Source organism: Trachurus trachurus, assembly GCF_905171665.1.
Source record: "Trachurus trachurus genome assembly, chromosome: 13".
Taxonomy (NCBI): domain Eukaryota; kingdom Metazoa; phylum Chordata; class Actinopteri; order Carangiformes; family Carangidae; genus Trachurus; species Trachurus trachurus.
Genome location: NC_139892.1, coordinates 7,299,620 through 7,587,119, shown reverse-complemented (window position 1 = coordinate 7,587,119; position 287,500 = coordinate 7,299,620). Strand labels below are relative to the sequence as shown.

The window sequence follows — 287,500 nt, the reverse complement described above, 5'->3', positions numbered from 1 at the left end:
GGGGGCAGTGGGGGTCGGGGGGTTTACTGTACAGCAGCAGCGGCAGCAGCAGCAGCAGCGGCTCTGTACCTGATAGCAGGAGGCATTTTTCAAAGTGCTGTATTGTTCAGCTGAGATGGGGGAGGGGGCGAGCGAGAGAGAGAGAGAGAGAGAGAGTTGGTGGGGGGGGGGGTGAGGAGGGGTGAGGGGGGGGGGGCGGCCAATGTTGTGTCTGGCTGAGGCTGCACTTGTATGTTCACGGATACTCACGGGGGGCAGCGGAGGTTGCAACGAGCGGCGTGCTCCGAGGATAACGCATGTTTCGTTTTTTACAGTGTAAATGTGCATGTGTGCATGTACATGTGCATTTGTGTGTGTGCGTGTTTGTGCGTGTGTGTGTGTGTGTGTGTGCGCGTGGAGGAGGAGGACGAGACCCTCGGACGCTGCCGGTCCGGTCCAGTCGTCCTTTGACTTAAAGACAAGTTGCACACACACGCACACACACGAGAGGAAGGAAGAAGGAGGGATTTTTTTGTGTTTTTTGGAGGAGAAAACAAAAGGAAAGAGTTCCCGGTGAGGAGGGAGGAGAGGAGGGAATCGAACGTGCGATCGACACGAAGAAGAGGAAGAGGAGGAACCGCGTCTCTCTCCGTCCCTGAGACCCTAACTTGTGACGTTGTGCTTTCATGTCCACGGGTTAGGCTCTCGGGAGCTGGGGGGGACGCACGACCCCGACCGCCGTCCGTCCGCCATCCTGGATCCTGAACAATGGCGCCCGGAGGAGGAAGGAGGAGGAGGAGGAGGAGGAGGAGGAGGAGGAGGAAGGCCGTGGCGCAGTGAGCTAAGGCGTTCACCGCGTTGCACTTCTTTTTTTTTTTTTCTTTCTTTTTTTTTTCTTCACGACGGCTCACACCCTGCTGATGCTGCATGTCACCTGGCTCCTCTCCTCCTCCTCCTCCTCCTCCTCCTCCGTCGTCTTCTTCTTCTTCTTCTGTGGTGTCGCCGCCGCCGTGGATCAGAGTGGACGCTCGTCTCTCTCTCTCTCTCTCTCTCTCTCTCTCTGGGGGATGTGGAGGCACGAACAGGAACGCCGCTTTTCCGGGGGTCATGTGACGAGCGTGTGTGCGTGAGGATGGATGGACAGGAAGCTATCAGCTCTTAGCCTGCTGCTGCATCGGGCCGGATGCTGCGTTGCCGATGGCGATGGCGGCGGCGGTGTGGCGTTAGCGGCCTGTAATGTAACCGACGACCGCACCGCTGCTGCAGCTTTAACGTGTCTGCATGAATTAAATTTAATTAAATTTTAAAAACACACATTATTTTGGAGGTTTTGCATAAATCACGGATGCTAACGCTAACGCTAAGCTACAGAAGCTGCTACACGTTAAACAGCTGGTTTAGCATCGAGCTAATGCTAAAGGTGTTAGCTTTAACCCCTTCATGCCCGAGTGACTGAGTCTTTGTGTCTGCAGCAGGCCTCTGTGTGTGTCTGTGTGTTGCTGTGTGTGCGTGCACCTTGACGACTTTTGAGAGCAGCACAGAGTAATGTTGAGCGTGAAGATGACGGCTCTGTACATTATGTGCTTGACCTCAGTGAACTCCTCGCCGCCACCACCGCCGCCGAGTCAACGACGTCCAAGTTCATTCAACACACAAACGTGAAGAGAGAGGACGCACGCACACACACACACATACACACACACACACACAGTGGCAGTTTTCTCATGTGATTGATTCATTGTGAGTTTTTTTTTTTCGTTCGGCACCTCTGATTGAATGATGATGATGATGCTGATGCTCGTGTCCACGGTGACAGCTCGCTTCGTCACCGATAGTAACAAGGACTTCGCTACTACTACGACCTCATTGATATTCAAAGCTGCACCTCCTTCCTCCTCCTCCTCCCCTTCCTCTTCCTCTTCCTCTTCCTCTTCCTCTTCCTCATGTGGTTGCCTCGGGGTCGCCTCCTCTCACACCGCGCTGCCGATGGTTACGTTCACGCCATTGAACTCTACAGGAAGTGAGAGTCTATAGTTGGATGTGAGGGTTTGGTGGGTTGTGATGCGTGCGCGTGGCGTTGTTGTGGCATCTGGTCTCGTGTTGCGTTAACTTGTAGAAGTAGAAGACGTGACCTTGACCGGCTGGTTTATTAATTAACCCTTTAACGCCCTGATGCTGCTGCTGCTGCTGCTGCTGGAGGACGTGACGTCAGGTGTCACCTCCTCCGACGACGCCGCCACTGCCGTCCTGTCGTGTCGTTTGCTCTACGCACACACACACACACACGCACACACACACACACACACACACACACACACTCACAGCAGCAGCAGCTCTCTTATGTAACGCCTCCATCAACCCCGTCTCTCTCTCTCTCTGCTTCCTCTTTGATCTTTAAATCTTTTTCATATCTTCTCATTTTTCTTTTTCTTTTTTTTTATTATTCTGATCGTTTGTTCGTCTGCAGCGTCTCGCCGCCGGTCGGTGAGCTCGATTAGAAGATAGAAGAAAAAGAAGGAGAAAAAAAAGGGAAGAAAGAAAGGAAAAGGAGAGCTGCAGGCTGGCTCTCCATTGTTCGGCTGCTGCTCCCGCTGCACTCTGTCTGTCTGTACACTGTGTCCCCACGGCGGAGCAGCAGCAGCAGACATGGAGGAGAGAGAAGGAGAGAGGGGGAGAAAGAGGGGGAGGGGGGGGGGTAGAGAGAGGTAGAGAGAGAGAGAGAGAGAGAGAGAGAGAGAGAGAGAGAGGGGGGAGAGGAAGGTAGAGCGAGCTGGTGTCTGCAGGTGCTGAAGCCGTGATGCTGCTTCAGGTGCGTCGACTCGTCACACCTGCTTCATGCTTCTCTCTGATTGATGCAGCAATAATACTGTAATAATAATAATCCACCTTTTTGTTTTAAGGCAGACTGTGCCTTTAAAACCTGGTCATCAGGGCAGCCCAGGTGTGTGTGTGTTTGCATGAGTGTGTGAGTGTGTGTGTGTGTGGTTTGCTGCAGGGTGACGCCCATAGCGCGTGCAGCAGCAGCAGCAGCGGCGGCGGCGTTGTTGTTGGCGTTTGAGCGCCAACGTTCGTCTCAGATCTAAATTAAAGTTCAGAGTTATTGATCGGAAAATATCCATCAATGTGTGTGTGTGTGTGTGTGTGTGTGTGTGTGTGTGTTTGACAAGGCGTCGAGCGAGCGAGTGAGGGAATGAGTGAGCGAGCGAGGAGGTGACAGACAGTTTGGCGATGAGCCGAGGCGTCGCTTTGTGGCGGCGTGGAGGCGTGTGTGTGTGGTGCTGAGTTTACAGTAAAACGACTCTGCAGCGTTTTTCTGCCACTCCCTTCAACACACACACACACACACACACACACTCCGCTCTCGGCTGCATGTGTGTGTGTGTGTGTGTTTGGTACAGTAGCTGGTTGGCGTGGTGATGGCGGCGGCGGCGCTGGTGGTGGATGTGGTGCTGATGCTGATGCTGATGCTGATGGCGTCGTCGTCGCGGCGACACCTGGCCCCTCCCACCACCAGCACCACGCCCCGGCGCCGTCACAGGAGGTCGTTTCACCTGTGGACGAGTTACTACACAGCTGAGAGTTTCCCTCTCTCTCTCTCTCTCTTTTTCTTTCTATCTCTTTCTGTCTCTCGTCTCTTTTCAATTTCAATTTAACAAGCTTTATTGGCATGACTGTTAATATAATATTTCTTTCTTTTTTCTCTTTCTGTCTCTTTCTTTCTTTCTGTCTCTTTTTTCTCTCTTTTTCTCTTTCTTTCTCTCTTTTTCTCTCTCTCTTTCTATCTTCTTCTGTCCCTCGTCTCGTTCTTTCTCTCTTTTTCTCTTTCTGTCTCTTTCTTTCTCTCTTTTTCTCTCTGTCTTTCTATCTTTTTGTGTCTCTCGTCTCTTTCTTTCTCTCTTTCTGTCTCTTTCTTTTTCTCTTTTTCTCTCTTTCTTTCTCTCTTTTTCTCTTTCTGTCTCTCTCTTTCTCTCTTCCTGTCTCTTTCTTTCTCTCTTTTTCTCTTTCTGTCTCTTGTCTCTCTCTTTCTGTCTCTCTTTTTTTCTTTCTATCTCTTTTTCTCTCTCTCTCTCTCAGCTGTAGCTTGGCCGACTTTAAGAGATTTAGAAAATTTGGGGCAGAACCAGGACTTTCATCATTTCTCTTGTTTGTGTGTGTGTGTGTGTGTGTGTGTGTGTGTGTGTGTGTGTGTGTGTGTGTGTGTGTGTGTGTGTGTGTGTGTGTGTGTGTGTGTGTGTGTGTGTGTGTGTGTGTGTGTGTGTGTGTGTGTTTTGATTTTTTTCTATTTATTTATTTCTCAGTCGTGCGTCTCAGCTGCCAAACTGTACTCCGAGTCGTCTGCAGCCTGAGCTGGTAAGGCGAGGGATGAGTGTGTTTTCAGGATGATTTGTCTGCATGTGTGTGTGTGTGTGTGTGTTTGTCCTTCCTGACTCGGGGCTAAGGCCAGTTTTTTTTTTTTTTTTGTTAAAGGAGCTTGGGGATTGTGCGCTGCAGCCACATCACACCAGCAGATTAACCAGACTACACACTAAGCTCATTAATCTGAGAGAGACTAATGTCACCAACAATGTGTCAGCAGTCACACACTATCACACACACACACACACACACACACACACACACACACACAGACACACACACTCTACAAACTGATCCTTTTTGTCTTTATCAGACTGAGAGCCAGGTATTGATGGGTCCTCGTCCTTGGCCCCGCCCCCTGCACCAGGTCATGTTGGATTTAAAAGACGAGCTGGAAATCCCCCGATGAATCAACGTTTAACACTTCGCTGCCACATCAACCAAAACGCTGCAAATGTTTGGGGTTTTCTTTGTTTTTTTGGACGTTTAAGGGAAAAGAGCTTTAGCGGCGCTGGCTCTGATTCACGTTTTGGATCTTTTTCTCTTTTTTTTTTGCGTCAGCAGCAGGAAGCTGAGCAGCAGCAGCAGATGTGTCAGACGTTCGGTTCCTTTTCTGTTTCTGGCCTAAAGCTGGAAACTGAGTCGATAGATATCTGACAGATTATTGACTCTGATTGGCTTTTTTTAAATTCTCTCTATAGTCTTTGGTTTCAAAGCTGCAGCCGTTAGCTCATTAGCTGATTAGCTGATCAAACAGTAAATTGATTGATTGGCAGCTGTTTTGATAATCGTTTTGGTAATCTTTTCAGTGATTTCATGGTTTGGTTATAAAATATTGTGTTTCTGTGTTGGATCAGTTTGGATTCTTGGACATGTTTCTGTTTTCCTACATGAACAATCAGACGATTAATGGATTAATCTAGACGATAATCAACAACATTTATTGGTAACTCTCACAGCAGAGAAGCGCTTATTACTGATACGATACAATCGTACTGACAGATTGATCAATCAGCATCTGTTATGATAATCAATTATTTTACTGGATAACATCTTTATGGGATGTTTTTTGTTGCATTAACCTGCACATTAATTCAAAATGACCATAATAATCACTTTCAGTCTGACTCTGGCTGCTTTAACGATCACAGTCTGTTCAACAGAGGATGAGACGGAGCTTTTAGTGTCACGGGACAATATGGCCGCCTGAGGACACGAGACAACACCCTCCCGTTTAAAAGAAAAATCCAAATCCCATTAAAAATAATGTTGTTTTTATGTTTGTTTTTATTGCATCATCATCATCATCATCATCATATCTCTCTCTGATCTGTGACTGTTTCTGTTCAAAATGACTCGTGTCTATGTCGACTCGTCTGCTTCTTTTAGCTTCTTGTGTCTCGTTGTGTTTGTGTGAGAATGACAGGAAACTGAACTCATGTGTGTCCAGACAAACCTGGTCAATAAAGCTGTTTTGGATATTTACATATACATATACATATATATATATATATATATATATATAGAGAGAGAGAGAGAGAGAGAGAGAGAGAGGTTTCTATTAGAGCAGCACAATTAATCGCAATGTAACTGAAACATGACAATATGGCCAAGTGCAATATCCAGATCTCAGGATGAATGAATCCTAAAGATTTATAAAAAGGACAAAACCCAACAACAAGATGAAAATTAAAATCAAACATGACACTATATCGGCCCATATCGTCACAATAACTTATTGTGCAGCTCTAACGCGCAGCAGCTTTGCTTTCTAATCAGTTTTAGTTTCCTCTTCGAGTTTCATCTCGTGTTGTTTGAGACGCTGAGGTTCTTGTGTAAACTACGAAGCATTTCCTCGGTTCACAGACGAATTGTCTTCATGGTGTCTCAACATGAGGCTGCACTGTGCAAACAATGTCAAACTGAGTGTAACTGGAGCTCCAGAGCTGCTTAGTTCCTGCTTGTACCTCTTTGTGATGTGAATATATATATATATATATATATATATATATATATATATATATATATATATATATATATATATATATATATATAGCAATCTGACCTGCTATGACCTGCCTGACAGCTCAATCAGTCATTTCTCATCCGTTACCTTATTCCTTTCACTTTTCCTTAACTTATCCACCTCTGTTTGTCTGACCTGTGACATGAATGTGCTGCTTTTTGTTTGCGTTGTAAACGTTTCATCGCTTCTTTATGTTTTATTGTGATACGAGCAGCTGATGTGGTTCATATGAGACGAGAAGATTTGAGGGAAATTGATGCTTTTGCTTTATTATTATTATTATACTTTTTTTTATATCTTAGAACAACATTAGTAATGATTACACAACTTTCTAATATTTCATAATAAAGCCGTGATGTAAGAGCAGCAGTCCAGAGCCGCAGTGTTGAAGCAGAGACATCTTGTTACAGTTGTGTGTCTAAATATAAAAATTAAAAAAAAAAAAAAAAAAAAGTCTCTGCACTGCTGTCAGTTCACATCATTATCAGCTCCTTCCACCTCCAGGCGTATTAATAGAAGCTGAGATTTTTGTCATCCAACGTGTTTTTACATTTTATCTTTGGAGGTATTTATATCATCTTCAAAAAAAAAAAAGAAAAAAAAAGAGGCTTGAATCTGTTTCAACAAGATGAAATCCTTGGCGTGATGTGTGTTTCTGCAGAGCTGCCAAGATGTAGGCTATACAGCTGACATTAAACACAACAGACCTAAATAAAGATATTTACCACAAAAAACAAACAAAAAAAGTTCTCTGAAGTCAGTGTAGCTGTGTATAAATCAGACCACGTGGTTTGAAATTGACTGGAAGCGTTTGTGTTACCATCATTTGACACAATATCTCAATAACACGCGACTAATTAATGTACGCCGTGGTAATTTCCTCACATCAATATGGTAAAAATGTAATTAGCGACGCAAATAAACATTTTTTATTTCATTTATGCAAATATTTTGAAGTGTTTCTCATGTGTTCACACTCTTTGTTCAGTTGTGCTCATGTGCTGTGCTGTACAGTCTGTGTGTGTGTGGTTTGTGCTGATACAGTTGTTCATATCAGCAGCTTTGTCTTTCTCTCTCTCTCTCTTACAGCTCGTTACAACGGGTCCGGACACGTCGGCGAATGATCCATGAACCTGAGACGACCCGACAACTGCACTGAGACAAACTCACACACATTTTAGTGATTATTGACCTTCTGCACAGATACACACACACACACACACACACACACGGATGTCTATATAAAGAAATGAATGTTTCTTAAAGTTTCTCCACTGCTGAGATGCTAAATGTGTTTTCTACTGTCATTTAAATGATTTGATGCTAATAAATTATTTATTATGAATATCCTTCTCTTGTATTATTTTAAGAAATGCTGCACGGTTCAGGACTCTGTGAAAAGGTTCCAAAAGACTTGTCAAGCGTTTTTAGACCATTTTATAAATGAATTTGATGCATAGACCTACACCTTAAATCAGCTCTCTCCACATCTCTGATATACCTATTTTGCATCTACAGTATGTGTAGCCTACATGGTTTGGGTTTAATGCAACAAATTAAGAAACTTGTATGTATGTAGCCTATATGCTATAGCCTATTATGCACACAGGATATTGTATCCATGTATGATATTCATGCAATTGTGCTTTTTGGTTTTTCATGTCAGGTTTGATTGTTAGTTTTACTTAATTCTCCACATTTTCTTTTTTTCTTTCACCACATTTAATTAAAAACTCAATTTGAAATAAATATTTCAATAAATCCTAACATTTTGTCATGGATGCTAGCTCTTGATATGCTAGCCTACTACTGCATGTGTTAGCATGACCTCAAGTTAACACTTCTACAACACTCTATCAAGTTTTCACCGTTTGTGCTACAGCATCATTCTGTGTGATAATTAGCTCCATGCTAACTACAATAGGCTACATGCCATCCATACCTACTGCTGGCTGTAGCCTACTTACCTACTTTAGCATAGCATGCTTCCTGCTAAGTTGCTAAGTAAAAGTAGGCTTGCTTACACTTAAGCACACAACTGTCCTAACTCATACTAGACACAATACTAACATAATTAATTTCCTTTATTCGTTTATTTGTAATGGGACTCTGCTATTCATGAACATACAAAAAATAATGTGTTTTAAATATGCCAGATTTAGCTAAAGAGCTAATTTCCATCTGTAGTCCCATGGTCCACATAGCCTAATTAACATTCTTGTGTGCTAGTCTACTGAATGCTAACATCTTAGCATCCACTACGCTGGAAAAAATATCACTTCATGCTAACATGATATTATCTTCCACTCAGGGGCACATTACCTCATGCTAACATTTGCCTTTACTGACTTTATTTTCAAAGGATAGGCTTTCGAGATGTACCATCTCATTTTCGAGGGGATCTTTATTACCAAAAAAAATACAAAAACAAGAGTTCAGTCATCAATAGTAGGCTACAATATCATAGCAGAAAGTGAACATAAAACATTCACACGATGCTCCACTGATCCGAGCTACACATTTAGCTACATACAAAAAGCTTGTTAAGCTACAAGGTCAATGAGTCAACCTGATTTTTTTTCAACCAGTCCATTCATTTGTGTTTTTATGTATTGTTGTGTTGCAGTGTTGCAGAATGTTAACTTTAAAGGCCTCTCCACAAAGCTAACGGTGACGGGGAGTCGAGAAGAAGGATAACAAAGATGGCCGGCAGTGCTACTCGTGGCTGCTTTGTTGTTGTTGCTCCGACGCTCTCGGCTCTGCTGCTGTTTTAAATCACTTTTGAACTAAACGCAGGTCACCAAGTCCAGCAGGAGGGACGCTCTGCAGAACTGAACTCACTGGACTCTGAACTGGAATATCAACACACCAGTGATAATACTGTGTTTTTTTGTTGTTTTTCTTTTTAAAAACACGATTACGGATAATGAAAAAAGCGTAGGCTTCGTCATCTTTCCGTGGAGTCCGTTTAACCCCGGCCTTTCCCGTCCTCCACCTCAGTGATTCACCACGTTTCTGAGAAAGACTTCCAACACCCAGCATGTTGCTCCTGTCTGGACCTGTTTCAGGCAGCTTTTGGTTTTTTGTTTTTTTGTTCTACATTCGATAGTGATAACAACGAGAACATGGGCACAAAGAGCTGATACAGCAACACAGTCATTTCAGCAGAGGGATTTAGGAATTAACTGTGAAAAATCAACACGACACGTCCTGTAGCCATGCTGCATTATAACCACTGTCTTTCTAGTATTGATATGTGAATCCCGTGGAAATTGAATATATGTATTATAGGAAGACAAATGTATGGCTACTGTATGTTTATGATCAAATAGACTTAAGTTTTTTTTGTTTTTTCGGTCCATATCTGCACATTTGCAGAGATATATTATCATGGGAGGCAAAAAAAAACGACACTGTAAAAAAAGCAGATCTCGTGATCAGATCTATGTTTTATTTTTTATTTGCTTAACTATCTACTACTGTATTAGATTGTGTTATAGGCTCAATTTGGGAATCTCCCACTGAGTTTATTATAGTGTTTCAATCACAAAGAAGGTTAAAGTTGTTGGAAGCTACAGGTGGGAAGCACAAGCTCGAAACTTTGATTACCCAAAGAGAAATTAAAAAGAATTTTTAAAAATAAATTCAAATTGTATGTGTTTAATTTGTAAAACTTTCTTTTATAATTAAGTAAATGCCAATTTGCAGGTTTTTACAGGCTGGTGTACGTAGAGGCTTAAGTTCAAATATTAAATTGCAAAATTTAAATGTTGAGTAGCTTGTGTTTGGTTTTTGAAGTAGAAACTCTGTGATTCAATTCAATTTTCATTGTTTATGTGCCAAAGACAAGTGATATATTTATACATCTACTCGGTGAACAGATTTATTCAGTTGAAAGGATCATAGGGAGCGAAAGAAATCAATGAACGAGTGTAAATGATGTATTTTCTGCTAATTACAAGGTAAGTTCTTCAGTTTATCAGTGCTTCACTTTAAAGAGAAACTAACAGGATAAATCAGATGGTAATTTAATAATTTAAAGACTTTCTCAGAAACAAAAAGGCGAGTTAACCAACATGGGTAGCATTATAAATTAATTAAAATCCAATGCCAAGTTTAGTTTGTTTAAACTCTGAATAAACTGGGATTCATGCTTCATCTTGTGCGTTGATTTCCTTGTGTGCGAGCGTGTGTGTGCAGTTTTATATGAACAAATAAAAATAAACCAGTTATTTACAGCATGAGCCTCTGTTTTGCTTCTTTTTTCATTTTTTTTTTTTTTATGTTGATGTAATGTTGCTGCTTATTTTTGGATCCCTGTCTCAGGACTTTTTCCGTTTGGTCAAACACGGATGTCGTTCTCATCGTCGTCGCTGTCGTCGTCATGGAAGTGGTGGTGGTGAGGTTTTAATTTCACATTAAAACATGTTCAACGCCCGTTCGAGTGCTGGAGCAAAGAGACAGAGAGAAAGAGAGAGAGTCCGCTGACAGTCTCTCGCTCTCTCTTTGTCCCTCCATCTCTCTCTGCCTCGCTCGCTCCCTTCCCTTCCCTCGCTCTGTAAATCCATGCTGAAATTTGGCTCACACACTTTGCGGCTCTCTGCAGCCAGAACTAGGCCAAAAGCCATGTGAGGACAGGGCTCAGAGAGACAGAGCGAGGCAGCGGAGGGAGGGAGGGAGGGAGGGAGGGCGAGACGAGGCAGCTGAGGGAAAACCACCGACCGACACAGGGCGCGAAGAAGAAGAAGAGCAACGTTATTTATATTAATCTGCATCTTTAAAACTCATGGCTTTGTTTTCACTGGCTCCTCTTCAAGATTACACTGGTTTTTTGTCGTTGTTTTTTTAAATAATGATGATTGTTGGGGTTGAAATAAATGAATTTGAATGAAGAACAAACAGCATTGATGCATTTAAACAAGACAGGTCGGGTGTAGAGTGTTTTATACCTGAATGAATATAAATGTGATGAATATTTGGTTAAATACTTGTATATTTGTGTGAAATTGGATCAAATAAGCCGACATATCAGAGCTGCTGTGTGGTGTTTAAGGAGAGAACAGAGTGAGTTTGTTCAAATAAAGACAGGATTTATTTCTTTTTATCTTTATTTAAGTGTCTAAATCTTCAGTACTTGTTGTGCAAATGAGTAAAAAAATAATGAAACAAATAATAACAACAGATAAATATAGAAAATAAGGTGTAAAGTATGGGAGGATCACTGAAAATTCATCCTGTGTGTATGTCTTTAGGATATATTCATTCCTTTTATTACATTTGGGCACTTATTTTTTAGAAACATTAAAAAACAATATTGTAATTAGAAATTTACACGGTTTCATTTTAAGTTTCTTTAAACATGTTTTTGTGGGTTTGATTGTAAATGATTTAACTCCTCTCTGTGATATTCCTGACATGGAAATAAAAAATCCTTATTTATGTTTTGCAGTATTTATCGATCTTTAGACTAAATTGTCAAACTTTTGTTTTTGTCAAACTTTTCTGTGAATATTTTCTTCTTCTATAAACATGAAGTATTTTCTCAGTAAACTGCAGCTGATCCTCCTCAGGTAACAAAGTTCACTGAGTTTAACTAAGAGTCACAAAGGAGTCAAATCTCCAGAAGCTCTTTGTGAATATTTAAATATTTGACACTTACTGTTCAGAATGAATAAATACCACAAACTAACATTCACATACAAAACTGATTCATTTTGTAAAGTTTGAAATTGTTTAAATTTTAATTTAAAAAATAAAACATTTGAATCTGAGTCTTCTGATTTGTTAAAATCTCCAGATGTTGAATCTTCTTGACTTCATGATCAATGAGACCATCTCATATTTACAAATGTTTCCAGACATTAATTATCAGAATGTATTCTTGTTATTGATTTTATCTTTATTTTTTATTATTCTACTAGAAGAAATGTCACAATCTCTGATTTTCACTTGTGGCTATAAGGATTTAAAATGATAACATTGCAAGATATTTACAGAAAATTTATATATTATTTACAATATTAATGACATCAATGTTTTAATTTATTTTTTGTCAAATAGGTTTGACTTCAATATGAGAGTAGGGAGGTAGAGAGAGAGAGTCTGTAATTATAACTAGAAAAACAACAATTATGTTTTGTTTATCAGCTCTATTATCATATGTATATGATTCATACAATAACTAGATTTCGTTTTTAAAATATCACAGTTTTCAATGAACATGAGATATTAACAGAACCAATTCATAATTTGACAGTGGAGTAAAAACAAAACACAGAAGTGGAGTTTTTATTCTAAAGTTAATCTACTATTATTGTTTCTTCTGGTTTTGACTGAACAAAACGTAGAGGTAGAAGGACTCGTTACAGTTCGGGGTGACGAAGCAGAGCTGGACATCGTGTGTGTGTGTGTGTGTGTGTGTGTCCTGCTGCCCTCGGTGGATGCCTCAGCTCCATCATATCACAGAGACGCAGAGTGAACAGCTTCTGCTCCACAGAGCTGAGACGTGAACGCTGGGAAACGCTGACACTGTTTGACTACAGTTACATTTACAGCACACTGCACAGATGTTTACATGCCAGCTGCACCTCTGGATGCGCCCTACTTCTACTTCTACAGCACAACTCTCATCTCAGCATCTCTGCTATTGTACTGTATTGTTTTATAGGTCACAGTGGATACATACATTTATATTCTATCCATTTTTCACTTCATATTAGTTGTTAATTGCTGCTTGTTATGTGTAGGGATTGTTACTGAATATTGTTGCAAGGATAATAAAGGATTTTATTCTTTATTCTACTGTAACATTAATGTTGTTCTGCTGGTATGAACATGAAAAAGGACCAGTGTCATATTATTCAGTTATTCTTTGTATTAATTATAATATATCTTTCATTTATTATGGTTATTGTGGTATTACCGAGGAGGCAAAGCAAAAAAACGGACACAGAGCGTTGTAAAAGGTTTGACACCAGAAATGATATCTAGGAACTTCAAGGATTAAAACCTGGGTGGACAACCCGGTCAACTAGCTGCTGGAAAGCTACAGGGGGCCAAAACCCCTTTCTTGGGTCATTTTGCTGGCGAAATTATGTAAATGCATTATGCATTATTATTTTTCAGCACTTTATGGAGAATATCTATGCCTAACATGTATAGAAAACTTCCTTAATTCATAAGCTTCCATTTGAGTCCAAGATAGCCTTTCTACTAGCTACTGGAAAGCTACAGGCTGTCTCCAAACAATGCAACACCTAGTGTGAAAAACTATATGTTAACTGGCATGATCTCCCCAAAGTGAACAGATAGATAGAGAAGACCGTTGGCCACAGCAAGTGGGGCTTTTGAGATAGAAAGGCTATTTTGGACTCAAATGGAAGCTTATGAATTAAGGAAGTTTTCTATATACATGTTAGGCATAGATATTCTCCATAAAGTGCTGAAAAATAATAATTTTCATGAGAATTTGTCAGGCGAACAGGCTACTTTTTTTTGTCTTTTTTGGGATGTTGATGGTGATATCTTAAAATTGAGTTGCAACAAACCCCAGAATCTTTTTTTCATGCCTCCCCCTATGTGTCAAGATACTCTCTGCCAAATTTTATAGTTGTATGACTATCTATGCCATTGTAGTGGCATGCATAATGCATTTACATAATTTCGCCAGCAAAATTACCCAAGAAAGGGGTTTTGGCCCCTGTAGCTTTCCAGCAGCTAGTTGACCGGGTTGTCCACCCAGGTTTTAATCCTTAAAGTTCCTAGATATCATTTCTGGTGTCAAACCTTTTACAACGCTCCGTGTCTGTTTTCCAAAAAACTGGGATTTTGCCATCCTTGTTTAGGAGCTCAATTTAAGTTCACCAAATTAAAAGTGTCCATGTTTTCTGCCTTTCCTGCGTTTTATTTTGAAGTGTTAATCCATGAGAAGATCTAAAAACCACTTCAGTGTCGTTTTCCATCTCCTCTCTCAGCTTCTCTCTGGAGCTCTAGTGACAACATGGTGGGTCCAGGTGCATGTGTGCAAGTGTACGAGTATGAAAACTGTTAATAAACATTGTTGAAAGCAAAAAACCTGACTTATTTTTGTCTACTAACTCATTTATACCAATGAGCTTCGTTAGAGAAACCATTGGTCGCACAAACTGCAGCCGTCACAACGATCTTAAAAACAAGTTTAAAAAAGTGTAAAGTACTTGGACATCTCTGGCTGCCCAAAACTAATTTGAATGAGTATTTGGGGCTGTTGGGTAGAAAACAACAACAAAATATGATCATTATCTATAGATAATAACATGTGATCCTTGTTTAGGAGCTCAATTTAAGTTCACCAAATTAAAAGTTTCCATGTTTTTTCCTTTTCCATCTAGAGAACCACTTCAGTGTCGTTTTCCATCTCCTCTCTCTCTCTCTCTCTCTCTCTCTCTCTCTCTCTCTCTCTCTCTCTCTCTCTCTCTCTCAGCTTCTCTCTGGAGCTCTAGTAACAACAGGTTGGTGTCAGCCAATCAGAAGAGAGGAGGCTCTGAGTCTCTCTTCTGATTGGCTGACTGTTTTCTAAATGATCCAATAAAAAAAAGAGAGTAGATTACGGAATAAAACACTCAGAGAAGCCAAATCCTGCAAGTTGTAGTTGGATGTATGGATGGTGGGTTCAGGTGGTGAGGGGGCGGGGCTTAGTTGTGACATCACAAAGTGACAGGAAGTCCTGACGGCTGGTTTTAAGGCTCAGTTTCTGAATACAGGCTGTGTGCATTTCTCTGTGGACTGAGGCTTTGATACTTTCACAGTATTAATATAGAACCTAGAGCTGCTTTATAATCACACTACACATGGACATCTACCTTTATACTGTATGGAGCTTTAACACAAACATCTACCTTTATACTGTATGGAGCTTTAACACAAACATCTACCTTTATACTGTATGGAGCTTTAATACAAACATCTACCTTTATACTGTATGGAGCTTTAACACAAACATCTACCTTTATACCGTATGGAGCTTTAATACAAACATCTACCTTTATACCGTATGGAGCTTTAACACAAACATCTACCTTTATACCGTATGGAGCTTTAACACAAACATCTACCTTTATACTGTATGGAGCTTTAACACAAACATCTACCTTTATACTGTATGGAGCTTTAATATAGCATCTAAAATACAATATATTTGTCAGAACTTTCTTTTTTGACTTTGTTGAAGTTTTAATTGTACGAGTAGAAGTTTGTGAAGTGGTGTATGTGTGTGTTATACAATACCTAATGTTAGTGCAGCATGGACTTGGCCTCAGCTGTTAAAGGACTTTGTGCTGATTAGCAGCGTGTCATTATCTCCTGGATGTTTCCATTAGACCTTCCAGAAGAGGACGGGGAGCTGAACTGGCTCGGCGGCAGCAGCAGTGGCTCTTTGTTCTGGATCAAAACCCTCCACTCTTGACATCACATCCTGCACAGTGTGAACCTACTTTAACGTGTTTATTCATTAATTTCCCAGCAAACGGATTTAAACGAGATCCACACGTTTGATTCATTCATTCATTCATTTCGAGGTGAACCGTGTCACAGAAGGAGGAGTATTGACTTCATGTGTGTTTTCTTTTTCTTCTCGTAAAATCAGATCTATTACATGTGTTGAAGCAGCCGCGGGGAGTTTTTTTGCAACAGTTTAGGCTGTCGAGCGCTGTTTAGTTTAGTGTTAGTGGCCAACAATGACATAGACGCTGGCCGGGGACACTTCTGGCACCGACTGCTCGGCTACAGCAGCATGTCACCAGTCACGTCAGGCTCTGGTTAGTGTGGAGCTCACACTAACATCGCTCCTGAGGACCTGTTTCAATATTTCATCCATGTTTTTTTTTATAATTTAAACACATCTGGACCAGTTCTGACACTATCTTTACTTTTTACTATCTGTAAAAAAGAAAGAAAGTGGTGTTTCACTTCACTTCGTCTCTGAATTCCTGCACAAATGAAAACCTGAGTGCGCTCTCCTCTCCTCCACCAGCCTCTCCAGATGTAATACCCAAAAAAAAAAAAGACGTCCTTCTCACTTCCCATCAAGTTTCACTTCACCCTCTCTCTCTCTCCCTCCCTCCCCCCTCCTCTCTGGCTTTCAAGTAGTTGCAGGGGCTCTTCTGGACATTAAATACAGCTTTCATTTCAGCCAGTTCCCACTGTAATGAAACTGTAATGATGCCCATTCAGCGGAGCCAGCGCTGCCAGAACAAACCCGTTGACCTCGTGGAGGTAGTAGCATGGCATGAAGGCCCCATCCCTGCAGCTCTGAGTGGGGCCACTGGAGAGGGACACCTGAAGCCCCCAGTGGGCTGGATCGCTCTCGGACAGGAGGGGAGGGGAGGGTGGGGAGGGGAGGGGTGGAGCCGAGTAGGAGATAGAGAGACAGACAGGATGAGAGGAGGAGAGAGAGAGAAAGAGGGAAAACAAGAGAGAGATATTTCCACCTCAACCCAAATACCACCCACCTCCTCATATCTTATTTCTCTCAGCCTGTGCACGGCTCTCTGCAGCCCCCCTCCCTCCCTCTCGCCCTCTCTTCCTTTACAGTAGACTCAGCTCAAAGCCTTCGCAAATACATATGTGCATGTGCATGTGCCTAACTACGAGGGAGGGAGCGATATTTTCCGTGCTCTCTATAGGACCAACAGCATGTATCTGTTTCTAACCTGGACGAGCTGCTTCATGCTCCATAATGAACTTCCACCTCACTTATCCAGATCTTAGTTTCTCCACATCGTCTCATTATTTATTCATAAAACGTTTAAGGTATAATATGTAGGAATTCCCCCCATCTAGCGGTGCGGTTGCATATCGGAACGTATTATTGATGTTGCATTCATGTGAAATCGGGTAGATGTCAGACAGACAACAGACGCTGCATGTAACAGGATAAACAAGCCTCTATGTAAACAAGTGGTCCGCCAGCACGAGGCAAAACAATACAGGCCTGACAATATGTTGTCATGGTGATGTGGTATTGTTTTACCGTCTTTCTCTCGTGGAGTAAAATGACATCCGGTTGGTTTGCCGACGGCCGTCTGCCTGACTGCACCTGAATGCAACACCAGTGCCTCCGTCCTCACACTACACAGTGGAGACCGTTTTAACAGGCCGAGCCGACAGCTCCGCTGAGTTTCCGTGGTTACGGTCACGCTGCCACTCAACATAAAAAATGGCGATGCAACATGGCCGCCTCGGTTCGGTGCGTCGCCCACTTATGTATTTGTAACGACTTGTAACAACTCATTCTAAAGTACCAGAAAGCTTTCATTTGTATGCAGGTGTGATTCCACTTCAGTGAAATACGTATTTATGAAAGCAATGTTTGATTTTTGCTAATAAAAAGCCAAATAAGTTACATACTGGGGCTTGAACATATAAAAAGTGGTAATGTGATGTAGAGTTATTGAGTTACAGTGTTGAAAGGCAGTACAGGTGTTAAATCTCATTAAGAATTTAGATTTTTGAAGGAAAATGTTTGGTAACACTTTATTAAGTACACACTATTAAGCATTGTGTTCATGTGTTATAAATGATGAATTCTGTATTTAATGCTTAACTAATGCTTAATGTTTACTTATTACAAAGTGTTACCAAATGTTCTTTAAAAAAAAATATTATGAGTATAAAATGTTGTATTTTGGATTTTAACTTTCAATCAGTATGTGGGACGATCACAAACAGCTGGTGCTCTGAATTAATTTCCCCTTTATGATATAAAAATAAAGTCTCCATCTGCTATTTAACTGTATTTAATTGTGTTAAGCCAACTTATTTGTATAGATCGGTTAATGGCCTTTAAGAAGTACACATAAACTACACATTGTTTATGTTTTGTGCTCTTTTTGTTACAGTCGTACCACAGCGTGTGCTTTAGATGATGAGGCATGTTTAACATTAACATTTCCACTATATGGTACAAGGTACAAATCCGCCTTTACAATGTAGATGTAGCTGGTCGTCATAGCAGCACCGCTTAAAAAAAATAAAATGAAATTGAATATAGAGCCGCGAGGTTCAAACATGAAGCTTCACTTTACATCCAGACAAACTGATGTGGCTGCTACAGTTGTTAGATTTCACCTGTGAGACAAAAGGATTTATATTGAATCAGCAGAGAGCTGCAAGTAACTTCATCAGATCATCGCTCTCTCCCTGTGTTGGATGGTCGACGGAGGTTGACCAGCAGATCACCTCTGAGACGACCTGCTGGTCCCGGCCGGCGTTATCTGGATAAACTGACCACGTGTTGGGGATCTAAACTGTTACTGTCTTGCATGAAAAAAATACTAAAACGTAAAGGGATTGTCCAACATTTTGGCAACTTGTTCAAAACCCTGGTGGACAACATTCACCACACTATGAGATGATAACAGAACGTTACCAGACAGAGTTGTTTTAGAGTTAAATACAGAGACTGCTTGCTGAAAAACTGCCCCCGACGGGAACGCGCATCAGCGGTTTTGCATGAATTTACCTCTAAAGGTGCGTTCACAGACGGACCTTTTATTTTTGTCGCTGGCGACAGGTTTACATCAAGTCAATGCGGCGAAAAATCGCTGAGGCTCCGAGCGACAGCGACAGAGCGGAAAATAGCTTGTATCTCGAGATGAGAAATCCCAAGTCTATGGCCGTCAGTCGCTTGTTGCTCAGCGCTGATTGGCTGCCGTAATTCCGGTGGTGCTGGTGTATACAGAGAGACACAGCAGTGGGCATGACGCCATCAAATCGAAAACGCGAAAATTAACGAGCAATTGCAGCTGAGCGTCAGAGCGACAACAAAAGAGCGATACGAGGGACAGCAACAAAAATAAAAGGTCCGATGTGAACGCACCTTAAAACAAGTCTGTCTCATAACGTTCTGTTATTATCTCATAGCGTGGTGAATGTGCAGGTCACAACTTGTCCACCAGAGCGTTTTGGAGTTGTTGGATTGTGTAATAAAGTGACATTAACAGCCCTACGGAAGGAATTCAAACAGCTTTTGGCCGTGAAGGGTATTGTGTACATGCCATGCATTGGTGACACAATGACGAATCTCAACCAATCAGAGATCTGCAGTGGGGATGTACCCAAGCCCGAATACGTTATTCGGGTACACAAATAATGCTCTGATCTCCTCATCTGTTTCTCCTCATTATTCGGGAGCTTTTTTCTAAAGAAAAAGAAACATTTGGATCAGCAACAGCACACAACCAGGTGACTCTGGTTCACACTCCAACACAGTCGGTGGCGGTAGCATGTTTCTCAATAACAAGACCTAACCCTAAAAGAAGCGGCTATAAAACGGTCATGATCGAGGACTCATTACAGGGCTGTGTTGTTGTTTTCTATCCAACAGCCCCAAATACTCATATCATTTAACTCATTGAGTGCCGCGCTCCTTTCCAAAGTTTTAGTCAAGTGTACCGGCAATCTAGACCATTTTTGACTTTTTATGTAGAGCCATAGTGTATTCTATATTATTGCCACCAACACATACTGTAGCTCATTTGAAAGGTGAAACTTTATGCTTCAAATGACCACAAACCGTTTGTTTCTACGTGCCTCCGTTCCTGAGAAAAGTCAAGCTAAACATGGCTGGGTTTCACCAAAATCCCTGCTTTTTTTCTAGAAAAGGAGATAGAGCGTCTTTTATGAAAGGTGCTCTGTTTGTGTCTGTCGCTCTTCTGACACTCGCATTTCTGGATCAAAGGGCTCGTGTAAGATAAATATACAACAATTGTTGTTCTATTCACAAAACCACCATCGGGGGCGGGGGGGGGCGCCACTAAACAACAATAACACAGACGCACCGTGCCGTGTCACAGCCTCTCGCCGCGGAACGTGAGGGTCAGTCGGCCACAGCGCCTCGGGAACACCGGTCCCGCCGGTGGTCGCGGTCCTTCTGTGGTACGGGTCGGTGATGCCGGTCTGCTTTGGTCCAGAGACCATCAGATTTTACCGCGGGAGGACCTTGGGGAGGACACGGTGTTGCTCCAGATGAAGACCGGGCGGGACTGTCGGCTGAGAGCTTCCTGTTTCTGCTCCGAGCTGCTGGAGCCTCGCGGGTGAGAGCAGAGCAGCTGCTGCATCCACATGCAGAACTCCGTTTGCAGAAGCCGAGTTATGATAAAAACTTCCAGATCATGAGCTGTCATGTGACTTTGATCGTCATCTATTTCAGTTCTGCTCGTCATAGAGTCCCCAAATTTACATATAATGTGTATTAAAGTGTCTATTTTCATAATTTAAAAAAAAAAGAGCAAAAAACGTAAAATCTCGTTTTTGGCACTCAACGCATGGGAACGAAAAACGAGAAATTACGTGGTTGGCACTCAATGAGTTAAGTTGTGTGCAGCTGTTTGTTTTTTCAGAGGTACATGTACGATGTACAGACATTTTTATGCTGTTTTTCATTCTTGTGTGTAGGTATAGAAAATATATGAAGAAACAAACGGTTTGTTTATATATTATGACACAATAATCAGACGTCTCTGTGGTGAAATAAACAGAAAACAACAGTTAAACTGAAGTTTAGTTTACGTGTAACAAGACGTACGACCGTCTACGTCTTCTCTGGATTAGAAAATAACCCTTATGATGTCACAGTGATGTCATCAGAAACTTTCAGTATTTTTACTGTATTTGACAGTTGTTACAGGTTTTTAAATCGAGTTTACACAAGAACACTTCGGATTTAACCACGTTATAGGAACGATTATTCTACAACATTTACAAACTGAATAGAACAGAATAATGTGCCTAACGTGGTTGAATCCAACACGTACGTTGCTGTAAAACAGTGGTTCCCAACCTTTTTTGGGTCGTGACAACATTTTCACAAATTTCTGGCGACCCCACGATCGCGTGCCGTCAGAAATTTGTGATTTGCGGTCAATCAAGATGCGCCAGCTCAGACATTTTTATATGCTGCATTTTATTTGAACTCGATTTATATTTGAGAAAGTGAACGGCGGGACTACGGATGGAAATTAGCCTAGCGCTAAATCTGGTGTATTTACATTTTGGATGTTCATGAATACGCAGAGTCCTGTTACAAATAAACAAATAAATGAAATGAATAAAATGAAAGTATAGAATACAATTGTTTAAGATTTTGCGTGGTGTTTTAATCATAATTTGAAAAAGAATAATAATTTGTTTTAAAAATATTTTTATCAGTAATTTTTAATCAATTACTAGACATTTCAGGCAACCCCATTTTAATTCCAGGTGACCCCAGATGGGGTCCCGACCCCAAGGTTGAAAACCCCTGCTGCAACATGACAGCCCTTCTTTAAATACTTTACATTTCATTTAATTAACTAATTAATTAATTTAAGTCTCGCCCTGACTCCATCTCTCTGTTACAGTGTAGCTACAACACAGTCAGTCAGTCAGTCAGTCAGTCAGTCACTGGCTGAGTGACCGGTGCAGGAGGTCTAGACCTTCAGGACCGGTCTGATCCGGATCCCGTGGCACCGTCATGTGATTTTTTCGTGGTTTTTTTAACCTCCGTTTATTTGACTTCACAGATCGTTCTCTGCTCCCAAAGGTAAACAGGAGGCCTCACCTCCCTCTCTCCCTCTCTCTCTATCTCTCTCGCTGAAGTCAGATCCCTTCATAATAAATGAAGGTTGAGAATAATAGTCTGCTGTTGTCATAGAAACCAGAAAGCGATCTTTGCACCACTTTGTTTTCCCTCTCGCTCTCTCTCTCTCTCTCTCTCTCTCTCTCTGCTGGAAAATGACAGTCAAACCTGAACTCCATGGCCTCCCCCCCCTCTCCTCCCTCACCTCACCTCCCTCTCTATCTCCTCCTTTCTCACCCTTTTCTCAACTCCCTCCTTCCTTCCCTCCTGTGTGATCCGTCTCTCTCCCCCCCCCCGCTTTCCCTCACATCTTCCTTCTCCACTTTTTTTTTTTTTATCTCTCTCTCTCCTCTCTTTTTCTCCTCCTCCTCTCTTCTCCCCGGCCCCCACACTGCTTCTCCTCCGAGCTTAATCTCTGCACGCTGAGCTGCCGAGTGCTACACATGCAGAAAGCAGGGTCACGTCGAGTTTATGCTGCTGTTCGGGTGGTTGATGTTGTTTTTTTATTTTGTTTTTTGCCGCCGTCACATCTGAGGAACTGGGACTTGGTAGAAATATAAGATTATATGACGACGGAAGAAGGAGAGGAAAAAAAAGTACTACCCTCCTCCTCCTTCTTCTTTACCCCCCCTCCTCCTCCTCCCTTCGCAGCCCCTCCAGCTGCCGATGCTATTGTCATGTGGATGCTCCTTCTGCCGGTTCCTCCATCCAGAACCGCCTGACGGGGTCCGTGTCACTTTTGAGTTTCAGGGGGAACTTTGAGTGTTCTTTCCAGCAGCACATAATGTATCATCAAAGCTGGGATTAAACGCTTTTTCTTTCCTCTCTCTCTCTCTTTTTCTCTCTCTTTCTCTCTCTTTCCTCTTTTTTTTTTTTTTTTTTTTTTTTTTTAATCTTCCAGCGGCTTTGGCTGCTGGAAGATTTAAGCTTATTAGCTTAAAGAGCAAGGGGAAGGGAGTTTTCAACTGATGTATGGCAGACTTCAAAGATGGTTTAATCTGTCAGTACACATGCCCTGTACAGGCTATTTATACTGGGGGGAGCCATGTTTCTTCCAAACGGCTTCCTCTAGCTACCCCCGCCTCCTTCTTCTTCTTTCTGTTTGTCAGTGTGTCTAGACGGCTGAGGCTGCTCTTCCTGCGTGTTTACACCATTTCCCCTGGCTAACACCAACGTTTTTTTTAGTTTTTTTTGTCGCCGCCACCGCCGTCAAATGATGAAAGTGTTTGATGTGTGCGCCGTTGTTTTGTAAGATGCACTGGATCTTTTCCGGCTTATTGCGTAATTGACACCGATTTCTTTCTGTCTACTTTTTTTTTTTTTTTTTGAGGGCGGTGCAAGTGAAGTTCAAAGGCAGAAAAGAGGAAGTGAAGCAGCAGCTTTTGTGTCCCCAGTAAAACTTCTACAACCTTTTTTTTTTTCATTTATTCTTGTTTCCTGTATTTTCCATCTCCATCTCCGCCGAAGCCTCTGCCGCTTCCTGTCGTTCGCCTCGTTAAGACAAGCCGCGTTTTTTTTTTCTTCCCCCACTTCCCGTGTTTGTTTACTCCCGATCAACCACAAAAGAGCAGTGATTGATAGCCGTCATTACGGATTAGAAAATGCATTCACGTTCAATCCCCGTTAATGCGCAGCCCTGAATCATCTACGCTTAGCGGGAGGCCTTTCATGATCACCTTTCATGATAGATTATTGAGTTTTACTCTGGATTAGTCGGGAGATTTTAGGCGCAGAGTTAATTTCAGGGTTCATCTGCTCTGCACAGACGTGTGCGTTCGGTTTGACAATGAACAATGAGATGAAATTTGTACTTAAACAAAAGGCTGAGTTTCAGGGACGACTCCCACCTGCCCCTGCAGCAACCGCAACGTTTCCTGTCTCCGAGCCGCCTGACCCTGTTCTCTTCAACCACCAATTACTTCCTGGTTCGTTTCCAACTGCACTCTGCAGGACTGTCTGCTGTCACATCCCAGAATGTCTCAGTGCTGCAGTGCTGCCTTGCCTTAATTGCCTGTTCAACTCTAGACATACAGTGCCATGAAAAAGTATTTGCCCCCATCCTGATTTCTTACTTTTTAGCATATTTGTCACAATTAAACCTGACCTCTCCAGGTCTGGTGTCTCCTCCTCTGTGTCTCTAACCCTCCTCTCCTCCATGTGCATTTGTTTTCAACAACGAAGCCGGTGAGAAATCAATCCATGGAGCGGTGGATAACGTTATTTATCATCTACCATGTTACCATGTGTATATCTGTGTAGTCTTATCTGTCATAAACAAGAGATTACGGGTTACGGGGCGCGTTACGTTTGTGTGGCGGTGCCGCAGAGACGAGAGCTGGGACACCGGGTCGGAGGCTCTGATCTTACAAGGTTGGTTTTCAGCCAAGAGACGCTAGGTGGAAGGCAGAGAGCCTCCATTCTCCCTGGAGCTAGGTACCAGTCATTGATTTAACCAGAACTAGGACTCTGGAGCTGGAGCTGAGGGACACATGGAGCTGAGTTACAGTAAAAAAAAAAATCCTGTTTAAGATCAGGCCTGGGTGTGGATAGTGATTTTCCAAAAGATGTGGTTTATCAAAGGGGAGGCAATTATTTTCTTCAAATATGGCCAGGTAGGTTTGGATAGCTTTAGATTCTAATGGATGAAATCCTCATTTAAAAGCTGCATTTTGGTTGATCTTTGTCTAATATTAAAGTTTGTTTGATGATCCTAAAGGTACATTGTGTAGGAATTCCTCCCATCTCGCATTGCGGTTGTATATCTCAAGCAACTCAATCGTACTTTTCATGCTGCATTCACGTGAAATTGGGCAGACGGCAGACGGACGACAGCCGCTGCACGTAACGGCATAAACAAGCCTCTATGTAAACAAGTGGTCCGTCAGCACGAGGCAAAACAATACACGTGACAATACAGGGTTTCCCCCAGAAAACTTGTTAAGCCCGGTGGTAGGGTGGCACCGGCGGCCCATCGGCGGGCCACCGGTGCCCAAGCGTGTTTTTTTGTGACAGGGGCCTGACCCTGACTGATGGCAGGGCCCTGTAGGTAACAGATTCATTAATGGAGCAGTAGCATTTAGCAGGTGTGATTCCATAAGGCCTTAAGATCAATGTTAAAAGTTGACTAGAAATTTGAAAATATTATCATAAACATCTGTTATTATAAGACTTTATGTAACATATTTAAACACCAGCTATAGCAGAGTCTTACAGAAAGGCACTCTTGAAATGCTGTTCAATCAACCACAAAAAAAGTAGGCCTAATAATTATAATTATAAAAAAATATTTAAATAAATAACATCAACTGTCTGCATTAAAAACTAAAAAACAACTGCCTGGTGTCTCCATTGTTAAAGTCTAGTCTTATTTCCATGGATGTATTATAGATCCATCATCCATGGTTTTTTTGTTGTTGTTTTTTTGCTCTGAGATTTTTTACATCTGGAGTCACGTACCACATGACGTACCACGCTCTTTTTCCGGTCAGTCGTCATGGAAACGTGACACTCACGGATCTACTAGATAGAACAAACGTGTCTGATCGCGAACTTTACGAGCTGAAAAATGAAACAATGGATCATTTCCACATCAGGTGAAAGCCCCGCGGCTCACAGGAGTCTGGAGCTCTGACACTGCAGGGGACGACGTGCTAACAGCTACCAGCTACCAGCTAACAGCTGCTACAGCAGCTGACTGAGCCTTTTGGAGCTGCGGCTCGGCTCATGTTAACGTGGACTCGGTGCGTTCCTCTCGGTCAGCTGGTGAAGCAGCGGTCTGATGCTGTCTATTGTCTGATGAGCATGATGTCCGTGCTATGTGTCCGTGACGTGCCCCGTTATGTGCGACGAAGTTGTAACGTTGTCAGGTGATGAAAAAGACACCTGATCACGTGTTTATTGAGTATAAAAACTGATTTTAAAAAAAATTAATAAACGATGTTTAGCCTGGCGGGGGGGCAAGTAAGGCCTGGCGGGCCGCCAGGCTTATAATACACTGGGGGAAACCCTGCAATATGTTGTCATGGCGATGTCGTATTGTTTACCTGACCCACGTTTTACCGGCTTTCTCTGGACTTCTGTGACTAAAATGACATCTGGTTTGTTAGCGACGGCCGTCTGCCCGACTGCAGGTGAATGCAGCATCAGTGTAACGCTCCATTCCTCCTCACTGCGTTACCACGGTGACTTTTCACAGATGCCATCTCGACCTGAGCCGACAGCTCCGGTGTCTCCGCTGAGTTTCCGTGGTTTCCTACCGTCACGCTGCCACTGAACGTAAAAACATGGCGACACGACATGGCAGCAGCACCGAGCTTACCCGCTCCATGTAGATATGAATGATATGAACGGCTCATTCAGAGCTGAAAGGAACACTTCAGTTTGTTGATGGGGGGATTATTGATGAATAAAAAACATACTTTTGAACCAAATAATCGATTTTCGTGAATAGATAACAGGAGAAGTTACACAATGTCCCTTTAAAGCCTCTGGAAACCCAAATCCACAAAAGCCTCCTAACTATGTTACATATTATTAAACATGTAAAAATAATAAGAAAAAAGTTTCCATCCAAATTCAAAATATTTGTCTTTTAAGTTTTTGTACAGTGGGTCTGAATTGGGCAGGGTTATCTCTGGGATTTATCACGCAATAAATCCGAACCACGTCAGTTCTCTCATCCAGCCCCCCAGTGGTGGCATACAAAACCGTTCTGCTCCTGGTCGCTCCACCACTCCTCTGAAGTCCTCACAACCAGAGCCATGTCAACAGGAGTTGTGTGTGTGTGTGGCGATTAGCTTTTAGAGGACAGGCCTTTTTTTTAATGGTCGCCATTGACGTGTTGATGTCTATGACATTGTTTGAAGTGGGCGGGGCCAGAGAGATGTCAATCAAGACGAGGGAGCTGTCAATCATAGCGTTATCTGCCACGCCCACACTGTCCTGACCAGTGGCCTCAATAGTGCCTCAATAGCAAAATGAGCTGTTTTTAAACCAGGTTTTCTAATAGTTATGAATAATTATTGTCACTCAGACTTTTGTGGATGCTTAATGAGGCACTTGACTTTGATATAATATAAGCATTTACTATTTAAAGTCAGGTTTCCAAAGGCTTTAAATATTTAAGTGCGACAAATATGAAAGTAAGGAATAAGAAAGGGGGCAAATACTTTCTCACGGCACTGTATATACTGTAGTATGATACATAATAAAGATTCACAATGATGAGCAGCTTGTTGTATGCCACACTCAGTTATTCTGTCTCTTTAAGGGAGAGGGTTTTTCACAGAAAATTTGACCCTTTTCCACTAAAATTAACAGAAATAAGCAGGTATTTTTTGTTTGTTTTGTTTTTTGATGAGAGCTGACTGGTTCGGATACAGCGTAGGAAGGAAGACTGAGCTGCCTGTCGCTGTGCAAACTGTTTAAACTCCTGTGTAAATGTCGGAGGCTGGTTGTGTGCTCGCTCCTAGAGGACGGTGTAGACAGGATGTTCAGCTGAGGTGTTGGGCAGGTGACAGGTGTGTTTACAGTGTTTGTGCTGTGAAAGATGCTGCAGAAGAAACAGGCTTCACCTGAGTGTTGTGTGAAATACCTGTGTTTACTGCAGAGTCGTCTACCTGGTGTTAGCAGGTCTATTTTTGACTAAACGGCATTTACTGCCTTCTTTTAGTTTGGATTCAGAGCTGCACCTTGTGTTGACAAAAGCTGCGCATGGCAAGAGAAAGATGTCGTCCATCACCTCATGTTTTTCTCTTAAGTTTTACAACTTGTGCTGATCATGCTTGTTTAAAGGAATAGTTCACCAAAAAATGAAATTCAGTCATTCGTGACTCCCCCTCATGCTGATGAATACTCCGGAGTAGTTTTTTATTCCTCAAAGTGCATCTGGAGACCCAGGAGGCCGGTTTGTAGTCCAACCAAAACTTTATATGACAGTCAATAGGGACCGACATAAAAACGTCCATAAAACTACACAAAAACCATTTAATATTCCTCCACACTGCTCGTCCACTGCAATCCAGGGGTCCTGGAGGGATATAGTCCAGAGTTTACTGGAAACAACCTCATTTAAGACTGTTTAGGCTGCAAAAATGTCCTAAATGACGTTGTTTCTCGTAAACTCTGGACTATTTCCCTTCAGAACACTTGGATTGCAGCCGACGAGCAGTGTGGAGGAATATTAAATGGTTTTTGTGTAGTTTTATGGACGTTTTTGTGTTGGTCCCTATTGACTGTCATATAAAGTTTTCGTTGGACTACGAACTGGCCTCCCTGGTCTCCAGATGCACTTTGAGGAATAAAAAACTACTCCGGAGTATTCATCAGCATGAGGGTGAGTCAATAATGACTGAATTTCATTTTTTGGTGAACTATTCCTTTAACATGTAGGAACAATTATCAACACAAAGTCCATCTTTAAACCCTTTCTCTCCCCCTGGCGTGTCATTCAGTCTGAGCAGGAAGATCTCAAGTTTTTAATTAGTTATTTTAATGTTTGCACTGATTGTCCTGTTCTCTTATTGTTTTTTTTGTTGTTTCTTACATTTATTCTATTTCATTATTGGATGTTGTTTTGGTCAACTGCTGTCGTTTTAAATGCACTTTAGAAATAAATCCTGACTTGACTTGACTTGACAAAGTAAAATAAACTAAAAATGTGGACGGCGTGTTCTTCCAGGAAAAAGCCGAGATTTGAAGATATTTTCTCATGAACGCCGTTGGTTTGTCAGCGAAGACAACAGAGGAGAAGAAGCAGTGAGAAGAGATGAACTCCTGCCTGTTCTTCAAAGATCTTCTGAAGTGGAACGGACAAAACGATTGGTACAGATAAGAAAAAGGTGATAACAGACTGTTGTCCTGAATTTGTCATTCATATTATTAAAGGTGTACAGAAAAGAAAATTGAATTTGAGCCCACTTTGGGTCATAAAATTAATGTGATAACTCATCTTTCAGACGATGTAGGCCAAACTTTGTGCAAAATTCTATTTTTGAGTAAATCCGGGATGAAAGTGTGTATTTTTTTTTTCGCATTGGATAATGCAGGCGCACGGATTATACGTCAGCCTGTACACGATTCACCAGCCACTGATATTGGATCCGTCATCCGTCATTCAACGTCTGAGACACGCACACACACACGGAGCTCGGGCTCGCCCCAAGCTTTGAATATCCCGCCCGCTCGATAACGACCAATCAAATTCGTTTTCCTCACTCGGGTAAACTCGTGTTGCAGCTCGTGACAACTCGGCGCGACAAACAGGACAAACGGCCATTTCTGTACACCTTTAATAACACATGGACATGGACAATCGTTATGGAGATGAGGAAGAAAGTATCTGTCAAGCATCGTGGAAGTGAAGACAACACGACTGTCTTGGAGCCGCCAGGTTCTCCTTGTATTATTAAGACATTTAGAGTTATGACTAATTAAACATCAGGCCGTGTTCAGGCCACAGCAGCTCAAACATCTGGATGAGGAGACGTTACATCGGTATAAACGGCGGCAGCAGCAGAACAGACAGCGAGACTCTGGAGTCCAGATTCTATTCTTGAACGGTTGTTGCAGCTTGTATGAATTTTAATTATTGAACATGAAGTGTGACGTTGTGATCTCATGTGTCTGACAGTCTGTGTGTGTGTGTGTGTCACATCTGAGACATGGCTGCGCTTGAAATAGCATCCTGTCTTCATTTGCCATCACACACACACACAAGCAGAGGGTTTGTTTCCCAGCACTCTGCTGTGATTCTATTATCTTTCACTATCTGATCAATCTCTCATTAATATGTTTAAACTGCTCATATCTACATCAACCTGTCATCGTCGCTGCAGATCCCCCGGTGCTGAAATCAGAGCTTCGTCTAGTTAGTGTGCTGACACTTTGGCATCCAGATATTCTTAAAGGGATAGTTCAACATTTTGGCAAATTGGCTCATTGCCATAATCCCCTATAGTCATAGCAGTAGGTTCATTACCTTTAATTGTCGGTGCAAGCTATTTTTAGAACGGCGGAGCAGAGCTGTGAGCTGCTCAGAGCTACGCTACGGAGGCTCATGGGATTTCTTGGTTTCCCTCATCAAACTCATCAAATACACAATCCAACAACTCCACAACGCTCTGGTGGATAAGTTGTGACCTGCACATTCACCACGCTATGAGATAATAACACAACGTTACCAGACGGAGTTGTTTTAGAGGGAAATGCAGAGACTGCTTGATGAAAAACTGTCCCTGAATGCAACGCGCTTCAGTGGTTTTGCATGAATTTACCTTCTGTTATTATCTCATAGCGTGGTGAATGTGCAGGTCACAACTTGTCCACCAGAGTGTTTTGGAGTTGTTGGATTGTGTATTTGATGAGTTTGATGAGGGAAACCGAGAAATCCCATGAGCCTCCGTAGCGTAGCTCTGAGCAGCTCACGGCTCTGCTCCGCCGTTCTAAGAATAGCTTGCACTGACAATTAAAGGTAACGAACCTACTGCTATTACTATAGGGATTATGGCAATGGGCCAGTTTGCCAAAATGTTGAACTGTCCCTTTAACAGCTAATGGTATTTGGGTGATATCTGCAATGAATTTCTCCTAGAAACGTGTAATAAAGCAGTTATTAATACATTAAAGTCTCAAACGGACGTCGTTCTGCTGTATTGGACCGGTCTCTGGCTCCAGGTTTGAGCAAATAAAAGCTGAGTTTCAATTAGAAGTTGTTTCTGTTTCTATGGATCCAACTCTTTCCTTCTGTTCTGACTCTTCTAAACAGGAACAACAGAACCATGGGAGATGATTCTACATCTTTGCTGAGCAGAAGATTTGTTCTACAGTAAATTAAATAAAAGTGAAGGTGAAGTAAATAAAAGCCTGGAGCGTCTATTGGAGCGTTTACGGTACATGAGCCCATATGAGGAGGATGTAAATGCAGAAAGTGAAGGAAGTCGCCTGTTAAAATGTTTGATTAAAATCTGTGTCGTTGAGTCAGTTTGTGGATTTATTCATTTTTAAAATCATATTTAAGAAACCATTATTTATTTATGAATTCATTAAAGTATTTTTTTTCAATTATATTACTTTTTAATTTGAGCTATTTATTGATGGATTAATATTTCATTTCTTAAGTCTTCTCTCTTTTTTATGGCCCATTGTGAATTACACTTTTCTAATCATTTATAGATAAGGATGAACAATTTATGGAAATATTATTGAAATCACTGTGCGGCCGAGTGCAACATCTAAATTACATGAGCTGCAGCAATTCTGGATAAACAACAGCGTATAAATGCCAAAATAATCAACAATAGCATGATGTTTTTTTGTTTATATATCGCTGTATCGCTCAGCTTCATCAGATCAATTTATTTAAGTGCATTATTATAATTTCCTTCTGTGACCTTTAAGCTAAATAAGTTGACGAGTTGCATTAATTGATCACAATGTGGAGAACAGCAGGTGAACAATGAGGTCGTTAAGTGACATTTTTGCACCAAATGTTATTGAAGCTCATTCACACTGAAGTCAGAAAGTAACAGGACGACGTGTTGATAAAGTTTTGTTCAACTGAAGACCAGTGGTGGACAGTAACCGAGTAAATTTACTTGAGTACTGTACTTAAAGCAGAAGTGAGTGGTCCGGTCGTTTTCGCTAATGCTGCGTTCCAGGCAGGCTTTTGAAATCGTAAATTACAGCTTCAAGTCACAACTTACGACTTTGTAGCGTTCCAGGCAACCCACTCGTGTTTTTCCGACCTGTTTTACCGGCGAAAGTCACTATAACGGCCACTCGTAACTTCTGACCGGTGAACTCGTACAAGATCGAACTGGTACGACTTCACAGGTCGGAAAAACACGAGTTTCCTTGAACGCACCATAACAGTCCTCGTCCCTACGTCGCCACATTCACGGCGTCCCTTGGCTGCACACAGCCCTGCATGCCGTTCTCTCTCCTCATTGGATAAAAACTGTAGGATACGATAAATGTTTTCTCCTCGGCTCAGAGCAGAGCAGAGTGACTGACAGACCCGTGTTTCAGACCAAACACTCTATGTAAGTGATTGCTGTCGGAAGATATAACTATTTAAGACTTATATTAACACAAATATATCACTCACTTCTGCTTTAAAGTAAATTTAAAAGCATGTACTTTTGGATACTTAAGTACCTTCCACATGTTACTCTTACTCGAGTAAAATGTGGACTGAGCTACTTTTACTTGTAACGGAGTAAATTTTGACTAGTAGTATTTGTACTCTTACTCAAGTACTGGGGTCGAGTACTCTGTCCATCTCTGCTGAAGACGCAGCTCTGAGTTTTTAAGTCAAACCATCTTCTTCTTCTTCTATCGTCTTCTCTGTGTAATCATCCTCCGCCGACGACTGACAGAGTCGTTTGATTTGACTAATAGTTTCTACTGCTGAGATGAATGAGGACGAACCAGTCAAGTGTGAATTTAAGTATGAGCGCTGGTCTTACATCACCTGACAGCCACATAAAGACGTGACATCAAATCTAAAAAAAATGACAGGTGTTAAAGCTTTAACACTTTGCCTGTATTCCATTTTTAAAATACAGGCGACGACGGTAAGAAAATGTTCACATTATCTGAATGAATGTGGTCTCGGGTAATTTTTAGAGCTGAATAATTAATCGAAATATAATTAACATCACAGTATGGCCAAGTGTAAAAGCTAAATTGTAAGATTTCTTTTTTTTTTTCCTTTGGTAAAAAGGTAAAATGTGTCACAACAAATCATATTCTTCAGATGTAAAAGGACCATAAATGTTTAATAAAGTTAAATCTCTATATCCGTCATTTTTTAAACTATATTTTTATCATTGGAAATCAAACACAAAAATGATCTTTCCACCCAGGTCTCATCTCTGATTTACATCTTCCTGTTTATCTCATTCATACAAACGTCCTGCTCACTGTCATCACTGATTCCCACACTGACTGAGGGACCATGAACGCCTCTTTAGTAATGAGGCCAACAGGACGTCACCTGAACGTAACACGACTTCATATCAATATCAAACGACACATACTCACACTACAACTACTTCAGCTGACTTCAGCAACCCGTCAGACTTCAGCTCAACCTCAGTCACGTTGTCTCAGTCAAACTTTAAAAACCTGCTGCCAACCAGGGGCCGTAGTTATCAAGCTTCTTAGAATTTCTCCTAAAAAACACAGCTAAGAGTCGACTCATGAGTAAAAAAAAAAATGATTTGCTGAAAGCTGCACTTAAAATTAGTTATCAAGTATCTTACTCACACTTTTAGTGAAGTGTAGGACTGAATCTGAAGTGTCAGCCTCAGAGCTGAGTTACCACAGCACTATGTGACGTAAATTGATTTTTAGATGGCGTCACTTTCAAATGTATAGAGTTCGCCATGGGACCTCAATTCGGAAAAAGTCTCCATGTAAGTGAACGGGAGTCAACATTTTATTTCGTGATCCGATTGAATTCCACTGATAAATATTTGATTAAAATAATGATGGCAGCCAGTAAAAAAGCTATTACAAGAAGGTGGTTATCAAAACAGTCCCCATCGAAGGAGGAGTGGATTGCAATTGGGAAAGAAATATATGACATGGAAAAACTGACTTTCTCCTTGAACTTGTGCATGGATAAATTCACTACATACTGGACGAAATGGACAACTCATCTGCAATAAGTGGCCCCTCATCACAACAGGACACAGTTACTCAGGGACATGCACATGACTTTTTCAGGCCTTAATATCAAAATAAATAAATTAAAATAAATTACAGTTACTATTTAGTCGGTAGAGAAAGCCTGCACGCCTTCAGGACTGCAGTCAACATGCTGGACCAATTTCCCAACTTCCCGAAACAGAGTCATGACTTCTGAACTGGTAGGCTAAGGCCAATATGGTATTGGGTGCACATTAACATGGCTTGCAGAAAAAAAAAAAGTAGGCTAAGCCTACAGGCTACACACACAAAACCAAGAAATGACTACTGTGACTGCTACTGTGCATATTTACCAACAGCAGCAATATTTACCACAGCAAAGTCACAATTACCAGTAACTCAATATCTGGAAACAAATTCAAATAGTCAGTGAAATCAAGCTGAGTAAGTGATTCCTCCTGTTGCTGCTGCTGTTCACTACATTCAGGTGATGTTAGACAGAGGAGGGGGCGGGGCTTAACTCTTAACAAGCAGTTAGCTAAACAAACACAAATGGGCGCTTTTCTTAAATATGACTCATATTAAGCTCGTTGAATAAGTGGACGGCGACTTGTCAGAACCGACAAGGAAGTTATGTTGGTGGATTTATAACTCACGAGATTCGACACAAGTCGCTCCACTGTCACGTCTCATATATGTGCGGGTTATCGATGAGGCAGCAGCTTCTCTCTCTCTCTCTCTCTGGACGTGCATGTGAGGGAGCGCGCACCGCGGGGCAGCCCCCCCCCCCCCCCCCCCCCCGCCCCTCAGTGAGGGACAGAGGAGCAGCAGCGGACAACACACACACACCAACGTACATACACAATACCGTGTGTATTACAAGGAAAAGTGTACGGTAGATAACCGTGGCATTTTTACAGTGCGGTTGTTTACATCCTCATGCACAACAGGAATGCATTTATTGAAAAAAATAAAAACATAAAAAAGGGCACTTTTTAATACGAGGCAAAAAGGTCAGGGGCTCAAGCACCCTTTGGGCCCTATGTGTGCACGTGCCTGCAGTTACTGTAGCATTTACTAATGTGATTGATTGTGTTTTTATTTTGTTTGAGTACATGTGGTACTTTATGATATGAAGGAATGACTGTGGGTAAATAGAACTAAAAGAACTGAAAAGTCCTGGGCCGAGCCTTATCTCTTAAAATGTACACGTAATATTGATTCATTTTCCCCCCGTGTATTTTAATTTCTCCATCTGTGCCCTTTTTTAATGTTCTTTTTTTTCCATATAGTATATTGTAAAACTTCATGAAAATAAAGTTAAAAAAAAGAGGACTAAATTCCATAAATTCTCAGCACATGAGACTAAAATGGAGCTCTAAGCGTTTTGATAAATACGGCCCCAAGAGAAACCCATACAAACTCCACACAGGAACAAAACCCAGGGGGAATCAAACCTAGAGCCTTGTTGCTTGGAGGCAACAGTGCTAATCGCTGCTCCACCACTCCCTGTATGGGTTAATACGGTGACATGATGAGGTCTGAATCAACTGGTTCCTCTGACAGGTGAAGTTTAAAATAAACAAACAGCCATTATCATCCTGTTTCCTGCCAATAGAAATCTAAATAAAACCAGACTAACCACTCGTGTGTTTATAATTCATCACATCCTTCAGACTTTTGCCAAATTCTTGTGATGGTAAATAAATAAATCAGATTTAAATACAGGTCTATCACCTAAATGCCAGTAGAGACTGAACTTGATACACTTGTTATCGAGGTCACAAAATCACATCAGCCTCCAAATCTAATTTAACACAACGTTCGTCATGTATCTGAGGTCCACATCTCATTTCCCTGACAACCAACCGGCGGGGAGGACGACTCTTAACGAGCAGCGGTGCCACAGAGACCGAGGTAGAAGGCAGGTAGCAGATGGAGCCTCAGAAGGTGTGAGGCTGCATTTAGCTCCACGTCTGATGGCTGCGCCGGTGGAGACGGACCGCACTGTGATTGTTCAGCGTTAAAGGGACAGGTTTTTATTTTCCCCTTCTGCTGTGTTTTATTTTGAAGGGTTGATCCATGAGCAGATATAAGAGCTCAATTTAAGTTCATTACACTAAAAGTTTCCATGTTTTCTGTGTTTTATTTTGAAGTGTTGATCCATGAGAAGATTTAAAAACCATCTCAGTGTTGTTTTCCATCTCCTCTCTCAGCTTCTCTCTGGAGCTCTAGTAACAACAGCTCGGTGTCAGCCAATCAGAAGAGAGGAGGAGGCTCTGAGTCTCTCTTCTGATTGGCTGACTGACTGTATTCTAAAGTGATCTAATAGATACATTTCAGAATAAAACACTCAGAGAAACCAAATTCTGCAAGTTGTTGTTGGATGGATGTTGGGTCCAGGTGGTGAGGGGGCGGGGCTTTGTTGTGACATCACAAAGTGACAGGAAGTTGACTTCCGGTGGAGCGACTGAGGCGAATGGTCGCATAAATAATCCCTCCCGGTCGGTCGGAGTTTATTCCCCATTGAAATACAAATACGCTCTAAATTTTGTCCTAATTAACAATGGAGGGGGAAAAACACAAGAAGAGCAAGGGTAAACAACCCGGGAAAGCGGAGACTGACGACAAATTCGAGTCTGAAGAAGAGGCCATGGACGAGGAACAGGCTGACCGTAATGGCAGACAATGCACTGAGCTAACAGCAGTGGATATGGAAGCTAACATCGCTATCATCCGTGCAGACTTAAAGTCGTTGGTCTCAGAGGTGAAGTCTGAGCTGGGTCATTTTTGAGACAGCATCAGAGAAGATTTGAAAAAGGAGCTAACTGACATAAGGGAGGAAATTCAACACAAGCTAGGTGAAGTAGCGACCGACCTTAAAGCTACAACCGAAAGACTATGCGAAGCAGAAAGCCGTATAGCCGACATCGAAGAGTTCTCTGCGGACTTCAAAGAGGCGCTGAGTCAGTCATTGCAAGCCCAGGAAAAGTTACAACTGAAACTAACTGACTTAGAAGCACGTTCGAGGCGTAATAATATACGCATTTACGGCATCTCAGAGGGAGCTGAGGAAAACAACATCCAGCAATTCATTGTCAAAATGATCAAAAAAGAGCTGCAGCCCCTCGCCGGAGTTGAGCTTGGCATACAACGGTGTCACAGAGCGCTCGGCCCTAAACCCCCGAAAGAGGCACAACCTAGGTCGGTGATTGTTTACTTCCAGGAGTTTAAAACCAAAGAGCTGGTGCTGCATTCTGCATGGAAGAAGAGAGAGATCTACCACGGCGACAGAAGGATTTATTTCGATCATGACTACCCCGCAGAAACGCTGGCAAAGAGAAAGGCGTATGCCCAGATTAGGAGACTTCTGCGTGAGAAGGGGATACGGTTTCAGACACCACCGCCAGCCAAGCTACGAGTCTTCCTCGACAACGGACCGGTAACGTACGAGAGTGCAGAGGCAGCGGCGGAGGATTTGAAGAAGAGGGGCTTCTCGCTTGAGCGCGAGAACACGGCTGAATCCGGGCTCACGGAGAAGCAGCACCCAGCCCAGCACCCAGTCCCACCAAGAGAGGATCAAGGAAAGGCTGCGAAGCTTTCAACAGCCGTAATAGACTGTTTAACGCAAGGGGAGAGTCTCGTTTGAGAGCTTTAAAAAAAAAAAAGAGGGAAAAAAAAAACGATAGTGAGTGACACTGGGGTCGGAACGGAGGAATAATTACTGTTGACGGGAGCAAAAACTATATATTACCTGTGGTTGTTTTGTAGTTGATTCCCCCTCCGCCCCATTAAGACTGAACCTCACCTGTTTCTGTTTCTATATATTTCTCATTTATTAATATACAGCTACCAGCTCATAATTTCAGTTTTTGATTTATTGCTGTGTGGGATTGTCTTTAACCCATACAATGATTATGATTGACCGACATATACGGGAAAGAGATCGGGTTTCGAAGAACTTAGTGCAACAAAAAAGCAGGGGCTTTACAAGTTGCACTGAAGAGGGGGCTCTGGTGGCTAACTAGACTACTCCCCCCACCTTAAGAAGTGTTATATTACTTCAAAATGGAGGTCTATCTGAGTTTTTTCTTGTTCAGTGTTTCAAGTTTGTGTTACTGTTCAAAAACAGTTCAAGTTTGGTCACCAAAAGCATGTCATTCACTTACCTGTGTTAACTGTGAGAAGACAAATATCTTTTAAAAATACTATTAGCAGCTAGTAAGAAAATCGTAACTCGAAGCTGGCTGCAGGCCGCACCTCCAGCAGAGTCAGACTGGATCAATATTGTGACTAATATCCAAAATATGGAAAGGATGACCTTTTCGTTAAATCTACAGACTGATAAATATTTGCACTATTGGGAAAAATGGATTGTGTACATGTCCAAAAGCGACGCTCATTGAACCATCATTGTATTTGTAACTCCACCAGTAAAGCGTTTGAATGAATGTATTGTATAGGTGACCAACTGTTTGTTCTATGTTTTTTTTGTATGCTGTCTATGTTCCTTTTATAAAAAATAAAGTACAAAAAAAAAAAAAAAAAGTGACAGGAAGTCCTGACGGCTGGTTTTAAGGCTCAGTTTCTGAATACAGGCTGTGTGCATTTCTCTGTGGACCAGAGGTTGCGCTAGACTTTTTCGTCGCCGGTCATTTTGACTGACGGGGTCATAAAAATTCCGTCATAATCTATTTTTACCGGTCACTTACATTTTTTTTAAATGATAATAATGCCATATTCAATAGCATTCAATTTTAATTCATGTTTAATTCATATCAAGTCCAAACAAATTGAACAGAGAGAATGCTCCGGAGCAGAGTCTGCGTCAGAGCACATCTAACCGTGGGTCAGTCAGTGAATGCGGGGGTCACTTTCTGCCACTCAACATCTAAATACAACGTTAGATGACATCAGTTTTCTGTCAACAATCAACATGCTAACCCATGTGTTATACCAAAACATCCAAAGGAGCACGTTTTCACATAGGCACCGCATAGTGCACTGTTAGCTCTCTCTCTCTCTCTCTGTGCCTCTCATCTCTCTTTACGCACGCACGCACGCAGCCATTGCGCATCACTGAAACAACTGAAGCTACTAGACCACACAGCCAGATGCAGCACAAATTCAGACAGGACAAGACCCACTCAGCTTTAAGTGTTATAAACAATGCCACGGCGGGCAAAATACATTAAAAGAAGGCTTAACGTTTAGAAGAGCTGTGCGCGGCGAGTGTGTGAAACGGTGATGTCCTGCCCCCACCGCTCTACCTGTACCGAGACACACCGCTGTGTAGCTTACAGCTACGTAACTTAACAACAGCTGACTACTGTCGGCCCCTCGGACACTGCAGCTAAATCTCGCCCGTTAAATCATTATCGACCGTCATATCTGCACTGACACGACTCCCATCAACATTTAATCCACTTGAAGGAGTTTGAATACTGCGGGGAAGCTTTCTGTCTTCTTCTCTGTTGTTAGTGTTTCTGTGTGGCAGCACTAACAGCGCCACACACGCTCCACGCAGGCCTAGAGGAGGTACTACAGCGTTTTCTACTGAGCGCACCAGCCAGCTGTGAGGTTTTTTTTTTTTTTTTTTTAATCTAATTCTCACCGTAGTGACTTTGTGACATTGTATATGTTTTATATCGTTATCCACCGCTCCATTTATTGATTATCCGCCGGCTTCATTGTAAACAAATGCACATGGCCAGACAGCCATGGGTGTGAATTGCAATCTGTCAAAATGACGGATGGCCTCAAAATCTTTCCGTCACCGTTTTAAAAAAACGGTCAATGACGGAAAATATCCGGTTAACGCGACCCCTGCTGTGGACTGAGGCGTTGATACTTTCACAGTATTAATATAGAACCTAGAGCTGCTTTATAATCACACTACACATGGACATCTACCTTTATACTGTATGGAGCTTTAATACAAACATCTACCTTTATACTGTATGGAGCTTTAACACAAACATCTACCTTTATACTGTATGGAGCTTTAACACAAACATCTACCTTTATACCATATGAGCAGGGTTTTTATTTGAAAGGACTATCTGGGTTTGTGAGCCGACTAATTTTGACATTTTATTTGCCTTTTTTTTTTTTTTTTAATCCATCACAAGAACACCATCTGTGATTGATTTTTTATTCTATACTATTTCGTTCTGCACTATCACGCAAAGACAAACAGGACGTGGACATGGTGGATATTGAAGTGGTCAGAGAAGCTGCTGGTGATGCGACAGGTGAGAGGAATATGTGATGTTCCTGCATCTGAGCTAGAAAACCAGATGGAGAGAAAATATGGTGGATGGATTTTTTGGTTTGATGATGGATGATGATGGGTAAAGAAAAAAAAAAGATGTGGGTAAAGAAGAGGAGAGTCTTCAGAGAGAAGGAAAAGTGCAGGAAAATCATGTTGGAGTGCAGCACAAAATGTCCCTGAACTCACCGTCAGCAGTCAGCAGTTCATATGTCTGTCCATCCAGCATGGACAGACATAGGCCTATATCAACATATTGTGTTGCAGAGTGTGTGTGTGCGTATGTGTGTGTGTAATTGTCCCACGCTCTGAAACTAAAGTACTGTGTTGAAAGGAAACAACTTTTCATTACAGTCGCACAATGGATGGAAACTATGTAATTGTTGTACAATATCTTCTGCAATGTTAAAAGGTTATCTTACCTACAGTATAGAGGTTAGGAGTGAATGAAAGGTCTGTGCATGTGTGTGTGTGTGTGTGTGTGTGTGTGTGTGTGTGTGTGTGTGTGTGTGTGTGTGTGTGTGTGTGTGTGTGTGTGTGTGTGTGTGTGTGTGTGTGTGTGTGTGTGTGTGTGTGTGTGTGTGTGTGTTGTACATACAGAGTGTGAGCCAGGGCTGGGAATGCTGTGTGTGGCAATCGGCCTCCTTTGATGTCGCTCTCCCTCTCTCTTGTCCCGTTTCAAAAGAATCCATTAAGAAAAATGTGTGTGCTGGAGGGGAAGGAAAAAAAGGTAGGGGTAGGAAGGAGAAGAAGAAGAAGAAGAGGAGAGGAGAAGAGGAGGATGAGGAGGGAGGGAGAGAGAGGGGAGGGGAGAGGAGAGGGGTATGGACCACTGAAGTGTGAAGAGTGTGCAACTTCCTCCCACTGTCTTTCAATGCCGTTCTCAGTCTAAGAAGACTATTATGTCTGTGGAAAGTGGGAGAATGAGCAGCCGTTTGGTCTCTCTCTCTCTCCCTCTCTCTCTACTCAGCTTCTTAATAAAGGAAGCTGGTTCCCACAGGCTGAACAATACGTCAGCCAAGTGGAGCAGCATTGTCTGAGGGGCGGATTCTGTGGAACTGAAACTATACGACCCAACAGGAATACAGGAGGAGCTGTTTGTGGCTGTTGCAGCAGCAGCAGCAGCAGCAAGGCATGATGGGAGTGATTCTCAAGGCCTGTCTGTCCACTTCTGACTCTGACTCTGCAACATGTTGCTGGAGCGAACAAAGACTTTGTTCTCTTTGAGAGAGTTTGTACGAGCACTCGCAGAGTTGTGTTGAAAATTCAATGTATATGCAAGAAACACTCAAGTTATAATTCTAAATCTCAATAAGACACTGCAGCTGCTCCTCAACTTTAGCCTCTTATTCCATTACAAACTGCAGAGATTACTTGTTTTCACAATTAATCGTGGTATTAAACGCCACAATTAATTGATCTTAAAGATTCCTAAATACCGCCACTTTCCGAAAAAGGTTACACAGTCTCGTTAATTAATGGGAAACATTGGTTGGAACCATATCAGCAGATGTGCACCAAAGTAAAGGCAAAGGCACAGATACTGGTCCATTTATCTAACGTAACGCTAAATTGGTAGGAATTTTAAATAATGTGTCATTTGTAATTTAAAAATATGATTGAAATTAACTTAAAAATTTGGTATAGATGACAATAAATGACTTGTATATTTCAAACGCTTCCCTCGGAGGATTAATAACAGCATTAAGAGATTACTAATGTAATTATATTTTGACTATATTTGATTTTACACATTCATAGTATTGTGAAATTTATTGATGCATAATAATCATGATAATCGTAATACCATGATTATCTCTCTGACAATAATCGTACTAAGAAAATCTATAATCGTGGCGTCCCTAGATGTGACCAGTTAAAATGAATGCATGTTAAGCTGCTGTAGCCATATTGTTATCATTAGTGGCTGGTTTCCCTCTTAGCTTAGGTTGAGCTACATGCAACAGAAGTTGTAGCAGAAAGAAGCAAATGATTTTGTTTCTGTGAGTGTTGGAAACATTAAACTAAAACAACAGTGGTTATATTCGAATACTAAATGATGGGCCATGATTTGTGAATATTCATGGGTTTCGATCTTGTGACGTTTTTGTTGTGAGCGCCATCTTGAGGAGCTACCATGGACCGAGGCACAGCTACGATTATAGACTGTACGGCAGTGATCATCAACTGCCGGCCCGCCGAACCTTCCAATCCGGCCCGCAACTGAGTTCTAATAGTTAAAAAGTAGCTATTATATTTCTCGGCCTCTGTTTGTGTGTGCCTGTAAGTCAATGCGCTGGGACACGGAGACATGCAGACACGCTCAAAGTGTGCGCCTGTAAGTCAATGTGCTGGGATAAGGAAACGCCGCGGTAACCAAAGCCCCGTGCATGAAAGTTTAGGGAGCTGGCTGGACTGCAGGGTTTCCCAGCCTGCAGAGGCGAGCTGCCGCCGCCTTGGTTAAACCGGGTGTGCACGGGCGGGCCATGTAGCTTCTTTTGCGCACTCAGACCCATTCTGTGTAGATGCGTGTCATGCACGTTCACAACCCAAAAACGATGCGGTAGCAGCGCGTGTTTGATGCCACTCGGTTGTTGTTTTTTTGTGCACGTGGCGCACAGCTGCGCGGACCTGCTTCTCCCTCCGGTGTTCAATTCAATTCAAAAAACTTTATTTATCCCCGAGGGGCAATTGTCCCGGTTCCCCCTCGGCCTGTGTCTCTCCTACTGTTTCCCACTGAGCTCTGCCTGTGTGTGGAAAAACGTCGCCTCCGAGATGTAGAATATGTATTATAGAAGAGAAACACTACTGACTACTCAGGACTATACTGACTTGTATCATCAGAACCGATTGTCAGCCTCCTTTCATATTTAGACTGAAAATCACAGGGGAGGTCAGCAGTGTAAAGCTCCAGCATGTGGGAGTATCTGAAAGTCCAGCTGTCAAGATTTTTCATTTTATATCATTCCAAACACCAAAGATATGTATCAATGAAAATTATGAGTTTACAGGTAAAATAGAATATAAACAAATACATTATTAGGCAAAAGGGTGAATTTAATTTCAATCTCGGCCTATTTGAATGTCCGGCCCCCAAGGTGTCTGTTGAGAAAGATTCTGGCCCTTCAACAAATATAGTTGATGACCCCTGCTGTACGGGCTACGATGAAGGATGTGTCAGTCTTTATTTCTCCATAACAACAGACTAACTCTACATTATCCCCCTTATTACACGGCTTATGAGTGAAATAATTAATTTCAGACGTAATGTTGATCAAAATACGACTTTTATCGATTTATAAGTTGCATCATTTAGTGAATCTGCAAGTCCAGTCACTTCTCCGCTGTTTTGCTAACCCTCCTCGGTTGTGTGCATACATAATAATGTCTTCTTTGGGACATTATTGCTATTATTCAACTTTTTGAGATTACACGTGTTCTGATGTTTTTGGTCCAATAGGAAATGCATTGGAACAGGCTTCTGACTCTAAAAACTCTCCAAAAACGTTCAACTTCAACTACTTCTGCATAGTTTAAGCTACAGACTTCATTCAACTTCTCAACTGTAGAAAAAACTTGGTTAGCGAATGACTCGCTCTACTTCCTGCGCTACAGTCGAGGCACACTTAAATTCACCAACAAATTGTCTCCTTACACAGTAGTCCTATACTTACTTGGCAGTTTTCTGCACACTTGACAATTTCTTCTACTAATTCAGCAATGGTTTTCAGCATTCACACGCATTTTCCTTTGGGAAATGCTCTTTCTAGTTATAACTGAACTATCTGGCGGGTTGGATGGTTAAGTTTGAAATATTGTCGATTAGCTTGAAACTAAATTCAAACTGTATTTTTGCTTGAAATGTCGATTCCTAGTCCCAATCAAGAGGACGCATCTTGCAAAGGACAACATATGTGAGATCGTGGCCGCTGTCATGGCCTCCGCAATCCTGCAAAGGTCAAACCAAAATGACACGGTCCAGCCTACGGATATTTGCACTTTGCGTCACCAGCTGTGAACCTACCGTGCACCGTTACCTTTTGAACGTTGGGTGAGATCCTCAGGCTCGCCGTCGGTGATCCTTTGACGCACTTCTTGGCTGCGCTTCAAGGAGCCTTCGTCATGGGACGGTCCAGCCTCTCCGCTGTGATGCAGTCGGTCTTCAAATGCAGCCTCTGAAGGACAAGACCCCTGAACTGGAAAAAAAAAACAAAGAAAACTGAGTGTTAAAAAGAAAAGGAGGAAAAAATCCTGGTGGTTACAACTAGTACTAATTCCAGTTAGAGATATCTACAATTTGATTCTGACTAGTCATAATTCCAGTTCAAGATATCTTTAATTCCCCTCAATTAAAGATATCTACATGTCCCTTTTCAGATATCTTAAATTAAGTTTTGACTAGGCGAAATGACGTAGTAGAAATTTGTAACTGGAATTATGACTAGTCAAAATTCTGTTGTAGATATCTCAGGCGTGGCACCAGGATTTAAATTTTGGACGGGCCAGAGTAATTTTGGATGGGCCACTACTTAGGAAAAAATAACCCTAACATACATAGAGTTGGAAATTATTCCTGAATGACTCGTGTCTATATTGCCTTGAAAGCACACACCATTTCTGCTGAGACGAGCTTTGACAGCGCGGTGTGCCGCTCTCTCTCCCGTTAACAGTTAATCTAGCTCACCCAGCGGACCTCTCTCTCTCTCTCTCTCCTCGTCTCTCACTGTCTCTCTCCTGTTGTATTCTGCAAATCATCTTATCACGCAAAAAGTCACAACAAACAGGTTTTGCACAATGGTTTGCACAGATAAGTCTTAAAATATGTGCAACACCTTCTCATCACAATCCACGCCATCTACACGGTTAAAACTCAACTCATCAATAACAGAATCGCAGCATTGGACCACCGCTAACATTACACAACAAATCGTCATGGAGCGTCATAGACACCATCGCTGGTCTTCAGTCATGTTACACTACACGTCTGTTCATCGTTCCTGATGTTCATAATTGGCCCGAAGCTGGAAATCTGTCGGCCACGCCAAAATCATGTCGTCTGATCCTGGTGTTAGACATTCTACATTTGAAGCTGCAGGAGTTTAATTAAACAGGACTAATTTAATTGTATTATATTTATTTATGTTCAGTGCATCCATATGAGTCATGCTCTTTTTGCTGACTTTACAAACATGTTATTATACCTGACACAAATATGAGTAGGGCTGTCACTTTTTATTCAATATCCGAATACTCGTTGGAACGTGGGGTGAAAAGTTCATATTGGAGCGGTAACGACCTGCTGGCTGCAGCGCCTGCATGAGCACATCAGACGATCTGAAGGAGTTTCCCCTGTGGCTCCTAAACACCTGCGTGTGCCAGGAACGTGTTCTCATCAGCAGGTAATATTGTAAATAAAAAGAGAGCCGCGCTAGATCCCAATCAAGTTAGACTTGTGTTTCTGGCAAATAATATCAGAAATTAAGTCGGGCTGTTAGGCTGAACTATTGGTTCTATGTTTTACCTCTCTACATTTTTAGTTCAACGCTGTCGGAGCTTCCTTCTGTTTTCAGTGTCGTCAGTGATTTGACATTTATGATTCAATGATTCCATCCTACTCTGTGCTCTATGTTATAAATACTGTACTACTTGTAGCACTGTGCCACTTTGATTTTCACTAGGAATGAAAAAAGGATTTTTATTTTATTGAGAGCATGGGAGAATTTTAGTTTAGTTTAATTTATTAAGATCCCCATTAGTTGCAGCAGAACCACAGCTATTCTTCCTGGGGTCCAACAGAATTTTATGTACAATAAGAAAACATCTAACAGAAACATTATAGAAGGGTCAAAGACGTGACGCTTGCTTTTTCTGTCCGACAGAACTTTTTACCTAATAATAAACATTAAAATGAATAAAAATATAACATTGTATGTCTAATACCTTCCTTATACATGTGCCCACTCTTATTTTATTTAAACATGTTGGTTATTGGTCATTTTCTGCCATCTGAAGTGTGAAAACATCATGTGGGGCGACCGTCCGGCCTTGACTTCTGTTTGGACAACTGGTTTTAAATCACATTAAAACAATTTAAATATAATCTTTGCCCTATTTGGCATAATTTCAAACTTGTTTTCCATTAATTGACAAAGTTATGAAGCATTTGTACACACATTTCAATCATAATACACAAACAAATCTTGTCCGAATATGTTCATTGTCTGAAATATCATCTGGGGCGACCATCAAGAAAATACAATTATGGGACTTTTATTTTGACAATCATCTGAAGGAGGATGTTACATCTGCCAGCCACACTGTGAGGGTCCCAGAGAGACAACTTGCAGGTCAGTAGACTCTCTCATCTTTACAAATAAATCCTCTTTCTAACTGCTGCAATGTATACGTCACAATTGGATATCATGTGGGGCGACCACCCTAAAACTGTGAATAATGAGTTTTATTTGCAAATCTATATTTTGAAGGTAAATTTGTTAGTGATATGTGGTGAGAAGTAGCTAGCTTGGATTATATAGCTAAGCATTAGCCTGTTATATTTGATTAAACTTGAAAACATCATCTGGGGCGACCGAGCATCATGTGGGGCGACCACCGCTGACGGTATAAATGATAGAAAATACATATCTTGTATTTGTAGTTTCTGCATGCTTATGTTTTCATTCATGATATGCATTTAGTTATTTGTTTTAACATAACTCTTTCTATATTTCAACATATATTTTTCTAAATTTCAGTCATTTCCATCCTACTTTAGAGATGATCGCTTCTTTTTGATTATTGTGTCTTTATCAGAGAAATGTGTGAATATTAAGCATTCATTCTATTTTTCAGTTCCTTTTCTAGCTCTATGTATGTTTAACTACTGTATATAACTTTTTTCTAGATGGCCCCACTACAGTAACAAGTAAACAAAAGACTGCTCGCTACAGGCAGCGGATCAATGCAGATCCTGTAGCAAGAGCTGAGTATCTTGCCAGGAAAAAAGAAAGGTAAAAATATATAAGTAACTTGCAGTATATAAAATGTCATATGACATATGTATGTTATTTAGGCCACCAGAATCAGTGATTATGTTCAAGTGTTAAATTAAATAGTTAGGAAAATGCAAATATTATGTTGAAGTTTTTAATGAAATAGTAAGGAAAATGCTAATGTTGTTATGTTGAAGTGTTTCATGAAATGAAAAAGGAAAATGCTGATGTTATGATGTTTGTGTGTCAAATGAAATAGTAAGGAAAATGCTGATGTTAAGTTCAAGTGTTTAATGAAATAGTATGGAAAATGCTAATGTTATGATGTTTAAGTGTCAAATGAAATAGTATGGAAAATGTTAAAGGGACAACGAGGAGTTTCTATTTGGTTATAAAAAAGTCTCATATTAATGTGGATGAATCTACGTTACCACTTGTTAATGGTCCATTTTAGATAAATCTATGGTTTTGTCTCTATGGCTATTTTGTTATTATTAGTGGTGGTGGAAATGCTGGGCGAGCCGACCAGCGTTTCTTTACTTTCGGTTTCATGGCGAGTCATGAGAATAACGCCGCCGAATCTCCGTTTATGGTCTGAACTACGACGGTATGTGATCGTCTTTGCAGTGTTAATTTTGTCGGCTATTTTTCAATTTAGTTTTAGTCTTAGTCTTGTGTCAAATGCCCTTATACGTTTTAGTCATATTTAGTCAGCTTGTATTCTTTTTTGTTTAGTCACATTTTAGTCGACGAAAAGTCTTGGCATTTTAGTCTAGTTTTAGTCAAAGAAAATCCAAAGTATTTTAGTCTAGTTTTAGTCGACTAAAATCAGTCAGTCTTTTTTTAGTCTTTGAAAGCAGATTGACAGTAATGTTAATCACAACTAATCTACTCAAACCAATAGATTCATTTTAGTCTTTTTCTCACTCATCTCACAAGATTTATGTCATTATTGACAGCTGTCAGATGAGCCAACTTTCCAGCTTGTGTGTGCATTTATGTAGGCTATTTGTCATTATCTAAACAGAAATGAACACGCACACACAGTGCAGAAGCGACCGACCAGAAAGAAAAGAGACATTTTATTAAGTTTTTGTTTGATTAAGTGGATTTCGTCTCGTCTTTTTTCGTCAACAAAAAATGTGTGTTAATTTCGTCACAGTCACTGTTTAAGGGCATTGATTTCGTCTCGTCTTCGTCTCGTTTTCGTCATGAAAAAAACCATCGTTGATGAATATTTTTCGTCTCGTCTCGTCTGACGAAATTAACACTGGAATTTTACGCTGAGCACGGAGGCTCATAAATGTAGTGTGAAAACGCTTTGCTTTTCCAAAACCCCTCGTTGTCCCTTTAATGTTATGAAATAGTGAGGAAAATGTTAATGTTATGATGTTTGTGTCAAATTAAATAGTTATGCTGATTCTTTAATAAAATTTCTTTAAATTTGTCTCAACTCTGTAAATTATTGATTAGCCTTAACTGCCTGCTGTTTCTCATCATTTGGGGCGACCACCTGTCATGCGGGGTAACCAACGATTGGCAATTCTGTATTAAATTCAAAATTGAATGTCTATCAGTTTTGGTTCAAATATAAATCATTGGTATAGCATGCATAAGTGGATACTATCTGTACACATTTTAAATCAGTTTTATGAATTTTAGAGTAAAAAAATTATATGTAATGGCTTTATGAGGGAGACAGTGCCATTATAGATAAAATGTATTTAAAAATGGTTTACAAAAACTGAAAGGACACTTGAGTCTATCTTTCTTGAACAGTTAATTTAATTACTGATACTTATTAAAATATAAGTTATGTTAAGGAAATCTATTAATTTTGAGATAAATTATGGTCGCCCCAAATGACTTTTTTAAGGTCGTTGCCCTATTAATTTAAGTTTAAAAACACTAAAATATATTTGTTTGAAGTTTTCACATACATGTATGTGTACACTACATTCCAAATGTTTGGAAAATGGCCAAATATATCTTTATTTTAAGTATTTTTAAAATGGGCCACTCAAAGGCCTTATACGTCTTTGACCCAGAAGCAAAAAACCAACAGAAACAAGAACATCAGAGCAGAAATAAGTGACATAAAGAAACCGGTTAAATACAGCTGTTAAAAACTAATTAGATTGCTGGAACAATGAGGACAATGGGATGTTAGACATGCTGGGAAGTTAATAAAGAAACAAATTCTGACGAGTTGTTGTGTTTTAGGGGAGCGTTGCGGAATTGCATTTTAAATTCGCTCGAACCACATTTTTCTGACAGCCCTGAATATCAGCTGTGATCCTCCTCCTCACTGTAACACTGTGCTTCACCTCATATCTGTGCAGATCCAGCAAGGTGAGGTCACGGAGGGCAAATCCTCCAACCTGCTGGTGGAAATAAAACCCCCCAGAGTGGAAGAGCTCTCTGAGCAGCAGATTAACCATGATAGCGTGTCCTCTGAGGCGCCGCACAGAGCAGAGAACAACACGCTGCGGCGGCGTAATGGTCGTCTTCGTCATGAGTAAATCAGGATGAAGAGGCCTTCAGAGCCAATCTACATGTGACGGTGTGAGGGTGAAGGGCCCTCATGGGCGCCCTCTCGCCCGAGAACATGTGGCGGCGGCGTCCTGTGAAGCACCGGCTCACGGCAGGAAACATCACACAGGCTCATTTACATCGAGAAGCTGCAACGTGGAGTCGTGTGTTGTGTCGAGCTGCAGATCGTCGCCCGGTGTCCTTGTGAAATAAAAACAAACACAACTGGGAGAGAAACGGTGTGAAGTGCCCTTTAGGTGGAGAACACAGGACCCTGAGGTCTATAAGAAGCTCTCATGATGGAGGGAAGTGAGCATTATGGGATGTATGAATGTTTCTGTTGATGATGCCCGTCGCAGGAGAATAAAACACCATACCAGACGGTTTGTGTTGTTGTCATTTCTCTAAAGGCTCTTTCACACCAGGGATGTATTTTACGTGTGAATAATTCGCGTGTCAATATTTTTTTTTTTCAAACTCTGGTTTTCATCACGTGTCCTTCTCTCACTGACCGCGAATGTTACGCAGCGAAAATGCGTTGTTGTTTTTTTAAAGGTACATTGTGTAGGAATTCCTCCCATCTAGCATTGTGGTTGTATATCGCAAGCAACTCAATCGTATTTTTCATGCTGCATTCACGTGAAATTGGGCGGACGGACGACAGCCGCTGCACGTAACGGCATAAACAAGCCTCTATGTTTACAAGTGGTCCATCAGCACGAGGCAAAACAATACACGTGACAATATGTTGTCATGGTGATGTCGTATTGTTTACCTGACCCACGTTTTACCGGCTTTCTCTGGACTTCTGTGACTAAAATGACATCTGGTTTGTTAGCGACGGCCGTCTGCCCGACTGCAGGTGAATGCAGCATCAGTGTAACGCTCCATTCCTCCTCACTGCGTTACCGCGGTGACTTTTCACAGACGCCACCTCGACCTGAGCCGACAGCTCCGGTGTCTCCGCTGAGTTTCCGTGGTTTCCTACCGCCACGCTGCCACTGAACGTAGAAACATGGCGACACAACATGGCAGCCAGCACCGAGCTTACCCGCTCCATGTAGATATGAATGATATGAACGGCAAATTCAGAGCTACAAGGAACACTTCAGTTTGTTGATGGGGGGGATTACTGGTTAATGAAAAACAGACTTTTGAACCAAATAATCGATTTTCCTGAATAGATAACAGGAGAAGTTACACAATGTCCCTTTAAATAATTGTGCTCCAGTATAATCGGTACGCCTGAAACTCATCCAGTGAGAAATGTTCCGCGATGCAAAAATAAGTGCGATTAAAATGCGTTAATTTTTTTAACACATTAATTTTTGTGTAATTAATTAATCTTAATTAACGCGTTATGGTCCCGGCCCTAATCTTTTTTTTTTTTTTTTGAAAAATGTTGGTAAATAGTGAGTTTGCAAAAGTTCCTAATAAACAATAAGAAAATGTATGTTTTGCATTTTGTTCCCATACTGTACCGAAAATGATCCAAACCACGAGAACCATGGAGACCTGTCAGTCGATTGGATGAAGTGCCCTTCGTCTTTGCCCCCTGCCCCTCAGACAGCACTGAACACTGCAGCACAGGCTTTTTACAACACTGTGACGCCTCGTCCGTAGCCCTGTGAGTCAGGAGCTCAACCTGCTGCTGCATCATGGGCTTTAAAGTGAGTCAGCGTTACATTCACCGTCCAACACAAGGTTTTGGGGAATCAGACAGAATGAATGTTGTTTATCTGCCTTTAAATTGTTGTTGTACTTTGCATGATGTTGTACTTTGCATGTTCCTAGACAAATAACCAAGTCCAGTTGCATTCGATTTAAATTTCCTTGAGATAACTATGACCTGGACAAATGAGAATATTCACAGGCTTTAACAGGACGTGTTGGTGTGTTTGAGCTCGGCTGTAGAAATCTGTGTAGCAAACACTGAGAGGTCTTTACAAAGAGCTGAGCTTAGTGAGGAAATACAACTTTCACCCCCCCCCCCCCCCCCCCCCCCCCCCCCCCCCCCACTCTCTCCCTCTCCCTCCCTCCCTCCCTCCCTCCCTCCCTCTCTCTCAGCAGCCAGATCAGAGGCGAGGCAGCCGGTTATAAGCCAGTGGCTGATACATACAGAGGAACAGTGGAGGAGGAAATTACAGATGCTATCAACCAAGTTCAAGAACATGCTTCTTTTTTTTCCCCTCCTCCCCCTCCCTCCCTCCCGACCCCTCCCGTTGCTGCGATTCTTTCTCTCCTCCTTTTCTTCTTCTTCTCCGCGCTGCTGCACAAACAGCGGTCAGCAAGGTATGCGACTCTCCATTCACAGCGGCCCACAGGGGGTCCCTCACCTCCAACCAGCCCCGCCGTTCATGGGATTTAACCCCCGCCTCCCCCCTCCTCCCTCACTTCTTCCAGCTCGCCAACCCCCCACCGGCTCCAGACTTGCCGCCCAACACAGTCCATGACCATCGCCACAGTGCAGTGGTGCTAGACTGTAAACGTCTATTTAAGTTAATGAACGTGAATAAAATCTAATTTTAAGCCATAAACACTGTGAAAAGTTAAGTTTTTTGCTGACAGGGCGACACTCGTTAAAAATAATTAATCGTTGTGTTATAAACCTGTTCATTCCTGTGCTCTAAAGCTCTGGTGCATCTTTAATGATTCTTCAAATGTGTCTAGATCTTCACTGGAGTCCACCATGTGGTAAACTGTGGACAGAGTGTTCAGAAAGTTTTCAGACCCACCTCGTTACAACATTTTATGTTGTAGCCTCAAACAAAAAGGAAATGTAGTTTATTTAAAAGGGAAAAAACTAAGATGTCACATTGACACAACTATTCAAATATTTTGCTATAGCACTCAAAAAATGGATCAGGTTCATCCCATTTCTCTTGATCATGAAGGTAGATGCTCCATACAGTATAAAGGTAGATGTTTGTATTAAAGCTCTATACAGTATAAAGGTAGATGTTTGTGTTAAAGCTCCATACAGTATAAAGGTAGATGTTTGTATTAAAGCTCTATACAGTATAAAGGTAGATGTTTGTGTTAAAGCTCCATACAGTATAAAGGTAGATGTTTGTGTTAAAGCTCCATACAGTATAAAGGTAGATGTCCATGTGTAGTGTGATTATAAAGCAGCTCTAGGTTCTATATTAATACTGTGAAAGTATCACAGCCTCAGTCCACAGAGAAATGCACACAGCCTGTATTCAGAAACTGAGCCTTAAAACCAGCCGTCAGGACTTCCTGTCACTTTGTGATGTCACAACAATGCCCCGCCCCCTCACCACCTGGACCCACCATCTATCCAACACTTTGCAGGATTTGGTTTCTGAGAGTGTTTTATTCTGAAATCTGCTCTGTTTTTATTGGATCACTTTAGAAAACAGCCAGCCAATCAGAAGAGAGGCTCAGAGTCACCTCTCTTCTGATTGGCTGACACCAACCTGTTGTTACTAGAGCTCCAGAGAGAAGCTAAAAGAGGAGATGGAAAACTACACTGAGATACTGAATCAACCCTTTCAAAATTCTTGAAATGTGTAAAATATGGCACCTTTAATAATTTGGCTGCTGATGAACGAACTTTGTTACATCATTGTTTCTCTTTACTTTACAAGACAAAGAGAAAGTTGTGTTGTCAGTGCAACCTCATCTATCTATTAAGCTGATTCAGACCTGTCATTATAATGAGATAATTGCCCCACCCCGGGGCAGAGCTGTTCTTACTTTGACCTTACTTTTTGGGGATTTTTTTTCTCTAACATAGGATTCATAAGAAAAAATACCTAACAGGTTAAATACCCAAAGAGCTTAACACCCAAAATCTTCAGATTTAATAACTGGGTCCTAAAAAAAAAGCAGGAAAATGTCCTTAGTATTGGATTTAGTTCATCCTTTTTTATCCTCGCAGGTACGTTTAGTCCTCACAGGTATAGAAACACACTCACACACACTCCAACACACATCTTTCTTTTCCCCTCTGTCGTTCTTCTTTGTTTAGTTTCGTTCTTTTCTTTTTTCTTTTTTTTACTTCTTCTTGTGGAGGTGGGAGGGCGTGGGGGGGGGCTGGCACTCCTGTGGCCCTGCAGCTGCATTTTGGGCTTCCTCACTGGTTCTCAAGGGGCAAATAAAACCCTATTATATCTTTGAGGGAGGGCCGCATTCAGGCTGTCATGCAGACGCTCAGATGAAACGCAGCGCAGCCACACAATCACTGGCCGCCGCCACCGCCAAGGTATGAATGAATGAGCCGGGGGGAAAAAAAGAAAATCTCAGCCTCTAAAAACCTCTAAAGTGCCTCCCTTTTCTGCAGACTTGTTAATCTACGTATTTTCCAAATGAACAGATTCACAGTTGATGCGTGGAAATAACTGAAATTTGTTCCTGGTTTTTTTCAAGCCGAGGCATCAAGCTAATTATCCTCTAATCTAATGGGTCGTCGTGGTATTTCAGAATTAGATTTTTAATTTCTTCTAATTCATGACTAATGACGTTTTTATTCATTATTCTCTGTGACATAATAATTATTCACAGGGAAATATGTGGACCGTCTACAACACAGACTGTACTCACTCTCCTCCAAGCAGTTTTCTGAGGCTGCTGTAGCGTTTCGACTAATTTTAGAACATCATTAAATTCGATTAGATAATGATTTGATCTTGATGATGTAACACCTGCTTCTCACATGGAGAAATGAGTGAGAAAACCCTGTCACCGGGGCAGAGCATGATTGATGTAGAAATCTGTCACTGAGCAGAAACAGCGATAACCTCTTGGCCCCAGTACTTCTCCGCAGGAACGTCGCTCAACTGACTAAAAAGAAAAAAACATTAATAATAATATAAAAAGGGATTTTTGGTTATGTCGACCAAACACAAAAACATTTAAGCCTGACACCTGACACCTAGCCTGCCCTACAGTAAAAATGGCACATAAAATAAAAAGAGAAGTAAAGCTAAGCGGCAATATATATTTAAGCATCAAAGATGTTCAATCAAACCCACATAGTTTGAAACAACGTTCAAAACACACACGGCTAGTGTCACAACTAAGCATATAAAGTCTGCTAGCTTAATGCTAACGTATAATGTAAAAATCCATAGACGGGCTAACAGAAATTAGCATCTCTATCGCCATTTCGCGGCAACCGAAAGCCATAGCAGTAAAGCTGCTAAAAACTGTTTTAATTCTGGCTCTAGCGCTGTTAACAAGTCGCAGTTTAATCCAGAGTCTGTGATCAGTTTATAACGCTAGCTAGGAAATTTGCTCCGATGTTTGTTTTGGGAGAAGTGTAGAGATCGTGGAAGCCGTGACCGGGGACCGTGGCAGCGGCTGTCGCAAGGGCAGTAGCCGGTCTATTGAGCTGATCTGCCGGGGCCAACCTCCATCCTCATCCCGGGGGATCCCGCATGCTTGTAGAGGTTTACCTCTGGCTGGTTAAATTCTTTTTAGTCACCTTTATGCCCATTATCAGCTCTGAATGAAACTCTAAACTGATCGAGACGACTTGACTCAAGGAAAACCTTCAGGATTTTATTCCGACATAGTCACCTCTAGTGGTCAACGGAGGAACTGCCCTTCAGTGTTAGCTTTGTTATTTAGCTCAAGAGTTGGTCACATAATATAACCTCATTGGTAAGTGTTGCGACCACGCGCCACCCTGGCAAGTTAAATTTCACAAACAAGGCTCTAACAAGTCTAGGCTTCAGGGCGGACACAGGTGCACATATTTCTGTTACTGAAACCATGGAGTCTGGTAGAATGCGCCGCCATATAGTGCAATGTTTTGACTCACCAGTTGCCTCACGGTCATCACCTGTAGCTTGGCCGGCGGTAAGTGACCAGAGGAGTTAAATCCAGCTGATGTGCAAACACTGGAGCATTAAAGTGTCTTTATCAAGCATAGCACGGTGGCCCAGAGAGGTCAACGCACTGCACCTTAAAAAAGACACAACCAGACAAAACGTTTAACAAACCCAGAAAACATCTTTCAAACATCCATCTACCAACACAATGGAAGTGTTTCTGAGGAGACCAAAAAAAAGTGAGGCCTACAGCTAAAGACCAAAGCTAAGATCGGTTATAATACACCAAAAAAAAAAAGAAAACACTAACAGGTAGCTGTCTGCACAACTTCAAAAGTCGAGAGGCAGTGAACAAAAACACACCATCTGCGTCCGTCACTTTTTTATGTCCCTGGAAACATATCTGTTGTCAGTTCTAGCAGCAAACATGTTGTCAAACTGATTAAGTTGTTGTCAAACATTGTGGTGTGTTGAGCACCACTGAATATGACTTGAAAAAATTAATTTGCATTAAAAATGGCATTAAAGTATCACATTATACAAATCTAAGAATGTATTCAGACGTGCAACAATTGTATCATTTTAGCCGCTGAATTGGAACAAAGCAAAGGAGCCACAGGTCTGAATACACCCTGATCAATGATTTAAAGTCTGGTGTCTCCTCCTCTGTGTCTCTAACCCTCCTCTCCTCCATGTGCATTTGTTTCCAACAACGAAGCCGGTGAGAAATCAATCCATGGAGCGGTGGATAACGTTATTTATCATCTACCATGTTACCATGTTTATATTTGTGTAGTCTTGTCTGTCATAAACAAGAGATTATGTGTTACGGGGCGCGTTACGCTTGTGTGGCGGTGCCGCAGAGACGAGAGCTGGGACACCGGGTCAGAGGCTCTGATCTTACAAGGTTGGTTTTCAGCCAAGAGACGCTAGGTGGAAGGCAGAGAGCCTCCATTCTCCCTGGAACTAGTTACAAGTCATTGATTTAAAGGGACATTGTGTAACTTCTCCTGTTATCTATTCACGAAAATCGATTATTTGGTTCAAAAGTCTGTTTTTCATTAATCAGTAATCCCCCCATCAACAAAGTGAAGTGTTCCTTTCAGCTCTGAATTAGCCGTTCATATCATTCATATCTACATGGAGCGGGTAAGCTCGGTGCTGGCTGCCATGTGGTGTCGCCATGTTTTTACTTTCAGTGGCAGCGTGACGGTAGGAAACCACGGAAACTCAGCGGAGACACCGGAGATGTCGGCTCAGGTCGAGGTGGCGTCTGTGAAAAGTCACCGCGGTAACGCAGTGAGGAGGAATGGAGCGTTACATAGGGGTGTGCATTGGCACTGCCCTCACGATTCAATTCGATTACGATTCAGAAGGTAACGATTTGATTTGATTCGATTCGATTCGATTCGACGATGCATTGCAATGCATCAAAATTACTGCACACAACACGGCAAATTTTTCATCAGTCATGAGATATTGAACAACAGATTTTATCGGCTACTATGTGTGTATTATCACTCTCCTGTATCTTTGACATAAATGTCATTAAATAAAAGAAAACATAAATCACTTCTAGGGCTGCCCCCAAAAAGTCGACCAAGCAAACCTTTGGAGGCGTACTTTATCAATATTAACTCAAAATCAATATGACTGAACTATATGAAAGACGATGTGGCTTTTATTTTGAAGGGCCAGATAGAGGAAGTCGTGACACTTTTTGTTGTTGGTTTTTTTACACGGCACGGCAGGTCTCTCTCTCTCTCTCTCTGCATCAGAGACCCCCCCCCCTACACAGCCTGAGCTCAGTCACTCCCCCTCCTCTACTGTGTTTATTGGTGATAAACGGGCATGCTGCCTGTAGTAACGGTAAAACCCGACCGGCTTGTTGAATCTCGGACCCAACACGGCGTTAATTAATTAATTTTCAACCCAACCGCGGGTAAAAAAAGAAAAAAAGGAAAAAGAAAGCCAGTGGCAACACTGCTAGTGCTGGTGCTGCCACTTAGCATGTAGCTACAGGCTGCGCATGTCGTTGCTCCGGAAATGCCCCCGGAGGTAATTGAAACTTCACAACTTAAAGCAGAAGTAAGTGATATATTTGTGTTAAAGCAGAAGTAAGCGATCCGGTCGTTTTGGCTAATGCTGCGTTCCAGGTAGGCTTTTGAAATCGTAAATTACAGCTTCAAGTCACAACTTACGACTTTGTAGCGTTCCAGGCAACCCACTCGTGTTTTTCCGACCTGTTTTACCTGTGAAAGTCACTATAACGGCCACTCGTAACTTCCGACCCCTGAACTCGTACCAGATCGAACTGGTACAACTTCACAGGTCGGAAAAACTCGAGTTACGAGTTGCCTTGAACGCACCATAACAGTCCTCGTCCCTACGTCACCACATTCACGGCGTCCCTTGGCTGCACACACAGCCCTGCATGCCGTTCTCTCTCCTCATTGGATAAAAACTGTAGGATACGAGAAATGTTTTCTCCTCGGCTCAGAGCAGAGCAGAGTGACTGACAGACCCGTGTTTCGGTCCAAACACTCTATGTAAGTGATTGCTGTCGGAAGATATAACTATTTAAGACTTATATTAACACAAATATATCACTTACTTCTGCTTTAATTGAGGCCAGAAAATAAACAGTGACATAATCGATTATGGCACGTTGCCGCATCGATGCTGAATCGTGCATGTCCCGCATTGCAATGCATCGACGAATCGATTATTGCTGACACCCCTAGCGTTAGACTGATGCTGCATTCACCTGCAGTCGGGCAGACGGCCGTCGCTAACAAACCAGATGTCATTTTAGTCACAGAAGTCCAGAGAAAGCTGGTAAAACGTGGGTCAGGTCAACAATACCACATCGCCATGACAACATATTGTCACGTTTATTGTTTTGCCTCGTGCTGACGGACCACTTGTTTACATAGAGGCTTGTTTATGCCGTTGCGTGCAGTGGCTGCCGTCCGTCTGCCGTCTGCCCAATTTCACGTGAATGCAGCATGAAAAATATGACTGAGTTGCTTGCGATATACAACCGCAACGCTAGATGGGAGTAATTCCTACACAATGTACCTTTAACCAGCACTAGGACTCTGAAGCTGTTTAATTAAGGTAAAAATGTAGCATACAGTCGTAAAGTTAAAGATCCTAAACAGGTGGTAAACAAGGGGTCATTCCTATGTTCCCACAGCCCTATGTTCCCACAGCCTTATGTTCCCACATTTCTAACTTTTGTTGTCACTGAAAATTAGGCCCTATGTTCCCACACCCCTTTGGTCCCACCATTGGTTGTGTTTAGGCAATGAAGAAAAGAGTTGGTTAAGTTTAGTAAAAAGACCCGGTAGAGGCTAGACAGGCCAGATAGATAGAGCCCAGATAGGTAGAGAGTCCAGTGGGAACATAGGGCCTAATTTTGAGAAAAATCTTAGAATTGTGGCAACATAGGGCTGTGGGAACATAGGGCTGTGGGAACATAAGGCTGTGGGAACATAGGCATGGACCCGTAAACAACCAGTAAATGCAAGAATGACCTCCAACAGATTTTAAAATGAAGGGATTTTCCACTGGTTCCTCTCAGGGAATAAGTGATAAGCACCTATATAAACATGTTAAATCTCAGTCACGGCTGTCAGGCTCATTGTCCTATCACTCCTCAGTGTGTAACTTTTCTCCGGAGCTGTGTTGATAACAGTGTGTGAGCAGAGAGACGGCGGCTGCCCTCATACATACAAGCCGCTCCCTGCAGCAGACGACCGCAGCCAGCTGCCAACTGACACGCTGCAGCCGCCTGCGCTTGGCTGCAGACCCTGATTGTTTTTCTTCCGCAGAGGTAACGGGGGTTATTTAATGCTCGGATGAACCGCTGCCTGATACAATCACCCCGTGTGTGTGTGTGTGTGTGTGTGTGTGTGTGTCATGCTATGCCACGAGCGGGGTATTTCCACCACTACCAAACCATAAAAGGCCTTATATTACAAACTATTTATATCCAATTGCGTGGAACTACATAAACAGTCTTTGGCCAAAGTGTTTTGTAGCCTTTTTTTCTTTTTTTTTCCCGCTATCTCGCCCGCACAACTTGATGTGCCTTTGCAACCCACCCACACTGAGATAAGCACAATCACAGGCTCTTATCAGTCACCACAGACACTGAGGAAACCCACAGAGATTTTATCCAAACAGCCACTTGTCTAACACACTCGTACTATCTCTGGTACTGGCAGGGATTTTTTAAAGATGATGTTGAACGCATGCACGAATAAATAAATTAAATATATATATTGATGAGATATTTTTCTCATTTAGCATGAAAATAGCAGCTTTTAAACTGAGGGGGAAACTCCTTAAAAGACGCATTGTGCATCCTGTCGGTTCAAAAATTTGCATTTATTAGGGATGCATGATAACTATCGGAACGGATAATTATTGGCCAAAATACACAGTTAAAGGAATAGTTTTGAATAGCATTTTGGCAAATTGGCCCATTGCCATAATCCCTATAGTCATACTCATAGCAGTGAGCTGCTCAGAGCTACGCTACGGAGGCTCATGGGGTTTCTTGGTTTCCCTCATCAAACTCATCAAATACACAATCCAACAACTCCAAAACGCTCTGGTGGACAAGTTGTGACCTGCACATTCACCACGCTATGATAATAACAGAACGTTACCACACAGAGTTGTTTTAGAGGTAAATGCAGAGACTGCTTGCTGAAAAACTTCCCCTGACGGGAACGCGCATCAGCGGTTTTGCATGAATTTACCTCTAAATCAACTCTGTCTGGTAACGTTCTGTTATTATCTCATAGCATGGTGAATGTGCAGGTCACAACTTGTCCACCAGAGCGTTGTGGTTGTGGAGTTGTTGGATTGTGTATTTGATGAGTTTGATGAGGGAAACCAAGAAATCCCATGAGTCTCTGTAGCGTAGCTCTGAGCAGCTCACGGCTCTGCTCCGACATTCTAAAAATAGCTTGCACCGACAATTAAGGGTAACGAACCGGGATTATGGCAATGGGCCAATTTGCCAAAATGCTGAACTATCCCTTTAAGTCAGATAATGAAATTTTTTCCCCAATTACTAGAGCCAATCATAATTAGCCAGCATTGCCTTGATTTTGCTCATTTTCAGTCCGTTTGACCACTGAGTTGATTTGAAACGATAACAAAAGTTGATTTTTGAAGAGTCATAGCTTAACATAACATAGTTCTTATTATTATTTGGTTAAGTCAGAGGCAGAGCTATAATGTTAAATTATTTTTTACTCACTACATCTTAGCCTTTCTTGACCTCAGATGTGTATGTAAACTATTAAAAATGTCATTGCTTATTGGTATCGGTGGAAAAAAATAGTTACCGTAGATGACCATTTAGTAGCCCGGGCGTTTAATATGCTAAATCGACTTGGACCCCAGGCGTTTATAAGAACCAGGCGCGTATTTGCAACAGGCTACAATTTATTTTTGCAATGAGCAGCATCAGACCATCATGCAAAGAACAAGGAGGTCACCATAGGACCACTGGAACAAAACTACTTTTATCCCGACACATCTTTATTGACATCAGACAATAAATACAAAGACAGTTTGTCTGTGTTACGGCGACACAGGAAGCTGATCAGAGCAGCCAATCAGATCAGTGTTATGAACGATAGCGGGGGATGGGTGGGGGGGGGGTCGATAGCGGTAATTTCAACACTGTACATTAGCGCATTTATCTATTTGTCTTTGTCGTCCAGCGCAATCTGTCCCGCTAGCGCAGCTGTGTTTGTGTGTCTGTGTCTGTGTGTGTGTGCGCCTGCATGCGAGAGAGAGAGCGAGGGGAGGGGCTGACTGACAGAGGTTGGAGTCGCTGGTGAAAAAAACTTTTTTTTTTCTGTGCAAGACTGGTAAACACTTAAAGGGATAGTTCACCCTAGAATGATATTTCGCTCATTATCTACTCACCCTCATGTTGACTGAGGGCTGGAAGAATTATCAGAGTCCACCGTCCCTTCTCTTAGTTACAGGGGGTCTCGGCGTAGCAGTGAATTTCAATGCAACGGTTGCAAAGGGACACCGGAGCTCTTCGTAAAAAAACACACACAAAAAAACATCCAAATACCTCCATGATGCTCGTATGTAATGTCCGTCTTGTGCTGAAGCCCCAAATTGCGTAATTGTCCCGAAAAAAAATTAAATAAGTCTATATTTTAAGCTTGTTTGTAGCGGAAGCTTCTCGTCTTCTTCTTCTTCTCCTATTCCTGGTCCGTCCTCCAAATATCGCGTGATTTGCGCCGGCGTCATTGCGGTTACTGCGAATCACGCGATATTTGGACGGACCAGGAATAGGAGAAGAAGAAGAAGACGAGAAGCTTCCGCTACAAACAAGCTTAAAATATAGACTTATTTAATTTTTTTTCGGGACAATTACGCAATTTGGGGCTTCAGCACAAGACGGACATTACATACGAGCATCATGGAGGTATTTGGATGTTTTTTTGTGTGTGTTTTTTTACGAAGAGCTCCGGTGTCCCTTTGCAACCGTTGCATTGAAATTCACTGCTACGCCGAGACCCCCTGTAACTAAGAGAAGGGACGGTGGGCTCTGATAATTCTTCCAGCCCTTAGTCAACATGAGGGTGAGTAGATAATGAGCGAAATATCATTCTAGGGTGAACTATCCCTTTAATCGCCCGGACGTTTAATTGAACCGGCGTTTATTATGCCAAATGAGCTCGGACCCCGGCGGTTATTAGAGCACAGGCGCGTATTTGCACGCGGGCGACTATTTGGTCATCTACGGTATCATGCATCCTTAGCATGTACTTGAGTGAAATAAAAAGCTGTTTACAACAGGCAGTGTTGCTGATCGATATTGTCAATTAGAAGTCCATAACCTGCACTGATGATAATGGGTGTTTTTAACTGCTACTACCATCCTCTCCAGAGACGTCTCCCACAAGGTCGAACTGTGCGTCTTCTGGCCCCTTGAAGACACTTCAAATGAGGCATTCACACACACTCACTCTCACTCACACACTCACATACACACACACAGGGCTGCTCGTCGTGACCTTGGCTTAGAGAGAGAGAGCGATCTGGTCAATGTGATGATTACAGGGGACTTTCAGTGACGCCGCCGTATGTCAGCTGAGAGAAGGATTATCATTCATGAAGGTCTAGGACCTCTTTAGAAATGTGTGGCCGCATCTTTAAACAGAACCTACACCTTTTATATTTACGTTTTTGTTCATTTCTATGAAGGTTTCCACATAAAATACAGGTAGATGTTTGTATTAAAGCTCCATATAGTATAAAGGACAGATGTTTATGTTAAAGCTCCATACAGTATAAAGGTAGATGTCCATGTGTAGTGTGATTATAAAGCAGCTCTAGGTTCTATATTAATACTGTGAAAGTATCAAAGCCTCAGTCCACAGAGAAATGCACACAGCCAGAAACTGAGCCTGAAAACCAGCCGTCAGGACTTCCTGTCACTTTGTGATGTCACAACAAAGCAGTCACCCAAAGCCCCTCCCTCCATCCAACGCCTGACTAGACTCAAAGCCTCCTCTCTTCTGATTGGTGGACATCAGGCTGTTGTTACTAGAGCTCCAGAGAGAAGAGATGTAAAACTACACTGAGATGGTTTTTGGTTCCTAAAACCACCTGAACAAGACTCACATCAGACCACTTGAGAGCTTTGGCTTAATGCCAAAATTTTATCCCCGTGCTTAATCAAATCTCTTCCAACATTTTCTATATTTGATTTGGTATGAAGTGAGCAAAATGTAAAAACAGGTCATGTCGGTACAGGTGTGTAGCCTTACGTGTGTGGGATCTAAACAACACAAAACACTGAAAAAAGGCTCAGAATCATAAATCATAGTCACGGACTGATAAAAGTGACACACACGTACAAGGACACACAGCATGCAGGACGAGCATTAGGGCACATTGACACAAACACACACACACAAAATCGGGGGGGAGGGGGGGCTTAGTGAAGAGAATATAGGCAGTTGTGCCAGCCAGCGGTACTTTAGGAATGATTATGTTATCTATTCAGACAGATCTCCTGGGGGAAATATTTGAAGCCATAAAACTGCCAGTTCCCCCCTCTGTGTTTGTGTGTGTGTGCGTGCGTGCGTGCGTGCGTGCGTGTGTGTGTGTGTGGACGAGCTTGGTGACATTGCTGAGTGCAATGAGCCGATGGCATCTGAAGGCTATTAGCATGGGGAGAATACATTCCGGAACTGGCTGGCCAATACAAACATTTGGCTCGCCATAATGAGGTGTGACTAGACTGCTCCGTTGCCATGGAGACCCTCAACAAGCCGGTGTCGCTCTCTCACCCCTTCTCTCCCCTTTTCTCTTTCTCGCATTCTTTCTCTCTCTCTCTTTCTTCGTCTTATTACTTACCAACACCCATTTGGCTGAATCTCATTTGCGGGGCTGAAATGAACACGGCTCTCAGGTCGTAAAGAGTTTTTCATCCCCATAATCTCTTGCATCGTGTTCTACTTTTCTTATCTTTGATGACCAGTCACCAAGGCAAAGACAAGACTCTCCTGACAGTGCTAAACTTTGAGGTGATAGGAAGTGAGGAAGTCCATGAAAGTCTTGGAAGTAGACCCAGAGTAGAGGTCGACCAATAGTGGATTTTTAAATTCCAATATAATAACGATAGTTTGGAGCAGGAAAAAGCCGTAGCCGATTAATCGGCGGATAGCCTACCCCCCCCCCCCCGCGAAAGAAATAATAATATTAATAGATTTTTTTTAATAATAATAACATATACTAGCTATGGCTCGTGGTGTGGTTACGCCGTACATTAACAGGTGACTGTTTCACTACAATTAGCCTACTGTGTGGAAAACCCATAGACTGTAAAAAGAAAAACCAAGCTGTAATGATCGTGATCGAGTTGCGGACGAGTGAGTTTGGAGCTGACGGGAGGAGAGAAAAAAGAGAGCGAGACGCACAGCCGTGATGTGACGACCCCGTCCCCGCTGAGGAGGAACTCAGCTGTTATGGAAAAGGACCTAAACCAAGTCGAGTAGAGCCCAGTAGAGCCCAACTTTGTAGTGTAAAGAGCCATTATTGTGCGTCTGCCCCAACTCTGAAGCTGAAGTGGCGCTCTCTGTTCCTCCTTCCCGTCTCTCTCTAGCTGTCCTTTCAAAATAAAAGCACAAAAAGCCAGAGGGGAAAAAAAAAAAAACACTGACTCGTGAGCTGGTGGCTGTGAGATATTTAGTGTGGCAGCCGCCACCACATTATCTATGCAGGAACAACCCTGTACATATATGATTTTAAGAGAAAATACTACAGTGTTTCTCATTAAACAAGACAGTTTCGTTCCAGTCAGCCCCTCCACCTGCCGCCTCTCTCTTAGTGCGGTCGCACCACACCTAACCTCACCTGGGTCACTTCTCTCTGTGCTGCCGCTGCACACGCCCCGTCTCTCTCTCTCCCCTGCTCTGTGTGTGTGTGAAGAGCAGCCCCGCCCCTCAGTGATCAGAGAGACAGAGAGCGGCAGGGAAGAAGCAGTTTATGGCGCTGTGGAAAAAACTGCAGCCATCAGCCACTATCGGAGCCAAGTTCCGCCGATTCCGATAGTTTGTAAAACGTCATATCGGCGCCGATTAATCGGCCAAAACGATTAATCGGTCGACCTCTAACCCAGAGGGTTTCAAGTGCGACCTTACCAACTGTACCTCGGTACATCCTCGGTCTGGACCTCTAAGTCTGTTGACTATTTCGAATACGACCTTTGAGGCTAAAAGAGTGAAGAGCCCACCAACAGGACGAGTGGGCATCAAGAAAAACTAAAACAACAACATGTTTGTCTTCCACAAAACAATCTACTGAATGCCCAAAAACCTCCAAACAGTTGTTTTGGTTTGGTGTTGTACAGGTCTCCTCAAGGACAAGAAGTCTGTAAGAGGTCAGGGTTTCCCGCAGCGCTTTCCGGCCGCCTTAACAACAAAGAGCTGCCACCTAAACTAACATCTTAAAAAAATAAAAATGTAGCGCTATTCACCTCCGCCCCCCCCGACGATCACCTTCATTCATCTCCGCATCCTCTCACACACATACACACCACAGAGAAGCGTGCATGCATAACAGCAGCGCGTGGTGAAAGCGAAACTTAATACGGTGCGCCGAACCCATAGACGAGATGGCATCATAGTATTTCCTTCAGGGTTTTAGTCCAGTGGTAGTTCTACCACCAAGCATAATGACAAAGGTTCCCGAAGTTTAAGGAAGTACACATTTTAGTCACTCTACCCAGGTAATGTTTGTGTTCAACCCAACTGTAACCATTGGAAAAGCTTTACTGTAGTAACTACAACAAAGGTACACCTGCCACCACAGAGGCGTTCAGAAACAGTCCAGTGGGTCCTGATGGTACATAGGGACTAACAACCATCTTAGATGACTTGTTGGCGGATTCCTTACAACCATGAACATCCAACCACCATCAGCAAAACAATAAACTGCTCTTCAAAGATGACTACATGATTGTAAGTGAGGGTCAATGTTTAATTAATTGTGTTAAGTGACTTACTGTCAAAGGCAGATTCACTTGTCAATACGCAGCAATACTGTGGTACCTTGCAAGAAAAGATTCACTGTCATTTTCCTGTGCAGACTTGGCCTATTCTGACCACTAGTTTGTGGTTAATGTTAGCTAATGTTTGAAGACCCATGATAAATATACAAATGGACATGACCACAAGTTACACTCATAAGTATTTACCATTTTTATCTCGTTTGGTCTGGACTTTCGGACTTTTCAGTTTAATCCGAACCTAAATTCCAGGTCTGAAAGGTGCCACAGACCACCAAAGGACCTAAATTTGGTCCGACCAAATGAGGTGGTCTCGGTCTGGACCAAATGAACCAAGGTCCGTACCTTTTGCAGTGTGAAAACAACTTTTTGTTGGTTCGGACCTTCGTATCAGTGACAAGAAGTTTTTTTTCTTCTTCTACTCCCGATTTACGGTACAGGAAGTTACGTCACGCTAACCAGCTGACTCAGTAAAACAAAACTAGCCTAGCAACGAACCAAATATATGTTATATATTGTTATATGACAAAATTAGCCACGGGAGAAGTATTACAACGGGAAAAAGGTGGCTCGCTTGATTGATTTTCTGTAAACAGAAAGCAACGTCAGTAAACAGAAAGCAACGTCAGAAGCCGGCCGGTCTAACAACGCAGCATAACCAATACAAAATGAGCCGCAGAAGTACATAGGGAAATGACGCGTCCAGTAGGTTTGTCATGTAAAGTCCGTTATTCCATTTGCAGTGTGAAACCAAAAACAACTGGACCAAATATATTACAATGTAACAAAACACAGACCTTGGTTTGGACTTTCAGGTGTGAAAACGCCCTAAATCATTGAATTTTGACTTGTGGCCAAAATGGTACATAAAAATGTTGTCTTAATTGGCTTTGATGATAATTTGTTTTTTTTTTTTAGATTTATTTATTGTCTTGACTCCTTTTCTTCTTGCTGTCAGTTATAACTTAAGAGATTTTGCAGATGCATCTGACGAGACCTGGACAACCCTGGCCAGATCAGGCCATGCCAGCGAAGGTTTTACTCCGTCAGGTACATTCCACCCTCTTGGCCAGTCTTGTGTTTATTTCCAAGGAGGGCTCTCTTTCCCAGGTCTCTCTTGGCCTCAGAGCGAAGGCTCTTGGCTGAGGTCCACGCTGCACAAAGGGCCCGGGCATTCCAGCTGTCTGCCTTTAATCCAGTGTGTCAGCTCATGTTAATGTTGCAGCGTGAAATCTGAGGGTGCAAAGCGGCGTGGAATATCTACAAGAAAAAAAACACCCTAAGAATTCCTCTGGAAAAGGCCACCGAGCATCGAGCCGGCCGGACCGCAGTCTGCTGGTGGTGGCGTTAATGAATGGCGCATATAGCAACGCCGAGGACAGCTGTGTGTGTGTGTATGTGTGTGTCCATAGGTCTCCGAGCTCGCCAGGTAGGTGGTAGGAAAGTAACATTTGGGAGGTATTTCTAACATCCGAGGAGGATGCTGGTGTAATCAAAAGGAAAAGCGAGGAGAAAGAGGACCCCACGGACTAATGTGAGACTAAATCAGCATTTCCGCTCCTCCTAAGGACCCCCGCGGTCCACTCTGACACACAATAGAGGAATGACACGCTTCTGTGGACGGTTAATTATCTTAGACACACACACACAGTACACGTGCATGACCGCAGACAATAATGCAGATGAACATATGCATATGGCGCACACGCACACACACAACCACCCCACGCCCTGTCTCGTCTCACCACACTCACTTCTTCTGGCTTTATTATCTGAGACATTTGCTGCAGCTCAGCTTCAGCAGAACCATCAATTCTCCACGTACAGTAACTCACACGACTGACAGTGCGAGTGTGTGTTTGTGTGTGTGTGTGTGTGTGCATGCATTTAGGGCAAAATCCTCTTTTCTTTTGTTTATTCTATTATAGAAGGGCCATAAGTTTCCTCCATGTGATCCACCCCCTCACTTGAAGGTGCCACCCAAGACGTCCTGTCGCTCTGCCAACCTGTGCTCATCCCTGCCATAAGGGCTTTACACAGATTTGGATTTCATCACTTCATAAAGCAGATTTGCAGCGAGCCTGTGCTGCTGCGATCTGCTGCTGTATGAACGGGGATCCTTCAATGCATTGTTTCGGCGAATTCGTAGATTGATCGTTGCTTTGTTTTTTGTGGCATTGTGATTTATTTTCTGTTGCATGCCAAACTCTAAATAAGGGAATGCTATTTCTAATAAAAATTTAAATTAAAAAAAATCGGAGTCTTATCCAATTTCCTTTATGCAAATGTCCCCTCTGTCTCTCTGGAAATGTATTTCAGAATCAAAAAAAATAATAATTAATCATTCCAATTATCATTTTCTCTTCAGTGCCTTTCTATCTCATCTCCAACTCTCCCAACAACGGAGCTTCAAATGAATTCTAATTTCGTCTGCATATTAAAATAATTTCATAATGGGTATTACCATTTGCCAAGGGGTCAAGATCTTCTGCCACTTTTGCAGAGGGAGAAAATGAACATGGGTGCAATCAGTTGTACTAATAAAAGGTAAATGAGCGGCACTTGTACGGCACTTTTCTAGTCACATCGACCTCTCAAAAGCGCTTCACAACACAAACCTTGTTCACCAGCAGACTGTGACTTTCTATCACACCCATGATGCACTGGGGGAGAATTTAGGGTTCAGTATCTGGCACAAGGACACTTCGACATACTAGGAATCGAACCAACAACGGTCCAATTTGTTGACCGTCTGATGATCCACTGTACCTTAATGCCAGAATAACTCTACATTAAAAGGACAACTGATAGAGGAACCCTAACCCTATATCTAATCCAACAGAAGGCAATTCAGAGCTTCACATTCAACTTAAAAAAGTATAAATATAGAATATATAAAGGAATATAAAGAAATACATAACTAAGTACTAAACTAACTAATGTTTTATTTACATTTTAAAATAAAATTTTCTACTGCAGTGCTAGGCTGAGGTCACTTTGAATAAAGAAAATATTCATTATTGTTAAACTGTAAAATGTTCAGTCTTCAATGTAGACTTTATTTCCATTTCCTCAAGATAAACAACTGTTAACTTGATTAGAGAGAAAAAAGGACAGACATTTAAAAAAATAAAAAAATAAATAAAATAAAAAAATAGCGCTCAATACGCTTCATCAGTTCAAGAGAAGCAGAAGCGTAAACAGGACTTTGTGAGGCTCCTTGTGATCTTAAGGTCCCTAAATGTTTACAGGGCTTCACCGTCTCTCCAGCAGGAAGCCCAGCGAAAGGCGACGTACAGTTTAGAAAGACTGAAAAAAAAAAATAGAAATGTTAAGCCAATTCTGACAACACAGAGCTGAGCCTGACAAATCTGAAATGTGCTAAAATGGTCACTGTGCAGATTATAAATAAACCCTTTTTAATTTAGGTCAGCGTCACTGCCGGCATCATCCGCTGGATTAACTTTACTCTGTTGCCACCACTGGCAAGGAGGTAAGAAGGGTAGCTAGTGTAATGGAGTTTATTGCCTCCGATTTTTCATCCAATCAACAGCTCTGATTTTCTAACGAGCCTCACACCATCGCTGTTGACTGGAGGAGGTGGTGAGAAATCAAATCTGAACACGAACGGACACAATTTATTATAATTATCCCCATAGACATCAATGGGTATAATGAGAGATAACGTATAAATTAGAACAGAACATCCTGAACAATCATGTCTCCTCCAGTGTTCAACTTCTAGCATCTGTATTGTCTCTTCAGTATCAGTTTTGTTTCAAACTTTTACTTCAATTAAGATTAAAGCTATGGTCTACGATTTGGAGCATTGGTAATTATTATTAACATCGTTTATACAGCGATTATGGTCCTGTGGTCCGATATACACAATATAAATAGCAAAAAGAACGAAAAAAATCCATTCAGTCTATCAGCCGTGGGCCTGCATAGAAATTGACCAATGGGCGCCGCGCGCCCCGTCCGGCTCCCACTGGCTCGTACCCTCCATCCAATCCCCTCGTCTCGCCTGCTCCTCCTCGACCCGCCTCGTCCCCACCCACTTCCGCTTAGAAACTACAAGTAGTTGTAACCGCTCTGAGATGCTCAGCCACAGACACATGAACCCACAAATTCAGCGCCTGCTGCCCCCCACCCCCGGTCGGTCTGCCGCTGAAAGCCCCACTAGGATTCAGAGAAGCACAGTACAGAAGCACAGAATGTGTTGCTGCCGTTTTTACCGGTACCAGTGCCGCGTCGAGTCTCCCTGATCCTCTCCCCGACACACAGCTGCTTCCAGCCGCAGCCTGACCGGGTCTCTCTGCACTGCGTTGCGCGGAGCTCCAGGCCCCGGTCTTTCTGCTCCTCTTCCCCAGACACAGCACCCTGTGGCCGGTCACCCAGCGCGAGGAGTCTCCCTGTAGCATGAGGCTGTCCTAATGGTTGCTAATGGCGGCGCTGCCCGTACCAGCGGTCGCCCGCCGCGGTCCCGTTGCCGGGGACGGCGACGACGGCGACTGGCATCGCCTCATTACCGGCAGCTGGTGCACAGCAGCGGCATCGGGACTGGCGCCGCCGCCATTAGTAGGCTAGCGCCAAGCACAGCCTCATGCTACAGGGAGACTCTTCGCGCTGGGTGACCCAGGACAGGGTCCTGTGTCTGGGGAAGAGGAGCAGGAAGAGTCGGGGCCTGGAGCTCCGCGGCGCCACGGTGCAGAGAGACCCAGGCTGCAGCGGCGGTGCTGAGTTTATGTTGAACAGGTAATCTTTGGTTTTATTGTGGAAGTTGTGACTGTGAATATGACATTTTACTCCGCATTCAAAGCCTTGTTTGGTTTCTGCAGGCAGCAGGCTTGTTGCTTGCTCCGCTCTGCTCTGTGAGGGGGGGGCGTGTCGCGAGGAGGCCCCGAGGGGCGGGCCATACGAGCTCGGAGGGGAGGGGCGGGGGTGTGTGAGAGGTGCTTTTTTCAAATTTTTCTCATCCTCTTTCAAATCGTAGACCATAGCTTTAATGCACTCTTTATTTCAGCAATGTGACTGAAGTGATTAGTGGTAATTACCCATGATGCAAAAAAAAAAAAAAAAAAAACAACTTCAAACTGTATTTGGGATATTTTATCTGCAGGACAGTGAAGCGAGTCAGGACGACAGAAGAGAGGGGAGGGACTTTAAGTCTGTGAGAAGTTCAAACGGTGTGCATCCAAACCAAACAGCTAGCCCCTGAGTCGAGTACACCACTAACAGGAAGTGTAAATTTAGCGTACTTGCCATACTTTTAATTTCCCTAAATGCAAACACAGCGGATGTGAAGAGGAACTAGGTTACATATTTACCCTAATTAAACAGCTTCTGAGTAATTGTGACGGTTAAATAAACGACTTGTAACTTGTTACAGGGAGAATGGAGGCTCTCTGCCTTCCACCTTGGCTGAAAACCAACTCAGCGCCATCAAGTCTGTGGCAGTGCGACACAAACTAGTAGTGCAATGGATCACTGTTGATGCACTCTGCACAGATCAGCACGCAAGTGGTCCATGGATCGTTTGAAAAAAAAAAAGTTGATTAATCTGTGACTAAAAAACCATGATCCCATCCAATATAATCCTTGAGGTTATTGATCCGTTGCACCCTTAACACAATTAAACGCGCCCTGTAACCTGTAATCTCACCGGCTTTGTTGTAAACAAATGCACATGGAGGAGAGGAGGGTTAGCAACCCAGAGTTGGTTGCCATTAAAAAAAAAAACATTCTAGACAGATTGCAAATTTTGGACTTCATCCAACTGTATTTAAACCAAACATGTCAACCAGTATCTTTAAAACCAAATGACAACAAGCAGGATGTAAGTCAGCCACATGAAACCTTTTGAATTTGGGACCTTAGCATTATCAATTGATGCTAGTTAGCATTATAGTCCCTCTCTCCTGGACCCATAGACCATCTCATGACAAGGGTGTGCCAACTAGTCCCAGGTGTGTCGCTGGGCACACATACCCTAATCGACCTTGAATACGCTGGCGACACTGCTCTATTCAGTGAGTCACCCGATTCTCTCCTGGAAGCTCTCAGCATTTGACAAGGAGGCCAAAAAGCTGGGCTAAGACTGAACTCATACACATACACACGACCCACCACCCCTTCTATTTGATAACATCCCGGTCCATTTTGTCCCAACCTTCAAATACCTTGGATCCACAGTATCCAACATCAGTGACCTGAAACAGCCTCCATCCTGCAGTCACTCTGGAGACCCCTATGGCGCCATCGAGCTGTCTCCCGAGAGACCAAGCTCCGGGTGTACAATGTGTCCGTTATCGCCGTCCTCCTGTATGGTGTCGAAACCTGGCCTCTGGACAACACCCTGGCGGCCGGGCTCGATGGCTTTGACACAAGAGCCCTGCGGAGGATTGGGAGGGTGAAATGGTTCCACCACGTCACCAACAACGAGATACATGAGCGCACTCAACAACTCCCCGCATCCCGACTCGCAGCAATGCGAAGAGACCGCTGGGTTGGGCACGTCACCCGCCTCCCCCCGGAACACCCGACACATGTCATCCTGGAGTTTGACCCCCACCAGGCTGGCTGGAGGCGCACCATTGACACCGTGGCCCAGGATCTAATGGCATGCAACGTGTCCCTAGATGAGGCCCAACACCTTGCACTGGACAGACCAGGCTGGAGAAAGCTGGTTAAAGCAGAAGTAAGCAGAATATTTGTGTTAATATAAGTCTTAAATAGTTATATCTTCCGACAGCAATCACTTACATAGAGTGTTTGGTCTGAAACACAGGTCTGTCAGTCACTCTGCTCTGCTGTAAGCCGAGGAGAAAACTTTCCTTGTATCCTACAACCTTTATCCAATGAGGAGAGAGAACAGCATAAAGGGGCGCGTGTACAGCCAAGGGATGCGCGTGAATCTGGCGACGTAGGGACGAGGGCGGGGACTGCTAACTCCATCGGCTGACAAGAAGTTAGCCAAAACGACCGGATTGCTTACTTTTGCTTTAACTTGGTTGGCGCAACGCAAGCACTCCTACAATCTGATTGGCCCTTCAACAAAATTTATCATTAACGTTCATGGATTTCATCTTTTTTTTTCGACATCCACGCCTCTAATAACACACCGCTGCTCGCCGACACGAGACATCACCCTCATTGAAGATGAATCACACCTGGTCATACGCAACAAACACACAGTCTGTCAGTCTTGTTATCGCCGTCTCATATCTCGTCTCTAATTTGCATGACGGCACCGAGAATGCAAAAAAAAAAAAAAAACGCCAATCTAGTCTTCGCACCTCTCCTGGTTGACAGCACAGCGTCAATGAAGCCGATATCACATTCTCATTGGACTTATCTGTTCATTATTACGCCGCCATCTGACTGCATTGTCAGAGCAGATGCTGGAGGGTTTGGTGGACGTTTTCCTTTTATAAGCCATTAAAATAGCAACGATGGAGTGATGGCCTCCTGAATATGGAGGAGCTGCAGGTGTTGCAGGAAGCCTGGCAGGCTGATTAAAAGCTTTATCTTCAGGTGTGGAAGCAGCCAACACTGATTGTGAAGACCAGACCGGTTTTGTTTTGTTTTTTCTCTCCATCTTCTTCGTCTTCGTCTTCTGCAGAAGCCACAGGGTGAGGTTCTCATTATCACACCAGTGTCATCTTTCTCTGTTTTCATCTAAAAGCCAGATCACACCCCTCGGGGACAGACGGAGGAAGACGCGCACACACACACACACACACACCTACCTCATATCTTGCACTAGTTCATAGGCTATTATCAGACAGACCTATTGTTTGTTTGTGTTGTGCACGGTTGAGCGCTGTACACTTCCTGACTGTCGTCGTCGTCTTAACCTGACTTGTTCAACAGGTTGAGTGGCCGGTCACGATAAAAAAAAAAAAACAGCAGAGCTCAAGTGGCCTCGCTGCGGAGCGGAGAGGGGGGTTGCATTTCACCACACAATTGTTTTATTTGAAATGTAACCGTGACCTCATTCCAGACCCCTGAATCACCCGCCCACTTTTTAAATTCAGTCCAGTGATTCAGAGCGAGGCTGCCGTCGCCCTCGTCGGCAGCCTCGTCTCAAGGCCGGAGCCAATCAGAGCGCCTGGAGGTGGGACCGAGGTCTGTGATGAGGTGTCGTCAAGCAGAACCAGAAGACGGCTTAGAAAAACACAAAGGCACAGCAGAGATTTGACTTTTACAACAAGTGCACGTGAGGAGATCGGATCAACTTATTCAATATCTAGTCCAAACTGCTTTAGATCAGATAGTGTTTATTGATCATTGATCATTTCTGCATTTTATTCCCTCACTGAAATCCATTTCATTCCTGGATTATACTGGAAATAGTCTTATTGAAGTGTTTGTGTTGAGCTCTTCTGATAATCTCTGATTATTTCTTATGTGGATTTTACATTATTATGACTTCCTAAATAGCTCTTTGTGAGTATTTATCCTAATTTGGATGTGTTTTATTTACAAGACACTTTTTCTTTGCACCATGTGAATATATTTGATGAAATTAAAAAAGGTGACTCTCTGTCGAGCAGTGTTTAAATATTTCACTAAGGTTTTATGCATCAGTTATTAGGCTTTGTTCAGAGCAGCTGCTGATCTGCAACTACTAGCTGGTGCTCATTTCTCATAGTCGGTAATAATGCAGTTATTAACGTCAGTTATCCTTTAATAAATGCTTGCATCTGAGGGTGGAGATTACAAATTAATGAGTTTTTGATAAATAGATTTAATGTTCCTAAAGTTCTTTGCATTGAAGTGCACCATGAGGATACAGTATAATCTAAAGAACCACACACACATATATGCATATAACTAATTATAGACCAGAATACAGCAATTATTACTTTGTTATTGTGGTATTGATACTGTGACATGGACTTCACAACTGAACACAACAACTTTACAACAATATCTTAGCTTGGCCTCTTTAGGCACTCAAAGACGTTTGTGTAAATAAAACAGCCAATCACAGGCATTATTTGTTCCAACCATGCTGCGTGCTGATTGGCTGACTGACTCTGATGAGATTTACTCATTTACTCCTTAGGTTGTCGAGTTTAGTATCGAACTATCAAACATTAAAAAAAAAAAAAAACTTTTCATGGACGTAGTGGACGTCGGACACACGGCCCGGTCTCAGCAGCACTATTATCCCAAACATCATGCCAAACATTTCCCCCTGATTAAAGGTTAATGACTTTACTGCTGTATAGTTGCATTAGATTAGATGGATTAGACTGTGCAGAGTCTTCTTTTTTACCTAACCCTATCAAAAACTTCAACATGAAACACATCAGCCAAACCTCAGAAGACGATGTGGTTAAGACTGTGATAGATGAGAGGTGAACAAGAAACAACAGCCTCCTGTGTAAAGGTCAGACGTTCGACAATACTGTATATAAATATGCATTTATACCGTAAATTCTCAAATAAAAGCCGAGTCTCAAATAGATGCCAAGTCCGTCTCTAAAAAAAAAAAAAAAAACTGCAAAGGCTAGGCTATATGCTTTCGACCCGGAACCGGCACGTCCAGTCGTGTTTTTCAAGCTAATTGGCCGGCTCATTGAGAACTCCGACTGACCCAAAGACAGAACCAGAGCCTGTATACAGTCTATGGCTGTAGCACGCATTGATTTAGAAGAAGTTTAATCGGTGTGGATTAAAAAGTAAATAAATAAATAAGGAAGCTTGTCGTCCAATCCGACCTGAAGTTTAAGACCCCAAGAAGTTTAATCGGTGCCAATTACAGCGAGGAGTTTTGGGAAACGAAGTGTCTTCACACTGCATTTACGATGAGCCTCCACGCGCACAGTGAAATTCTTGGAACGGCGCAAGACAGACGTCTTGCCAGTAATGTTTTCATTCATCAAGAATTAAAGTCAGAGGTTCGAAGACGATCACATACCGTCGTAGTTCCGACCATAAACGGCGATTCGGCGGCGTTATTCTCATGACCCGCCGGGCAGCATCCACGAAACCGAAAGTAAGGAAACGCTGGTTGGCTCTCCCAGCATTTCCACCACTAATAATAATAACAAAATAACGATAGAGACAGAACGATATATTTATCGAAAATGGACCCATTAACAAGTGTGGGTAACGTCGATTCATCCACATTAATATGAGACTTTTTTATAGAAGTTTTGGTTCTGCCGATAGAGAAACTCCTCGTTGTCCCTTGAAACTCCTGAATGAATGCGTGCTCCGGCTCTTTCCTTCTATACTTGCCCAAAGTAAGAACAGAACCATTTGACAGTATTTTCCATCTTTGCTGAGCATAAGATTTGTTCAAAATAAAAGCCTGTCACATATAGACGCCTGTCTCTAATATAAGCCGGGTCAGTTCATCAATTGAAGCGAATAAAAGCCTGGAGCTTCTATTGGAGGATTTACGGTAATACCTACCACACCAACCTCCACATGTTTACCCGCCACCTTGCTACACTTAGTAAAGTAAAGCCTCGAGCCAAACACGTCTTCCTTTGGCGTGGGATGTAAACACTGAAGCAGCAGGTCGTCACTCCTGGAGGATAAACTCTGGGATTCTCTTCAGTCAAACATCTGTCCTGATGATGATGGTCCAGTGACCAAAGGGTTAGTGTGTTTGGTTTTCGGGGTCCTGGGGGGCTTGATGCACCACACAACTGTGCATCGTGCTACAGCTACAGCGTGGTAGACGGTGACGTAGGGACAGTCTGGACATTTCATTCAGTGGTAATGAAGAGAGAGGAGATGGAGCACGCTGCAGACAAGCGGCCGTTGTCACACTGAATGATGGAGTGGTAATGGAATGACCATTTAGCCTGATTATCAGGCTAATGCAACCAATTAAATTTGTCATGGCAAAGTGCCAGAGTTTCCCAGGTCTTTGTAACCATGGCAGCTAAAGGCTTCCTCATGCTAGCTGGCCTTTTGTATTAAATATTCGTTTTTCCCCCCTTTTTCTATTGCCATGTTGCAGTCTTCAGCTGTCAGACGCCTCCTTTTACACCATCAGCACATCCCTGATACTCTCACCTGCAGATCTGATCTTTTTTTTCATCTTTTTTAATGCATCTGTAAACAGAAAATACATTTCCAAAATAAGAAGCAATGAAAACATAACCTCAGTCCTGCATCCACAGAGAGAGAAAGAGAGAGAAAGAGAGTGAGAGTGGCCCCTGTATTCACTCATGTTTTGGTTTCCTTTTCCCTGTATCCATGTTTGAAGTCCAACTCGACTGAACTTCTTTCAAGTTCGTGCCTCGCTCCACCTCTTGTGTGTCGCGGAGGGTTGAGGGGAACAGAGTCGGATCTTAGACCTACTGCCTATCTGGGCCTCTCATCTACACCCTCGATGCCGAATCCAATGCAAGCCAACCTGCTCTAAACACAAAAAAAAAGAAAGAAAGAAAGAAAGGGAGGAGGAGGAGAGGAGGTAGAGGGAATGGGAGGGAGAGAAAAGAGAGCCAGATAGGACAAAGCTGGGAGTGGGGAGAAACTGAACACAGTGTCTGTTGTGTGTATGAAGGAAAGGACTTGGCACAAACACTGGCCGGTCTGTAAGAGTATCCTGTGCTGCTCCCTGCTCCATGCCTGTCTCCTCAATACTGTCTTTGTCCTCCCACTGTGCACAGTGACACTGAGAATCCACACACAGCAACACCTGGCCCCTGTAACGCTTTAACACAAGGGGGAGGCAGGACGGACGGACGGACGGACAGAGGGACGGACGGACGGAGCAGTGGGACAATGTGGGACAACACTGGACAGGTCAGCACAGGACAGGACAGGACAGAGGTGCAGGACAGTCTAGGACAAATACAGGAGACTGTCCTCAACAGAGAAACAGCAGCTTTGATTATTTCTTCCAATGCTTATAATCACAGTTTCCTACCTAGCACCCCCTTGTGGTCATGTGACGCATGAACGTTGTCAATCAAATTAGAAGTATGACACAAAACCTGTTAAGGACGTGTCTCACTTTGTGTTTGCATCCCATTTATCACTTTTGGTACATTTTTAGTTAAATGGATAGTTAAACATTTTGGCAAATTGGCCCATTGCCATAATCCCTATAGTCATAGCAGTAGGTTCGTTACCTTTAATTGTCGGTGCAAGCTATTTTTAGAACGGTGGAGCAGAGCCGAGAGCTGCTCAGAGCTACGCTACGGAGGCTCATGGGATTTCTTGGTTTTCCTCATCATACTCATCAAATACACAATCCAACAACTCCAAAACGCTCTGGTGGACAAGTTGTGACCTGCACATTCACCAAGCTATGAGATAATAACAGAACGTTACCAGACAGAGTTGTTTTAGAGGTGAATTCATGCAAAACCGCTGAAGCACGTTGCCTTCAGGGACAGTTTTTCATCAAGCAGTCTCTGTATTTACCTCTAAAACAACTCTGTCTGGTAACGTTCTGTTATTATCTCATAGTGTGGTGAATGTGCAGGTCACAATTTGTCCACCAGAGCGTTTTGGAGTTGTTGGATTGTGTATTTGATGAGTTTGATAAGGGAAACCAAGAAATCCCATTAGCCTCCGTAGCGTAGCTCTGAGCAGCTCACGGCTCTGCTCCGCCGTTCTAAACATAGCTTGCACCGACAATTAAAGGTAACGAACCTACTGATATGACTATAGGGATTATGGCAATGGCCCAATTTGCCAAAATGTTGAACTATCCCTTTAACAAGGCTTAAAACAATTAGTTTTAGTTCCCCCCACACCTGATGCATTGATATGGGAAGATGTTTATTGTTTAAAACGTTTGTTGTTTATATGGAGGCGGAAAAACAGTGAACCCAGGATGGCGCCCTGTGGTACTCCGCATGTCATTGTTGTTAACTGCTCTCTTTCTCCTTTTGCCTCATTTGTCCTCTTCACCTTTACTTCCTCCTGTAGATTTGCAACTACAGGTTCCCTTTCTCTCTCTCACAGACACACACCTGTTATATTTAAACGGTCATGATTGCTGTTTTTCCTGTAATAATATCCAAAGCCAAACAAAACACTCGAACTACCTTCATCACATTGTTATTTCATTGTATCACATCTGTTTGTGATATAATTAGAATTAAATTAAATAAACAATCATTTTCCATTTAACTTGATAATTGAATTTGTTAACAAAAAATATGTATTTAATCCTTTATAAGATTAACACTTAACTGGTGCAACTTGGCAACTGAAAATACTGAAGTTACATGGTTTATTACCTCATCAAGCTGATATGGAAAAACATTCAGTGACACAGGGTAACATTAGCTTTCATTAGGAGTAAAGTCTCCCTAATCCACATTGAGGCCAATATTCACTCTCACTTGTTGCTCCATTTTGGTTTCCACCAATTATTGAGGAAAATATTTGGCTTTTTGACAATAATAATAAATTGATTTCTAGAGCTTTCTTAGCTGAAACTTGTCCGATGTGGGTGTAATTGAAGTTGAAGAGACCAATGATACAAAACCAAATTAGTTAAGATGTGAAACAAAACACAAAAACTAAATGTATGAAACTAAATAGTGCTGAGATTCTCTGTGGGGCTGTGGTGAACCTTTTACATGACCACAACTTCACCTGTTTAAAGCTGAACTCTCCAGGTCTGGTGTCTCCTCCTCTGTGTCTCTAACCCTCCTCTCCTCCATGTGCAGTTGTTTTCAACGAAGCCGGTGAGAAATCAATCCATGGAGCGGTGGATAACGTTATTTATCATCTACCATGTTACCATGTGTATTAGGGATGTACATCTTTAATTTTTTTCTGACCGATAACCAACGCTCATTAACCGATTCGATTAAAATGCTTGCAGGGGTGATCGACAATGTTGATTTTGTTTTTGTTTTTTTGCGCCGTTATAAAACACACATGAGCAGCGCCACATCCTCTGTGCCCTGGCTCAACTGAGCTACAACGTGCAGCCAAACACCAGGCTGAAGACAGAGGAACAGCAGAGCTCGGCTGCAGCCATCCTTTTTCTTTTCTTTTTTGCAGGACTGTTGTAACAGGTGATGCACGTCTATGTCCGTCACGTGTATATGCTACATTTATTGTCTGACCTTCCTTCACGGGGACTGCGCTGCACATACTGTCAGTCCCCCTGTGTGACTTTTTGCTGCAAAATATGACTGAAGGCACGTGGAAGTCTGCACATGTCGACACGCCCCCATGAGTTGACGACATGAGCTAATAAAAAAATTAATAACCAATGGGATTAATCGGTTAAAGTTCTTGTTATCAGTCCAACGGTTAATCATGTGCATCCCTAATGTGTATAATTGTGTAGTCTTATCTGTCATCAACAAGAGATTACAGGTTACGGGGTGCGTTACGTTTGTGTGGCGGTGCCGTAGAGACAAGAGCTGGGACACCGGGTCGGAGGCTCTGATCTTACAAGGTTGTTTTTTTCAGCCAAGAGACGCTACAGCCTGGTCGCACTGCACGCGGAACCGAAGCGCAGCGCCCTGGAGCGGAGGCAGTTTCAGATAGGCGCACATGTTAACTGGTCTGCCTGGTCACACATCTCGCGCTCTGGAGCGCAGTGCGCGCGCCTGCAGCGCTTCAGATCAGTTCAGTTCTATTTTTCACGCGAGCTGCGAGCGCCACGAGCACCGTCTGTCAAGCTGGATAGACCAGATCGTACCAGGCAGGAAGTCGGGCACAGAAAAGGCGAGAGGATCCGGTCAATTTTCAAAATAAAATGATGATTAATTAAGTTGTTGCTTGTCCGTCTATAGCCTAAATATTTGTCAGTTGCGTGTGCACACGAGACAGACACACACACGTTTAAAATGACGTGTGTGTGGAAAACCGAGTGAATATGAGTATGGGCGACTGCAGTCGATGTCTGACGGGCGCAGTGCGCGCGCTCAGCTTCCGTGGGCAGTGCGTCCGGGGGGCTAGGTGGAAGGCAGAGAGCCTCCATTCTCCCTGGAACTAGTTACAGGTCATTGATTTAATCAGGACTAGTTACAAATATTGTATAGTTCCTCTTTAAAAATACTCATTAGTGCAACCTTACGCAAATAAACATTATCGCAAACTCTGGTAATATAGTGAGGAAATCCCGATCTGCAAAGAAATGATGGGCCAAATCCAAAAAATCACTCACAGCCTCAAAAGTCAAGAGAAACCGTTATCATCTCCATGTTTGTGTTTTGTGTTCAGCACCTGTCAGCCAGCAGGGAAAAAAAAAAAAAAAAAGACGCTGCAAAATGTTCGCAACAACAGTCACGGATCAAGTTGCCCCCAAACCGTCGGCCTGGTTGCAAACAGGCCTTCACTACTCCCCGTCTTGTTTGTCCCTTGGCAGCCATCTTGTGTCAGTTTCCAGAGTGGAAGCCCGGGAGGGATTTTTTTTTTTGTACTGAATAGGGAAGAAACAGGTTCCTGCCACCACAACAGACAGAGAGAGAGACGGAGAGAGAGTGTGGAGGAAAGGAGGGCTGCAGCAGTGTGTGTGTGTATGTGTGTGTGTGTGAGAGACAGAGAGAGAGGGATTGCAAGGGGGCAGTGTAATAGAGAGTTGGTGGCAGGCGGTGTTTTTCTTTTAGCAACCTGATCTGAGCCCGGAGTGGAGCAGGACGAGATAAAAGCAGAAAGGAGCGTTGTCCGAAGCCAGCTACAGGAAAAGGACGATTAGAACAGAGCCGGGTATCAGGTATGCAGGCCAGCAGTCCCAGCCAATCACACGGCGGGTACATTAGGCCAGACGGCAGCTTGACTCCACTGCACTAAACCCACCACCACCTCCACTCACCTCCCTCCCCTCTGTCTCTCCATTCCTCAGCCGTCCTCTCACTGCTCCATATAGTCACATTACTGTGTGATGGGGAACCAACACATCAGTTTAATGCGTCCAAACCAACTCAACTAAAACACGTTTAAAAGATGCACAGATCAATATTTTTAGATTAACAGCGGCTCAGACGACAACCTGCCAAGCAGCAGCAGCAGCAGCAGCAGCAACAGTACAGTCAGTTAGCAGCAGCAGCAGCAGCCGCAGCAGCAGCTACAGACAGTCAGTTAGCAGCTAGCTGCTGCTGGTTGTGGGGCATTGGGTGCAGTGGTGACCAGGGCCCACTGGTGGGCCACAGAGGTATCGCACCTGGCCCACAAACCATGGTCAATTCAGGTGGAAATGTGTGATTATATGTGATTATTACATTAACAAAAAACATAATAATATTTATTTTGGTTTTAATGCCTATCATGCTTTTATGTTCAGCTACCAGAGCTCTATTTGACTTTTTCAGACCCTGCTAAGGATTTCGTTTCCAAAAAACAAACAAACAAAAGAACATGTTTGTGCTGTTCTAAGATACATTTGTCATCATTTCTAAGCATTTAAGAGATTATTTAATGAATTAGAGCCATAGACTGCACATCTCAGATTTCTGGGAGAGAGAATGGGAGAGGGGAATAAACATAGAAACAAACGTATTAAATGTACAAAATAAGGTACCATTGTGGAAAAGAACACTTCTGTAAACTGTTTTCTTGTCTGTAACAACATCTATTGCACGTCTGTCCGTCCTGGGTGAGGGATCCCTCCTCTGTTGCTCACCCTGAGGTTTCTCCAATTTTTTCCCTGTTAAAAGGGTTTTCCATGGAGTTTTTCCTCAGTCGATGTGAGGGTCTAAGGACAGAGGAGGATGTTGTGATGCCATGTAAAGCCCTTTGAGACAAACTGTTTGTAAAAACGGGCTATACAAATAAAATTCAATTCAATTCAATAAACTTTAATTGTCCCCGTAGGGAAATTCGTTGTGGGCTTCACTGGTGGTCCGCAGTTTGACAATAAAACAATCAAACAAACAACCAAACAATAAAAATCGAGTGATCAGTAACCTGTACTGCTACAGTACACAGCAGCATAAAATATACATCAATCAATCAATCAATTAATAACCTGTACTGATACAGTACACATTAAACAACATACGTTACCCATACCATCACAGCAACAAAAAATGGCAGTTGCCCAACCGTTACAATACAGTACACAGTGTTTTATCAACTGTACACTAACTACATATGTGCATTCAGAATTCAAATTGCCTTGCCTTGCCTTGCCTGTAAAGTAAAGCATGAATGCAACAGGGGATAAATCAGTGTATCGCGTAAAAAAAAATGTTTGTCAGACTGTAGCAGCTGAAAATGTCCTGGAACACGATTTCAAGAAAAGCGTGGGAACCCTGGACTGTGCACTAATCGATCACATCCAGCGCCCAAACTGGAGGATCTTAAATCGCAGCAGGTTTGCAAAAAGAATAATTAAAAAGGAGATGGAGACAGGTGAACTGACACCTCAATGCTTTCAGCTCAGTACTACATGTTAAATTATAGGTATTCAAATTCTGTGTTATGAGAATACATGGTGTGTAGGGGTGCAACAGATCAGAAACTTCACAGATCGTTCACATGTTGATAAAACAAACTATTTTGTTGTTGTTGTGCATGACATACACCTGCAGCTTCAAAGACTTTTTTGAGAGTTTTTTTTTTTACTTTTAACTTTCTTTTGTTTTTTTTTCCATCTACCGATCCGTGGACCACCTTATGTGCCGTGTGTGGATCTCAAGTTGGAAAAGTTTGAGAACAGCTGATGCTAAAAAGCTAAAACAAAAAGAAAAGCCTAACAAGAGGGTGAATGTGTGATTTATATCCATCACATAGACAAAAACTTACATGTGAAGATTAGAGGTTGGCTGATTTGGCCCATTAAAGGACAATTCCGGGCAAATTCAACTCTGGGGTGTATTTTCCTAACATTTTATGTCTAAAAGAATGAATCTGAAGATTTTCAGTGTAATTGATCCGGGTTTGCGGTAGTTGCATCGTCCCCGCATCGCCACGGCAGCAATGAATGGGAGTGGATGTAAGTTCCTCTACTTAGGCTGTTTGCAGCCCTCGAATCCGCAATTTTTTTCCACAGACAGTGGCAGATGGCTACTCAAACATGCACTGATAAGTTTATTTACTTCGAGCAAGCCGACATGTTTGTAAAACTGGCTCTTATTCAAAGTCTCAACCCAAGTTGACGTGCTCGGTGTGTTTACGTGCAGTAGTAAAAGCTCCGTTTTCGTCAGACACAGGACTCGCAGTAAGAGAAGTTGACTTTTCTTTAGAAACAATGCCTAGTTTTTTTGTTCTTTTCCTAATTGCACCAACAAAATGACAACTGTCACGTTACGCTCGATGAGCTTTCATAAAATACCGACGTCTGATAAAGAAATAATGCGGTTATGGCTAGTCGCTCTTCAAATGAACCCCGATACCACGGCTGAAAAAATTAAACGTGAGGACTACAAAGTCTGCAGCCAGCACTTCGACCAGGATGATTTTTACCTGAGGAAGCCGGATCCAGCTCCAGCAGCGTTTCGAAGAAGTGGTCTGAGAAAGGCAAAACCTGTCAAACAACACATTATACGGCCAAGACTGAAGCCTCATGCAGTTCCGATGACCATGATCTGTGTTTCAGCTACACCACAGGTAATGTTGTAAACCTTATGAAAATGTTACTGTCGGTGTCGTTTTTTCTTTCTACATTTGTCTTACAGTACATCTGAAATGGCATATTATGGCATGTGTTAGGTAATAAGAGTGTTTCCCATTCATGTATTCATGGATCGGCCCCCACCCCCTGATCGGACATTACGACCGCAACCCTTTTTTAGGTAACTGTGAGTGGTGAGAGTTCTCCTGGTGAAACCGCTTTGTCTATGGTCCCGCATTCCACTCCCACCAAGTCTCCACGAGGTCATACAGAAGAAACATCAGGATCAATGCAGCCGAGGCTGCCTGCTGCATTGACCCTACTTCTGTCTAGTCCACACAAGAGTACACCACGCACCAAACCATCACAGTCCGGGGCATACTTGGCACTGCCTCCAACTTGGGCACAGTCAGAGGTACATTTAGCAGTGCTAACACCTTTTATAAACAAGAAAAATATAATGTCTTGTCATTCAAAACCACAGTAGCAACTGAGATCCTACATGGCTATAATGAAGCTCACTGCATATTTTTTTGTCTGTACAAGCAACGAACTGCCACTCCATCCATGTCATATCAACCCCATAAAGCTACGACAGATCTCATACAAGTGAGTAGAATTTCTATTTTATAATCCTTTTGATATATGAAACATTTCTCCATAATACAGCTTTTCCATATTTACAGTAACAGTGATGGTGTTACTTGAAACAAGTGTTCTTATTGCAAGACACATACGTTTTTTTTAGCATTACCTTGACGACAGGAATACTTTCGCCTTCCTCAGAAGCATCACCTGGTGTGACGTGTCATTTATCAGCTGATATTATGAAGCTGATAAATGACACGTCATACCAACAACAGGTGATGCTTCTGAGGAAGACGGAAGTATTCCTGTCGTCAAGGTACTGCCAAAAAAGTTTTCTCTTTTGTGTCTTGCAATAAGAAAATGTATTCAACTATTAGAAAACAGACACTGTAAACCTTTTCACACTAGTGATGATGTTATATTCCGAACCCCTTTATTTACCATAAATGTGTAATTTATAAATTCAACTGCTATCCTGTTTTACCGAGGATGAAGCCGTGGAACAAGAAGTGAGCGACCTAAGTATGACCTTAGGGGAGATGGATCTTTTGGATGAATCTGACTTCAGCTTTCAACCACACAGCAGCACCACATCCTCAAGCCAAGAAAATATGTCTGGCACAGCCAGCTCGGCCGTGTGGAAGTGGATAGTAAACGAGTCACACATCATGAAACTGTTCACATCCTGCAACATATGCAGTGTTGGCATAACACAGAAGCAAAAGGCTATATCTGGCAGCAGACTCAAAATTACCTGGACCTGCCATAACGGACACACGGGCTTTTGGGACACGTGCCCTGAAACAAGAAATATGGCAGACAATAACCTTCTAATAAGTGCTGGCATTCTTTTTACTGGAGAAACATACACAGACATAGCAGAGTGGGCCGAACTTCTCAATATACAAATTCCAAAGAAAACAACATTTTATGATGTACAGTCTAGGGGTGTGACTGTGTACACGTGTAAACGTTTACACGGAATGAAACTGTAAACGTTTAGTAAAAAATCCCTAAACGATACACGCAATTATTTTTTTTATTATTTTTTTTATTTTACATAGCGTACATTTTGGGGGGCTGGGTGAAAAATAGTCCCTCACACTGTCTTAATTTAGAGAAAACTATGATTTAATAAAAATGATGCTGTGACGCGCTTCCCTCCTCCAGACAAAATGTGCGTGAGTGAGTTTTTTTTTCTTTTTTTGCGAGCGAGTGTGATGGCGCCGCCACCGAGTAAACGCCCATCCGAAATAAACGCCGGGTCAGACATTGCTTTTCTGGTTGCCAAAAAATATTCTATGCAAATATAGCCTCCCTAAACACAAACAAATAACCTTAAACAGATTGAAAGGGGTGTCTAGACATTGAAGACGGCCGAGGACTGACGGGACGCCTCTGGGCTGGTTGCTCCTGCCCGGTCCGTCCTCCTCTCATCCGCACTTCAGCACCTGTCCTGGGCTGCACAGTGTCGGCTCGGCTCGCTCCTCGTTTGAAATGACTTATTACTCCTTTTAAAAGTAGCGTAAACAATTTACTGTTCTGATCACTCATACGTGTGTATAGTTAGGCAATACGGTGCATTATTATTAGTTATAGCTACTTCAAAAATAAAGGACGGTGGAGCGAGCCAAGCTGTAGCCCAGGACAGGTGCTGAAGTGTGGGAGAGGAGGGAGAGACTGGGCTCCGCGGGGCTCTGGCAACTTGCAACTTGGTCAGCGAGACGGGGGGGGGGGGTACGGTGGTCGACTCTGAACGCTCACCGGGCAGATCTCTCCAGTTACGGTGCGGTCTCCTCCGCTCCGGTGTAACACCGGCACGGTGGCTGCAGTGTCAGTGCTTCCGCCGGCTGCGCATATCAGACTAAACAAAAATAAGGCTATAGCAACCTATAGCGGTCCTGAAGCGTGTACACGAAAAAAAATGCACAGTGTACACGTGTACATATTTTTGTACACGTTCACATCCCTAGTACAGTCTACCTAACTCATCCCAGTCATCCACTATGCTTATAGAGATCAACAAGATAAACTAATGCAGCGTCTCATTCAGCAATCACGTTTGGGACAGAAAATTGAAGTCTGCGGTGATGCCAGATGTGATAGCCCTGGTAAACTTTCATCCTAATTTAAAATTTTGTTATTATCAGTTCACTGTGTATCACTGTGAAACTAAGTAATACTGATCTTCTCCCAAGGTTTCAGTGCCAAATACTCAACCTACTCCTTCCAGGATGATGCTACAAAAGAAGTAGTTCATTTTGAATTGGTTGAGGTAATACAGCTGGTACCTTTTATATATATAAATGAGGTTTCTTTTATAAACAAGGTAGTGATAGACAGGAGTGGTTGTCCAGTGCTGCCTTGTAAGCATGTCTGACAAATATTTGTTATTCTCTAGGTTACAGAAGCTAACAGCTCTGTAGCGATGGAAGTCATGGGTTTTGAAGGGGGTCTCGACCACTTGATGTACCTGGGTGTGGATGTTGGCCTTATTACAACAGACAGATCACCATCCATCAGGAAACTCATGGCCAGTGAAAAATACAAAGACAAGATCCAGCATGAATTCGATGCTTGGCATGTTGGCAAGAGTAAGTAACCTGTAGAAATACATACTGTCTGAGACTGAAAGCATAACTTCATAACCCATTCATTGATGGATTGTATCTCACAACATCAACTAATCTAACTTGTTTTTTGTTTTGAGAATGATTTGTTTTTGTTGTCTACCCAGGTGTGAAGAAGAAAATAGTGTCTGTATCAAATAAGAAAGCAAACGCAGATCTCCTGCCATGGCTGAAATCAATCAGCAATCACTTGTACTGGTCATGTGAGTCGTCTGGAGGTGATCCTGAGGCAATAATGGAATTATGTGTCTTTACTTGGTTATCTACTTTTAGACAAAACTGTAAGAGCCAAGCTTGATGGCTTTGCCACTTGAAGGGATGAACATGAGAATAGAATGTGTCTTAGGGGATTTGTGCAGTCTAATACCGCATACAAATATGTTTATTACAACTCTTTATAATTCAAAAACTGTATACCTAAACAGTTATTTCAAAGGCAAAAATGTTTTCTATATTGTCATAACAGGAGTTCAAGTGCAATTTTGTCAATTTGACCATTCTCTCCCTGTGTTTTTTCTTTTATTTATTAGGAATGTGTCCGTCGCTGGAAGTCATTGCTGCACCATATTTGTGGTGTACATAGGTGGGAGGAGGAAGGTGTTGAGTTCAGCTGTAAGCACCAACGCCTGACGGAGGAGGAGCAGAGAAGGAAGAAGTGGCTCAAAGCTGATTCTTCAGCGTTACATGCTCTCAGAACTATTGTGATGGACCCAAATATCCTTCGTGACCTAAAGCAGATGTCACACTTCAAGCACACTGGTATGTTATTTATATTTTACAGTGTGGACTACTGTAATTCTGCAAATACTCTGGTTAAATTCACAACCTGCATCTTATTCAATTTGTTTTTTCAAATTCTACTCTTTTTCTTATGTAATTTATTTTCTGTGATGTAACTCCAACTTTGGTTTTGTATTATTTACCAACTCAGGATCATTGGAAGTGTTCCATTCTTCAATGCTCAAATATACTCCAAAAAGACTACACTTCCGCTATGAATCCATGTTGGCCCGTCAGCTTGCCGTCATAGACCACAATGCCAATGTTGGCAGACAACAGGCAACTTCAAAGACAGGTAAAAATCTTACAACTAGCTGTTATTGTGTACACTTGGATCCAGCACACTTGACATTATGTAATGATTTCTATGTAGAAAAGCTGGGCAGAGATTGTTTACAAAGCTGAGCAATATCTGTGATCCAATGGCATAGATTATTTTTGAAATGGTTGAGACAAATGAACTAAATAAAAAATGTATATAGTGAAAGACAGTTCTTATATGCAAGACATGAGTGTAATAAGGATTATCGGTACCTTGACATGTTTCGACAAGACTTCTATCTTCCTCAGAAGCCTCACCTCGTGTTGGAGTGACGCGTCTTCATCAGCGGCAGGAGGCATGGCCAACCTGTCAAATGTGACAGGGCTGTCACGCCTCAATAACATCAGCTAATAAAGACACATCACTCCAACACCAAATTGCCATTTGATAGAGAAATATAATTAAACCTATCTCTTTTTTCTTTCTTTTTTATACAACAATTAGGACAACTCATGTACAAATTTGTCTGGTCTAAACCAAGTCGAGATTGGGTTGCAAAGCCAGTCAAAGAAAAGACTGAGCGGCTGCCCTTCCGCCGTGACCTCGTGGAGCGTGTGGTCCAAAGGAGAGATGATGCAAGTGTTGTTTTCACAGAGCCTTTGGAACAGCGCAGAAGAAGAAGAAGACTCCTTCATAATATAGCTCCTGTTCCCAGGCCTAATAAAGAAGAACTACTTGCAAAATCATCTGCACGGTTCAGCCATTCTACAACTTGATTTTACACCATCTTTTGAGAAAACTTCTACACATCTACAAATATTGTAGAAGTATTGTGATTCTCTGATTGTAATTTCATACTTGAAATCTAAAAAAAAGACAAATGTGCTGCAGTTACTATTGACATTTTGTATTTATAAACGTTTTTTGTCTAAAAGATTAAAAGACTGTGACTGAACAATGAACATGAGATAATTTTTACATTTTGATGGTTGAAGTAGAGACAAACAAATGTGCTTCTATTAGTTTTATTTTAAATGAGGGACACTTCAATTTTCAGGAACATTATAAATATAGTCACTTCACCAAAAAATAGATGATTGCTTTTATTATGACAGAACCTGCTGACTAGACCATATCTGTTCACTCAATTTACTTATGCAGTGATTCAAATCTAAATATTGAAATGTCTGGAACATATTCAAACAAATAAGGTTGGTCAAGTCTATTATGGGATAGGGTTTTACATGGAATTGAATCAAAAATCGTCGAACAGGTCTTCCACGTCCTCCTGAAATCCAGTGTAGTTTCCAGTGGGGGAGGGATATTTTCTTCTTATGGCATTGACAGTGCAGCTGGGTATAACCTTTCTGTTTCCAACACCTAGTTGAAGTCCTCTGAGCACCCGTTCCAGCACGGTAGGCGGTAAGTCTGTACTGGCTGGAGAAGAAGAATCACATAGTTTTATTGTTATTATTTTTTTGTATGTCACAAGTATGACAAGAAACTATGTAAGCAGGATTTATTTAGCTTTGAGGAGGTGATAAGTACTGTTATACATTGGGTAAAATCTTACAGGGAAAAAAAGTAATTTTATATAATTTTTGATCATTTGGCTTATGTGCTGCCCAAAATATTAAAGGAAAAAATGGATTGATTTGTACATCTCCAATCTATAAAACAAACAAACAAAAAAACAGATAAATAAATGTAAAGTGATATGATGTATGCTACTTACTCAATGGATAAGTGCCCGTCTGGTCCCTCTGCTCTTGGTCGCTTCTTCCAATTTACTTTGGGGATGCGAAAGAATGTCTCCAAGACAGCCTAGTGTATTAGATGGGGGAAATCTTCACAGTTGGTGATGCAACGTTGTGATCCACCATCGTTATCCGAGTTCTCCTCCTCTGGCTCATCAGGATCACCACCTTCTTGCACCCACAGTCCCCACTCTTTACAACAAAGACATTCTTCCTCTTTGGGCATTGGATCACAGCATCCACACAAACACCACCAATCTTCAAAGATTCTCGGCCTTGGAGTTCCTTCCTCACCGTCGGGATCTTGTTCTCTAGCTCTCCTAGCCTGCTCGTCAAATTCTTGCAGCTCTTCATCTGTATATTCAGGCTCAAACATATACGGCTGACCACCGTATTCAAAGTTACCGTCCATATCCTCATATCCATCATCGACATATTCAGCCATTGTTGAGAAAATACTACTACTACGGTTTATATTTTTTGCTAATACTACGAAACCGTTGTACCTCCGAGTTGATATTCCTGTGTTTCTGACGAAAACGGAGCTTTTACTACTGCACGTAAACACACCGAGCACGTCAAGCGCGAGACTCCGCGAGACTTTGAATAAGAGCCAGTTTTACAAACATGTCGGCTTGCTCGAAGTAAATAAACTTATCGGTGCATGTTTGAGTAGCCATCTGCCACTGTCTGTGGAAAAAAATTGCGGATTCGAGGGCTGCAAACAGCCTAAGTAGCGGAACTTACATCCACTCCCATTCATTGCTGCCGGGACGATGCGGGGACAGATGCAACTACCGCAAAACCGGATCATTTACACTGAAAATCTTCAGATTCATTCTTTTAGACATAAAATGTTAGGAAAATACACCCCAGAGTTGAATTTGCCCGGAATTGTCCTTTAATGGTTGATTAATTGGCACCAATATGACATTTTATAAACTATTGTTTCCGGCACCAGTTGCACAAGGCTCAGTGCTACAGACTAACTTTTAATTTAATTTGGAGCACACTGACCCCCTACTTAAAATTTAGATTATAATGTACTTGCAATTAATTAATTAAATTTTAGGTGCCAAATGCCCCCATGTAGGGGCAGTCTGGAGGCCTGAGGCTGCATCATGTTGTTGCAGCAGATCTCACAGACACAGAAGGTCAGGGTAATAGCAGTAGCTGAATTATAATTTTTTTCTTTTTAAATATTAACAACTCAAAGTGCCTCTGGGGAAATGGAGCCGGCCAATTAATCAGTTATTACCTTTTCCTGCTCCAAACCATTGTTATTATTATATACTGGCCTTTAAAAATCATCCACCACCATTATATTATACAAATGTCATCACAAAAGCTATGCATTACACTGAAATGCATAGGAAAAATTACTAGTCCGAGGCTCGATCCAAAACGCTTTACACAGCAAAAAATCACCGAAACCGTTTAACACTACAAAAAGCCGAACCATGGCATGATAATGTAGTTTGATCCGACGCTAGACTGCACTCTAACATGCCATTTTTTAAATCCTAGGTTAACTGGGTAACCCCGGTACTCAAGTACTCGGGTAACCGTGCACATCCCTAGTCCTCACAGCAAAAAAAAAAAAAAAGAGAGCGAGAGAGACGAGCAGCTGAGGAAACCTGGTCAGATCTCGTTTTAAGGAGGCTCGTGACATACGAGAGCAGCAACATCTGAGAACATTTAAGATGTGTAAAGCAGCTCCCTCTGCACATGGCAACTCTGGTGTTGTCTGACCCGCACACAGCGTGACTGTTAGATGTTATACCTCCACATCTGGACTTCTTCTAATTCACACACACACACACACACACACACTACAGCTGTCAGCCAGCCAATACCAGAGGAGAACAGCTGGAATCTGCCCAGATGTGGAAGTGTATGGACATAAAAATGTGACGTCCAATATGGACACAATTTCTTGGGTTACTGCTCCGTCTCTCATCTTGACTGCCTCATTTTTTCATTACACTCCTGTTCTTTATTCATTTATTTATTTATCTATCCCTCTGTTTTCTCTCCATCCTGCCGAACCAATCAGAGCACTGCAGGCGCTGCCCCCCCACCTACATACATGTGGCTGGTGCAGCCTGCAATAGGTGGCAGTTTTGTTTTGTCTTTTTTTCTATTATTCATCACAGTTACCAAACATAGACGGCGTAATTTCCCGTCTAATTGATGACATTTCAATTTTAATTAGTGGCACAATGCAACACAAGAGACTGACATAATACGGAGAAGTCCCAAGGACAATGCTCATTCTAATACACACACACACACACACACAGAGGAAAAGAAACACAGAAAATACTGCAAAATTGCTGAATCATGATGTTTGAGTTCACTAACCCTCACTTTACCGAATAGAAAATCTAAAAATAGCTTCATAGGATTAAAACGAACGCAGAAAAATGGTTTTACATATGTAATTATAATTATCTATATCTGAGATCAGGTGTTAGCCAATCAGAAGAGAGGAGACTCTGAGCCTTTCTTCCGATTGGCTGACTATTTTTCTAGGGGGAAAAATACAGAATAAAAAACTCAGGGAAACCAAATCCTGCAAGTTGTAGTTGGATGGATGGATGGTGGGTCCAGGTGGTGAGGGGCGGGGCTTTGTTGTGACATCACAAAGTGACAGGAAGTCCTGACGGCTGGTTTTAAGGCTCAGTTTCTGAATACAGGCTGTGTGCATTTCTCTGTGGACTGAGGCTTTGATACTTTCACAGTATTAATATAGAACCTAGAGCTGCTTTATAATCACACTACACATGGACATCTACCTTTATACTGTATGGAGCTTTAAAGGGACAACGAGGAGTTTCTATTCGGTTATAAAAAAGTCTCACGTTAATGTGGATGAATCTCCGCTACCCACACTTGTTAATGGGCCCATTTTCGATAAATATATCGTTCTGTCTCTATCGTTATTTTGTTATTATTAGTGGTGGCGGAAGTGCTGGTCGAGCCGACCAGCGTTTCCTTCGTTGCGAATCATGAGAATAACGTAGCCGCATCGCCGTTTATGGTCGGAACTACGGTGGTATGTGAACCTCTTTGAACCTCTGACTTTAATTATTGATGAATGAAAACATGAGTCCGTCTTGCGCCCGGTCAAAGAAATGTACGGTGCGCGCGGAGGCTCATAAATGTAGTGTGAAAACGCTTCGCTTTTCCAAAACTCCTCGTTGTCCCTTTAATACAAACATCTACCTTTATACTGTATGGAGCTTTAATACAAACATCTACCTTTATACTGTATGGAGCTTTAACACAAACGTCTACCTTTATCCCGTATGGAGCTTTAACACAAACGTCTACCTTTATCCCGTATGGAGCTTTAACACAAACGTCTACCTTTATACCGTATGGAGCTTTAACACAAACGTCTACCTTTATACCGTATGGAGCTTTAACACAAACGTCTACCTTTATCCCGTATGGAGCTTTAACACAAACGTCTACCTTTATCCCGTATGGAGCTTTAACACAAACGTCTACCTTTATCCCGTATGGAGCTTTAACACAAACGTCTACCTTTATCCCGTATGGAGCTTTAACACAAACGTCTACCTTTATGCCGTATAGAGCTTTAACACAAACATCTACCTTTATACCGTATGGAGCTTTAACACAAACGTCTACCTTTATCCCGTATGGAGCTTTAACACAAACGTCTACCTTTATCCCGTATGGAGCTTTAACACAAACGTCTACCTTTATCCCGTATGGAGCTTTAACACAAACATCTACCTTTATCCCGTATGGAGCTTTAACACAAACGTCTACCTTTATCCCGTATGGAGCTTTAACACAAACATCTTTTTACTGTTTAACTTTTGCTGCCATCATATATTTCTGAAAACTTTAAAATGAAAGTGGATCACGGTGACACAGTGTGTTTAGGGGTTTCAGAATATTCCTAATCTCCATGCTGAAGATTTTTCTACCCTAGCAGATGCTGGAGGTGATGGAGGAGGGCAGTAATCCTCCACAGGTCAGTTCAAACTTACATCCACTTTCTGCATGTTTGACGTACGTATGTTCATTTGACTAATGCAGCTGAAATGATTTGGTTTGGAGAGGTCTCTCTGAACACACCATTTAATATAATATAATTCATCTCAGTCTAATGTGGAGCAGTCACTCTCTGTGCTCTGTTGGAGCCTTACATCCAACATTGTAATGAAAAAATGTTTAATGTATTTCTGGACCTCTCAATCATATCATATCATTTGATCATATCTTCCTCAACAGATGGAGCTTAAGGCCTTAAGCGCTTTAAGGACCTCTCTCATTCATGCTGGCTTAAAAGTTCAGACTGAAAGTTCACTCTTGATCTTAGAGACAGTAATTGATAAAAAAAAAAAAAAAAAAAAAAGTTAAATAATAGCATCAAAAGCACCAGAACAGCCTCTAAATGGATCTTGTGATCAAACTCTTTTGACATCATGATTTTTTCCAAAGTTAAGAATGAACTTTCAACCTCGGCTTTGATGTCGACTCAAAATAGATGTTTTTGGCAAAACGTCACCTGCTTCCCAAAGGTGCATGGAGAGAGGGAAGAAGTTAAGAGGTCGAAACGACGCCAACAACTCATAGTTAACGGAAAAAGTTTATAAGAACAGCGCTCATCACAAAACATAATGACTTCTTCTTCTTCAGAGCTGAGGTCCATGGTCATGTGACTTCAGCACTCTTTGATTAACACTGAGAACATGTGTTATTTGTGTTTTATAGCCGGTTATTTGCATCTATACGCATTTCTGTGTATTCCTACATGCATTTTGTAGTTACATTTGCATAATATAGTTGCATGTTGCAACTTGTTTCCTTTTGCATACACAGTACAGAACTTTATATAGAGTATTTAAAAGATCCCATTTACCATAAAGCTGGATCTCAAAGGAATTTTAAATCGAAAGCAACTGGACTTGGCTATTTGTCTAGGAAGACGTTTCACCTCTCATCCAAGAGGGTTCATCAGTTCATGCTCGCATCTGACCAGGCTGGGACTGGTCTTGGACTTGGACTTGAGTGACTGACAGACCCATGTTTCGGACCAAACACTCTATATAAGTGATTGCGGTCGGAAGATATAACTATTTAAGACTTATATTAACACAAACATTCCGCTTACTTCTGCTCCATACGATATAAAGGTAGATGTTTGTGTTAAAGCTCCATACAGTATAAAGGTAGATGTTTGTATTAAAGCTCCATACGGTATAAAGGTATTTGTTTGTGTTAAATCTTTTACGCCAACATGGATGAGTGGTTGTTTTTGAATTTCTAATCTTCCTCACCATGATCAATATAGAGGTACTTACGGTAAAAAAAAATCAAGTTTGGCTGGTGTCTGACGGTAAGTTCATAGAGGTTAAAAAAACAAATCAACAAACATTTCATTAAAATGCTAAAATCAATTTGGTCCTGACTGGAAAACGTAAAAAAAAAAAAAAAAAAAAACCTGCATCACAAAAAAAACAGTTTAATTTGACACAAATTGTCCTCTACAGGCTTGTCATCTTTACAGAAATGCAGAAATATGCAGTGTGTCACAGTGTGTGTGTGTGTGTGTGTGTGTGTGTGTGTGTGTGTGTTGTGTGTGTGTGTCACTGTGTGTGTGTGTGTGTGTCTTACTATGTGTGTGTGTGTGTGTGTGTGTGTGTGTGTGTGTGTGTGTGTTACTATGTGTGTGTGTGTGTGTGTGTGTGTGTGTGTGTGTGTGTGTGTGTGTGTGTGTGTGTTCGCGTCTGCCTGTCTGACCGTGTTGTGTTCCAGTAATGACATCGGAAGCTGGCAGGGCTTCATGTCTCCCAGGCTGCATTCAGAGGGACCAGCCAGCCTCCCCCAGACCCGCGGTAAAATGGACCAAGCCACTGAATCGGCAAACAGAAAAGCAGAAAAAGAACAGAAAGGGGGGGGGGGGGTCGCAATGAGAAAGGGAACGATGGTGAAGGAAAAGAAATGGAAGGAAGGAAAAAACAGAGATGGGCACAGCCAAGAATTGACAAGTAGTAAGGGCAGGGGGGGAGTTGAGGTGGGGGCAGGGGTTAGGGGGGTTAAGGGGGGTCGGGGGGGTTGGGGGGTGCACAAATTGAGGACAAATTGTGTCTTGGTCTTGGGTGGCGGTGGCGGAGTTGAGTGAGGAAACCAGAGGAGGGCGTGGAAGTGGAGGACAAGGGGACGGAGGCCGAGGAGCAGTGGGGAAGATGGAAGGAGCCCAGAGAGGGGGGGGGAGGGACACTTGGCTGACTTTCAGGTATGCAGAGGGCCGGGGGTCTGAGTGTGTGTGGGGGGAGGAGGGGAAGGAGGAGGTAAAAGGGGAGGGGGGGCACTATAGGCTTGGGTGGTATCCAAATTTTGATACCTTCAAACTTCCTCCACATTTTACTGCGGTATACGGTATATTACCGTGACTAATTAAAAATGATGAAGTAAACATAAGCAGACCAAAATGTCATTGGTCGATTGGTTGCAGGAAAAAAAAAAAAAAAAAACATTTCAGGGTTTCCCGCAGCGCTTTCCTGTTAAGGCGGCCGCCTTAACAACAAAGAGCTGCCGCCTAAACTAACGTCTTAAAAAAAAAAAGTAGCGATATTCGCCGCCGCCCACCCGCCACCCTCCTTATCTCCTATATAAGTGCATTGCATTTTTTCATGACGGTATTGAAACTGATACCGTTGCTATTTTTAAACACCTGCAGTATACGGTATTACCGTAATACCGCCCAAGCCTGGGGGGGCACGGAGGGGACACAGTTGGGCCGGCGCTAGATTTGGCTGCTACGACCGGCGGAGAGAGAGATGGCGGGAGATCCTGTGGCCGGACCCCAGCTAAACAGTCTGTTATGTTTTCATTAAGCACATGAGATTGAGGGCGAGGTGGAGGGGAGGGGGGGTGAGAGGGGAGGGTGGGGGGCGTCTAAAATTAAATGGATGAGGGGTTCATCACCGGGGAGAAGTTCCCTCATTACACAGACAAGCGAGAGCTCACACCAACGGAGCCATTGTTCTGGAGGTCACATGACCCTGCAAAGCATTCGCAGCCTCCAGCAGCAGCACAGGAATGAAGGAATGAACGAACGAACGAACGAACGAACGAACGAACGAAGCCCCGCCCCCTCTGGCAGGTTAAAAGGTACATTGTGTAGGAATTACGCCCATCTAGTGTTGTGATTGTATATCACAAGCAACTCAATTGTATTTCTAATGCTGCATTTACCTGAAATTGGGCAGACGGCAGACGGACGACAGCCGCTGCACGTAACGGCATAAACAAGCCTCTATGTAAACAAGTGGTCCGTCAGCACGAGGCAAAACAATACACGTGACAATATGTTGTCATGGCGATGTCGTATTGTTTACCTGACCCATGTTTTACCGGCTTTCTCTGGACTTCTGTGACTAAAATGACATCTGGTTTGTTAGCGACGGCCGTCTGCCCGACTGCAGGTGAATGCAGCATCAGTGTAACGCTCCATTTCTCCTCACTGCGTTACCGCGGTGACTTTTCACAGACGCCACCTCGACCTGAGCCGACAGCTCCGGTGTCTCCGCTGAGTTTAGGTGGTTTCCTACCGTCACGCTGCCACTGAACGTAAAAACATGGCGACACGACATGGCAGCCAGCACCGAGCTTACCCGCTCCATGTAGATATGAATGATATGAACGGCTCATTCAGAGCTGAAAGGAACACTTCAGTTTGTTGATGGGGGGATTACTGGTTAATGAAAAACAGACTTTTGAACCAAATAATCGATTTTCGTGAACAGATAACAGGAGAAGTTACATAATGTCCCTTTAACTATAATACCCCTGGTTCCCCTGGATGTGATATCTCAGTAACGTCTTGAAGACACATCTTCAAATTTGGCAGGAGCGTTCATTTAGACTCAAGGTTGAACTGGTTTCAGTGGTCAAGGGTTAAAACAAACAAAACAAATGCATAGGGTCAATTTGACACAATCAAACACAAATATATGTATAGTATAAAATAAAGTTTTATGCTTCATTATCCTTATTTATGTCTTATATCCAATTATTTTATTTGTTCTATTTATGTTGTGCATTTTATTTTAGTGTTTAATAGTTTTAAAAATCAATCAATTTTAAATACAATGATTATTTTATATCCAAAAGTTCAACTTGAACAACATGTACATTTTTATTTGTATTTAATATGCTTTCATCTTTGATACTAAGTAAAATTCTTGCTTGAACTCCGTTTTTGTTTCATTTTCTTGGTTATCTGGATTTTTCACTTAATGATAGGTCTGACGTAGTTTTAATATGTCTCCTCCAAAGCAGGAATTGTGTTTTGATTCATTATGCAGCCAAACAAAGTTATCAATGATATGAATTGTTTTGGGTTTTTTATGCTCTTGGGGGTTAATTGGATTTTGAGGTTACAACGCTGACTCATTTCTGAGGTCAGGTCGGCCAGGTGAGGTAGTCCTTGGTGTTTTCAGGTCATTTGCAGCGGGGAAGTTTTTCTACAAAATGATGAGACAACAGTCGAATGAATACTCACTCCTCCGTGGTGTTTGGTGAAACCTCCATTAGAGTACGACGACGAGTGAAGATTCATAGCACCAAACTGGAGGGGATATTGTTGCAGTGGCAGTTAATATGTGGGATTGATCACAGGAAGCAGTTTATTGCTCTGCAGACAGAAGAAAGAGGCAGCCAGGCAGAGAGAGACGACTCAGACGGCTCAGGTAACTGTGACAGAGCTGTGAACTCTCATTTCAGGTGTCTGAGCCCTTCTGTCTGCAGATGATGATGATGATGACAACTAGGGCTTTTTTTAGGACATGTCAATCAATCATAGAAGAAAATTTTAATTTCAAAACACCAAATTGCAAGGACTGAGTTAAAACAAATGTGAATTTAATGTGGTGGGTGTCAAAATATAGAGAAAAGATCTGTACTCTCAGTTTAAGAGGATGTAGAAGCAAAAAAGAATAGGGGAGTTATATAAAAGCATGTTGTAATGAAAAAGGATTTTTGATTTGTATATTATTGGCTGTAAACTGGTTCATTATAATAATGGCATTTCATCTGGTGTTAGCGGGTTTTTTGTTGTGGTTTCTTTTAGGAAAGGAGCAGGTATTGTTTTAAAAGGTATTAAAATCTGAATTACTACCATCAATACAGCTGTTTAAACATCTTATCTCTGACATTGTTTTATTTGATTGTAACTGTTTTTAACTCCACTAGGCCATCTTGTCTGTTTTCTATTCATTGTTTTACTTTTTCCTGATATTCTCTTTTATTTATTTCTTGTTTTGACCTAATGTTGTTTTATGTTTTCTTGTGTTGCTTTTCTCGACACTCCTCATTGGTCTCTCGTGGTAAAATAAAGGTTGATGATGAAAAACTTATCTTCGCTCCTTCACAACATTAGATTTTTCCAATAAAAATAACGAGGACACATGCAGTAATGACTGACAGATTTCACTTGTTATTATGTTTGTCTACTGATTTTATACATCTGATCCAAATTGTTTTCTCTCCTATGATCATGATAGAGTAAAAAATAACAATATGTATGAAACAAAAATGTAGTTTTGTTTGATAAAAGTCAAACACGCAAGTTGTTTTGGCAGCGTAATCGAGATCACAACATCCAAATCACAGGAGCTGACCTTTCTGATGAAGGTCGAATGTGTCACATTGTTGTGCACTGTCAGTGTTGTGTTGCCACGGAGACGCCCTGGACAACAAACCATGTTTTTTTAAGTCGTTATTTAAAAATCACAACTGAACTGCTGCACTCTTTCTTAACCAATTCACTATGAAATTACAATCGCAGTATCTTCCCGTGTAATTACAATTAATTTCATGTCTCATTTGGACAAGTCCGAGAACGCTATTATAAAAGCATGAATTAGCCCGAAGCCATATCGCTACATCTGGTCTCTGTAAACACTGGCTCAACAGTCGCTATAGAAGCTTTTACAGTTTCTTCTTTTCTTTTTTGTTTTTATTGTCTCACTGTCTTGTCTCTATGGGCCCACTCTGTGCCTAAAATAAAGTTATATTATTAATATGTTGATTGCTGTATATCACGAAGCCCTGGTATGTATTAGGTTAAACTATACACTCAGTTCAGTAACATGTGGTGAGCACTTACAAAAACAACTTCATCCCAAAAAAAAAATAAAATTAAAAGGAAAACGAAGGCAGCAGATTGGCATTTGCAAAAAAAAACAACAACACACATGACAATTAACCTCATAAAAACAGAAATAAAGAAAACTCTCAGCAGAAAACTGTCCTCATAAACCCACACACATAATATCCAAAATAGTTGACCCACAGCGCGGAGACGACGGCGCCGACGGAGCCCAGACTGCAGCCCGCGGCACCAACAGGTGTCCTGATTGGCTCATCACCGTCACCGCAATGAATTACAGGAGCAGCCAGACCACCTGCCCCAAAAACGTCAGCTCCACCTGGATGCACCATCACTCCAAACCGTCTGTTGGTGCAGCCAGAGGAGGACGAGGAGGAGGAGGAGGAGGAGGAGGAGGAGGAGGAGGAGGAGGAGAGGTTTTTCTTTCGCAGCAATAAGACGACATTCACAACCATCCACCAAAAAAAAAACAGATGACCTCTCAGTAACCTGCTCACCTGAGCCTCACCCGGTCCTCTCAAGTCTACCAAGACCAAAACACATTGAGTTAAAGGGATAGTTCAACATTTTGGCAAATTGGTCCATTGCCATAATCCCTGTAGTCATAGCAGTAGGTTTGTTACCTTTAATTGTCGGTGCAAGATATTTTTAGAACGGCGGAGCAGAGCCGTGAGCTGCTCAGAGCTACGCTACGGAGGCTAGTGGGGTTTCTTGGTTTCCCTCATCAAACTCATCAAGACAAATACACAATCCAACAACTCCACAACGCTCTGGTGGACAAGTTGTGACCTGCACATTCACCACGCTATGAGATAATAACACAACGTTACCAGACAGAGTTGTTTTTGAGGGAAATACAGAGACTGCTTGATGAAAAACTGTCCCCGACGGGAACGCGCATCAGCAACTCTAAAACAACTCTGTCTGGTATCTGGTTCTGTTATTATCTCATAGCGTGGTGAATGTGCAGGTCACAACTTGTCCACCAGAGCGTTGCGGAGTTGTTGGATTGTGTATTTGATGAGTCTGATGAGGGAAACCAAGAAATCCCATTAGCCTCCGTAGCGTAGCTCTGAGCAGCTCATGGCTCTGCTCCGCCGTTCTAAAAACAGCTTGCACCGACAATTAAAGGTAACGAACCTACTGCTAAGACTATAGGGATTATGGCAATGGGCCAATTTGCCAAAATGTTGAACTATCCCTTTAAAAGGTCCTAAACACAACCAACAACGATGTCTAGCTTACACAAAAAGAGTCAGAAAACGAAAACACAATGAATTGATAAAAATGCCAAGAAGTAAAACAACAATAAAAGCCACAAAGAGCATCAGGAATGAATAAAAAATCTTGACAATAATTAAAATAACAGTCTACAATCAGGAAGCACAGTGTGATGTGATGTAATTAAATATTTTAAGTGCCCAAAAGGATAAAAGTGTAGAAAGTTTTAAAGTAGTCTGCTTCACTTGTTCAGTGTTGCAGGTTTTTACAATAAGAAGAAACACCTGGCGCCTGCACAGTCCAATTACTTTACTGAGTCTGATAAGAGCCACATTAAAATGAAGCAGTGAAGTAATTCAAGGGTGTAAGAGACCAATAAGAGCTTTATAAATAAATAAAAACCCTGCGTCTTTCACACTGTACAGAGACAGAGAGAGTTGCAGCGATGTGTTTTACAACTATCTCTGCTCCTAAATCTTACAGCAGAGTGATAAAACGCATTTATAAAATCTAACCAACATCCAAAACTAAAAAAGAAAACCCTCTATAAGCATTTCTCTTGTTTCTATTAGAAGTAGGGATGTCACGATTAGAAATTTTCTTGGTACAATTATTGTCAGAGAAATAATCACGGTGTTACGATTACCACGATTATTATGCTTAATTAATTTCACAACACTGTGAATGTGTAAAATCAAATATAGTCAAAATATAAATACATTACTCATTGTTTACACAAAATATTTCAAGTATCTATTAAAGCAGAAGTAAGTGGTCCGGTCGTTTTCGCTAATGCTGCGTTCCAGGCAGGCTTTTGAAATCGTAAATTACAGCTTCAAGTCACAACTTACGACTTTGTAGCGTTCCAGGCAACCCACTCGTGTTTTTCCGACCTGTTTTACCGGTGAAAGTCACTATAACGGCCACTCGTAACTTCTGACCCGTGAACTCGTACCAGATCGAACTGGTACGACTTCACGGTCGGAAAAATATGAGTTTCCTTGAACGCACCATAACAGGCCTCGTCCCTACGTCGCCACATTCACGGCGTCCAGGGCTTGAAATTAGCGGTCGCCACTCGCCATTTGCGACCCAGATTCCTCTGTGGCGAGACAGATTTTTAGCTGTCTCACCACTTGGCGAGCTAGAAAAAAAGAGACTCCCAATCTGTTTCCAGGGTTTCCCCCAGTATTATAAGCTTATAGTCACCTGACAACGTCACAACTTAGGGGACGCATAACGGGACACGTGACGGACATCATGCTTATCAGACCGCTGCTTCACATCTGACTGAGAGGAACGCACCGAGCCCAGTTAATGTGAGCCGAGCCGCGGCTCCAAAAGGCTCAGTCAGCTGCTGTAGCACAGCTGGTAGCTGTTAGCTGTTAGCACGCCGGAGTCGGTGGTCGGACTATCCGACGGACGGGGGGGTATTTGAACACTGTACAATCAGCGCGATATAGCGCATTTACGAGCGGCAAAGTGCCAACTGTCCATGCGCCCGTGTCTGTGTGTGTGTGCGTGCGTGCGTGCGAGAGAGACGGCAGGTGGACTGACAGGCAGAGATGAGAGTTGGTGAAGCGCTGTTTAAAAATTATTATTATACTGTTCTTCTTTGAGTGGGGTGGGATTGTGGGAGGGATAAAAAACTGGGAAAAAAACGGAAGAATGGAAGTCTTCTCTGTCACGTTGTACTGTCATGTTGCTACCTGTGAAATTGCTTCCATTACTAAAAAAAAAAAAATTTCTGTGAGAGCCTGTGGCAGGCCGCCACACAAACTACTGTTATTCCAGAAAAGTTGAAAGGTCACTGTCTACAGAGCACAATTGATTGAGAAGAACAGGATGACTGTTATATGGTACTACTATGACTGTTATATAACTAGTGACGTCGAAATACAATAGTGAAGCAACTTGTTGGTTTTGGCTAGTAAAAAATCTGTCTGGCGAGTAACTTTTTTGACCTACTAGCCACTTGGCTAGTAAGTCAAAAAGTTAATTTCAAACCCTGACGGCGTCCCTTGGCTGCACACACAGCCCTGCATGCCGTTCTCTCTCCTCATTGGATAAAAACTGTAGGATACGATTAATGTTTTCTCCTCGGCTCAGAGCAGAGCAGAGGGACTGACAGACCCGTGTTTCAGACCAAACACTCTATGTAAGTGATTGCTGTCGGAAGATATAACTATTTAAGACTTATATTAACACAAATATATCACTTACTTCTGCTTTAATATATGACCAATTATTAACACCCCAGGGGCAGTGTTTGAAATATTCAGGTCTAGTGTTGTCACGATACCAACATTTTGGTACCGGTATCGGTACCAACATGTTTTTCGATACTTTTCGGTACTTTTCCACATAAAAAGAGAACACAAAAAATGTCATTATTGGCTTTATTTTAATAGAAAATCTTAGAACTATAACATTATGCATCAGTAAATAATCAGTAAATCAGTAAACAGTCACTGCTGCTGCAGGATTAAAATTCCATCTATATTAATCTGAACTCTTCCTAAATTAAAACATTAGTGGTCTGTTTAAAAATGAATATCAACTTGTTTTCTTTGCATTACTATTTGAGGTCTGAAAACACTGCATCTTTTTTTGTTATTTTGACCAGTTGTAATTTTTGGGAGAAATTGTTATCAGTAGTTTATAGAATGAAACACAAACGTTCATTTTACTCTAACACACACCTATTGTTTCCGGTATACCGTACAACCCTATTCAGGTCATAAATTGTCCTTTGAACCAAATGTTTACGTTTATTTTAATCATTTTTGTTTTGTTTTTAAATAGAAATGACACACTAACATTTAAATTCCTACCAATTCAATGTTACGTTATAGTATCTGAGCATTTACCTTTATTTTGGCGCACATCTGCCGATATGGTTCCGACATAATCTTTTTTGGAAAGTGATGGTATTTAGGAATCTTTACGATTAATTAATCGTGGAATTTAATACCGCGATTAATTGTGAAAACAAGTAATCGTGACATCCCTAATTAGAAGGAACACAATTTTTTTTTAGATAGGTCAGAAGCATGAACACACAATGTTTCTCATCTATCTCAAAACCCAAGGATAAAGTTTGTTGATCACGTTGTCTCGAAGAGCTCAGAGACCATGTGACGCTGCACACAACAGCCAATAGAGTCATAACAAGACTGGACAAGACTTCACGGAGAATCTGGGACAAGATTTTGTCAAACACAACAGAAAGAATCAACACGTCTCTCCACATGTTTCCACCTCTGGGCTCCCTGAAGACGGAAACTGTGAGACAGACGTACAGCTGGAGGTTCTGGGTTTCACCTGTTCTCTGACATTATTTCGTCACCTCTAGAAACCCCCGACCTCCCTGAAGTAAACATATTTCTTTACGTATGGTATCTGGCTTTATGTGTTGATTTGAAATCATTCAGAAACTCACCAACCACTGCGCACACAGAGGTTTGCAAAAATCACAAGACCGTTTCTGAATAGATCCAAAACTGCTTAAGTGTGAGATGAAGATTCAGGCAACAGTTTTGTATCTCTGAAGAAAGATCAATTTCATGACACCTCGGTGAACTGTGAACTGCCGGAGGGTGTTATGAGCGTTGAGAGCATCTGTGAGAGTCGACGGAAAATTCACATCTAAAAATGATGAAACCTCAACAAGTCAGAAAGTACGTATCAACAAAATCCGTGTTTAAAAGCAGCCAGTAATCTCCGGTAAAAGATGAAGTTCCTGGAGTATCTGAAGCAGCACTTTGTGGATTTGCTACTAACTTTGTGACTTATTGAAGCCACATACTCAGATCCAAAAATGAGGTCTGGTACATTACAGTCTCTAATCATCTAAATGCTTTTAATCCACTGATAAACAATTATCTTAATAACTTCTTTCACTGCCTAATGAAATTTCTCTGTGCTTAATGGTGATTTGAACAGAGTAATTGGTGATTCTGGTGCCAGACACCTAATTTATGATAGATCATTTATTTTATTGCTTGATTGATTTGAGAATACCTTCCAAATTGATGTAAGAACTGAGTGACAGTTTCACTGATTCTTTGATTGCAATTTTAATTGATTTCTTGTATTCTTTTGATAGATTTGGAGCTTTGATAACTTTTCAGTCATGATTGAGCTACCAAAGCTTCCAATCATGCTGCTAAGTCTTCATTAATTAAAAGAGCATCTCTTCTTGTGTGCAGGTGACACAAAGTCTGAGACGGAACTTGAATCTACTTCCTACATCTTAAAAATTGATTTTCATATTAGTGTTGACAGAATATATTGTAAATTCTCATGTTGGACCTTTACTGAGAGACAACCCAATCCGTATGATTTTTTATTCACCTGCATCACTCAATGAAGACCTTTGAGATATGCAGATATTTGAAACATATGGATGTCAGATAAAAGTAGTAGTTCAGTATTAGGCTGCTTATCAATTTAATCTTTACGTTATCATGACCCAATAAACATTCATTTGGAATATTACTATGAAAATCAGACAATAAAAGGGCAGCAACACTTGAATGAATTAGGCTAACTGGACTGCTTTCCTAGTCTTGAACACTCAAAGAGCAATGTTGACATTTTTCTTGTTATGCTCGTGAGCGGTTGTTACTAATTGACATGAGATGGAGCTTTGATTGCAAACATGTCTTCTTGAATTATATGCTATGAATACCTTAAATTACAATAAATAAAACAGGTATTTTATGGTGCATAATAGGCTACTAAATCTGACTAGGAGGTTTCAATGCTATCATCAATGCTAGTTTGCCTTATGGATTAGCCATACTGTCTATTACTGTATGTGGCTAAGCTAACAGAGGTGCTGTTATGTTATCTCAGAGTCAGAACCATAATGAAACAATTCACAAACAATTCACTGTAGCTTCAGAAAGTTATCACACACATCCCAAACACAACAGAGGACAGAAACTTTGACCGTTTTGAGACAGTAACCACCACTAGCATTACAACAACTGCCTAAGAAACAGTCTCGTGGCGACATGGACCAACACCAACGACAAGGACGAAGAAACCACAAGCACAGCAGTTTCCTTACGGTTCATAATTTAACTGCGTCATAACAGAGACGTTCTAATATTAACGCACCAAAATGGCGGCGGTTGCTTCTTCTTACCTTCTGAAACGGTGGTCTTGAGTCGTGACGGCCTTTCTTCCTCCGCTGTTTATATTCCTCCAATCCGCGAGGATCCACAGATAAAATAAAAAAGTGAAAGAAAGAGGGGGGTTTTTTCAAAAAAGTATTTCCAAGCTGAGTGAATTAAACGTTGACAAGGTGAAGTCCACTGCTAGGCTACCTGTCAGTCAGACGGCAACGGTTTCTTCTTCCTCTTCTTTTACTGCGTGTTTCCCGCGGTGCGCCAACCACCTGTGGAGCTGAACAGCGCCACCTGCTGCGTCTCGGTCGATGGATGGATGGATGGATGGATGGATGGATGGATGGATGGATGGATGGATGGATGGATGGATGGATGGATGGATGGATAGATAGATAGATAGATAGATAGATAGATAGATAGATAGATAGATAGATAGATAGATAGATAGATAGATAGATAGATAGATAGATAGATAGATAGATAGATAGATAGATAGATAGATAGATAGATAGATAGATAGATATCATTCAATTTTTTCATTCTAATCTTCAACATTCAAGTAATTTCCAACCATTTCATACAGCCTCCTTCTTACATGTTTAACTCTTCAGATATTGTTTCATCTTTTCAAGATTTCTTCAGCAATTTCTTCACTTAATTCAGCATTGTTTCAACAATTTATTCAGCTCATTCAGCTTTCAGCATTCACCCGTATTTCCTTCAGGAAATGCATTCTCTAGTTTAAGTTTGATATGCTCTTTTTCTGCATTTGAGAACATGTCTTTCTTTTTGATACTATGAACAATAAATGCTATGTGAATTATTCAATGGCAACTATTGTGGACTCCAAAATAAATAAAAACTCAATGTGTAGCTATGCTTATTTTTCATTCAATTCAAATCTAGCTTTTATGGCACTGGATACATGAAAAACCAGGCTATATGTAAAATACATTCAACTAATTTGCACTGAACTTGGAGTGCTGAGATGTGGGCAAGGGAAGAAGCCATTAAAAATAAACTTTTTTTTTTCTCTCGTGTCTGGTGTAGCCTATGTTATCTGTGCTTCCAGTGCCCTTCAAGCAAAAAACAATTACAGGTGTGAGTTTTATACATGTTAATCATATTTGCCTTGATAAAATGTAAAGTTTCTCACAGGAAAATATGAAGCACATTACATATTAATGACAGTAAAGGCCTATCTTTTTCAGATTTTCAGATTTTGCCCATGCAGGCACATGTGTGAATGTTATAATAAAGTACGTGCAGAGCGCACACATAAATTGATCCGTCTGTAATTAGACCAAAAAGTAAAGTGTGGTTAGTCAGTGTACATGAGCCTCCAAGAACAAACTAGCAGTCCAGGCTGTTTATTGTATTTTTCTCCTGTGAACTGAATTCCCTCACTGTTGGCCCGGGGGTGTTTCTCCACCCAGAGCAGCTCTGCCCTTGAAAAATGCCTCTAAAAACTAAACATACGATCGACCACAGAACCTGCAGCTTGTAATTTCGCTGGCGATTTGTTGAAAAGAAAATCTACTGTAGGTGCTTCTGTCTTTTCCTTCCTTCCTTCCTTCCTTCCTTCCTTCCTTCCTTGTTTCGGCCATAATCATTCCACAGTGTGAAATAATTTATGGATCACAGGAGGAACACGTCGACCCACCACATCCACTCGGCTCATATTCTTCCCCCTTTTTCTAAATCCCTCCTCTAAATCATGCTGCTTCCTCTCTTCTCGGCCCCTTTTGTTTGTTTAATTCTGTCTGTGACATCCATCCCACACACAGCACAACATCAGACTGATCAATCAACAGGCTGCTTCATACTGGCTGTCATTGTCAGCGCCATCCCAGAGTCAAGGAACACACTGACAACCTCTGTTTGCATCCTTTCTCCGCTTTCCCCTGGGCCTTGAACGGCCCATATAGTCCTCTCTTTGTCCTCCCCGCCCGTATTGATGGAATCTGAAAGTAAGCAGATTTGCAACGGATATTAACAGTAGGCTCGCAGAACAATGGCACAAGGTTGAGAACAAATGTGCCCTTTATGTCCAAGTGGGGGCCTTGTTCCAAGAATGGAGGGGAGGAGAGGGGGTTGTATTCTCACACTGTGGATGGAAATGTCTTCTCAGTCTCACACATGCACACAAATCGAAGTCAGACATCAACGTGCAGCGAGGCTATCGTACGCAACAAACACACACCTCGCTCCTCCAAACAAGCAGCTGGGGAGTCTGTGGTGGGGAAACATCTATATATCCTCAGCTCACTTTCCTCCTCTCCTCTCCTCCCTTAATGGCTCCATCCCTCCAGCCCTCTGACAGCATCATGGGGTGTGTTATTGGTGGGAGCTGCAGGGAGTCTCTCCAGCCGGCAGTATAACGCCTGCAACATACACCTCACTGGGGTCAAAGGAAAGTTCGTTCTGACATGCCTTTATTCAGCTTTTTTTTTATTCTGTTGTTAACCAAACACCATCATCATCACTGGCGGCAGCGGAGGTGTGGCGTTTCTCTGGGAGTTTGTGAAGCGTCTTCTGAGGAAATGAAACTGTAAAAAGACAACAGATTCCCGCTGATGATTCATCTACTCATGGTTTCTGTGGCCTGACGACTCACACAGTTGTTGTTGTATTTGGCTTTTATGGATTGTTTTCTTATGTTTTTCTTTCTCTCTCTCTTATCTTTTATACTATTATCTTTTAATTAATCCATTTTTATTCTATTTTATCCTACTACACCTGTCTATTTTACTTCATTTTATCTAGTGTCTTTCTCTTCTTCTCATTTTATCTATTTAACTTCATTTTATCTGGTGTTTCCCCCATTGTAAATGATTATTGAGTGTAAGATAGCGTTTCCCCGATGTCTCTAATGTTCTCAAACTATTGTGTGAATGCGTATGTGAATGTATGTGTGTCAATATGTGTTCCCTATGTTCCTTGTTTTTATCATGTGAAGCACTTTGAGCTGCCGTGGGCATGGAAAGTGCTATACAAATAAAACCTGATCAATTGATTGATTGATTGATTTTGTTTTTTTATCATCATTCTTGTTTGTGTTTGTTATTTAGTGGTGCATTGTTTGTACACTGCACTCTAATGTGAATGCATAAACATGAACTTCTTGACCCTTCACCATCTAGCTATAAAATTATCAAAGTTTACTGTGTGTAGAATTTGAAAACATCTATATCTGGTGACTCCAAGTGGTTGTGTCTAAAAATACACTGCAGAGGCAGCAGCATTCAGAATAAAGAGATTATTATTATATATCAACTGTGCAATGTCCCTGATCTGCTGCTGTTGGGTTTTTTTTTTTTTTTTTTTTTTTTTTTTTTTTAGATATGTATATACAGTATATATTCAAATATCCAATTGTACTATATATATTCAGCTATTATATTATTTAATACTATTGTTTTTCATGTTTTCTCTTTTATCTTATCTTATTTTATCTCATCGACTTTAAAACAAAACGCTATAAACAATCATTTACATTACATTTCTTTCTCTTTTTTTATATTAACATGTCCACTTATATGTTTCTTATATTTATTTGTGATTAAGTTGTAGTTGATTTGTTCTTTAATGTACCTGGTTATCTGGCAACAGGAAGGAAACACTTCATTCTTAACCTTCATGAAGGAAACACTGTCCCTGTGTAGAAAACCTGACATGGAGTGTTTCCATTTCTTTTCTTTTTTTTCCATTTAATGCATCTTGAAAGAAAAGAATAGCCTTCACATTCTTCATATAAAGTTGAAAAACCTCACTTTTGCCTCCCATACTTCTTCCCTCCTTATAAAACTAATAAAAATAACAATGATCATTTTTATACCTCACACTTCCCTCGTCAAGAATGCAGGTTTGTAATTGGTACAAGAATATGAATGTGAATCTATTTTAGTAAATTAGTAATACGTTCACCCGTGTGGATAAAAGCCGGTATAAGGTAGGAAGGTGTTGACACATAGCGACTGCGTTTCTGTTGATACGGCGGCAAGTGTTGACAAGAACCTACGTTTTTATGTGACTGTTCAGTTTGAAAAATTTCTGTGTATTATTTGTCACAATTCATTTTATTTTCACACCCAGAAAAAAAAAAAGTTAATATACTGTATCAAATAGATTGATGAAGTCACCACACATGCCACTGCCTGTCATCGTCCAATCTGCATCACACATGCCCGAGCAGGACTGCCATCTTGGACTGATACGTATGGCAACACCACTAGGACAAACTACTTGTTTTTCACTGTTAAATATAAAATACAAACTGTCACACTAATAGGAAGATCAGTTTTTAAATAATTTTTCTTCAGGGGTCTCAGTGGTTTTACATATTACCAGTGGGTGTTGTTGCTAGGTGAGCTGTGACTCTGATGTCTCCTATTGGCCATGACCACCAAGACATTCACAGCCAATAAAAAACCTATTATGTTTCTTTTTGATTGAAGATGAAGTGGATGGGAAAACATCTCTTAGAAAGGTCAACAACCAAGCTGACGGTTGTAGTGGAACCAGAGGGTTAAAGGTGTTTACATGAACACACATGTACCTCTTTGTTTATCTGCATGTAAACAGTGAATGTATAGAGGATGACGATGACGACTGTTAGCCTATATCAAATATCAAATAAGAAGGACACACACACAGAGCACATAGGTCTGCCAAGGCCAATGTCAAACAATCTATAGAAATGTTCAGTTTTATAAGAAATGATCCAGATTTTTACAAGTTTAGTGCAAGTCCGACCCCTCCCTCAGTCCAGATCAGTTCAGTTCTTTCCGCAAACAAATAAACAGACAAACAATAAAAACATGGATGAAAATATAACCTAGAATAGAATAGAAAAAATGTGTCACTAAATTAACGGTGTTGCACATTACAACATCAGAAACACAGAGCTTCAGGGCTCTATTTTCCTGGCGCAACTCAGGGGGGCGCAGCCGGCGCAGTGGTATTTTCCTCCAGTGCAACAACGTGCGCAGCGGATTTGATAAATTGGCAGACTGCTGTGCGCCGAGATGGGAGTGGTCGCGCAGCAGGGGGAGTTGTCGACAGATTCACCTTGGCGCAGTGACAATTTGTTGCCGATAGACCGTGCCGAGAGTGCGCCGAAAGCTTGCCAGCTCCAACCTGGTCTACTCTCAGCGCAAGGCGAAGCGCAGCCAGCGCAGTGGTAATTTGACTGCCCAGCTCGCAGTGCGCCCATGTCACCAAGACCTCACAGGCAGGTTTCCACAGTTCCAGGCACATTTAAATGCAATTAATAATCGCAATAATCCCTATTTATTGTAACTATCTGAATCAGCACATACACGTATATCTATATAGATTGTCCCGTCACACTGATGACAGATCAAAGGCTGTCGGCATGCGTAATGGAAACTCAGCCTGACTGAATTAACACAGATGAAACCAGGGAGGGACTGGACAAAAAAGCAGCCGTGGATGTCCCAAGAGCACACTGTGCCGTTGCGATGATCCGCTATATTTATTTATTTACTTATTGATTTATTAGCGGGCGAGCGTGCATCGTCACGCGACCATAACAAATAAAACTGAAAACAAATAAAACTGAAAACAAATAAACTATCATCTCTCACAGCAAACCACAATCAGCCTCGGCATCAGATAGTGAGCAGATATTCACATCTCCCATCTCAGGTAAATTCTAAAGAAAAAAGAAAAAGAGAGACGTGATGCCTCCTTTACGCAGCTGTTTGTTTATGTTGTGATCTGTGCACACGGGTTTAAATATTGGTTACTAAATATGAGTGTCTTTATGAATGGAAAAGGTGTGTGTGTGTGCTTTTTTTTTTTTTTACTGGGCAACAGCTCTCAATATGTCAGAGCAAACCTGGATAACATCATAACCTCCTCCCTCCCAGACTACTTTTGCATCCTCGTCATCCGTGAGGTCTGTTCGCGCAACCATATATTCGGACACTGCCAGCTTGGACCGGACCAGAACATCAGTTTCCTCCCGTCTCACTTGCTGTGAGAGATGATAGTTTATTTGTTTTCAGTTTTATTTGTTATGGTCGCGTGACGATGCGGCCTCTCGCCCTCTAATAAATCAATAAGTAAATAAATAAATATAGCGGATCATCGCAACGGCACAGTGTGTAGTGTCAACACCTGCTCTTGGGACATCCACGGCTGCTTTTTTGTCCAGTCCCTCCCTGGTTTCATCTGTGTTAATTCAGTCAGGCTGAGTTTCCATTACGCATGCTGACAGCCTTTGATCTGTCATCAGTGTGACGGGACAATCGATATAGATATAAGTGTATGTGCTGATTCAGATAGTTACAATAAATAGGGGTTATTGTGATTATTAATTGCATTTAAATGTGCCTGGAACTGTGGAAACCTGCCTGTGAGGTCTTGGTGACGTGTGCGCACTGCGAGCTGGGCAGTCAATTGCCTCCCTCTTCCACGGTGAAATCAAACTTGCGCCTCGCGCGCGCGACAGATTTAAAGGCGAGGAGAGGAGCTCATTTGATTGGTGAAGATCTGACTCGGCTGTGTCAAACCCACTCCACGCCTTCTCTCCTCCTTCTATGCCACTTGCGCCGGTGGGAGGGAAGGAGGCGGGATTGCGCTTCGCCGTGCATTGAAGGAAAATTGCAAACTGCTCCTGGACACGCCTCGTTGGCGAAGCGAAGGCGAAGCGCAGGGCAGATCCGCTGCGCCTGCGCTAGTTTACGAAAATAGAGCCCTCAGACTGAGTGTGCAATCCAAGATGGCCGCTCAGTGCATCGACAGTGGATAAAAGTTGAACATTAGTTTACCCTTTTTAGAAAGCTTAGCCTTTTTATGTCAGTAAATTCATTATACCAACAGTATCACACAACTTCTACCTGTAGACATGTTGTTATGTTGCTTTCATGCGCAAACTATCACGTAGTGTGTTTTAGCTAATGGAATTAGCTAACAATGCTAACAACGTCGATTTCTAACAAGAGGTTTGGTTCTTCCACTCATAACTGGAACACAGTTAACTCTGATGTGTTGTTTTTATTTCCAGCTCTGAATTCTGACTTCTGAAATAAAATGGAGCACAGCATTAAAGAGGATTAAAAGAGAAAAATAATTTAAATGAACTATCTTTAGTCGTCATCTTTAGCCTCCCTCCCGTCCCGTATCCCAAGAGTCCAAGGTGTCGTTATTATTAGCCACCTAGTACGCTAGCTATTGGGATGTTGAGGCGGCTCTGCTCTGCAGACGGTTTGGAGGCGTGGTCGCCCGTTGAGCCGTAAAATGTAAAAATGTTGCCACTTTCAAATGTTTGACATTAGGACATTGATTGCGCTCTTTTGCAATCAGGGAATTCTCCAGAGGCTATACCGCCCCATTTACGCCCCATTGACTCTGCAGCCGATGAGCGCTTCAGTAGATCGCATAGACTGCGTCTTTCGAAGGATGCAACCCCTGAACTGGGTCACAGCTACTTTGTAAAATTGTCATGTCAGCAGGATATTTTGCTTTGACACTAATGTTAACCACCTAACAGACGGTGTAGCCATGAACCAGGCTGGTCTCATCATCTCATAGTCTCATGGTATGGAGAGGAAGTCACAGCAGAAAAAACAGCAGAACTTTGAAATGTCAGTATAACATGATATTTATCTTTCATGGGATCTGAAGGTCAAGAAATGAAAAGGATTAAATGAAGTTTCACATCTAAAAATAACAATGCGTTCACATGCTCTCTGCTCATTTCTGTGGGGAGATCAATGCCGCAACACCCATCAAACTCTGCAAACTTTTAAGTCTTCTAAATCTTTCCAAAGGGCAAAAAGGCAAAACTCGCAGATACCCGCGGGGCCGAAAGGAGGGAGGAGGAAATAACAATTTCTCTTCGGCTTTCTCTGCCTCTCGCTTCTGTCTGCGAGTATGACAAGGTCAGAGCGATGATTCCTCAAGCAGACGGGGAGAGTCTGCAGTCGGCCCAGAGCACCACCCCAGCTGTGATGCTGTCAGAGACGTACAACACCAGTATCAAACAACGCCAATGGCCTCCACCACACTAGGATCATGGAGCAAATGATAGAATACATTTTTAAAAAGGAAAAAGGAAGGAGTGAGTCATTAAAAACACATAAATCAGTGTGTAGTGTAGAACCTAATTCACCATGTTTTCATATTTTGAATTCGAGAGCATGCCCTTCACAGTCTGGTGGTTTTGAGTTTTTACTCAACCTTTGCTTTATTTTTGATGTGTTTTTGTTGTATTTTGTCGACTACTGTTGGATACTTGTGTGTGGAGAGGAGCTTCTTTCATTGAAAACGAAGTAGCAGGTCGATGTCTCCCTGCTGTGATGATGAAGAGGTGTTTTCATGGTTGCCGTGCTGCTGCTGCTGCTGCTGCTGCTGCTGCTGCTGCAAAGGTTAAAGGTTAAAGGCTTGGAGGTGGAGATGTACTGTAGGTCCTTTCTGCTGTGAGGCATCATGGGAAATGTCAAGTCTCTGCCTGCCCCCAACAAGAGTGATGATGAGCTGGAGATGCTGGTGAAGACTCAGACTCTCCCTGATGGACTCACTGGTGGATGTGGAGGAGAAATTAGTATTGAATTATTGGTAGAAGCCGTTCTGAACATCTTGATGGTGTTGGTGGACGGAGAGATGCAGGACACATCCCTTTTCACATATATTCCATATATACTTTATAGTGACAGCTTTCATTGTATTTTAAATCGTGAGAGTTTGCTCTTTGCCATCTGGTGCTATTTAGGAGTCAAGTCACTTGTCTTCTGACTTTCTATTTCTATTTTCTCACTGGATGAAGGGTCAGGGTGAGGAGCTGGTGATATAGAGAGCCTAAGAAGAAGCAGGAAGTAACGGTTGCCATGGGACCTCAATTCGGAAAAAATCTCCATGGAAGTGAACAAGCGTCAAAATTTTATTTCGTGATCTGATTGAATTGTGCCATGAGAAAAAAAAAGGCCTCTACCTGTTTAAAACATTGCATTTCATGCCGAGAAATCAGCAGTTTTTTGTAAAACTATTGTAAAATAAAATTCCGAAAAATCCGTACCCAGCCAGGAAGACTACAGGTCTCGTAGGTGACGTCATGGTGCCCTTTCCCGTGTCAGTTGGTGACGTATTTTTTGTGTCACACCAGATCTGGAGAGCGGTTTTCACACAAAATACATTCTTCCGTAGCCGTTTTACAACAAGCTGCTGATTTCCTGGTATGAAATGTGGTATTTTAAGTAGGTTAAGGTCAGATATTTTTCTCATGACACAATTCAATCAGATCACGAAATAAAATTTTGACTCCCGTTTACTTACATGGAGATTTTTTTCCGAATTGTGGTCCAATGGAGAGCTGCTCTTCCGCTTCCGCTTAGGCTCTCTATAGCCTTGCTTAGTTGTCGTGGTTACCATGTTAAAGACACCAAGCTGTCCGGACGTTAGTTGTCATGTCACAACTCAAGTAGCCTACGTAGGTTTAAGCACTAAAAACCGTCTCGTTTTTTTTTCCTTAACAACTTTGACGATCCTTGTTGTTGTGATAATTACATGAAAAACGTCACTGCCAGTTTCACATGGGAATCGAACCCACTATCACGTGTTCAAGTTCTTGAAAACGTACTTGCTCTTCACACTACGTCATAATAACTACGAGCACTAGATGTCGCCTTGACACTAAATGTCAAAACAGGTCATTATTATATTAGACGCAACATATTAAGTGAATGAAAATGGAAACGTGTTTTATTTTCACACACAGACGAGATCTGGTGGCATTAAATCACAGCTCTGTTGCTTGTGTGTGTGCTACTCCACAGGTTGTGTGTGTGTGTGTGTGTGTGTGTGTGTGTGTGTGTGTGTGTGTGTGTGTGTGTGTGTGTGTGTGTGTGTGTGTGTGTGTGTGTGTGTGTGTGTGTGTGTGTGTGTGTGTGTGTGTGTGTGTGTGTGTTGATCCATCAGTTCCAGCTCCACCTGCACCAGGCGCCTCACTCTCTTCTCCCCCAGAGGAGTGAGGAGATTCTAGGCATCAGCTGACACAGCATCTCCCCCCAGTGGCCACAGCAACATCTTGTCTGGAACAGGAGGCAGATATCTGCATTACATTACATTACGTTATAGTCTGTTAAAAACCCATTTATCAAAGTTTTTCATACACTTTATAACTCTTAAATAAGGAAGTTTCTGAATACAGACTGTGTTTTTTAATTAAACTGTTTTAATGCTGCTTTTTTAATTAGAAAAGACATAGAAATCTCACTTTATGCAACATGGGACCTTTAAAATCTAGTCAACAACTGTTCCATTCTTCTCATTATCATTATTGTTATAATTATCATCATTATTATTAGTTTTTGTGAGATAATTCCCCTCTGGACCTCGGTGAACACACCAGGAGAACTGTGTGTCTGCGTCTCCCACCTACATATTTACACACACTGAGATTTGGTTAAATAATGTAATTCAATAAAAGGATTGATTGAATTAATTAAGGCCTTTTCATAGCCCTAATTAAACCAGCTTAAATCTTGCAAGCTCAGTTTTTACAATGAGACATTAGTGTGGAAATCGTCCGCTGAGAATCTGTTTAACGGAGGCAGCGTCAGCAGAGCCGGAGATAACGACGGAGCAGCAGCGTCACATTAAACCTGCTGAAGCCTGAGCCCATGGGAGACCAGTCCAGAGTCAGTGAACGCCTCACGCTGCCTCTTATTACGCACCAGGCCTCAGGTTGTCTGACAGGACGAGCAGGGACCTGTCGACTGTGTGTGTGTGTGTGTGTGTGTGTGTGTGTGTGTGTGTGTGTGTGTGTGTGTGTGTGTGTGTGTGTGTGTGTGTGTGTGTGTGGAGGTGTCAGAGCAGATGAGTTCTGTATCTTTATATTATTATACTATAATCTGGTTCATCAGTGTGCACCATCGTGTGAACTCATCACACTGAGAAACACAACAGACAACAGGAGAGAGATGAGGCAGTGAAGGCCTCAGGGCTGAACGTAGATTGTTTCAATGCATCTGTAAAAATAAATAAATAGAATATAGAAAAGGATTCATTATTTTCCTCATTGGGATTTTGGTACAGGATTTTATTTATTTATTTTACTAAAAAACAATATTTCACTCAAGATGAGCTCATGAAACTTTCATTTTTTACAAACATGGCAGCGCAAGATGGCGACACTCTCTCAAGCAAGACCTTTGTTATACATATTGGTTTTCGTAGCCAGAAAACCAAACATATATTATTTTATAGTGATTATACACTTATATAAATATATTCATAGGTAGTATATTCAGTTTTTGCCAATAAACCTTGTCAATTATTACACACTGGACCTTTAAAAACTTGAAAAATCTATTGATATATATTTGATAATATGATACGATATTTATTGCGTGTTAACATTCCTTTATATTCTTGTGTAATTTCCTTGGATCTGATGCAGAAACACCTTGTGTTGCTGTACCTGCAGATGAATGAACGTGGTCCACTCTGGTCCACTCTGCCGTCCATCCTGTGTCTCTATCAGCTGAGTGGAGGGAACACGTGTCCTGTGATCCTCCTTTCCCTGTGATGTGATTGTCCTTCGGTGGCGTAGCGATGCTCGGAGGACGACCAGGGCTTTGTCAGGATGAGGACTCTCTGCTTTGATCCCCCTCCCCCCTCTCTTTCTCTTCCACCTCTTCTTGATTCTGCACCGTCCACCTCCAGTCTGTTGACCCTTTGGCCTGGGACAATTAGAACCAGTCAGAAAGCTCTTGATCACCTCTTGACCTGTGGAGAGGGAGATGAGAGGTTTGTTGTTGTTGTGCATATGTGTGTGTAAGTGTGTGTGTACACTCTAGTGTGACCCTACCTGACCTTTGAGCAGCCTAACCCTTCATTAGAAAACAACCAGCAGCTGTGTGTGTCATGTTTAACAGGACTGGACCCAGAACATTCAGACTTCTCAACAACAGGGAGGTGACACAAAAGGGATTTAATAAACTAACTGAAAAACAAAACAAAACAAAACAAAACAAAAAACTCAGGAACCTGCAGCGAAAACCAAGAGGTTGGATCTGATATAGATAGATAGATAGATAGATAGATAGATAGATAGATAGATAGATAGATAGATAGATAGATAGATAGATAGATAGATAGATAGATAGATAGATCCCAAGCTGGGAAATTACAGTGTAGCAGCATTACACACAGTGACGATAACAACATATAGGATAAGAATATAAAGAACAAACTATACATAATAAAATAGCAAAATATGACACATTTCCTTTACATTTCAAACAATATAATTTTTATTTTTTATTTTTTGTTTTCATCTTTTACATTTTCAGAATGACAGAAAAGGAAAAGGTCTGGGCCCCCTGCATAGTTAGTAGCTAGTAGCCCCTCCTTTGGAAACTATCACAGTGAGTAAATAGTTGTCTGATTTGTCTTAGGTCTTTACCCAAAAGGTAATAAATACAACGAAAGTGAACGAATAATAATAGATATGTGTCTTTTACATGCCAAAAGATCCATTGCAATGTTTTGGAAGAAGATCAGCAGACCAAGTGTGGTGGCGTCTGTGAAAAGTCACCGTGGTAACGCAGTGAGGAGGAATGGAGCGTTACACTGATGCTGCATTCACCTGCAGTCGGGCAGACGGCCGTCGGTAACAAACCAGATGTCATTTTAGTCACAGAAGTCCAGAGAAAGACGGTAAAACGTGGGTCAGGTCAACAATACGACATCGCCATGACAACATATCGTCACGTGTATTGTTTTGCCTCGTGCGGACGGACCACTTGTTTACATAGAGGCTTGTTTATGCCGTTACGTGCAGCGGCTGTCGTCCGTCTGCCGTCTGCCCAATTTCACGTGAATGCAGCATGAAAAATACGATTGAGTTGCTTGCGATATACAACCACAACGCTAGATGGGAGGAATTCCTACACAACGTACCTTTAATGTGTTTGTTAATGGTATTGAAATGACAATGAAGAGGAATAAGGAATAAGTAGTCATGTAAACCTTATAACAGGATAAATTAGTTCAAATACCCGCAATTGTATTAAGCCCTTAGGTTTTGTTCTGTTTACAACACTTGTACCATAACAGGTGCCCTTGCGTTAATGGAGCACAGATCTACATATTTGATATAACTACATATATGTAAATACAAGTGTATGTGTATGTAAGAAAATGTTAATAAATTGTTTAAAATATCTTGTCTGATACCTTGGTCAAAGTTATCTGAGAGCTCAAGTCTCCTAGCCTGGAAACCATGGATCCAATTTTCCCCTCAACGAGGGAGCCAATCACAGAACAGTGATGACACACCAAAGCGACTTTGTTAATAGCTTGTCGATCCAACATGGCGGCAGACGCTTTACCTTTCGATGCAGCGTTAGAAAGTGTTAAGTAGTTTAGACCGCAAGTTTATTTTGAAAAAAGAGTGACGTGTAGCGAGCGGATTTCTGTCGCTCTACATACGTCATCGGGTATGATTGATATGATTGGCTATGAACTACGTACAGACGCATTTGATAGATATTCATAGCGCCCAATAAACAGCTCTGGGCTTTGGTAAACCACGCCTCAAACACGACAAATTGAACGGGTGGTTCCCAGACCGGATCTCAACCTACATTGAGATGAGGTCTGGTGTTCGCCAGGCTACACGTCTCCTGGGTTTCCTATTCTTTTGCAGGCTGCTAGAATATAATATAGAGTGACTGTGCTGTTTGCTCCATGTCTCCAGACCTGTTTACTCCTGTCAGACACACTGATGCTATCACATCACCGTCATCTCCATTAAACATCTGCTGATGTAACACAACCCCACCCACTGTGAAACTCAATTTCACATTTTCACAGCGTTGTGAATAATTTAGAGAAGATCTGATCTGAGACCTGCTCTGATGGTGCTGAAACATTAAAAAAAAGAAAGAAAAAAAAGGTAACACTTGAATTTATTGATAATGTCAAGAAATAACAATTAATTACGTGATAATTTCAAGAAATAGCCTAGAAATAACAATCAATTTCATAGTATTGTATTTTTTTTTATAAAGGCTAAAGATTTTTTCTCCAATAAGTCCTTGCAATTGACCGATATTTCAAAATCAATCGTTATTTCTTGGGTATATTTCTGGACATTACTATGAAATTTAACTTTATCTCTAATCCAGGCTATTTCTAGACATTATGATGCAATTAATTGTTATTTCTTGACATTATCATGTAATTAACAGCCTGTAAATTGAAGGGTTACCCCTAAAAAAAAGAAGAAAAGAAAAAGAAGACTTCAGGGCTTTAATTAAACGTCACCTTGATCTGATCTGAGGAGCGGCTGCGGATCAGAGCCCTCTGCTGCCCCCCGCTGGACCATGGCCTTTAAACACAAACATACCTGTGTTGTACAGTATTAACCGTCCAAACCAAAGTGGATCCTCCTCCTCGTTCCTCAGCAACCCTCCGAGGGCCCCTGAGTGAGGCCGGGCCCCAAGGGAACCGGACGCCGCTCCAGCCTGACGGGCGACTCCTGTGTTGTTGACTCAGCTGGGACACGAAGCAGCCAACTGTTAATGAGTTACTTCATCTGATCTAATGTGGGAGCTTCAGGGACATTGAAGACATGATGTACATACATTGTTTTGTTTTTTGTTTTCTACTGTTGATGTTCTCTATCTAAACCTATTCTACTGTTTATTTAAAGGAATAGTTCACCCAAAATGCTGCACAGAGCCCCCCTGTAACTCAGAGAAGCCACGGAGGACTCTGAAACTTCTCCCAGCCCTTAGTCGACATGAGGGTGAGTAGATAATGAGTGCAATTTGAATTTTGGGTGAACTATTCTTTTAACCTTCAGTCCATAAGTCAGTGGTTCCCAACCTTTTTTGGCTCGTGACCCCATTTTGACATCACAAATTTCTGGCGACCCTGCGTCTGTCCACCAAGATGTGCCAGCTCAGATATTTTTACATTTTATTTGAACTCTTTTTTATATTCGAGAAAGTGAAAGTATAGAATACATTTGTTTAAGAATGTCTGTGGTGTTTTTAACCCTCCTCCTTCTGGGTAAAATTGACCCAATCTGTTCACTTCCACCATCCTTCCTTCTTTCCACAATCCTTTTTCCCTTCCTTCCCTTCGTCCTTCTTTTTTGACCGAATCTGTTCCCTCCCTCCATCTATCTTTCCTTCCCTCTTTCCCTTTGTCCTTCCTGCCTTCCTTCCTTCTTTCTTTCCCTTCGTCCTTCCTTCCTTCCTTCCTTCTATCCCTTTATCCTTCCTTCCTTCCTTTCTTTCGTCCTTCCTTTCTTGACCCAGGAGGACAGCAGGAGGGTTTTAATCATAATTTTAAAAAGAATAATAATTAGTTTAAAAAATATTTTTATTAGTGTTTTTTTTAATCAATTACTAGACATTTCAGGCGACCACATTTAAATTCCACGCGACCCCACGTGGGGTCCCGACCCCAAGGTTGAAAAACACTGCCATAAGTTGTATTTTTCTTAAGAAACTGCAAGTTATGGTGGCTCTACGTATACAGTATAAGCCCTCCATGAGTTTCCGACGTCACACTGCAGAAGAATATTTTGATTTATTCTATTATCTTATTTAGATTTTTATTTTATTCTTTTTTATTCCTTGAACTATTTTTGGTACCTTTATGTTTGTACCTGACACTGCGACATGTTCCTTGTGCTGTAAATTGACCTTTCATGGCAATAAAAACATTTCTGATTCAGATTTTTTATATAATTCACTCTGTGCAAATAAATAAATATCAAATACATAATATTACATTTATAATAATAATGCATTTTATTTAGAAAGCACCTTTCAAGCCACTCAAGGACACTTTACAGAGGAGTGCATCAGATAAAATGAATAAATAAAATGAAGAGGGAAGTCCTTCAACAAGCAACATATTCTCGTCTCATCCATCCTCTTTTTAAATATCTTCAGTGAAAATGAAATGGACTTGTTGAATAAAGAGAAACCAGTTAATTCTTTAAAAAACAAAGGTTTTATATTGTGAACAGTTCATCCGTCCAGACTCCACCCTCCTGAACTCTGTGTGATGACTCAGATGTTGATCTGTGTGATGGTCCAGTCAGATGTGAGTGTGTTGGACAGTTGTGCTCTGGTTTACTGGATGAGTACACACACACACACACACACACACACACATACACACACACACAGGTCTTTGTTCTCAAACCGAGAGTGAACTGGAAAGTTGCGTTCGCCGGCCAGAAACCGGCCCCAGCTGTCACTGAGTCATGTTGATTCCAGTCAGTCACATTACTCACCTCAAAGATGCAACTGCAGGAGAAAAAACTGCAGAGTCAGGAAATAATAATAATAATCATCATAATAATAAATAATTCATGTGGGTTCATGTTCAAGTAGTTTTGGTTTTACAGCCTGTGATCCTTCGTGTGTTCATTAACCTCGTGTTTCTGTCAGCAGCTGTTTCCAGGGGGAAAAAAGAGCCACAGACTTGTCTTCCAGAAGAACTCTGCTCCATTTTCACCTCCAGCTCCAGAGTCCTAGTTCTGGTTAAATCAGTGACTTGTAACTAGCTCCAGGGAGAATGGAGGCTCTCTGCCTTCCACCTAGCGTCTCTTGGCTGAAAACCAACCTTGTAAGATCAGAGCCTCCGACCCGGTGTCCCAGCTCTCGTCTCTACGGCACCGCCACACAAACGTAACGTGCCCCGTAACCCGTAATCTCTTGTTTATGACAGATAAGACTAAACAGATATACACATGGTAACATGGTAGATGATAAATAAAGTTATCCACCGCTCCATGGATTGATTTCTCACCGGCTTCGTTGGAAACAAATGCACATGGAGGAGAGGAGGGTTAGAGACACGGAGGAGGAGACACCAGACCTGGGGCCTCATTTATCAAAGAGGGTGTAAAACTGCTACTAAATATTTGCGTACGGCGAAAAGACGAAAATGGCGTACACCCTAAATATTTACGCCTTTTTCAGATCAATCAAACTATGCGTACGCACAACTCTCCGCAATAGATCACACAGGACTCAAGAATGGTGCACACGTGAACACACCTCTTACTCCGCCCCCGGAACGCCTATATACAACTCTATATGGTCAGCACGTGCATATTTAATTAGCCATGTGCTCTCTGTGGCGCAGCAACTTTTGTGACAACAAAGTGACAACGGAGACAACCGGCGGAGGACGGGGGAAAGAAGCGGAACTTCTCCGCTTCTCCGAAAGCAGATACACGGGCAATAAATCAGTCAGAAAAATGATCTTGCATTTTAATAAGCTACAATAAAAACAAAAACCTCCCAAATCTCAGCAAAAGGGAGCAGAAAGAAGAAGAATCTTATATAATCTGCCCGTTTATCCCAGAAAATCTTTTTTTTTTTTTTTTTTTTTTACCTAGATGTTAAAACAATGTAGGAAGCAGGACGATAGTTACCATTACTTTGCAGGCCTTCCCACTACACAGTTACAGCTCTACTGGACTCGGTTTAGGTCATTTTCCATTACAGCTGAGTCCTTCACAGTTCCTCCTCAGGGCCGCGTTGTCTCACTCTTTATTCTCTCCTCTCGTCAGCTCCAAACACACGTGCACCTCGTTAACTCAGGTGACAGAATAATAACAGTCTCAGTAGCTGCAGATCACGGGCGCTGCTGCCGGTGTGTTTTTAAACTTGGATGGTTTGATCCTTGTCGGACGTCACATATAGGCTAGCCTAATCAAAAAAGCAAAATCCACAATGCGCTCTGTTTATCAATTAACATAAAGCCTATAGTGTTATTATAGAGCCGGGTTGGATTGCCAGCACCGGTCCACCACTACCACAATTACTTTAAAAAATCCTCTGTGCTCTTCTAAATGTACTCCGCTCCTCTCTCCCTCTCACACTGCAGTTCTCTGACTCAGCAACGGTGTCGCCAATTCCTCCTGTTCCTCAAAAAAGGCGTACGCCAGGGTCAAAATGGGTGTAAATGTCCGCACTTTTCCCCGTCAGGTTTTGGCTTGATAGATCCCAAATTTGGCGGAGAAAAGTGCGTACGCACAAAACGAGGGGAAAATGGCGTAAAAAAAGGTGTATCCACAATGATAAATGAGGCCCCTGGAGAGTTTCCCTTATAGAGCTGGTGGAGACCAAAACAGAGCAAATGGGAGAAAAAAGGTGAATCTGTAAATTAAATCGTACCAATGATTTCTTGTGTTTGGTTTAAAATGTTCTCTAAATTCTCTAAAAGTCCTTGTAAAAGCAGATTTGGTATACAAAATTGGATTTGAATAAAAAGACATCATTTTCTGAACCTGGCATTCAAAAACATAAAGGGACATTGTGTAACTTCTCCTGTTATCTATTCCCGAAAATCGATTATTTGGTTAAAAAGTCTGTTTTTCATTAATCAGTAATCCCCCCCATCAACAAACTGAAGTGTTCCTTTCAGCTCTGAATTAGCCGTTCATATCATTCATATCTACATGGAGCGGGTAAGCTCGGTGCTGGCTGCCATGTCGTGTCGCTATGTTTTTACGTTCAGTGGCAGCGTGACGGTAGGAAACCACGGAAACTCAGCGGAGACACCGGAGCTGTCGGCTCAGGTCCAGGTGGCGTCTGTGAAAAGTCACCGCGGTAACGCAGTGAGGAGGAATGGAGCGTTAAGGGGCGTTCACACCGGACGCGATAGACGCAAATGGAGCGGCAACTCTACATTGAAAATCAATGTAAATGGCGCGATGACACGCGATGCAGGCGGAGGCGGCGCGAATGAAGCGTCTGGAGCGGCGCGAATGAAGTTGAAAATATTGAACTTTTCAGGCGGCATCGCGCCGTGACATCCAATCAGCGACGAGTTCAAGCCGACGACGTCACTTCTCTGTACGGTTGTTTACACTCAGAACAACATGAAGGAGAAGCTAATTGTATATGAGCTGTGTGTGGGCACAGCTGGCGTCTTCTACACAGAGTGAACAAAAAAAGAAAAAAACACACACACACAGTGAACCCAGGCACGACGGCGGGTGGTTTTCCAGTGTTTCTGAGACTTGTACAGCAAGTACAGTGCAGCAACGGTGGTGATATCAGCATAGACTGTAAAAATAATATCAGCCACGATCGACATGGAAAGAGAGCGGGTTGAGACCGGTTTTCAAATGAACGGGCGGAGCGTCTAGCACGAATGACGCGATGGACGCGAATGATCCAAAATGACCAAGCGTTGCGAATGAAGCGTCTGGCGCGATTGTATTCGCGTCTATCGCGTCCGGTGTGAACGCCCCTTTACACTGATGCTGCATTCACCTGCAGTCGGGCAGACGGCCGTCGCTAACAAACCAGAGGCTTGTTTATGCTGTTACGTGCAGCGGCTGCCGTCCGTCTGTCGTCTGCCCAATTTCACGTGAATGCAGCATGAAAAATACCATTGAATTGCTTGCAATATACAACCGCAACGCTAGATGGGAGGAATTCCTACACAATGTACCTTTAAAACCTTTAAAAATGAATTCGAATTTGTTATCAGATGTAGGTGAAAAATGTTACCTCAATGACAGTAGAATATAATATTTTTTATAGCTTGCTTTTAGTGGTACGAGTGTGAGTGATATTAGAACCGGCCCTTAGGGTTAAACTCGTAATTCAATTAGTGTTTTATGAATGTGCAGCCAATTAATCAATCAATTATAATCAAAGTCTGTAAAACAATATCATTATTCTGACAGGCTCCATCCAGCAGGGCTCAGTAAAACCGTTGAATCATCACACATGACTGAACCACCATCTGTTTACTGTAAACCTGTTGGACTTTGATCACATGACGCTTCAGCTTCTCTTCACACCAAGTGTTAATTTTTATTTCTTCATCTTTTTGACAGTAAAAAGAAAACACACAGGAGGACAGAGTTTAATTTTCAGCAAGTTTTATTTCAGTATAAGTGGTTTTTAAAACACCTCACACTGTTTCTCCGAACATCTCATTTTTCTTGCAACCTCTGAGATAAGCAAGCAAGACATTAACATCTTCAAACATGGCCAAGTCCAACATGATTAAACTCTGTGCCAAACGACATTTTGAAGCAAACTATTTGACAAGAGTCGACATTAAGACAAGTGGGGGGGGCAAACGATCACATAATAACCAATAATTATACTTTGTACATGAGTAAAACCTGACTAAAACAAAACAAAAAAAACAGACTAAGTGGGCAGCTTCCAGCCGCCGACGCAGAAAGGAGCAGTGATCTGACAAAGTTAACCAAATGCCCTAACAAGAAAACTCCTCCTCAGCCTTATGTATGGGTAAAGTGTGTGTGTACATGTGTGTGTGTGTGTGTATGCATGCATGTGCACTTGTGTCCTATCATACAAACAGTACCATTACATAGAAACCAAATGTGTTCTAATAAGGCATTATGTGGCACAACACAAAATCGGAAACTCCACAGAGCAAAAAACAGCATCAATGCCAGAAACATCGTTTTTTTTTGTGTGTGTTTTTTTCTTTTAAGGCCAAGAAACAGAATAAAGTCGTGAACAGAGCCGAGTGAAATCAAGCTTTGAGTCTTGAGGAAACCTTTTTTTAAATGTTAGTACAGTACAGACACCGTTTGGATGACGACGCGGAGGGAAGGGGAGAAAGCAAACATGGCTGAACGTGAACGGACGCCGCTCTGGGTTAATCAGTTTGAGCTTTTTGGAGTTTGCAACCGCTGAAGTTTGACTGCACAAGCAGAACGGGAGCTTTACATGGGGTGGGAGTGGTGTGTGCATCAGCTTCACAGGTGGTGACAGTAGCATCATGATCTGGGACAATACCTCAACAAGTATAAAATACATTCATGAAGACATCTCGACGAAAAACAAAACAAAAAACAAGGTCAATAAGAGCAGAACACCATCGGTTCAAATGGCTCAAGCTGAGAGGCAAAAACACAAATATCATCAGTTAATGGACTAATAGTGCAGAGTCAGGTGGAGGAGGAGGGGGGCGGGGCAGGGGGATGGAGGAGGGGGAGGGGGATCCAAACAAAAACAAAGATGGTTGGTTTACTCAGAAACGCTCTCTGCGAGATCAAGAGATTAACATCAACACTGGGTTTTACTGGGATTAAACAAAAACATTAAAGAAATGACACATTTTCTCACAGACATCTGGACATTTATAGACATTAAAAAAATAAATTTTTACTCGGTCAAATTTTTTTTTTAGATATCAGTTTCTGAGATTTCACAGCAGCTTCAGTGGAGGTGGAAAGGGAATTAACGCCAAAGTCGAAGCAGAATTGGCAAATTTCAGATTTATATTCATATATTTGTGGCATAAACTACATTTAAAACAAATATAATCAATGAAAGTAACTATCTGTGGTCCTAAAATCTCAATTTTAATGACAATTTGTTGATAAAACTTGTTTTTTTTTTAAAAAAAAGAAGGAAACTTTGAGGTCCAGTAACGCTCCTTTGTTTCATATGAACTTTTTCTATCCTTGTTTTATGTAGCTTTGCTTTAACAACGCCAGTTCTAGAAGTGGCAGGACATTACCCAGTAGCTGATAATCATGCCCACTTTTTGTTTTGTTTCTTTATAAGTAGCTACAATGAGATCAATTTTTACTCGTTATTCAGCATAATTTTCGATACAAATTAGCTGGACGTTATAGCAGTCAACAGTTAACGCTTAACGTTTACAATCCTGCCCTCAGGACTGTTCAGTTTTGAGTTTAACAATGTACAATGAAGATTAATGTTGCTGGTTAATTAGCCTTAAAGTGGCTCCAGTGTAACGATATCTGATTAAATCCAGGTTTTGGGTGAATAAAGACATAACAGAGCTGCTGAAATCTCAGCGACTAGATACCTTAAAAAAAAGGGGGGGGGGGGCAAATAAAACCAAAACCAAAATCAATGTGTGTGTGTTTATGTGTGTGAGAAATATTTACTCCTGCATGAATGAATGAATGAATGAACCCTTTTTTTATTATTATTATTTTTAAATCTTGTTTCTAAACCAGTTGAGCTGAATCTGACTCATAATTATCACAGCTACTGACGACGACGACGACGACCTCGTCTCGTCTGCTCAGCTGTGGATGGACAGTAGTGCTGCCTAAGCCTGGGTGTTGTTGTTGTTGTTGGTGTTGTTGGTGTTGTGTTGGTGCTGCGCTGGTGTCCGCTCCGACACAGTTCCCTGAGAACCCCAAATACATTTCCTCTACGACTACAGCTATGGCAAAATGCTGGGGACGATAATTTGTGGTCCTGAATGATTTAAAATTAAAGAAAAAAGAAAAAAAAGAAAAAGAAAAAAATACACATTTTACAGAATGATATGGTACAGCATCATCATCATCATCATCATCACAAGGAGAGAACATATTATTAAAAGCCCAAATATTTACAAATAGTCACGCTCTTGGCAACGCTGTGAGGGATTCACTGCCCCCCTCAGAAGCCAGGGATTTTCTCCTATCATAACGTATCAGGTCGGGGGCGGGGGCAGCGGGGGGATGTGGTGGCGGCGGCGTGTTGCCTCTACAAACAGACGTACAACAGTACAACAGTGTGCTGGTGGTGGGAAATTAAAAAGTGTATCTACTGTACGACGACGGCGGGATGCGGTGCCAATGAACGGGTCAAATCAATAACAATCCAATCACTGATCTGTTTGGTTGAGCTGAGTGTCACAGACGTGTGTTTGTTTTTTGTTTTTTTGTCTTTTCTTTTTTCAAAATAACGTTTTTACAAGAATCAACAGTTTCGTCCAAACTGGTGATCGAAGACACGACGATTCAGAAAAAAAAAAAAAACACAGTTTGAACTCATCCACCTCTCGTCCACATCGCACACAGAGCTGCAGGACGCCGTACTATCCCCCTACATAATGTAATGTAATAACACTTCACTGCTCCCCTTTATTCTCTAATTTGTACATTTTCTTTACAGCATAATATCTAAATATGGATTTATTTTCTGCATTTTTATTTTGTGTGTGTGTAGTTTTTTGCTTTTCTATATCCTCCAGTCTCTGGACGCTTATTTTGGCTTTAAGCAATGAACCGCTCCTATGGATGGTGAGTTTGCATTACAGATAGGGTCTCTCTTTTCCCTGGCACGCTCCACAAACTCAAATCCTTCACAGTTTGTTTCAGTGTCCACCTCTTTCTTTTTTTTTCCTCACAGTCCTTTTTTTTTGACCCCATACATATATATATTTATATATATATATATATATTTATATTTAGTATTATAAAAAATAAGTTATTGCGCATCCAAAAAAAAGTGCATTGTATATTTGAAAAATATCTCTTTCTCTCTTTACACTTTTCCATTTTTCTTCATGTTTCCTGTGACTTTGGAGGGAGAGGGATGGATGGGAGGGAGGGAGGGAGGGGGAGGGGGAGGGCGGGGTCCCATCGTCAGGTTTGCGATGGCGTACCAAGTGATGGGAGAGAAGAAGAAGAGGAGGAAGAGGAGGAGGAAAAAGAGGAAGAGAAGGGAAGAGAGAGAGACGGGTGGAGGAGGGAGGTGTTGCTACGCGATGACCATGGGAACGTCGTCCGAGAAGCCGCTGATCATGGGAGCATCTTCATCATCGTCACCTGGAGAGGAAGAACAGGAGGGAGGGAGGGTTAGAAGAAGAACAAACATACAACTTCTTCGTCTTTTGCTGGAGGAGATAAAGGCCGAAATAATCAATACATTTCAATATTGATAATGGATCAGATTAAAGATACTGGAGAGCTACAGTGAGCAGAGAGTTTTGTTTCTTTTTCTTTTAGCGTCTTAAAAGCTCGTTGTTTTTCAGCTTCTGTTTTTAGTAAAAAAACAAACAACTTTCATTATCAGAAAATATTAACATTAAACTTGTATCAATATGTCCCGATACACTTCAGCCTGAATATAACAATATAAAATATTATTATTAGTCAGATATTAATTTTGTTGTGTAGTAAAACTGCAAAATAAAATATACAAACATAGATGGGTTCATTGACTGCAGTCCAATAGAGTCATTATGTCACTGTTTAGAGCAAGTCAAAAATTGGATGAGCCAAAATTTCCTTCAGTTAAATCAAGAAAAAACTGAGGTCATTGTTTTTGGAAATAAAGAGAAGAGGGTTGCTGTCAGTAAACACCTTGAGTCACTGTCTTTAGAAACTAAAGACCAAGTCCGAAACCTTGGCGTGCTGATAGACTCAGATCTGACCTTCAACAGCCATATCAAATCAGTCACCAAATCAGCCTTTTATCAACTTAAGAACATATCCAGAATTAAGGGTTTTATGTCCCAAACTGATCAGGAGAAGCTGGTTCATGCTTTTATCTCCAGTAGACTTGACTACTGTAACGGTCTTCTGACTGGTCTCCCCCAAAAAAGCATCAAACAGCTGCAGCTCATTCAGAACGCTGCAGCTCGAGTTTTAACCAGAACAAAGAGATCAGATCACATCACCCCGGTTCTTAAGACCTTACATTGGCTCCCAGTCAGCTACAGAATAGATTTTAAAGTTCTGCTACTGGTTTACAAATCACTGAATGGTTTAGGTCCAGAATACATGAAAGACATGTTAGTAGAGTATAAACCCAGTAGAGCTCTGAGATCTACTGACTCAGGTCAGATAGTGGAGCTCAGAGTTCAGACCAGACATGGTGAAGCAGCATTTAGCTGTTATGCTGCTCACAAGTGGAACAAACTACCAGCAGAACTGAGATCAGCCCCAACTGTAAACACTTTTAAATCCAGGTTAAAGACATTTCTCTTTTCACGTGCTTATAGCTGAGAACTTAAAACTTTATCTATTTTCTTTTCTTTTACTTTTATTTGCTCTTGCTTTTAACTCTGTTTTTAGTGTTTTGTTTGTTTTTATTCTGTCTTATGCTTCTTTTTTTTATGTTTTGTCTTTATGTAAAGCACATTGAGTTGCCTTGGAATGAAATGCGCTATATAAATAAAGATGCCTTGCCTTGCCTTGCCTTGCCTTCATTTAACTTTAATTTTAAGTATAACTTTATTTTTTCCTGAAGTTTTTAATATTATGATATTATTATACATAGTGATATTGTTTAATTTTATATTTCAGATGCCCCTTAAAATACTTTTAATATACTTATAAAATACTTAAAATATATATATTTTTTATTTATTTAATGGAAACAGGCAATGACATAGCTACAAATTTTAGAAACTGACAACACATTGACCAAAAAACAAACAAAACAGAAAACAAAACAAAAACCTGACGACATAAAACAAGCAGGACTTGTTTTGTTGTGTTTTGTATTTTTCGGTGTTTTTATACATAATTACAGTAGATTATTGTATTTTGTGTTTCAGGAAGAGTGAAGTTTCTACTGGAGTTTTATTTATCACCTGCTGATGTTCAATGTTCAATAATCTATATTTATATATAAAGCAGTGAAATAAGATCAAGCTGGATTTGGAAGAAAGGATGTTATGAAATAAAAATGCATCATCCTGAAATGAAATCGTATGTTATTTTAATGTAGTTTCATCATTATTTATCCGTGTAGACGTGTAATAAGGAAACAATGTCATCATACTTCAGCTGTAAGAACAGAAAATACACAGTAAATTCCAGTTTTGATATGGAGACTAAACCTTTTATCTATGTATTCCTGTGCCCGGTTGAAATCGTCTTCAACATCTGTCTGTGCTGCTTTTGTTTAACCAGAAAAACATCTGTACGAATCCATAAACCTGAACGATAACAAGAGAATCTGAGACGTTTTTCCTGGTTTGTAGAGAGGAAGGGGGAGGGAAAGGGAAGGGGGGAGGGAAAAGGGGGGAGTTTTCCTCACCCAGCTCGTCCCCGGAGGAGAAGATGGCCGAGCCGAGGCGGGAGTTGTAGTGGGAGTTGGCGAAGGCGGTGAAGTTGTTCTGCAGCCGGCGGTGTCGCAGGTAGAGCGCCACCAAGCTGCCGCACACGCCCAGCAGCAGCAGGAAGAGCACGGGCACCACCACCGCCGCCATGTCGCCCGAGTGGCCCTCACCCGTGGAGGCGTCGCTCGCCCCTGGAGGGGGAGGGAGAGAAACACAGGTCATCGTCATTACTTCACTCCCTTTTTTGGTAACCCTTTAATTCACAGGCCACAAATTACATGAAAATGTGAGAAATGGCCAAGAAATAACAATTAATTACATCATAATGTCAAAAAATAACAATTATTTGCGTCATAATGTCAAAAAATAACAATTAATTGTGTCATAATGTCAAAAAATAACAATTAATTGCGTCATAATGTCAAAAAATAACAATTATTTGCGTCATAATGTCAAGAAATAACAATTAATTACATCATAATGTCAAAAAATAACAATTAATTGCGTCATAATGTCAAAAAATAACAATTATTTGCGTCATGTCAAAAAATAACAATTAATTGTGTCATAATGTCAAAAAATAACAATTAATTGCGTCATAATGTCAAAAAATAACAATTATTTGCGTCACAATATCAAAAAATAACAATTAATTGTGTCATAATGTCAAGAAATAACAATTAATTGCATCATAATGTCTTTTCCCAAACCCATCTGCAGCTGCTCTGACCTGTCCACCTTGTCAAAACCTCTTCAACTTGCTTTTAATGTTTGAGAATGCTTCTCTGTGTTTCTTGTGTTACTTTTTACTTCCTGTTCAGTGTCTTTGAGTTCTGGAAAAGCGCTTTATAAATAAAATGTATCATTATTATTATTATTATTAATGTCAAGAAATAGCCAAGAAATAACAATTAATAGGCCGTCAAGTGGCGTAGTAGGTTGAGCGGGTGCCCCATATGTAGAGGTTTCAGTCCTCCCTGCAGTCGGTCATTCCCCCTCTCCCTGCCTCCCCATTTCCTGTCTCTCTCAACTGTTCTATCCATTAAAAAGGCCCAAAAAGGCCAAAAATATACTAAAAAAGAAAAAGAAATAACAATTAACTGCATCATAATGTCAAGAAACAGCCAAGAAATGACAACTAATTGCGTCATAATGTCAAGAAATAACAATTATTGCATCTTAATGTTTAAAAATAGCCAAGAAATAACAATTAATTGCATCATAATGTCAAGAAATAGCCAAGAAATAACAATAAATACATGATCAAATTCATAGTAATGTTGAGAAATATAGCCCAGAAATATCTGTCAGTTGCAACGACATGGTGGAGAAAAATTCTGGACTTTCCCAAAAAATTCAAAGCATTAAAAACATGTGTAATCTTTATCCTTTATGAAAAACATGACATTACTATGAAACTGACCGTTATTTCTTGACGATTTATTGACATTGTGACATAATTTGTGCCTATAAATTAAAGGGTTATTTTCCCCCGACTCTCTCTCTCTCTCTCTCTCTCTCTCTCTGTGCGACGGGCGGGCGGGCTGCTGGGCGTGACCCCGCCGTGTTGCCGTACCGGGTGCCAGCTGGTTGTAGAGCAGCAGCGCCGGCTCGCCACACAGCTGGCCGCTGAGCAGACAGCGCGCCTGCACCGAGAAGGTGTAGTTGTGTCCCAGCGCCAGGCTGCTGATCCGGAAGTACGTCTCCGTGGTGTTGCCCAGGAACGACGTCTGGTTGGTCACGCTGTCGTGCACGTGCACCTCGTAGCCCTGTGAGGAGGAGGAGGAGGAGGAGGAGGAGGAGGAGAAGGAGAAGGAGGAGGAGGAAGAGGAGGAGGAAGAACAGGAGAAGTTTCTGTATCAACACACTGAGATCTGGCACTTTGGCTTTAGCGGTTGAAGCAGGAAGGTTCACTGCTTGTCCTGTTTATTGTTGTGTATCCACAAGTTTCCGAACGTCATCTATGGTCAAAACCAGAAGCCGGTTTTGCATTTCCGGTGGAATTGTACGTTTCCGTTTCCATGGTTTTCAGTCGTTGTCATAGTTGCGGTAAACGCATGGATCTATTAACGCTGGCTTTTAACACGGATGTCAATTTGTGTGATATCCATTGTTAAAAGCTGCTGTGATGATCCATGAGTTTTACAGATTTTCATTGAAAAAAAAAAAAATCCATGCATTTACTGCGACTATCGAAACCATGGAAACGTAAACATAAAATTCCACCGGAAGAGAAAAACCTGCTTACATTTTTGACATTCGGAAAAAGGTGGATATCTTGGAAGTTTGTCTGTTTTTGTTTTGTTTTTTCTCCTTTCTTTTCTTTTAAGATGACACACTAGTCATTCCTGGATGTATGTACTTCACGCGTTTTTTACAATCTGGACCTTATTTCTAACATAAAATACGATCATTTACTCACCCAGATAACTTTGGTGTCATTACAAGTCATTCCGACGAAATTAGCTCCAGCCGAGAGCCGCGTATATCCGTATAATGTGAGTCTACAGGGCAGCAGAATGCAGCCTCTAAATAACACATTATCTGCAGAGAAACTCCTTCATTTCACCAGTATTTTGTTATGACACGCTAGTGCTATTCCCCTCTGAGTCCGAGGTTAGCTGTCATCTCTGGCGGCGCAGCTTGTTGCTACCGCTAATGCTACGGTTCGTTTCTGCGTGTTTCCAACTTGTCAGAACAAAATGAGCAGCTGGATGAAGTTCAGCTTCTACAGGCTTCCTCTCCTCAACCTGGACTCACTAAAGCTCCGGCTAGTTGAGCTAAAAATGGACCCGAATGCCGAAGCGGAATCATTATTATCAGAATGAGCTACATACCCCGGATGTTGATAACAGCTAACCCTGGACTCAGAGGGGAATAGCACTAGCGTATCATAACTAAATATTGGTGAAATGAAGGAGTTTCACAGCAGATAATGTGTTATTTAGAGGCTGCATTCTGCTGCCCTGTAGACTCACATTATACAGATATACGTGGCTCTCGGCTGGAGCTAATTTCATCGGAACGACTTGTAATGACACCAAAGTTATCTGGGTGAGGAAATGATCGTATTTTATGCTAGAAATAAGGTCCAGATTGTAAAAAACGGCAATTATCCTTTAAGAAATGTGCATGACCCTTAAAGGACAATTCCAGGCGAATTCAACTCGGGGGTGTATTTTCATATCATTTTAGGTCTAAAAGAATGAATCTGAAGATTTTCAGTTTAATCGCTCCTGTTTTGCGGTAGTTGCATCTGTCCCCGCATCGCCACGGCAGCAATGAATGGGAGTGGATGTAAGTTCCGCTGGTTAGCCTGTTTACATCCCTCAAAGCCGCAATTTTTTCCCACAGACAGCGTCAGATGGCTACTCAAACATTCACCGAGAAGTTTATTTACTTCAAGCAGGCCGACATGTTTGTAAAACTAGATCTAATTCAAAGTCTCCCGGAGTCTCGCGCGAGCCCGAAGTTGCAGTGCTGCTGTATTCAGGCGCAGTCGGAGCTACCGCTTGTGTCATAAACACAGGAATATCAACTCTTTACTTGCTTGAATTGTACATTTTTTTCCACAGACAGCGTCAGGTGGCTACTCAAACATGCGCCGAGAAGTTTTTTTTACTTGAAGCAAGTAAAGAGTTGACGGTAGCTTTTCCCGCATTGCATGTGAACACACCGCGCACGGCAACTGGGTCTCGCGCGAGACTCCGGGAGACTTTGAATTAGATCGACTTTAACAAACATGTCGGCTTGCTTGAAGTAAATAAACTTCTCGGTGCATGTTTGAGTAGCCATCTGACGCTGTCTGTGGAAAAAATTGCGGCTTTGAGGGCTGGAAACAGCCTAAGCAGCGGAACTTACATCCACTCCCATTCATTGCTGCCGTGGCGATGCGGGGACAGACGCAGCTATCGCAAAACAGGAGCGATTAAACTGAAAATCTTCAGATTCCTTCTTTTAGACCTAAAATGATTATGAAAATACACCCCCGAGTTGAATTCGCCTGGAATTGTCCTTTAAATAGACAAATCAAACTCAATCCACTTCTGTGTTTTCTGGTCATATCTGAAAAAATCTGATTCATTTTGTGACAATTATTCCATTAATCTGAGACTTTGAGGATGTATATGGTTGAAGGCCTCACAGCGGTGTCAGGTTTCTATTCAAGGGACCGATCAACTACAGAGAGTCGAAGTGTCTGAGATGAAACGTCTCACCCGACTCTCGTTGAATCCTTTCTCTCTCACGGCCAGACTCTTCCAGAACAGGAAGACGTGATCCTTCTCCGTCAGGATCTTCAGAGCTTCAGGAGCCGGGAGAGGGACTGAGGAGGAGGAGGACGACGACGACGAGGAGGAAAGAGGAGGAGGAGGAGGAGGAGGAGGAGGAGGAAGGATGGGGAGGAAGAAAAAGAAGAGGAAGAGGAGGAGGAGGAGGAAGGAGGAAGGAGGAAGAGGAGAAGTAGGAAGAGGAAAGAGGAGGAAAGATTTATGAGTGCGTTTATAACCAGTTAAATGATCAACAAATAAATAAAGTTCCACCTTCTTTACATCATGTGAAACAAGTCCTCAGCTGTTTCTGTTTCTTTTATGCTTTTCATTCTGTGTAACATCATTAATACTGTTGTTATTTAACTGACAGTGATGCTTTTCGGTTTTGTTTTCATCTTCAAAATACAGTTTCAATCAATCAATTAATTTATGAATCAATAATTGTTATAAAAAGGTCACAAATTTGGTCAAATCACAGTTAAGTTTGAGGTTTTTTTGTTAAGTTCTTGTTAGTGTTCGTTTCTGCTGGTTAGTTGAAGAAAACATGGTGAATATGAATATGATTAGATATTTATATATTATATTTATATACACACATATAAAAGTGTATAAGTTTGTCAGAAATAAGAAATTAAGAGTTTAATTGATATGTAAAGTAACAAATCTTCACTTTAGATATATGTGTGTGTGTGTGTGTGTGTGTACCTGTGCTCAGGGTGAAGCTGGCCTCTTTGCTCATGTTGCGCAGCCGGACGGAGACGCTGTACCGTCCTCCCGGCTCCAGGCCTTTCAGCTGATACTCCACCGTGTTGTTCTGCGTCGTCATTTTGTAGTCGCGCTCCACTTTACGGATCACGTCACGCACGTGAATCGCATACGTCTACACACACAAGTTTTTGAATGGAGTTAAAGGGATATTTCAACATTTTGTCAAACTGGTTCATTGCCATAATCCCTATAGTCATAGCAGTAGGTTTGTTACCTTTAATTGTCGGTGCAAGCTATTTTTTAGAACGGCGGAGCAGAGCCGTGAGCTGCTCAGAGCGACGCTACGGAGGCTCATGGGATTTCTTGGTTTCACTCATCAAATACACAATCCAACAACTCCACAACGCTCTGGTGGACAAGTTGTGACCTGCACATTCACCACGCCATTAGATAATAACAGAACGTTACCAGGCAGAGTTGTTTTAGAGGTAAATGCAGAGACTGCTTGTCGGAAAACTGTCCCTGAAGGCAACACACATCAGCGGTTTTGCATGAATTTACCTCTAAAACAACTCTGTCTGGTAACGTTCTGTTATTATCTCATAGCGTGGTGAATGTGCAGGTCACAACTTGTCCACCAGAACGTTTTAGAGTTGTTGGATTGTGTATTTGATGAGTTTGATGAGGGAAACCAAGAAATCCCATGAGCCTCCGTAGCGTAGCTCTGAGCAGCTCACGGCTCTGCTCCGCCGTTCTAAAAATAGCTTGCACCGACAATTAAAGGAACCTACTGCTAAGACTATAGGGATTATGGCGATGGGCCAATTTGCCAAAATGTTGAACTATCCCTTTCAAAGACAAAATAAACAAAAAAAACTTGTAGGTATCATAAACTTGTTTTAGCCACAGATCTTATTTTCGGTCATCATCCAATCAACAGAACAGCAGAAATCCCATTCACTTTCTTTTCCTGGAACCAGCGCCATGATAAACGTGTGATGAGGTCATACCAGCGGCGTGTTGGGGGCGTCGTACGGCGGCTGCCACTTCAGCGTGGCCTGCGTCTTGTCGACCCGGACGCGGTGCAGGTTCCTGGGCGGCAGCCGCTCGTTGGGAATCATCTTCACCACCCAGTAGTCGGAGGGAGGGCCGAGGAACGGAGAGACGACACGCACCTGGAGACGGACGACAGAACTGATGCTGATCAATACTGTCGATCATCAATGTTTGTGTATCCCATGATGCACCTCTCCTTCCACCCGCACCAAACAACGTTTAAACAATAACAATGTGATTAAAGAACTTGTTATTAAGATGAGAAACATATGTTGTCCAGATGTTTTCATATACTGTATATATGAAAGTGTTTCTTGACTTTATATCAAAACGTCCGATGAGGATTTGTTGAAAACTAATTTCAGGTTCATTGTTTAAAGAGCGTATTGCAGGTTGTGTAATCTTGTCCAAAAAAATACCATTTGAAAAGTTGAGTGAGGATTTAAAATGTTTTTCAAGACACAAGGGTAAGAATTTAACCGAAAAAGTGGCGGTTTTGAGCAAAGCGCCTAAAAACGTTTTTCCCCCCAAAAAAATGCGTCATATTACATCACGAGGGAGTTGTATGCTAGCCACTGCCGTAGCTCGTGTGTTAACAGCAGTTTTGGATTGTGTTAATTTATCATGGACATGGTAAATTATTGAGTTTGTGGTGGTTGCAGAAGTGACGTGAAGCGCAACTAGCTTTCAACCTCCAAGCTAATAAGCGAGCAATACAGCTATGCGTTAAAGCGTTGCTAACGAGCGGTAAAACGTGTTAAAACGTCGCTAGCATTAAAAGGTTGGTAATGCTGGCTAACGTTAAAACGTTGCTAACGCTAACGAGTGGTAAAACGTGTTTAAACATCACTAGCATTAAAAGTCGCGTTAAAAATTGGCTAATGCTGGCTAACGTTAAACGTTGCTAACGCTAAGCATTGGTTTAACCTGCAATATACTTTTTAAAGTGTGAACAACAAATATGGAAAATCTGATATTAGAAATATAACTGAACATTTTCAAACAGCTGAAAATTAGTATGTTTCATTTTTAATTATTTCTCCCACATTTTCCTTTTCTTATTAGTTTCTGTTCTCCACAACTTGTTCAGGACCAGCGGACACTCAAGACCTGGATCCAGACCTGAAGGAGGTGTGAGTGCAGTGAAATAAAGTGGGTAAAGACTTGGACTCACCAGGAAGAGATACTGCTCGTCAGAGTCGACGGTGACGGTGAGACTGAGGGAGGACGAGTGAACCAGGTGAGGAGTCCGGTACAGATCCAGGAAGGAGGTGGCGTAATACACACCGTACATCTACACACACACACACACACACACACACACACACACACACACACACACACACACACACACACACACACACACACACACACACACACACACACACACACACACACACACACACACACACACACACACACACGGTGAAACATGGAGCAGGTTGAGAATCTAAAGGATCTATTTTATGTGGAAGGATCTCAGGAACACAGAGACGTGGAGGTTCATTTTATTGAGTTCTGTCACTTTTTAAAAAAAACTTTTTCCTGTTAAAAAAATCAGCACTGTATATATTATAAATATTATATAAAGTACAAAATATTTAATATATAATATTCTTACATTTTATTTCACATATTATTATATTATATATGTATTATATATCCTGCTGATATTACAACATTATCACTACACCTGGGGCCTCATTTATAAAAAAGGATGTAAAACTGCTACTACTGTAAATTTTCACGTACGGCGAAAAGCCAAAAATGGCGTACACCCAAAATATTTACATCCTTTTCAGACCTATCAAACTGTGCCTACGCACAACTCTCTGCAATTTCCATTGATAAATCACACCGGACCCAAGAAAAGTGGGGGTTTTGGCTTGATAGATCCCAAATTTGGTGGAGAAAAGTGGGAGAAAGGGTGCAAAAAAGGTGTATCCACAATGATAAATGAAGCCCCTGACCTGACAACTCTTCATTTAGATTTTGAATTAAATTACATCAAAAACACATTTGAAGATGCTGAAGGATAAACTCTGAGGTACGATCTGAGGTGTGTGTGTGTGTGTGTGTGTGTGTGTGTGTTACCTTTTTCCACCCCATATTTGTGATCTTTGTTTCTATTGTCTTATCTATTTCCATTATTTTATCTTATGCCTGTTCACTGCTTTCTGTATGGTGTTTTTTTCACTTTCTCATTGCTTTATTTTCTCAATGATATTGTATTTGTATTTTGTGAAGCACCTTGTAACCTTGGTTTTGAAAGGTGCTATAGAAATAAAGTTTATTATTATTATTATTATTATTATTATTACCTGTGCGGGCGCTCCGCTGACGGTCCAGCTGCAGTCCACAGCTGTCTGGTTCAGGGCCCGGACCTTGAGGAAGGGTTTCTCCGGCTGCGTCCCGGCCGTCTGGTGGTGGGACAGAGCGGTGGGACTGTCCCCGATGCCGGTGTGAGCCCAGACCGCCACCTCGTACACCGTCCCCGCCGTCAGGTTGCCGGCTGCACGCACACACACACACAATGAGAGAGTGAGGGCCGGACAGAGACGATGAGGATGGTGCGTTCAGGTGCAGGACAGACTGTGGTACCTTTGAGGATCCCCTCTGTGACCGTGTAGTTCCTGCTCTCCTTCATGTGTTTGTCAAACTGCCAGGACAAGATCACGATGTAGTGCTGCACCTGAGAGAGGTCAGAGGTCAGACATCGGATGCTTCCTAACAAGTTTATATGCAAAATTTAAAAAGGACATTAATACTGCTAAACCTTAAATAGGTTTTATTCTTTTGGAGGTCATTTATCTACTGGTTTTTTGGATCTTTTAGAAGTCCTCAAGACACTCTGCACTTGATAGACTCTTATCAGTACTTATTAATTTACCATATTTATTGTAGGTTTACTTTTTTTTTCTTGGTTGCAATCAAGGCAACAAGGGCTGTGCAATATCTGGTCTATGTGTGAACTGTACTGTTGAGAGGTGTAGAGGCGCAGGTGTCTTACGTCGTACTGGGAGTTGAGGCTGAAGGACAGACTCATGGAGTCCTTGGTGATGCTGTCAGCGATCACAGATGGAGGAGGCAGCGCTGCAGGAGGCGACAACACATTCATAACATCTCATTTGGTTCTCAACTTTATTTTCTTAACATTTTTTATCCGATTCAATGCAAAAAACTTGAGGTTTTTCAAATTAAAATTCTTAAAGATTTTCAGTCCAGAGAATCTGAATGCATGAAACTTAGAGCTGAAATAGTCTTTATTTAAAGGAATAGTTCAACATTTTGACAAATTGGCATAATCCCTATAGTCATAGCAGTAGGTCCGTTACCTTTAATTGTCGGTGCAAGCTATTTTTAGAACGGCGGAGCAGAGCCGCGAGCTGCTCATAACAGAACGTTACCAGACAGAGTTGTTTTAGATGTAAATTCAGAGACTGCTTGCTGAAAAACTGTCCCTGAAGGCAACGAGCATCAGCGGTTTTGCATGAATTTCCCTCAACAACTCTGTCTGGTAACGTTGTGTTATTATCTCATAGCGTGGTGAATGTGCAGGTCACAACTTGTCCACCAGAGCGTTTTGGAGTTGTTGGATTGTGTATTTGATGAGTTTGATGAGGGAAACCAAGAAATCCCACGAGCCTCCGTAGCGTAGCTCTGAGCAGCTCGCGGCTCTGCTCCGCCGTTCTAAAAATAGCTTGCACCAACAAATAAAGGTAACGAACCTACTGCTATGACTGTAGGGATTATGGCCAATTTGCCAAAATGTTGAACTATACCTTTAAAGCATTTGTGTTGTAATAATTCATTCTGTCTCATCTGGACACGTTGGAGGAGAAACTGGAAGTAAAGAAGTGTTTGTGACGATGTCGTGTTTTTCCCAGAATCCCTTGGGGCGACGTCGTGACCTCACCTTTTTTAGGAGTGATGGATTTAACGGCCGTCCAGTTCCCGACTCCTCGACTGGTCACCGCAGCAATCTGGAGACATCACCACGGCAACGTCAATGTCAACGCCAACAAAGGCCGGACGCGACCGTGTGTGTGTGTGTGTGTGTGTGTGTGTGTGTTTGTCTCACCCTGAAGCGGTACAGTGTGTCCGGCTGCAGCTCCGTCACCTCGGCGCTGGTCGTGATGCTTCTCTGTGACGTCCAATCAGGAGCTCCGCTCTCGCTGTACTCCACCTGACACACACACACACACACACACACACACACACAGGTGTCAGTAACATACACTGACACACGGCAGGGTTTCACACGGAGAAGAAGAAGAAAAGAAGAGGAAGAAAGAGAAGAAAGAAATGAAGAAGAAAGAGAAGAGAAGAGGAGAAGGCGCGTTTCCACAGCAGGAACCTCCCCCACAGGGCCGTTTACAGGAACCTTTACGGGGCCGAACGGAGTCCCTGTCCAGGGGGTAGGTACTCGGATCGGCCCTGAAAAAGTCCCGGTGGGGATTGAGATTTACTCTGTGCTGATTGGTCAGACTCAAAGCAGGATGTGAGAAAGCCCCGAAATAAGCAGCATTTTTAAACCCAACGTTACTATAAGCTTTGCTTCAGCCGCAACCCTTTTCGACCAGCTATATAGTACTTGTTACTGACAGGAATTTGTTTTTTTTGTTTGTTTTGTAGAAATTTTGATGCTGTGATCGAAATAAACATTCATTCATTCACTAGAAACGGAAAAACGGCCAGAAAAAAGAGAGAATAAGTCAGTAAAAGACGAGAGTAGCAGTAGGCCGGATAAAAAAAGAGTGGTAAATACACGATCGCGGGATTACGTGACGATCGAAACAGCAATTTTTTTTATTTTTATAAAGCGTCTTTACTGCCAGAAAAAAACAACAACAACAAGAGCAGTAAAAAAAACGCTGTCTGCAGTGGAGACACGGCCACTGAGAGGGCCCAGAGAGAGGACGGTTCCTGTAGAAGTTCCTACCCCCTCCTTTTACCAGGAACTCCTGCAGTGGAAACACGGCTAATGAGAGGCAGAAAAAAGAGCAAACGAAGAAAACAAGAAAGAAAAGAAGTAGAAAGAAAATAAGGAGAAGAAGAAGATAAAGAAAGAGAGGCAGAAGAAAGAGAAGAATAAAAAAAGAAGTAGAAAGAAAAGAAGGAGAAGAACTCACGATGTACTCCCTGATGAGGCCGTGGCCTTTGTCCGGCGGACTCCACTGCACCTGGACCGTCCAGTCTTCTCCGTTGTCACAGGAGAGCTGCAGGTTCCTGGGGGGGTCGGGCACTGGCAAGAAAATAATACAATTAATCAGTTTAAAGACAAACACATCAAAGACAAAGATTTGTGGCTTTGCATCTGAATTTAACTGATCTGATTCATTATCAATATGTGAATCAATAAATACAACTGAGATGAAACAACCAGACAAACCGAACACTGATCTGAGTGAAGAGCTTCATAAATAAAGTTCATTGTCTGATCAATGTTTATTCTACAAAACTAAAACTCGTACATGTTCCTCTATAAATATCAAATAAAGATTATTTCATTAAAAACTTTTAATCTGACCCCCCTGAACCCCCAACCCTCCTTTTATTTATCAATTCATTTATTTTCATTATTTATTTATTTTTTTAATTTTCTTTCTTGTTTGTTTGTATGTGCTGTTGTCATTCTTGTAAACGGATAAATGGTTCCCTCATTGTCCGATCTTGTATCTTCTATTAATGTATGTGTTAAAAAAAAAAGAAAAAAGAAAATCATTTTTTTTCAATTCAATAAACATACCATGAACAAAAAAATGTTTAATAATAATAATTTTAATCTGAATCTGAACTGTTCTCAGAGCTGCCGACTTCTTGTGCACATTATATCACTTGTACGTTTTTATTTAGTTAGTTATTTAGTTTTAATTTATTTTTAGGAAAAATAAAATGTTACAGAGCAAAATAAAAAAATAGGCTAATAATCCAAATAATCTGAATCAGAGCAACTTTTTACAAACTAATAAAGGTTTTAGTTTGTATTCACACCTGTTTAGTGCGCACCCTGGTGCGCACCAAATATAAATGATACATTGTTTCATTTTTCAGTTAGTGCGGTTGCGTTCACACCTGCTTTTTGTCACTCGGGACCAAACTTGGAGAACGTCACGTCTCCATGACTACCGGTTGGAATCTGGAAGCGCTGATTGATAAAACTTTCATGATGGAGACTCCATTAGGGCCGGTTGTTAGTAGCTCTGGTCATTTATTTCTATATTGTTTGCATGTATAACTCTGTTTGGTACTTCCGGCTGGTTTCCGGTTGCGTTCACCCAGCTCGGTCCCGTTAGTTCCCGGTTAAACGTTAAACACGGACCTCCGCTGCTCGGTAATCAGCTGCTCCGCGGACCCGAGGGACGGACCCGCCGACCTGAGCGGACTCAGCGGACACACACCGACCGGCTGCCCCGCTGCTGCTGCTTCGTTTGTGGGGACAGAGCTCCGCAGCACCGGAGCACCGGGTGGTCTCCCCGCTGCGTTAACCCGTTGTCAGTGACTACGGGAGCCCTTTTAGCTCAAACTTGTTGAGTTCGCCTGGCAGTTGGCTCGCACCAGAGTGCGGTTGCTTTCACACCTAAACTAGTACGCACCAGAGTTCGGCTGGAGCCGAACCGAGACCACCTCCTCAGGCCGCACTAGTTTTGGTGCGCATTAGAGTGCGATGTGCTTTCACACTGACCCAAACTGGACCAAATTTAGTGCGCACCAGATTTAGTGCGCACTAACACTGCAGGTGTGAATACACCCTGAATACTGTGCAGAAATAAAGTGATAATTTAAACATGGAGCAAAATAAGGGGGGGTTAAAAAGTGCAGCTATATAACAGTAACGGGGTTGCTGTGGCGATGGCGTGCTGGTCATGTGACCCACCTCCCTCCGGCGTGCGCACCGTGATGACCTCGTTACTCTTGTGCAGTTTGCTGAGACACTGCGTCAGCACCTTGACCTGGTAGGTGGCGTCGGGCTGCAGCACCGTCAGCTTGTAGCTCGTCTTGTTGCTGTGGGTATCCATGGACGACCAGGACTGAGTCCCCACCAGCCTGAGGACGGAGGTCGGAGGTCAGAGACGCACGCACGCACAGACATATACACGTAGTTTCCTATCCATTAAAAGGTGAAAAAGACCCCAAAAATATATACATGAAAAAAAAAGATATATACATGTAGATTCAGGCTTGTCAGACGCGTCAACACGGCCGCCATCTTGGGCAGGGCTTTCTGACCATAGACATATATACGTCTGACAAGCAGTAAGACCCTTGTAGAACAAATTTCAGTGTATGTATGGTAAAAAAAAAAATATATATATATATATATCAATCTATGTTGTATCGTAAATATATGTTTGACATTTATAATAAACTAAACGGCTTGAAAATCGGTTGAATATTCAGTGAGTTATGGCGATTTAAAGCAGAAGTAAGTGGTCCGGTCGTTTTCGCTAATGCTGCGTTCCAGGCAGGCTTTTGAAATCGTAAATTACAGCTTCAAGTCACAACTTACGACTTTGTAGCGTTCCAGGCAACCCACTCGTGTTTTTCCGACCTGTTTTACCGGTGAAAGTCACTATAACGGCCACTCGTAACTTCCGACCGGTGAACTCGTACCAGATCGAACTGGTACCACTTCACGGTCGGAAAAATACGAGTTTCCTTGAACGCACCATAACAGTCCTCGTCCCTACGTCACCACATTCACGGCGTCCCTTGGCTGCACACACAGCCCTGCATGCCGTTCTCTCTCCTCATTGGATAAAAACTGTAGGATACGATAAATGTTTTCTCTTCGGCTCAGAGCAGAGCAGAGTGACTGAGAGACCCGTGTTTCAGTCCAAACACTCTATGTAAGTGATTGCTGTCGGAAGATATAACTATTTAAGACTTATATTAACACAAATATATCACTTACTTCTGCTTTAAAATAAGACTAATCACATAAAAAAGTAGCTTGTTTTTAGACTCTTTTTACTTCTTTCAAGCATATTTTCACTTGAAATTAGTAGAAAAATCTGATAGTGGAGCAAGTTCTTATTACAAACACGAAAAACTTACTTTGACTGGCAGATTTTTCTGATTATTTCAAGAGAAAATTTCCTAAAAACAAGTTCATTTTTAGGTGATGAGTCTTATTTTAAGTTGAAAGAGATTAGTTTTGACTAGAAACGAGACATTTTGACAAGAAATAAGACAAATATTCTTGGAAAGATTTAGAGTTTTTACAGTGTGTTGACTAATGCAGTATTTAGACACGGCTTCACCCTGCCCAAGATGGCGGCCGCGTTGACGCATCGTTCCAATGGACAGCAGCGTCAGAGGCGGCATCTAGCCTACGTGTTTATATCTATGCACACACACAGACACACGGAGCACAGACGGGAAGTGACCTGTAGTAAACCAGGAAGTAGCAGGAGTCCACGGGGAGGTTCTTGGGACGCGACCAGGTCAGAGTGATGGCGCCCAGGATGTCCGGGGTCCACTGGAGGTTCTGGACCTTGTAGGCCAGGGAGTCCACTGAGGAGAGAGATTACAAACTAATGAAATAAAACACAACAACAGAAGTCATTTCCACTTCATTTGAAGTAAAGACAACACCATCATGTCTTTATTCCAACAGAATAACCTGCGCTCAAACCAAACTCTGACAAATTAATTTTCACAGCTCTGACTCGGTCCAGACTTTCTCTTCTACTTTAATAAAATGCAGATTCACCAGAACAAACAGGAGATTTAACAGTGGCCCTTCTCCTGACTACCACACAACAACCAGTAGGTGGCAGCGCTGCACTGTGATGAAACCACCGTCAGATGAGAAGCCTCTGTCCACAGGATCCTGAATATGGACCCAGTCCAGACCCACTGAGACCTACTCAGACCAGATCAGACATATCAGAACCATTTCAGACCTGTTTGGACTAGTTCGGACTCACTGAGTCTGACTGGGACCAGTTCAGACCAGACAGTGTTGTCATCTGTTACTGAACATTCAGGACTAGGGATGGGTACCGACCAATTCTCTTCAAAGTCTGCACCTTAAATTTGTGCTGCGCCTCAGTTTCATTTGTTTTTTTATTTACAGAGTTTCACACAGAACTTTCTGAGGCTGTAGGAGTCTCTCCATGTTTCTCCTTCCGCCTCAGTAAAAAGAAAACATTTACATTTTTTTCCAGACAAGATAGTCTCATGAACTATTCAATCTTTTTTTTTTCATTGAATGATTATTCGAAATTAATTTCCCATTCTGAATTTTGACTATTTTTTATAGACAAAATAACTTTAATTACCACACATAAACACAAAAAGTACTGAAAACAGGTACCGTTGTTGTGTACCGGTAAAGGTTCCCACCCCTATTGAGGACCCAGACACTTTCAGAGATGGTCTGGATCACACACACACACACAGACACACACACACGGACGCGGTGCTGGACCTACAGGTGCAGTTGTCCTCGTCGCTGTGGTCTGAACAGTCCAGGAAGCCGTCACATCTCTCTCCGTCCAGGACGCAGGCCTCGCCGTCGGAGCAGCGCGTCCCGTTCACACAGAACAGAGGCCCGCGCGTGGCTGAGGGGGGAGGGGGGAGAGGGGGTTATTATACTGTTGGCTGCTGCTGTAGGTAGGTATGTGTATGTCTGTTAGGGCTGGGCCGATATGCTTCTGTGCTGATTCGATTCTCTAACGGTTTTTGGGTCCCGATTCGATTTAAATTGCGATTCTGATTAAACAAGTATTGCGATTCGATTTTACCAATTATTGTGATTTTCTGTCCTTAAACAAGAGCAGGTTGAACCAAACACTTGATAATACATCATAAGTCATATTTACAAAAAACAATACACACATCACATCACTTTGTCTGTTGTGTTCGTTTGTTCACATAGATACATCTGTGAACGAACAAACGAACACAACAGGCCGGTTTGACTTTGTCGAGTGTAATGGCACAGAATACATGATCGTACAATAAAGATTGGTCGTCCCAAAAAAATAAAAAAATTACAAAAAAAAAAATAAAAAATCGATTCTGGTATGACAATCGATTTTTAAAAGTTGCCAGAAAAAAATTGCGATTAATATAAAAATCGATTTTTTGGCCCAGCCCTAATGTCTGTGTGTGTGTGACTCACGGCAGTGCGCCTCGTCCGATCCGTCCTGGCAGTGCGTCTGTCCGTCGCAGCGCTGCCAGTCGGGGATGCAGCGCGGCGGGCGGCGGCACAGGAACTGACCCCGACCGCAGCGGCCGGGCGAGGGGGGGGCGGGGGGCGCCGGGGTGGGGGCCGGCGCCATCGTCACGTTGACCACTGCACAGAAACAACAGCAGAAGAAGAAGGAGAAGAGGAGGATGTTACTGACGTTATTCATTCATTTGATTTTTTGTTTTCCGTTTTCTCTGTTTGATTAAAATCTGTAAAAACAAATACATAATAGTCAGTTTTCATCATTATTATTAATTATAAACTCAGGAACATTTTGTTCAACTCATATTTAATGCTTTATATACTGTATGTATCTTTTTTTTCCCTCCTGTACTTTCTTTATTCTTTTGTCTTGCTTTTAACTGTATGTTTAAAGCAGAAGTAAGCGGAATATTTGTGTTAATATAAGTCTTGAATAGTTCTATCTTCTGACAGCAATCACTTATATAGAGTGTTTGGTCTGAAACACGGGTCTGTCAGTCACTCTGCTCTGCTGTAAGCTGAGGAGAAAACTTTTATTTTATTTCCTTGTATCCTACAACCTTTATCCAATGAGGAGAGAGAACGGCATAAAGGGACGGTCCTCTCTGTGTGTGCAGCCAAGGGATGCGCGTGAATGTGGTGACTTAGGGACGAGGACCAATAGATCCATGACGAGGGCGGGGGCTGCTAACTCCATCGGCTGACAAGAAGCCAGAAAAACGACCGGATCGCTTACTTCTGCTTTGATGTTTCCAAATTTTACTATTTTGGGCTTTATTTTAATAAAAAAAAATGTTTTGAATTAAAATAAAATATGTTTTTATGCAGTTTTGTTTGTTTGTTTTTTTTCCTTTTCTGGTTCTTATTGGTAAATGTTTTATTTTCATGTAAAGCACATTGAGTTGCCCCTTGGTTTGAAATGTGCTGTATAAATAAAGCTGCCTTGCCTTTTATTTCCTAATGTTGGTTCTTAGGTTATTTATTATTATAAAAATAATAATAATAATACATTTTATTTATACTATAAGAGCTTTTCAAATACTCAAAGACACTTTACACATTAAAAATCATAAAATAAAGCAAAGTCAGAATGAAATAAAATTAAAAACAGCAATAAAACTGTATAAAAAACACCAAATTATATATTAAAATCTAATTTTAAAAGGTGAGTTTTGAGCAGATACGGATGGGTTGGTTGTCTTTTATCTTTTTATCTCACTGAGAAACACTTTTCCTTCTCTATGTTTCTAACATGTAGAAACGACAGATAAAGAATCTGAGTCTAAGAACCGGTTCCGACCTGTGGGACATCCAAGCTCGTCGCTGCCGTCCGGACAGTCGGCGTAGCCGTCGCACACCCAGGTGTTGATGATGCAGGCGCCGGAGCCGCAGTGGAAGCGGTTGGGGGCGCAGGTGGAGGGGCCGGGGGCCACGGTGTGAGGAGTCACGCCCCCTGCAGGAGGAGAGAGGAAACACAACAACAGAGAGAAACGGAAAATTAAAAGAAACACTCAGAGTAAAATATAAAGTTTATAGCTGGAATTGTTTTTTATAATGTTTAAGTTTATTTTTTACTTTTACTTTATAATTTATCTGAATGATCAAACTAAACTAAAGTGTTTTGTTAGTTACCTATATAAATATAAAGAGTATATACTGTATGTATATACGACAAATGCTGCTTTCTAATGTAACTTTATTATACTAACTGTGACAGCTCCAATGTGAATACATGGAGAGATTAAAGGGATAGTTCAACATTTTGGCAAACTGGCCCAGTGCCATAATCCCTACTGTTTCAACATCTATTGCACGTCTGCCCGTCCTGGGTGAGGGATCCCTCCTCTGTTGCTCACCCTGAGGTTTCTCCTATTTTTCCCTGTTAAAAGGGTTTTCCATGAAGTTTTTCCTCAGTCGATGTGAGGGTCTAAGGACAGAGGATGTTGTTGCGATGACATGTAAAGCCCTTTGAGACAAACTGTTTGTAAGAACGGGCTATACAAATAATATTGCCTTGCCTTGCCTATAGTCATAGCAGTAGGTTTCGTTACCTTTAATTATCGGTGAAAGCTATTTTTAGAGCGGTGGAGCAGAGCCGTGAGCTGCTCAGCTACACTACGGAGGCTCATGGGATTTCTTGGTTTCTCTCATCAAACTCATCAAATACACAATCCAACAACTCCAAAACGCTCTGGTGGACAATAGGAAATTCAGAGACTGCTTGATGAAAAACTGTCCCTGTCCCTGATCATGCCAATGGGCCAATTTGCCAAAATGTTGAACTATCCCTTTAAATATGAAGAATAGAACATGGAGCTTTAAAGTTATTAGTAATAGTTTGGTTTGTACATTTTACTTTATAATATATGTATCAAATTAAATCGGATCAGATTGTGTCTGTCTATAGACTCGTGTTAAATCTGTTCTTGTTGATAATAATTAATAATAAATGAATATTATGAGCTTGTTGTACCGGTGCACTGGGCCTCGTCCGACCAGTCTCCACAGTCGTTCTCTCCGTCACATTTCCACCAGGTCGGGATGCAGCGACCGTTCTTGCACTCGTACTGGAAATACCTGGAGCAGCCGGGGAGTTCGGTCGGAGCAGCTGCAGGACGGAGATGGAGACAGAGACAGTGAACCTCCTCACTCATGCATTACATCATTATTCTAATTAAATATTCGTGCTGTAGCTCCGCCCCCCTTCCTCCTCCTCACCACAGTTGGCCTCGTCAGAATAATCCCCACAGTCGTCCATACCGTCGCACTTCCACTCCAGACTCACACACACTCCGTTGGCGCATTGGAAGGTGTAGCTGTCACACACTTTACCAAACTCAGACGGCGTGGCTGGAAAAAAAACACAGAGAGACGTTAAAACTCATTTTTATTTTCAGTATCAAAAAACAAAAAAGGGAATTCACCGGCAAAAAAACAAAAAAACAAACATAATTTATATGAGAGTAAATCCTTTTACTTTAGGATCCTTCATCATTTGGTTCAGTAGATAAACGAATGAAACTACGGTGGCCCTGAGGGCTCAACTCACTGCAGCTTCAGAAAAACACACCAAGCTTTGTCTCCATGGAAACACTTGTCGTTAAACTGATGAAGCTGATTTGTTGTTGTCGAGTTGAGCCCTCAGGGCCACCGTACCGCACTGGGTCAGACAGGCTGAGGACGGAGGTTTTAGATTTTATCTGCTGCTCTTCCTCCTCCTCCTCCTCCTCCTCCTCCTCCTCCTCCTCCTCCTCCTCCTCCTCCTCCTCCCTAGGCAACAGTGTCCCAGCAGGAGGCTTTCTGAGTTAGAAGTCTCACCACATCCTGCGTACTCGGCGTCCTCGTCCGATCCGTCCTCGCAGTGTTTGATCCCGTCACAGACCAGAGACTGGAACAGACACTGAGCTCGGTTCTTACAGACGAACTCCATGTAACGAGTGCACAGAGGGTCTGAGGGGCAAACAAACAAAACAAACATGTTAACACACCGTATAGCTTTATATTTTCATACAGACTGAATGTTGACATCACAAACTTACGTTGTATCTGTGAATTATTTATTTGATACATTATTTAGAGTTACTACAACAGAAATTTGTTTCTCACAAACTTTAAGAAAAAAGTCACAGTTTTCAATTCAATTTGCATCAATTTTGATATATGTTAATTAAGTTACTAGTTAAGACAGAGTATTAGGGCACATTGAGAAAATATTAATTTATGACTTTGTCACTTTTTCCCCTAAATTTTCGACTTTACATTCATAAAATTGCCACGTTATTTTCGTAAAATTATAACTTTGTTCTCATAAAATTAGGTATTTTTTCTCGTAATATTATGACTTTATTCTTGTAGTATGTGAAAAAAAAAAAAGTTATAATGTGGCCCTAATACAACATCGTAGAGTAACTTAATTAACAGATATCAAAATTAATGCAAATGGAATTTTCTGTTCAGTTCTAGTGTGTCTGTGTGTGTGTGTGTGTGTCTCACTCACCACAGTTGTGTTCGTCGGCTCCGTCCGGACACTCCTGGATGCCGTTGCAGTGGACGGTGGCTGGTAAACAGGTGTCGTTGGAGCAGAGGAAACCTTTACAGCGAGTTCCCTCTGGAGACCAAGACAAATGTTCAAGTTTAAGAAACCGAAACTCAAAAGATTAACATTAGAAACTTGAGCTCATATACTATACGAGTTTGAATTAGTTTCAGCTACCAACTCTTCACGCATCACATTTATTCCCTGAGATTTACAGGATGTCTGTGAACTCACCACAGTATCGAGGGTCTTCGTCCGAGTCGTCCTGACAGTCGTCGTCTCCGTCGCACATCCAGCGCTGAGGGATACAGTGGCCGGTGTGACACTGGAAGCTGCTGGCCTCGCAGGTATGGTGGCCCACTGGGGACAAACACAGCTCAGGTTAACGTCTCGTCATCACCTGCTTTATTTTATTTTATTTTATTTCCAGCAGCAGGCGCCGTGCGGACGGTCGCTCACCCGTGCAGTTGGCTTCGTCCGACCAATCTCTGCAGTCGTTGTCTCCATCGCACCTCCACGCCTCCCGGATACAAACTCCCCGAGCACAGGTGAACTCACCCGGGCCGCACTGGTGAGACTCTGACGAACAGAGAAACAACAACAAAACTAAAATTGAGCTCCAAAGTTTGGAAAACTTTATTAAATTGTGTTGTCACTATGAAACTAAACTAAACTGATTAAGCCCACACAAAGATCTTTGGGAATCTTGAATAAGCTACAATACAATATAAATTTATAACCAATTACAATATTAAATCATGATTGATAGCACATCTTTTAGTCATCTTTTGATTAAGTATTATATTTAAAAACTGAACAAATTTGTTGCTTTGTAATGGAACAAAGTTCAACAGAGACGGAGAAAAAAAGCATTGATAAAAGGAATTTGCATTAATGAGTTATCACATTAACTTTGTTTAACCCTAATACCTGTTTATATTTTTACATTTCAAGAGCTAATACGGTAAATTTGATTGTTTTTTACATTTTACACATGAAATATTAAAATATCTCATCTAAAATCAAATAAATATCCGATAAACTGATCTGAGGAGTTCCACAGGGCTCCGATCTGGGGCCACTCTCATTCTCTGTACAACCATAACTAATGATCATTTCTGTTGTTTTTATTCTATTATAAACTAATTAACAATTAGACAATTTTAACTCTTATCTGTTTGATCTTGTTCCAGCTAAATCAGACATCTTTGAGAATTATTGTATCAGACAGGAAGTGAAATCTTAAAGATACAGATTATTGAGAGAGCTGCTGAACCCTTCAACCTGAAAGTTAAATTAATTACACACGTCCAACTGTTACAACACAGCTTCAATCCAGCTTATAAATAATTCATTAAAATACATTATTATAAGCATCTTCATGCAAAAAAAAACTTAAAGGGACAACGAGGAGTTTTGGAAAAGCGAAGCGTTTTCACACTACGTTTTCACACCGTGAAATTCTTTGACCGGGGCAAGACAGACTCATGTTTTCATTCATCAAGAATTAAAGTCAGAGGTTCGAAGACGATCACATGCCGTCGTAGTTCGACCATAAACGGCAATTCGGCGGCGATATTCTCATGACTCGCCACAAAACTCAAAGTAAGGAAACGCTGGTCGGCTCGCCCAGCATCTCCACCACTAATAATAATAACAAAATAACGATAGAGACAAAACAATATATTTATCGAAAATGGACCCATTAACAAGTGTGGGTAGCGGAGATTCATCCACATTAACGTGAGACTTTTTTATTGTCGTTCTGCCGATGGAGAAACTCCTCATTGTCCCTTTAAATAATGGTTTATTTTTCTATTCTGTTCATTTTCTGCTTATTAGCTCTAAAAAAACCCACAATGAGCTTCATTAGAGCCGTGAACCATCCACACTCACAGCCTAACATGAGTTTTACAGCGACACAGAGAATAAACAACAAGAACAACAGCAGCAGCAGCAGCAGCAGCAGCTCTCACCACAATGCTCTTCATCACTGTTGTCTCCACAGTCGTCCTCGTGGTCGCACTTGAAGGCCAGAGGGATACAGGAGCCCGACGCCACGCAGCGGAACTGGTTGGACGGGTCGCAGGTCGTCGTGGCTACAGGACACAAACAAAAACAGACAAATAAATAAATAAATAAACAAACAAACAGACGTGTTACACATGATGTATACAGTGACAGTGCTGCAGACGTACGACACTCCTGCTCGTCGCTCATGTCTCCACAGTCGTTGTCGCTGTCACATTTCCAGATGCTGCTGATGCAGCGGCCGTTGGAGCAGCGGTACTGGTTCGGCAAGCAGCTGTGCTCTGATTGGAGGAGACGGAGGGGGTCACATGTAAGCTCTCATCATCATCATCATCATCATCATCACCTTAAAGGAGAATTCCGGTCATTTTTTACCCCTAAATCATTGTCCTGATGGTCACCCAGTGTTGGGGGAAGCAAAATACGCGACTAAAACCAATCAAATATCTCTGGTACATGACTGGAATCTTTAGAGACACCACTGAACTCATATAGTGTACAGTATAAACAGTATAAACTTTGTGTTTTTGCATGTAGTCACTAGGGGTGGGAGAAAAAATCGATTTACCTAAGTCTCGCGATATTTTTTTGGACGATTTTTAAATCGATTTTTTTTTTTTTCAAAAATCAATTTCTTTTTTTTATATAATGTGCAATGTGCATTTGTTAGCCTTTTTTTTTTTTTTTTTTTTTTTTACATATAGAGAGTCCAGGTTTTGAAAAGGGTTTAAGTTCACTTTATAATGGAGTATGTTAATCTATAGGCTCCTACAGTATTTGTGTGCAGATAAATGTTAAAATGTAGCAGTTTACCTCAGTCTATATCTCATTTTGTCAGAAAGGTTTCAGAAGCCTGTTTTTTCTACACTCTTTTATTTTTGCCTCTTTTATGCAGTCCAGGCTTTTGAAAAGAGAGTAAACATATATATTGCTGCTGAATAAATCTTAAAAACTGACTTACATGTGATGTGTATTTTTGGGGGAAATACGGTTCCTGGAATAGTCTGTAGACAATCACTCGTGTTAAAAATGCAGACTAAAAATCTAGAAAATCGGCAATATCGTAGAATCGCAATTTAAATCGAATCGGCATCCAAAAAATCGTAGAAGACTCAAATCGGGAGAAAAGCATATCGTCCCAGCCCTAGTAGTCACTCACCTCAGATAGCCTTACTATCCGATCGCAGAGCGCCTGCTCTCCCCGCCACAGAAACAAACACTTTTTCCTTGTTGTGATGATTTCTTTACAAAAATAAACAGTGGAGCAATGCAGTATAATGTCCAAAACATCTCCAACCGTTTATTTTTGTAAAGAAATCATCAACAAGGAAAAAGTGTTTGTTTCTGTGGCGGGGAGAGCAGGCGCTCTGCGATCGGATAGTAATGTCTTTCCAGGATGTTTCAGAGTTAACGGCTGTCTGAGGTGATGACTACATGCAAAAACACAAAGTTTATACTGTTTCTACTGTACACTTTATGAGTTCAGTGGTGTCTCTAAGGATTCCAGTCATGTACCATAGATATTTGATTGTTTTCTGAGTGTTTGTTGTGGTTGAAAGAATTGCCCCCATGGGTTAGCGTTGTCGCTATCCCTAGCGCCGGGTAGCCATGGTGTAACTCTGGTTTGCCTGCATCAATTTTAGTCGCGTTTTTTGTTCCCCCCAACGATTTAGGGGTCAAAAATGGCCGTAATTCTCCTTTAATAATAATAATAATCATCATCATCATCGTCGTCACTGTGACCCTGCAGCGTTGTGTCCGTCTCACCCATCTTGACGCAGGTGCTGTTGTGCAGCTGGTAGCCGCTCGGACACTGGCACTGCAGCTCCCCGTTGGGCATGGCCACGGTCGGAGCGCCGTCCGGACACACGCAGGTGTGGCGGTGGCCCGGCTGCGGCAGACAGAGCAGGCTGCAGGGCTGGTCGGCACATGCGTTGTGTCCTGGAGGACGACGAGGACCACAAGGAGAGGGTTAACAAACATTTCTCCAACTCACAGCTCATTTAAAATCTTTAAAAATCATGATGTTTGACGTCTGAGACCACAACAGAATATGAATGATCTGATTTTACAGCAGATGATTTGATGATTTGATTATTTTATTTTCTCTGCAACCAGCTCTTCGTGTTGATTCTCCAGTTTCTGTAGTTGATGTTATTTGTTTGTGCACAATCAGACCGAGATATTAAACTACAGGTCTTCATATGTAAATACAAAAAATTTGTTTTTCTTTGACAATATTTAAAAAACATATTTGTATTCATATTTTTTCCTCATAATTTCTGTTCTGTTTCTGTTGGATCCACTGCACTAATCATTAATCCTGAATGTTATTCTCACCTGTGATCTGCTCTGTTTGTATAGAGACTGTTATTTGTGTGTTTTATGAGATCTTGAGGTTGTTTAAGATGAATTTCACTTGACCGCTCTCTTTTTTCTGATTCAGGGAAATATTTGTTTAAAGGATTCATTATCCGTTTTGGTTTCTGATGCTTTCAAATGCGGGGACTTTTATTTTGGAGAGGTTCATAACTGATGTGTTTGAACCTCATATTAATTTTGGTGGTAAACATGGTGATTTAAGTTTCTCTCTCTTTTTTTCCAAGTTATTTTTTTATGGAACAGTGGAGGTAAGACGGGAAACAAATGATCATCCTGGCCGGGATTTGAACCCGGCATTCTCCTGCACATGGTCTAGAGCCCCTTTTCTCTTTCTCTTTCTTTTCTTTTACCTCTGCTCTTCCCCTTGTAGAAAATCTTCAGGTCCATGACGCCCGTCAGCCGCCCGACGATCAGCTCGTTGTTCGGCGAGCCGCCTTTCGGAGCTTTGAAGATTCCCATCCTGGACCAGTCGTCCCAGTACAGGTCGTTCTGAGGAGGAAACACGGAAGAAGAAGCTTCAGAAACATTTTCAGCCTTAATACTTGTTCATATTTTCACATTAAAAGAGCTAATGCAGTTAAATTTACTGTTAAATTCACATTTTATACATAAAAAATTAAAACATCTAATCTAATACCTAATAAATATTTCACAAACTGATCTGAGGAGTTCCACAGGGCTCCAGTCTGGGGCCATGTTTTTTTGCTAATTAACTTAAAAAAAAACACTAAGAGCAGTACTGGTCGTTCTGGGGATGAAACACAGAAGAAGAAGCTTCAAACGCATTTTCAGCCTTAAAGGAATAGTTCACCAAAAAATTAAATCCTCAGGAGGCCGGTTCGTAGTCCAACGAAAACTATATGAGATTAATATAAGGGCTGACACAAAAACGTCCATAAAACTACACAAAAACCATTTAATATTCCTCCACACTGCTCGTCCACTGCAATCCAAGTGTCTTGAAGGGAGATAGTCCAGAGTTTACTCAAAATGACATCATTCAGGCAAATTCAACACAGGACTGTTTAGCCTGTAAAAATGTCCTAAATGACGTTGTTTCGAGTAAACTCTGGACTATCTCCCTTCAGGACACTTGGATTGCAGTGAACGAGCAGTGTGGAGGAATATTAAATGGTTTTTGTGTAGTTTTTTGGACGTTTTTCTGTCGGTCCCTATTACTCTCATATACATTTTCATTGGACTACGAACCGGCCTCCCGGGTCTCCAGATGCACTTTGAGGAATAAAAAACTACTCTGGAGTATTCATCAGCATGAGGGGGAGTCAACAATGAGCTAATGCAGTTAAATTCACTGCATTCTTCAAGTTTTTCACATTTGATATATAAAATATTAAAACATCTAATCTAATAAATATCTGTCTAACTGATCTGAGGAGTTCCACAGGGCTCCGGTCTGGGCCCAATAAACCAGTTTTAGTTTTAAATGTCTGAGTGTGTGCTGACCTTGAAGACGGCGATGGCGTACGGGTGTGGCAGCCCCTCCATCAGGACGCTCCTCTGGCCGCCGCTGAAGTCGGCCCTCTCGATGCGGTCGCTGTACGCCTCGGTCCAGTACAGCCACTGGTCGTCGGCCGTGATGCCGTTGGGCCAGCGGACGCCCTCCGACACGATGCAGGACACGTTGGTCCCGTCCATGAAGCTGCGGTACACGCCGGCGGCCCGGTCGCCCCAGTCGGTCCAGAACATCAGGCTGAGGGAGGGAACAGGGAGTCTTATGCTGCGTTCAAGACAACTCGGAAGTCGGAAAAAAACGAGCTCCGAGTTGTCAAAAACGAATTGAAAGGCGTCGAATTCGGAAATTACAGGTCGGAAACTTGGGTATCATTTCAGAGCTCCTAATTTCCGACTTGACGTCACGACAACATCAAAACATCGCGGCCCTCGTCTTAAACTGTTAGAATTTTTAAGTTATTTGTTGAGGTTTTAATATATTTTGTGTTTTATTGCAGTAGCCTATATAAAATACGTTTATAGCTGTGATTGTTGTACGGTGTGAAACTGTGGTCCTCGTATGTGACGGAAATCAAGTATGTAATGGTTATCAAGGCTATAACGTTATATGTGCACTCATCTGCGGCGTCGCCTCTCCTCTTCATTTTCCTCCAAAACAAATATAATTTACTGCTGCATGTATTTTTCGTATTCAGCGATGAGCCACAATATGCCAAACTTCCTTCAGGTATCCATGTTTTTTCTCTTCTGAGTTCCTGCAGCGTGAACGCAATGACGTCGGAAGTCGGAAATTTCCGAGTTAGGAATTCCGACCTCCGAGTTGTTTTGAACGCAGCATAACTCTTCCTCTTCTATCGGACAGGAAGTTTGAGCTTTGTTCGATTTATCATAAACAACGAGTCAACCAGACGTTTCTGTGTCTGAGCTCTGAGGGACGAACGGAGGAGTTTGACCTCGTTCGTCTCCAATGACGACAGAGTCGGGAGGGAAAAGAGAATAAAATCATCTGCTGACGGAAAGAAAATAAAAGACGAGCAGCAGCGGAGCTCATCGTGAAGGAGAGAAAGAAGAAGAAACGTGTTTAGAGAAGTGGAAGCAAATGTTTGTGACGTGAGATACAGAAGATGGAGAAAGTGTCCGGTCATCTGTTTAGAGAGGAGGAGGAGGAGGAGGAAGAGGGGGAGGAAGAGGAGGAGGAAGAGGAAGAGGAGGAGGAGGAGGAGAAGAAGGAAAAGGGTGAAGAGGAGAGGAAGAAGAGGAAGAGGAAGAGGAGGGGAGGAAGAAGATGAGGAGGAGGAAGTGGATGAGGAAGAGGAGGAGGAGAAGAAGAAGGAAAAGGGGGAAGAGGAGAGGAGGAGGAGGAGGAAGATGAGAGGAAAGGAGAGGAGAGGGAGGAGAAGAAGGAAGAGAAGAAGAGGAGGAAGAGGAGAGGAAGGAGGAGGAGGAAGAGAAGAAGAGGAGGAGGAAAATGAGAAGAAGAGGAGGAGGAGGAAGAGGAGGGAGAGGAGGAGAAGATGAGGAAGAGAAGAAGGAAGAGAAGGAAGAGGAAGGAGGAGTGTGTGTTCACCTCTCTCCCGGCAGCAGCACCAGAGCTCGAGGATGTTCCAGGATGGAGGAGTTGAGCAGCGTGTGACGCAGATCTCCATCAGGGTTAGACACCTGCACACACACACACACACACACACACACACACACAGAGGTGAGGCAGTGCTGATGTTTGACCTTTGACCTCACTCAACTCAACTCAAACACACACACACACCTCGATCTTCTGCGCCCCGGCGTCGACCCAGTACAGCAGCCTGCTGATGGGGTCAAAGGTCAAGGCCTCCACGTTCTGCAGGTCCTTCCTGACCACGACCTCCTGACCCGAGCTGCCGTTCAGACACAGACGCTGCACGAGACAAAAACACACGTCAGAACGAGTGCTGCTGCTGGCGGCCATGTTTACCTGACCCAGTGCAGGACTCTGCTGTGAAGGTGGAGACATGCGGCGGTGGAGGTGTATTTGCAACAATTTAAAAAAAAAGAAAGAAAGAAAGAAATTTGAAGGAGCTGCGGCTAGGATTTAGGAATGGCGGCCCGCTACTCCTAAATGCATGTAGAGGAAACACTGCACAGAGTGAAGTTGGAGTTTCCAGTACTCGCGAGTACGAAGGTAAACTACAGATAAGTAAGTAAGTAAGTAAGTTTAATTTATATAGCACTTTTCATAGATAAAATCACAAAGTGCTTTACAACAAGGGTAAAATGCAATAAAATACAGTACAGTGATCACAACAAAAAAATACACAGATAACTCTCTTGCTCAGTATCTACTCTTTGCACCTCGATGACGGACCACAGTGTGTTTTTCCGCAGCATCATTTAACTCAGGTGACAGAATAGCAACAGTCTCAGTACAGATCAGTGGTCGCTGTTGTCATTGTGTTTTTAAAATTAGCGGATTTGATTCTCGTGTCGGATGTCGCGCTCGAGTGCTAGTGGAAAAGCCCAAAAAAAACTGAGTGTCTCAGTCGTCTGGGCTTATAAAGAAAATTATTATTATATTAATATAATTATTATAATTATTGTAGCCCATAAGTTTAACAGGACAGCTGCGCCGCGCCACCACTCCTTAAAAAAATCCTAGAGGAAACACTGCAGTGGGTTCACATGGAGCCAGATGCTCCAATCAAAATCGGTTCAAACCAAATGAAAATGCTGCGTATGAACGATGGATCGATCAGAATAAACAGGCCCAGAGAGCTGATACTGAAAGTTGTCTGGTTACGTTGTTTCCGCTCCGTGTGCGTAGCGACGTTTCTTCACTTATAAATGTGTTTTAATCTGAAATTTGCAGCTGAGTTTATTTATTCATGGTACCTATTCACTGTATTCTCCACTGTATTTGTATCATTGCATTTGTTGTGTTCGGTATATTTTATCCTATTCTATTCTAAAGCTTGACCAGGGACAAAGACTGCAAATTAGCTGAAGCTAGACGTCTTATATGCATCACATTTTCCCAGTTTTTGTGGCAATGTTGTATATATCGTTCCTGTCAAATAAACATTTTAAATAAATAAATACCGTAAATGCTTGAATAAAAGAGTCAAAACTACGAACAATTTTTGGAGATGTTCCAAGTTTTTTGTGTGACAGAAATAAATTTGTGTCATCAGCAAAAATGACTTCAGAGGAGAGGAGTTTACAATCACAATCATTTACATATGAGATCAAAAGAAGCGTCCTAATATTGATCCCTGTGGGACCCCATACTTCATAATGTTACGCTGTGATTTACTGTTATTGGCATGAACATTTTGCTCCCTGTCATGTATATAACTTCTGAACCAATTTAGCGCTTTGCCCCCTGACACCATCATTTCTTGACAAATGAGTCAATTCAGATTAAAATTTCTCCCATCGACGTGTTCACATGACGCAGTTTTATTCAGATCGGCATTTATTTCTGATTTATTCTGATTATTTGTGTGCATGTAGCCATGGCTACAGAGGGTCAGAGGTCAGAGGTCACCTGTATGGTGTCCAGCGAGATGTCGGCCCAGTACAGACAGTTCCTGTCGTAGTCGAAGTCCAGCGCCACGGCCTCTCTGAGCCCGGCCAGAGGCAGAGCCTGGTCGGCGCCCGTCGCCAGGTCGTAGCGATGGATGGAGTTTCTGACGGCGTAGAGGATGAACTCGTTGCTCTCTGGGGGGACACGAGGGACAGGAGGGACAGGAGGGACAGGTTAGAGACAGTAGAGATAAGAGACAGTAGAGATAAGAGGAGACCTTATAGAGGGGGTAGAGACATTAAAGACCAATACAGTAGACATTAAAGATCAGTAAAAACAGTATAGAGGGAATAGAGACATTAGAGATAAGAGACAGTAGAGACACCAGAGTAGAGACAGTAGAGACAGTAGAGATGAGAGTAGACGCCTCTGAACCCAGACTGTCTCCAGACCAACCTGAGGACAGAACCAGTTCCACCAGATCGACTCTGATTCATTATTCATCAGCTCCAGGCAGCAGCTCATCAGTTATTTAAGCAATATATCACGACAGGCCATGGTATATGCTCATTATACCACGGCTAAGGGCCGTTGTTCGGCAACAGTCCGTTGTCATGGATACATGACAACAACTTCCATTCATACCAGTCATACGTGCCTGAGGCGGAGTGATAGCCTACGCTGTGATAAGGTTTTAGAATAGTAGCCGTGGTATATGCTCAATATACCACGGTTAACAACCAATCAGATCGCCGGATTTCACCTTTCCGTTTTATAATGATTATTAAATACTGTTGTTATCACTGATGAACACGTTGTAACTCGTTGATTTAAACAACGTAAAAATCACAGGATTTTATTTATTTCTTCTGTTTTGTTGTTGTTGTTCTCATTTTACACCTTTAAACTGAATTAACTTGAACTTTACATCAAGTCTCACGTTAAAAATGTTTAGATTATTAATTATTTCACTGATTCATTGATCTCTGAGCTGCAGCCACTGACTCTGGATCAGCTGTTTAACACATTAACAAACAAACAAACAGTTAAAGGATTCATCTGTTTGTTTATTTTGATGTTTTTTAAAAAAATAATAATAAACTAAATAAAGTTTAGTTTCACCTCCGACGGGACAGGGCAGCATCTCTCCGTCCAGCCGCGACTCCACGTCTCCTCCACTGCAGCTGTCGCCTGGAACCTTCCTGTAGCTGCAGCCGCAACACACACACACACACAGAGAGTCACTTCCCTCAGTCGGACACTTGGGGGCGCTCTCAGCAAGCGAACGCCGCCGCAGCAGCAGCAGCAGCAGCTCTGGAGCGGTTTGTATCCAGACCAGCTCTCAGGTAATTACAGCTCATTAACATAATAAAAACTAACGACTGCGGCTCCTAATTATCAGGTTGGAAGCAGCAGCAGGTGTCTGTGTGTGTGTGTGTGTGTGTGTGTGTGTGTGTGTGGTCATTAAGCCGTTAGTTGCCGGCGGCGACGGGCACCGACCCTTTGCTGCGGCGGTACGAGGTGCCGACGGGACACGGGACCGGAGGAGCGTAGAGGTCGCCAAGGAACTCTGGGTCAGGAACACAGACCTGCAGGGAGAGGTCCTCACTGAGCCGGAAGCCATAGTCACTGTGGAGAGGAGGAGGAGGAGGAGGAGGAGGAGGAGGAGGAGGAGGGGGAGGGGGAGGAGGAGGAGGAGAAGGAGGAGGAGGAGGAGGAGGAGGAGGAGGAGGAGGAGGAGGAGGAGGAGGAGGAGGAGGAGGGGGAGGAGGAGGAGGAGGAGGAGGAGGGGGAGGGGGAGGAGGAGGAGGAGAAGGAGGAGGAGGAGGAGGAGGAGGAGGAGGAGGAGGAGGGGGAGGAGGAGGAGGAGGAGGAGGAGGGGGAGGGGGAGGAGGAGGAGTAGGAGGAGGAGGGGGAGGGGGAGGAGGAGGAAGAAGAAGAAGAGGGAGAGGGGGAGGAGGAAGAAGAAGAAGAGGGAGAGGGGGAGGAGAAGAGGAGGAGGAAGAAGAAGAGGAAAAAGAGGAGGGGGAAGATGAGGAGAAAGACGAAGAAGAGGGAGAGGGGGAGAAGAGGAGGAGGAGGAGAAAGAAGAAGAGGGGGAGGAGAAGGAAAAGGAGGAAGAAGAAGAGGAGGACAGGAAAGGTGAGGAGAAAGGAAGAAGAAAATGAGGAAGAAGAGATAGAAGAAGATAAGGAGGAGGGAAAATAAGAAGAAGAAGAGGAGGAGAAGGAAAAGGAGGAAGAAGAAGAGGAGGGGAAAGAAGAGGAAGAAGAGGGAGATGAGGAGGGGAGGAGAAAGAATAGGGAGAGGGGAAAGGAGAAGAGGATGAAGAGGAGGAGAAGAGGGAGGAGAGCGAGAGGGTGAAAAAGAGGAGGAGGAGGAACAGGAGGAAGATGAAGAGGAGGGGAAAGAAGGTGAAGAAGGAGAGGAAGAGGAGGAGGAAAATAAACAACCGGTTAACTTCACTTTTTCAAACATGGCTGTTGTTCCGTGTTTTTAACACTTTAAAATGTTTCATATTTAAATCTGGTTCTTTAAGTTGATACATAATGTTGATTATTATGGGTTATAAAACGGAAAGGTGAAATCCGGCGATCTGATTGGTTGTTAGCCGTGGTATATTGAGCATATACCACGGCTACTATTCTAAAACCTTATCACAGCGCAGGCTATCACTCCGCCTCAGGCACGCATGACTGGTATGAATGGAAGTTGTTGTCATGTATCCATGACAACGGACTGTTGCAGTCCGTAGCAAAAGACAGCTGATGTTTTTACGATGTTAAAAAACGGACTAAAGTAGTTGAATTCACATGTTTAAGGTGAACTTTCACCTCCGGGGAGGTTTAACAATGGTAGAGTGGATTGAGCAGTGACTTTCACCTGAAAAAAAGCGGAGGAAAAGACGAGCTGCAGAGCTAACTTGGAGCTAACGTCTGGAGAGGTGGGACTATTTTTTCACAGTGAGGCTATTTTATTGGATAATATGTATTTCTGGTTGAATAAAACTACATGAAATTGATTGCGTATCCCTCTTTTATATTGCCTTTATTCGTAACCGTTTTATAAAAGCAATATATCACTCCAGTCCGTGGTATATGCTCATTATACCACTCCAAGGGGGTTGTCGTCCCTCCGCTTCGCGTCGGGCCGAACAACGCCCCTTAGCCGTGGTATAATGAGCATATACCACGGACTGTCGTGATATATTGCTTAAATATAAAGTGTTTGAGGTAAATTTGATGAATGAACTCTGACCTCAGTGGTTTTCTCTTTGAACTCTTCTCTCTGATAAATGTTTAGAGTCCTGAACTGTGTGTGTGTGTGTGTGTGTGTGTGTGTGTGTGTGTGTGTGTGTGTGTGTGTGTGTGTGTGTGTGTGTGTCTGTGTGTGTGTGTGTGTGTGTGTGTGTGTGTCTGTGTGTGTGTGTGTGTGTGTGTGTGTGTGTGTGTGTGTGTGTGTGTGTGTCCTACCACTCGTAGTCCTGGCGTGTGCAGGAGCAGTTCGCCACGGTAACCGGCCGGTCGAAGTCCTCTCCGTTGAAGCAGGTGGCGTGCGGCGCTCGTCTCTTGAACGTCACCTCTCGTCCCAGCAGACACTCGTTGCCGTGCTCGTCCGACGGAGACCAGCGCTTGTAGTCGGCGTCCGAGCACGGGACGCCTGGAGGGGGACGACAAGGGAGAGACAAGAGGACACAAAGGGTTAATCTGTCTGTTTGTCCTCTCTCCTCTCCTCCGTGCACACTCCTCCCACCAAACTCCCTCTCCTTTCCCTCCACCTCCTCCTCCTCTTTCTCTCTGCTCCAACTCCTCACTCCACTCTCTCCTTCTTCTCTTTCTCCTCCTCCCTCTCTTTCTCTTCCACCTCCTCCCTCTCTCCTCTCCTCCGTGCACACTCCTCCCACCAAACTCCCTCTCCTTTTCCTCCACCTCCTCCTCCCTCTCTTTCTCCCCTCCTCCATGTCTTTCTCCTCCACCTCCTCTCTCTCTCCTCTCTCTCTCTGCTCCAACTCCTAACTCCACTCTCTCCTTCTTCTCTTTCTCCTCCACCTTCTCCCTTCTCTCCTCTCCTCTCCTCCACCTCCTCCCTCTCTTTCTCCTCCCACTTCTTCTCCTCCACCTTCTGCCTCTCTCCTTTTCTCCTCCACCTCCTCTCTCTCCTCCCTCTTTTTCTCCTCTCCTCCCTCTCTCCTCTTCTCCCCCCACACTCATTCCTCCCTCTTTCTCGTCCACCTCCTTTCTCTCTCTCCTCCCTCTCCTTCTCCTCCAGCTTCTGCCACTCTCCTCTTTTTCCTCCACCTCCTCCTTCTCATCTCTCCTCCTTCCACACTTGCTTCTCCCCTCTCCTTTCCCCTCCACCACCTCCTCTCTCCTCTTCTCCCTCCCTCTTCCCTCTCTCCTCTCCTCCCTCCACACTCTCTTCATCCAATCAAACTTTATTTCTTTATTACATTTCATTAAAAATGCAACACAAAGTGCTTTACATAATAACCCCCCCCCCCATTCCTCCCCTCCTCCACCTCCTCCACCTCCTCCTCCTCCTCCTACCCAGGACGTCGGAGGTGTTGAGCTGCAGGATGAGCCAGCTGTGCCTCTGGTTGGCGTAGGAACCGAAGATGGTGAAGATGGTGCTCTTCTCCCCCGGCTCCGTCAGCAGCTGGTAGACGTAAACCTCCCGGTCCGAGAACTGGAACTCCGTCCACGTCTCCCCCTCGTTGGTGCTGAACCTGACGGAGACACGGCCACCCCCCATCTGTTAATACCGCCTTAAAACCGCCTTAAAACCTCCAACAGGTGCATTAACAAGCTCCACCCACTCACTTGAGGTGTGTGGTGGCTCCGCCCTGAGCGATGGCCATCAGGATCCCGCCGTGGTCGCCCCAGGTGTAGAAGTGAGGACCGGCCAGAGCCTGAGGACACAGTGATGTCACAGTGATGTCACAGTGATGTCACAGTGAGGTCACAGTGTAAATGAGAGGTCCTTTACCTCAGACCTGATATTTACAGTTATTGAGACAAAGTTAAATTAATACGGGAGGTCAGATCTTCTTATTTCCTGAAAGACTTAAGTCGGAAAAATGAACGACTAATATAAGAAAAGGAAAATATAACTTGTAAATGTTTTTTAAAAGTCGTTAAAACTTACAACAAAATCATGTAACGTTCACCAAAACGAAACAAAAATAGTTAGCAACGCTATTTTGACTGTAGCAGTCATTTTAAATTCTCATATCGGGACTTGTGGGTCAGAGATCCGACTTCACCGTGGTGGGTTCAATATTAAAATTAAAACTTCCAGCTCAGAAATTCCCACTTTCAGGTAGAACCTGAACGCACCGTGACTCCTGCTGCTGGAACAGGAAGTCCATTAGTCCAGTGGTTCTCAAACCAAAATGAACCTTGAAGGGAATTTGTTTTTTAACTGTTTAACACAGGACAAATATGCAGCTTTGTGCAAATGTAACTTAAAGCAGAAGTAAGCGATATTTTTGTGTTAATATAAGTCTTAAATAGTTATATCTTCCGACAGCAATCACTTATATAGAGTGTTTGGACCGAAACACGGGTCTCTCAGTCACTCTGCTCCGCTCTGAGCCGAGGAGAAAACTTTTCTTGTATCCTACAGTTTTTATCCAATGAGGAGAGAGAACGTCATGAAGGGCTGTGTGTGCAGCCAAGGGATGCGCGTGAATGTGGTGACGTAGGGACGAGGACCAATAGATCCATGACGAGGGCTGCTAACTCCGTCGGCTGACAAGAAGTTATGGTGCGTTCAAGGCAACCTGTAACTTGTGTTCTTCCGACCTGTGAAGTCATACCAGTTCGATCTGGTACGAGTTCACGGGTCGGAAGTTACGAGTGGCCGTTATAGTGACTTTCACAGGTAAAACAGGTCGGAGAAACGTGAGTTGCGGGTTGCCTGGAACGCTACAAAGTCATAAGTCGTGACTTGAAGCTGTAACTTACGGTTTCAAAAGCCTGCCTGGAACGCAGCATTAGCCAAAACGACCGGATCGCTTACTTCTGCTTTAACTTTACATGAACAAAAAACAATGAAACAAAGTAAAACACATTATTATTGTGTTTTACTTTCAAACGTCATTGAGCTGTTCGTTAATCGACATGATCCTGTTACTTTTAAACACATTTTGTTTCTTGTTTTCTGCAATAATTTAAAAAACATTAATCCTGCAGATAAAACCACAGCTCTGTTCATTTGTTAAAAAAAATAAATAAATAAATAAAAAAAAGATAAAGAACATTTAGCTGAAGCTCTTAAAGTCATTACATTCAGTCCAAATAAAAAGTTTTTTTTTATTCTGCGGATCAAATGAAAGCTGCATCATCATCTGTTTCCTCTCTGGGAACCGCCACAGAGCTTTAATAAGGTGATAATGAGCCAGATGTGGAGTTTACAGCTTGTTCCAGACGGCGGCTGAATTATCCAATTAATGCAGCGTTAGAAAAAAAAAGAAAAAAAAGAACCCAACGTTTTACAGGCGGAATAAAAACGTTGAAACGCAGGAGAAGAGATTCATCCCGTCAGATCAGATCAGTATTGAACTAAGTGAATGTTTTCATCCTGACCTCTCTCCATCGGGCCCCGGCGCTGCTCGACACGTAGACGTTGGGTTTACTGGCCAAGTTCCTGCCCACGGACCCTGTAACCACAGCAACAACAACATCATCATCATCATCATCATCATCATCATCATCATCATCATCATCATCATCATCATCATCATCATCATCATCATCATCATCATCATCATCATCATCACTTTAACCCTCCTGTTGTCTTCCCTCTTGTTCCCTTCCTCCATCCATCTTTCTTTCCTTCCTTTTCCCTTCCTTCTTTCCACAATCCTTTTCCCTCCCTTCCTCCCTCCTTCCTTTCTCCCTTCCTTCTTTACACAATGCTTTTTTCTTTCCTTCCTTCCTTCCCTCCTTCCTTCCTTCCTTCCCTTCGTCCTTACTTCTTCTTCCTTCCACTTTTGATCCAAGTGACCCTCCATCTTTCTTTCCTTCCTTCTTTCCTCCCTTCTTCATCCCTTGAACAAATCTGTTCCCTCCCTCCATCTTTCTGTCCTTAGTTTTTCCCTTCCTTCCTTCCACAATCCTTTTCCCTCCCTCCCTCCCTCCCTCCTTCCTTCTTTCCTTCCTGTCTCCCTCCCTTCCCTCCCTTTACACAATCCTTTTTTCCTTCCTTCCTTCCTTCTTCTTCCTTCCTCTTTTGATCCAATTGATCCTCCTTCCTTCCTTCCTTCCTTCCTTCCTTCCTTCCTTCCTTGACCCAGGTGGACAACAGGTTAAATAACTGTGTGACACGTAATAACCAACATTGTTTCCTTGATAAACATCAGATTTCTGTCGTTTCCTCGCGGCAGAAACTAAACGACTTCCTCTAGAAATCTGTAACGCCACGTGAAGAAGTTTAACGAACGTTTGTCTGATGAGAGAAAAAATAAAACTTTTATCATTTTGTGTAAAAGTTCAGTTTGATATCGACTCAAACCGACGTCTGAGCTGTTGTGTGTCAACATGGCTGTGTAGTTCTGTGTGTGTGTGTGTGTGACGGTCGAGTGTCCGCCGGCACTGCAGCTGTAATTAGTCCGTCTGTTAGAGAGCGATAATAAAACCAGTGGCACCAGATACTGCCAGACCTCCTCCTCCTCCTCTTCTTCCTCCTCCTCCTCCTCTTTCTCTTCCTCTTCTTCCTCCTCCTCCTCCTCCTCCTCTCTATCTCTCTGGTAAGGGTTTAATTAGAGGCAGCGTCTGAGAGCATCAACAAATCAATGCTTCCCAGCAGCTGTGAGGAAGAGGAGGAAGAGGAGGAAAAAGAGGAGGAGGAGGATGAAGAGAAAGAGGAGGAGAAGGGGGATGAGGAAGAGGAGGTAGAAGAGACAAGTAGGAGAAAGAGGAGGAGGAGGAAGTGGAACAGGAGGGAGAGGAGGAAGAAGAGAAAGAGGAGGAGGAGGAAGAAGAAGAGGAACAGGAGGAGGAGTTGGGAGGGAGAGGAGGAAGAGAAAGAGGAGGAGAAGGGGGGTGAGGAAGAGGAGGGAGAAGAGACAAGGGGGAGAAGAGGAAGAGCAGGAGGAAGAGAAAGGGGATGAGGAAGAGGAGGGAGGAGGAGCTTCCAGCTGCAGAGGAGAGAAGCTCCACACAGACACTGTGTGACAGGAAGTGGACGGAGCTGCAGCTCAGACACCACAGAAGAAGAAGAAGAAGAAGAAGAAGAGGAGGACTGGTCTTGTTTACGGCGCCGGACTCGGTTCGTCTGTCAGATCCAACATGGAGGAGGTTCACCGGTCATCGTCCGGTCACACTCACACTGAGTCACTGGAGAACACGTTCACACAGTTTCACTCACCGATCACCGATTGATCCCAGCGAGCAGATTATAACCGATAACTGATCAAGTTTATTGATCCTGTTTATTATAAAACCTCCTCCTCCTGGTCGTATCCCTCCGCCGCTCAGACTAGTTCCAGGTTTAACCCTCTAAATATAAACAGTCATGTGAGGAAATTAAAATGTATCGTTCCTTCGTTCCTTCCTTCGTTCCTCCCTCCCTTCCTTCCTTCCTTCCTTCCTTCCTCTTTTGATCCAATTGACCTGATCTGTTCCCTCCCTCCATCTTTCTTTCTTTCCACAATCCTTTTCCCTTTCCTTCCTTCCTTCATTCTTCCTTCTTCTTCCTTCCTTGAACGAATCTGTTCCCTTCCTTCCTTCCTTCCTTCCTTCCTTCCTTCCTTCCTTCCTTCCTTCCTTCCTTCCTTCCTTCCTTCCTTCCTTCCTTCCTTCCTTCCGTTTTGACCCAATTAACCCAATCTGTTCCCATCCTCCTTCTATCTTTCCTTCCTTTTCCCCTTCCTTCTTTCCTCCCATCTTTCCCTTTGGTCCTTCCTTCCTTCCTTCCTTCCTTTCTTCCTTCCTTTTTGACCCAGTTGACCCAATCTGTTCCCTCCTCCTTCTATCTTTCCTTCGTTTTTCCCTTCATCCTTCCTTCCTTCCTTTCTTAACCCAGGAGGACAACAGGAGGGTTAATATTAATTTTAACAACACTGGGAGATTTGAGTAATATAACTAATCAATATAAACTAAAGAAAAGACTTAAGACTTCAATGTTTTTGTAAAATGTTATTCTAAAAGAAATAAATACATGCAATTTATAGTTAGGAACTAATTAAGATTTATTCTTATTTATTCCCGCTTAAAACAGCTAAAATCACACACAGGTGAATCACACCATGGTGAGATGGACAAAGCCGTCTGACGCCTTCAGAGAGAAGATTATACAGTAGCAGCTCATCAGTCTGGTACGGGATTTTAAAAAGATCTCAAAACCTTTTGAAATACTCTGCACCGTTTCCCCCAAAAAATACAGTTTTCAGCGTCCAAAAAACGCTGTTTCCATCCAACGATAAAAAAACGTATGCAGATTCATAAAATCCGTATTCGTGTGGACGGGCTCTGAATTATGTCGTTGTATTATTAATAATAACGACATAATGACATAATAACTATAACAACAGTGTCACTTCCCACCTGTGGCCATGATGAGTCCGGGTGCAGAGTCCTTGGATAAGATGGGCATTCTCCTCAGCTGGATGTTGAACAGCTGGCTCCACCTCTGGGCCAGGTGCAGGGAGCAGCCTTTACCCAGCTGAGGGACAGAGACCATGATTTTTATATAGATGTGAAAATATCTTAAAGGGATAGTTCAACATTTTGGCAAATTGGCCCATCGCCATAATCCCTATAGTCATAGCAGTAGGTTCATTACCTTTAATTGTCGGTGCAAGCTATTTTTAGAACGGCGGAGCAGAGCCGTGAGCTGCTCAGAGCTACGCTACGGAGGCTCATGGGATTTCTTGGTTTCCCTCATCAAACTCATCAAATACACAATCCAACAACTCCAAAATGCTCTGGTGGACAAGTTGTGACTTGCACATTCACCACGCTATGAGATAATAACACAACGTTACCAGACAGAGTTGTTTTAGAGGGAAATACAGAGACTGCTTGATGAAAAACTGTCCCCGACGGGAACGCGCATCAGTGGTTTTGCATGAATTTCCCTCTAAAACAACTCTGTCTGGTAACGTTCTGAGCAGCTCACGGCTCTGCTCCGCCGTTCTAAAAATAGCTTGCACCGACAATCAGAGGTAACGAACCTACTGCTATGACTATAGGGATTATGGTAATGGGCCAATTGACTGAGCTGTGACAGCCGGCGGACAGAGAGGCGGTGGCGTCTCCTACCTGACAGTCCACGGTTCCTCCCAGACTGTCGGCGGCCGGCGGCTGCAGCAGCTCCCAGGTGCCGCCCTTGTCGAAGGTGATGACGGAGCGCATGTTGTCCTCGCTGACGGAGCCGTTGATGAGCGTGGCGATGAAGACGCCGCGCAGACCCTCCACCCGGTGCAGGTCGGCGAATGGCTCGTTGGCGAAATACCTGAAAGAAGAAGAAGGAGGAGGAGGAGGAGCAGGAGGAGGTTTTTAATTTCACAGCAAACAGAAAACGAGGACTTCATTACCTAGAATCCACCTGACACACAAACACAGCTCTGTGGCTCCACGTTAATAAATCCTTTATTACAGTAGATCATTAAGGCCAACAACAGAGATTTTTTTTTTAAGATCCTGAGAAAAAAAACTCGCAAACTTTTTAATCTCAGAATTTCTGACTTTTTTCTCATAATTTCTGACTTTTTATCTCAGAATTAAAAAAAAATCTCTGTTGTTCTATATCACAATGTACAGCACAAACATGAACGGTGGCGGACGTGGTGACAGACAAGACAGAGGAGAAGAATGTATTTTTTAAGGTGGCTATGGCTCCAGAGATTAAACTCTTTCCCATGCAAGCAAAAGTCAGACTGAACGTCCCTGAAAATGTCAAATGGTGTAACCACAAAAGAATGATAAAATATTCAATATTTCATCCACCTAAAGTGGATTTAAGTGTGCTAATATGAAAAAAAAAAAGTTTATTTTGCATCTGAAGTGTCTCATCAAACCTATGAACCCTGGTTGAACTCTTTGTTTTCATGTAATCAAAGTCTTAGGTATTCACAATATCAAAACAAACTGGCTCTCTCACAACATGAAGGCATCTTGTCCCTTATCAAAGGCGGAGCTGCATTTTTTCTTTGATCCACCATCCCACCAATAAAAAAAAAAAGATTAGGCTATTTAGGTCATTTGAGAGAGAGACAGAGACAGAGAGAATCATCAAAGTCAAAAATAGTCAAAAATATTAAAGGTCCAAAAGAGAGTTCAGCTTGAAAATGTCTCCTTCACTTTAAACCTGTTTTTCTCAGAATTATCCTCCCAGAATGCTGAATTTGGAGAAAACAAGCTGTATTCAAATGAGGATAACTAAAACGTGGAACATGCTACAAACTCTTTTTTTTTTCCTGGTGAAAGTAGAGAGTCTCTCTTTTCATTTGAGATATGCTGTGTCATTTTAGTCAGAGCACAACATATTTTGTGGCTGTGTGAAAAGTAGTAGAAATCCTCAAAAGTGCTGGCACTGGCTGTACACTGAGGGAAAAAACGGCAGTGAACGAGTTAAATAGATTTTTTATTTTTTTTGCTGTATTTCTATATTTACATTTTTAATGCATGTTGGCAACTTATCATAAAAACACAATTTTTTTCTATAAATACTGAGACAAATTATGTAAAATTTATCAAGAAACATTGTAAAAAGTGAGTTGCATTTATTTTCATGTCTAAAAAAAAACACCAGTAACAGCACTCGACACTTGGTTGCATCACGTCATTGACCCATATACTGGAACAGAATGTATATAATGCATGTGTGTGTGTGTACCTGATGAGTGTGTTGCTCCCCGAGCCCTCAGGACTGTAGTACAGGACGTTCTCCAGCGACAGGGAGAAGGACAGACCCTGAGTGTCTGAGATGTACAGGTGTGTGACGTTGTTCAGGTGGTTCACACACACAAACACCTGGTCCTCCGAGGCGTCGGCGATGTAGTACTCCTGGTACACAGACGAGAGAGGCGTGTGCGTGAGTGTGTGTGTGTGTGTGTGTGTGTGTGTGTGTGTGTTAGTGTGAACAGTGCGGAGGTGGTTCCTCCTCCAAAATAAGAGCGTGAGCTGTGTCTTCCATTTTTAGAGCCACATCGTTCACATGTTTGATCGGATCAGGTGAGTTCAGGTAACTGCAGCTGTTCTGTTATTTAACAGTCACTCATCAGCATTAAGGAGCCAATCAGAACGGAGAACTGAAACAGAACAATTGACCTTGGAAGTTTATGAAGTATTTCTGATTCTGAAATAGATTTGATTAAATTGGTTCAAAAGTCTGTGAACAATACATCATCCCTATTTTATAATGATTCTCTAACCAACTGTGAGTTATAAATCTGTACATTTACAAACTAATTATTATAAAACACATCTGTATCAAAAAATAAGTAACATCTAGAATTTATAGAAAAATATTCTTGACTTTTCTGTGATAACATAAACCGAGTTTGGACATAAATACAAACCGAATGTGATGTTGTGCAAAACAAAAAACAACGTCAACGTGTGAGGAGGAGACTCACTGTGATTGGATGACGTGTCATGAACTGGGCGGCTTTCATTGGCTGGCGGTTGTAGGAAACCCAGAGTTGAACGGAGGAAGGTTCGTGGCTGCCGAAGAGTTTCTGGAGAGAAACAGGACAGAGAGAGAGAGAGACGAGTTTAAACCCTGAACCCAAACGATGGGAACCAGGAGCCACAGTTTGGATCTGACGAACTTCATCTGTCACTGAGGAGGAAAAATGTGAGTTAGCAAAAATATAGACGATGAAAATCCCCAAAGACGAACACAGAATTATTTCTTTTCAAATCCCCAATTATTCCTTTTTTGGGAGAACATCAAGCTGTTGTATTTTATTTTGAAAAAGCTCATCCATTAGAAGTTATACTATACTACACTATACTGTATGGAGCTTTAACACAAACATCTACCTTTATACTGTAGGAGCTTTAACACAAACATCTACCTTTATACTGTATGGAGCTTTAACACAAACATCTACCTTTATACCGTATGGAGCTTTAACACAAACATCTACCTTTATACTGTATGGAGCTTTAACATAAACATCTACCTTTATACTGTATGGAGCTTTAACACAAACATCTACCTTCATATATTTTTTACTCTACTATACTCTGTATGGGAGGTTGTGGATGAGGAGGAGAGTTAATTCTTGTTATCTGTGTCCTGATGATGTTTTTCTGTCTTAATCTCTCAGCACTGCAGCGCTCCACCGTTGGGGAAACATTAAATGTCTAGACTTGAAAAGTTTCCCAGTGGGGTACAGAAAAAATGTGTGCGTATATCTGTGTCTATGTGTGTGTGTGTGTGTGTGTGTGTGTGTGTGTGTGTGTGTGTGTGTGTGTGTGTGTGTGTGTGTGTGTGTGTGTGTGAGAGAGAGAGAGATAAACTCCAACTGCACGTCTCATTGTCATTACAAATACAGTAGGAAATTGTCAGCTGGTAGAAGCCGAGCTCTGATCTCTCATGAATTACAAGCATGCAGAGCAGACTGAGTGGAAGACGTGAGCATTTCTCATGCCTGTGGTGAGTTACAGTGTGTGTGCGTGTGTGTGCGTGTGTGTGTGTGTGTGTGTGTGTGTGTGTCTTAGGGAGAGACAGAGCTCCCCTCTGAACAGTCCTGGGGAAATACTCCAGATTTTTGGAGAAGTGACTCAGACTTTCATTTGAAAGTCAACGAGGCTCCGCACAAACACACAGTGATGATGACACGACACATTTACTGTGGTGGAGCAATAAGGAAACTCTCCTGTGGCTGTGAAGGACCTTAAAGCTGCTGCTGCTGCTGCTGCTGCTGCTCTGTACGTACGCTTCTCTGCTGCTTCAGCCACTGTTTTCAAAACGACAGATTTTAACAGAATAAAATAGAAAATACTTTACCTAGGCTAATATTTGTCTGCTACAGGGCAGAGAGATGAAAATGCTGCTAGCTGGTTACCATGTTAATGTCAGTAGGCATAAGGAGCAATAGAGATAAAAAAAAACAAAAAAAAAAACAAGAGCGAACAGTGGTGTTTGACGCTGAACTCACTATGTTTCCTCTGGACTGATGGGTAGACTGGTAATATTATTAGTCAATGCTAAATTAGTATGGAGTCCTGTAAGAGTGCCATAAAAAAGAGGACGTCTATGAGAGAAAATTCAATATACCAGGAAATAAACAGGAATAATTAAAAGAAAAAACAAGAAAATGAAAGATGTGATAAAAATATTAAAATATATGAAGGAGTAATGCTTATACAAGTTAGTTGAAAAGAAGAACAAAAATCTTTTATTTCATTGATCCATCTTTTTCAAGTTTTTTATTTATTCTTTTATTTTTACTTATTTTAAAACACATCTTAGAACAAACTTTTATTGGCTTTTTAAAACAGTTTGAGACTCAAACACTTTTTGTTGTTTACTCTTTTAATTGCTTTTGTTTGGTCTATTCTTATATTTTACTTTATTTTTCATGTCTGTGTAAAGCACAAATGGATTGGATTGGATTTACTCTTACTTTTTCTTTATTTTACAGATTAATTATTTTTATTTGACACCCCTTTGACTCCATAAACGATATTGAAAACGTACATATACTGTAGCACCTTTAAACCTCATCTAGCAAATGTCAAAATTTCATATCTGAATGAATTGTATTTCTAGATTAAAACAGTGATTCTGTCTCACGTTGAAGCTTTAACAAATATTTTTTCATGTAAAAAGTTACTGGAGCATCTTAAATCAGTTAGGATATTCGTCGTCATTACCTCAACAAATAATGAGGACAGAAAGTTTCCATAAGAAAGTGAAGTGACACATTGTTGGATTCTTATTCTTAGTTTCATCATCAGACCAAAAAAAACAAAACACACATTTTTAAAAACGAGTGTGTGACTTTACAATCAAAAAAAAAAAGAAAAAAAAGAAAAAGGTTTCTGATCTATTTTCTACTCAGCTCCTTTTCAGAGACCTTGGGCCAAAATATAAAATTATTTCCTCCAAAGCAGCGAGGGAGGGAGCAGATGATGAATGATGAAGGCTGGGACTGAGTCTTCATCATCCACAGAGAACAAAGTCGGTTCAGGGGGAGAGTGTGCAGTTCACTGGCATCACGTTAAAAAGGGATTTCTGGGTCATGACGGCGCAAATTTTTGGGAATCTGTTTTGACGACGTGTCACTTCTGATATCTGTGACGATGAAGGACTCTGTTTGATTTTAAAGATTTGCCTCCGTCAGTGTCTATCTGAATTTAAGATTATTTAATCTCCGCCTTTTCCTTTTAAAACATTGCCTTTATAGTTTTTTTTTCTCCATTCTCTCTCCATTTCCACCTCGCCTCCTCTGGCTGTGAATTTATTTTTGTGATTGGGCTCAGTTCAAACTTACTCCGAGCCGAGCAGCTTCATTATTTTCCTTTGAATTAGCATGGACCACCCTGTTTGAGCCTTTAACAGCAACACCCTCCAGAGAGAGAATGAAAAAGAAAAGAAAGAAAGAGAGAGAGTTAGAAAAACAGCTAACGAGAGAAAGATCAGGGGCGAGCAGAGAGCAGGAGGCCGACTTCACAAAGCTATAAATTGGTTTTGAACAAAGAAGTCGGGCAGAAATTCAGAGAGTGGAGCTGCACATCCACTATTCATTTAAAGTCTGGGGTGGCAGAGTTAGATAAATGTACTAGTTAGAGGAATATAAATGGTCGATTCTTTCTTATAATCGCAAATCAGCCAGTTCAGAGACGGCGCCTCTGGGAGACAAGAGAGGGGGCCGGGGCTTTAACAGCATTTTATCAAATGCAAATCCATCTGATTTCCTAATTTGACTCTAACTTGATTTAGCTTTTAATATTTGCAAAGTAATTTAACTTTCAGTTTTAATCATTTTCTATCAGTCGTTAAGTAGCAGAAAAGACAATTAAGCATGCTGCCAGTTAATAGTGAAATGAAATACAGGCTGAAATTAAATGTACAATTTAAATATACTTATATATATAGGCTATATCATTAATTCTTTATTTCCTTGACAACAGTTAGACAAGAAGATTGATATCACTCTTGTATTTGTCACTTAAACGCTGAGTGAGAACCAGGAGATCACAAGATTAGCTTAGCATAAAGACTGGAAGTGGGGGGGAAACTGCTAGCCTAGCTAGTTGTCAACAAGGCTAAAAGAAATCAAACTTCCTGCACCTTGTTAATTAATAAGTTTGTTTTGGAGGATTTTTTAAAGACAGACCTAAGCTGTTACCCCCGCCCTCAATGTTTGTGCTAAAAGCTACGGAGAAGCTAAGCTAACTCCTGATTCTAGCTTCGTATTTGATCTACAGACGTGACAGCAACATCAATCTCTAGAAAATTTAATTTTCTAAAATGTCAAACTGTTTCTTTACAACATGAAAATTTGATACAAACTCAATCAGATTTGGCTAATTTAGACAAAACTTTGGCTATCTTGCCAACAACCATTAGCCAGATACCAAAACATCGACATTTCCAAGAGTTTAACATACTGTCGCCAATGTTGAACAAGTTTGCCACCAGTGATGTTCAGGATGGAAACAACAAAGAGAATAGCTGTGTTTACGGTCCAAACTGAATGAAAATGCTACATATAAACAGCTCAATCAGATTAAACAGACCCAAACCAATTTCATTTGGTTTCACAATATTCCTTTTCTCAAACCAATCTAAAGTAAAACTATATAGTGAAACGGAAAGTTGTCTGGTTCTGTGACAACGTTAATGCGTAGTGACGTTTCTTCACTTGCAAATGATTGAATGAAAGTGCCAAAACAATGAACAACTACTGTGCTGATCAGACCACAGATCAGTCGCCGGATGTCTTGATTTCTAGAGTTCTCAACAGGCCTGATAATTAAAATCCCATCGGACATGGTCGGTAATTCACTAGCATTAATTCTCGGCCCGATCCCAGCCAGGCTCGGCCAAAAAAAGAAATAAAATGGCCTGAGTTATACTGTCTGTATATAATTTTATAAATTCAGTAAAACATACGTTCTGAATAAATGCAGTGGCTCATGTAAACAGTTAAAACCTGAAAGACTCATTCAGAATGAATCCAATCAGAAAGAGGAAGACGTGTCCATGGAAACCCACCTAATAATGTGGTAGAAATTCAGACACCGACATCAACCTGCTAATCTGCTAAAACCAGCCAACTAATAGAATAAAAAGGCTACGATTCACTAAAATCTTTATTTCTCAGCCTCTGAAGCAGAAACAGACATGAAAGAATAACCATCCGAGACCTTAAACCTTTGCCTTTTACTGTAAACTACTGCGTTTACCCAAATGTACATGAACATTAAAAAAAAAAAAAAAAACAATACACAGAAACAAGTCAAACTGAAAATGCCATTTTATGCCATAATATGCCATCTACAATGTGCGAGGCAAACACAGTGATGGACGTCACATTGTTCAGGAGGTTGTTTTTCAGCAGTGTTCAGGTTTTAAAAGGGACGGCTCAGGTCTCAATGGGTTAATAACAGAGGAGGGAATGGTTTTGAAAAAGACATTTGATAGCAACGACAGATGCAAAACCCCTAATTACCAACTATCAAACCCCAACCGACCAACACACGCAGCAGCTCCAGCATGATGGATATGCTGCAGAACAGGAATCCATATTCTGTCTTTATGAAATGCATTAAACCTGTATTATTGTGTTGGACACAGTCGGTGTTGCGGGCGGCTGAGTCATTCACTGTGACAGGAAGACGAATCTGCGAGGAGAGCTGAAATTTAATTCCCTCGATTCTTCAACTTTTTGCCATAAAAACGAAAAATGTTACGTCGGTGGAAGTCACAATATCAGCTATCAGCGACTTCCCTCTAACACAGAGAGGCTGAGCGTAAAAGAAATAAAAAAAATCTAGTTTCAGCCCTTCAGTTCAGCTTGTTCCCGTGTGTGTGTGTGTGTTGGAAGGATTTGTGACCATCTTTGAGTGCCTGAGCATCCCCAGTCTCCAGCAGAGCATGTCAGCCCTTTCCATTCAGTCTATTGATTTATCTGGTGTGGTGCCCAACATCGACTGTGTGGTGTGATGTGAAAGCAGAGCAGCGACTGAGCTCAGACAAATGGATGGAGCCAAGAGAGGGAGAGACAGAGAGATAAACGGAGACAGAAAAACGTCTACACAGGAAGATAAAAGCGCAATAAGACGATGTTAAATGTATGTAAGTCGGATAAATCGCAGCGCGCCGTCTTGTATAATATACACATAACTCAAGTCTGGGTTTTCAGGTCAGTTTACTTTGCGAGCCGAGAGGGAAAGTTGGACAGGAGAATGTCTACTATGTATTTTCACATGTAAGTGATGGTGATGATATGTTTTTCCACTGAAACCACAGACTAAAGTCGTCCAGCAGTGACTTGGCAGTGAGCTGCTGCTGCTGCTACGCTCCGAACGGATCTGTGGATCCAGGCTGACGTCAGGCCTGTTCGATCGACTCTCTGCAGCTAGCACAGGTGGCAAAAACACACAACTACAAACATGATAGAAATGTAAAACAACTCTGGTCATCCGTCAGTCAGAATCAAAACGCAGCCATATTGGCAGTAATCTTGCTTAAATTATTTTTCCAAATTGCAAGTTGGAGCTGATATAGAACGAATCGCCTTGTTGTTTACAACTAGGCCTACTTCGAGTAACGAACAAGAGTTTATCTAGGCTATATATCATATTTTTCACGCAACCGTCCCCGTTTAGACAAATCTGAATTGATTAAAGAAACATTACTATTTCTGTGTGTGTGTTTTGTGTTGCTATGTGTTGTATTTATTCAGTGTTGGGGAATCACAGTGTCTAGAAAGCATCAGTGGCTCAGCTGACAGGGACAGCTAAGCTAGCGGCGGTAGCAAAGCTAACGGCGGTAGCTAAGCTAACATCAGGACGTCAGCTGTTAAAACCCTCCTGTTGTCGGACACGACATGAAACTACTCCAGTTAGCTCAGTCATGTTGTAACTATCCGCTGGAGAAAATATTTTTTCATGGACTGTTTATTGAGTCACTGAGTTATTAAAGTTAAACAGGTAGCTAACGGTTAGCCCGGCTAACGCTAATCTATGATAACCATGACTAATTACAAAAACGTGCAGACAGAAATAGTAATGTTTGTCCAATCATTGGTTTTATTGACTTTACAAACATCAGATTAGTCTAAACGGCGATATAGTGACGTGAAAAATGAGATATAGCGAAACTCTCGTCAGTCACTTTTGTTCTCATGCTGGTTATCTACCCAGGAGTATGTGTAAGCAACAAGGCGATTCGTTCTATAGGCTCTTACCATAGACTGTAAAAAGAATGGACGTAGCGTCCGTGACGTCACCCATTGGTTTTGGGGAGTCGTTTTTGTGACTCAAATATGGCGGCCTGAACAGCGCCATGTTGGATTGGCCGGCCGAGAACCCGCCCACTGGCCTCGAAGTAGCTGTCCACGGAGCTGCTCGGACCTGTCACTCAACGTTTCCGCGCTCTAATTGGCCAGAGTTTTAACCTTATAACAGTAAAACGGTAGAGTTAAAAAAAAAATTCACCCCCCTCAGAGTGTGTGCGGGGGTAGAAACTATCGATTGAGACGAAAAAACGTTCTGACACCAGGCTTTTAACATGTTTACTGAGGATGTAAAGTCGGCGATTTTAACATGGGGGTCTATGGGGAATGCTCCCTTCTGACACCAGCCCCCAGAGGAATCCGAGGGGATTGCAGTTTTTTGAACGCGGAAGTGAGCTTCACTTCTCAGACCGACAACTTCCCCCTTGGCTCTTACAAAGGATCTACGGTGGCCCTGAGGGTCAATAAACACAAAACAGCAACCACAGATTCACAGTAAAGGTGGGTTACGCCTCTTTTTTTTAATGGGGATTGGACATAACTCAAGTCCCCCTGGCAACAGTTCAGAGTCATTTCCTGTTTCTATTGTTGTGTCTCTCAGTTTTGTCCTTGCACACATTTAAACTGAGCAGCAGCAGGAGGATGATGATGAAATCATAAAGGAGATATTTTTAACAAAAGGGAAACTCAAAGAAGAAGTAGGAGCAAGAAACTGAAAGGTGTTCATAATAAAACCAAAGACCTGTTTTACCACAACACTCCACGATTCAGATCAGACCGAACGATTCTTTCAGCTGTTCAGCACATCGTCAAAACAACATTTACGATACTACTGTAGGCGATATATACTGTGCAACTCTAGTTCACACTTGCAAAACACCAAACAACCTCTACCTACGTGGTGTTTTCCAGGATTCATCATATAAACCTCTAAGTAGATCTGTGATATTTCGCTGTAACCCACACAGCCACACAGAGAGAGACAGCTCCTCTTTCCCCCACAGAGCAAACAGGAACAATGTGACATTTGTTAAGGACTAACCCAGAGGAAGCGTACATGTTCACCGTTGCCCCTCTCTTTATTTAAAGCTGACATTTTTTATCATAACGAAAAGGTGCTGGAAACAACCTGGAAATGTCACGAGCCAGAAGCTGCGAGGCAAAGTGGCTTCTGTATGTTCAGGCCAACGGCTGCAGGCTGAATCCCAGCAGGACTCTGATGAGTACCGGTCTGTATCTCTGGCTTCCTCTGGTGCATATTCATCATCATGACCCTCTGGCCCAATGTACCTCAGACATTGCTGCTATTCAGTTAGGATAAGGCCAACATGTCCTTTCATATGTGATCTGTGTGTTTAAGACGATCTCAGGTGCTTTTATTTGTTTTTGATTTGAATAAAATAAACATAAATATAGTTGATACATGGTGATAAAATGTCAAGGTCACCTATTTTACTTTCCCAACATTTTATTTGTTTAGTTTAGAACCAAAAACCATCTCAGTGTAGTTTTCCATCTCCTCTCTCAGCTTCTCTCTGGAGCTCTAGTAACAACAGGTCGGTGTCAGCCAATCAGAAGAGAGGAGGCTCTGAGCCTCTGTTCTGATTGGCTGACTGTTTTCTAAAGTGATCCAATAAAAATAGAGCAGATCTCAGAATAAAACACTCAAGAGAAACCAAATCCTGCAAAGTTGTTGTTGGATGGATGGTGGGTCCAGGTGGTGAGGGGGCGGGGCTTTAGGTGACTGCTTTGTTGTGACATCACAAAGTGACAGGAAGTCCTGACGGCTGGTTTTAAGGCTCAGTTTCTGAATACAGGCTGTGTGCATTTCTCTGTGGACTGAGGCTTTGATACTTTCACAGTATTAATATAGAACCTAGAGCTGCTTTATAATCACACTACACATGGACATCTACCTTTATACCGTATGGAGCTTTAATACAAACATCTACCTTTATACCGTATGGAGCTTTAATACAAACATCTACCTTTACACCGTATGGAGCTTTAACACAAACATCTACCTTTATACCGTATGGAGCTTTAATACAAACATCTACCTTTATACCATATGGAGCTTTAACATAAACATCTACCTTTATACTGTATGGAGCTTTAATACAAACATCTACCTTCATATTATATTGAGCTTTAAGACTAAATAGTTTGGAGATAACGTGTCTTTAACTGTGTTTTCTCTCTCTCAGTCAGATTTTTTCCTGGAGGAATATGATGAGTCTTATAAGGAGTTACCTAACAGCATCAAGTCAGAACTGTTCATGCAGCAACTGGCACACTTCATCTCCAGCCTCTGATATTTCTGTACCTCCCAAGGGTGAAGGTTTGAGATCAGAAGTGGGAAGACACACGAAGTCAGGACTTCTTCAAACAAGTAGAAATAACTGCCTGAACTCTGTCAGCGCTATTTCCAACTTTGTATGCAGTCATATCAAGGTTGCACATAACAGTGTTTGTTTGCTGTGATAATGCACTAAAGCTCATCTGATCAATGTTTTCCTTTACATTAAATTACTGTTCTGCATAAAGTGAAAGGTGAAACCACTGAAGTATCACCGGCACTTCAGCTCCACATTTAGTTTTACAGCCTCATACAACAGCTGCACATTGTTTTAATACACTCTTATCAGCATCGTTTCGAGCAGCAGCGGAGTTGAATTAATCAGCGCTCATAAAACCACTGTGGCCGATCCACACAGCCTTCAACAGCAGGCACGCACAGTTAGCAGTCAGCTGGAGCAAACAGTAGAGCAATAAAAACCTGAGTTTGTGGAGCCCAAACCAGAGACTAAAACAAAATTGATTTATATCCGTCAGGTGACCAGAAGAAAACGGCTGCCTAAGGTTACAGAAACTCATACAACTCATATTAACTTATATTAATAATTTGCTGTGACGTTCTACTGTATGTTCACAACGCCTTGTTGTGCTGCCCCCTACTGGCCAAAATCTGATTGATTATAGTTGGATTTAATCCTGATGATTCAGTGTTTATGTCCTTAAAGGGATAGTTCAACATTTTGGCAAATTGGCCCATTGCCTTAATCCCTATAGTCATAGCAGTAAGTTCGTTACCTTTAATTGTCGGTGCAAGCTATTTTTAGAACGGCGGAGCAGAGCCGTGAGCTGCTCAGAGCTACGCTACAGAGGCTCATGGGATTTCTTTGGTTTCCCTCATCAAACTCATCAAATACACAATCCAACAACTCCAAAACGCTCTGTTGGACAAGTTGTGACCTGCACATTCACCACGCTATGAGATAATAACAGAACGTTACCAGACAGAGTTGTTTTAGAGGGAAATTCATGCAAAACCGCTGATGCGTGTTGCCTCCAGGGACAGTTTTTCAGCAAAAAGTCTGAATTTTCCACTAAAACAACTCTGTCTGGTAACGTTCTGTTATTATCTCATAGTGTGGTGAATGTGCAGGTCACAACTTGTCCACCAGAGCGTTTTGGAGTTGTTGGATTGTGTATTTGATGAGTTTGATGAGGGAAACCAAGAAATCCCATGAGCCTCCGTAGCGTAGCTCTGAGCAGCTCACGGCTCTGCTCCGCCGTTCTAAAAATAGCTTGCACCGACAATTAAAGGTAACAAACCTACTGCTATGACTACAGGGATTATGGCAATGGGCCAATTTGCCAAAATGTTGAATTATCCCTTTGAGAAAACAAGTGTCCTTCATGATCAAGTTTAGTTTAGTTCCTATTACCAGAATATTTTCAGTATTTCAAAGCGTTTAAAGTCCAAACAAGTATCGTCCATGAGAGGGAAGAAGTTTGTGTCCTGAGAGACAAAACCAAGGAAAGAAAACAGTGAAGTGTATTGTTTTAAAGAGGAACTATTAAGGATTTGTCCCTTAACTCCCAGCTTCAGAGTAGCTGAAAACCAACCTTGTAAGATCAGAGCCTCCAACCCGGTCGACTTCCCAGACGATCACACAGGGAGAGAACATGGAGCTGCTTGTGTGATTGGTTACTGGGTTTTCTATCAATGTTCACATCAGGCTGATTTATCAGTGCTTTGATCATTAATAAATGCTTAGTAACAAGCTTAGTAACAAGTTTAACAGATCCTACAGGAAAGACCAGTTTGTTTATTGAATCAAATATTGTGTTGGTCAGAATATAGAACGAGTTAGTGATTGTGTCTGTTCAATAACACAGAACTTATCACATATTTAATCGCAATCGCAATTGGTGAAAAAAAAAAACGCAATTAGATGAATTTCCCCAAATCGTTCAGCCCTAGTGAGGATGGGAAATAATAAATAATACAGGTTGTTTCTCCACTGAGCAGCAACACTGTCAGAGTCGCTCACCAGTCGGAGGCGTTCGCTAAATTGTTCTAAGGAGCTGAAAATCATCAAAAGCCTCCGAAGCCTCTAGAAAGCGATGCACTTTGATCACAGCTTCAGTCTCCACTTCCTGTTTTTCCCCCCCAAACCGTCTTTGTAGAGGATCTGTGATCTAAATGAGAGGGAATACATGACTAACAGATAACTGGGAGGAGACGGGACGGCTCTTATCAACACGCCCATTACATCTTCTAAGCCCCGTTATCTTCCCCCGAACTCATCGATGGGACCGAAGGCTGAGGTCTTTAAGGTCCGATTAGGACTCGGCTCCTCTGGATCCCTATTGTTGGGTGAAACTCTCCATTTTATGCCTCTTTAATTATCTCCAGCTGCTCGGCGCTGCCAACGGCTCTCGTGATATTCCATTACTCTAATCCTATTAGAACGGGATTACTCTTGTCTTCATTGCTGCTGTCACTTCTGCTGCTGAGTGTGGCGACGTAGCAAAAGACGTAGATCCTCTGAATCCCAACTACGAGACAACTAATGGGTCAAATGTCTCTGTAACTAGTTAAAAAGGTGTGAACCAGACTCTGTTGGACCATTTCCTCCAATACTTACTCAATACAACCCAACCTGAGGCAGCACTTTTTCGTTGTTCTTGTTTCAGAGAGATGGGGTCTGGGGACCACTGAGCCCCAAACCCATTAACTCCCACTGAAGACAAAATACATATAATATGTAGAACTTCCTAAAAACAGCTGGAAACTGCAGTTTTTAACAAACCAGACTGTAGAATATAACACATTTGTTGGGCTGCAGGATAATATGTGCAAGACTACGAGGGCCCAAAAGTGATATGAGAAATACACCACTCAACAAAGAATTAGGGATAGGCCCTACTGGGCTTTGGGATGAAATTTGTAGACAAACTTGTTCTGTCTCTCACAATGTGCTCAAAAATCAGAGAGACTTACAGAATTTGAATTGGCTGGTTGGCCAAAAGACGTAGATCCTCTGAATCCCAACCACGAGACCACTAATGGGTCAAATGTTTCTGTAACTAGTTGAAAAGGTGTGAACCAGACTCTGTTGGACCATTTCCTTCAATACTTACTCAATACAACCGTGGGCCGGTGGTTTGGGGACCACTGAGCCCCAAACCCATTAACTCCCACTGAAGACATAATACATATAATATGTAGAACTTCCTAAAAACAGCTGGAAACTGCAGTTTTTAACAAACCAGACTCCAAAATATAACACATTTGTTGGGCTGCAGGATAATATATGTGCAAGACTACGAGGCCAAATACACCACTCAACAAAGAGTTAGGGATACTGGGCTTTGGGATGAAATTTCAGATTGCACCTAAAATGCACTAAAACCTTCACAAGTGAACTTAATTTGACTTTCTCTAAACTTTTGAATGTACATGTCAAACTGTTCAATGTTTCAGTCCTTATAAGAAAACCTGCTGTTCTCCAACAACAACAAGTGTCTGATCCATGAATTGACCACTAAATGTTCTGCTCATTGACAGTTTTATCCACCTTTTTCCGAACGTCAAAAAACGGAAGCCAGTTTTGCTCTTCCAGTATGTTTTATGTTTCCATGGTTTAACAATGGATGTCCATTTGTGTGATATCCATTGTTAAAAGCTGGCGTGATGATCCATGCGTTTTACAGATTTTCATTGATAATAAAAAAAAAATAAGATGCATGCATTTACCACGACTACTGAAACCATGGAAACGTAAACATACAATTCCAACCGGAAGAGCAAAACCGGCTTACGTTTATGACGTTCAGAAACTTGTGGATTGAAACTGTCCTCTTCATCCTGCTGACATCATTCTGACATCATCAGACCAATGCTGCGTTTGAGACAAGTTGGAATTCGGATCTTTCCGACCTCCAACTTGAAAAGTCTGGGAACCACCCGTTCATTTTTTCGTATTTGAGGCGTGGTTTACCAAAGCACAGAGCTGTTTATTGGGCGCTACAAATGTCTATCAAATGCATCTGGACGTAGCTTATAGCCAATCCTATCAATCATACCCGATGACGTATGTAGAGCGACAGAAATCCGATGAGGAAAAAAACACTTAACGTTGCTCTGTTTTCAAAATAAACTACTTAAAACACTTTCTAATGCTGCATCGAAAGGTAAAGCATCTGCCGCATAGTTTTCAACTGGGAACGATACGGTTTCCGACTTGTCTCGAACGCAGCACAAGACATCCTACTAGCATTGTTCATAATGTGACTGAAACCACAGCAGCAAAGGCCATGGAGTCGTCTGGAGAGTCTGTACTTTATTTATTGACTCTTGAGCCTCCATACAGGACAAGCACAAAGACGTTGCACATTGTTTCATCATGAACCGCTGTCGGGCGTCAAACTCTCAAAGTGCTGACACTTTATAGGAACTTGACAGTTTTTTTTTCTCTCTCTTTTCCTTATCGTGACAACTGAACCGGTTGAGAGCAGCAGCCACCACCACCACCACAACAACAACAACATGAGAGTGTGCAACAATGTTCTGTTGTGAAATGTTTGTTGTTGCTAAACACGATGCACAAGAGTCAGATAAAAAAAGAAAAAAAGAAGCCACAAGAGATAAGACACTTCCCTTCCACTGCAAAGCTGCTGCATCTGATAACGTGAACCTGAGTCTGTGGTGGCGACCGTCATGAAGCCTCGGACCGACGGTAAAAACAAGTCTCAGCTTTAGTTTCTCCAGTTTCACTCTGACGGGACAAGTGGCTCAAAGTGACTAAGATATTGTAAATAATAATACAAATGATAATAACTCTGTGCATGTAGCACGTTTCTAATCAGAGTTACTGAGTGCCTCAATAAGCTTTCGATAGCTTCAATGGGAGACCTGATTCACACAAAGAATAAACATGAATTTATCAAGAGGAAATGCATCGCATTGCATTATGGAAATGCAATTATCAACGGAAGTATAACAGGAGGGGGAAAAAAAACACGTTCTATGAAAATAAAATGAATAAAACAGATTAGGGCTGCATCATGTGCAAAAAAAAAATGAAATAAAAACAAAATATTGTTCTTATTTTGGATATTGCAGTGATTATTTTTGCATTTAAAATGGCCATGATGTCAAATTTGTTTCCTTTCCATCTTAATTATATAATCTGAAGGCCGGAGCGTCTCTGTAGTGACTGTTTACGATGCACAACAATGTCATAACACAGTTTTAGTTAAAAAAAATGCTTTGCATATTGACACTAAGTCATAATGTGGTTTAGATCAGCTGTGCAGCCCTGAGGCAGACAAGGGAAAATCAAAAACGAACCAAAAGTAGAAACCAAAAGGTAAAAAACACTGACATCAAGAATTAAAAGCTGCGTTGTGTTTAAAACCTGTAGCAACGATGTGAAGTGTTTACAGTGTAACTGAGACTCTGACAGGTCCAGTATCCACCACCGGCTGTCAGTCATTCAGTACTCGGCTGTTAACGAGCTAAAAAACACACAAACACATCTCAGAAACCGACTGTAGATCGTTAATTAACCCACACACACACACACACACTCGCTCTGCAGCTCTAAGATACAAGTCGTAGTTAAAACAATGGTAGAAAAGTATATTTTGAAGGTTTGATTCCACCCAGAGTGAGCGAGCGGGCGGAGGAGAACGGTGGTTAACGGTGGTTAACGGTGGGTTGTGTTGTTGTTTTAGTGGGATCATTGTGCGGCTCTCCCAACGTCTTGCTTCACATACTGAGCAGTAAACAAAGCCACATCAGAGGCCGTGTGAGGTTAACCTCATTACACAGCCTCGATGCCTGGGACCGAGCCGCTCTCATTAGGTCGGACCGCTGCCGCCACTGGGAATTATTAAAACTGCTCTGTACGGAGAAGATCTACGGCTCCTCCTCCTCCTCCTCCTGACGCCGCCTGCTTGTCCTGCACAACTGTAAAAAAAAAAAAACTGCATCGTACGCATCTGTAGCATAAACATTTACATAAAGATCATGGATCAATTTCCTTTCTCAATCAATGTCTCCTTCGCAGACGGCAACAACAGCCACAGTGGGTTTATTCAGAGCTCCGCCGGGACTTTTAATGTGGAGAAATCAATCTTCAGCTCAAGTATAGTTGAGTAGGATATAAAAATCTGTGACTTAAAGCATGTGAGAAATGCAAATAGTCGTTTAATCACAGCAGCGAGCGCTGTGACCACTGAGCCAAAAACCACCTTCATTCCCGGAGACGAAGATGTAATTAATGACAATAGTTTCCCCTAAAACAGCTGGATACTGCTGCCTGTTTCAGCTGCAGTTTAATAAACATCTAATGCAGAACTACGGAGGCCCACAAGTGACAAGGGAAATAAATACGAGCAATATGGTAAATTTAATTAACAAAAGAAGGCATTAATCAATTCCCAAACTGATCTGTGTCTACAGTTATTTCTTGACGAGTCCCAATGAGTGACAGCCAGGTGTAATGCTGCGTTCGAGACGAGTCGGAAATCGGATCTTTCCGGCTTCCGACTTGAAAAAGTGTATTCGAATGCCACCTCAAGTCGGTCGGTGAAAAAAAAATCTACGCCGAATTCGCAGGGAATCAGTTGTCTGACGTCACACAACAATCTTCACCCGTGCAGAAGCACAAAGAAAAAACATCAATTAAAATGCATTTAAATGCCAAAATGTATTAAATGTCCTTTTTTAAAATAGTTTTTCTGACCTTTGTAATGTTTTAATGCTTTAAAGGGATAGTTAACATTTTGGCAAACAGGCCCATTGCCATAATCCCTATAGTCATAGCAGTAGGTTCGTTACCTTTAATTGTCGGTGCAAGCTATTTTTAGAACGGCGGCACAGAGCCACGAGCTGCTCAGAGCTACACTACGGAGGCTCATGGGATTTCTTGTGGGAGCTGTTTTAGAGGTAAATACAGAGACTGCTTGCTGAAAAACTGTCGCTGAAGGCAACACACATCAGTGGTTTTGCATGAATTTCCCTCTAAAACAACTCTGTCTGGTAACGTTCTGTTATTATCTCATAGCGTGGTGAATGTACAGGTCACAACTTGTCCACCAGAGCGTTTTGGAGTTGTTGGATTGTGTATTTGATGAGTTTGATGAGGGAAACCAAGAAATCCCATGAGCCTCCGTAGCGTAGCTCTGAGCAGCTCGCTGCTCTGCTCCGCCGTTCTAAAAATAGCTTGCACCGACAATTAAAGGTAAAGAACCTACTGCTATGACTATAGGATTATGGTAATGGGCCAATTTGTCAAAATGTTGAACTATCCCTTTAAGTGAAGCATTTTGATTGCAAAGTTTGTGTGTCACCTCTGGGCCTCCATACTTGTTTCTTTCTGCAGCTGGTGAAGCTTTAACACAACATCTCCAACCATCTGATGCTAATTATGAGATCAGACAAATCCCTCACAGCTGAACCTCGCTTTGCAATCAGCTGTTTCTGTGTCTGAGATAAACGACCGACCGACTGACGCCGCCGTCGCCGTCGGCAACGATGAGCGAGCGCCGGGAAGAGAATCGAGTGTGAGACAAGAGAGGAGGTGAGATCCAAATCATCTCCTCCATCTGCTGCTTCGGTCTGTGTGTGTGTTTGCTGCTGCGACACAAAACATTGGCCACGAACACTAACAATGACACACACACACACGTTACGGCCGGCCAAATATTGATCCAGCGTCTCTTCGACTCAGCAGATTATAATGTCCAAGTGGAGGGAGAGAAGAGAAAAGAAAAAGGCGACGTCGCTTCACTTCACTGTGATACAACAGAGGATTTAAAGGAATTTGCAGATGCACAGAAATAAAAACAGCAGGAAGTCTCTTGTTTTGAAATGTTAATTACGTCTAGCTGTCGACTGTGGAAGTGAATCAATGTGAAGCTGCAGAGACTCAACCAGGGGGAATCCACAGCGAGAATAAACAACAAAACAGAAAAACCACACATGCTTTGTCTTTTTAATTTACTCCCACTCTGTTTTTTTCTCTTTTTTTTTATTGAACAGTCCAGTTTTTTTTCCTCAGAAGCTCTGACGAGGACTCGAGGCTCCACTTGAACAAGTCGTTTCCAACAATAACAGTGAATGTTATTCAGGCGTGCAGCTGCTCTCAAGGCAAACAGCAACGTCCTCCACTCACATCTAAACACAGTTTGTCTGAGCGGGTCCAGCTCCAAGAAAGGAGTGAAACCTTTTAGTTTTTTATGCATTTCATTAATAACGAGCGGATTAAATCATCATTTTTGGACAAAGCTCTTTCAGCTGGAGTATTAATCATGATGCTAATTAAAGAATCACTTCAATTTAAGGTTCCTGAGCGGTGTGTGGGGTTTTAACTTTATAGTTTATGGAATAAAAAACACTTTAAGAAGACCTGAGGATGTAATTTGTTAAATCTGTTTTATTTTATCTTGAACTCTCCAGGTCTGGTCTCTCCTCCTCTGTGTCTCTAACCCTCCTCTCCTCCATGTGCATTTGTTTCCAACAACGAAGCCGGTGAGAAATCAATCCATGGAGCGGTGGATAACGTTATTTATCATCTACCATGTTACCACGTGTATATTTGTGTAGTCTTATCTGTCATCAACAAGAGATTACGGGTTACGGGGCGCGTTACGTTTGTGTGGCGGTGTCGCCATGGAGACGAGAGCTGGGACACCGGGTCGGAGGCTCTGATCTTACAAGGTTGGTTTTCAGCCAAGAGACGCTAGGTGGAAGGCAGAGAGCCTCCACTCTCCCTGGAACTAGTTACAAGTCATTGATTTAAAGGGATAGTTCAACATTTTGGCAAATTGGCCCATTGCCATAATCCCTATAGTCATAGCAGTAAGTTCGTTTCCTTTAATTGTCGGTACAAGCTATTTTTAAAACGGCGGAGCAGAGCCGTGAGCTGCTCAGAGCTACGCTACGGAGGCTAATGGGATTTCTTGGTTTCCCTCATCAAACTCATCAAATACACAATCCAACAACTCCACAACGCTCTGGTGGACAAGTTGTGACCTGCACATTCACCACGCTATGAGATAATAACACAACGTTACCAGACAGAGTTGTTTTAGAGGGAAATTCATGTAAACCGCTGATGTGTGTTGCCTTCAGGGACAGTTTTTCAGTTTGTCTCTGCATTTGCCTCTAAAACAACGATTCAGTACATTATACACAGTGCAACCAATGAGAAGATGTGTTTTATAGAAGAATAAGTCAACTATTTGATTTTCCCTGTTGCATGTAAACTGGGACAAGGACCGAAGACTTAGCTCTGCATGTTAACACACTGGGTGTCATCTGTCTTACAGTGCAAATATTATAATACTTGCATGTACAGAAACAAAGCAGTGAAACAAAAGACCAGGAAATATTGTGATATTTGAGATTATCACTTGTCTCTGCTTTGAATGTGATTATAACAATATCTCTTTAATGAGGCCCAGATTAGCCTATGTCCCACTGATTCACTCTTTATACTAAGATAATATATTATAACATCATCCAGACTCTAGATCTATAATCTGCTGGTCGTCATTTCTCACAAAGACGTTACAAAAACAGCAAAAACATTTGTCCCTGCAGCTCTGACGTCTTATTTTTCATTATTTGCTTTATCATAACGTAGAAAATGAGTTAAAATAACACAATTTCAAGTGTCCAATGCTTCTTCTTTTAAGCAAATACCCAAATGATGCGATCTTTTGACAGTTAAAGAAAACTGAGTAAATGTTAAACTTCTGAAGTGATGAATGACCAGATTTATTCGTTATCAAATCTGTCACCAGTTTTTTTTATTTGTAGATGGACTCGGTGAGGAATAAACCACCTCAGCCTCGTTCTGACCTGAAATAAATCATCATCATCATGATCAGGTCAAATATTTTTATCGCCAGAAAACGCTGCCAGAAATGTTTGAGGGCAGAATATTCTCTTTGGCTCGCTGCCTACTCCCACTACTCTGATTAAAAGAAGACGTGATGTCATAAATATATATTTATATATAATACTATATAAACAGAGGTATTGAAGCAGCTGAGTGGTTCCTACCCGTGTGGTGGTGGCGAACATGTACTTGTCCCGCAGCTGGAAGCTGTCCACCTGCGCCAGGATCACTCTGCGGTTCTGTTCGCTCTGGAAGAAGTCGGTGCTGCTGAGGACGGTGGAGACGCCCTGAGGCTCGTGTCTCTGGACCAGCACCGTGGTGGGGGGGTCGTAGGGCTCCACACCCCTGAGGAGGGAGGAGGGGAGGGGGGAAGAGGAGGAGAGAGCAGGAGCAGGGTTATTACAGTTCATCAAAACTAAGACTAAAACTAAAACTAGCAGTGGAATAAATATTTTAGCAAACTGAAATTAAAAACTATATATATTTTCTCTCCAAAAATTAGAAATAAATAAAAACTACAATGAACAAAACTAACTAAAGCTAAAGTTCAGTCACATAACATCAGTTTAGTTTTAGTTTTCTTAGAGATGTCTAAAGCTCAATATGGGATGACCCACAGGTAGATAAGAGTGGATGGAACCTGATGAGGACTGATGGGAACATTATGGGATGCAACTAAAACAGAAAAATCCCACAAAGTTCATCTTCAGAGGCCTGACAGAGGCTTTCTCCTAAAACCTGAAAAACTAAGACTAAGACTAAATAAAAACTAGATAAAAACTACAACTAAGACTAAAACTAAATAAAAACTAGTCAATTCCTCTGAAATAAAAACTGAACTAAAACTGCTTCATCACTCGTTGAACTCACTGAAACCAAATTAAAATAAAAAAGCAAACTGAAAACTAAATAAAAATAAAAAAAAAAAGCTACTGAAAGTGTTAAAACTCTAATAACCTTGAGCAGGAGGACAACAACAGGTCAGTGTTGGTTTTTCATGGAAGCTAAAACAACCGTCTTTGTTTTCCAGTATATTTACACTGACATCCATTTACTTCCTCCTAAACACAGTGTGTGTTTTTTAGTGGTTTCTTAATGGAGTGCCAGTCGACCCACATTAAAGTTTCAACACCCCCTCCTCCACCGGCGCGACGCACTAAAACCTCCCCCTCTACTTCATCCTGTCTTAAATCCACAGACTCCGTGGGTCTGAACGTCTGGTTCATCACCAACAAGCTGCTGTGAAATAATCAAACTGATTAAAAACTAAAGGTTCTGTTTTGACTGACAGGGTTCATTGCAATTAATCTTAATTTTATAACTCTGTGTCATTTTTACTTAATTTATTTATCTAGGATACTGCATCTACATGAACATAGAGAAACCTGGTTGATAAACACCAGTTATATCCTGGTTTCTGACAATTGCATCTTTTTTACGCAGACGATTGTGGTGTTTACATTTTACAACACAAACTGCGGCAAATTTGAAATCTGTCAAAATGAGTCGGGACCGGACTTGCTCCATCGTACGTGCTGGAAAACCAGCGTCGTGCAGCTGATTCGCCAGTGATTTAAACAGCTCAGTGTCTCCATGCTTTTTTTTTTTCCATTTATAAGACAAAACTCTGTTTCCTTGTCACTCCAAAAGTATGAACGGTTTGCCGACACCGCTATATTTGTTTGCCTGAGCAGATAGTTGCAGCTATCAGAAGCCACAGTATCCCATTTTCTTTCCAAGTTTTCCAGGTAGCAAAACCGAGGACGAAATCAGGATATGATGTTTACATAAATGCACAAACACAAAGACAGGATACTCAAAAATCCGATCATATCCGGGTACTCAAGTCCTTAATAACCTTCAGACATTTGTTTTTATGTTGTAAACTAAATATTAAACCAAAGCAGAAGATTTTTAACACCAATTTACTCTAATACACTGAAATAAAATATCTTATTAACATGAGCTAACGCTGCCGGCCTCTGGAGACACGAGTCTCCGTCCTCCAAAGGGTCAAAACTGAGAAGCTTTTAGTTTGATGTTTTGCTGTCTGTCCTTTATTAATGACAAAGGAGAGAGATAGCAGATTTGTTCCTGCTGCAGCTTTAAAAGGATTTAACCAAACCCGGGGTGTCGGTCTCTGGTGTATTTTTCCATCCACATCCACATCCACATTCACATGCTCCAATTTTCACTCTCACATACGCAGCAGAGCGCTCGCAACCGCTGTCGTCTGTCTGTCATTAAGGAGAGCAGCGATACTGCAACACTCAGCAGATTTAACACACAGAGGACTGACAGGGAAGATTCAGGTTGTTGTGATTTTTTAGATTTTTTTTTTTTTTTTTTAGCAGATAACAGAGCTATTAACTGCAACAGGACATTTCCACTGCAGAGCTGCATTATTTAAATGGAGCAGTCTTGGTGACACAGCAAAAAAATCTGCGAATGCTCCATTTACTATTCATTATAAGGTGTTTAAAGGGATACACCAACATTTCTTTTTTTCGTGTCTTGCCTCACTCCCGAGTCCATGACCAGCAGATAGACACCATCCTTTAGACTGTGTGTGCAGTAACAAGGGAGATAGAGCCGTATCGCCCGTAATTAGCTTAGCTCAAACGCTGGAAGTGTATGGGTAGTGTTAGCCTGCCTCCACCTAAAGTCATCAGAGAAACTCTTCAGCAACTCTAAACGGACCGATCTTCGTCTCAGAGCTGACAAAACTCTCCGGTAAGGCATCTTGAGCGGTCAAATGCCGGTAACGGGACGAGATCGGTCAAAACGGAGGGTTCAAGCAAAGACGGTTTATTTCGGTTCAAGCTAGCTACATCGAGGGTAGGTTAGCTTCCTATTTCAAAGTAAAAGCACAAATTCTATCGTCATGGTTTTCTGTATGTAAAGGGAAACGGGTGTTTTATTTTGTGAAAGTAACTGGAAGTGCGTTGGTCACAACGGCTAGCTTGAGTAGCGCCGAATTCGTCCGAACAAAATTGTAAACAGCTGGTATTTAGATAAATTAACGACACACTGCTGTTCTAAACGGCTACTTTCTCACCTAAAAATGTTTGAAATGTCGATAAAGTGATATATTTACAGAGTTTAGAGCTAAAATGAAATCAGCTTCTGACTTTCGGCTTGGGTAGGAGGCAGGCTAACACTACCTATACACTTCCAGTGTTTGAGCTAAGCTAATTACGGGCGATACGTAAAAATCTCCCTTGTTACTGCACACACAGTCGAAAGGATGGTGTCTATCTGCTGGTCATGGACTCGGGAGTGAGGCAACACACCAAAAAAAAATGTTGGCGTATCCCTTTAAGTTCACATATAAATCCACTGATCAACGGCTACTGCTCCTCAGGAGACTCTGCTCCTACCGACACATGTGCATCTTTAATGCCGCCTCCTCCTGATGGAGCGACAAACTGACTGACACTCTCGCACTGAGCAGCCTTGTAATCTTCCTCCGGGCCGCTGTGCAGACATTAATATTAGGTGAACTTGAGACTGCGGCATGCAAGATGGAAATCTCTTTAGAAATGTTCTCCATCTTGTGGTGCCATCCTATCCGGCGTGTTTTGCCTTTAGATGTCTCATTCATGGACGCGTTGGAGAACATCCTCAGAGGTGTCAGCCTGAAAAACATGCAGCTACTGAATTCAGCCTCGGGAGAAAAAAAAATCACTGAATATCTGTGCTTCAGAAGCTTTTCACACTCACTCAACAAAGAATCCTTTGCTGTAGAAAACTGCATTTTTTTCTAATTAATAAATGTCAGCAGAAAATAAATACAGACTATCAACATGATCAAACCAAAAATATCCCCCTGACACAACAGCACGGTCAAACTATTTATGGACGAGGTGGTTGTTCAGAAGCTGTGGAAGCGCTGAACGACTGAATGAATGAATGAAGGAGGTTCTCTGCCTCTTATCGTCTGTCGTCCGACTCAGAGTGTTTTCCTCTGGAGTCTCGAGAGCCGAACAGAGGGAGCAGTGTCTCGGCTCGGCTCGGCCTCAGTGGCTTTCTGTCAAAGGCCCCTGTTCAGCTGATGGACGCTGTCTGGGCCCAGAGAGCACGGAGGGGCCGTTCGCAGTCCCGTCTCCGTCTCTGTCTCTTCCTTTGAATTAATCTCTGCCCAAACACCCCTCCCTCCACTGTTTTGGCACTTTCTCGTTTTTTTCTGCCAGTCCTGTTTGTCATTCAATTAGGGCTTTTCCCGAAAGCCGCGCTGAAGGAAAAATACCACTATTTTTTTTTTTTTTTTTACACACTGAGCTGCCAGCAGCCAAGCTTTAATCAATCTGGTCATTTACAGGCCAAAACAGTTGTAACGTCTCATACTATGACCCAGGATATCTACTGGAATATGTCAACAAATCTGAGGTGGACGACTATTTAATGACCAATAAAGCCCAAAGAGAACAATAGCATGTCTGTCCTTGAAAAAAACCTTGATTTAGATTAATTATTTAATTATTTGGGTCTTTATTTACTTATTATTTGTTGCTCTGTTGGTGTAACCTTATATTTATGTGCTATATGGGTATACGTGAGATAAAGATTATTGATAATGTATTAGAATAAATCCAGCTAAATTAATTTATTGTGGAGATTATAATGACAAGAAAGCAAGCTGTCTAAACAAAGTTTAAATATCTCTGCTGCCTACTAGACACAAAAGCCAATAACACAAGATAATGTGAAATCTCTAACTAACATGACAAGCTAATTTAACAACATAATCTGACAAAACATGTTCATATGGTAAAATAACATAAAAAAGGTCTAAGAAACTACTCTCTCTACGCCTAAATCAGTAAGCAACGATAAGGCTGATGTGAGAAAGAAATAAGCTAACCTGACAAAATGTTACACAACTAAACTGCCAAAAACATTTTAATATGGCAACCTAATATAAAACGATAATCTGACAAGCTAACAAGCTAACCATAAAATAATTTGTCAAATTTTGACTTGTCAGATTAGCTTGTGCAATATTTTGTCAGGTAATGTAAAAAACTAACTTGAGAAGCTAATCTGACATGATAATGTGAAAAGTTAATAAACTAATGTAACTAGATCATCTGACAAAATAATACAAGCTAATCTTCTAGCAAGCTAATAAGAAGCTAATGTAACAAGCTAATATGACAGCTGTAGCCTATTTTATTAAGTCGTCAAACAGCATCACTGTTAAAATGCTCACTCATTTGATGGTTTGACACCATATTAGTCTTTAAATCACATCCCATGACTTTTCTTTTTATAAAAACATTCAGAAATGTTTGACATAGAATAAGTTGAGGGCTTGTGTAGGATCCAAATCTTCCTCCAGTCATTATTTTTTAAAGCTGGCTTCATTTTTCAGTATCAAGATCAATATTTTAGGAGATTAAATGTGATTCTTCTTTATACTGATTATTTCAATTTGTTTAATAAAAGTAAATTATTGTTTCCTCTCCTGTTATGTCATTGTAACTTTGTCGGGTAAAGTGCTGTAGTTATAAATAGAGTTTATTGTTACTCTTTAACTATCTGTTCCAACAGGGTGTGATTATTTTCTCCCTTTTGTGTTAACAAATAAAACAACAATGGTTGTATAGTTTCCAAGACAACAGTGCACACAACACATCAGAGTAACCAGGCTCATACTGTTGTAAAATAGTGAATTTAAACACATCGCTGCTACCAGTTGTGTTTCTCCCCATGTTATTTTGAATTCTGAATAAAAAGTGAATTCCCTCATCATCAAGATGTCAATTGGTCTTTTACAAAACAAATCTCAGCAGTGAGAACAGACGAGGGCTGAGTTTATATTCCAGACAGGCTGTATCTTTACATTCTTACATTCACAAAGCCTTTTATTTATTCTGTCATTGTGATACTTATGGATGAAGCTAAAATAAATCATTCCCCCTGTTCAGGAGCCAACCTCAGGGACTCCTGGGGGTCTGTGAAACCCCACACCGGCTCAGATATCAACCACCGCTGCAGCTGCTTCTCTTTTCCTTTCTGCAAACACAACCATTTAAATGTTCTTGTGAATATTAAACATATTCTAATTTGTTCTATTTCTTTTTTTATAGCCACCACAAAAACACACACACACACATACACACAAACACACACAGGCGATATCTGAATCTGCGTTTCAGTCGAACACTTTGTTCTGAGCATCGAGGTTCAGACTATCACATGTCACATCAACACAACTATGACTAGGCTACGTACTGGTGTGGGTGGAGTTGTGTTTTGTTTAGTTGGTCATAAAGCAAAGAACAAAGATCATTACCAGAACATTTACAAAAGTATGTAAAGTATGTCTCAGTTTAAGAAAATGTTTAAAAAAGAAAAGATAAGCATCTACAAAAAAGAAGAAGGAGAAAGAGAAAAAGATAGATGGACGAGTGGTGTTTTGTTTGTTTTCTTGTCACAACTACTGTATGTTTCATCATCTTTAATATTTTGAAATAGGGTATAATATTGGTGTTGAAGTAAGCCAATGTAATTATAACAACAGAGAGGGGCAGGTATTATACATTTTCTTCATTCTGCTCCTTTTCATTCATGGTGACAATGTGTACATTATGTAATTTTGTGCAACCTTGTGAAGAATGTAGCTATACCATGAATGGAATAAACCAAAAATGAAATGAAAAATGAAATGAATGAATGAATGAACTATCTGATTCCTCATCGGGTGTCGTGCAGTTCAAAACGACGACGATCCAGGTGAGGTGCGTTCAGGTGCGTCCAGTTGCCCCATCGATTGGTGGCGGCAGAGAAAGAGGAGGAGGAAGAGGAGGAGGAGGAGACGTTGTCGTTTATTCATGTGAACACTCATTTATCAACAGGCGGCCGTCAGAGCCCTGTGATGATGCTGCTTCGTCCTCGTTTCCCCCTCATCCCCCTTGTTTTCCCTCAGTCTGAATCGCTGCCTTGTGCCTTTGCGCGACTGCTTTCATTTAAATTTAAAGTAACACACTCAAATTGCTGAGGCTTTTGGCAGGGTGAGGGTGGGGGAGGGGGTGAGGTGGGGTTGGGGTGGGGGGTGAGCAATCAGTGATTTCATTGTCTGACTGTTTGCAGTTGTGCGGCTCAAATGGCTGCTTCTACCTCCACAGCCAGTTTCTCACTGATCAAACCAGGCCACAGCAAACGACTGTAAATCTCCGTCAAGTCGACTGTTTTGTTCACAACAGGTCAGAGTTTCACAGAGAAATGAGGACTGTTGTCATGTGAAATCAAATCAAATCAAACAAATAAGATGATGCTACTGTAACACGATATTATAACAAGCTAAAGTAATAAGTTAAAGGGCCCAAATTGGCCCATTGCCATAATCCCTATAGTCATAGCAGTAGGTTCGTTACCTTTAATTGTTGGTGCAAGCTATTTTTAGATCGGTGGAGCAGAGTCGTGAGCTGCTCAGAGCTACACTACGGAGACTCATGGGATTTCTTGGTTTCCCTCATCAAACTCATCAAATACACAATCCAACAACTCCACAACGCTCTGGTGGACAAGTTGTGACCTGCACATTCACCACGCTATGAGATAATAACACAACGTTACCAGACAGAGTTGTTTTAGAGGGAAATTCATGCAAAACCGCTGATGCATGTTGCCTTCAGGGACAGTTTTTCATCAAGCAGTCTCTGCATTTACCTTGAAAACAGCTCCGTCTCGTAACGTTCTGTTGAAAACTCCAAGTTCCAACTTCAAAATGTTCAAGACGCACCAAGCCAGAAAAACCAAAAACATGGCGGACCAGGACAAACTTTGCATTCAAAGACATCAAAACATTACGAAGGGCAATTTAAAATCAACAAGAAATAATAACATGAATTTAGTTTTCATGTAAACTCTCTGTGTTTTGGCGTCTACATAGATCCTCCGGCCTCCTAATCATCATCATCATCATCATCATCATCATCATCATCATCATCATCATCATCATCATCATCATCATCATCACTTTAATATTTTTTCCAATTAAAATCAAATTATCGCTCAAAACTGTCACTCCAACTAGAATCACAACATCTGCCAAAATATCTGCAACACAATACAACCTGTTTTTATTTCATATCCTGCAGCCCTGTTTGGGATGTTGTGCTGTGTTTGCATTTCCTTGCAATCTTAATGACTATTTAAATATTCTCACTAATTCAAATTAGTTTTTATTGTTTTTGAATGCAATTGTAATGTCATCTTAATGTTCTATCTTTAATGCATTTCCAAGCCTCTACAAACCACTGAATGGGGCGCAGTATAAATAAACCGGCCACGCAAGTTATATGACTGAGAATAACATAACCACTGAGGAGCATTATGCAAGTTGTTTACGTAAAAAGGTTAAGAATCTAATGTAATGTGACTTTCACCGGTAATCTTGATGTATGCGGGTTTAATCCCCGATTAAACCCGCATACATCAAGTTCCCCTTCGCAGCAAACCATGAAGTTGTTCGCACAACACAAACCAACACAACCTCCTCCTGTAGTACAACCGCCAACCAACTGGCCAAGCTGCAGTTCACAGGTTCATCTGTCAAGATTATAAGATTAAGATTTTAAAGGGACAGTTCTGGTTTTTGGATGTGGGGTGTGTCAGGTCGTCATGGCGAGTCTGTACCAAGGGGGGGTGGATCCGACTACGCACAGACGTAACTCACAGGCAGCCGTCTTGTGTTGGTCCACTCGCTCTGAGTCTGGCTATATAAAAGGGATAGTTCAACATAAACTCATCAAATACACAATCCAACAACTCCAAAACGCTCTGGTGGACAAGTTGTGACCTGCACATTCACCACACTATGAGATAATAACAGAACGTTACCACACAGAGTTGTTTTAGAGGGAAATACAGAGACTGCTTGATGAAAAACTGTCCCTGAAGGCAACGCGCATCAGCAGTTTTGCATGAATTTCCCTCTAAAACAACTCTGTCTGGTAACGTTGTGTTATTATCTCATAGCGTGGTGAATGTGCAGGTCACAGCTTGTCCACCAGAGCGTTGTGGAGTTGTTGGATTGTGTATTTGATGAGTTTGATGAAGGAAACCAAGAAATCCCATTAGCCTCCGTAGCGTAGCTCTGAGCAGCTCGCGGCTCTGCTCCGCCGTTCTAAAAATAGCTTGCACCGACAATTAAAGGTAACGAACCTACTGCTATGACTATAGGGATTATGGCAATGGGCCAATTTGCCAAAATGTTGAACTATCCCTTTAAGGACTATAATGTTACTTTCATAGAAAAGTACATGATTTAAATTATTTGTGATTTTAAGTATGCAGTATCATAACTGTATTTCTGATGTTCATAACAAACCAAACCGTTTGAAAATCGGTCAAAAACTGAGCGAGTTCTGGTTATTTTAGTAGAACACGCACCAGAGGCGTCTGACCACCACAAGAAAAAATGAGATTTAAATGATCCAGTGTCGGTTTAAATGTTCACTGTGACAAACCAACTACAAGCCCTCCATCCTAGAGGAAAGAGACTGAACTTTCAAAATAAAATACCTAAAAAAACGATCTGTACAATTCCTCTGAGATATAGATCATACACCCAAGAAGCTAACACAACTTTAACACAATGTCTATCCATCACAATAAAACCTCTAACTTGATTCAAGTCTGTGACCACGACTGCACAAAAAATAAAATCACATTGGTGGAGCTGCAATTTTGTTTTGATAAAAGGTAAATATGTCAAAACATCGTTGTGCATCGTCAGCACCATAAGTGTTATGTTGCCATAGAGACGCCCCTGGACAGCAAACCATGTCCATTTTGAAATCACAATCACAACATCTGTCCTTATTATAAAATAATATGACGTTTCCTGCACATCATGCAGCTCAAATTATTATTATTTTACCAATAATCCGTCTTTAATGTTTTTTTTAACATGATTTCATGTTCATATGTTTTCTAATGTTCACGTTCTGCTGCATTTCTCAAGTTTTTTTTGCCACAATTGTTATTATTAGTGAAAGATCTGCCATTATGCCATTATCATATAATATGCATTGTCAATATAGTTCTTTTCTTTTCTTAAATCGCATTTAAATATATAATTTGTGTGTGTTTTATACTGTTTTTTGTGTTTTATACAGTTTTAATGGAATCCCACTCTGTCTTGCCCTATTTCATGATTTTCAAAGTGTAAAGTGTCTTTGAGCAATTGTAAAAGCGCTTACAAATAAAATGTATTATTATTATTAATATAGGTTATTTCTTTATAAAGACACTTAAAAAAGATTACACTTTAACATTTTAGAACTGGTTGATTTGAGTAATTTTCCGTTTATTTCCTTTTTTTGTATAAAAGTGTCAGATTTTGTTATTGTTGTTAAACTCACGCTCCTCCAACAACAACGTCTGACAGTGTCTCATGTGTTCAGTGGGTTTTTCTTACCAGAAGTAGGTCTTCACATGCTCCTGGATCAGCACCCATGTCTCCCCAAAGTCGTCCGATTTCCACAGCTACAGAGGAAGGAGAGAGGGAGGAGGAGGAGGAGGAGGAGGAGGAGGAGGAGGAGGAGGAGGAGGAGGAGGGAGAAGAGGAGGGGGTGCAATGTAAAAATGTAGGTCAAGCTCATTCCTTCGCTTCGGCTTTTACACATGTGACGAGAAACAGTGAGAAGCCATTTGTAGCTCTGAACTGGAGACAATGGAAGTAAATAAAAAACAAAAATCAAGACGGTCTCTCCTCTTCGTTTCCATAACAACACACGATGCGAGTGTGTACTCGATGCAAACGAGGAAATAAAAAACACACCGGTCGACGTATCTGACGGCTCAGCGCTGCAGCTCTGACTCATCACAGTGAAGAAGAAGGAAAAAGGGAAAAGGAGGAAGAGGAAAAGGAAAAAGGAGGAGGAAGCGGCGGTGTTTTACCTGCTTGTTTGGGTGGGAGCTGTCGTAGCCGAGCACCAGGTTCGATCTCCGGCTGTGCAGCAGCAGGTCCGTGGGTTTGAAGGGCAGCGAGAAGCCCTGCACGCTCTTACAGAAGTCAAAGGTGTTCCACAGGTAGTTGTTGGTGGAGTCCACGAAGAGATACTGAGGAGGAGGAAGAAACGATGGTGTTCAGGATCGCCATCGACCGACGACGACAGAGATAATTAAAGATAAAATATCTAACGAGTCTGTGCTCCGTTTTCCAGGAACCATCTCTTAACGTTCAAGTTAAATTGTGCATGTGATCATCTTCTACCGCTTCCGGGGCGCTGCTCTGTGGCTGCCCTGCGGCGTCTCACGTTGGCATTTCGTATTAATGTTGAAAGGAGAATGCTTCAAATGTTCTATTGCTCCTTCATTGAAAGCATTCTTTCTTTTTGTATTACCTGCTGGTTTGGCAATGCCACAGAGGCACAGAAAAAGAGGGTTAGAGAAATTATAACCATATCTAGTAAATTGCTGCGCATCACTCTGCCATGTATGGAAGGCATCTACAGAGATAGGATAGAGAAAAAGGCAAGGAATATTATAGGTGACCAAAGGCACCCCCTTGCCCACTCATTTAACCCTCTTCCATCCGGGCGACGATATCGCCCCCCTCCGTTTATTAAAAACAGAGCTAAATTTTCTTTTGTGCCCCAGGCCATTAAATCCCTTAATAATAATCGATAGTCACTGTTAGTGTTGGTCAGCCTATAGCCTGCTCAGCTGGTCTGACCAGGTTAAGGCTGCGATAAACATAAAGCTGACTCACTGATGATGAGTGTTAATGATGAGTGTTAATCTGTGTGAAAGTTGTACTGTGCTGTTTTTATCTGTGTTGTTGTTGTTTTTTAGATGAAATGTCAAGTGATCTGCTGCAACTCAATTTCCCTACGGGGACAAATAAATTACTAAATTACAAAATTACAATTAAATACCTGCTACAGGAATTTAAAGGACAATTCCGGGCAAATTCAACTCGGGGATGTATTTTCCCAACATTTTAGGTCTAAAAGAAGGAATCTGAAGATTTTCAGTTTAATTGCTCCTGTTTTGCGGTGGTTGTGTCTGTCCCCGCATCGCCACGGCAGCGATGAATGGGAGCGGATGGAAGTTCCGCTGCTTAGGCTGTTTACATCCCTCAAAGCCACAGACAGCTTCAGATGGCGACTCAAACATGCACCGAGAAGTTTGTTTACTTCAAGCAAGCCGACATGTTTGTAAAACTTGATCTAATTCAAAGTCTCACGTGAGACCCAAGTTGACGCTCGGTGTGTTTACGTGCAGTCGGAAGCTCCCGTTTGTGTCATAAACACAGGAATATCAACTCTTGATTTGCTTCAAGTAAATAAACTTCTGATATTTTTTTTATTATTATACTTTGCATACTTCTTTTGTTCATTTGTGTGTTCTTTTATCTTTTTGTATGACATTATACAGTATCTCATTGTTAACTAAATAAGCTCTTTGAGTTTTCTCCCCTTCCAGCTCAGTAAATGATCTAATTGTTCTTTTTACTTGTTTATTTTTAACTGTGCAAAATAAAATAAAATCTGAATCTAAAAGGATCCAGGATGATGTTGTGTCGTCGTGGTAACTCACCCTCCGGTTGTCTGCGGGGCTGTGGTAGAACTGGGAGATGATCTGTTTGCTGCCGTCCTTGAACTTGGGCCCGAGGAGCTGGAAGCGCTCCGAGACCAGCATGAACGTGGTGCCGTAGTCGTAGGAGACGTAGACCTGGAGACGGAGCGTATTGATCAGCTGCACACATCACATCGTCGTGACCTTTGACCTTTTGACTGACAAACTCCAAATCAGTTCATCCTCCAGTCAAATCTGAAGAAACTCCCCACAGGAAGTTCTCCAGATGTTGAGTTCACACGGACTAAGACATGTTTATGTTGATTCCTGTGTCCTTTGACCTTTGACCAAATATGCAAGAATACCCGTCTGCAGGGACAAGGACGCCGCCATAAGTCCACTCCACACCAGAAGTTGGTCTTCTTCGTCTATATGATTCGCTCCATACCAGATCTGATCTACCTGAAGTTTGCAATCCGCCATAAAACAAGAATTTAAGAAGTATATATACTGTATATTAAACCAAGTAGAAGCCAAGATTAAAACTGAATACGTATAAAAGAAGTTTATTGTTTGTCTTCCCTATGTGTTTATGTCACATGAAGTGGCCAGATTTAAAACACTTCAACAATCATTCACACGACTTTACAGTACGTAACACTGAGAAGTTGATCATTAGAAGAAGTTACAATGTTAACTTTTCATCCATTCACAATTAATATATTGTATTATATAAATAATAAACAATATAATATAATGAATAAGATATGGCATATGGACTGTTCCTGCAGACGGGGATTCCCTCCAGGTGTTATGGAGGAGTTTTTGCATTTACAAGGTAAAAAAAAACTCACATTTCTGCAAGGTCACCATCACCATGACCTTTGACCTTTGACCACGAAAGCCCACTCAGTTCATATTTGAGTCCAAGTGAATATTTGAGCCAAATCTGAAGAGGTTCCCTCAAGGTGTTATGGAAATACTACACTTACAACCTCTGACGCCAGCACAATAAAGTAAAATAAAATAAATCTTCTCTTTGTGAAGATAGACATCAGATAAACTGTGGTTTTGTATCGATACAGACATTAAACAAAATTTGGTACAATCATAAACTGTGTAATAAACCACAATAATCTGAAATATTGATCATATAAAACTAAAATACAGTAACCGATATAGAAATGACTCGGTTGCTTCTAGTGGAAAAGTAAAGACACTCTGAGAGAGACAGGAAGCTTCAGCTCTACGCCAAAATAAAAGCCTCCTCCATTAACCTTTAATGAACTCAAGATGCTGAATTATCTCTGACATTTAAAAATGGATCTAAAGCGAGGTGTCGGTGATAAATGTCACTTTTCTTTTATGTCTTCATGAACTCTGAGAGGTCGTAAAAGAAAAAATAAACGAGATCAGATCCAGATGAATATTGAGCTTTTGGGGATTTTATTTTATTTATTTATTTTTATTAAAAATGGCTGCTTCCATCCAAAGGTATCAATATTAGTATTAGTATTAGTAACGTGAAAACAAGGCGGCGTTCAGTGACTGTGACTCGTTACGTAATCACAGGAAACCTGATGAACACGTTAAACTAGTGTCACGAGTGCCTTGTTTAAACTGTGGGGTGGTGCGTTCAGGTGCATTCAGGACGGTGTGTTCAGGTGAACTCACGGAGCTGGTCCGAGGCCCCGTGGCGCCGGCGCTGTCCCGGGCCAAAGCTACGATGACGTTGCTCTTCTCTCCGGCCCAGTGGACGACCATCTGGTTGTGGGAGTCGTTGAGGTTGGCCTGCAGGACGGAGGAAGAAGAGGAGGAAGAGGAAGAGGAAGGAGGAGACAAACACTTCAGATTAAAACTCTGATTCAACCAGGAAGATAGAGACAAAGAAAACCAACACAAGCCACTGTTACACATGAGAAACTCAATCTATAATCAATAAAAACTATAATCAATAACACTCCACTACTACTACACTCCACTCAGTAAACTTCATGACTTTATACTCTACTCAAACTCAGGTGTCGCTCTACGTTTTGTTGTTAAAACACTAAAACCAAGAGTGTTTTAAATCTGGTTTCACTGGTTTAAACTGAAAAAACACATCACAATTATACAAATTCTTAGGGATTATGGCAATGGGACAATTTGCCAAAATGTTGAACTATCCCTTTAAATTAGCAATCGCAATTCATAGTTTTCAGTCACATGATTTGCCGGTGACCTGGAGGGCAAAAAAAAAATCTATATCTAATCTCTATCTAATCGCTAGGGAACTATTTTCTGCTGTGGAAGAGTACATGTCTGGTTTTCTTTAACTCATTCACTGCCAAAGCTTTTTTTTCCCTCAGTGTACAGCCAGTGCCAGCACTTTTGAGAATTTATATTACTTTTCAAACAGCCACAAAATATGTTGCGCTGTGACTAAAATTACACAGAATATCTCAAATGAAAGGAGAGACTCTCCACTTTCACCAGGAAAAAATGTTAGTTTGTAGCATGTTCCACTTTTTAGTTATCCTCATTTGAATACAGCTTGTTTTCTCCAAATTCAGCATTCTGGGAGGATAATTCTGAGGAAAACAGGTTTAAAGTGAAGGAGACATTTTCAAGCAGAACTCTCTTTTGGACCTTTTATTTATTATTTTCTCTGTGTCTGTCTGTCTGTCTGTCTGTCTGTCTGTCTGTCTGTCTCTCTAATTACCTGAACAGGCTAATCTGATTTTATATCTAAACATATTTATCCTTTTTACAGCACGTTTGAATATATATAAATGTAAAAGACATAATATATATATATTTTTGCCAATGTAATAATCTGTTATACAATTATATTATTGTTTTGTAGTTTTATATTTCAGTGGTTGTTTTGAATGTAAAATATAATGTTTATTTTCTATAGGCTATTACTTTTATTCATCACACTGACATGATGCAAAGTCCAAGAAAAGAAACAAGAGTCAGAAAAACAAATGTGTTTGTGATCTGATGTTTGTGACGTCCGGAGCAACGGAGCAGCTCGGTGATGATGTCATCGTTTCTGTCGACAGACTGAGTCATGGTTTTAGTGTTTTAATAAAAAAAAACACACACACACAAACACACACCTGTGGATGAAGTTCCAGCTGTGTGTGTGTGTCTGTGTGTGTGTGTAATGTATATGGACACACACACACACACACACTCGTCCCTCTGGACTCATAGATCAACGAGAACAAATGAGCTGTTTCATCTTTTTCTTTGTCACCGTCTCTTCCTCCATCTTTTATTGATGATGCAGAGAGGACTATACTCTTCCTCCTCCTCTTCCTCTTCTTCCTCAACCTCTTCTTATTTTCCTTCTAAATCTTCTCCTCATCTACCTTTCCCTTTTCACATTCCTCTACCTTTTATCCTCCTCCTTCCTTCTCCTGTCCTTCTTCTTCCACCTCCACCCTTTCTTCTCCCTTTTCTACCTCTTCTTTTTACTTCTTCTATCCACTTCCTCTTCTACCTCTCCCTCTTATTCCATCTCTCCTTCCACCGCTACTTTTTATTTTTTTATCTCTACCCCTTCTTCTACATCTACCTCCCACTCTTCTTGTTCTACCTCTTGTTCTATCTCTTCTTCCACTCTCCTTCCTCCTCCTCTACTACTTATTCTTACATTTCTACCCTTTCTTCTTCTTCCACCACTACGTTTTCTTTTACCTCTAACTCTTCCTCTTCATCATCATCATCTACCTCCCCCTTTTCTCCTTCTTCTACAACTTCCACCTCTTCTTCATCTATTTTCTTCCTCTTTTACATGTTCTAACTTGTTCTATCTCTTCTTCCACTTACACTGCTTCTTCTTCTACCTCTACCCCTTCTTCCTCCTCGTCTTCCGTTTCTACCCTTTCTTCTTCCTTTTCCACAACTACAACTTCTTCATCATCATCTACCTCCTCTTCTTCTTCTTCCCCAGCGCCTCACACTAAACGGCGAGTATCTCTGCTGCTCCTGTCAGCCCAGATCAGATACACACACCAAAAACACAAAAAAAAACCTCACTTCTGCCTCTCACTTCTACTATCGCCACGACGACGGAGCCAAAAACCGAAACACGACGGCGTCTCGGAGCAGCTGCAGCAACAACAGATATTGTGTCTTGGCCCGAGGATTCTGGGAAACGTAGCAGTTTATTATCACAGAGCATCTCAGACTCTGATGATGATGATGCATAAGGTCGGGTTTTTCCTTTGGCGTGACGGCGATGTCACTGCCAGACGGCGACGAAGCCAACATCATCTTCATCTTCATCATCCTCATCCTCATCAGGACCAGACTGTGCGTCGCCACCAAACACAGATTTAACCGTTTCCCCCGTCGCCTCCAACAAAAGGCCGACTATGAGCCACCGCTGTCAGGACGCCAGCTCCTCTGATACACAACTCTGCTTTTCAATCTCTCCCTCCATCTTCCTCCTCCTCCTCCTCCTCCTCCTCCTCCTCCGGTTCCCTCAGCCCGCCTCCCTCAGGGCCGACGCCTCGCTCGGTGAGAGGCCGGCGCTGCCTGTCAGGCCGAGGTGTTGCAGCAGTAAATCTCTGCATTTTAGGCTTCGTTGGCCGCGATGAGAACAGAAAAAAAAGAAAAACAGCAAACACAGAAGGAGATGGCAGCAGCTCGGCCTCAGACTCATAAGGCCAGAGTCCAGACAATAACCATGTTTCCATCCACACGTTAAAGAATATCGAATTAAAGATGCCTTATGGAGTTTGCCTTGAAGATACCCAAACATATGCATCAATGTTTATTGTTCTTTTTCCTCCAGTCCACGAACATTGTCAATGCTACACTACACTCCGCACAACACCGCACACTATGACAAAGCCTGTCATGTTGAAACAGTGATGAACTAACTCTCAAAATACGCTGAACAATAAATTAAAAGCACAGCTGCAGTTTTTCGCAAAGTCTTCTGTGTCTTCCCTAGAGAAGCACAGTAGCCTATACGTGAATTAGTTATCGGTGCCATCGCCGTGTCCGGTACCACGCTATGAGATAATAACACAACGTTACCAGACAGAGTTGTTTTAGAGGTAAATACAGAGACTGCTTGCTGAAAAACTGTCCCTGACGGGAACAGGCATCAGCGGTTTTGCATGAATTTTCCTCTAAAACAACTCTGTCTGGTAACGTTGTGTTATTATCTCATAGCGTGGTGAATGTGCAGATCACAACTTGTCCACCAGAGCGTTGTGGAGTTGTTGGATTGTGTATTTGATGAGTTTGATGAGGGAAACCAAGAAATCCCATGAGCCTCCGTAGTGTAGCTCTGAGCAGCTCGCGGCTCTGCTCCGCCGTTCTAAAAATAGCTTGCACCGACAATTAAAGGGAACGAACCTACTGCTATGACTATAGGGATTATGGCAATGGGCCAATTGTTTGTTTATCTTCAGTTCAGTCGATACTGTTTGTGCAGAGGAATCTCCATCGGCTGGAGGCTCAAATACTAAACAAAACCACTGTCACTGTGTAAAATATTAATAAAGTGCTCCAAAAACTTAATGTGGTATCAATCAAATCATTCAAAATCAGATTTTCCTGCATTAATTTGATCACACAATGACAAAATAGAGACTTCCAGGGGCCCAGTTTGGATGTTGTGTTTACAAAAACCTCTAATTTACTTAATGTTAATGGCGTGCACTGAAACACGTTGGCTCATCTTGAAACAGGCCGAAACCCAGAAGTCGTCTTTAAAACAGGAAACTGTCTGCACTCAGACAAGGATCTGGGATAGAAACGTGTCACATACGTTAAAGCAGTGAAAACCACAAGTGTTTTAAGAAGCTTAATGAATAAAACTGTGTTGTATTCTCATGAAAAAGAAAACTGCATGTGGCCTGTTTGAAAAAGTAAATTACTTAAAAATTATAAATTATTTTTAAGATTTCCTGAGCTACAAAAGACTCGTTCATGATCGATTTCAGGCGATATCCTGAATTCAGAGATAAATAACTTTTAAAATGAGATAATTAATCTCATATTTCTACATCTAAGGATTTAATGGGATACGCCAACATTTTTTTTTTCATGCTGGAAGTGTATAGGTAGTGTTAGCCTGCCTCCACCTAAAGTCATCAGAGAAACTCTTCAGCAACTCTTAACGGAAACCGGCGGGCCGATCTTTGTCTCAGAGCTGACAAAACTCTCCGGTAAGGCATCTTGAGCGGTCAAATGCCGGTAACGGGACGAGATCGGTCAAAACGGAGGGTTCAAGCAAAGACGGTTTATTTCGGTTCAAGCTAGCTACATCGAGGGTAGGTTAGCTTCCTATTTCAAAGTAAAAGCACAAATTCTATCGTCATGGTTTTCTGTATGTAAAGGGCAACGGGTGTTTTATTTTGTGAAAGTAACCGGAAGTGCGTTGGTCACAACGGCTAGCTTGAGTAGCGCCGAATTCGTCCGAACAAAATTGTAAACAGCTGGTATTTGGACAAATTAACGACACACTGCTGATCTAAACGGCTACTTTCTCGCCTAAAAATGTTTGAAATGTTGATAAAGTGATATATTTACAGAGTTTAGAGCTAAAATGAACTCAGCTTCTGACTTTCGGCTTGGGTAGGAGGCAGGCTAACACTACCTATACACTTCCAGTGTTTGAGCTAAGCTAATTACGGGCGATACGTAAAAATCTCCCTTGTTACTGCACGCACAGTTGAAAGGATGGTGTCTATCTGCTGGTCATGGACTTGGGAGTGAGGCAAGACACGAAAAAAAAAGTGTTGGCGTATCCCTTTAAATCTTCATAAACAACAGGATCATTGACAGTGAACAGGTTTATAATGGAGGCAGCAGCAGCAGCTCTGAGTTCCGTCTGTACGTATGCGGAACAGCATCTTTGTTATAAGCTCCATAAACTGCTGCTCTAACCCTGCAGAGAGGGAGAGAGAGGCTGTGTGGTCTGGCTCAGACCTTTCCATGACCCCCCTCTCACCCCCCCACTCCCCCCTCTCCCCCCTCCCTCCTCCTCCTCCTCCTCCCAAACACAGGCTGTAAATCACTGTCGTCCTGACCGGCAAAAACGGTTTCATTTTATTTTCGGTGTGCACGGCAAACGACGCTGTGGCTGCAACAGCACACTATCCAGCCTTTATGTGTGTTTGTGTGTGTGTGTGTGTGTGTGTGTCGTCTATGTCTCTCTCTCTCTCACACACACACACATACACACACACTGCCTCTTTTCTGCGGCTGGTTCTATTTTGGCCGCGACTTTTAAGGCGTGAAATTCATTTTTAATGCTGAATGAGAATAATGAGCAGCTCCTCCACCGTCTGTGATGATCACCTACCAGGATTTATAGCTGCGCTCATTTGCATATTTCTACTGTTTTTCCTAAGTGAAATATGATCAAGGCCTCTGTGTGTGTGTGTGTGTGTGTGTGTGTGTGTGTGTGTGTGTGTGTGTGTGTGTGTGTGTGTGTGTGTGTGTGTGTGTGTGTGTGTGTGTGTGTGTGTGTGTGTGTGTGTGTGTGTGTGTGTGTGTGTGTGCGTGCGCGCGTGTGGAGGCCTGACTGAGTTATATCACATGTCACAGTATTTACAGGTAAAACTGGACAAACTTCCTTTTGGTTTATCTGCTGTTTCCTGTTTCCACTGTGAGTATCCAACCACAAACTCACATGTTTTTATCATCATGTCGAGACGGAGTACAAACTGTGGACTGATAAAAAAATAAAAATAAAAAAAAACCTACAGGAGCAACAGACGAACTTATCATGTGTAAATATGGACAAACAATACCAATAGTTTGATTTACACTGTAACTAGGAAACAGACAAAACACTCAGTTACCTGTAAATTATTACTCTGTCATGCTTGTGTTAAAGCTCCATACAGTATAAAGGTAGATGTTTGTATTAAAGCTCCATACAGTATAAAGGTAGATGTTTGCGTTAAAGCTCCATACGGTATAAAGGTAGATGTTTGCGTTAAAGCTCCATACAGTATAAAGGTAGATGTTTGTGTTAAAGCTCCATACAGTATAAAGGTAGATGTCCATGTGTAGTGTGATTATAAAGCAGCTCTAGGTTCTATATTAATACTGTGAAAGTATCAAAGCCTCAGTCCACAGAGAAATGCACACAGCCTGTATTCAGAAACTGAGCCTTAAAACCAGCCGTCAGGACTTCCTGTCACTTTGTGATGTCACAACAAAGCCCCGCCCCCTCACCACCTGGACCCACCATCCATCCAACCAACAACTTGCAGGATTTGGTTTCTCTGAGTGCTTTATTGTGAAATCTGCTGCTTTTAATTGATTGGATCAGCCAGAAAACAATCAGCCAATCAGAAGAGAGGCTCAGAGCCTCCTCCTCCTCTCTTCTGATTGGCTGACACCGACCTGTTGTTACTAGAGCTCCAGAGAGGAGATGGAAAACTGCACTGAGATGGATTTTAAATCTTCTTAGGGATCAACACTTAAAAGTAAAACACAGGAGAGTCACTGTACTGTTTATTTCTATAATGCACCATTTTATATTTCATTATTCCTGGGCCTGTTTTACTGGTTTTTCTACTCATATTGCATCATTTCATTATCAAACTCCCTCTTATTGACAATATAGTGCTACAGTGCAGCAGCTTGACTCTTTAAAACCCTTGTTTATCTATTCATTAACGAATGCACAATGGGGAGATTGCAGTTTCGTTGTAGGCCTATATGCCTGTTAATAATAAAGCCCTTCTTCTTCTTCTGTTACCACGGTAACCGCTGATGCACATACGGATATTTTCTGTCGTTTTAAGACAAACAAATTCAAAATTAGTTGCTTTAGACAAAACGTTTTTTCCCTACAGTGTTTTGCATATTGGTTTCTCACTCGGTGGTTCCCATCCATCAGTCGCCGTGACGGCTCAGTGGTCAATTGGACAGTAGGGAGTCGGGTGGAGGGGTGAGGAGGGGTGGTGGGGTTGAGGGGGGGTAAGGGGTCACGGTTTCTGCTCATCTCTCTCACACACTCTCATGTAAAGTGCTTTCATCCTTTCACCTGGAGCCAAACAGGCTTCACTACACTCAGCGACTCTGCTCACTCTGATCGTTGATCCATGATGGATTCCTATCAATAAAAACCACCACGGTCGCACCGAGTCGTCTCTTCGTCTGCGGCGTCGCCACGGGAACAAAAGAGGACAAAGAACAAAAGGAGGAGTGTGTTTCTCCAATATCATCTCTGACCCTGGTTTTTATTGGGAGATAAAACCTCGTCCTGTTTCCGTCGGCGCTAATTATCTGATCAAACCTCCAAAGTTTCTAAAGACGCCGATCAATCGGGTTTTATTTTTCCCGCTTTGGGATTCCTGACAGGACTTCAACCAGCTGGACCTGCTCCACGCTCCTCAATGAATAAACACGCAAAGTGAAGCTGACGTCCGCGTTGATAAGAGGCCAAACAATTTATTTATTGTGTCTTTACGTCGTCGTTCGTTTCAGCGGACGAGACGACGATTCCTCCTCTGAACGTTCGGACGGAGAGTTTCAGTGAAGACGGATTTGCTTCCAGGCCGAGAAGGAAAATCCTGTTTCATGCTCAGAGTCTTTTGTCTTGTTCTCACACACACACACACACACACACACACACACACACACAGACGACCCGCCAAACAAAGCCTTGTAATGTCCCGCTGGTCCAGGATCAGAGGTGACGCCACCATGTCCATAACATTTATACGAGGCGTGAAGGAGACGTGTAAAATTTTTTATAACAATTAAATTCAATTTAAACCGATCTCTTTTTTGAAAAAAAATCACATTTATTTTAGTTATTAATAAAAACTTCAACATATGAACATCATGATTACACTGAAAATGATGGGAATTGATTGACTTAATGCTTGTTTAAGTTTGCGAATACCAAGTTACATGTTTTTTTTAATTGCAAAGTACATTTTATGTTTCTCTTCCCTTTGTTTTGTCTTCATTGGTACTTCTTTATATTTTAGTAATTCTTATCCTTTGTCTTTATCATCAATCTGCTGGTCTGCTCTGCTCTACTGTCAATTTTAATGCATTTATGTGACTCTTTATAGAGAGTAGTGTCGTGTGTGTTAATTTCCAAAGGCTGCAAATTACCTATGGCAAGAAGTCCATTTTGGATTGGTTGCCTTTAATTCGACATAACGGCCCCTGTTTGGTTTGGTTTTTGGTTCTCATGAATCAACTCTAGCCTTGTTCGTAAGCCCTGTTTGAGTGTGTATATAAAACAATAGCAAAAGGCGTATTTTGATCGTGAGAGAACGTAGGATCATGGGAGATGTTGTCTTCACCACCACAGCCAATGAAAACGAATCGTTATCGCTAGACCAAGAGGAGGTAACTTAGTAAAATCTTATTTAAAAGTTGTGTTTTGTCACATTTTTCACGTAACTTTGTCATATTCTTATTAAACAGTCACATTACATCTTTACCTGCTGTAAAGTCACTGTTTGAATTGAATTAAATATTTTAAAAGGTTTAATGTTAGAATATCTAACATGGGTCTGTCCATTTTTAGACATTTTAAAGTGGCAAACTTACAGACTGTTATAAAAAGGTGAAAACATGGTCCGACCTCTCCCTCAGGCTCCCATTGATCTGAATGGAGCCGGTTTGTCCGTCCAGCTGACCAATCAAAGACAAGCAGACACACATTCCTGGTGAGTAACTGACTGACATGACGAGACACATCAGGACCAGGACGTCTGAGTCTCACTGTGTCACATCACAAATTTCAGTCACCAAGTAGTTTTTTTTTTTTGCCTTCACATGTTTATTTGCGTCAGGCTTTTCTTTGCACCAACAGGCCGCCACACGTGGCGGAGGAACTGGCTCTGCTCCTCATCCCATACAAAACAACACAGAGCTGGTCTCAGATCAGTCTGCCTGGCCGTCTGTCAGCAGTTTAAAAAGCATGTTCAACTAATGCACGCTGCTTATTTATTGAGAAAACGGGACCGGAGCCCATTGATCGGCGGCGGTGGCGGCGGCGGCGGCTTCCTGCAGCGCTGCGTAGTCACACACAGGCTCATTAATTGGCATCGGGGAGGTAAGAAAAGCAAAGCAAAGCGTGGTGTAACACCACCACGGATCTTTGTAGGGATTAGTCATCGACACCAGACAAGTCCGAGCCAGACTCATCCCTGCAGAGCTGTTAGCGAAGAAACCACCAGTGCAGTTAAATAAACTCTGTTAACCCGACCTCTTAGCACCAGCTGCACACTCCTGCACCCCCACCCCCCTCCTCCTCCTCCTCCCCACTGGGTGAAGAGCGCTGTACAGTCCCATCATCCCTCTGGAGGAGGACGATATAATTCAGGACGTCTTGTTTCGGAAAAACACGGATCTTCTGCACATCAGGAAGATGACACTGGATCTGACTTGAGAGAGTTTTTTTAAAAATATAAATTCAGGCCTCACAGCAGCAGCAGCAGCGGCAGCAGCAGATAAGGAAAGTACTTTATCTGTATCTGCTACATTCCTCTGCTTCCTTCCCACCCTTCTGCCACCGGCCATGTCCTGGTGGCACTGGAGGGGAGGAGGGGGAGATGAGGGGGGCAATAAGTGTTGTTGAATCTAACAGGCAGATAGCAACAAGCTCATCCTCCCTCCCTCCCTTCCTCCAAACACCAAGACGACCACGTCCTCCATCTTTAATTGAAGATATAGCATAATAAACAATAATCACGGAGCCGTGAGGAGAAACGAACGGACCTGATGGTGGACGATCTGATGTAGGATCCACTTCGTATCCTTCAATCGTATAGAGATGGGACCAAAGATTCCTGTTCATTTATCAGTTATCAGATTGAAGACACCAATCCACACACAGATCAATGTTCTAGTCTCTCACATTGAAGAAGAAGAACAACAAGAAGAACAAGAACAAGAACAAGAGCTACAGTATTTGACCAACTAACTGTGGTTTCTTCCTGCTAATGAAAATCACCCAATAATGATCGGCAGCTGATCAATCAGGGTATTTCTGTCATTGATTAATAAACGTTCAATCAAAACAAACACTTCACATGAAGTCGGCACAAAGTCAAACTGATTGTGACGCAATTTGTAAACAGAAAAACAACATGAGGAACGTCTACGTGCCGTAGAGATGCAATTCACAACTTCCAGTCAGGAAGCGGCAAACCAACCATCAACCTACCAACCAACTGACTGACAATAATTGACCAATCTAACAACCAACCTACTGATCAGTCAACCAACCTACCAACGAACCAATCTGCCAACCTAACAACGAGCTGACAAACTGACCAACCAACCATAAACCTACCAACCAACAAACTTAACAACCGACCTGCCAATCTGCCAACCAACTGACTGACCAACTGAAAGACTGACCAATCAACCGACCAACTGGCTAACCAAAAAAAAAAACAAATCTACCAACCAACCTAACATCTGACCTGCCAATCAGCTGACCAACTGACCAACCAATTGACCAATCTACTGTAACATCCAACCTATTGATCAGTCAACAAACTGACCAACAAACCAAAGACCCTGACCAACCAACCAATCTGCCAACCTAACAACCAACTGACTATCAACCAATCAACAAGCCGACCAACAAACCATCAACCTAATAACTGACCTGCCAATCTGCCAACCAACTTACTGACCAACAAACTGAAAAACCAACCAACTAATCGACCAACCAGTTGACTAATTGAATAATCTAACAACCGACCTACCGATCAGTGAGCAAACCAACCAACAAACCAAAGACCCGACCGACCGACCAATCTGCCAACTTAACAACCAACTGACCATCAACCAGCCGACAAACTGACCAACTGACCGATCAGCCGACCAACCGACAAACCAAAAAACCGACCAATCAACCAATCTTAATAACCGACCAACAGTCGTCTTGAAGCACAAACAACAGCACTGATGATAAAACCTGATATCAAAGAAATGTAGTAAAACCGGCAGAACAAGCAACGCAGTCATGAGCTGTGTGTGTGTTTGTGTGTGTGTGTGTGTGTGTGTGTGTGCGTGTGTGTGTGTGTGTGTGCGTGTGTGTGTGTGTGTGTGTGTGTGTGTGTAATTCCTGTTAATACTCCTCCAATATCACTAAGTTAATTTCCCACAGAGCTACAACCACCTCAGACATTTACCCAACACTCCTCTCCCCCCCCCCCCCTCCTCTCTCCTCAGCTCCTCAGCTCTCCATTATTCAGCAGCAAAGAGAAAAGGGAGGGGGGGAGGGGGGCAGGGTTTGTGTGGGGGGGGGGGGCATCATGGCCAAGAAAGCACTGGCGGCATGGCCAGTCTCAAACAATGACATCATCTCTGCAGGACTGGCAGCCACTGAGGGTTGGCTGCTCTCTCTCTCTCCGCGTGTGTGTGTGTGTGTGTGTGTGTGTGTGTGTGTGTGTGTGTGTGTGTGTGTGTGTTAGCCTGAGCTGTTAGTGACCGTGGTGCTAGCAGCTCCAGGAGAGACGGAGGCCTGATGTTCTCACACTGTGTGACGGCACGGTGCTGAGTCTGAGTCTGATGTAAACGTTTAAATCAGACAGAGTGTCGTCAGATCTGACTCTGAACTTCCCGTCCATCCGCCACAGTGAGGACTTTTAATTTGTAGAGTGGCGGGTACTTTTATTGTGAAAGGAGCGTCTAGTAGTTTCATACCAACAGCAGCTAACTTCGGTCTCTATGGAGATCTCCAGCATCACTCAGCTCTTTACGCTCTTATCTCAGCCCTGTCAGCTCTGTTTTGCACATTATTAACAGGGTTCTAAATTAACTTTTTAGATCACCAGCCAATTTGGCTTGGTGACTGAAATTTCAACCAGCCAATCAGAACTTCCACTAGCCAAATTTTTTCCGGTGAAAATAAGAGAGATTCTTTACGTTTGTACTGTGTTTCCCAAGCAAATTCCACCAGCCTGGCTGTGTGGTCATTAAAAGAATCAATCAATCAATGAAAATAGCATGTTTTTAGCCTCGCTGTCATACTGACAACTGAAGTAATTACTTTCAGGCATTGTCCCTCCTCTATTACAGTTTTTCTCCATTGGTTTGGCTCATTTTTCAAAACAGAAATTATGCTCTCAAAACAACATGGACAAATCTCCAAACCACTTGGCAAATGTTCACAAAAGAATTGTATTTCTCATTCATTTCATCACATTGTAGCCTAAATGTCTTCGTACATCTTTGCAAATGATTAAGTACAGGTAATGTGTGATGTCAAACCTTATAGGCTACTCTTACCCTAAAATCCAGTTTTTATTTTTATTATTATTATTTTTTTCAGTTTTATACACAATTGTATTCTGTAAGAAAAAACTAGTCCAGTAACTATTGTCAATGAAGGACTGGGCTAAGACTAAGAGGTGGACATGAGGGATATTTCAATGTTTCTCTTCTATAAAACACATTCTACATCTGGGGACATACTGTAGCTCTGTGGGAAACAGGAGAACCAGCTGGACAGGGAACCAGGATTTAACACCAACAAGCACTGAGAGCCAGGAAGCATGCGCTGCAGGAGAAGCAGGTCCGTGCAGCTGATCCATTCTGAGTCTGTTCTTATCACATGACATGCAGTTTGCTGCCTCCCAAAAAGCTGAGCTTTTTCATCTGTGCACCGCGGACATGCACGAAAAAACAAACAAACCGCGACGCATCGTCTGCCGCCGCTACGGCTTCACTTTGGTTGTGAGCGGGCATGTGGCACGTCTACACGTTGCATCTGAACGGCCCCATGCACGCACACGCACTTCAACCGGCCCGGTTTGGGAAAGGGGCAAACAAACACTGCATATCTCCAAAATCAGGCAGGTTTCCAGGATGCCAAGTAGCCTATTCATTGTAATGTAACGAGTGCCGATGAGAACCGGTGTCAAAAAGGAAAAAAGGAAGAAAAAAACAATCGATCACGGACTTCATGATCGATTTTCCATGGCAACGAACGAAGCTTCGAAGCAACGATTTTTTGGGGTCAGCCCTAACATTTACATTTACATTAAAATATCTTTTTTATCATCATATCATTATTATTGCAATATGTTTTTTGTATCATATTGTTGTAAATGAATGTGTCTCAATATGTTTTTCATTGTTATTGTTGCCTTTTTGTGTAATGTGTAGCTACTGCTGTTGAACTGTTTTTATGTTAGTGGGACTACGGACGGAAATTAGCATCTTGCTATAATCCATCATATTCACATGTTATGCCCATTAATGTGCACTGTCCCATTCAAATAAACAAAATAGAGTAAAGTATTTCTATTCCATGCAGCCTGAAAATGTAAAATATAGTGGTTCCCAACCTTATTTGGCTCGTGACCCCATTTTGACATCACAAATTTCTGGCGATTATGTGCAGTCACGTGATCACGGCCATATTTTTATATGCTGCATTTTATTTGAAGTCAATTTATATTTGAGAAAGTAAAAGTATAGAATACAGTTGTTTCAGATTGTGTGTGGTGTTTTTAATCATAATTTAAAAAAGAATAATAATTCGTTTTAAAAAAATTTGTTTCAGTAATTTTTTTTTTTATCAATTACTAGACATTTCAGGCGACCCCCATTTGAATTCCAGGCGACCCCACGTGGGGTCCCGACCCCAAGGTTGGAAAACACTGATTTAATGTTTAATTTGTCACGCACCAAAGTGAAATGTTAAATAAGCAAAAAGCAAAGTGAAGTGGGAGCAGAGCCGTGGCCCCGACCTTCCTCCTCCACAGGACCAGACTGAGACGAGACGATCTTCACTTCCTGTTTGGACTTTTCAGAAGAAAAGACCAAAGATGGATTGTTGTGTGATGAGATAACATCAGAAGGAAAACAGACTTGAAATGTCATGTTTTTTTAAGTTGTTGGTGAAATTGTGTGCGTTTGTTTTTTTGGGGGGGTGAAAGTGAAACTGAAGCTGGTGATAACGACACAACACAACAAGCTGCGGTGTAGACGACATGTGCACATCCTGCATCTGGTTTCACTGTTTATTTACATAGCTGTGAGTGCACCATGATTAAGAGACAACTGTAACATCAGGGGACCAGAAATAGCAGATACACTGTCACTGAACGACAACGACGACAACAACAACAACAAGAGCAGCAGCTGGTGAGAGACCGACAGGACGGAGGGTTTTAAACTCTTTCAGCCTCGTGTTGTGTTTCCAAAACAGCGGAAAAACAGTGAATTATTTCCACACAACTGAGCAGCAACAAAGGTTTTAAATCAACGACACAACGTCCCCTACCTGAAACCATGACGACCGCCAAGCAGAGAGCAACACTACCTTTATAAAAAATGTTCCATAACATCACACTGGCCTATAAATTACAATCCACTTTAACTGATAACACACAAACCACTGTACAAAACATTGACTCATTTTAAGCTGGAAAAAGTCCCTGAACGCCTCGGCTGATAACGCTAATCAAAGCAAACAGACCTTTCAAAATAAAGTTACAATGTGATTAAAGGGTTAGTTCAACATTTTTGGCAAATTGGCCCATTGCCATAATCCCTATAGTCATAGCAGTAGGTTTGTTACCTTTATTGTCGGTGCAAGCTATGTTTCGAACGGCGGAGCAGAGCCGTGAGCTGCTCAGAGCTACGCTACGGAGGCTCATGGGATTTCTTGAGTTTACACAATCCAACAACTCCACAACGCTCTGGTGGACAAGTTGTGACCTGCACATTCACCACGCTATGAGATAATAACAGAACGTTACCAGACAGAGTTGTTTTAGAGGTAAATGCAGAGACTGCTTGATGAAAAACTGTCCCTGAAGGCAACGTGCATCAGCGGTTTACATGAATTTACCTCTAAAACAACTCTGTCTGGTAACGTTGTGTTATTATCTCATAGCGTGGTGAATGTGCAGGTCACAACTTGTCCACCAGAGCGTTGTGGAGTTGTTGGATTGTGTATTTGATGAGTATGATGAGGGGAACTCAAGAAATCCCATGAGCCTCCGTAGCGTAGCTCTGAGCAGCTCACCGCTCTGCTCCACCGTTCTAAAAATAGCTTGCACCGACAATTAAAGGTAACGAACCTACTGCTATGACTATAGGGATTATGGCAATGGGCCAATTTGCCAAAATGTTGAACTATCCCTTTAACAGTTAAATCAGCAAAACAAATAAATATAAAATACAAACTAAAACAACTATGGCTCGATGATTCGTGTGTTCTGGGACGACACTGAAAATTACACCAGAAATGACAATATGATGAATAAAAATCAGTAGAAACAGGTGAAAATCCTCTACTGAGTAACCGTCCAGTGTTTTTCCTACAGTGTTGAGTGGATCAAACCAGGACAGAACAGTTTATAGTTCACCTGCAGAGTCTGAAGACACAAAGCAGGAGCTTCTTATTGGCTGATGTGACTGAGAAACATCAGTTCAGTCAGTAATCAACCTCAGCAGCAGCAGCAGCAGCTGTTTGCAGCTGTTTGCAGCTGTTTGCAGCTCTGATGTGCACAGGAGGAGGAAACCTGCAGCGATGTGACCCGACGACCTCAGACGACGGAGGATCAAGAGCTGCTGATTGGCTCCGTCACAGAGTTCAGATCCTCATCAGACAGAGTGTGCGTTGGTGGAGGCGGATGAACAGACGAGAGGAGCAGCTACAGGAGCAGAGAGACCAGTTGGACGTAGATAACCACGGAAACGTCACTGAGCCTGGAGTCTGACAGTGAGCAGCCGGGCACGACGGGGAAGTGAAACTACAGCCGGGCTTTTAAAGCAAAAGCACTGATCAATAACTAAGCCATTTGTTTCTAATATTCAATATTCTCCGGTACCGATCCTCATCAGTCTGCACCGTGCAGAGTTTACGCTGCTCCCCAGTTTCATTTGTTTTTATTTGACAGAGTTTCACCTTTCTGACGGTTGTACAAGTCTTCTCATGTTTCTCTTCTGCACCAGAAAAAGGGACGATAAGATGAAGGTCTCATAAACTATTCGATTTTTTTTTAATTGAACGACTATTTGAATATTCGATAATCATTGCCCATCGCTATTACCTAATAATCAGGTTGACGCAGATGTAGAAAAATAATTTACCAGTTACCGTCACTTTGTAAATGTCCTCAAGTGTCTCGGTTTATCAATGAACAACGTCGTACAGCTGTAATACAACAACTGTTGTATTACAGCCCATAAATTTAACACCACACGTCTGCTTCTGTTTATAATCTCCTCTCTTCACGCTGGTCTGCTGACAACATCACGTGACGGTGGCGACCGACGCCAATGAGCTAAAAACAAGCTAAAAAAAACAACATTAAAAATTAGGGCTGCAATTAACGATTATTTTCATTATCGATTAATCTGTCTTGTTGTTTGGTCAATAAAATGTAAAAAAAAATGTTGAAAAACATCAATCAGAGTTTCCCAAAACACCAGACGACGTCCTCAAATGTCTTGTTTTGTCCACAAACCAAAGAGAGACTCAGTTTATTGTCATAAAGGAACAAAAAAAACAGAAATATTCACATTTAAAAAGCTGAAATCAGAGAATTTGGCCTTTTTTTTTCTTAAAAAACTACTCAAACCAATTATTAGATTATCAAAATAGTTAACGATTAAGGACCAGAACCAGACCACAAGCAGAACCCCTGAGAGGAGCTGTTCACTCTGAACTAATAGTCATTAAAACCCATTTTAACTTCATTTTAAGCCACAAACACGAGACACACTTTACTCCCAGCTCACGACTCAGGAGGATTTCGATTGATCCGTCAAAGAAAGCAGCTCAAGTGCAGTGGATTCTGGGTAAATTCAGACTTTTTTCAAAATAAAAGTTGCAGTTGTAGAGCAGATTGAACTTTTAGAGGAATTCACAAAGGATGTTTCAGTCTTGTTTTGTTTCACACAGCGCCAAATGAGAGAGTCATAATAATATTGCACTTGACTGCAACTTTAATGCTGTTTATTGATTTTGGCTTCATCATGTGTTGATTATAAGACTTCTGCTACTTTCTGTGACACTGAAACCACGAAGAGCTCCAAAGCTTTAATTAAAATGAAGAATTAAAGGGTCGGCACTTATAAACTGATCGATCTATGGAACATTTATGAATTAAGTTTGGATTAATGAATGCAATATTGAATGTTGATTGATGCCTGACTGTAACAATTTACTACTACATCTACTATTACGTTTAAAAGCAACATAACAACATGACTACAGGTGCAGGTTGCATGATACTGTCAGGACGACTCATCCAGTGTCCCATATCTTGGATTTTGACCTCAGAGTTACCGAAGCTCCTTTAAATTATAATTCTGTCTCGGTGTCTGATGACGGAGACGACTGGGAACTTTGGAAAACTCCGACCTCTGAGTTGTAATGTAACGCACCGTTGGTCAATAACTAAACTGCTCTGAGCAACAGATTAACTCTCATCTCTGTTTGTCAACGTCTGTCTTTATGAAACTAAAGGAGAACAGAGGGAAGAGGGGAAGAAAACTAGACAAGAACCAAGAACCAGATGGATTAAAGGGATATTTCACCCAAAATGGATAATTCACCAATCATCTACTCACCGTTGAGAGAACTTTCAGAGTCATCAAAACTCTTTAGGAGTTCCAGGGGGGGTCCGGCTGGCAACAGGTTTTCATATAATGGCGGCGGATAGAGTTCACTTTTGAATGGTCCAAAACACACACTATGAAACATCCAGATACCTCCATACTGCTCGTCTGTACTGACCCAAGTGTCCTGAAGCCGCCACATGGAAAAGTTATTGGGAAAAAATGAATGTGATCTCTGTTTTTATCCTTGTTGTAGCAGCAGCTCCCAGTGGCTGCACAAGATACGCAACATTTGCTGCGAGATGTTCTTCCATGTTTACATCAAACATCCAATGGTTTACAATGATGAACGAACATCTGGCAGAAAATCTCGTGCAGCCACTGAGAGCTACTGCTACAACAAGGCTAAAAACAGAGATCACAATAGTTTTTTCCTAACAACAGCATTATATGAAAATCCGTTGCCAACTGGACCCCCCCTGGAACTCCTAAAGCGTTTTGATGAAAGTTCTCCAAACCCTTCCTTGGTATGACGGTGAGTAGAACATTTTGGGTGAAGTTTTAAGGAAACCTGCGATGACAGAAACAACCTGCTTAAAGCCAAACACCGTTAAACTCTGAGAGGAAACAGAAACAGATCGTCTGCCTGAGCCTGACAAGACAAAACTGTGGGCATCACACTGCAAACACGACACACCAGAGGGAAGAATGGATGAATGAATGAATGAATGACTGGTAGCCAAATACAAGAGTGCAACAACAGTGACAACGGGTCGTCAGGTGTGTGAGGTGAACACAACAGACTCACTCTGATGACCCAACCTGATTAAACATCTGCCTGGATCCAGATGTGTGCAGCTGTAACGACGAACCTTTCGACCGATCGGATACTTTAGAAAAGACGGGATTTCAGTTTTTAATTTTTAATACATTTGCAAATATCGTCTAGATAGAATAAAGATTGATTTGCAAATATGTCGACACAACGCTGCTGAAGTGGTCTGAGTGCCTCGTTCTCATTAATAAATCATTTCCTTTGTGTATTAAACCTGATTTATTAATGGGATTGTTTTTGACGCTCTTTATGTTTAGATAATTGTAATGAAAAGTAACCAACAGTTAGTAATTAGGTGTTAACAGTGAATAGTTGTTCTGTACCATGAAGCAGATCAACCAGGTTAAAGGAATAGTTCAACATTTTGGCAAATTGGGCAATTACCATAATCCCTATAGTCATAGCAGTAGGTTCGTTACCTTTATTGGTCGGTGCAAGCTATTTTTAGAACTGTGGAGCAGAGCCGTGAGCTGCTCAGAGCTACGCTACGGAGGCTCATGGGATTTCTTGGTTTCCCTCATCAAACTCATCAAATACACAATCCAACAACTCCACAACGCTCTGGTGGACAAGTTTGATGAGGGAAACCAAGAAATCCCATGAGCCTCCGTAGCGTAGCTCTGAGCAGCTCACGGCTCTGCTCCACCGTTCTAATAATAGCTTGCACCGACAATGGGCTTTATGCACAGCTCCACTACTTCCTGAATTAAGCCAGCTGCTTTATTTCCTGTCTTACATTATTGGACAAACTGATTAATCCAGGTGTGCCTGACCATTGTTGTGAGGTCAGACACACCTGGATTAATCAGTTGGTCCAATAATGTAAAACAGGAAACAAAGGAGCTGCCTTATTTCAGGAAGTAGTGGAGCTGTGCATAAAGCCCATTAAAGGTAACGAACCTACTGCTATGACTATAGGGATTATGACAATGGGCCAATTTGCCAAAATGTTGAACTATCCCTTTAACGACAGGTTACTCTGAGTCGTTACCGGGGTAAATCACCACGACCAATCAGGTTCCTGGGAAAACAGTGAGTCATCGTTCCTACAGGATCCTGGCAGGGACAAAACTCTAAATAATAATGAGCAGCAGATTTTATAGAAATCAGTGAGTTGTTTTGCTGCACACATTAAAATAAACATGTTGTAACTATTATAGATTTATTTTAATTCTTTAAACCTGACAGTGTTGATGATTTTTCTCTTTGTCATTGATGAGAACTGGAAATAAAAAAAAACAGATCTCCGACGTCTAGAGCGACGGACTTCCTCACACTGATCAAATATTTATTCCCATGATTATAAATCTGATTTAAATATTTTAAACACCTAGACGTGAACTTGTTTTTCTTTTCCTCTGCGGCAGAAAACCGTCTTAAAGCTTTCATCTCAAAAATACTCATAATTCATGCTCTTATTTACAATAAATCACTAGTCTGACTTTAACAAATTCATATACTTAAGATTTATTTTATTTTACATCATACTATTTACAATTTACCTTATTAAATATCACCGTTGGGCATGGCTGTAATTATATTTATCATAATAAAAACTTAATTTATGGTTCTAATGATGCAAAACAGGACAATCAACATTAGGTTCAGTTAATCCAGATAACTCAGAGTTAACCTGGGTTTGTTTAAGTTGCTTTATAGTACTTAATGTTGTTGTTTTTAGTAACACCTGTGCATCTGTCGTTATAGTAACACCTGTGCACGTCGTCCGTCCTGCTGTGACGGCTCAAGATGCGTCTGCTGTGAAAATAACAGGGAAGCTCCACAGTTTTAGCTTTGCCCTTTCGTTTTCAAACCTGCCTCCCGTCAATCTCCTATAAGGTAACGACGACAGCGTAAACTTCCTGGAGAACAGGTTGGTTAATGCATTAAAACAAAAAACACAAAGTATTTCCTGGTTTCAGCTTCTCAAATTTGCCTGTTTGCACGTTGTTAGACATTATCTTTACTATTTTCTTGCTTTTTATTTGCTAAAATGGTCAATAAATTAAAGAAATAATCACGTTAAAGAGCTGGGATGTGTTTATAACTTGCATCTTGAAGCAGCTGATTTAACGTTTGGCCACAACAGTGAACCTCCCCAACATTTACAAGACAAGTAGGAGGTTCTGGTTAGCCTATTTACAGTTTTATGATAATTCAGATGTTGTTTTTACTGGTAAGTTTGCAGCAACTACTGAGGAACTGATGCTGCAACAAACTTTTCAATTGAATTTCAGCACTTCCTGTAAAAAGAAAGAGAGAGAGAGCTGATAGATTTATCACCCAGCATCAACATCACACTCTTTCTCTTCCTCTCTACTGACGCACACGTTTAATTGTCCTGCACAGTAATTTAGGTGCACATGTAATCTCTTTGTCTTTTTGACTTCTGACATTTGCTGATAATAAAAGGAAACAGCAGATTGCATAGTTTTTAATATAACCTGATTTGTAATAGGGCTTTCAGTCTAAATGTCTATTGTAGGCTACACTGTACTTTCTTCTTAGACCTTGTCTAGCTGCTGTATTTATGTTGAGCTGGAATTTCTATTGTACTAATCTGCAGGATTACAGGGTAATTCTTACTTTAAATGTAAATTTCTGCTTGGTATCTTTTTTTAAAAAGATGGGGGGAGCATGCATGTTGAGTTTGCATTCATTTGCACACATGTTAAGTGGAGTGTGGCTGCACCAGGTGACTGCTCTGCTCTGCTGCTCGTCGCTTTCAGGGTCAAACGAGCCACTTTACGCCGCCTCCTCCACCCGGTACCGGACACAAACACACACACACAACCGGAGCTGCTTGTGCATAAGGTGCAAGAAATAAAAAATGATGTGGATTAGAGAAAAACAAAAAACAACAACAGTGTGGTCTTGCGTAATTTTCCTCCTTAGGCCAACCAACCCGAGGTGATGCACAGTGTTCCGGCTGCAAGTGAAACTGTGTGTGTGCGTGTATGCGTGCGTGTGTGTGTCTGTGTGATGCTGTGTTATAGCCCTTACCCGTCCGTACACCTTCGGCATGGTAGCTTCACCACCACCACCACCACCACCACCTCCTCCTCCGCTGCTGCTGCTGCTGCTCCGGCGCCGTCGATGCAGCTGCAGCTTCAGCGGGCGGCTGCCGGAGCCCAACCCGCCTTCGGAGGCACTACGGCCGGGCAAACGCAGCGCTGGAGCCGCGGCGGAGCCTCCTCCACCACCACCTCCTCCTCCTCCTCCTGCTTCACCTCCTCCGCCGCCGCCTCCACCTCCGTCTGGGAAACCCTCATTCGCCTCTATCGTGAAAAAGCCCGTGTTTTGCGGCAGCGTGAAGCTCCTTAGAGTCGATGCGTTTATTCCCGCGACCCCGAGAACCAGTAATAAATACCAGGAGCAGCGGAGAGACGACTGCATCCTGCCCGCTGGTGTTATCGCCATGTTTGTGTACGTTTGGCTCAGATTAGGTTAAAGAGTGAAGAAGAGCTCCTTCTACAGGCGGCGACGGCCCAAGCTGCTGCTGCTGCTGCTGCATTCACGGACCATGGGAATGTCGGGAACATTAGCATCCGACCAAAAAAAAAAAAAAAACGACCCCACAAAGCATGCATCTGTTGGCGGAGTGGTGGTGGTGGTGGTGATGGTGCACACACACAAAGAAAGGCACACAGAAAACACACACACACACACACACACACACACACACACACGGTGCTCCCTCCACAGCACCACAGACATAAATACACAACAACAACAACCATAGAAATCACACGAATAAAATAAATAAATAAGATAAAACGTCTTAAAGCAACATTAAACCTATAAATATCAAACATATCTATTCAAACACACTGAATTAACATAAGTTACAAAAAATATCATTAAAAAATGTGTGTTTAATGTGTCTATGTATGTATGCTTAGCCTTAGATAAATATGAAATGTAAATGTACCCTATCCTCCCATATTTACAAAGATCTGAGGCCACTTTCCCAGAACTGGAAGCCAGTATGTTTAAAATTAATGAGAAAACCTAATAATGTTCAATAAACTTCAACATAAAAATGTGTATCTGTAACATTTTATTCCATATAAAAAATTAAAATATATATCACAATGTACCCATACAAATTATCATCTGGAAAACTTTTAACATTAAATTAAATAAATATAATTTAAAAATCAATAGGAAAAACATATTTAAGCATAGGCTGTATCTTCATGTAGCATGTTGTTCTCATAGCCAACATCAGCATAATTAGGCCTATTAAGGCTACCATATTTAAAAAAAAAAAAAAAAAAAAAAAAATCATCATATAGGCTACATATCCTTATTTATATGTATTGTACATAAAAATGATGGGGGGGGGAAGGAAAACTAGCTAACACAAAATTATATTGAGTTCATCAGGGTGAAAACACTATGAAGCTACATGAGACAGTTAGCTTAGCCTAGCTTCACATTAGCCATGAGCATGCCTCGTGTATCTTGTCACCTATCTGTTTTTATTTTTGTACAGATTAAACAAACAATAATATGTTAATCAGTAAACAGTAGAGGTGCTGGGAGACAGATCTAGTCTCCTTTAGGCACAGCCTGGCTGACCTGTGCGACCAGTTTTTATGATAACATCCGCTAAGTTTAGTTAGGCTAAACAGTTGCTAGCACATAGCATATAGACGCCCCGGGAGTGAATGTCTCTGCTATTACTTCTACAGTTTTACTCTGGCCAGGAGAGGGGATAGGTATATTTCCTGAAATGTTTAACTATTAATTCAAAGCTTAATCAAATACTCATTTTGAGCTAGACCAAAAATTCCTACCTATTGCTAATTTATGGATATTGCTAGTATTGCAATATAGCCTGCCTCACTACTGTCTAGTCAGGTCTGGTTAATTGTTGAAAAGTACATTATAGCCTACAGTGGGCTACTTAATACACACCAACCATAGCTACATATAAAGCGCATGAGACAGTCTTCGAATTAAAAAAGGGTCAGGCTAATGCCAGTGGGCTGATTACAGCCATTATAATTGTATTTTTCAGACACATCCAGTCGACACATAAAATTAAACATTAGTGTCTGGCATGTTGGTACAAGGACACAAACAGCTGGCTGGCACTGTGCTACTTGCCTATGTGACTGTTGTTTTTTATAAAGTTGCCTGTCAGTTTATAAAATTGTGATGCTGTTTGCAATTTCTGATGGAAATCCAATGATTTATTTGTAACATGAAAATATATTTTTTTAACTGTAGCCTATATATTTACACATGAGACAGGTATTTGAAATTGGTTACATAAATAAATTAGTGTTTATTAGATAATTTCTGAATCGATTCAAGTTATCTATTCATTGCCAGGCCGTAATAAGGACTACTGTACACTTCCCTGTATCTACATTTTGACTTCTAATACTGGCAGAGAAAGCACAGGTGCTCTTAAGAACATAATACATGACATTTAAGTCTATTTACATAAGCTCCTGGAGTGTCAGTCAGTCATCCAGGTCACGGTTTCTCTAGGAGCTGAACAAAGCTAATTGGACTTCCTCAAGGTCCTTTAAAGATGTTTTGCCTGATGCCTTTTCAGAGCTGAACCTACAGTATATCCTGATGTTGTGAATGTTGCTCTTTTGGTTTGTGTTGCTGCTTTATGGTTTGATTTGACACAGTGAAATAATCCACTTTGCTGCCACCGGGTAGCAGCATTGATCTGCAGTTTAAACCCACCACTTAATCTGCTTCTGCTTGCTTACAGTGTGCTTCTAATCTTCCTTTATATAATCCCATTGATTTTATCCACCGAGGCCTCTGTGATTGGGCCGGGAGACACTGCACATCCATGACAGCTAGTTTGTCTCAATCTCATTAAGATGAGCGTCTTCTTTTTTTAATTTTCAGTCTTAAACATTGGTATTTTTTATTGAGTGTTATTATCAACAGCTTCATTAAGAATCATTAAATAATAAATCTGAGGTCACTTTCTCATTAACACCCACTGACAGCGAAACACAAAATGATTAATTGAACGATGGTTGCCGTAAACATCTACAGTAGCTACAGTGTCCTGCAAAAAAATTGGGTACCCCTGGTTTAAAATGTCTGTTGATGTGAACAGTTCAGCAAGTGGAGGATGAAATAATCTCCAAAAGTTAAACATGAAACACTCTTTTTCAATATTTTAATCAATATCAGTGTATTATTATTTAGTTTTCTACAGTTTCAGAGTGAAAAGGGAAACAAAGCGGCAGCCTGCAAAAGAATGGGAAACCCAGGAGACTTGAGCTCTCAGATATTTTGACCAAGGGATCCGAATTACTATTTACACAGTGTGATAGTTTTTAGGTAACTTTTGGACATCAGTTGTCCATACGTTATTATCAGAAACTCTTCATCACCGAATTGAGCCCAATCCCTTGACTGGTATTTTTGGCATTGCTCCAGATTTGGATTTGCTGAATCTAGATTAGATAAAATACACTATTCTGGGACCAGAAAATACTACAAATGGTGCCCCTTGTTGGTATTTTATGAGAAACTCGTCTTGTTTCACTGTCACTGTTAACTTTCTTCTAAGCATTGTTGTTAATCATTTTTTTTTATAATTTATATTCTGTCCATCTAGGCCTTTTTTTAATGGTTGTGTCTGTGTCTGTCCTTGTTTGGGCAGTGGGATATGTTGTGTTGCGTAATGGGTGGATGTTGTCCAGGAAAACCAAAAATGATTGTCCTGTTCTGTGAATATCTCACGTTTGTTTTGTCATCAATAAAAAGTCATTTGAAAGAAAAAGAACGTTGTGGTGAATCGCGGTCGTGCAGAGACAAACGATTATGGATCAGAATAGATGTGAAACTGGAACTGAGAGTTTTTTTTGTTTGTTTGTTTGTTTTCTTCCATTCAGAGCGTCCAAATTTACGAGAGATCCCTGAATGCAGCATTGACTTTCACTTAAAAAAAAAAAAAACTCACCTCCAGACTTTATCGATTTATTTTACACACGTAGGCAGTTCTTTCTTGTTGTCGTCCGTTAATTATCTAAATGAATTTATGACGCAGGGACGTTAAACGTTAACCGACGGTTTTAACCGTAGTTACAAACCGTTGGTGGCTAATGTATCATAGCAACCGCAGCTAATTTGGCGGTTAGCTCCCCTGCTAGTTAGGCTACTACTACTGTAACGTTACTGCGACGTCAGATTGAGCAGCTAAACAGGATAAAGTAAGTCAGATAAAATAGTATATTTATTTTTTGATGGTAAACCACCAGAAGTTGTGTCTTTATGTAGCATTTAATTAAACTAGTCATGGGTTTTAACCAAAACTAGAAAGACAGAAATGGTATCATGGAACATTTATTAGCCAGCATCAAGCTGCACTGTGCTAAATAACTGTTTTATAATATACTGTAACTTAATGCATTTTGTTTTGCTGTCAATCAGCTACTCGGTTATTCTGACAGGACTAACTTAATGAATATTGTTAAATTATCATATCACCACTTGTCACTGTGTAGATTTCTCACCAGGCAGATGAACTAAAGACACAGACAGTATGGCTAACAGTTAAGTTAAGCAGCCTGCAGAGGTTTAATTCATGTACATAACACAACTCACCAACTCATTAATGCAATGTAAAGACCTAATTTGATTCAGGGAGAAAAGCAGATCAGTTTTCAGATCTGCTAAATCCTACATTCATGAACATTTATTCTGTTGCTTCCTCCTCTAGCTTTACCTCTAGCAACTAGCAAACTATTAACCTGCTTCACATTGTCAGATTATTAAAAACATTAAGTTACCTTTGGTTGCTTGGAAATGAAGCTTCTACATACCAGCTTGTAGATATTCTTATTAAATGCCATTATATGATTTTTTAGGGGGTTGTATTGTCTGGATTTGATTACGCCTATGGGACTGATCATTTCCATTAACTATGAAACTAAAAGCTGATAGAAATTTTTATTGATGGTCGCTAGGTCTCAGTCCAATAATGATAACAGTGTGTTTTTACTGAGCATCAGTTGGGCCTATTGCACTTGCTAATGTTATGGTTTGTAATAAACCACAGTTTTGGTAATTAGTGGACTGTGAGAAATAAGATTTAAAATGTATAACATGATAATTCAGTAACCTTTGTCATTAACAATTATGCTGCTTGTAAAATGTTGTGCACAATATCATTTTAATGTTTATTTTCCTGGGCAAAATGTACTGTTGCATTCATATGAAAGAAACTAATTAGTCTGGTTTGTTGTTATATTTGCAGTTACATCACATCACGATGAAAGAAGCAACAGCAACAGGAAAACTGACTCCACCTGTGGGTAACAAGAGGACAGTGACCCACAAAAGCCCTGTTCAGACAACTTCCCCAGAGGTAGGAAGTAGCTGTTTGTTGCCCCTCATGTCCATGTACAGGACAAACACGTAGCCTATATATTTTGTCACCCATCTTTGCATAATCACTGTTTTTTAAGTATCAAGCAATGAATGGTTTGTGCTGGAAATGCTACAGTATTATTCTGCTTTTTCTTTTTTATTGTTCTTTTTTTTCTTTTTTTTAGATGAGCGATAGATACAAATGATGATTTATTACAACCAGTCTTTTCTCCTGTTGCAACAGATTGAACAAACACCTGCAAATTCAGACAAATCTCCGCCTAAAAAGAAAAAACCTCCCTCTAAGCCATCTGCTTTGGATCCAGAAGATTCATTTGAGTCGACAGCTGCAGGTGTGTGCACTGTCAAACTGCCAGTTACACAAATTATTGTTTTGTAAGACAATTGCATTCAAACTTAAAGAGAAATATAACACTGTTGGGGTTGTCTTCGTGCATGTTAATACAAATACACATATGAGGGAAGCAACAAACAAGCTGCTTTTCATGCAATGTGCATAACAGGCCACAGGAAGTTAGAATGAAGTGACCTATAAACTAGATTTCATGGGCGAGGTCTGAAGCAGAAACAGGATGTGGCAAGTCTCTGAAATTAATGTTGCCTTCTCAACATCCTGTGAACAAAATGTTATTAATGCATGTTTGTACTTTGTTCCTCTTCTGATTGAAATGTTCAGACTCACACAGTCCAGAGTTGTTCTGGTCATAATGAAGTCAAAAACAAATGGAAATTCATTCTGTCTGTGTCTGAGCTGAGATGCTTTAACCAATGAGTGAAATGTGTTGTTCTGTCTGCTGCAGGTGCTTGCAGAGAGGTCAACATGCTGCTTTCAAAACTTGCTGAAATGTTAAGGTAGGTCACATACACAAAAACAACTAGGCCTCGTCCTCACGGAAACAGAGCTTCACCCAAAAACGATCTTTTTCTTGTTTGTTTTGACAAAATTCTCCTTGAACACGTCATCGTTTCAACAAATGTCGCTGTACACACAGATCCACTGACTCTAACTGCTGTAGTACATCCACCAGGCCTGTGTGTGGCGCTGTAACGCTGCCACACATAAACTCCAAACATTAGAAGTGGATTAAATGTTGACTGGGAGTCGAGTCAGAGCAAATATGACAACGATGATGATTTAACGGGAGAGATTCAGCCGCAGTAGTCGACTGTTGTTGTTACGTCCATAGACTGTAACGTGTAGAGGGCTGGTGGGGGATATGATGTCATCATTTCACAAAAGTTCTGTTTTTGGTGTCTACATGAAAACGTTGGGGCGGCGTTTTGAGATTTTACCACTCTGGGACCCGTTTCCATTAAAAAAAATGTTTTCACCCCCAATAAACGCTGTTTCCATCTGGACAAAAAGGCAAAACGATACTAACTTGATGCGTTAAGACTTTTTTTTTTTTTTTGCTTATCGGGGGGTCCGGTCGCCATAGCAGTAGGCCAAGCGTCTTCCAGACATCCCTCCTTCCTGAGGGATATAAAACTGGGTCTGGTTCTCGTCCAGGAGGGCATGATCTGATATCACCAAGCAATTAACAGCCCAGGAGCGCTGTTGTAACCAACTGGTTAGGTTTAGGTTTAGGTTTAGCGTTAGTCCTGGGCTGTTGTGTACTTGGTGATATCAGATCGTGCGTCCAGGAGGAGGCATCCTTATCCTTTTGCGTGAAGGAGCAGCGTCCAAACTCCTCCACCCGTTCTCTAAGTCTGAGCTCGTCCGTCTACAGAGGAAGCAGTTTCTGCTGCCTGCAGCCACGATCTTATTATTTCAGTCACTACTCAGAGCTCATGACCACAGGTGAGGATTGGAACAGAGTAAGTCAAAATGTTTGCCTCCGTATGTCAATTCCCTTTTCACCACAGCGGTCCGGTCTAACGTCTGCATTGCTGTTGATGCTCCTGATCCGTCCGTCGATCTCCCGCTCCATTTTAACAAGTTAAATACATCAGATCTATCTTAAAAATCCATGCAGTAGATAGGAAGTTGTTCAACCCTTCACTGATTCACCTGTTGTTACGACAAATGAGTTACACTTTTTAAATAATGACCAGAGTCTCATTTACCCGCACTGTTGCATTGATACAGACAAAGTACAGTATGTAAAATATTTGCATGTGATTTAAGAGGTGAACGTGTGAATCCTGCAGTTCTGCACACGGTTCATTCTCTAAATGTTGCTGCATTGTGTTTATTGATCAAACCACCTCTCAGCTCAGGTGTGAGTGAATTGTGCTTTCCATTATGTTTGCACTGTTTGCTATTTTCATTGATGAAGCATGTGCTCGGACTAATATATCTTCGTTGTTGCACAACTGCATTATCAGCATTTATGTTTTTTTTTTCAGTGAGAGTGCTGCAGCTGATACAGCACAGATGAAAGAGCTGGAGGGCATTTTGACACAAGCTCGAAACCTGGAGTCGTTCCTGAAACAGAAGAAAAAGCACCTGAAGCAAACGTTAGCTATGATTTCCGAGAAACTTCTGGCTTAAACATGGACTTTTTTTCTCTCTCTCTCTCAAACAGCCCTTTTTACTCAGGTGTCGTTTTCTTTCCTTTGCGTACATGTGCTCTTTGCAGTTCATATGTTAGTCATATTAACTAATAAATGCCATGCTTTATAATACAAGATATTCCTTTAACTAGAAAAATAAACTAATATATGTTAACTGTTAGAGTTATGAGTTTGGGTAAACACTCATTAAGAATAGAATTGTATTTATTCTTCCTCCCAGCTCAACACAAATGAACCTAAATGTGACCAAAGTAAATGCCATTATTGTTTTTTTTTTGTTTTTTTTAAATACAGTAAAAGTTCAGTATTCACCTGTGTATGTATTAATGTTTATGAATAATTAAAGTGCCACCAAAGTAAAAAATACTCTTATGTTGTTCTCATTGAATAACTAACATAAAAAGGCACCAAACAGAAAACACAACATATTTCTCTGCCCTAAGTACAGTCATGATCCATCAGTGGTCAGTAGGGTGTGCTGTTGAGCCATGTTCCTAAAGTTAACTATAACATCTTTACAAGGGTTTGTGTTACACAACCTGCACCTTCAGTTGACCAAAGTGAACATGAAGTTGTGGAAACATTACTAAAAGGAGGAGATGAATGCAGATACAATGTTAAAATGGAGTTTTTCTTTTATTCAGGCAATATTTACAGGTTTTAATTCATGTAGCATGAAATACAGATTTTTTGCCATGCATTATCCATTTAATGTATTAACACAGCTCACGTCCAGTCCAAAGTGCCTGTTTACAAAATAATATGTAAATGTAAAGACTAGCATAAATCGATATATTTTGTATTTCTTTATCTTTCACTAAAACAATGGTTTACATGTTAAGTATAGAAAAATGTTCTTAAACAAGTTCAATATATCTAACAGTGAAAAAATGTTTTTTCAAAACAATTCAAGAAAACTATACATTCTTAGTATTGTAGAGAGACCTCTAATATTGCACGAAAACACAACCAAAACTACAGATGGTATTTACATAGAATATCTGCCTTGACACATGTCTATTCACATGACGACCTCAAACGTCTACGCTGTGGCGTTGAATGTCCCGTGGAAACCGTAGGGGATGTTGACAGGCACTGCGGCCCGGCCCAGCTCCTCGAACGTCTTGGCATCTAACACCAGGAGGAACGTGCTCTTGTCCTGGAAGGAATCAAGACAAAAGACAAATAAGTTATCAGCGGTTTGCATTTCAAGAGATACTCCTCCCTGGTTTTGTACCAGAGCCAAAGAAATCTCTGACTAAAACCTGACTGACCTCGTTTGGAGTGATGACAACAGACAAGATGACGCCATCGTCCTCCTCTGTGGCATCAGGGGCGGGTACGAAGATTGGTTCAGAGGGATAAAGACCAGGTTGTTCCCACACCTGTGAGAAAACAGCGACTCGTGAGCTTTACAGTTTGGCTTCACATTTGATTGGTAATACAAAAAAACAAACCTGTAAATTATTTGCAAATCAAAAATGTATGCAGCCTAATCCTATAGACCAGAGCAGCTTTTTTATGCAAATGAGAATGACCGATGCATTCTGGGTAATTTAGGGGCAGCTACTGGCATTTTTACATTGCACTCAGTGGCTTTTTGTGTTTTGATGGAGCGTAGACTAACTAACAATTAATCTGAATGTTTTATTTTTTGTTTCTTTTGTAGCACTATGTCTCATAATTATTTTGACACCCTCTTTGAAACCCACCGTTCACGCTATCTTGAAAAATTACAATTAATGAATCTGCCGGTATGCTCATTTAGCCTCCCACAGTGATCAATGACCCCACAAAGTGGCCAGAAATGTCTTATCCAGACATCTACACGTATTTGGTCGAATCACCGGGGAGGTTTTGGCTAAGTGTTGTCTGTTAATAACCTGTTAATAGCCAACTTTTTTGTTAGTTAGTTTGTCAAGCCAGTTGGGCTGAACTTTTCAATGGAGGGATGCTGGTAGCTGCCCCTAAATTACCCAGAATGCATCGGTCATTCTCATTTGCATAAAAAAGCTGCTCTGGTCTATGCAGCACATCTACGGGACTCACCTTCATTTGTTTTCCTTGGATATCCATCTTGATCAGTGTGTCTCCGACGAGGTGTCTGAAGCCACAGCCATAGAAGTAGCGGTAGGAGTGGGTGTTGTACTTCCCATAGTTTATCTGTGGGAACTCCAGGCCACCGTACTGGTGAAGATCCTCCCCGTGGAGGTCCTCATGGGTGCAGAACACCTGTTCAAGAGAAAACAGCCAATGAGACAAGGGGAATGCTGGAAGCTACAGTCATAACAATTTGTTGTACCGAACAATTTTCCTTTTAGACCACAGTTGGCTCCTATTGTGGTCACAAATGTCCTTTGGCTGTTTAACAATAAGAAAGACTCTACTCTCGATTCTGCTTGCATTAGCAATATAATAATACAGATCTGAACAATAAACCATGAGCATAATATCAGTCAGATAAAATTGCGCTGATTCTGGTCAATCCTTTGTGTGCAGGAATGTGAAGGAAAGTGAATGAGACATGGGAATGGCAGTAATCAAATATTCTATAGTAAATCTAAACTAGAGTGGGGATTATAAAAAAAAATTAATACAAAGAATGTCTAATAGAAAAAACTATGAATGGTATCAAAAATTCATCGAATAAAAAATCCAGTATATGGTAAAATAGAATATAACTTAAAGGAGTCATCACCCGGAAATCGCATTTTTCCTTGTTAAAACATGTATACTGGTGTTGGACCTCAGTGGAAACTTGCCTGAAAACCTGGGGTTTGAAAGTGGCTGAGTTTTTTCGTTTGGGCTCTTTGTTTAAGCCAGAGTAGTTCATGAGGCTGCACACCACAACATTACGAGATTTTGATTCTGCGCCTACGGTGACGTCACCGTGGCGCCTGCTTTCATAAACACACCTCTCTTCCACCACCCCGACTTCTGCCGCGCCGCCATTACGGGTTGTTTTATTTCCCACTGTAGCGCTGTTATTTCGTCACTTTATTAAGTTTTAATAATTTTTCATGCGATAAAGTAAGGGTTTAGATCCCCAATGTGCGGTTAGTTTATCCAAATGACGGCTGTTTAGAAGTTTTCTCCGCGTTGGGAGAGAGGTGCAGCCAGCTGCAACCAGCACCAGAGGAGCGGAGGAGGAGTGACTCCTCAACCCGCCTGCAGCGCTCGTTTACCTGGCCGAACGACATCGTCATGCCGCCGAAAGAAACTATCGTTAATTTATTAAGTTTTAATATTTTTTCATGCGAGAAAGTAAGGGTTTAGATCCCCAATGTACGGTTAGTTTATCCGAATGACGGCTGTTTAGAAGTTAGCTCCGCGTTGGGAGAAGTGTGCAGCCTGCTGCTGCAGTGAGCACCAGAGGAGAGGAGGAGGAGTGACTCCTCAACCCGCCTGCAGTGCTCGTTTAGCCGGCCGATAACAACGTCGTCGTGCCGCCGGAGGAAAGGGTCGTTAATTTATTAAGTTGTAATATTTGTTAATGCGAGAAAGTAAGGGTTTAGATCCCCAATGTGCGGTTAGTTTATCCAAATGACGGCTTAGAAGTTTGCTTCGCGTTGGGAGAAGTGAAGCTCCAGCGAGGCAGAGGAGCGGAGAGTGACTCGTCAGCTGCCCGCCTGCAGCTGCTCGTTAACCGGTCAAACTACGTTGTCATGCCCGCGGAGGAAACGGTCGTTAATTAACTTACCCGCAGGTTTGTAGAGGTTTGTTTGAATGAAAAGTGAAGCTTCACAGAGCAGCAGCAGCTTTGTACCGGGGCTATGTAGCCTACGTACAGAAATCACCACATTTGCATCAATAAATAGGCCTACATGTTTTACAATGAACCGATACAATTTAGTTTTATTTTATGAAGTTATAACATGGTTACGGTACACGACAGAGCAGCATAGTATGCGGTTTCCAATACAGCCTGCATGTAGCCCACAGGGCCAGCCACCATTCCGGCTCTGTCCTCCCTGCGTCCAATCAATGCGCGCCTCATTACATATTAATACAATGAACATCCGGACCAGTCAAAACCTCGCGCCTACTCTCACGAGAGAAAGTTGCCATATGAAAAAGTGTCAGAACAAGCTCTATGTTTGAATTTTTTTTAAAAAAATGTTTCCAATAAGTTTTAAGAACTGATTCAAAGCAATTTAAGGGGGATTGGATACATAAAAAACCAGGTGATGACTCCTTTAAAGAAATCATTAAAATAACATCCCAAGATTAAGAAGAAATGGGTTTGCTGTTTTTTGGACCAGGCATGAGAAGTTTATATTTACAGCATTTTATACTCATGATTTATAGTATGATGGGAAACTACACAAGGCAGTATTATATGTATTTTAAAGTATGTATTGATGTGGGAAACATGAACAGTAACATGTTTGTACAAGGCCAGTCACGGGTCATAAGAAAAATTAGCAGAAGTTATCTTTTCATAACGGACAAATCTGGACTGTACATACACAAAGAACCTTTCAGACTGCGTATCCCTCCTCCATGAGGCACTATTTCATCAGCCAAAGTTACCTAATGTGTCTGTATCTGTGCTATCTGCAGGAGCTGGTATCAACTTTCTTTACAACACACCTATCAAAGAGAAACTGACTGTTGCTGTTGGTAATATCGGGAGCCTACCTTGTTCTTTGCGATCCTCATTGCGGTGGCTGTGCTCTTGGTCCCGTTCAGGTTCTGGTTGAAGGGCGTTTCGTTTTCCACATTGAGAGGCAGCACGAAACGCCTCGGGAACACTCTACATAAGGTGTTGTACACCTGATGAGGAAACATTTTGCTTTTTAATCTTACACAAACGTTTCAACCAAACTGAAAGCATCTACTGTATCAGGAGAAGTCGTTGCATGAATGTACCCCTTGTCAGTAACATTTAAACTCCTTACCTCATCAAGGGCATCCCCAGACTTGCGCAGGTTCTGGACGTTGTAGTTATTGATCGCCTGTCCATCATCTGCAGCGCACATATCAATGATCAAGAAGCCGTCCTCCTCGTATGCGTTGATCTGATGGAAGGTCGACAGTGCCTTGGTGACGTACTTGATGGAGCTCAGCTGAAACAGAAGAGCAGAAGAATGAAGACAACCCACATTTGTGTTATGCACATTACAAGCCTAGAGAACAGACTGCATTTTAGAAAATTTAGGGTTAGAGCCTTACCTTCCCAGTCTGCTTGTGGATCAAGTGGAAGATTGTGTTGCGTTTTCCATCCCAGAACACACCATCGCTGATGCTCTTTCCTGTCAGCTTTCCTGTCACAATCTTCAACAGGTCCATCTTGATGGGCTGCTCAATGAACACTACGTAGTTCTCTGACATTGCTGCAATGGATTGAGAAGATTGTATTAATTTCCATTCAAAGTGCTGAATGGATGATTTAGAATCCACTGAAATCAACTGAGAGTTGAGGTATTGGACTGAAGTGACTGAGCAATCATTTCATTTATCAAGCAAAAATGGCAAAGAAACACTTCAGTTTCTCAGAGGATTTGCTGTTTCTCTTTGATATCACAGTAAACTAAACATCAATGGCATGTGGACTATTGGTCAGAAATCTCTGTGCCCTCTAGAAAGTTCCAATAGCAACAGATTCACTTTTTTTTATCAACATTTCTTCGGTTTGAGATTAACTGAAACAGTAATCAGAAGAAAATAATGTACAATGAAAATAATGAGTTCTGGCCTGGCTGAGATCATTGCTGTTTCTGAGTTTGTGTTGTTAAGACACTAAAACCTGATCTGACAACAAGTTATGACTAAGAATCAAATTATTTCATTGCTGTTACCTGGTAAATCTACACATGGAAAGTGAATCTTGTTCATATGAATGGATGTACTGTATAGTCAAGGCTGAAGGGTGAAAGCAGTGAGGGCTTTGGTTTGAGCACGAGTGCCTCTTACTCACCAAAGCTGTGGTAGTAGGAGGGTTTGGTTTTGTCCACTGAGGGGATGGAGCACAGCACTGTTGCTCCCTCCAGGGTTTCATCTGCTGTTATCTTAGTTGGTGGCACTCGGATGATGTTGTAGTACGCTCCTGTTAGCACAGAATCACAGATACGATTAGTTTCCTGTTGAAGGTCATCGCACTGACACCTCACTCTGAAGGGGGTTCCCATTAAAACTGGCAATTTGGTTCATGCATCTGAAATACCTTTACTGGTGTAGGAGTTCCCCATGTTGTAGGTTGTACCATCAGGCTCAGTGTGAGGGTGTGCGGTGGCTCCATTGACAGCAATGAATTTGCTCCAGTCCACCTAACAAAAAAATGCAAGACTTCACTTTTTATATTGTGCTCTTTTATGACTTTCCTTAGGGATCATGTTTTACGTAAGCAGCAGGTCAATAAAACAAGCTGCTGTGCACAGCTCTGCAGAATTATCAATCACAAACTGACATTGGTCAACAACATTCAACATCGTGTTACCTTTTTGGTTGTCTCCAGTGTCTCGGGGTCAACCTTGTGCATAACATTGGTTTCTGTGCTGACGTAGTAATCACCTTTGTAGGTCACAAAGCTCACATTGGCATTATCTGTGGGCTCTAGAGAGGAGAGAGATGTTCCCAGAGCTATTAGCTGTTCTGGCCTCTAAGTATATGGAAGTAAACTGAAAACTGTCTGCATTGAAATACGAAACTCACTTGGAAGTTCAAATCTGGACAGGAAACGCTGGAAGAAGTTTTTGCAGGGGTCTGGCATGGTGATGGTCCCAAACTCAGACACTGTAATGCGGTTGTGCTCCTTGTTGGTCTGATAACTGTCACTGGACAGGAAGCGGCTTTTGTATGTCACCTGACCATTGGATATTTTGAACTGGTGCAGGAGAGCCATACCATCAAACCAGTGGTTGAACCTGATGGGAGTGGAGGGAACAGGAGAGAATCAAATCAATACCATTTTATTGATACAAGCCCAATATCTCCAGATAGATTCAGACTTTTGGCACTCACTGCTGGTTTCCAATCTCAAACTTCCCGGGCCCATTCCTCAAGAAGTGTCCGTTGATCCACTCTGGGATTCTGCCAGTGATGTTGGTGTGGATGGGCTCAGGGGTGTCCTCCACCGAGCTCACGATCTTCTCAATGCAAGGCAGACCATGCACATCTGTGAAGTGGTTGGTGGTCTTCCTGGACTTGGATTTTGCTATATGAAAAGGACATCAACATAAGTTAGCAACATATTTGACATCATGTTAAATTGTGCATAGCGGGTAGAGTCAGATCCTTACCTGGGGTATTGTTTTTATGGCTTGTGATGGTATCCATGGCTAAAGCTTTGCTTCTTGAGTATGTAGCAATGTTAAAGGCTTGCAAACTCGTGTTGTGTTGCTGCAGTCTCTCTGAGATTTTATACTGTCCTCCTGCTGGTCACGCCCCCCTGGAAACAGTCAGTTAATTAGTCAAGCAGACAGTGATTTCATTCTTATGTAAGCCTTTAAAAAACAGAAGTACCCTGTGATCACAAGATAACGGGAACTTATTCCGAGATAATCACTTGATCTTACTGACAAGTAGCAAAATCACCGTGGCAGCATTCATCCATTTTTTGAAAGTAGCTCTTTATTTCACATAGTCAGTACTTTATCTTTCAAAGTGTGCATGCACATAAGTAGGGATGGGGAAAGAAGAAGAAGCACATGTACCGTCCGCCTGTTTTTGTTATTGCATTTTTCTATTTCTAGAATAATTAAAGCATTTAGAGATTTTATTTTTTTCTTAATATTCTGCTATTGAGTTTATATGTAACACAAATGTAGTCAGTCCCTGATATCTATGCAATTTACCATTGTATCTGTAGCACCTGTGGAGAGGTGTACTAAGCATTTTATGGTTGCACTGGGGGCACGTAAGGGTGGATCCACACAAGATGCGAGGTCGATCCCCTGTGTTTCCTCACAAAGGTCACAATGTGCAGGTCAGACTCCTGCAGAATCTAAATTGCCCATATAGACAAGAAGATTATTGCCCAACCACGACGTCAGGAGTTCACAGAGGGGGGAATCACATCCACGATCAATTTAGGGATATTTTATATATTTTCACCAGGAAAATTGTGAAGTAGCCTAAGAATTGAAGTGGGTCTGAAATATAAATTTCTACCCAATTTATTCAACACGGCCCTTTTTGATGAACTGAAAATTGTAAACTCCAACTCCTGAAAAGTGGATCAAGTTTGAAATGAACAAACCGGGTTTACAGGCCAGTTCAGGTTCAGTTTTTTTCTCTTCATGTTTCTATACTTGAGAGGACAGGACCTCTCCCAGGCTGGAAGCACACATTACGGCTTTATCAGCTCCCACTTAATGTTATCTATATGAACACCAATGAACATTGTTCAACATTATGTATATTATGGGTGAAACTCAGGGCAGGTGATTGTAGTGTGATACACTTAATTATAACATTAACCTTCAGGAAACAGACACTATCACAGTCAGGCTATGTCTTAAGTGCCTTTAAAAACTCTTCTTTTGTGAATGTTTCATATATTGTTGTGTTTTTTTGGTTAATTTTTTGTGTGTTTTGGTCTTTGTTGTGTTTTAATTGCTGTTTTATTTCCTCCTTTTTCCTTTTTAATTTTTATTTTCATTACCACTCAGCTAACAATCAGCCAGTTAACCAACTACTATCAAGTTTGGCTGAATAATTTCATAAGCAGAATCAGTCAACGTTAAACAACATAAAATATACAAACAATATCAAACAAAAAACCTTCTCCAACAGAGACTTTTCAGTTTCACAGATATTCCTGCACCAGAGGCAGAATGGGCTTCATGCACAGCTCCACTACTTCCTGAACTTAATCAAGCTTACATTATTGGACAAATGTATTAATCCGGGTGTGTCTGACCTCACAACAATGGTCTGTCCAATAATGTAAGACAGGAAATAAAGGAGCTGGCTTAAGTTCAGGAAGTAGTGGAGCTGTGCATGAAGCAATGTAACCAAGTTACTGAAAATCAGCTTGTGCTAATTGAGTGCTATCATTAAGCTCTGAGCATGTTTTTGTGTTTGAGGTGTAAACTGCCCCTTGTTTTCCATGCAAAGTCCTGCCCACAGCTGATGTTTAGATGCACATTTACTCTCCAGAAAAAGGTCCTTTTTTTTATTTTTTTATTGTGCGATGTATAACAGAGAGAAGGGGTTGAGGAAGAGATCTATTGCCAAGCAGAGATAAGAGGGGTGGGGGGGCAGTTTGTAAAGCTTTGTCCAAAGGTAACTGTAACTGTACCCACCTGCCACCTCCTTTAAAGTTGACTAATTAACATGTCACATCTTGTTTTTTTTATCTGGAAAAGAATGTTGTACATGCCCGGTTTAAAAAATAGTCTATGCGGCTAGCCGTTTCCCATCTTGATGCCGAAGCATTTACCTCTTTTGGGTGTTTCCTCGATGCAGCTTGTGTATGTATTGGAAGGTGAGGCCAGAGACTTTAATGCTTTTCAAGTTTTGTTTAATCTTGTTTTCAAACAAACAACAAAGTCAACTCTCTAATGTTGGATATACATCATTGCATGGGTCACCTGTTGCCTGTCATTGACTTAGTTATAGGTGAAACGAAATTGTAAATTTCATTCCTAAATGTAGGATGTAGGAAACATTAGTGTAACTTCCACTATTTATGTTTGTGTCAGATCCTGTCACTTGAAAATAAACACTGAATTCATCTAATTTATCTTGCATCAAGGAAATTCCCAACAAAAACAACTTGTTGCCGGCAGCAGCTTCAAAACTGAATATAGATCGAACATAATTAGAGAAGTGAAATTGACCCATTTAGAGAATTTCCACGGTCAAAGCAGTTGTGTCTCACTGCTGGAAATCAGCCCGATAATGTTGTGATGAAGTAACTTATTTCTGCTTGTTTGCTTAGGATGAGGAAACCTGGATGTAACACAGAGGAACAACTGTGTGACAAGCTGTGGATATTAAATCAGATTTATTTCTAGTGAGCAGAGTAAAGGAGGGAGTTGTGTTTAAAACCGCATTATAGCACTTTTATTATGTTATAGTTGTTTGTTACAGTTACTTAAAATCAAATTTTCTGATACATTTAGGACATAAAGATCCCAAAATAGTACTGTAACTGTGGCATGATGGGAAACAAAGAGCAGTTTGTGTGTGTTGACTGGCGCAGGCAAATGACAGATGATGGAAATATCCAGTGTAAAAGTAGCTGAAACCACAGCGCCAACACCAATAATCAGCTCCTTGTTAGTTAATGATAACCCAGGATCCATGTTCTGGCAGAGGGTATGCAGAGTCCACGACATTCCTATATCTAGCATTACGTGTTGACCTGGTCTATGTAATATACCGTATGAACGTATATAGAAGTGCGCATGAAAAATGAAATATTTTTTATATTGACATTTATAATGAAATTTAAAATGTAACAATTATAATTTCGCTCACCTCTATCCCATACAAACATGCATTTTTCTAAATTGGCATTGTAAACACCTAATATGAATATATATAAGTCCAAAAGAATAGAATTGTGTATGCCTGTAATAAATGTGCTTATATGCAAATTTAATACGTATTGTTAATATAAGATAAAGGTGGTTGCAACATGTTACATCACAATGTAAAGAAATATCATAAATGGGTATTTCATAGATGTTAAAAATTAAATTCATATTGACATGGGATGTGTGTACAGTATGTATATATATATACTGTATAAGTCAGGGGTCTTCAATGGTTTTCAGGCCAAATTTTTGTTTAACATTAAACTGGGCCCAGTGCCATCTATAAATGTACCTTGTTATTGTGCATCCAATAGCTATTCAAATAATTCACAGGTTAATACACTCAGATACAGTGAGTCGGCTGGCCGTACCACTGCCAGTTATAAAAACACACTGTTAACTGATACCAATGCCAATATCAACAATGTCTGTTAATTGCATGATAATCAAGTATACAAGCTTTATTCAAATTGCCCCCCCCCCCCCCCCCCCCATAGTTATTTTTAATTTTTTTTTTGTGCTCATTAAGAATTCACAATTTTTTTTTTTAATTGAAAATGTGAAAACAAAAATATGTGGTTTTTTTTTCTTTTTCTTTGTTTGTCTTTTCTCGGCCAGTAATAGCTGATATGATATGTGGAATTATAATTACCGTTCCTAATTCTTGCAAGCAGCAATTTTAAATCATAAAAAGGAGGTCAACCGGAATCACAATAATGTACAAAACATACTCGCCATCACTACACTTGATTGAGACGTTTTTTAAGAGCTATTTCATGGTGCTTTAGGGACAATTGAGTCCTTCCACTTATATAAACAGTTTTATCATTGGCACAGATGGGCGAAACAGAAAATAGTCTTGTCCCAGTACATCGGGTCCTAGAAATAGCCGCTGTGTGGCAGGGAGTGCTCGGGGGCAAAGCGCTTCACAAAGGTTTCCTCACACTGAAACTGAGGAGAACTTTGGTTCCTTAACCCACAACTTTGGAAGGACTATACAGACTCAACAGAGCCTCAATGTTTCAGCAGACAAGCCACAAAACACACAGCAAGCATAAAAAAAATATTATTTATGATAAGTAGAAATTAAAAATACATTTTCAGGCTTAAATTGTTGTTATTGTATATTTGAATAATTGTTCATATTGTTTTATTGTGTATAGTGTTTTTTTTTCATATGTATTGTACATACACAGTTGCCCATAAACTTGAATAATAATTTTGTTTTCAGACACATTACTTTTTTTATTCCTATGTAACACATCAGTAATCACCTTTCACCAGGTGCAATGATTACATACTGAGTCCCAGTTACCTGTTTTGAGAAGATATACACTATAATTAATCACATTGTCACAATCATTTCATGAGAAAAGTTAAAATAATATTTTTACTCCAACTTTATAGGCAACAGTGTATTTTGTGAATTCGAACAAATAAAACTCTCTCTTTCTGGCTCTAATGCAAAATCATCTAAAATATTGCAACATGTCCGGTCCCACCTGTACATCCCTATATGTTTTGTTTTCTTTCTTTGTAAATTACTTTTTGCCCTTTGGTTTTGTCTCATATAATTTCTTCTGTTGTTTTTTCTTTGTTGTTGTATTGTTGCCATGGTATCCTTACTGCTTATGCAAATTCTTAGCTCTCAATTCCACCTTTTCAGTTAAAGATGCGGTTTTTGTATAAAATTTCTGTCTTTGTATTGTTTAAAACTCTATAAATGAATCATATATAAAAACTTTATTGCTAATTTCTCACTAGAATAAACAAGCAAAACCAAACTTAATTCCTCCCTTATCATACCAAATCTGCAGTTAAAAGCATTAAGGTGTTAAATTGCAGATCTAGTAGATTACAGAGCGACAATCAAGAACAACTATTTACCCTCCTTCTCGCTTTGTTTTGGTTTCCACGACTACGTGTTTTTAGACGGCGAGCAGGTGGTTTATGGCTCGATGCAGCCCCATAATGGACGTGCACATTCAGTAGAAGACCTATATGTGCAACATAAACATATCAAGTGCAACTCAGTGTCGAGTCACCAAACTATAAATGACCTCTTGACTTTTCAGTGACTGGATTTATGGCTTGTTATCTCTTATGGCTGAAGTCAGACAGAGTTTAACCACTGTTTGACAACCCTTCAGATTACAACGTTTCCTGATAAGAAAGTCTTCTCTCTGAACTTTAGTGATAAAGTGATATTTCTTTCATTGGTGCAATGTCATCGCCTTTTATGTTAACTCTTAAGGATTTTTGTTCCGTGGTTTCCTACATGTGCTGATCCAGTACTGGGTCATGGCCATGCCCCAAATCCAAAGAGAGGACAGCCATCTTGTCGCAATCTGTGCCAACCTTAGTGGGCAAGAATCAACTCACATGAAGGGAAGGAGGAAGCTCCAGGCAGGAAGCTGGAGCTCTGACTGATCTCTGTCTTTCTTCTACAAAGACATGTCGTCTTAAACGAGCTGATTGCTGAGTGGTTAGGGCGCAAACTTTATGACTGCACAGATCCCAGAGCATCAAGTCCCAGGTTCAATTCCTGGCTGGTCAGACATACCCTAAACTACATGTTTTCTTGTCTGTCATCATTTTCCAGTCAAATAAATGTGTAAAAGAAGGCCCAAAATGTGAGTGACCTAGGCTAGATGTAATGTCCTTTTTATTTAGCGTCCTTTAGGTCAGTGACCACAAGTAGGCTACATTGCAGGGGGTACGATAATACATGTATTACCGTAATTTATTCCCAAAATGATGAAGTAAATATTCCCGATCATTTCTTAGCCCATTACTAAAATTCAAGTTCAAGTTCACTTTTATTTATATAGCACAGTTAAAAGACCTGTAACAGTCGTCCAAAGTGCTTCACAGAGCAGAGACAGAAACAAAAAAACAACGCATGTACAAGAAACAAGAAAACATGCATACCATCACACATTCTCACACACAAATGCATGTAGCACATGTACATATACGAAAATATGCGCATACATACACATACGCATACGCGCACGGCTACAGTAGTCATAAACAACAGTGCAAGATTATGTTAAGATTACACATAGATAGTTAAACAAAACTAGGCAGGATTAGAAGTCCCTGTGGATCCGAAGGCCAAAGAGAAAAGGTGTGTTTTTTTTTTTTTGGTACGCGCACGCCAAAACTAGTTCCCCTTGGGAGACAATAACCAACATGAGACATGCTGCCAAGGCCAAACATGGTCCGGACAAAAGCGTCAAACGTCCAGTTACTGTTGCTCCGTTATGTTATCAATGTTATAAGAGTTTAATAGAACAAAGGCAGGTTATTTAATATGTATTTGTTTTATTCTGAAGGCAGACAGACTCTTATTTATTTTTATGTTTAATTTGAGTTAAAGAGAAATAAATGTAGGAGAAATATCATTTAAAATACAATGTATTATAAGTGTAAAATGTCCTTGTACAAATTAAAGAGAGACATTCAAATGATTTTCATTTCATGATCAGTCGTGTTACATTTTTATAAAACCACTTTTGGAGAATCAACACATGAGTGAGGGTTGTACTCTCAGTGTTGGGCAAATTACTCTGCAAAGTAATTACTGTAAATTACTGATTAGGCTACTTTTAAAATGAGCAATTAACTCATTTTAAAAGTTACTGTTCTGATTGCTTTATTTCAAAAGAATTAGCTACAATACTAGTTACTGCATTCCCTCAAAAACAAACAAACCAGCAGGACAGTGGGACAGGTTGACACTGTGTATCCCAGGACGGAAGGGTGGGTGAGAGGAGCAGAGTGACTGGCAATGGTAACGTATAGTTTCCTGGGCTTATATAATCTAATTACTTTTTTAGAAATTATGACACATTTCATTACACCCTTACTTAAAAAATGAATCAAATTACAGTAAGGCGTTACTGCCCAACACTGGTACTCATGAAAAATTGGCTCAGGGGGTACACAAGACAAAAAAAAGTTTGGAAACCACTGCTTTAAGTCATTGATCCAGGTCATACCAACTGTAAGATGAAGCAATGCATGATGGGTAATTCATTGGTGTATTGACAAGAAGAATTCTACCTTTTAAGAGTTAATGCTTTGGCAATGTATCCCAATTTCCTGTCATTTCTGACCTCTGGTATGATTAAACAAGAATAATACCCATCACTATTTCTATGAAGAGACATTGGTCATAATGATGTCTATACTTCTTGTGCTGGGAAATCAAATCTTGAGGAACTAACTGAATGAATGATAGACTGAGCGGTTGATCATAGACTGAGTGTGAATTGCTCCCATCTGGTGGCAGGTAAGTGTAGATGCAGGATTAATGTGACAGTGTTGAAAATGAAAAATAAGATTATAGCTGCTGCGTAGCGATGGGTCGGGTCCGGGCTACTTTTGGGCAAATTTAGGCAATTCTGAGCAACAAACAGGAGAATAGGAAGACAAGACAGTTGACCTTATAATGTTGAATTTGCATCAGTTGAGGATTGAACCCACAACCTCGGGAACCAAAGACTGTTGTCTATCGCACTGAGCTAATTGACAAGTGGCAATTCAACAGTGGCTTCACAAGTTGAGTAAGACATTCACTGTTGTGTAGGCAGATTTGAAACCACAGTAAAAAGAAAAATCCGTTTTTGAGGTAAAATAATAATATGTATTTGTCAAACATCTACTATGAGTCTAAGATGTTAGGAGCCTTCGCACATGGTCCAGTCCAAGCTATTTGGATTTTTAACCAACCACCCTGGCTGGGTCTCGAACTCACAACCTCTGACACCAAGAACCAGCTCCTAACTCGCTGAGCTAATTGGCTGGTAGTGAGACCTGCTGTGTAGCTTCATTTATCCACTCAGGGAGTCAGTGCCCGGGCAGCTGTTGTCACGGCAGATTTTGAAAAGTCAGAAATTCTATTATCTAAACAAAAATCTGTTAATACATAAATTGCATTTAGACAGCAAAACAGCTTGAGGACATCTGACATTTTGATCTGTCATCATCATCACCCTTGCTGGGTCTCGAACTCACAACCTCTGACACCAAGAACCAGCTCCTAACTCGCTGAGCTAATTGGCTGGTAGTGAGACCAGTGTAGCTTCATTTATGCACTCAGGTGAGCCAGTGCCCGGGCAGCTGTTGTGATGAAATAGTCAAAATGTCAATAATTCAGTCATCTAAACAAAAATCTGATAATACATAAATTGCATCTTGACAGCATGGAAATGTTGGTGATTTGTTTTTAATGATAAGTGTTTTGCTTCATAAGAGAAAATCTGATGTTTATAAATTCCACTCTCACGTTGACTGCAGTTGTTCCCATGAGAGCAGAATTCAAAATGTTCTAGAAAATTCAGTTTTTGAATTAAAATTCTGATATTTGCCAAACTTCATCAACCATGACTCCAGAATATTGTCTTTTTTTTTCAGGAAGATTGAAAATGTATTTATCAAGAATTTGATGGTATATGTTTACAGTACTGTTTGCAGTCAAACGTTTTCATGCACTGTAGGCTCAATTTTTGCTTAATCAAAAATCCGAGAAACAAGTTTTGTGGAGGACGGTCTGGAGATGCTCTGTAGCAAGTTTGGTGTCAATTGAGCAAAAATTGTGGGAGGAGATACATTTTTAAAGTTTTACAGTTATTGAAAAAAACAGAGTGATGGACTTCATAATTTGTAATAAGTTTAAGTGGACAAAAGTTTCAGCAGTATTGAGGCTACATTGTGGTGAAGTTTCAACACTGTAGCATCTACCGTTGGTTTGGTAGGAATTTTTAAAGTTTTTAAATTTAAACGCTTATTGTGCCCCCCCTAGGAGGGGGGGGCACATGTCCTTGGAGTTGAGTGAATCTGGCATGGGACTGAACCTTTGTGCAAAGTTTGGTGAGTTTTCGCCCATGGGAAGTATGACTTCCTTGGAAGAAGAAAGAAAGAAAGAAGAAGAAGAAGAAGAAGAAGATTATAGCTGCTGCGCAGCGATGGGTCGGGTCCGGGCTACTTTTGGGCAAATTTAGGCAATTCTGAGCAACAAACAGGAGAATAGGAAGACAAGACAGTTGTCCTTATAATGTCCAATTTGCATCAGTTGAGGATTGAACCCACAACCTCGGGAACCAAAGACCGTTGTCTATCGCATTGAGCTAATTGACAAGTGGCAGTTCAACAGAGGCTTCACAAATTGAGTAAGCCATTCACTGTCGTGTAGGCAGAAAAAGAAAAATCCGTTTTTGAGGTAAAATAATGATATGTATTTGTCAAACATCTACTATGAGTCTAAGATATTAGGAGCCTTCGCACATGGTCCAGTCCAAGCTATTTGGATTTTTAAATTTAGAAGCTTGCTGTGATGCCACCATTAGGACAATTATCTTGTGTTTCGTGTTGAGAACATTTGACATTTTGATCTGTCATCATCACCCTGGCTGGGTCTTGAACTCACAACCTCTGACACCAAGAACCAGCGCTTAACTCAGTGAGCTAATTATCTGGAAGTGAGGGGTGTGTGTCTTCTCAAATAGACTCAGGGAGTCAGTGTCTGGGCAGCAGTTGTGAACGCAGATTTCTGTTATCTAAACAAAAATCTGTTAACACATAAATTGCATTTAGACAGCAAAATAGCTTGAGGACATCTGCCATTTCGAACTGTCATCATCATCATCTTCACCCTCGCTGGGTCTCGAACTCACAATCTCTGACACCAAGAACCAGCTCCTAACTCGCTGAGCTAATTGGCTGGTAGTGAGACCTGCTGTGTAGCTTCATTTATCCACTCAGGTGAGCCAGTGCCCGGGCAGCTGTTGTGATGAAATGGTCAAAATGTCAATAATTCAGTCATCTAAACAAAAATCTGATAATACATAAATTGCATCTTGACAGCATGGAAATGTTGGTGATTTGTTTTTAATGATAAGTGTTTTGCTTCTTAAGAGAAAATATGATGTTTAAAAATTCCACACTCACATTGACTGCAGTTGTTCCCATGAGAGCAGAATTCAAAATGTTCTAGAAAATTCAGTTTTTGAATTAAAATTCTGATATTTGCTAAACTTCATCAAACATGACTCCAGAATATTCTCATTTTTTTTCAGGAAGTTTGAAAATGTATTTAGCAAGAATTTGATGGTATATGTTTACAGTACTGTTTACAGTCAAACGTTTTCATGCACTGTAGGCTCAATTTTTGCTTAATCAAAAATCCGAGAAACAAGTTTTGTGGAGGACGGTCTGGAGATGCTCTGTAGCAAGTTTGGTGTCAATTGAGCAAAAATTGTGGGAGGAGATACATTTTTAAAGTTTTACAGTTATTGAAAAAAACAGAGTGATGGACTTCATAATTTGTAATAAGTTTAAGTTGACAAAAGTTTCAGCAGTATTGAGGCTACATTGTGGTGAAGTTTCAACACTGTAGCATCTACCGTTGGTTTGGTAGGAATTTTTAAAGTTTTTAAATTTAAACGCTTATTGTGCCCCCCCTGGGAGGGGGGGGCACATGTCCTTGGAGTTGAGTGAATCTGGCATGGGACTGAACCTTTGTGCAAAGTTTGGTGAGTTTTCGCCCATGGGAAGTATGACTTCCTTGGAAGAAGAAGAAGAAAGAAAGAAAGAAGAAGAAGAAGAAGAATTCCTCGGAATACAATAGGTTCCCGGCAGCTTAGCTGCCCGGACCCTAAAGAAGAAGAAGAATTCCTAGGAATACAATAGTGTCCTGTCAGCTGCGCTGCCCGGACCCTAATAATGAAAATAAATCAACAAATGGAAAGTACTGAAATTCTACAATATTAGCGAAGGTAACTGTACCAGTTTCTTGGCCCGGCCGGTCGGTTGGTGGGTGGTGGGTGTCTTTACACTCATGAGTCCGACACCTGCAGCTGTAATCAGCCTTGAAAGTGGGAACGCTGACAAAAATTTTGATGGAAATGCTCATAATTCAGCAGTTAACGACATGTTTCTACTAAAGTACCATTTAGCCTCTCCTCACTTTTCAAAAAAAGTAGAAAAGTTATCTTGATTTTTCTGAAATGCATTGAAAAGAATCTTTATAATCTCACCCATAATAAACCCCCAATTTTTTGGTGTAAATTGTTTTGATGACCTGTGTGTGTGATTACTATGATATCTGTATAACTGCTCACTGTAAAGTTTACCTTGACCTTTGACCCCATTTTGGCCACTGTAAGGGCAGTAAAGAGCTGTGAACATACAACTGATGTTGCAGCTACAAAGCACCTGGGATTTATTTTGGTTTTCTGAGAGATATTTAATTATTTTATTTCCATATTCTTTGTTAATACAGTATGACTTATTCCTTCAGCTGCTGTTGTAGATATATAAATATATAGAGGGAAAGGGTCGAGTAAAACTAATGCTGCTTAAGATGTTTATTTGCTGTTTGTGATACCTTTATTTAAACAAATTTGTACACATGTAAAACAAAACAAAAAATTGAACATATTGAAAATATATTAAAAAAACAAACGAAAAGTTGCTTTTATGTCACCTCAGATTATGCACTGACGACCACGTATTTACTACAGTGAAAGGGGAAAGGTCACCATAGTACCAAACCATAAATGTTACCAAATGTTTCCAAAGCCTGTTTACAGTTTGTGTTGCAAGCCAAACAGGAACTTCAATTTTAGGAAGTCATTGCATACATGCATCAAAGTCTGATGGTTAAAACGTGCTGCGATGGGGCGTCGTTAGTTGGCAGAGCAGGCCCCCCAATATACAGAGGCTGTAGTCCTCGCTGCAGCCGGCCCTGTATCGAATCCCGACACGGGAGGTCCTTTGCTGCGTGTCATTCCCCCTCTCTCTGCCTCCCCATTTCCTGTCTCTCTCCACTAGCCTATCAGTTAAAGGCAAAAATGCCCAAACAATATACTTAAAAAAAAAAAAAAAAAGTGTTGTGACGAGTTAATATCAACCAGATTGTTGTGACATGTAATTTGTTCAATAAGTATTGCAGAGTAAGTTTAGAGTTTATATTCATATAACACACGTTCCCTTCAACTGACGTCTTTTTTAATTCTATAAATACAATACATATACACGTCAAATGGTAGTGTAAGCAAAAAAAACAATACATTTCTGTATTTGAAAGAAAATGAAACAGGAATAAGTCTGAACTCACTGATTTTCACTTCCGTTTCTAAAAGGAAAAATAAATGCTGACTAACCATGTGACGAACATGTATTCATTCTCACTGTGGCCCATGTTTTAAAATAATTTTCTGATGATTAATTGCTGCAGTCGATTTATATGTTTTTATTATTTATTTTCAAAATAATTTCTTGCATTATTTAACTCATGTGTGTTTCATAAACGTTATGTACATTTTACACATTTGAGTTGAGTCTGAAATTTACGTATTTGACCAATGTTTAATAAAAAGGAGAAAAGGGAGGGGATATATATATATTATATATTATTATATTATATTACATGTTGCCACTGCAAAAGTTGTCTAATTGAATCAAAGATCCTCTACTATGACAAGATGTCTCACTACAAGCTACCAATGATACGAAATGGCAAAGTGACGGTGGCCTCCAAGGACTGGGACGACTGGGAGTAAGCAAATTAGCACCGTAGTTCAGACAAGTTTCTTTCACCTGCGACTGCTTGCAAAGACAAAGGGGCATCTACCTCATAAGGATCTCGAAAAAGTAATCCACACCTTCATTACTTCTCATTTAGACTACTGCAATTCCCTGTATGCCGGCATTGACATGTTTTTAATGCGCAGATTGCAGGTTGTGCAAAATGCTGCTGCACGCCTACCGACAGGGAAGAAGCGACAGCATCACATAACCCCTGTTCTCCGCACTTTACACTGGCTTACGCTCAATTTTAGACTCATTTTTACTTATTTTTTTTTTATTAATCATTTCCTCGCAACCACTTTTACAATATTAATTCAGCAACTATTTGGACAATTCATTTTACAAGTGGTATTAGTAGACAGACAATCGTCTTTTGTTTTTTTGTTTGTTTTTGATTTATATACAGGTATAAATAAAAAAATAAATAATAAATCAGAAAACCAAAATTTTTAGGATATGTAAGAAGAAAACAAAAGAGAAAAAAGAAATCAGCAACAGCAACCATCAAAAAAATAAAAAAACATGCCAAACAAACAAAAAAGACAAAACAAGACAAAGACTAAACATAAACAATATATCATAAATAATAACATCAGTCATGGGTTCTCTCAATCAATTCATCAGTACGTACATATCTTTATCAATCACTTCTGAGTATGACCTATAATCCCGCTCAGTACCAAAAAACAAACAAAGAAAGAAAAAAAAAAAAAAAAGCTCTTTAAATTATCAATCCATTTGTTCTCCCACTACCTCCATTAATGGTTGCCATCTCTCTGTAAACACTTCCTTCTGTAATCTCAACATATATGTAATTCTTTCCATTGTGTAAATATTTTTCAGAATTGTTACCCAATCAGTGTATGTGGGAGGGTCCTGTTTACGCCATCTTAATGTAATTGCTTTCTTTGCTGCTATTAGTACTATTTGTAGGATATACATCCTTTTTCTACTGAGAATAACATCTGGTTTCATCCCAAGAATCGCTGTCAAAGGGTCTCTAGCCAGTTCGACTTCTAATGTTTTGTTCGCAGTAGCAAAAATGGATTTCCAAAAATTATCCAACAGTGGGCATTGCCAAAATATATGTAAGTGAGTTGCTGTGTTCACACCACATCCCCTCCAACATGTACTTGACTGGTTTGAGCTCATCTTTGCCATAATTTCTGGTGTTCTAAAAAATCTATTTACTATCTTCCACTCTCTCCACCAATTGGCATTAGTAACTGTATGTATCTCAGCATAGATCTTTATCCAGCCTTCCTCAGTGATTTCCTGTTGTAGCTCTCTATCCCACCTTTCTTTCACATGATAAGTATTATCCTTTGACATTAAAGTCAGGATTCTATATAAATTAGTTATTGGCTTTTGTATATGATTTCCTTCCTGAATCTTTGATAAGTATTGTTCTAAGGGGGAAGGTTCTTTTAATCTATTCCTATTTGGATGATCAAATATAAAACTTCTTAACTGCATCTATAGAGCTCTGTTCTTGGTAAGCTAAATTCGGCTCTTACTTAATCAAAAGATTTAAAGTTGTTATTACTAAACAATTGATGCACAAAAATTAGATTAGCATGCATCCAATTTTTGAATCCTGTGTCAAGTTTCAGAGGCAGAAAGTCTTTAATATATCGTATTGAGCTCATAATAGAAAGACCTATTGGCAGCTTAAACATTTGTTGTACCTCTCTCCAAGCCCCATATGTGATCCTTGACCATTCTCCTGGAAAATCTCTAATTGATTTAATACCTATAAAGGGGATCACTGATAGAGGCATATTAATACTACAATTCTTTTCCATATTAAGCCATCTTGTATTTGTATTATCTGATAACCATATTATCATCGCTCGTAGTTGTGCCGCTATCCAGTAATGTTTCAGGTTGGGCAGTCCTAATCCTCCCTTAGATTTTGCTAATTGTAATACTTTATATCTAACCCTGGGCTTTTTGCCCTGCCATATAAATCGTGAGATGAGGCGGTCTATAAGAATAAACATAGATTTAGGAGGGACAACTGGTAGTGTCTGGAAGAGAAAAAGAAATCTTGGGAGTAAATTAATTCTGATAGTCTCCACTCTACCTATTAATGTAAGAGGGAGTGTAGCCCAGCGGCTTAGGTCTTTCTTAATTTTTTCTACTAATTTTGTAAAATTAGCTTGATATAAATTTAGTTCAGGCGGTATATTTATCCCCAAATATCTAATGCCCTCCCTAGGCCATCTAAATAAAAATAGATGGCCCTTATTGTTTTTAAATGCCTGAATGGCTTGGCACCCGCCTATCTCTCTGATCTTCTTTGCCCTTACCATTCTCCCAGATCACTGAGGTCTGCTAATCAGATGCTCCTAACTGTGCCCAGATCAAAATTAAAAACCAGAGGAGACGGAGCCTCCTCTTTGGTGGTGAACAAACAACCAGTGTTTACTGCCACCAAAGACGGTTTACGCCGGGGCCACACCGGACGCGGAAGCGCTGAGAAGCTGAGCCATTTTCATTTTGGCGCCCATGTTAACAGATTGTGTTCAATCGCATCAATCCTGGCAAGAAGTGACACCAAGAAACACAAGAGAATCCAGTCAATTTTCACAATAAAACACATAGATTGACAAATACCAGAGGTCAATGTGTGTACGTTTGTAGCCTATTTGTGTTTATTAATCTAAACAGAGCGCGAGAGAGGAACACATACACATTCAAGATGCTTGCTGGTCTCGCGGGCTGGTCTCCTCGTGCTGTGAAGCTGCCAGTCTGTAGCCAATTAACGCCCCCTCACTTGATGACGTCGTGGAGAGGGGACGTCCACACCCACACCCACATCCACCCGCCCGCGCGCTTCCTGGTCTAGTCCCTCGCGCACCTAACCCTTGGAGGGAATCCCCATTCCCCGCCGCCAAAATATATGAAGTTAAATGGATAGTTCACCCAAAATTCAATTTTCACTCATTATCTACTCACCCTCATGTCGACTAAGGGCTGGGAGAAGTTTCAGAGTCCTCCGTGCCTTCTCTGAGTTACAGCGGGGCTCCGTGCAGCACTGCATGTCCATATGACGGTTGCGAACGGGGCTCACTTTTCTTCGTCCAAAAAGACACACCAAAAACCATCTAAATACCTCCATAGTGCTCGTCTGTAAAGTCCCTCTTGTATTGAAGCCCCAACATGAGAAATTGTTCCGAAAAAAATTAAATAAGTATATATTTTAAGCTTGTTTGTAGCAGAAGCTCCCAGCACAGACACCAGCAAAGCAGTGAACTGAGACACTGGGAGCTTCCGCTACAAACAAATGGTAAATGGTAAATGGTCTTGTATTTATATAGCGCTTTACTATACCTGAACGATACCCAAAGCGCTTTACAGTACATCACATTCACCCATTCACGCACACATTCACACACTGATGGCGGAAGCTGCCATGCAAGGCGCGAACCACGACCCATCAGGAGCAAGGTGGGTAAGGTGTCTTGCCCAAGGACACTACGGCAGCAACCGGGTCCCAAGCTTAAAATATAGACTTATTAAAAAAATTTCGGAACAATTTCTCATGCCGGGGCTTCAATACAAGAGGGACATTACAGACGAGCATTATGGAGGTATTTGGATGTTTTTTGGTGTGTCTTTTTGGACGAAGAAAAGTGAGCCCCATTCACAACCATTATATGGACAAATGCTGCTGCGTTGACCCCCCCGTAACTCAGAGAAGGAACGGAGGACTCTGAAACTTCTCCCAGCCCTTAGTCGACATGAGGGTGAGTAGATAATGAGTGAAATTTGAATTTTGGGTGAACTATCCCTTTAACTTCATATCTTTTGGCGGCGGGGATTCCTCCAAGGGTTAGGTGGGCGAGAGCTACATCCATGGGCGAGAGGGACTAGACCAGGAAGCGCGCTCGTGGGCGGGTGGATGTCTCCACGACGTCATCACGTGAGGGGGCGTTTGGCTGCACAGACTGGCAACTGCACGAGGAGACCAGCCCGCGAGACCAGCAAGCATCTAAAAGAGACAGACAGAGAGAGAGAGAGAGGGAGAAAGAGCCGGTACCGAGCGCACGTCAACGCTTAACGTTTCCTGAAGACGTCAGCGCTACAACCGACCACACACACACAGGGAAAAACAAATTTAACCGCGTGGCTTTGAAATCTGCAGCCGGAGGTGTTTCCCCTTCCTTCGGTGCGGAGCGAGCTGTCCGAGGAGAGAGAACAACAACACAACTCAACGCATCCCTAAAGGTGAGTGACGCTGTGACGGTGGTTGGTTTCAGCGCCTACACACCTGTTAGATAAAAGTCCACCAACAGTGAAGTTACCAGTGTTTAGAAGTGGTGCTGTCTACGTCTGTTGTCATTGTTGTAACACTTTAATTCCATGTTATCACTATCTGGTTATTTCTATTCTATTGAATATAATGTATAATAATATACGAATAATAGCGCCCTCTTTCTTCGTCTTTCTCTCTCCTATGTAAATAACGTCATGTTCAACTACGCAATGTCTCACTTATACTGCTGTTTGTCTTGTTTTTTGTTTTGTCTTGTCTTACACTAGAGATAATATCATACAGGCTGGGAAGTGGATCTTAAACAAACAAAGCATTCACAACCCCCAGTGATAATAATAATAATAATAATAATCATGTGAAAAGTTCCTCTTTTTCATTCATACACAACAAGACTAAACTGAGTAATAGTGCATTACTTAAAGAGGAACTATTCAGGATTTCCACCTTAACTCTGCACCATGTGTACCTTTATTAACCAGCTCCAGAGTCCTAGTTCTGGTTAAATCAATGACTGGTACCTAGCTCCAGGGAGAATGGAGGCTCTCTGCCTTCCACCTAGCGTCTCTTGGCTGAAAACCAACCTTGTAAGATCAGAGCCTCCGACCCGGTGTCCCCGCTCTCGTCTCTGCGGCACCGCCACACAAACGTAACGCGCCCCGTAACCCGTAATCTCTTGTCAATGTCAGCTTTATTTACATAGCACATTTAAAGTCCAATGGCCACCAGCCAGGATAAAATAATCAGCAGCAATAAGCAGCAATACAAGCAAAGCAACAACATACAAGTAAACAGTAAAACAGTGAAAGGCAAACAGATCAAAGATCCAATACAGGTGACTTAACTCAGCCAAAGGCCAGTGGGTCTCAAGGCGTGTTTTAAAAACAGAGAGACTAGTCGCAGACCGCACAGAAAACGGCGAAGCGTTCCACAGTGTGCGAGCCGCAACTGCGAAGGCTCGATCTCCTTTAGTTTTAAGGAACGATCGAGGAACATCCAGAACCAACTGGTCAGCTGACCTCAGGGCTCGTGTTTATGACAGATAAGACTACACAGATATACACATGGTAACATGGTAGATGATAAATAACGTTCTCCACCGCTCCATGGATTGATTTCTCACCGGCTTCGTTGTTGAAAATAAATGCACACGGAGGAGAGGAGGGTTAGAGACACGGAGGAGGAGAGACCAGACATTCATTTCCTTCATTTTCTCAGATGATGATTTTACTGTCCTACAGGGACGACCGATGTTTACATCCATCAGTGCTCATCCTGAGTAGTTCTTCATTGAACTATGTCAGATTTGGCACAGATAGTCGTGACTGGTCCTAGTGGACTCCATCTGGACGGACCCAGTGGAGGAATATTTGCAACATTGATCATGATATTTCAAGAAAAGATCACACTTTTTATGACAAAAATGTATTATTTTGTTATTAAGCTATGCTAATACAATGTAAAGCATATTTGCAGTATTAACTGATATTATCATGTGACACGAAACCAAAACACACTCACCTTATTTTCTAACCCACCAACAGGAAGCCGTCTGCAGGAGCAGCACTAAAGTAAAAAAAATTTGACATTCAACAAAAGCACACACACACCAGCTAGGTCCGTCAGTGTTTTGTGTCTCCAGAATTTGTTGAAGTTGTTAAGTTGCTAACACTAAAACACTCACCCTTGTTGTTTCTGAATTTGTATCACGTTTTGTGTCTTTTGTCTTTGTTTTCTTCAGTTGCAGTACGTTTGAGTTCCTCTGGGCCACCGTAGTCAGGCTGGACCACATAAAGTCTCTTTCATAAACTTTGATGACAAAGCTATTTCTATTATTCTATTTCTATATAATGATAATAATTATGATTATTCTTTCTCTTTCTCGCTCCTCCTCCACCTGGCACCCAGACCTACGTACAGTACAGCTTCCCTATCGACTTCCCTTTTCTTTTTAATTTCTTTATTTTCTCCCAGTTCTGACGTGTTTTAAATGTCCACTTGTCTTTGCTACCCTGTCTTACCACGACTCTCTGTGTTCCTCTTTTCCTGTCTGCCCCCCCCCCACCTGAAACCACCAGGTTCCTGAGTCTAATGTCGTGAAGACACTGTTTAAATGTTAAAAAGGTTAGGTTAAATGTGAGCCATTGATAAAATATAAGTGTTGGAGCTGGTATCACGTTATATATGATCAAAGTTCAGCAGATGATACAGTATCTGTCTGCGTATGATATGTATGATTACTTCCTGTTTCTGTATACAACTGTACATACCCTTTATATACATACTTTATTCAGGTATTAAGCAAGAAAACAACATAAATACAATAAAATAAGATAGATGTTAGTGAAAGTCTAAATCTGCTCTCTGGTGAATGTAGTGGAAACATTTTTTCATGGATTTTTGTGGCAACTGCTTCTCCAAGTCCAGATGTGTTATGAATCACAAAGGGCTCCTCTCCTCCGCTGCCATGTGGCTTTTTCTTTCTTTCCCTTTTTTTTTTTTTTTTTTACTTTGTTACAGTAATTTTCCCACCCACAGCTCCGGACAGCTGCGTGCTGCAGATATTTATTTGCCGTGTTTTACGACAGAAACACTGAGCAACATTTTTTTGATTTGTTTCTTCTTTAAAAATGGCACAAAAACCACACACACAACCACACACAACTGGACATATAGTAAAGACAGGGTTCATCATCCTACATGATGAATGTAACAGTGACCAGCTCTGCACAAACACTTAGTATATTTATATATATATATATATATACAGTATATATATATATGTTTATAACAGGGTGAACTGTTCAATCTGACAGATGTTCCTGAACAGCCACTGTCCATTTACTTCTATTAGTGTTTATTATTATCTGTCTGATAGATAGATAGATGGATGGATTGATGGATGGATGGATGGATGGATGGATGGATGGATGGATGGATGGATGGATGGATGGATGGATGGATGGATGGATGGATGGATCGATAGATAGATAGAACAATAGATAGAACAACAGATAGAACGATAGATAGATAGATAGATAGATAGATAGATAGATAGATAGATAGATAGATGGATGGATGGATGGATGGATGGATGGATGGATGGATAGATAGATAGAACGATAGAACAATAGATAGAACAACAGATAGATACAGTAGATAGAACGATAGATACAGTAGATAGAACGATAGATACAGTAGATAGAACGATAGATAGAACGATAGATAGAACGATAGATAGATAGATTAATTAATTAATTTTGTCAAAATGGAAATTATTTTGCATATTTTTGTTGTTTTGTTATTTTTGAATAAAAGGGACATCTTTTGAATATTACAGTAGGCTACAGTTTATCACATGTGGCCTTACCAACCTCAATAAATGGGCCTTTAAGTCATTGAAAAACATCTTTGTGGCCCTTGAAGATTTGTATTTGAGTACCCCTGGTCTATAAGTTTGACACATGTTCACTTGCTGCTTCCTGCTGGTTCAAACTTCTTCAAACTTCCTAATATTATTATTTTCCTATTGAATATTTTCTTACAGTCTCTAACTTGGTGGTAGTTTTTAAACAAGCCCACATCGCCACACGCCCAACTTCATTTGGGTTTGATAACCCTTTAATTTACGGGCCGCTAGAAACGTGATGTCAAGAAATAGCCTAGAAATAACAATTAATTTCATAGTAATGTCATGTTTTTCATAAAGGTAAAAGATAACACATGCTGCTTTGAATTCTTTGGGAAAGGCCAGAATTTTCCTCCACCAAGTCATTACTATCATTACTATGAAATTGACCTTTGTCTTTTTTCTAATCCAGGCTATTTTTAGACATTATGATGCAATGGATTGTTATTCTTGGCTATTTCTTGACATTATCACATAAATAGCAGCCTATAAAATTGAAGGGTTATACCAAAAGTTTCCCTCTATACTAGTCCTGACCAACAAATGTTCTTTTTGCGTGGAAAGGAAAACCAGAGTTGTATCATTCACACCTTTAAAAATGCGTCTCAATTGACCACATTTGGGTTAGGGTTAGGGTTATCTGACTTCACTTCCTGCCTTATAAATACACGTTTCAACACAAGTCAGTCCTCAGACAGGTCTACTTGGGGAGCAGGTGTTGCGTTTCTAGACAACGCTCGGCGTGCCACATATTGTGTTTTTTTTTGTAACCAGAAAAGGGTTTGTTCTTCCAGGTCCATATGATGGCGACCAGCTGCTATCCCATTACATTTGTTGAAACATGTAAGAGAGGCTTCATCTTCAGTGGTGAGAGTTCATACTTAATCAATCAGATAATTGTATTATTTTTATTAACATCTCCTGTCTTTTAAATGTTGCCGTCTGCTCTGCTGTCTCCCGCTCTCTGTGTCTAAAGTGGATAAAACAGGTGAGGCTCTTCTTTTACATTTTATTATTAAATTAATAGATTTTTCTCTCTTACTGTCTTTTCTCTCTTACATCTGTTTGTTTTTCTCCTTCTACTCTCAAACATGCAGGTTTTTGTACCGACAGTTTCGAACAATCAGACAATAGCATCATACGTCGGCTCCACACCAACACGGACAAAATCCTGCTTTTGAACGACGAAGGATTTCGAGCCCGGATGTTAAGCATGTACGAGCAGGAGCAGCCCGGTAATACACAGACCAGCAATGTTTCATCTTTAAAGAAAGGAAAGCACTGCGGCTTCTTTTGAGAATTTCACTAGTAAATATTGAATTTTGTTCACACAGAGCACATTGAAACAACAAAACAAAGAAAAACTCGTCAGTGCTTATGATGATGCATGGAGTTCCTGTGACCTGTGAACTGAAATCACAGTCACAGTTTTGTGTCTTTGTCTTTTTACAGAGTGCAAATTCAACATCCAACCTTACGACTATGTCAAGAACAATCTCAAAGACGAGGGAAAGCAGAACCCGGTCATCATCTACGTCAAGAAAGACAACGAGACGTGGGTTGCCTGCTGCAAAGACGATACAAAGGTTCAACCCAAGAAAATGGTGAGAACAACACCTGACGTACATAACATACGTAGGGATGGGCACCGAATTCAGTACTTTTATTGGTACTAGTGTTGCTTTCGTCAATGAAAATTACGACGAAATATCATCGTCAACGACCCTTTATCACGTGACGAAAACGAGACGAGACTAAACGTAAATCGCGGTCATGTGACGATAACTATAATAAAATATATAATGCAATATTGTTGACGAATAAAAACGAGACTAAATGTGGTTTACAAAACAAAAACTCTGCTAAAATGTCTCTTCATTTTTGTTGACCAAAACGTGACGAGACGAAATAACATTATAATGTTTGGTCGCACTATTATTCTGTTATTTTTGCAGTATTTCTTGAGTCTATAAGGTAACAATAACAACAATATAAAAATAAATATATAAATCATTGTCAAAAGCCCTATTCGCACGGCATTAGTATTACCTGGGGACCTCTGGTAATTTGTAATAATTGCGGAGGACGTCTGTGATCTTAATCCCGTGCGAATGCGCCATGTCAGTAATGGGCTCTATGCACAGCTCCAGCACTTCCTGAATTTAAGGCAGGTCCTTCATTTCCTGTCATACATTACTGGACAAACTGATTAATCCAGGTGTGTCTGAGTAGTCACAATGGTCAGACACACCTGGATTAATCAGTTTGTCCAGTAATGTAAGACAGGAAATGAAGGACCTGCCTTAAATTCAGGAAGTGGTGGAGCTGTGCATAGAGCCCATTTGTAAAGTAAAAATTCCCCCGCAAATTACCTACTATATTTCACCAAAGACCGACGTCCCGTGGTAAAACTAGTCCCGTGCGAATCTGCATCTCAGTAATTGAGGGGCATTTTTTGTTTTTGTTGTGCGCCTTTTCTACTTCTTCCCCAGTTGAAACCATACTGTACGCGTTGAAACATGGAGGCTGCGGTGGAAATTATGAGCAGCATTTTCGAGTAAAATACAGACATCACTTATCCCGAAATACAGACATCACTTATCCCGTGCGAATGCACCGCAAGAAACACGGACATGGGGGGGTAATTTACAAATTACCAGACGTCCCCAGGTAATACTAATCCCGTGCGAATAGGGCTTAAAACTAAACTAAACTAAAATGTCATCAGTTTTAGTCGACTAAAACTTGACAAAACAAAAAAGAGCATGACCGTGACTAAAACTAATGAAGACTAAAATGACAGTTTGGCACAAAGACTAGACTAAAACTAAAATTAAAACAGGCCGCCAAAACCAACACTAATCGGTACTGACTGAATTCCCACTGAAGTACCGGGTATCGATTCATGTGAGGTCAAAAAAACGGTACTACATTTCAGTACCTGAACGCACCTTCAGCAAGAGTGAATACAGTCTATGGGAGTGTTTGTCTGACCGACTGAAAAACAGCCGTCCGTCATTTAAAAATGAAATCACGGACTGTTATGGGAATCGGTACCGGAGAACGTTGTTAATGGCGCCACTTCTCATCACAGCGGTACCGCTTAATTAAGTCTTGGTCACATAATGAGAGCTCATCTAAACGAGGAAGAAGTCTCCTCTCCTCAATACGTAAATACGCTTCTCATTGAAGTCCGCACCTTGCAGAGTTTGCGCTGCGCCTCAGTTTCATTTGTTTTTTAATGATAGTCTCATAAACATATTCGATATTTTATTTCATTGAATGACTATTTTAAGCATTGCCCATCTCTAAAACATAAAATACTCTTAAAGGCTGAGGAGTTGTGATAATTTGAGAAGCTTTGAGTGGTAGTAACTAGTAACAACAGGTCGGTGTCAGCCAATCAGAAGAGAGGAGGAGGCTCTGAGCCTCTCTTCTGATTGGCTGACTGTTTTCTGAGCGATCCAATAAAACACAGAGCAGATTTCAGAATAAAACACTCAGAGAAACCAAATACTGCAAAGTTGTTGTTGGATGGATGGTGGGTCCAGGTGTTGAGGGGGCGGGGCTTAGTTGTGACATCACAAAGTGACAGGAAGTCCTGCCGGCTGGTTTTAAGGCTCAGTTTCTGAATACAGGCTGTGTGCATTTCTCTGTGGACTGAGGCTTTGATACTTTCACAGTATTAATATAGAACCTAGAGCTGCTTTATAATCACACTACACATGGACATCTACCTTTATACTGTATGGAGCTTTAATACAAACTTCTACCTTTATACTGTATGGAGCTTTAACACAAACATCTACCTTTATACTGTATGGAGCTTTAACACAAACATCTACCTTTATACTGTATGGAGCTTTAATACAAACATCTACCTTTATACCGTATGGAGCTTTAACACAAACATCTACCTTTATACTGTATGGAGCTTTAACACAAACATCTACCTTTATACCGTATGGAGCTTTAATACAAACATCTACCTTTATACCGTATGGAGCTTTAATACAAACATCTACCTTTATACTGTATGGAGCGTTAACACAAACGTCTACCTTTATACTGTATGGAGCTTTAACACAAACGTCTACCTTTATACTGTATGGAGCTTTAACACAAACATCTACCTTTATACTGTATGGAGCTTTAACACAAACGTCTACCTTTATACCAGTGGTTCCCAAACTTTTTGTGGCCAAGGCACACCAAAGGACAAGTAAAAATCTCAAGGCACACCTATTGTTCAAAATAGCCTTCATAACACGTGTTATCACTTATATCATGTAAAATATCTGTAAATGTGCATAATTATTTAATAATGCCAAATAAAATGTGACAAAGACAACTAGGTTACATTACTCACAAAATCATATTTATTAACAAAATATTTTTTTAAAATTAATTTGAAACTTCATCAAATTAGGCTTCATCAAAGCAGCAATACAACCATTTAAACCAGACAGGTCACAATAAGGCAAAGGAAACTTTGCAAAATGTCATCACAGAGAACTGTCAATGCAAGGAAGCAGCACCGTCCATGGTCCTACAGATTGATCAGTATTGAAACATATTGTGCGAAATATGGGGTTCTCTTTGAGGTTTTGTTTTTTAAGAATTGTTTTTAGGTATAGAGTTTGCCTCTGTATTATGAAATGAGCGCATACAAAGTACTGATAGTAAATTAAAAATAATTATTTTTTGTGTAGTTGTATATTGCAATAATAATGTATGGTTGTCACAAAATCCCACAGCACACCTGGGGTCTCATTTATAAAACTGTGCGTGGGATCGTTACTAAAAGTGTACGTACGCCCAAAAGCCAAGTTTTGCGTGCGCCAGTAAATATTCAGACTTATAAAACCCTGCGTACGCACACTTGCAGGCAAACTTCCCTTTATAAATCAGAGAGTTCCTACAAGTGTGCGCAGCTGAATCCGCTTCACGTTCCGCCCTGTACACGCCCTGTTTTAACCGTAGATGGTCAATGCAAACCACCACATGAATGCGATCTGCATGTAAATGAGCCTGACGTGCTGTTGATCTGTCGCTGTTGTGAATCAGCTGCAGGTGTGAAAGTGGCGACGTGACGTGTTGCTGCAGCTGTTAACGGCGTCAGCGGCTCAGAGCGCACACGGTGTTGTTTTGTTGCGCTGCCTCTCACATGCTGGACCCGGTTCGACACATAGTTACAACAATGACAACAGTTTTAATCTGAGTTATTAACCATTCGTCATGGTCTCCCTCTCCCTCCTTTCTCCTCCAGCGGTGCCGTGGTGCAGAATTACGCACGGGGCTCACCGCTGTATTTATACATTTACAGTAATTAGACTGATCGATAAAACTTTGAATAATTAGCGGAATCAGTTACATTCTGAGGAATGATCAAACATGACACTTCTCTTGATAACAAGAAAACAGAATGTAACAATTGTGGGAACGATTACTGGATTGTTTCCCCAGGGTTTGAGATTTAATTGATTCTCGATCATATGTTCACAGTATCATAGGAACATATAGTTATTTACACCATGTATTTATCCCATGCAGCCGCGGCGTCCTCTCCTCCTCCTGCGCTCTGGGAGTGGACAATATGACGGAGAGACGGTGGTGATTAAATATAGAGAAGGAATTTTGATTTTGAATTTTAAGTTAGATTCTAAGAAGATGTTTCTGAAACATCAGTCCGATGCAAAATAAGGGCGCTGTTGAATTAAATCACCGTGGCAACATGGATCTAACGCATACGGGTTGAAATTAAATGTGTGACGGCCGATAATAAAAACATAATCGTTCTTCTCACTCATCATTTCCTGAGTCTGACTTCAGTTCACCACCACACCGTCTGTGTCGCCAATTCCCCTTTTCCTCCAAACCAGCGTACGCCTGGGTCAGAGTTTGCTTAGGGCTGCGCACATTCTCCCGTCAAGTTTGTTTTTTATAGATCACAACCTTGGCGTGAAAAGTCACGTACGCCACTTTCAGCCCCGTTTTGTGCGTACGCAACGGTTATAAATGAGACCCCTGGACTTGCCTCACGGCACACCAGTGTGCCTCGGCACACCGTTTGGGAACCACTGCTTTATACCGTATGGAGCTTTAATACAAACATCTACCTTTATACTGTATGGAGCTTTAACACAAACGTCTACCTTTATACCGTATGGAGCTTTAACACAAACGTCTATACTACCTTTATACTGTATGGAGCTTTAATGTTTGTTTCCCTTCAGGATATTCCAAAGCGAATTGATGAAAGCAGCAGCCCGGCCTTGTTCTACCTGACAAAACTGACGGGGTCCAGCAAGTGCATGTTTGAGTCGTCGGAGTACCCGAAGAGATACCTTGGGTTAGAGCCCGATGTATATGACGTCACTCTGGACAGACTGGTCCTGCGTAACGGAGGTGACGATCAAGTGGACGAGTTCAACGAGTTTATTCCTAAGCAACTGACACCAAATGACACAAATTCAACCTTCTTTCCATAGAGAGAAATTACATCACAGTCGTTGCGACCCAAAACGAGACGTCTGGATGTGTAACTATTGGGTTTAATAGGAGAAGGACACAAAACAAATAGAACATATTTATATACAAATATAATAGAGGTGGTTTTAGCAAAATAATCATCCTTTATTGTATCATGTGATATAAATTTAACTTGTGATTTGTGATCAACTGATCTATACTCCTAACAATCAAAAGTTCATTTTCAGAACCGGTTTATAATGAACGTCCAGATTTAACGTCTCTCCCAATGAAACATTTTATTTATTGATAGTTAGTCATTCATCTGTAACAGAATTTGAAATTTGAAAGGCGTTGTACGCTGTAGTTCTTCCTCACGGTTCATTAACACTAAATTACGGTATTTTAATCTTTGTCAACAAAAGTTATTTTCTGAAACAATTGGGGAAGATTCATAAATTTATCTAATTTATTTAAATCATATCTGCTTTTATACTTACCCTAACCCTAACCCACATTTAATGAAGTTCCATAAATATACAGTATATTCCATTTTTATATGTCCTATCTTGGTAACCCTTTAATTTACAGGCCATTAATAACGTCATAATGTCAAGAAGTAGCCTCGAAATAACAGTAAATTTTATAGTAATGTCATGTTTTTCATGAAGGCAAAAGATTACACATGCTTTTCATGATTTTTTTTGATTAAGTCCAGAATTTTTCTCCACCAAGTCCTTCAATTGACTGATATTTCTAGGCTATTCCTACGCAATCAATCGTTATTTCCTGGCTATATTTCTCAACGTTACTATGAAATTGACTGTTATTTCTATTCTAGGCTATTTCTAGACATTATGACGCAATTAATTGTTATTTCCCGGCTATATTTCTCGACGTTACTATGAAATTGACCGTTATTTTTTAATCTAGGCTATTTCTAGACATTATGACGCAATTACTTGTTATTTCTTGACATTATCATGTAATTAACGGTGTGTAAATTAAAGGGTTACATCTTTTGTACTATTCTGTCTCTCTCTCTATATATATATTATATACACCACATAAATATGCTATTTTCTTGTTCTATCCCTTTTGCTTTGTTTTGCCAGTTATCATTTTGTATCAGTACAATATTATGTGACTGAGTTGACCTCAGCGCCTTTTTGAGTCGTGTGTTGTAAAAACTTGAGGGAAAAACTGGAAATGAAAAAGCTCAAAATAAAAGGTTTTGTTTAATATTTTCAGAACGTGTCATTGTTTCTTTTTCATGTGAAATGTGTCAACGTTACACAGTGGAAGGAGTTTGTAGTTCACACATGAAGTACAACAACAGCTCAGTGTTACAGAGGCAGCGGCATCGGGCCTTTTCATATCTCCTCCTCTTCCTCTCCGTTCGCCGCTCTGCTGCCGCCGGTGATGATGATGATAGTGAAGATGATGATGATGATGAGGCCTCTTCCTCTTCCTCCTCCCTTACCTTCGATGACACGTCAGCACAGCAGCAGAGCAGAGCAGAGCCGGGGCCGTATTTATCAAGCGTCTTAGAGCGTTGTTTTAGTCTTCAGTGCTGAGAATTTGTGGAATTTAGTCTAAGATAGTTATCAACTTTCTCAAGTCTAAGAATCACTGCTACTCGCCCAGATGTGAAAGAGGGAAATGAGCGGTCGGGAGTCGAACGAAACGCTCAATTGGAAACATTTATTTTGGATTAATTCCCAATGTATATACAGCTCTGGAAAAAATTAAAGAGACCACCCCCAAAATGATCAGCTTCTCTGGTTTTACTATTTATAGGTATGTGTTTGAGTAAAATGAAATTAAAACATTTTTGTTTTATTCTATCAACTACCGACAACATTTCTCCCAAAATTGAAAAAAAAAAATTGTCATTTAGAGCTTTTATGACTAAACTGGGGTAAAGCCCTGGTTATACTTGCTGTAAACTACGCGTACGCGAGCGCATCATGGCTGCCACGCGTAATCTGCGTCCGTTTATGCGTCGGTTGCGACCGAACGCACATATCGACGCAGGATACGCGTGGCAGCTCGCGTACGCGTAGTTTACAGCAAGTATATCTCGGCCCTAACACTTTATAATAAGTACACACCATTAAGCATTAGTTAAGCATTAAATACCGAATACATCATTTATAACACATGAATACCCATTAGTATGTGGTTTATAAACACAGTTAAAAATGTTTTACTCATCATTGATGAGCACTAACTGTATTTATAAACTACATACTAATGAGTATTCATGCGTTATAAATAAAGAATTCACTATTTATTAATGCTTTACTAATGCTTAATAGTGTGTACTTATTATAAAGTGTTACCCTAAACTAGATAACTAAATAACAAGAAATATCAAGTCTTTTCAGACCTTGAATAATAATAATGCAAAGAAAACATGTTCATATTTATTCCTAAACAACACAGCAGGAATATTTTAACTCAGGAAGAGTTTATCAATCAGTTTTTGTGGGATAATGTCGATGTTTAACCCAGCAGTGGTTTTTATTTATAATCTTCCTATAAAACCAGATGTGGTTCAGGTGACGACCTCATCAGTGTCTCATTAAGGAGAATGAGTTGTGTTTGTGTTGGTATTTAAAAAAGAAAAGAAAAGAATGACTGGCATACATGTAGAGATGCTTTTAAGAAACATTTGTGAAAGTGGTCTCTTATTTTTTTCCAGAGCTGTATTTAGTAGATCATTAGAATACGGTTAAACATACACTCCCATTGATAGATATTTCTGTATTCATAAGAGATTACCTTCAGCCATCGGTCATTGCTATGGACGTCTCATCTGAAATTCACTTTACAGCACATAATACTGTGGTAACTCAGCTCTGAGACCGACACTTCAGATTCAGTCCTACTCTTCGCTAAAAGTGTTGAGTAAGACGTTAGATAACTGACTTTTAAGTTTAGCTTTTAGCGAAGAATTTGAAGTCGACTCTTAGCTGTGTTTTTTTTAGGAGTAATTCTAAGAAGCTTGATAACTACGGCCCCTGATCTGAAACACCGAGCTTCAACACTCAGGCCCTATCCACACGAAAATGACTTTTCTTTTTGGGGTTTTCTTTTTGGGGTTCACTCCGTACACATGCAAACATAGGAAAACAGAGATTTTTAAAAACTCCGGCCACAGTGAATATTTAAAAACGTTGTATTTATTTTGACGTGTGGACAAGATAAATGGATATTTACCAGAGACGTCACACACCGCAGCTATTTGTTTTTCCTCTTTATTATGATATCGTTCCATGACAGCATTTATTCGTGTGTGGACAAAGACATTTTAATACCCGAACTTGTGTGGACGGGAATATTTAACAGTAAAAACTCTGTGTTTATGTAAAAAAAAAAAAAAAAAACCTTTTCGTGTGAATAGGGTCTCGCTGAGTTCTTCTCCCTGGCAACACAAACATGGCCAACGCCGTCAGAAGGCGTCAGAAGCTGCAACATGGCGTTTACAGTATCTAATGTTAAAGAGCGTGTTCACAAAAACACATTTTACACCTGAACATGGAAATAAAATTAAAAAAAAATAAAATAAAAACATGCAGCGGTGTTGAATACAAGTACGAAGCAGGAAACTGTTGTTGGATGTGTAGTCTTTGTTATTTGTAGAACCGATAACTGTCGTTGCTGAAGCTTCAAAAATTACACAAGTAGAGAGACGAGCGAACACGAACACGAACACGAGCTCGTCCCCAACATGGCGACGGTCGCCAGGTCCCCGGATCATCATCATCATCATCATCATCAGACCTTCATCACAGAGGCCGAGCCTGAACTGATCGACATTAAATTAGCAGGTAACATGTGAATCACTGTCAAAATCGCCAACATGATATATTTATAATAATAAGAATAATAATATACAGAGAACACCTCGGATTTTTTACAATCAGGACTAGGACCAGATTTTCCCTCCACGTCCCAGTGTCCACGACTTCCCTCGACTTCCCTCGACCCCCCCCTCCCCCCTCGGCCCCCCCGACTCCTCCTTCAGTCCACAGTCGGCGGTCGGGCTCATTTGCTCCAGAGCAGAGCGATGGCTTTACAGATGCCGACGTCGTTGTAGTTGAAGTAGCAGAGGCCGGCGAAGGTGACGGTGGACAGGAGGAAGAGGCCGGCGTTGGCCATCTTCTCCTTCGCCTCGCCGTGGACGTAGTCCGTCAGCACCTGGCCGATGCCCCTGAGGAGTAGGACACACGCAGGGAAACACACGTCAGTCACACAGAGTCCGCACATTAACACTGTGGAAACATTAAAAGCCCCAGTATGTAACTTATGTGGCTTTTTCACCCTCAACATCCCAAAAAAGACACAAAAAAAAGTACTGTTCGCCTGACAAATTCTCATGAAAATTATTATTTTTCAGCACTTTATTAGCCTCATAGCATAATTGCCTAAGTCATTTTTTGGCCAAATTGAGATATCTGCCTAACTTTCCTCTCCTACCACTGCTGCATCACCTTGCCTTATTGGCTATGTCCTCAACCAATCAGAACACTTTTTAGAGTCCAAAATCACTATCTGCCTAAGTCATCTTTTTGACTTTGCTTGCTAGAAATTGTGTCTTTTCTTTTTTTCCCCGAAAATGTTCAAATATGACTTAGGCAATTATGCTATTAGGCTAATAGAAAACCTCCTTAATTCATAAGCTTCCATTTGAGTCCAAGATAGCCTTTCTATCTCAAAAGCCCCACTTGCTGTGGCCAACGGTCTTCTCTATCTATCTGTTCACTTTGGGGAGACCAGAAATAGAATGGTTTCTGATCATGCCAGTTAACATGTAGTTTTTCACAATAGGTGTTGCATTGTTTGGAGACAGCCTGTAGCTTTCCAGTTCTAGTAGAAAGGCTATCTTGGACTCAAATGGAAGCTTATGAATTAAGGACGTTTTCTATATACTGCAGGCTACATGTTAAGCATAGATATTCTCCATAAAGTGCTGAAAAATAATAATTTTCATGAGAATTTGTCAGGCGAACAGGCTACTTTTTTGGGATGTTGACGGTGATATCTTAAAATCGAGTTGCAACAAACCCCAGAATCTTTTTTTCATGCCTCCCCCTATGTGTCAAGATACTCTCTGCCAAATGTTATAGTTGTATGACTATTTATGCCATTGTAGTACCTAAATATTTGCATTTACATAATTTCGCCAGCAAAACTACCCAAGAAAGGGGTTTTGGCCCCTGTAGCTTTCCAGCAGCTAGTTGACCGGGTTGTCCACCCAGGTTTTAATCCTTGAAGTTCCTAGATATCATTTCTGGTGTCAAACCTTTTACAACGCTCCGTGTCTGTTTTTCTGCTTTGCCCCCTGTACAGGAACAACATGGAGCTGCCTGTGTGACTGTATATTGAGTTTTAATGTTTACATCAGGATGAGTTCAACAAATCAGTTTACAACTGTGATTTAAGTAGTTAAATAATAAGATATAGTTCATATCAGAGTTAATATCATAATAGTGTAGTGGCAGGAAAGACCAATTCACCAAATATTGTGTTGGTCATAATAAACCTAGAACAAGTTACTACTTGTGTCTGTTGATTTAAAAAAAAAAAAAAAAGTTGAAATATTTCCATGTATGACCCATTCTGGGTCACAATAGAAGTCAACTTAGAGTCAAAGGGAAAATGTTTGGTGATTTTACTGCTCTCAGATGTAGTGTGTGACATTGGACCCTCAGTATTAGCCTATTTCAGGGTTAAATAATGTGCTACTTAAACATGTTTCATTGTGCTCCTAAAGTAAACTAACAAACCTTTGTGTAGAGCCCTGTATAAGCAATGTTCAGCTTGTTATACTGGAAATTTTGGTTCTCAGGAAAATTGCTGCTCATCAATTTCCACCCCACCCCCGGGCCTTTGCCACTTTGGTTGCAAAAAAACCCAGGGAAAACCCAATATTATTTATTCTCAGAACTGAACTTTTTTTTTTTTATTATTCTACAAATTACAATTTTATTCTCGTGATGTTAAAGGTTGAATATGTAGAATATTTATTAAAAGCTATATTTTTTCAAAAATAATACATCCATGGGGCCTTTAGAGGGGTACAGAATGAAAGTATTGCTTTTCCACAAAAATTTTTTTTTTAGTCTGAATTATTATTTTTTATTTTTTTGACGGGCTCGACAATGACTTTCTGTCAACGTTCTGTTTACATTGGGTCTGCCTGTAGCCGACATGTGGCTCAGTTCTCCGCTGTTTTCCTGCCTCCTCCCGGTCCTATGCGTTTGTTTCCAACCAAGCCTTTTTAATAATCAATCGGTGGATCAATGGATTATCATATACTTGTTAGGATGGGTGTATTTGTGTAGTCTTATCTGTCATAAACACGTTTATCGTCGCGGACTTTCGGTGCCACGGAGCTCCTTTTTTTTTTTTTTCCAACTTGAGGAGAGCAGTGACAGCGGAGGCTCTGAGCAGCAGCGGTGTGGAAGGCAGAGAGCCTCCACTCTCCCTGTAACAAGCTACAAGTCATTTATTATGCTGTTAATGACGGTAAAAATTAAACATAAGGTAAATATCCTGCATAGTTCTCCTCCTCTGCTGTCCTCTGTTCAGAGCGGAGTCCCTAGCAACGGCCCGTTTTACCTAGCAACGGTCTGGCAATCGACTGCTGGAATTCTTTTTCTGTTGTTGTTCTTGTATTTCTACATAGTCAACCTTTAAGAGTTTTTCCTGAAATATGATTTATTCTGATATTTAAGACTAAATTCTCCTCATATTTTGACTTTATTCTTGAAATTTTGATATTTCTGTTTGGGCGCCTGATGCTGCAGGTTTACGTTAAAGTTTTAAACCCGTGAGCTTCAATAACAAATCAACACCAAACACTTTGTTTGTCGGTACAGATCCTCAGCAGGGACAGAGTGAAGACGACCCAAATGCATCATGGGAGATGTAGTGAGCCATATGAACCTGTGGTGGTGCGTTCAAGTTCACGTCACAGCAGCAGGTGAACGAACCGCTGTGGTTCACCATGAAACCCAAGTTTATCACTCACATTAAGACAAATATTTTTTGTATTACAAGTTTTGTCAAATTTTATGTTTAAATATGTAAATGAGGTTGTATCTGATGAAATATGCACTGATTTGCATACATTTCCAGAACCGAAATCTGAACAATGGATAAAGCCACTTTCAAAATTCTTGTTTTATGTTGTTGACATATTAGAGTCAGAAGTTTTTACAGAGGAGGATTTTGGATATCTCTTTCTATCACTCTGTAAATGAGAAAATACTGTCACCAGCCCTAAAAAATCATATAGACAGGAATAAAACTGGATGGTTTGGTTTCTGTAAATGCTGCTGAAGTGGAGATTTCTGTCTCAGAGTCTGAATCTGAAAAACTCATTTTTAGAAAACGGCCTTTAAAGACTTGTACTGTAAAACTGTTAAAGATTGTTAATGTAAATCGTACTTTTACGATTGGTTGCGGATACAGAGGAAATTACCATTTTTGGAGCCTACATCATTGTTCAGGAGAAAGAGCTTTACAATGATACCTGACATGACATGGGTCAGACTAACTTCTGGTGAATTTAGGAGAAATCTACTGACGATAGAGACAAAATGAAGTAAAATAACCACCTTAATGTGGATTTTCTCCCATTTCTTTTGACTTTTCTGAAAGAATACATGTTAAGGAAGAAAAATGGCCCAAAATCTCTAAATTGAACAGTGCATGAAAAAACAGTGTTTTTGCCTGTAGCGTCTCACCTTAAACTGATCAACTGATTTATCTCATACTTGTGTGTGCGTGTGTGTACGTGTGAGTGTTTGCTGTTTATTGTGATCTTACTTGAACTGCTCAGCGTGCTTTTTAATTGCCCCTTGGGGATGAATAAAGTTTTGAATAAAGAATTGAATTGATCCTGATCTGCTTCCTGTCTCACACACACACACACACACACACATTCCTCAGTGCTGTAAAATCCCATTAACCACAGACGTTGGGAACAGGAAGTTCTCCGGGCCTCTTCCTGTTTCGACCTGCAGCGGCGGTGGCGACACCACAGCGCGGAAGGGGGCGTGGCCTGTGCTTCCCTACAAAGGCAAAGTGCAGTATCTGTAAAAAAGCCAAACTGAGAAAAACAGCTTTTTGTGTTTTTCATTGTCAGGTTTAAGCATCAAATTATGAATAACTATCAAGTCTATAGTTGATTAGATAAAGGTGGACTGAATTAAATGTATTTTGTAGTTTGTCTTTCTGACCAATTTTGACCGTTTTATGGCAGATACTGCACTTTTTCCTTGGTTTTGGTGCAGATACGGCACTTTGGCTTGGTATTAACTACAGATACTGCACTTTGCCTTGGTTTCACAGGGCTTTTCTGGATGGACGGCAAAATAAAAAGCCCAATAACTCTGGAAATTTTAGCAGTACCAATATCAAGTTCTACCAGATTGAAGAGAATATGCCACACTGTTGATTGGTTAAAAAAACGAAGAAAAAATGCAGATACTGCACTTTGCCTTTGTAGGGCAGTGTAGACCAATGGTTCTCAAAGTGGGGTTCGGGGACCCCCAGGGATCCTTGAGAAGGTTCAAGGGGGTCCCCAACTTTTTCTTGAAATTTTACCACTTTTTTCTAGAATTTTTTAGAAAACCTTTTTTTGAGAAATCTTCATCAGTTTCTTCTAGATTTTTTTAAAAACTGAAGAACTGAACTGAAAAAGAAATTGTATGACTTTTTTTGAGAAATTCTACCAATTTTTTCTACAAATGTCTAAACGTTTTTGGATAAATTTAACCACTTTTTTTTTTTTTCCAGAAATTTCTCTACAATATTTCCAAAAATTCATAATTCCTTATTTGAACGTATACATTGACTAAAAAAGTAACGTTCTTCAGTCTCAGAACAAATATTTGTGTATTTCTTTGCTTCAAAATGTTGTCCCAAGGTAATTGTATCACTTTTTTGAGAAATTCTACCAATTTTTTCTTGAAATGTCTAAACGTTTTTGGATAAATTTAACCACTTTTTCCCCCAGAAATTTCTCTACAATATTTCCAAAAATACATAATTCCTTATTTGAACGTACATTGACTAAAAAAGTAACGTTCTTCAGTCTCAGAACAAATATTTGTGTATTTCTTTGCTTCAAAATTTTGTCCCAAGCGGGGGTTCGTGGTCTAGTTTGTGTCAATCCTCCCCCTGCGTCCTGACTGACGTGTCGGCACATCGCGGCGACGCTAAGCCGGAGCCGCCGCCATCTCAGGTCTGCAGACACACACGGAGGCTGAGCTAACAGCTGCTGACAGGCCACGCCCCCTCCCCCCTCTCGCCACCACCACCGCCACAACCCCCCCCAAGACCCCAAGACCCCACCACACACACACACACCACAGACCCAAAAACCTGCGGCACACAGTTCACCGTGTGTGTGGTGAAGGTCGGTGAACGGGGCGACGCTGGTGAAACGGGTTCAAAGGAACGTCACATGACGAGGTCAGCTGACACAGGAATGTGTACACACACACACACACACACACACAATGTTTCCCAGGAGGCCGAAGAACTCCTCTTCACTTGTTGATTTTAATGTTTCTATCATTTTATTTTCTCCACCAGACCGAAAACACACAGAAAATAAAAGTGATACAACTCTCAGCAGCACCAATAAACTCATGAACATGAACATGTTTTGTGCTTGTTTTTTTACATAACTGTCCTTGTTGTTTTTTATTTAGTTTTGTTGCGTTAAGCGATGTGAATAAAGAGTTTGTGATTCGTTCGTGATTCTCATATTGTATGTCTTTATTTGAATCTTACTTATCTACTCTGTTTCAAAGTATATTTTTTGGCTTTTATGCCTTTATTTGACAGGAAAGGGGGAGGCAGAGAGAGGGGGAATGACAAGCAGGAAAGGTCTGCCCGACGCGGGAATCGAACCGGGGACGCCTGTGTTGAGGACTTAGTAGCCTCCACATGGGGCGGCCGCCTTAACCACTGCGCCACGCACCGCCCCATGTACTCTGTGTTCAATGTTTTAAATTGTTTGTTTTTATGCTGTTTTATGTTATGTTAAAAAGTTTTGTCTTTATGTAAAGCACATTGAGTTGCTTTGGTATGAAATGCGCTATATAAGCAAAGATGCCTTGCCTTGCCTATCTCTACTCTGAAAAATGATGATTGTTTTTTGTAATATCATCACTTTTTCCTTGGAAAATTATGATTTTATTCCCAAAATTAAAAGTTCTTTGTTGTAAAAGTACTTTAAAAAAAAAATTAAATTACAACATTTTCTCCATAATATTACAGTTTTTTTCCCCTCCAAATATGATCTATCAGGTAAAATTATGACTTATTTATTATGATAGCCTGAGTTTATTCTGAAAATGACACCTTTATCCTCATGATTTTTTACTTTAAATCTTAAACTACAGCTTTGTTCTTGTCAGACGTTGGCTGATTCTTCATTCTAAGAGATAAATAAAGCCACACATTTTCCAACATTTCTTCACAATACTCGTTAGAGGAAACAGATCTGTCGGGCAAAGTGAAAGGAAGTGAAACTACCTGATCTGTCGACTGTGGTGATTCTCATGTGTTCAAAGAAATAAAATAAAAAAACAACAATGATGTGGTTGATCTCACCAGTGGCCGTGCAGCGTGAGGGCGGCGGCCAGCGAGTAGTCCACCACGGGGCCGGGGCTGAAGTAGGCCATGGGGCCCAAGGCCAGCAGCAGGATGCTCACCACTCGCTCGGCCGTCCAGTGGAGAGACGCGGCTTTAGACCCGGACCCCCCTGCAGAGACAGAGACAGAGAGGACAGACTGTCAACGCTGATCCATTTGTTCTCTACATGTCCGTTTAAAGGGATGGTTCAACATTTTGGCAAATTGGCCCATTGCCATAATCCCTGTAGTCATAGCAGTAGGTTTGTTACCTTCAATTGTCAGTGCAAGCTATTTTTAGAACAGCGGAGCAGAGCCGTGAGAGCTACGCTACAGAGGCTAATGGGATTTCTTGGTTTCCCTCATCAAACTCATCAAATACACAATCCAACAACTCCACAACGCTCTGGTGGACAAGTTGTGACCTGCACATTCACCACGCTATGAGATAATAACACAACGTTACCAGACAGAGTTGTTTTAGAGGGAAATACAGAGACTGCTTGATGAAAAACTGTCCCTGAAGGCAACGTGCATCAGCGGTTTTGCATTAATTTATCTCTAAAACAACTCTATTGTAAAATAGTGTTGCAGATTTATCCAGATTTATTTTCCTGTATGTAGTTTATAGATTTTTATGAAAAAATACTAGTTACACCAGCTGACAGTGGGTTGCATCACGTCACCCTGTTATTAATGTTGCATTAAATCAATAATATTGTCTCAGTTACAGGTGAGTTGAGTTTGGATTTCTTTTCCTTTGAGGCTGGTTCAGCTTCAGACCGGAGGAGGAGGAGGAGGAGGAACGTCGTCTCTCTTCTCTCTCTGGTCGTTTGTTTCCATAACAAACTGATTTACATGAATTTGTGTGAAGACGTTGTTTTAAAAAACCCAAGGTCACTTCCTGTCTGAGAGTTAATGTGTGAAACTAGTGGACGGACAAAGAGACGGAGCTCTGTTACTAAAAGCACTTATCTTATCTACACAGATGAATTTATCTCACTGAATTATTCCTGTAACGTCTCAGGACTTTGAACCTCACACCGTTCAACTTCCTCTTATTTATTTGTTGAACTTCCAGTTATCTCGTCGTTTCTTTATTTATTTGTTTTTATTCTAGATTTGTAGATTGTTCTGTAGAATTGAAATCTCACAGAGCTGAGGTGTGAGTGAATTCTGTGAATTTATCCTGAAATCTGTCAGAAAATGTGAAGTTTTGACCTTTAATCCCAGTTAGAAGTCACTGCTTCTGTTTGGACTGAAAACATCAGAGAAACATTCAGACGTGACACCTGGAGCTAAAGCTAACGCTAACTGCAGTCAGATAAAATCACATGTTATTATCAGTAAATCCAGATTGTGATTGATGGTGTGATCAGATTCTGTGTCAGTCGTCTCGGTCTCGTGACAAGAACAGATGTGAAACTTTTTATTTTGTGCAGGTGAGAGATAAACTGTGCGGTTTCTCGTAGAAACGACGTCCTGTTGATCCACTAGAGACAGGGCTGTACAGTGCGACATATATGTCGCACGTGCTACATCAAAACATGCCTGTGCTAAGAAATAATCTGCTCTGTAGCATGGTTGCTATGGGTAATCAACAAGAAGAATCAGAGCAGTGTATCAGCTGGTCACTTGTGGAAACGTTTGTGAGCATGGCGAGTGAAAGAGTCGGAGCTAGAAGATGCGCCAGCAGCGTTGTATAGGTGCTGTATATGACCGTGTGTGTCCGTGTGTGTCATGATCGCGATCGCGACCAATTAGCGATTAGCGCATTTAGCATTTATTAGCTCCAGCTCGACCTGTGCAGCAGCAACAGCAGCAGCAGCAGGAGGAGGAGGAGGAGGGGCTGACTGACAGAGAAGACAAGTGGTGAAATGCTGTTGAACACCAATAATAATACTGTTTTTTTTCCGGTGAGAGCCCAAACCAGACTGTGGCAGGACACCTCTGCCTCTGTTTCACTTTATGTTGCTGGTAAATAATGTGGTTGTAAAAGTAGTAGGCTAAAGTTAAATAATTTTGTATGCACTAATTCAAGGGGCAGAGCATAAGAGACATTTTTGCTTATAAGATATAATTTTTGTAAGAACCACATAAAGGTTATATATTTCAGTGAATAACTAATTGTTCTTCGCATTTGTTAGATAGGTTTCTTTGCCCAATAAATTAAAATCATGTTGGAACTATCAATGTCTCCTCTCTTGCAGCCAGAATCTCACCTACTTTTAACCTCAGACTCACAATGATGTATCAGATGTCAGACTGCCTCATTCTTTCAGTTTTAACTGAAGACATGATTGATTTCCCCAACGATCAACGTAAACTGAACCGAACCAAAAACCGTGAACCGAACCAAACCGTGGATTTTGTGAACCATTCCCTAGTAAATGTCACACCTGTTATGTAAAAATTAGTTGTTTAAAGCAATGCTTAAGTCACTTTAAACAACGATGTTTAAAGATACTTCTTCTGTATCTGAAAACATTTCGAGTTCTTATTCTATAATTACATTATGTATATATGAATTGCACTTGCTGATGTTGTAAGTGATGAGCTGCATTAATTGTCCTCTGTAGAGGTGACAGGCATTTTTAGGGTGTGCTACAACTCTCTGGTTCTGTGCTAAAAAACTGTGAGCCTCTGTAGCACTAGTGCTATGTGCTGAAAAAGTTAACGTACAGACCTGAGAGAAAAAACTGTGTCAGTGTGTCACTGTTTATCAGCGGCTTTTCACCTGTTTCTACTGTTTGTGATTTATTCTGTTCACATTTCTCCTGCAGAGCTGCACCGAGGACGTTAAGAAGAATCAAAGTTAGTTATTGTTTTAACAGTAACATATTGAACCTACAGTACAGATCAGGGTTTTTTATAGTTCATTAAAACTAAGACTAGCAGTGAATAAATGATTGTCTTTTACTAAAACTAAACTGAATCTGCATATAAAACGTGTTAACAGAGTCTTGATATAAATATGGGAGATGGGTCAGAAGTAGATTAACTAAAGAGATGAATTATGAAATGAATTGATCTCAACTTGACTGAAATAACTCAAAAACTAAGACTAAACTGAAACTGCTTCATCTACTAATAAACTAAAACTGAACTGAAATAAAAAGGCAAAAAAAACTAATACACACTTTAAAACTATAATAACCTTGCTACAGATCAGTGTTTGAGCCACAGTAAAAAAAACAAAAAAAAACACAGAAGTGTATCAGCTGATTAATCGATCATCAAAGTGATCAGTCAGGCCTCACTGTGAGTATTCAGATTATTATTTAAAAAAAAACAAAATCCATCAAAATCAGTGTTGTTTCTAATAATTGGCTCATTCAAGCCTGTAATAATCCCCCTCAGAAAACTTCACTTTGCATCTCAAAGGAATTTAAGTCGAAAGCAACTGGACTTGGTTATTTCCTAGACAAATAACCAAGTCCAGTTGCTTTCGGCTTAAATTCCTTTGAGATGCTATGACCTGGACAAATGAGAATATGCACAGGCTTATTGCACAACAATTTGGGTTGGCAACCCTTAAAATGGTGAGGAAAGGTTGGCTCAGAAAATTGCAGATTACAGAAACCACCTACGGTTCAGTCTGAAATGCAGACAACAAAGGCTTACACCAACAAGCCTACGCTTAAATTCCACTATGAGAGTGCAAAGAGTGGAGGAAATCATAGAAAAGGCTCAAAACCAACTCCTCAACGAATGAATTTCCTAGACAAATAACCAAGTCCAGTTGCTTTCGACTTAAATTCCTTTGAGATACTATGACCTGGACAAATGAGAATATGCACAGGCTTTTTCACTTTGCATCAGTTATATTGAAAATACATCAGTTTTTTAGTGCTTTTTTAACAAAAAATTGTGATGCCATCATCAACACTGGCATTTCAAGGGTTAAAATACTGAAATTAATTGAGTATTTGGTATGTATGATCAGGACTGAAGCTGATTGAAAGATTTATGAAAGAAAATTAAGAAAAAAACATTAACGTGATATTTTTTATAGTGTTTTGGAAGAGGATACTTTTGACCCTAACAGGTACAGGGTACAAGGGTTCATTGTTTTTATTTCTTCTTTTTCTTTTCTTCCTTTTTTTTTTACTATCTAGTGTAAAGCACCTAAACTTCAAGGGTTGTTGTAAAGGGCAGTTGCTGTGTAAATAAAGAACATTTACACTGACATTAAATTCACTAAATCTCCAGTAAACACATCTGAGTCTGAGGTCACAACATTTCCATGTGGCCTTTCAGACGACGCCTCTCGCTGTCGCTATGCCAACAACCCACTAACCTGAATGTCAGGTCACAGCTTCAGGAGGAACCTGAGACGAAGCCCCCCCCTCCGGCATGTGAAGGGGGGGTAGTGGGGGGTAGTGGGGTGTTATATCTAGGCCACGCTGCAGCGGCGGTAACCCAGCCACCTGCTGAGGTCACATGCATGTTATTCTGCAGAAACGCAGCCGAGCCAGGCGACTCACCACACAGGAAATGTATATTCACAAAAAAAAATCTTAAAAATCCAGACCATAATGATCCTGTTGAAGCCCCGCGCTGCTCAGAGTGAGTGAGTGGATGGACTTTGATCTCTTCAACTGACCTTTATCTGTCACATTAGTGCACAACTCTAAACTTTGAGCAGTTTTAACTTCCTGGTTCAAGGAGATTCATTCACAACGTTAATGTAGATAAAACTGTGTGTGTGTGTGTGTGTGTGTGTGTGTGTGTGTGTGTGTGTGTGTGTGTGTGTGTTCCTGTACATGCTACGTTGTGAGGACCGGAACGAGTTTTTAACCAACAGAGTGAGGACATTTTTGGGAAGTGAGGACATTTTGGCCGGTCCTCACTTTTTCCAAGGGCTGTTTGAGGGTTAAGACGTTAGGTTATAA

General features: G+C 41.4%; 4 protein-coding genes and 1 long non-coding RNA gene across 6 annotated transcripts in view; 2 read left to right on the top strand and 3 right to left on the bottom strand.

The window, feature by feature from the left end:
- Positions 1-7,578, top strand: part of LOC310995872 — a 115,933-nt gene extending 108,355 nt beyond the window's left edge. The window contains exon 4 of the long non-coding RNA XR_014595856.1: positions 7,451-7,578. This is a non-coding gene — a long non-coding RNA (uncharacterized lncRNA). The remainder of the gene's footprint in view (positions 1-7,450) is intronic.
- A 122,632-nt stretch (positions 7,579-130,210) lies between these two features.
- sorl1 (sortilin-related receptor, L(DLR class) A repeats containing) lies at positions 130,211-229,940 on the bottom strand. Its single transcript, XM_083985037.1, has 48 exons — positions 229,806-229,940; positions 208,109-208,225; positions 206,456-206,590; positions 204,812-204,973; positions 204,330-204,397; positions 194,065-194,245; positions 174,852-174,953; positions 174,110-174,279; positions 172,534-172,726; positions 171,817-171,934; positions 168,856-168,929; positions 167,089-167,177; positions 166,816-166,994; positions 165,742-165,928; positions 163,769-163,897; positions 163,391-163,476; positions 162,290-162,462; positions 160,532-160,663; positions 160,337-160,428; positions 158,761-159,007; positions 157,647-157,785; positions 156,682-156,855; positions 155,082-155,195; positions 154,860-154,982; positions 153,343-153,462; positions 153,118-153,243; positions 152,845-152,955; positions 152,166-152,297; positions 151,566-151,697; positions 151,321-151,455; positions 150,148-150,300; positions 148,797-148,970; positions 148,105-148,233; positions 147,055-147,181; positions 145,542-145,711; positions 143,797-143,909; positions 142,746-142,850; positions 142,581-142,647; positions 141,675-141,757; positions 141,266-141,356; positions 140,986-141,176; positions 139,839-139,958; positions 138,619-138,783; positions 137,606-137,780; positions 136,847-136,953; positions 134,206-134,398; positions 132,608-132,820; positions 130,211-130,386 (listed from the first exon to the last, which is right to left on the bottom strand). Exons 1-48 carry the CDS (start codon positions 229,824-229,826, stop codon positions 130,319-130,321), a joined length of 6,405 nt encoding a protein of 2,134 aa, XP_083841163.1. The 5' UTR covers positions 229,827-229,940; the 3' UTR covers positions 130,211-130,318.
- An 8,803-nt stretch (positions 229,941-238,743) lies between these two features.
- LOC310995764 (carotenoid-cleaving dioxygenase, mitochondrial-like) lies at positions 238,744-244,979 on the bottom strand (the record flags this gene model as incomplete). Its single annotated transcript, XM_083984888.1, has 12 exons — positions 238,744-238,860; positions 238,976-239,086; positions 239,751-239,933; positions 242,343-242,477; positions 242,603-242,770; positions 242,877-243,037; positions 243,622-243,750; positions 243,868-243,970; positions 244,141-244,256; positions 244,356-244,567; positions 244,665-244,857; positions 244,943-244,979. 12 exons carry the CDS (start codon positions 244,977-244,979, stop codon positions 238,744-238,746), a joined length of 1,665 nt encoding a protein of 554 aa, XP_083841014.1.
- A 21,297-nt stretch (positions 244,980-266,276) lies between these two features.
- Positions 266,277-271,964, top strand: LOC310995763 (uncharacterized protein; the record flags this gene model as incomplete). Its single annotated transcript, XM_083984887.1, has 5 exons — positions 266,277-266,340; positions 266,450-266,461; positions 266,571-266,708; positions 266,926-267,077; positions 271,710-271,964. The coding sequence occupies 5 exons, from the start codon at positions 266,277-266,279 to the stop codon at positions 271,962-271,964; spliced, it is 621 nt and encodes a 206-aa protein (XP_083841013.1).
- Positions 271,965-273,204: 1,240 nt separating this feature from the next.
- Positions 273,205-287,500, bottom strand: part of LOC310995863 (succinate dehydrogenase [ubiquinone] cytochrome b small subunit B, mitochondrial-like) — a 16,082-nt gene continuing 1,786 nt past the window's right edge. The window contains exons 3-5 of one of the 2 annotated variants that reach the window (XR_014595853.1): positions 282,586-282,736; positions 274,517-276,163; positions 273,205-274,481 (exon numbers count right to left, since the gene is read on the bottom strand). Coding sequence is in view for 1 of the 2 variants with exons in the window: in XM_083985030.1 (XP_083841156.1) it covers positions 275,998-276,163; positions 282,586-282,736 (317 nt within the window). In the remaining variant the exon portion in view is untranslated. Of the gene's footprint in view, positions 276,164-282,585; positions 282,737-287,500 lie in introns of both variants that reach the window. The other variant, XM_083985030.1, reaches the window with a different exon arrangement.

Coding starts and splice junctions, on each gene's coding strand:
- sorl1 (XM_083985037.1), bottom strand. CDS start 229,826: ATGCCGAAGGTGTACGGACGG. Junction 204,974..206,455: donor GCCCCGCAGACAACCGGAGG/GTGAGTTACCAC, acceptor CCTCCTCCTCAG/TATCTCTTCGTGGACTCCAC. Junction 130,387..132,607: donor CTCCTCCGGGGACGAGCTGG/GTGAGGAAAACT, acceptor CTTCCTCTCCAG/GTGACGATGATGAAGATGCT.